This window comes from Columba livia, chromosome 1, assembly GCF_036013475.1.
Source record: "Columba livia isolate bColLiv1 breed racing homer chromosome 1, bColLiv1.pat.W.v2, whole genome shotgun sequence".
Taxonomy (NCBI): domain Eukaryota; kingdom Metazoa; phylum Chordata; class Aves; order Columbiformes; family Columbidae; genus Columba; species Columba livia.
Window position 1 is genome coordinate 16383627 of NC_088602.1, and position 288358 is coordinate 16671984.

General features: G+C 38.0%; 2 protein-coding genes and 1 long non-coding RNA gene across 5 annotated transcripts; 2 read left to right on the forward strand and 1 right to left on the reverse strand.

Moving 5' to 3' along the window:
* Nucleotides 1-14942: 14942 nt before the first annotated feature.
* LOC110358087 (uncharacterized) lies at nt 14943-24601 on the forward strand. The gene is made up of 3 exons (XR_010469280.1): nt 14943-15068; nt 19385-19497; nt 24472-24601. It is a non-coding gene; the product is annotated as an uncharacterized LOC110358087 (long non-coding RNA).
* An 18797-nt stretch (nt 24602-43398) lies between these two features.
* DCUN1D5 (defective in cullin neddylation 1 domain containing 5) lies at nt 43399-61020 on the reverse strand. Its single transcript, XM_065047521.1, has 8 exons — nt 60687-61020; nt 58000-58091; nt 55626-55696; nt 55145-55236; nt 48451-48559; nt 48249-48353; nt 47280-47382; nt 43399-46515 (listed from the first exon to the last, which is right to left on the reverse strand). The coding sequence occupies exons 1-8, from the start codon at nt 60770-60772 to the stop codon at nt 46460-46462; spliced, it is 714 nt and encodes a 237-aa protein (XP_064903593.1). The 5' UTR covers nt 60773-61020; the 3' UTR covers nt 43399-46459.
* A 1289-nt stretch (nt 61021-62309) lies between these two features.
* On the forward strand, nt 62310-228596 carry DYNC2H1 (dynein cytoplasmic 2 heavy chain 1). Of its 3 annotated transcripts, none has more exons than XM_065047277.1 (89): nt 62310-62694; nt 64701-64871; nt 65899-66034; nt 66357-66475; nt 67786-67930; nt 68642-68874; nt 69120-69254; nt 69352-69465; nt 69660-69771; nt 69946-70070; nt 71437-71612; nt 72980-73175; nt 74352-74447; nt 74736-74888; nt 74997-75095; nt 77164-77303; nt 77395-77623; nt 78096-78223; nt 79466-79581; nt 81489-81616; nt 83595-83744; nt 84476-84681; nt 85573-85728; nt 85817-85931; nt 86322-86492; nt 86679-87061; nt 87794-87926; nt 88012-88129; nt 88297-88409; nt 88499-88618; nt 90786-90936; nt 92459-92661; nt 93192-93374; nt 93581-93763; nt 93922-94145; nt 94940-95055; nt 96514-96713; nt 97360-97624; nt 97939-98146; nt 98535-98664; nt 99544-99699; nt 100735-100994; nt 101650-101896; nt 103452-103603; nt 103868-104012; nt 105213-105315; nt 106708-106875; nt 106996-107120; nt 108281-108529; nt 109002-109110; nt 110084-110197; nt 111016-111158; nt 113184-113265; nt 114445-114599; nt 116297-116434; nt 118858-118971; nt 120246-120406; nt 120572-120695; nt 121488-121609; nt 122299-122385; nt 123593-123719; nt 125450-125591; nt 126118-126227; nt 127555-127653; nt 128986-129109; nt 131673-131836; nt 133102-133221; nt 136195-136329; nt 137291-137434; nt 139132-139221; nt 142933-142998; nt 147340-147390; nt 149352-149429; nt 150630-150761; nt 152651-152723; nt 157684-157844; nt 161312-161437; nt 162403-162513; nt 164419-164574; nt 166235-166310; nt 168628-168839; nt 170428-170532; nt 189589-189705; nt 199342-199551; nt 202738-202827; nt 216533-216642; nt 216980-217061; nt 223800-223916; nt 228012-228596. In XM_065047277.1, exons 1-89 carry the CDS (start codon nt 62494-62496, stop codon nt 228168-228170), a joined length of 12921 nt encoding a protein of 4306 aa, XP_064903349.1. In that variant the 5' UTR covers nt 62310-62493; the 3' UTR covers nt 228171-228596. The 3 variants fall into 3 exon arrangements, with proteins under 3 accessions (XP_064903349.1, XP_064903425.1, XP_064903489.1); XM_065047353.1 differs by having other exon boundaries at nt 106729-106875; XM_065047417.1 differs by lacking the exon at nt 62310-62694 and adding an exon at nt 63076-63204.
* The last annotated feature ends 59762 nt before the right edge of the window (nt 228597-288358 follow it).

Below are 288358 nucleotides of genomic sequence, written 5' to 3' on the forward strand. Positions count from 1 at the left end.
GTTCATATCATTTGTCTGCCAAAAAAAACATAAGTTTAATTTGCTTTATGAGGGGAGCACAGCCATAAATCAATGAGATAGCTACTATTTTGAGAGAGGCAATCTACCAGCTATGGGTAGGCAATAGATCTGTGTGTTTAGAATGACAGAAAATTGTGATTTTGACTTATGAGGTAGAAAACAGGATAAATCTGGCATTGTAACAGACATGGGCATTATTTTACTTCAAAGCCTAAAGGAGATTTCTGCCCCCCTAGGGTCACTCCAAACTCAGCTGCTGCTAAAACTTATACCATGTGCCTGCAAGCAAGGGTGCAGGAGAGGTGTTGTTTTGGCAAAATCCCCCCTCCTCTCTCCCGGAGGCTGCTCCTGTAGGGGAAACCTCAGGCAGTTTCCTGGTAGACACTGGAACACACTTTCCAGAACACACTGCCCTGCCCTGGATGTTGCCTTGTTGACAAAACAGGAAAAGGACAATAATTAGTGAAGCTGAATGAGTAAAAGCTCAATTTGTTACTCAAACAGTATGAGCCTTCTATCTTATGATGACAAACAGCAAAAGCAAATAAAGCTGGGAGGAATTTATTATGTAGGCTATTTCTACCTCACACCATCTCAGTCAGTGCTAAATATGGTTATACCAATTAGGGACAGACAAAGTCTGTCCAGACAGTTTATATATTTTCCTTTACATTGCCCACCATCAGCACTGAGACTTTTCTATTAATCAATGGTGGCATAAAGACTGTTAATTACCCCACGTCTAGAAAGTGCTGTCCCCTGAGGTGCTTCAGGAGGGACACTGAATCCGTAGTGCTGGTTCTCCCTGTGCTGCACTCCTTGCTAACACAGACTGCCAGATTATCTATATGTCTTATTTCTTTCCTTCCAACATTTCTGCACTGATATTGGCAGCATTGCTTTCATTAACGTTGGGCTACTCAGTTAAGTGATAAGCAGAGTTTACAGTGAACTTTGCTTGCATTATCTGGGGCTCGGGAGCAGTGGTGCTGTCTTGTGGTTTTTGTGGCTGTTAGGAACACTGTGAGTGTCACTGCTCTGCAGAACAGTACCAGATGTATCTCAGAAACTCGTGAGTAAAATCAATAGCTTAAAACTCCACAGGTAACATTCCTGGAAATTCCAAATTCTCTGAAATTAACCATCTTGTACCAAAGGGAGAACCATTATCCACAACCATTTGTATTATATATCATTGCCCTTTGCCAGATGTAACTAAAAGTTTTTTATTCTGTGTCAGGCCATTATACCACTGTTCTTTCTCAGCTCTGATGCTGGAATGTTTGCTTCTGAAATAGGAGAAACTAATTTCCTAACCAACTGTTACTGCGAAAACATGATCAGTCCATGTCACTCTCTGTGACAGAATGATCCCAAATTATTCCTAAGTGGTTTCAGGGTTGCCTTAATAAATATAATCTAGCTAACTGGTAATTAAAGATGAAACCAAGTAATCAGAGACACTATTTGAATGATATAAATGTAGAAGAGAAAAATTAAAGAGAGGTGATAGCCTATCAAACAATAGCCTATCAAACAAAAGGTGTGGAGCCCTGTTCTTCAAAATGTTTAAGGTGCAGTAGTCAAAGCAGTAGTAAATAGAATTGTCTTGCATGAGGAGAATGATAGATTAGGTAGGGAAGAATGATTTTCAACTTTCTGCTCTCTGTGACTTTTTTTACACGTATGCTCTGAAGTGCTTTGAAGTTCACAATGAAAACCCTTCCAAAAACTTTGCCTTCAGTAACCTTGGCAAAGCTGTCCTGAGCCATTTCCAAGGAATATTTGAAAAACTAAACAAAGTAATTATAGGAAAAACAAAAATAAAACAAGCAGCTTTTCTGAAATCAACTTCTTTTATTAGTTTTGTGCAAGAGGAGATGCATGAAGCTGAGTCTTTTGATATCATACGACAATGAAAAGAACAAGTGGAAAGACAGTCCACTGTTTAGAACAGATTCTGCAAGTGAGTAGAAAAGCATACAAAGAGACAAAAAGGAAGGGAGTCTGTAACTATTTTGTCACAGGGAGTAAATCAAAATGCTAAAATAGAAACTGATTTCTGAAAGACTGTGTGTAATGGGACATCTGAGAGTGAACTGTGGCTGAATCGTGTTTTCTACACATTCAGTTGATTCTTTTGGGAGCCCTGGCCATGTAAATATACACCATCCAATATGTTTTCTTACACATTTTATTGCTAGTTATTTTAAAGCAGTGGCTGGGAGCCTCTATTGAGGCATGGATTTTTCTGCCCTCTCTACACAAACTGAAGCAGCAATGGTGAAGGACTGTGCAAACAAGCACATAAAAGGGCCAATGAAAATGAGCAGCATTCCTCCTTTTTCTGAAACACCATCACAGACACAGCATGTTTTGTTTTGTTTTGTTTTGTTTTGTTTTGTCTTGTTTTGTTTTGTTTTGTTTTGTTTTGTTTTGTTTTGTTTTGTTTTGTTTTGCTTTGTTTTGTTTTGCTTTGTTTTGTTTATGAAGAGACAAAAAAAGCCTTGACAGAGCTGGGAACTAAGTACAGACCTTGGAAGTTGCTGTCTGTTATCTTAATACATTGACACTTTAAAGCCTTAAGCAAGTGAAGTTTTTAAAGTTGGCAAAGATAAATGGCAACTTCAAAGCCTGACAGTATTGGGCAATGTAAGATATCAAATCCATGGCTCAGGCTCAAGTGATGCCACCATCTGGGTTTAAAAGAAAAAAAAGGAGGAGTTAAAAACTGAAGAGAGACGTAAATGAAGGTAAAAGCAGTCAGCAGTGGTTCATAGGCCGTGTGCTGACCGTAGTGCAAACAAGCAAGCATGGCAAGTTACGTTTTAAAAACATTGAAACCCACAAAACTGCTGAACAGTAAGTTTTCAACAAGCACTGCAAAATTTCTGCAGTTCTGGCATTTTGTGGATGTGGGTGAAGTTAGCTGGACTGATGGTAATTTTCACAGGCATAGTAGAGACTGGAACAACCATGCCAGTTTTTTCCCCAAGGAAAAATGGATAAAGAGGGATGGGAAATGTGGCAAGAAGAAATGAAGTGCCTTAAAGCAGCATTTAGGTACTAATTATTTGGAAACAAGAATTGCACCAACCACATGGTTTCAACATACATTTTGCTACTGCAAATAACTGAAAGGTGTTGTGTTTTGATTTACATTCTGTGTTTGCTACCTAAAATAGCACTATATATTGAATGTGGTGAATGCTTTGTAACCCTGAAAACAGCAGACACTCCACTTAAGACAAATAAACAACAGTTATTGGATCCGTTTGTTAATACTTCTTACCACAAGTTGTATTTCAAGGGGAATGTCTCCAGTGCCTAGGCTACACCATCACACTGAGATCAGCTTCCTCTGGGAAGAAGGACACTACTCTGAGGGCCATTGTGCTGGTGGGCAAATGGAGTCCCAGAGTACAAACACACACTCTGGCTCTGCCTTTCCAGGTGGGACTTCATCTGTCAGACCTGTTACAAGAAGGGGTTCAAAGATAACTGAGAATGTTTTCCACAAGGAGCTCTTCAGCTGGGGTAGCAAGGGATGTTACACCAAACTGACTCTTTTTTACGTTGAACAGCAGCATCACTGTGCCAATTCCTGGCAAAAAAATAAAACAAAAAGATGCAGCTGGGGTAGGCAGAGGTGTTCAACCGGGTCCAGTGCCAGAGGTAAGAAACATATAAACATGTTTCCGGGAGGCAATGGCTCTTGTTCAAATGAGTCCCTGTGGACCACTAGGTCATACAGCAGCAAAGGGCACTGTGGATCAGCTGCCGTTCTGTCTGCTGCAGCACCAGAAGCTTCTGGCACGGCACCTGAGGACCTTGGCAGGACCTGGGGGCTGCTGCCACACTGGGAGCTGTGACCAGCAGTACCTTTCTTCTGTATTCGTTGGGCTCCAAGGTAAGATTCAGCTGTAGATTAGAACTAAACCTGAGCACCTTCCTGTGTGTTGCTTGTCTAAACTCCCATTATAAGCAATGAGATCAATACATTCACTAAACCCTGGGCAGTTCAGCTTTCACTGAGGTAGACACCTTGAGATTATTTCAGTCGCCACCTTAGTGTTGCTTGAAGGACAGTGAGCTCTTGTCAGTCCTGTGCCGTATCTGACAGTCTCATGAAGGTATCTGGGGTTCCCTCCTGGATCTCCAATGGCACTAGATACCTTTGTTCAGGATGCTGGGCTGAGTCCCTCACAGCTGGGCCCTGCTGGCTGCAGTGGAGCCCCACCATCAGGTGCACACAGAGATACTTCAATTTAGGTGGCTCATTCTAGAGATGAACTTCAGGCCCATGTTCTGCTGGTGGCTGCACGAACCAGGAGCCGTCTCATGTCAGAGGTGTGTTGTGTTGCTGTGCAAGGCAGCTGCTCTGCAGCAGAAAGGTGGTCAGGCACTGTGCAGCCCCTGCTAGGACAACACTCCTGCTCACAGCGGCACTTGGCCTTGCAGGAACAGGGGCTCCCACCTCATGCTGACAGCCAAAGTGAAAAGGAGAAAATGTCTCAAAGAGGTGCAAGGATCCAAGTTTTCTCTGCCCTGCACAGTTAGAAACTCATGGGATTCAGGAAAACTGCCCCAGAGAAGTGGGTCTGCCCCAGTCAGCTGCTCCATGCAAGGCAGCAGCTGCAGCCCCCCCTGGAGGCCAGACCATGCTCTGCTCCTCTTACCACCCCAAATGCTCCCCGGGACTGGAACTGGCTTCCCGTTTTGGTCTAGCCATTCTATATGAGCTACCAACAACTTTTTCTTCTTCAGGATAAATGTAGGATGCTAAACTATCTGACATACCTTGGCAGCTGTTGCCTTTTTAATGGCAATTTTTTTGCATAGGCAGTGGTATGTCACTAGATATCAATCTGCTCAAGATTTGGCTCGTTTGTTGTACTTCTTACTGCAATCAGGATAGTGCTCCTGAATCCAGGCTGCACTAACTGTTTGAGGAAGGTATTTATAGCAGTTTCTGTAATTGAATTTTATTGATTCTTGAAAGAAACACATGGAACCTGTGAGGAGAAAAAAAAAAGATAATTATTTGAAGAATGACTGCAGCCATTATGTTCTGACATTGTAGAAGTATTTTATTCTGTCATTCCAGTTACTTTATTATTTTGTAAAATGTGGCACCAATTGTCAAAGCCCAATACTTCCTGATTGGGCTCTTTCAGATATTCCACACACGTAAGGTTTAATGTTTAATACACAGTTTACATGCTTGAATTTATTTGAAATTGTGATTTAGCGTAGGGATGCAGTAAGGTGTTTAAATCACAATGTAAGTAAAATTACATCTAGCAAAGTATAGCGATTTCAACATACAGCTGAATCACAATACAAAAGTGACTACCAGTCTCTATCATGACCTCATTATAACGAGACTGGGTGTCCACAGTCCCTGGAATTTGACACACAGGTTGAACGCAGCTCAAGACCCTTGCTCTCTTCAAAGTTCTTTTTTTGTTTTTTATATTCGGTGTGGGGCTGAGCCACCTGTACACTGGCCACACAAAACACTCCCCATGCTGCTCTGGCTAACTCAGGAATATGTTTTGCACCCTTGATTAAACTGGGGATGAATATTCACACAGCTGGCTAATGCACTCTGCACATGTGGCCTCCAGCCCCAATTGTGCTGAGACAAGTTCAGCTTTCTTTGCAACACCCATGGCCAGTCCCTCCTTATATTCTTCCTTGAGATTCACGAGCACATCACCCTTACCTATCCCCTCAGAGCCTTCTTGCATTCTAACGGCTCATTGATGGTTCACATCAAGTGCAAAATACCTAGTTATCTCTATTGCTAGCAAACTGTAGGCAAACAATGAGTTTGTGTCTAGCCAACATAATTTTATTCCTAATGGGAAGGCACTGGTCAACAGCACAAAAATGGAAAATGAAATACCAAGAATCCAGTTCAAAGGTAAAAACTCAATTTTCTAGATTTGTTTTTAGAGACATTCACCACCTTACATTTCTGTTTTTAAATCCTGATGTTTACATTTGCAAACACTCACAAAAATACATTTAAAGACTACCTCAGTAGCACTGTGGCTCTCTGACACTCGTAGTTGGGTCTTAGTATGTTTTGATGTATTTTATTATTTGTGTCAACCCAGAGATACATCTTTAAAACATTTGAATTTTAGCTCTTCCATAATGGCAAAATATTTTCCCTGTCTGTCAACTAGACATTATAGTAATATGCTATAGCAACTTTATTCTCAAATATTAAGACGTCTACTATGATAGCCATGATCATAGAAAGACAGTTCACTGTAGAGGTAATCAAACTCAGTGCTAGGAAGAAAAAATATTTGATGATTTATTTGTATAGTGTTTCTACATTTCTTTCTAAACATTTGGACACTCAAATATTTAAATCAGTTTCTTGGGTGGAACAGAAATTTTGTGTGTTAAATGCGTAAGTGGAGTCTGAACTTCAAATTTGTGGATTCTACACCTTCAGGACAGATAAATAGCTGCTTTAGGAAGGTGCAATATAAAGTAAGGTAATGTCCTATGAAATGTTTTGGTTCAGGCTACTTATTATTTATGAAAATTGGAGCTAGGAGCCCAACAGAAACACACACCCCCTTTTCCTGCCTCCATAAGCTTTTATCTCTGATGTGTGTTAACGCATTTGCTATTAGTTGTGAAGGCTTCTCATAATTTCTGACTGAGCTTTCTGTTGATCACTACTTAAAAGCACTATATCTTCTATACCTCTTAAGCAGTAACAAATCAGAACAAGTACTCTCATTATTGAATCCAGACCTCTCAAACTGGTGCTGGGTCTAGTACGTAACCCCATGAAAGTCTTTGTCATCCTCGGTTTTGTAAAAAGAAATGCAGTAAAGGGCAGGTTAATGATGTGGATTTTGAGGAGGAGAGAGAAGTCTCTTTAGCACCACTGAAAAATATTAAAGTTGTGGACATAGTTCACAAGAAATTGATTTATACTGAATGATACGTTACCAGACATTTTCCAGATGTGTCAATAATTAAAAGCACAGCCTAATTGAACTGCATTCCTGATGTCTTTTCTTTTTCCAAGTCAAAACCCACTGGAATTTCCAGCTATCCACCTATCCCATATTTCTTTTCAGGATCAAAGCCTGTCACATATGGACACAAATAGTTCGGAACAATGTCAAATGAATGAAAAAGTTGCACTGAAATTACCCAAAGGAGACAGCATCACAAACCCCAAGGACAGGTGTTTGTCTTTCACAGAAATGCATGGAAGAAAGGCTCTGTAAGTGAAGCTTACTGTAAATTTTTGATTTGTAAGGAGATTTGGGAGTAAAACCATACATTTTAAAAACATTTAGGAAAGGAAGTATGAGTTTCAAAAGCCGGGTTTTTGCTTGCCAGCCATATTCGTCTTGTTTATACAGCTGGGATTTTTAAAAAGCAGTTTCTCAACTTATTGCAAAAGCTCTTGAGAATAAGGGAGGAAAAACTAGAAGTCTGATGCATACAGTTTTATAGAAAGTACCACAAGAAAGTGGTAAGCTTAACATTAAGGTTTGAATTAGTGGTAAGAGATTACTAAAGGAAGATTCAAGAAAATTCCTAGTCCTACCTAGCAAAGTGCATGTTTTCAAAGGTAAGAGGCACAGAAATAAATCTCATCTTTTTCTGTGACAAATAAATATAACATAAAGGTGGCTGTACATATAATTTAAAAATTCACTCCCCCACATGGATCAAACTCATAGGAGGCCACCAAGACAGTGGAGCAGGAGCACCTGCCCTGCTCGGGGAGCTGGGCTTGTTCAGCCTGGAGCAGATCGGCTTCAAGGGACCTGAGAGCAGCTTCCAGTGCTCCTGGAGGAGCTGGAGACCATGTCCCTGTGGTGGAGGGCCAAAGGTGAGAGACAGCGGGCATTAACTGAAACAAGAGAGGGTCAGCCTGGATATAAGGAGAAGCCTTTTCCCCATGAGGACAGTTGGGCAGCAGCACACGGTGCCCAGAGAGGTTGTGCTGTCTCTGTCCTTGGAGGTTTTCAGCCCCAGCTGGGCGAAGCTCTGAGCCCTGAGCAGCCTGGTCTGACCTCAGAGCAGGAGGCTGGACCAGAGGCCTCCTGAAGTCTCTTCCAGGCTGAGTTATTCTGTGATTCTATACCTTAACATCAGTAACCAAATATCAAATCAGATCTTTTGGAAGCACTTTAGTGAGTATGCTTATGTGTGACATTTAAGACACACTCAAGTTCCATACTTTACAGATTTTTGAATATCAGTTGGTCTTGGTATTAAAAAAAAAGGTTCCCAAATTTTGGTTGTCATTTGAAATCTTGTCTTTAATGGATTCTCATGTGTTTAGCTTGGAATTTCTCAATAATGTTTAAATTCATTGATTTATGTCTTCATTATATTAGTGGATCTTCAGTTACTGTGAAATACTGGTCAGAAACTGATACAGAAAAATTAAGAAGATAATACAGTTCATGAATGCAAATTAACTTCAACATTATTCAGTTCTCTAGATATGTAATTTCAATATTTTGGACATCTTCTAGCCTATCTAATGCCATAACATGTTTGCACAGTAACAGCGCTCTATAAGAATAATGTTAACAGCATTTTCAGCTATTACTACAGACTTCCTCATTTCTTTTTCTATCGTCTGACACTCTACCTTTTTCACCCCAGCCTCTGCTGTACAGATACATTTCTGTATTCATTTTCAAAAAAAGACAGCAGCTTCCATTCCTCTGTTTCACAGGATCTAGCAAACAATGACCAGCATTCAAGTGCAATTTCATGAGATGGGGAAAAGATGATAAAGTTTTCTCCCAGAGTCCCTGGTAAAATGTACTCAGTCTTCCTGACATGTGGTTTTAAATACTGAGCATTTGGAACATGGTAGCTGTGGGATGAAAAGAGAATGAAAGGGAGGAATTTCTGCAGTGTTTTTTGCAAGTATCTGAAATTAATTTCTCATCACAATATCTCTGTTCTTGTATCTGCTGAAAAGTTCCAACCATGTGTTTCCTAGTCTTGGCATTCAACATTTTATTTTCTCTACCAGCAAATACAACAACAGGCATCTTGCACATACTCTTCCTCTTTACTCAGCAGGCAGCATGCTCTGATTCACTGTCATGTTAAAGACAATCTGCTAGTAATTCGAACAAGTTAGTGGGGTTAAAAGGTTATAGAAATTAATTAAATTTAGAAATATAATCAGTTAACAGAAGACTTGCTAAGTCTGTGTCCTTTGTTAGAAATGCTTGTTCATATTCATGCTGAAAAACTAAACTTCAATAGAGGTTGGAAGGTATCTCCGGAGGTCATCTTATCCAGCTCTCCTGCTCAAGCAGGGCCACCTAGAGCCAGTTGCCCAGGACTAGATGTGTTTTAAATATCTCCACCACCTCCCTGGACAACCTGTGCCAGTGTTCGATCGCTCTCACACTAAAATGTGTTTTCTGATATTCAGAAGGAGCCTCCTGTGTTTTAGTTTGTGCCCATTGCCTCTGGTCCTGTCACTGGGCACTGTTGAAAAGATCCTGGCTCTGTCTTCCTTGCACCCTCCCTTCAGGTATTTATAGACATTGATGAGTCTTCTCTTCTCCAGGATGAACAGTCCCAGCTCTCTCAGCCTTTCCTCACAGGAGAGATGCTCCAGTCCCTTCATCATCTTCATGGCCCTTTGTTGAGCTCTCTCCAATATGTCCATGTCCCTCTTGTGCTGGGAAGCCCAGAACTGGACACGATACAGCAGGTGTGACTTCACCAGTGCTGAATAATCCTATGAGGTTTGCACAGAGCTTTCTATTTCAGTGTTCAAGTATTCTTTTCAGTGATTTAACTTACTTGTTGCATTCCTTCTCTCTGTCTCTCTCTGTCACAGTCCTTCTTTAGAACCGCTGTCATTTATGTGAATAAAGATAGATAGTTTTTATTGTCAATATATATTGAAAAACAAGTTATTAATCCAGAGCTACTTTTCAGCTAGATGCATGTTGAAATCTACCCTTTCCTAAGAGACAGGCCAACCATTAGATGTTGTGGACTCCAAATAGACACAATAAGCAAGCCCTACTCCTGCTAAAGAGCACCAGAGGGAAAATATCACACTGGTATTTTCACCCATTCTGAAAACTACCCTGGTTATTAGTCAGTCAATACAGGAGTTTACATCTGTAAAACACATAAGGAAAATACTGCAGAGAAGTTACTGTTTTAGCTAGTTTAGCTAGATTTAAAATATCACAACAAACGATTGCTTGTTACAGATAATAGATGCTCAGTCATTTTCTGTGGCACATTGCTGTTGATTTCCGTGTGGACTTTAGCCATCCAAAGGCTGCATATGGGGGCTTATTTGGTTTATTTCCTTGTCCTAATGAATATTATCTGAAGGCAGTCATACTTGTTACCTAAGGATTGTGCTAAATCAATTGGCATTTTTGTCTAAAATCCAGTACAGTTGTCTACTTTTTGCCCAGCTCTATAGTTAACCATATTCAGAAGTTTCACCAACACTAGGCACATTAAGCAGTTGTTTCAAAGGACTCCCTTGTGATAACAATGTATATATCTTAAAAGGTAGTTACCACTCCATGACTTGTACTGGTGATTAACCTCCCAATAAAGGCTCAGAGTTGTATAGCCACCCTAAATTTCCTACTGTCTTTCCCAGCAATTGAGGGTGCACTACTGGGAGATTGGAGGCTACAGGGCATCACCAGCGCATATTTACTTCAGGTGGGCAAACATGGTTCCGTTTATTGGGAGACCTAGAAAAAGAAAATGTTACCTCTGTAAAAGAATATACACAAAATGTGAGCAATATTCACTGGCCAAATGTGAAGTGTAATCGATTATATAAAGAGGTTAGAAAATACTTGCCCATAGTTCTGTCAGAATCTTTCAAGTTAATAAAAAATCTGGTGCCATCTGTCCTTTGGTTACTTTAGAATATAAAATGGAAATTCCTGATGGAGAGCAAACCATGACAAATGTTCTCTGGAACTTTCACAGAGTTCATGCATTAAGTTCTGCTATTGCTTTATTTATTTTCAATGCAAGATAATTTATAAAACCTGTTCAAAACTGACATGAAAACTCTATGAAAAATATTTCTATTATTATCAAACAAGACTATTTAAATTTCAAGCTTAGATAAATGTTTAGAGATAAAGTCTGTGGGTTTGTTTCTTTTTCTTTAGTCCTGGATAAGGAAAGAGGAATGTTAAAGAAATACCTTTTAGCTTTGTCTAAAAAACTTAGCAAAACATTATGAAACATCAGGATTTTCTCTGAAGGTTGCTTTTATAGAAATAATCAATTTAAAATATTGAAATAGCTCTGAATTAAACATTTTTTACAACTTCTGTTTAGGAAACATAACATGTTAACTTCTGACTTATACCTGGACCAAAAAAAATGTAGTATTAATCCAGTTGACTTCCAGAAAGTGGAAATCTTCAGTCTGAAGAGGATGTTACAACATGACATATCTACCTTTTGTTATCAGGGAATTTGACTAGAGACAAAATTTCACATCCATGCAGCTAGCAAAGTAGGAACTTGAGGTTCACTCGCATCCCAGATGAATCCCCTTGTTGTCGTGCTCAAAGGCTGAATCAGTTCCTCCTGCCTCTGTGTGAGAAGAGATCAATCCAGTTTTTAATCCTGTCTCATGGAGTACCTAATTCTCAGAGCTCAAAACTCTGATTGTACCATTAAGTACAATTGCTTTCATTCAGTTTTGCTGAATTGCTTTGGTTCCTCCATTTGACATATAAATGACTGAATGACCCATCTAGCTCGGTGTTCTGTCTCTTAGCAATGGCAACAAGAGACGACACCTAGGAAGAAGGTTGAGTCTGATGATTTTTTGACGGATGCTGGCTGCTTTCACAGTCTTCAGCAAGTTCCAGCTATTCACTTACCACTCTGTAAAAGATGTTTTCATTTCTCTGTCTTAAAACAGACTCCTGCAAGCCCCATTCAATTGTCTGTAGTTCTAATACAGTAGGATTTGGTACATAACAACTTTACATTCACCTCACCATTCTCTTCCATGATTTTGCAAATCTTAGTTACATCAAGTTGTTGATCTCCTCTTTTCCAAGCTCCTAATTTCGTCACTGGTCCATTTACTTAATAATTTTAATTACCTTTCTGGGTACTTTCTTCATTGGCATTATACCTTTTCTGAGATCCAGAGAACAAAATTGCACAAAGTACTCAAGAACTGGACACAAGAAGGTTTTATATAGTGGCAAAATTATGCTCACCATCATTCATGTTCTCAGCACTTATCCTGATGGCCACCGGCATTTTGTTGACTACTTCAGGCTGCCACAGCATATTGAGCCATTGACATCCAAGAAAAGATTTGTTCTTGTGGAGTTCACTCTTGCTCTTATACCATAGGCTGTTTACCTTCCAAATCCAAAAGGCAGAAAGAATGTGAACTAATTTAACAGAATAAAAGTTTACATGATTGTTGATTTTTGCTACTATTGCCTTAGTGGTAGCAAAAAAAAACAACTCTAGAAGTGCATACTGTCCTCTAACATTATCAAAACATAAGGATTGTTTTACCTTACTGTGCAATTTTAGCTGCATTGCTTCATTATAATTTACAGGAAATGAATAAATAACGGGAAGAAAAGATCAATTTCCCATTCAAAGCTGACGTGACAAAAAAACCCCATGTGGCTAAACAAGCTCTAAGTTAAATTATAGGATATATGATGTGCTGTGCACTAGACAAATGTGTGGGTTTTTTTTCTAAAGCTGTGTGAATAACTGATATTTTTCTTCAGTCAGAACAAGGAAAAATAGAAAAAATAATTATTTTATCTGACTTTTTTTGTGTTAGTCTTTCTTGTCACGCGGAAAAAAATAAAACATTTCATATGTCTTTAATGGGAGCTAAGGCTTAAGCAAAACCAGTTCAAACCCCATGGGAAGTATTAGCAAGTACATCCATCAGATGCAGGGAGGTGATCACCCCCTCTCTTTGGCACTTGTGTAACCACATCTGGAGGGGTGTGTCCAGGTTTGGACTCCCTAGTACAGGGAAGAGGTTGTCAAGATGGTCAGGACATGGGAGGAGAGGCTGGGAAAACTGTTTTTATCCATCCTGGAGAAGAGAAAGCAAAGGGAAAACCTTACGGCTACCTGCAACTATCTGAGAAGAAAATGCAGAGATGGAGACAGACTCTTCTTGGATGTGCACAGCGAAAGGACAAGAGGCAATGAACACAAACTGGAACTTCCACTTAGATGTTAGGAAACTTCTCTTTATCAAGAGGGAGGTAAAATATTTGAATGGGCTGCCCAGAGAGGTTCTTTCAGAAGGAACCGAAGTATCTTAAGATCTGAGCTGCTGAGAAACAACACCCAGCACACTGCTCTAGGGTTGCTGATTTTTGTGGGTCTGGTCTGAATTCTGTTCCTTCTACCCAGTTCAGATTTGAGAATATTTTCAGGTGCACTGAACTTGTATTTTTCAGTGAACAAAATACTTGTCTAAAATGTTTGTCTAGCATTGAGTTTTCAGAGATTTCACAGTGGTGAGTCAACAATAAAATTCTAAAAATTACTCTTCTAGTTTCAAAGTGTTTCACAAGCATTAACTGTTTAATCCTCACATATATCTACTACCAAACTAAGCAGTTTCTTGCAGGGTGTATAGAAAAATTGAGAGGGATTGGACTCAAGTTTAAAAGTTGTCTGTCAATTTCCATGCATTAATTTCCAGGAGTTTGTTAAGCACCTCAATTTATTCCTCAAATCTGGGTCAATGAAAATTCAATGTACATGGAGGAGAATCCTGAAAATATTGGTGAAATCCTAAATAAATATTTATTTACAGACCAGTAATATCAGCAAACTCATTAAACACAGTCACCGATTTGAGAATCTGTACTCCATTAAGTGATGCTCAAATGAAATTTGCAAATTAATTATTCAACCAATAAATCTGACAAAAGGGTATCCACTGCTAATGGTTTCCCAGTCCAATCTCTATGTAATCACAGGGTGTTGGTATTCCAAATAAATATCAAGGTTACTACTCAAAAGCATCAATTTTTTGGTAGGTTTCTGCCTTTAAATTCTACACCTAGCACTCTATGGATTCATATGCTTAGCACATTCATTTGAGAAGGAAAAAAAAGAAAAATTGGCTAAAAATTTCTTGCATGTGCTGTTTGCAAAGGATTTGTAAGAGGACAAAGTGTTCAAAATGGGCTGTTCTTAAATCTTTCATTATGGAATTTAGATGTATGAGTGAGTACCATGTATAGGAGAGTTACAATATGCCTGGGAACATAAAATGAGTAGCTAGGTTGCCAAAGCTAACATGCAGTTGTGCAGGATTAATTACTATTGTGCCTGCTTTAACTGAAGAGAATTGAAACTGTTCTCCTGTGATTTGATAAGACTTGGTTGATGGTTATTTGAGTCACATAAAACTATGAGTCAAGTCTGAGTCTGAAACTCAGACAGTATTTTTAGATTATTAAAAAATGGAGACACAATTGAGGCAGGGAACTCCTCTGTCTTGTTTACCTAAGTAATGAAGAACAAGGTGTTTTACAGACATTCCAGAGCAGAGGCCTTTTCAGTGAGTCACTAGTGGATTTTCCACAACCGCTATTAAATTAGAAGCATAACAACAAACGGCTGAATTAATAAATGAGCTGCATGTTAAAGAGGGCTCAAATTAATATCTTCTAAATACTAAGTCTTTCTGGTTGGAGAAATACAGAACTAAATTCGCCAGGCACAAGGGTCCATTGCTATTTTCTCAAACGCTTTAGCCAAGTGACCTATTTGACATGATATCACCTTACGTTATAGTCCTCTTTTTCAAGTCCATGTTATAGATGGACACTGGTCCAAACAACTTCAAAATCTCTTAGCAAAAGTCAAAAAACTGTGTTAAAAGTGTCTGAAATATAGTTATTTTATCCGCACTATTTTCAAACAACCAATACTGGATATATGAAACAAAATGAAACATCTTCTCACTATCAGAATTGCTCCAGAGTGCCAGGATTCTGGTAAGTCAAAGATTTTTCTGATTAAATAAAAGATGTGTTTTCAAACACAATTCTCGTAGACAGTGAGATGATATTTCTTTCAGATATTCAGACATCTATTCAGAAATATCTTGTTAAGAATTTGGAATTCTCTCTGTGTCATTGGACAAGGCTATGCATACATTGAAAATATGTCATGGGGAAAACCCTGCTCAGTTTGCCCCAAATAGCTTTTTGCTTGGAACATTCTGTTTAGAGACAGCATTTTCTGTTTCCACAACAGAATCTTGTGATTCAGCTCTGATATTACTGATGATAGAAACTGTAGAATTCTTTAATCTGGACATTCTTTGCTGATAGCAATGAAGCTACAGAGGTGTTGATTTATCTGAGTAGCTGCTAAGTATCAGAGGTTCTTTGTTAAAAAGCTTTGAGTGTTGTCTGACTCAGACTGAAACCAAACTAAACCAAACCAAAGTCATCACAGGGGGTAACCTTACTTTTCAGTCATCCTTCTAGAGCAGGTGGTTAAATTCCAATGTAATGATCCTTATCTTGATAAATAAAGGGCAGACTTCCAGTGGTAAAATGTTGAACCTCTAGCTCTATGCTCGAACAGATCCACCTATTAGAATGGGCATTGCATCGAGGAGAATGCATAATCTATGCTGAAATTATTTACTGCTACTCAGCCTGAGTTAATGAAATTTTCAACAGCAGTATTGGAGAGGTCAGTCATGCATTCTTCTTAATAAAAGGCAATAATCCAACAGTTACAAATAAAACAGTGATTACAGCCCTTAGACTATAACATCCCGTCAAATGGTTAGTTGTGGGGGACAAGGAACGTCCTAATATATATTCACCTGCCTCCCACACCATAAAGATAAGAAATCCTCTAAAGAAGAACCAAAGTTTTCAGGAGTACTCCATTTTACATAAACTTCGATTTTAGCTCTGAAAAATGTACAGAGATGCAATAAGAGAGATGGTGTTTGCAAACTAGACAGTATACTATGATTTAGGCATTAAGAGCACAGGGCATTCAGATGAAACAGTGAAAACAAAGATAAGATAACAGTGTATGCTGTTCATAAAGGGCATTAGATTAATTCATTTGGGAGGATGATTGCCATGAGACCAAGGAGGAAAGATTTGATGGAATTACTTCTTTATCCTCCTCATATGAAAGATACTACAAGTTGTCCCAGGAACAGTCCCATACTCGAGCAGAGTTAATCAAACAACAGTCTTGTTAGTGGATGTGTTTATTTTTCACATGAAAAGGAGACATAGAAGAAAAGCTGATGTATGGGTTGAAACTTTTGCTTCACATGTTCATGTATTCCTCTCTCCATTTCTCTTGAATGACTGGTTCTAGTTGCATGAAATGATGTACATTCTAGTTGAGATTCCCTGCCAGATGAGCATGTTAAAAATGAGAGCTTCTTTGAGAAAGATATGGCTCAAGAAATTTTGCCTAGCTAGATATCTGGAGGTAGTTTCATAATTATCCAATTCTTGGTAAAAAAATCCCTCATAAATAGACATAACAAACAATCATAACAATATCTGAAGCCTCTATCAATAACAACTAATAATGTTAGTAGTGTGAAACTATTGAAATTAAGGAGGAAGCAAAGTGAGGTGGGGAAGGAAACTACAGCCCAAAGTTTGGAAAGGTGAAATACCTGTGAATTCAGGTGTCCTGGAGCTGATGATGTATATTGTCACAGAACGAAATAAAAAGTCCAGTAAACACAACATGACTCATATCCTGGTACTGAATTAAAAATACTTAGAAGTAAGTAGAATAAGCAAAAATATTTAATGAAACACCAGACCCTGCTTGCTGAGGTACCTTGAACTTGCTTTGTTTTGTCCTCTATTGGAATGAGTTTTCGCATTCCAAGGAGGAAATATTTATTGCCTACTGCAAAACTAAGATATTTAAAACCACTAGATATGAAAACTCCGTATCTCACTAGTCATCACAATTTAATGATAAATAAAGGAAGCATAACAGTCAAATTTATAGCAACACAGCAGCTGTTAAGCACCACATGGCAGTTCCTACATTGTCAAGCTAGAAATATACTTACTGAAGCACGTGTTATGAACGGTTGTGCTCTCTCCAGGTCTCTAGCTTATGCAGAAGATTGAGAAACATCAGAAGTGTGGATTAAGTTTAGTATATGGAGCCCACAGTTAAAATCCAAGTGTACAAGATTAAATGCCCATTGAAAAAAAATTTACCTATAAATACAGGGATTTGAGCAGCGTAAGTACTGACATCAAGGATGAGCTCTTGTGGCCAAAGGGAATATAAAAGTACTGAGTCAGGGTGCTGTGCTGTCCTCAGCCTGTTGTAGCTGGGCCACAAATATAGGTTAATTATCCCGCAGCCACTGTGGCTAATAGAAATGCACATTTTAGCTAAGTCAGCAGTCGTTGCCAGAGATGACAAAGGTTCCAGGATGGATTCTCATGGCCATTCACCAAATCAGGAGAACAATTTCACAAACATCTACGCTGTAATACGGAAGCTGAAATGAGATGGAGATGAAAAACTGCATTAAATACTAATGACTTTGACAATGCTTTTGAACTAGCATACTAGCAATATCATACTAGCAATAACAGACATTTAAAAGATGTTTTTTCTATTTGATTACCAGATGATTTTAAAAATATAGGTTATATTTTGAGTCCCTGGGCTTAATTGATGATTGTTATGGAGGATATTCAATTGTTCGAGATATCAAAGGTGATATTACTTTTCAGCAAAAGATAATACCTGCACATACTATTGCTGATAATTGTGGTGTTCTAAATCACCCATGAACAGAAGCCCATGAAGAACACTGATGTCCCTGTACATGTGAGTTACAGTGCAAGGTCCTGGATGGTTCCAATGCATATCATGTGAAAACTGGAAAGTGGAAAAAGGTGCTAGTCTGATATATAGGAGAGAGATTTTTCAGAGTGATGCAATCAGAGAGTTAGGGTCAACAGCTGCACAAGAGAGCCTTTGATGAATATTAAATAATTTCTCTTTAGAACAGTCCTTTGTCTGTTGTATTTCAATAAAAATATATTTTCTACATGTATGATCCTATATTTCTGTCATAGCACAGCTCACTACTGTAAGGAACCAACAAAGAGTTATGAGATACATATAAACTTTATTGACTAACGTGGTAGATGAGTCTTTTTATCTCCAATCTTTCATTTGCAATTATAGTATTTGAAATGGGATTGAGAACTACTTTTCAGACCAGTACACTGGAAAAAAATATATTAGAAAAAGAACAGATGATTTACAAACTTGTTTTTGTAGTCTGCTGACATAAAACAGAATAATTCCATCAATCTGTTTTTAATTCCACGGATTTATTTGCAGTAACTACTTTGGAGTCTTATCAGGACAATATCTTCCCCATCACTTACTGAGGATTTATTTTTCTGGAACAAAAGGACAGACAGTGCTTGTACACCCTGAACAAAGAGATCATAAGATTTTCAGGGCACATTAACCCTCAGTGTATTCCAGTGGTTGCTGCAGAATGTGGGTTTCCTCCTGTCTGCTGATGACTTTGCTATGTGCAGTTGTGGAGTGTGACAAGAATAAGAAGTGTATTTGTGGCTTTCCCATTAATTCAGTTTTCATTTTGGGTAGTAAGGAGTCAGCAAACTTCATCTTGTTTCTCGGCAGGGCCTACAGACGAAGGATGTCATCAGGCACTTTGGTACATTCTTCCTTTATTCTAGCCCACTGTTCTTCTAATGGATTGCTACACTGGTATTGGCAAAACTATTCAGGATGAACTGAAATGATTGAGAAAATCATTGTCACTGAACACCTTGGCCTTTTCCCCACATTGTCCTTGGGATGTGGAAACTATAGAACTTTTACCAAATCAGTCATAAATAAAATATTTGCCTTGAAATAATTCAGCCAGTTGAATGAAAATCATTCACCTTGCAAGAGGAGAGAGACAATTTGGCAGCTTAGCAGGGAGCAAGGCTAAAGTTATGGCCAGTTTTAGGTAAACTCAGCCTCATGGTGAAGAAGGCCAGGGTGGCTCAGGCCCCCATGAGCTGGCAGAACTTTCCAGAAGGTGCTGCAGTCACCAGGGAGGGTTGTGGGGTGACTGCAACCCTGAGCCAAACCACAGCTATTCAAATGGCTTCCCAGCTGGCCTGTGTGGAAGTCTGTGACCTACTTCTTGCAACATCCCAGTGCATAAACATACCTCCCTACCTGAGCTCTCATTTCCAGGAATAATTTCTTTTATCTTCATTTCCCCTTTCCTTTCCTCTCTCATGCTGGCCAGCCTGAGGAGCAGCCTGTGGTGTCTCCCATCCCCTGTCCTGTTCCTCCCCAGCGGGGCCAAACTCCATCTCAAACACACTGCAAGTAGAAAAGTCAGCTTTCTCGCCATTAAAGGTGAGAGGAATATGTTCCTATTACTCATCTAAATGCACTATGATGCTTATATTCATACACTTCTCTCCGCAGCACTTTCCCTCAGACAGTAAAAGCCTTTCTAAATTACCCAGCTTGCCGCAGCAGGGACTGGCAGGGTTTCTTTATGGGAGGTCACGGCACTTTCTTCTGGTACCCACAGAAATGAGAGACAGTCCTGCTCCTGTAATGGAGACAGAAAAACCTGGAGACGAGGGGGACAATGCCTGGGGCTGTGGCAAACCCCGTGTCCTGACAGGCACCTCCACCATAGTCGCTGAGCAGGGTGTTCCCAAGCAGAAAGGGAGCTCACTCACCCATTATTATTAAAATTTTGTCTGAGAAGGAGATCAGCAAATACAAATTTCTGTAATGACAGCTAATTGTCCTGTTTTTCATAGTAGAATCATTGCACTAGTTATGGGTAAATCTTGAAATAAAGCTTTATCAGCTATATTGTCTGCAGGCTTGATCGCGTCGTGTAACAAAACATGAACACCCAAGGGCCGTGAAAGCCATGCAACATAAAAACATAAATCCATGAGCACAAATTTTTCTTGTAAAGAACCGTGGCAAATGTACTAAACAAGAGAAGTAAATTTCCCATGGAGTCTTTATATGTTCTCTTTTATCTCTAGGGTTTTTTTCCTAATTAACTTCTGCCATTGAACATAGGCTCCATTCTCCAATCTCCTCTGAGGGTATCTCAAATCTTTTTAGAGGGTATTGCATTTTTGCTGAGACTTCTACTCCAGCTTGTGGCTTCCAAGTGTAATTTTTTCTCAGCAGTATCTGAAATTCCAACTGGAGCTGATTTCTGACTATACATTTTACCAGACAATCGACTTGAATAAATCAGCCATAAAAATTGCCTTGGAGGCCCCTCACAGCCCCAAAATCACCGTTACAGTTGGCCCTGCATTGTGCAGAATAACCCTCATAGGCATAAACGTGGCAGGGAAGGGAAGGGAAGGGAAGGGAAGGGAAGGGAAGGGAAGGGAAGGGAAGGGAAGGGAAGGGAAGGGAAGGGAAGGGAAGGGAAGGGAAGGGAAGGGAAGGGAAGGGAAGGGAAGGGAAGGGAAGGGAAGGGAAGGGAAGGGAAGGGAAGGGAAGGGAAGGGAAGGGAAGGGAAGGGAAGGGAGGGGAAGGGAAGGGAAGGTACTGGAGCACATGAGGGACAGGAGAGGACTGGTGGTGCTGCATCTCTGTGTGTGCACAACTGTGTTGTGTGCTTCTCAGTGCAGGGCACCAGATATGCTGTTCTAGGCTGTGTTAATGGAGGAGTATGGCTCTTCTGCATTTTCTGTGCATTTTGGGAACAGTCTTGTGTATACAAGGTTGCACAGCAGACATATGACGGGGGCCTGGAATGATGTTTTCTGCACAGACTTATGGGGGTACATCAGAAAAGACTGGGAGAAGCAGACGAAACAGCCATGATTACAGGTTTGAGAAGGCTGGTGTGGAGATGAGAGTCTGGGATTGGAGGAAATGCAGTGAGAACATACTCTGGCCTGACACAAGTAAATTGAAATATTTTGTGATCTGCTCTCCTTCCGGAGCTGCACATGCTGTTGTATCTCACCTGGCAGCCCTGAGGCAGGGTTGTACCTCTCCAGGAAATAAGCTGTGAGAATCCCTTCACGTGCTCTTCCCTATCTCACCACTAACCGATATCTCAAAATCTTGTCCCGTGCTCTGCGGTTAGTACTATAGCTCGCTGCAAGAACAACTCTTAATCTGCATAGGGTAGTTAAAAACTCAGTTTGCATGCTGAGTTGGCAGGGGGGGATGGAGCAGATATCTGACATTAGGCCATGTAAATCTTTTTCTCATTTTTACGCATTGCACAACTCATCAGCTGATTTTTGCGTAACAGCAGTTCTTAATTGGTTTCGAGTCCATAGAGAATGGGTGCTGTAATGCAGACTTCTGAGTGGCTCTCACTGCTTTTTCCTGTTTTGCAAGCAAAGAGGTTTTTGTTCCTAGAAGCACCACTGTTGCCAAGAATGGAAACCACAAAATATGCTGTTTACATCACAAATCCAGAGGGCACAGACAGCAAGTCTCTCTCTTGTCAGGGTAGAGAAGAAAAGAAGCTCAAGGCCCCACGTTACCTTAGTGGGGAGGTGACCGGCTGTCTGAGTCAGTGTGGGAAGACTCCACCACAAAGAACATGACACTAGCAGTGGTTTTGCTGCTGCCAGTAAGAACCTCTGAGTGCCACAGCACAGAGCGTTTCTTGGCCTTCCTTTGTTGTTAAACACTAAAGGTTTAACTGAAAAACACACCTCCCTTCTCCAAATAAACTTTACCCAGTTTGAGCATCACAGAGATTATTAACAGCAGAACTGACATTAGGAACTGACAGTAATCTGAACCAAGAACAAAGAAATCAATTTTATGGGAAAGAGGAAAAACATTGCCACACGCAAAGCACCAAAAGGCAGGAGGAACACCAGTGAGTGCTTCTAAATATTTCATCAGATTTGCAGCATTTTCTGTCGTGTTTAATGCACACAATCCTGCTGGGGAGAAAGCAGGTTTGTACAAATGCTTTGTTGTGGGTTCAGTCCTGCCATGGTGCTGAGCAGCAGCTTGCACGGTGCGGACGCTCGAAGCAGGACCACAGTATTCTTCAGAGCTGAGCCCAGTGCTTGGAATAAACCTCTGACCATGCTGACTGATTTCAAGTCAACTGTAATTTGTCGCTTCTTCATCCCTTGAATTAAAGCCAAAGGACCCAGCACCTTTAGATTCCTTAACCAGCAAAGCACATTTTAGCCCTTTAGCATTCCATGACATGTAAGTGGCATCCTCTGCTGTTTCTTTCCTCTTTTCTTCTTTATTTGAGATATTCAGAACTCAAGATGTCTCTGATCCTTAAAGCTCCTGTGAAAGCCTTCATAAGAATACAGGTTACCTTTGTTTTTCTTACCCAAAACATTTCTTTCCTTCCTTCCTTCCTTTTGTGTGTGTGTGTGTGTGTATCACTGACACTTAATCAGACTGCTAAATTTCAATAAGTTGCTAGTGTATAGCCTTCAACACTTTCATACTTTTAATCTACTATTTTGCATCTTACAGAAGCATCAGCATTCTGTGAAAGGAATGCAGTTATTTAATGTATATCACTAGCTGTTTTTCAAATGAGGTAGGAAGTATTCCTCTGTTGTTTTAAATACAGATTTGAGTAAATAAGTATTTCTCTATATCTCAGATGTATTAATCTCATAGAACTTCCATGGTTTCATCTCTACTAAATTTCAGAAGATTCTTCTGTATACCTTCAAAAGTTTTAGAGATCCTTGTAAGTGAAAATAAAACACCATTATTATAACTGTGAAGATAAATTAATGACAATATACTGTTTCATCCACTTATATATAACTGAAAATTAATATGAAACAAAAGCTTCAGATTAAAATAAAGTTTAAAAATTACTTACAGATCTTATACCCATCTAGGTCATTACCCGACAACTGTAGCTACTCTGTATTGTTTGCTACAGCTTTATTTTGTCTTTGCTGTTTAAATAATAAGTTTGCTTTTAGAAAGAAAGAAGGAATAAGTGCAGTTGGAGTAAGTGTAATTGGTTTTGGGAAAACAGACTACAATAAATAGGGAAGTGGTATGTGCAATCTTTCGAGAAAATATAAGTTAATAATCTAAAAGTATAGGACAGAGTAACCTCTAAGAGAAGCAAATAAAGTACATAAAGGGTGTAAAGGCAAAGTCTTCTGAAGCAATAAAAAGGTCAAAAGAAGATAGCATTATACTTGAAGATACCTGAGAATAAAAAGGTATTGAATAAAAAGTGGAAACAGTATTAAGTATGAATATAAAGTTACATCAGTAACATGTGGGCACGAAACAAGAACGATTAAGACATGAAATCACTTTTGGTTTTTAAGAGTTACATAAGCAAGAAGTGTAGACCATATAGTTAAATTAAAAATTAAAGGAAACTTGGCTCTATTGCTTAGCAGGTGAAGGAGCCAGGTGAGGAAGTGGGTCTTCAATGTATAAACATCATCAAGTCGGAGTTTAGTCCCAGGTCTAATCAACTGCATCAGTCTGCTCTTTCTGATTAGAGTCTTCTCTGGAATGAATCTCTGGGTCTTACCACAATTTGATCATTAATACTTGTAGCAGTACGTTCTTTGAGATCTAAAGCTAGCCTCATGAGTAACCAAGGTGAGGGTTAGATTTTTAGATGACACTTGCAGGTGTTACAATCGGGATGAAAATAAGCATTTAGTGCATTTTTCCCAGGTTCTGTGTCCTTTCTTCAGTTTCATGTAGATTCATAGGATACTAGGCTGTAAGAGCCCAAGTGGCACTAGGTCAGTACATCAAACACCTGAATTGCTCCCCGGTGTTTAGACACCACAGTATTTGTCTGCACTCTCATGCTGAGCTCCACCTCACTCTGCCCCAGCCCTGACAGCAAGGAGGAGGCACAGGGGATGTGGGACGGGACAGGATGGTGACAGGCTGTGAGGTGACCACAGCCCCAGGTGAGATGCTGTTCCCACACAGACAGGGGTGACAGCAGGTTCTCCATGTTGGCCATGTTCCCCATAGTCTTGAGTTGTGGGATTTGTTCATCCCACTGTTTTCGAACAAGGCTGAAGAACAACGGAACCTTCTCCTGGGCAGCCAAGGACTGGGCATTCCATCAGCCCTGGAACCCATGGTGATGTGGTGGCCATGTCACAGCAGGCAGAATGTTGGTGGTGGCCATATCACAGAGCTGGTGACATAGGTGCCCAGGACAGGTAGAGAAAGGGAAGTGGGGTGAGCCGGCCCAGACTGGAGGGGAGCAGGCAGATGAGCGAGGGCTGAGGCGAGAGCACAGGGAGAAGGGCAGGGAGGGGATGGCAGGGCTGCTGGGCCCAAGCAGGGCTTGTCCCTGGCGTGACAGATGGCGGTTGCTCCTCCTTTCTTTTCCAGAGCCAGAGCCTCACACGGAGAAGGACCAAACCACAGTGAACTCCTGTCCTCAGCCACACAGATTCACTGCCTTCTACAGGATGCTGACACTGAGTTAAGGCATCAAGAGTCTGGCAGAGCCCTGAGTAGGGGTTGCCCATGGTGAGCCAGGGTGGCTGGTCCCTTTGTTTTTTATCTTTCCTTTCACAGCCATGGGCCCAGACAGGTACAGAACCAGACCATGGTGCACACCCATAATCAGCCACACAGCCTTGAAGATTTGCTGTCTTCTGCAATGACTCTAAGTTAAGGCATCAAATTTTGGCAGAACCCTGGGCAGGATTTGCCTACGGTGAGCGAGAGTGGCTGCTCCTTTGTTTGTTATCCTGCCTTTTGCAGCTGCAGACCCAGACAGGGACAGGACCAGACCATGGCGCACTCCTGTTCTCAACAGAGGCTTAGAGACATGCTGTCTTCTACAAGGGCGCTGGATCTAAGTTAAGGAACCAAGAGTCCAGAAGAGCCCTGGGCAGGGGTTGCCCATGGTGAGCCAGGGTGGCTGCTCCTTGTTTTTTTCTCCTGCCTTTTACAGCCACAGGCCCAGACAGTCCCGTGACCAGACCATGGTGCACTCCCATCCCCTTCCTGCATGGCTGCTCATCCAGAGATTTCTGCAGCTTTCCACAAAGCCATTGACCTAAGTGATACAGGATATCAACAATTAACTAATTAACACTTAAAGAACTAACACTTAAAGAGCTAACAGAGAGCTAACCCTTTAACCCACATCGCTATTGCCTAGCCTTGCTTAGCTTTGTGTAACTTATTGTACGAGAAACAGGAGTTCGCTGACGCCTTGCAAAGATAAAAATCCTTGGGTGCATCCTTGGTGCATCCTTGGGTGAACTAGATAACAGAATCTTGGGCACAGGACAGGAGATACGCCAGTTTTAACCAACTCAGCAGTCTGAGTCCTAACCAACTCATCACACTGGACCGAAGGTGACCGTGTACAGAGAAGAGGACCCGGGTTCACGATCACTGTGCAGTTGCAACCAGGAGGAGCCAGAGGTGGAGACTGTGGAAATGGTCTCCCAGAATTCATTGTAATAAGAGCCTTCTCGGGGACAGGTTATGAATATGTATAGGCGTTCCTAAAACTTTCATGAATATGTAACACTTTACTGCATTTAACCAAGCTTACAGCTACTGTAAATTTACACGTGTATTAGGTGAAATTATTCCCTGTGTGTCCAGTGCCGTGCAAATACATACCTTCTTTACAATCTCAAGAGTTGTAAGGTCATTCCCATGCCTCATAAGGAAAAGGCAGCACACACAGCCCCAGGCTGCACCGTGCCAGGTCCCACAGGCAGCTGGAGGCTCCTCACAGCCCTGGACAAGGGAGCTCAGCACCACCTGCCCTCTCTGTCTGAAACCAACCTTGAAATAAAATGTTCTGATTCATGAGCCACTGGCTGGTTCTTCTGGTTAATGTGGTCTTTGCGGGAAACATTGTCGTCCTTTTTCTTATTGTCATGGAATCGCAGAATGGTTTGGTAAGTGACCTTAAAGATCATCCTGTTTCAACCTCCCTGCCATGGGCAGGGACACCTTCAAATAGATCAGGTTGCCTATCCTTGAACAACTCTAGAAATGGGGCATCCACAACTGCTCTGGGCAGCCTGTTTCATGGTCTCGCCACCTTCATAGTAAAAAATTTCTTCCTAATATTTAACATTAATCAACCCTTTTTCAGTTTAAAACCATTACCACTCATCCTATCACTACATGTCCTTGTAAAAAGCGTCTCCCCATTTTTTTCGTAGATCACCTTTAGGTACTGGCAAGCTGCTCTATGGTCTCCCTGCAGCTTTTTCTTGCCCAGGCTGAACAACCCCAAATGTCTCAGCCTGTCCTCACAGCAGAGCTGTTCCAGCCCTCTAATCATCTTTGTGGCCTCCTCTGGACTCGCTCCAACAGGTCCATGTCCTCCTTATGCTAGAAGCCCCAGAGCTGAATGCAGAACTCCGGCGGGGTCTCTCCAGAGCAGAGTCATCAATGTGTGAACATCATCAGGTGGGAGCACAGAGCTTTCCCACTGAGACTATGAATTTCATGTAGCAGCCTACCTCCTGGGTCTGGCTTTATTCAACATTTTCACCAAAAGCTGGATGGAGAAATGGGGAGTATGACAGGACGTGTTTTCACATATACTGATAGATATCCCGGATTGCTTCTCTGTCAATGAACTAGATGATATTTTTCTGGTTTGTTTGTTGCTTTTTCTTTTTATTTATTTTTAATGTTTTTTTTTTTTTTTTTCCTTTTTTTTGCTATTAAAGGTACAGAAGGCAATATATAGTAAATACTCGAGGTGTTGCAGGATTTGGCAAACTGATGAGAACATTTGTGTTTAAGCTTCTACATTTGGTAGTGTATAATAACCAAGCAAAAACGAGTGGGCTATAGCAGCATGAATGTTGTTGCAGCTACTCCTGGAAAATGCTTTCTGTTTTTCTGTGATAGAACCTAAAACATAGCTGGTACAATTTTAATTAATAAGAATGCAAACATGAGGAAGGCACTATACAATCTCTGGCCAATACACGGCATCACACAACTAATGAGAAAAGCAGACATCGAACAAGTTTTAATTTTACCAGTGACTGTATGGTTCAAACACCAGTTACTCTTGGTCAGGCTCACAAAATACGTGCATTCATATGAGACAGAATGAGCTAGATACACAGTATAGAGCTGTTGAAGCGAAAGCATGTCTGTAGTAGGTGCCCCACATTAGTGACAATACTGGGTTACTGGAAGGCTGACCATGTGCCTCTGGACACTGCTCCCAGCACAGATCGGAAGCCAAAGTTGGCGTTACAGGCAAAGGAGAGACCTGCTGTGTCCTCCTGCCATGAGGACTTCTGTTTGACTTGTGAGCAACTGCTGCTCCACCTCCTGTGTATTACACATGGTGAAAATTCCCTTATTTTGCAATTTATGAATATTCCAAAAAGCATTTTGAGGGGGGTCTTATGAAATATTGTAGAGATAGATTTTGATTTATTTGATTTCTTACATCTTTACCAGGCCACACCATCTCTAAAATCACAAGCTGTCACTTCACTCAGGAACAGGCGGTTACTTATTGTGCCAGAATAAACTAATGACTACATGAAATAATTGCTCTCAGGAACTCCCAGCCACAGTGAAATAAAGCCATTTTGGATCCAGGGCTTTTGCATTGTAAAAAGAGCTATTTGCTTCTGTTTTCTGGCATGCTGAGTAGTACCTGCAAGTCAGCTCTATTTAACGATGATTTCAGCATTCTCTCAGTGTGCTATGGAAGTCGCTGGTGCTTAGTTTGCTTTTTTAGTTATATAGATCCTACATCATAGCTAATATACCAGCAAGAAATAGTGATACTTCCTGAAGGATAAATTTATTTGCCCAGGTGGCACAGAAATTCCAACTATTTAGATAAATCGAACTGGCAACACTAGCAATGTGATCTTGTCAATGGTTTGGGGTCAAAAACATATCAGTAATAAAATAAAGTCTTTGGTCTTCCTAGGATTTCGCATCATTTGCCCCTCATAATCCGCAGACACTGACACAGAGTTGTAATTGAGATGATGAAGCTGACAGCCGTGCTGTTTGGGGAAGGATTGCTAAGGCAGTTTTGTGCAGTAGCTTCATTTTTATCCTTATGGTATATTTTGTGATGCATATAGGATATAATGTGGCTCCAATGGTCAGTCGTTAATTCATCTTCTTAAATGCACTGTGGTTCAATGTAATTAATATAAAGGGCAAAAGTACAAGAGGAAATGTTTTTCTTCTCAGTTATCAACCTATAGCATTATTCAATAAATAAGAGTAATAATGAACACTTAATTTCTTAGCAGTGGGTATTGCAAACAGATTTCACCTTAGGTTTAGTCCATCTGGGCTGAAAGCTTTCATTGTTCAGCATTTTCCTTGGAATCCTTTCTCATCACATACTTTTGAAGCAAGTTCAGGCTTTTTATTAAAAAAACAAACACTCACTAAATTCTGATCTAAGAATAACTGTAAAAATACTAAAATGTGTGTTTACCAATGTCTTTAGAGCTGCCCTGTGGTTCTACTATCAATTATGTCTGCTCTGCCTTGGGAAACCATCAGTCGGAGACCAGAAGGATCTAACATGTTGTTCTATTTGAAGGATCCAGTTCTTTGGCTGTAATACTTCTAAATGTAAGCAAAGGACACAGTTTTGGTCTCAGTTGTTCCCAGAAGTATTATCTTTTGGGTAAGGGTGGTAGTGCTCGACACAATGACAACATCTGAAAAATAATAAATATTAGGAATGTGTTTCCTTCCAGGAGCAACTTGAATGTCATCACAGCTATAAAGTCATGCAACAAGGTGGGATCCCTCTCAATGAGCTTCACAAATTCAAAGTCTGATCCTGCCCTTCACAGTACTTGGTGTACCACACTGATATCATTTGCAGTTCCAGATCCCAAAAGGATAAACAGGAAAAGGATGAGGAGACAGGGTATAATACAAAGTAGTAAAAGTGATAACAGAAGTAGTTATTTTACATACTCAATTCAGGTAATAACAAAAGTAATGATACATCCAACAAAAAAGAGGGATGAGGAGCAAAATGAGCAGTAAATCTTGAATTCTGACTGTTTATCCCTAAACAGAGAGCTGTGATTTTGCTACTCCTTGGAAATCAGAAGAAAAGTATTTTTCCATTTAGACATGTGAGCCAAACCAGGCATTAAACACTGCTGTAAATGTTCTGGAATGGGTTGCCAAGCACCAACATCGAAACTGGGGGGATGTCACACGGCTTTGGGCTGAACTGAACAATCCAAAGTAGGATTTATTTTAATCTGGAGCATTGATTAGTGCCCATTACTTGACACAGAAATGTAACAGAATAATATAACTGTAGTCCTTTTGCAACACAGAGCTAATTTTGTTTGTTCATTGCTCTGCTCCAGGCTCAAAGTAAAAAGAAAACATGAACTGCAGTGGTTGCAATCCAGGAGAGCTCACAGTTGAGTGACTGTGCACAGTAAACATGGGGCTAGACAGAAACTCCCTGGCTGCAAATCAGAGCCCAGCCCAGATGCCTGCCAAGAAGGGATGAGTGGTTTTACTTCTCTTTGCTTTTGCCAATCCATTCTGCTCATAAACAGCACCTGGAGATACAGAAACTTGGGTGTGATATGCTGCACTTGAGTCAATGCTCTTCTCTCTCAAGAAGGAGGTAGCCCTCTTCTAGAACCATAATGGAAATAACAAAAATAAGAGGCAGGGAAAACTATTGTCATGAGTCACCTGATCATTCTCCCTGCCAACACAAGATTATTACCTACTGTGCCCAAATTAGAGTTCTGTGCCAAGTAAGTTTTAGGAAGCCTGAGCTTTGTAGAATTTTCTCTGGAAAAAATATGATACTTATTTTCCTTTTGAGCTTAAATTTTCAACTGTGTAAGGTCACTGTCAACTACACCCACAACAATACTTGTAAAATGTCCAAATAGTCTCACTCTTCTCAATGTCATGAAAATAAACTGATAATCCAGCTCTGACCAAAACTTGTGCTCTTCATTGCATGCTCCAAGCCCCAAGATACAGAGATGGCAACTGATCAGTGAGGTATGGGCTAAGAACTTTGGTTCACTGGGAATTATAGGATTTCATGGCCACAGATAAATTTCCTACTTCCTTCTTTTTTTTTTTCTTTTTTTTTTCCAATATAGGATAATGAGCCACCTTGTCAAAGGTATCTAACAATTCAGATGTGCATCTAACTGGATTTTTAAAAATGTAGAGGCAGCAATGGGAGCTGGGTACTCAGGTTCTCTACATATTTGACACCAAGTTGAAAGGTAAGCACTGGCATATTTTTAAGACCAGTCGTTTTCAACAATTCAATTACCAAGTCAAATATTGAATGGAAACTTGCAGGAAAGACTGATGTTTGTGGCTGGAACGTCTATGCAGAATTACAACAGCTTTGAAAGGCTGTACTAATATTTCTTACATGTGAAAGTCTATGCTAACTGCTTGTGGCTTCAGTGGCAATCAGCTCCATGTTATGTTTCCCGCTATGTGAATACCCTGTTAGTTCGAGAGTTCCCTGGCATCTAACTTGTAACTTCCCGTAGTCTTCATATATAACTGATTTAGTTGTCTATTCTTTGTAAGAATCACTGAATCACAGAATGTCATGGATTAGAAGGGACCTCAAAAGATCATCTAGTCCAATCCCCCTGTTGGAGCAGGAACACTTAGATGAGGCTACACAGGAATGTGTCCAGGTGGGTTATCAATGTCTCCAGAGTAGGAGACTCCACAACCCCCCTGAGCAGCCTGTTCCAGTGTCTGTCATCCTCACTGAGAAGAAGGTTCTCCTCAAGTTTAAGTGGAACCTCTTGTGCTCCAGTTTGAACCCATTACCCATTGTCCTATCATTGGTTGTCACCGAGAAGAGCTTGGCTTCATCCTCGTGACACTCACCCTTTATATATTTGTAAACATTGATGAGGTCATCCCTCAGTCTCCTCTTCTCCACGCTAAAGAGACACAGCTCCCTTGGCCTTTCCTCATATGGGAGATGCTCCACTCCCTTTATCATCTTTGTTGCCCTGTGCTGGACTCTCTCCAGCAGTTCCCTGTCCTTCTGGAACTGAGGGGCCCAGAACTGGACACAATATTCCAGATGTGGTCTCACCAGGGCAGAGTAGAGGGGAAGGAGAACCTCTCTCGACCTGCTAACCACCCCCCTTCTAGTACACCCCAGGATGCCATTGGCCTTCTTGGCCACAAGGGCACAGTGTTGGCTCATGGTCATCCTGCTGTCCACCAGGACCCTCAGGTCCCTTTCCCTTATGCTGCTCTCTATTAGGTCATTCCCCAAGTTATACTGGAACCTGGGGTTGTTCCTGCCCACATGTAAGACTCTGCACTTTCCCTTGTTATATTTCATTAAATTTTTCCCCGCCCAAGTCTCCAGCCTGTCCAGGTCTCACTGGATGGCAGCACAGCCTTCTGGCATATCAGCCACTCCTCCCAGCTTCCTCCCAGACAATATTGTCATATTGTTGTGAAAGTAACAGAGAAAATACAACTGATATGGAAATAGATTATTTTAGAAATTCTTTTTTAATAAAATAAATGCTATAGGGATATGAGCGCAAATTAGTAAGTAGGCATGGCAGTTGTCCAACTTAGAAGGCAGCTATCTATGAAGAGAGAATATAGCAAGAAGTGTAATCAGAGAAATCAGACTTTAAAACACATTATTACATTTCTGGTCCCTTTTATTGCCAGGTCATTAGAATTTCTTAGTGTGATTTTTTTATTATACTTTATTCAGTCTATTTTAAATGTTGGTGGTGTCCATATCACAGAGCTGGTGACACAGATGCCCAGGACAGGTAGAGAAAGGGCAGTGGGGTGAGCCGGCCCAGACTGGAGGGGAGCAGGCAGGTGAGCGAGGGCTGAGGTGAGAGCACAGGGAGGAGGGCAGGGAGGGGAGGGCAGGGCTGCTGGGCCCGGGCAGGGAAGCAGGGCTTGTCCCTGGCATGAGAGATGGTGGCTGCTTCTCCTTTCTCTTCCAGAGCCAGAGCCTCACACAGGGCAGCACCAGAACATGGTGAAAACCTGTCCTCAGCCACACAGCCAGAGAGATTCACTGCCTTCTACAGGATGCTGACACTGAGTTAAGGCATCAAGAGTCTGGCAGAGCCCTGCGAGGGAGCTGCCCATGGTGAGCCAGGGTGGCTGCTCCTTTGTTTTTTATCCTTCCTTTCACAGCCATGGAGCCGGACAGAGAGAGGACCAGACCATGGCAGACTCCCGTCCTCACCCACAAACCCTGAGAGGTCATTCCGTAAGGACACTGACACTAAGTTAAGCCATCAGAGTCTCACAGAAAATGTGGCAGTGGTTGTCAATGGTAAGTAGGTGTGGCTGCTCCCTTTATTTGTTAACCAGATTTTGGAACTGCAGGCCCAGACAGGGGCAGGACAAGACCATGGCACACTCCTATCCTCAACCACACAGCCAGAGATTTCCTATTTTCTACAAGGGCACTGACACTAAATTAAGGAATCAAGAGTCTGGCAGAGCCCTGGGCAGGGGTTGCCCGTGGTGAGCCAAGGTGGCTGTTCCTTGTGTTTTTCTCCTGCCTTTTACAGCCACAGGCCCAGACAGTCCCATGACCAGACCGTGGTGCACTCCCAACCCCTCCCTGCACAGCTGCTCATCCAGAGATTTCTGCAGCTTTCCACAAAGCCATTGACCAAAGAACAAGGCTGCACACACAGCCCCAGGCTGCACCGTGCCAGGTCCCACAGGCAGCTGGAGGCTCCCCACAGCCTTGGACGAGGGAGCTCAGCACCACCCGCCCTCTCTGTCTGAAACCAACCTTGAAATAAAATGTTCCGATTCATGAGCCATTGGCTGGTTCTTCTGGTCATGGGGTCTTTCGGGGGAAACATTGCAGGCCTTTTTCCTATTGTCATGGAATCATGGAATCACAGAATGGTTTGGGTTATAAGGGACCTTAAAGATCATCCTATTCCAACCCACCTGCCATGGGCAAGGACACCTTCCACTATTAAGGGTTGCCCAAAGCCTCATCAAAACTGGTCTTGAATGGTTTCAGAGATGGGGCACTCACAACTTCTCTGGGTAACCTCTTTCAGTGCCTCACCACCCTCATGAAGTGTTTCTTCCTTATATGTAATCTAAATCTACACTCTTTCAGTTTAAAGCCATTATCCCTGGTCCTATCACTACATGCCCTTGTAGAAAGTCTCTCTGCAGCTTTCTTGTAGGTCCCCTTTAGGTAGTGGAAGGCTGCTATAACGTCTTCCTGGAACCTTGAGGCTGAACAAACTAAATTATCTCAATCTGTCTTCATAGGAGAGGTGTTTCAGCCCTCTGATCATCTTTGTGGCCTCCTCTAGACTTGTTCCAACAGGTCCATGTCCTTCTTTTGTTGGGGGCCCCAGAGCTGGACGCAGGACTCCAGGTGGGGTCTCACCAGAGTGGAGCAGAGGGGCAGAATCATCTCTCTTGACCTGTCGGCCACAATCCTCCTGATGCAGAACAGGATACGATTGGCTTTCTGGGCTGTAAGTGCACATTGTGATTCAAGTTGAGGTTCTCATCATCCAACACCCCCAAGTCCTTCTCCTCAGGGCTGTTTTCAATCTCTTCATCACCCAGTCATTATCCATAAGTTGGTAGTTTTCACTATTGCTCAGCACCTCTCTAAAGCACAGTCATACAGATTTCCCAGATGTTTCCAGTTCCATCAGGAATCAGTTGCATATTCATCACAAGCTGTACAGCTCAGCAGTAGCATCACCAAGGGAAAGAACTATATTACATTTCCTTTGAAATTCTGTCTACTGCAGCATGGCTTGACCACTTATATCAGTCCACAAGTCAGTATATTATATAATGTTTTCTAAAACAATGATGTCCTTAAATGTTATCCCAACCCTGCTGGGAAGCTTGCAGAAGTACTAAAATTTTAAAGTACCCAGGTGGTCGTTGACTATATTTTTATTATATTCTTGCAACAGCCATGCCATATTCAAAAATTTAGGATGAAAAGTCAACAGAAAAATTTGGCTATATGGACAGTAACAGAATAGTGGTTTAACTGGCCTGCCAAACTGTATTTATGGTTTATTTCAGTCCCTATAGTGTAGTAGCCTGATTAGCCTACTATATATGAATATGCAGTGAATATGTAAAGTGTTCAAATTCCCAGATTGTTTAAAATTAATATTTTATTTTAGCAGCTGTGGTAGAGTTCCACAAGAATCATAGGACTTTAACATCAGATATTGAAGATCACTGAGTATGGAAACTTCATTATAAAAGCAGAGTGCACATTGATAATTCACATGGGAAAAAAGTGGAAGAGTAATAATTTTTATTTTTTCTGCTTTCTCAGCATTTCCAAGTACTGTTATGAAGCAAATCCCAGTTCAATGAGACAAGATCCTACTGTTTCTCTTCAGATAAGAGAGTGTAATTTTTATTCCTTACATGGTCATGGTCATAATTCAGTTATATATCTTGTGTGTGTGTGTGTTAGGGACAAATTTGTGTTTAAGGAGTCAGGACCAAGATGCTTTTAGAAACGTCCACTTCTGTGTGCTGTTGTTCTAAATACAACGGGTCAGAGGAGATTACTTTCTCATGATTTCCAGTCAAAGCTATAAACTTGAAACAGCAAAAATGATACAGAGTTTGACGTTACTTATAGAGTGGCCAGCAAGACTAGAGAAGTGATTGTGCCCCTGTACTTGGCACTGCTGAGGCCCCAGTTTGAATCCTGTGTTCAGTTTTGGGGCTCTCCTCGCAAGAAGGACATTGAGGTGCTGGAGAGAGTTCAGAGAAGGGCGACGAAGCTGGTGAGAGGTCTGGAGCACAAGTCTGATGAGGAGCAGCTGAGGGAACTGGGGCTGTTCAGCCTGGAGAACAGGAGGCTGAGGGGAGACCTTATCACTGTCTACAACTGCCTGAAAGGAGGGTGTAGCATGGAGGGGGTTGGTCTCTTCTCTCAAGTAGCAAGAGATAGAATGAAAGGAAATGGCCTCAAGTTGTGCCAGGGAAGGTTCAGATTTGATATTAGGAAACACTTCTTCACAGAAGAGGTTGTCAGGCATTGAACAGGCTGCCCAGGGAAGCGGTGGAGCCACCACCCCTGGAGGTGTTTAAAAGGTGTTTAGATGAGGTTCTTAGGGACATGGTTTAGAGCCAGAGCTAGGTTATGGTTGGACTCGATGATCCTGAGGGTCTCTTCCAACTCTAATGATTCTATGATTCTTATCCTCGAGTGACTCCAACCACAAAGCTGGTTTGTCAAACGATGTTTATCCGGATCAGATGCCTTCACGTGGTTCTGAATTCCATGTGTCCAGATCATATTACAAATTGAGACTTAACGCAGTGCTTCACGTTGGTGCTGTAGAGATGCTTGTCCTCCACATAAACATTATTTAAAGGCTGTTTTCATTCCTTCTGTCGCTGTGCCGAAATAAGTATCACAGCAAACACACACACAACCAAACGGACCTGCCCGGCTCTGCGGGTCCGGCCTCCCGCTCGGACCGGAACCGGAAGGGCTCACGGCGGGGTGGTGGAGGCGGGAGGTGGAGCAAAGGGAGCGACCGGGCCGGGGCTCAGCGGCGAGGGCCGGGCGACCCCTGGTGGCAGGGCGGTGCCACGTTCATTGGCACGACGGGGCGGCGTGTCCTGCGCTGTTGGGTCGTCGGGCTGGGGCGGTGGCGGCTGCTTAGGTTCCCTTCACCTGCGGTTATTGGCGGGGCCTGTTACGACAGGGCAAGGCGTGATGGTTTAAACTAAAAGAGGGAGATTCAGACTCAACACGAGGAAGAAATTTTTGACACTGAGGGTGGCGAAACCCTGGCCCAGGTTGCCCAGGGAGGTGGTGGATGCCCCATCCCTGGAGACATCCCAGGCCAGGCTGGACGGGGCTCTGAGCAACCTGATCTGGGTGAAGATGTCCCTGCTCATGGCAGGGGGTTGGACTAGATGAGCTTTAAAGGTCCCTTCCAACCCAAACTGTCCTATGATTCTATTGCACCATTATTGTTTTTACAGTAGAAAAATGAATTTGTTGAAAACATCCACAGCACTTCACTGCTGCTCCAATATAAAAAAATCTGTGTAGCATCAGATATTGCTCATGGAGAACCAGGTAAAAGATTATCTACCTCCATAGCCAGAATCACTAGGTAAACTCTATTTTAGTGTTATACAGAGGTTAAAACTAGGCAGGCATTTGTGTTGCTCCTGTCCTTAACGTGTATTTGACCCACTCACAGAAGCAAATTACGTACACAAATAAAGAAATCATTAAAAAAAGACCAAAAAAAGCATGAAGTTCATGCTCTTCAAGTAGACAATACTTAGCAAAGGACAGTATAGTTTCCATGTTTCTCAGTGTCATAGACAAGGTATGACTACTTTTATGGTTAAATTTCTGAAGGTGTACAAGCTCAGTAACTCACTACAGTAGTCTGGATTCTTTGGGTCTAATGGAAGAATTTCATATAAGGTTTAAATAAAGAAAATGGGCACCACTGATAGATGAACTTTCCTGGGTCTCAGCTGCAGGACTCAGAGTAAGGCTTGCTTAAAAGTGGGATGGAATAGAAAAAGTTGGATGGGAAGGAGGCGTAGACACCTGGTTGGTAGAAAAATAGGTCAGAGCAGAATAGGTAAGGTCAAAGTTTGGTGGCATGGTGCCATACATCAACTCTTCACTTTGAGACAAAACCACAAAATAGATATGAAACATTTCTATAGGTTTGTAGGCTTGCAACTATAATAATTCTTAAAGCAACAAAACCACTTATAATCTGGGAAGGGATAATGCTGAGTAACAAATCACAGCCTTGCTCCTGATAGTAATTTGATATGTATAATTGGGTGTTCTTAAAACAACACCCTTGCAGTTAATCTGTATATAGGTATCACCCACTCCTGTAGTGAAAAAGTTGGCAGCTACCACAAGGATGCTTAATAAAACTGTGCAGCACCCAAGCAGGTTAAAACTGCAGTCCTACTATATTTACGGATACAGAGTTTACTAAGACAGGATGGGACTAATGTGGTTACAGATTATTTCTAAATTGCATGAGCCACATGATGTTACACTGTGACATCTGAATCAAAGCCTCAGTTACAGAACAAGTAATAGAAAAGAGTGTCTTTCTTACAGGAGATGTGCATACTAGGTAATAAAGAGTACACATTAGAAAATTACCGTAGCATGTTGTTAAATGATACACATTTTGCAGCATTTGCTGTAGAAGTCTCCTCTCAAAATTTCCCAAGGAACAACAGCCTTCTGAGTCTCCTGGGCTTGCCTCTCACAGGGCTGATGCACCATAAACAAGTCACCATTACACAGCGCTCCGTCTAAACAAAGACTGATGTGGTGCTTGGGTGACACATCAGGCTGGGAAAAATACCAAACATTTAAGTTGTCAGCAAGTGTCTCCAAATGAGTTATGAATTTCAAAAGGGACTAAATTTCTTACTTAAAATCTAATAAACAACTGATAACTTTTATGACCATTCTGGCATCAAGTCTACTTCAGATGAGGTTTTGAAGGTGGTTTCCAAAGGAACAAAATGATACAGAAACACAGAGGGAAAAATCCCCTCCAGAACATGCCATAGACCTCAAGAAGAAAACTTTCCTGGTCTCCCTTTACCCTGCAGCAGGAGCAATGGCTGTGGCCTGAACAGCCCAAGCAGGGATGCCGACCTGCCTGGCTGTAGCCTGGTCTCTGTGCAGTGGTCCCTTTGACAATGGGAAAACTCAGCTTCGGAACAGAAAAGGACCTTTTTTTATATGAAGGTTACTTTAGAAACAAAAATCTGCATGAGATAAAGGAAGTACTATTATTTACAGGACATACCATTTGTATATTTTATTTATTGGGAAGCTTCACAAGTGAAATGCTCTTTAGATTTGTCAAGTCATATGTAGAGAAGCAATCAACATGAAGTTCAGATTTTCTTTGATATCAGCTCTTTTTATAGATACCAGATGAAGCCATAGGAACATTTAACACTTTATCCTACATAGGTAGCAAGTAAAATTCACACTTGAGCACCATTCCCCCTGCAGCAAAGTGTTAAGAAACCCAACCTAGCCCAAAATAGACTAGTCTGAGTAGCAGAAATGGGCTGTGTATATGTGGTTCTTCCTGTGAAGCAATTTCTCCTGCTTTTATTTTACTTTATCTTTCTACAAACCATAGGGGGGAAAAAAAAAAAAAAAAGGTAAAGTTTCTTTATTCCATGTCTGTATATATCCTAAAAGAAAAATATTGCAGGAGACCATACAAAAATGATGAATGAAAGAGGAAACGTTTGATCAATCTTTTCACTATTGTTGAAAGCATCATGTCTCTCTCCCTGTTGGCCTAACTTCTCAGTTTGTTCTCCGACCTGTGACAGCTCCTTTAAACTGTTAACTAATTTTTTATCACAGTTTCTGGATTTCTGTAGGCTGTGGCACTTATTTCATGAGCAACATTAAATTGAGATGGACTGGGCCAGATCTCCAAGGAAATTCCCAGTGCTGACCAAAGTGGTTTTTTTTAATAGCTCTTTCTTATGTAGCAGAGCTGACCCCCTATCACCTGCTTAGGCTGGGTTGCAGAACAGCTGGTGCTGCCATCTCCCACGGGAAGCGGCCAGTGACCCATCCCCAACAGCCTGATGAACTCATTCAGCATCTCTGATTCACATCCAACATGTTTACTCAGCTGATGGACTGTGCTGAATATATTAAGTTATAAACCTTTTGTTGAACTGGACTTATGTGTCAGAGTTAAAAGTGATTTTAAGAGCATTTGGAAAAAGTTGATTGCAACTGCGCCTATGCTCCCTTTCTTACAAAGGGCACTCATCGGGAATCTAAGCCCTACTGAAATGGTTATTTAACTTTAAAACATTTATCTGTGTTTTCATGAAAACCATGAAGCTACTGGACAAAAGGAAGACCAGTTGTCTGCTTGTGACTGTCTTTTGTGTGTGACTCAATCAGGTATAATCTGGGATGCCTCCCATATTTTGCCCAGAAGCAAAATAGGTGCCAGCTCTTTGAACTGCCATAGACCTTAGACATGATCCAGGCATCTACTTGCTCAGAAATGTCAAATGGAACATTTCTGGGGACACTTATGAAGAGATATTTGGACACAGGAAGCAGCAGAAGCCTGGGCCTGTTAGAGATATAGTCACTTCTAAGGTTAGATATTGCACATAGGTATCCAAAAGGGATCTGGATGCTGGCTCCTAACCTTGCTCTAGATGGCAATGTCATCTGAGAGACACAGCACATGACAGGCACTCTACATGTGCTCATCTAAGTCCAAAATACAGTAACCTTTAGCACAGACCTGTTTATTTTCTTCTGTGCATAAAAAGTTCTGTCTTAATGACATCGACCTGTTGGAGTGAGTTCAGAGGAGGGCCACCGACATGATCAGAGGGCTGGACCACCTCTCCTGTGAAGGCAGGCCTGGAGAAGAGAAGGCTCCAGTGAGACCTGGTAGCAGTGTTACAACACCTAAAGGGGATCTAGTAGAAAGCTGGAGAGGGATGTTTTACAAGGGCATGTAGTGATGGGACAAAGCATAATGGCTTTAAACTGAAAGAGGGTAGATTTAGATTAGATATAAGAAAGAAATTTTTCCCCGTGATGGTGGTGAGACACTGGAACAAGCTGCCCAGAGAAGCTGTGGATGCCCCATCCTTAAGTGTTGAAGGCCAGGCTGGACAGGGCTTTGAGTAACCTGGTCTAGTTGAAGGTGTCCCTGCCTATTGGAGGGGGACTGGACCAAGATGGTCTTTGATCCCTTCCAACCCAAACCATGCTATGATTCTATATGATTTTATGATTATATAAAAAGAAAATATGCATTTAGATCAGGGGTGTCAAACCCATTGTCATCAGGGGCCACATCAGCCTCACAATTGCCTTCAAAGGGCCAAATGTAATTTTAGGACTAGATAAATGTAACTACTTCTACATTTACACACTTGATTTCAATAATGAAACATATCTCACAGTGTGTCATACATTCATCAGACTTCTCAGCTGTATTTAACAAGTTTGTTTAATGTGAGGCCTTCAAACTGAGTATCTTCTAGTATTGATGTGCTTAGCATTTGCCTTAACATTCAAAAGTAATGTATTGAATATCTTTGGACTAAGATCAAAGCAGTGAGATAAAGTTATGCAAGTTACCTAAAGTTATATATGTTTTAACAGGAACCAATTCATAAATCCTTTTGTAATGGAAACCACTTGCACTGGAGAGCTGTTCCCAGAACTAGCACAGCACCTCTGGGCTGCAGTCACTGTGACCAAGATACAGTGCAGACAAACCTGACTCTTCTCCCACAACATGGTTCAGAGGTCTCTAGTCGTTTGGCTGTGATGGTTGGTGTCTCTGGGCACACTGCAAGGTGCATGCAAGTGCCTGGAAGGACGATGCTGGTGGTGCTGGTAACTCTGCCAGCTTCACTATTAGCAGTGGGAGAACAGAAGAAAATGGTTACATGGGAATTTCTAGTTCTGTTTGCATACTGCTGCTCTAGAATTTCAGTTAATATCAGTTGCTCACATTCTGTGTGTTGGTGGGACAAAGCATCAACTGACCACAAAGGACATACTTGTACAACTCTTGCTCACGCTGATGAGCACTTGCAAAACTAAATTCAATGAAGTGATATAAAAAGTTCTTTTAAAACCAGATTAGGAATGTTAAATAAAGCAAGAAGGTAAACCACACACTGATAACAAGACATGTTTTTACATCCAGAAATTCGATCTATATTTTACTGGCACTACACTGATATGTAAGACCACAATCACTTCCTTGTTTACAAAATGTGTTATATATTGCATGGAAATATTTCCAGTTAAAACCCCATAGAGCTAACTCAGCAAAAACTAACTTTGGGATTTCTGAACTACAAAAAGGCAATTCCAGCCCACAAATCTATTAAAGCTGGTTCTGGTTCATTTAGATTTGAAACGGCTGTTGTAACATTTTTTTAGCTACCAACACTGGTGTGTTACATTTCCATAATACAAATGTTCAGCAAACTTTTGTTGGGTGCATTATTTATTGTACCAGTTCCTTGCTCCAGATCAAATCTGGCAGAAGCCGATTGTCTCTGGGGGGTCACATGTGACTGGGGACAACAAAAGTGCATCTACTCCTGCCGTCCAGTGTGACATCTCTAACAAATGTGCAACAGAGGAAGCAGAGTCCATTGGTCCTACATCTCCTGTGGACTCTCTTACAGCTGGGGAAACTTCCAGCGGTCAAATGGCTTCCTCTTCCAGCAGCCACCGTAAGAGTCTCAACCAGTGTCATTGTTGCAAAGTACAAATACAGATAAAAACCAGTATGAACTATGTTGACCAGGCAGACAAGGATGTAATATTAACTGTTGAAGTTTATCATATTTCTTTATAAATTTTAATTATTGAGGGGCATTACATTATAAGAAAATATTCCCTTTTTTATTAGAAAAGCTAATTTACAGTTAACTGATTTTGAACGCGGAAAATAATTTCACATTAGGCCTATAATAGTAGGGTATAAGTCACCTCTACCATTTAATTTTATTGTCATTTAAATTACTGCAATAGGCACAGTAAACCTTCCTGAAATATTTTTACATTTAAAAAATTAAAAAGAATCACCTCAGTGCTATTATCAGAAAAAACTTAAACTAGCTGACAATACATTCAAGCCCTTTAATTCACTATAATAAAATAAACTGAAAATAAAAATTAAATAATTCTGAATACAAGGAAAAAACTAAGTTGTATATTAGCTAGAATTTAAATCAGCTGAAAATACCTTTAAAGTATTTTATAATCAGCACTCATTCAATACTGAGCTGATAAAAATGCATACATGAACAAAACTCCTGAAACAGAACAATTTTTCTTTTCTTAAATTGTCAAAATTAGGGAAGTTTAATTTAAGAAGCTGAAAAATTTTACGTTTAAAGCATCTTCATCAATAAGCATAGTTTCTAGAGTAACAGGACACAACCAGAACATTTTAATAACTTTTAAAGTAGCAGGTGATTCAACAGGAACAGGGTTGGAAACAACTTGGATTAAGAAATTAACCTTTCCCACAGAGGCAGAGAGAAATATGGAATGGTAATTCAGAAGACAAGGCTGAAGAGCAGTACGGAACTGTTGCCATCAGTTGTAGATACTAATTTAAGATGCCTGGACTGCAAACATCTAAACATCCTACTGGCTCAGAAAGGCATGGGGAGCTTCATTATCAAAAAAAGACAAAGTGGACCTGTGGAGACAACGGGAGGCGCTGGTCTGGGAGGGGGATGGCCTTGGGGAGGGAGGCCTGTCCTGAGGCAGATGTGGCACAGCTGGAAAGTGTCAGGTAGTGGAACCATCTGTACCTGCGAGGAAAACAGTGTCACTAACTCAAATTATGATGGGATTGATACCTTCTGGCTTTGATACCTTCTGTAAGGTGCTCTGAAGGCCCTATGGAACAGCGCACCAGGAAACAGACAAGCGACCCGGAGGTGTGGGAGGCAGCTGAGCATGAAAGAGAAGCTCATTCTCTTTTCATTCGCATGCATTGCAACAAGTTTTCGGAACAGTGTTCATCCAATGAATAATTCATGACAGTTAATTACCAGGACTATTATGTTCTATCAGCACCTAGTATCACAGGATATAATCAAGAATGGTCTTTGCTGTTGCTCTCAGTTGAAATCAAGTTCTATTTTCTCTATATGCACACAGGAGCAAAGAAATTACTCAGTAAAGTTAGAAATTAGACTGATCCGTCTTGCTGGAATTAGGTCTCTTGGTGACTTTAAGAACAGTTATACATATACAACAGAAAAAAAACTAAAAGAGGCAGCATGACCAAAGGAAAAAAAAGATATTTCTACCCTATTATATGCCATTTTATTCATCATACTTAACAAAGCTAAACCTGTACAAGTTTGTACATATTGCATTGAAAGGACGGTTCGCTAACTTAAAAAAAAAAAATGAACAAAACATCAGAAATGTTAAACCTATGCTCCCCTTTGCAATTTTTGTGCAGTCAATATATCAGCTCAAAGCTTTTGATAGATATGAAAAAACCTCAACAATGAAAACAACAGACCACAGTGTCCCCTTTCAGGCCATCTGCAACTGGTACGCAGCTTGTATCCATAGTAATCTCAAATGCAAAATTCAAATCCCGCTATATAGAAATGTGAAACTACAGTCATCAGTAAAGAACTAGGTGTTTAAACAGTAAAGATAAATTGGATCAAAACTACATATACAGTTAAAGACACAGATGAACATACATGACTGTTTAATTCGAGATCACATTTTTACATAGGAGAAATATTACATTCCAATCTACCAGTATGGCTTTTTCCATGAACAGGTGGGTGTTTTCAGATTCAAACATGAAAACTGTTAGTCACCTAAGAAAACTAGAAAATGCTAGTCATGTTAAGAAGAATTAACATCAAGAAATGGAAGTGAGATTTAAGTGAAGTTTGTAACATCAAGATAGACACCACTATGATTTAGTTTTGGAAGACATTTCACCTTCAATTTTATTATTTGTCACAACTGTGGCAGCATATTTCACCTGTGAACTTTCATCTTAGAATACTGAAAAATAAGGTGTCACATTTTTAATTCAATAGACTGAAATGCACCTGAGCAAAGCAAAATTAAAATTCAAAGACTAAAGAAAGCATCTAGATGAACTCAGTTTTGGCTTGTGGACATGCACAAAATTTCAAAAAATAAAATAAATAAACAGCTTTTGGCACTTATCCACAGTAAGCTGCAAGGTGATTTAATTGAGGATAGCTAATAAAAGTGATCAGCTCACAATGAAACTGTACAAGCCATTAGTTCACATTTAAACAATAAATCTGATTGCAGTTTTGAGCACAAAAACATAACTTAAAATCCTATTTCAAATTTGAAAAACTATATTGATTTTAAGTAGTTTAAATACATTCATTCCCAGTCAAAGTTTTACAGTAACTGATGATTTTCCACCACACACACAACCAAGTTATAAATCCCTGAAACATGGATTTATTATAGGAATACTGATAAAACCTTAACAGAGATACAAATGATACATCACATTGTGTCTTAGACCTTAACCGTAAGTACTTGACCACCTCGGATTGGTAGATGCATCACTCCTACTGTGAGACTCTAATACCATCCTCTAGGACCAACTGGTTTATATTGAATTCACAACAGTTTGCAGTTACCTAAAAAATATGATCTTTTTTTTAATCACACTATAAAATATTCATCTTCTAACCAGTATTTCAAAACTTTTGCAAAGAAAATTTCTCAGTGATAATGGGGACTAAACATACTAAGCAAGGAGAGCAACTGTAGTCAATTTGAGAAAGTCGTTTCAGTATCAGTGCCCCTGCAGAGATTTAGTACACAGCAGTACTTCCCTTGACATAAGCTCATTGGTGCATGTTTATCTGTGCATCTTAGGACCTTAGTCTAGCAGGAGATCTTGGGACTCTCCAAGTTAATCTCATTCTGGCACTAACTTTCTGTGGGGTAGGGCAATTTCCAAATGAAAGGCACTCTGTTGTGAGTGAAATCTGAATAATCAGCAATGCAAATGGACAGCTTGAAACATATTGAAGAGAACTGCTGTAGCCTACATGAGGCCAAGCAGAGATCTTCTAAATATCTCAACTTCCCTCCCACTCCCGCCCCCAATGCTTTTTTTCACCTGGGCGGAACTGAGCGAAGATTCAACTGCACTACCAGATGACTTGCAGAACAGCCCCTGGGCCACCACTGCCTTGCTTCCTGCAGCTCAAAGCAAGCAGGTAACCTGCAAGCGTGGTCCTCTTTAGTAGAACAAGAGCACAGGTACACACTACTAGTTTGTCCCTCTTATTATTATTTAATTTTTCCTCACAACTTTTTTTTTAACCCTTCCCTGTAAAAAAAAAAAAAAAAAAAGTCTTGAGAATAAAGTATTCCTTAGGGACAGGAAAACTTATGCTTGTTAGTCTGACTAAATGATGTGCAAAACAGAAGTCATTTCCCTGAGGCAAAGATCTTCAAGTCATGCCTAACTTACATTGTCTATTCTTATTTCAAGCTGTTGAAATATTTGGCACAATGAGGCCTTGATCATCGACTGGAGTCTCATGGCATCATCACAGTCTACATAATGCATTTACATAATCAAGTAGAAGTTACAAATGCTCCATTGTCTCATTCTGTTTCAGTTTCTCACATTTACTCATCACAACTCCTTGACTTTTCAAGGGCAGCATGTGGGCTCCTGGACAGGAAGGCAGAGTGACAAACTTCTACTGTATTCAAAGGTTGCTGTAAGTACTGAGAGCCTGAAAGGGCAATTGCAGTAGTTGTTGGACTCAATACATGAGTAACAAGGTACATGTTAATATAGCCTGTTATATACAGGCCAAAGGTAGGTGACTGAATAATCTCTTTTTGACTTACATTATGAAAAGCATACAGGGAGATAAAAAGTCGTGTTGTGAATGCTTCCAGTCTAAAACATATAAGAAGCAAAGCCTGAAACCAAGTCTTTCCGGCTTTCCCTTTTAAAATATAAATTGCACTTTTTATACAAAGCAATCTGAAGTCTAAACTGTAGTAAAAATTTGAAGCTGCCTCACTGTACCAGAGTATCTGTTGTTCATCATCTGAAGCACAGGCAATCAGTTTTCATTCTGCACACAGAGCCATACGCTCTACACCTTTCTTCTTTAAAAGGGCCTGCCACTAAATGCCATGCCACTGGGTGCGTACTGAACCAAAAAGAGAAAAATAACAGTTTAAGGGCTTTATCTCCACAAGGAGCTGAAAACTGGGGCACAACCCATGTCCAATACTTAATATACAAATTAGCACACTCCCACCCAGGGCTTCAAAAATCAGTCATTCTTTCTCATGTTTGTCACACAATCATATCATCAGCAAGCAACAGTGCCAGTTAAGCATTTTTAAGGTCTTCAAAAATCCATAGCAAAGAGCACTTCTGAGAAAGATAATCTAAAGATTTGGTTTAAAAATAGACACCACACTCACATTCAAGGGACATTCTTCACTTTTAGGCCTTTGTCACAAATCTGAATCTTTATTGTTCTGAAATAAATGCTATAAACATAAGATTCAAAACAAGAACTCCAACTTTCAGTCTCAGAAGAGGTGTGGTTCAATGCCCATATCACATGTAACAAGAAAATTTCCTTAAAAAAGGAAAAAGAATTACTGTAAAGTCTTTCTTAAAAATGAAAATGCAATCCTTCGTTTTTCTCATTAGTTTGTGTACAGGTGGGCACCAAAAAAACTTTTGCATTTTCTTTTGAATTCTTGCTATGACGCTTGACGAACTTTTTGCCATTCAACAAATTCATCCAGAAGTACAGGCCCTGCAAATGCATGAAATGTGGAGTTATATTTGCTCAGGTATTACAAACACCTTTTCTTAAAGTACAAAGTTTAAAACTACTGGTCTAGGTAACAACCATGACAATCCTACGATCAAATACTTACGAAGACTCAAAGATGACTACGCTCATTTCAATCCAAGGGTGGTAAAAAGTGCACAAATAACGCTATATGGAGCTATGGAAAAAGGCTTTGCTGACATTTGAAAGGAGCACTGAACTGAACAGAAAGCATAAAAATAAGGTTATATTTTAAATCAGCAGAACTAATACTCTCTTCCTAAGGCTTTCAAAATTTCACAGAATTAGAACATGAACCAAACCAGGATGTCTAATCCAATTCAGTCACAGTATGATTGACTACCAGCCAGCTGTAGAGTTCAGCCGCAAGCGCCAGCAGCTCAGCTACTTTATAGTTAGTTTAACCAGAATTTACTATATATTAGTACAAAATGAGAGTATGCTGTTTATAATTCTATGTGCACATCTGTAGTTTCATGTGGCAAGCAGCTTCACTAGATCCTCAACTGGATACAAGTCAGCTCAAGTACACCATCATACCACTGATATTATACTACAATTAATATCTGCAGTTTGAAGATGGATGGGTATCAGGACAGTCTTTCTATGCATTGCTGGAAAAGAAATATTTACACTGTACAGTATCATTTCTGTTATGGATTTTTTAATGCAAATTCAAAATACTGAAATAATAGTTGAATAAGCAAAATGTTATGAATACTTACATGCACCATCTTCATCATAGTTGCTAAGATCTGCATGGACAGTTCTGCTGAACTCTAGCACATTGTACCACTGATCCTTGTTCATAACTCTATATTTCGATTGCTAGGGAAAATAATTTCAGGACATTAAAATGTCAAGTGACATTTGCTAATGCGGCACCTCATTTCCCATTTTTGTCATTATATCTTCAGTTTCCAACAAACAATTTAATGGGTAACAATGGCTACTATTTCCTTGGTTTTCCATCTCTTGAAAGACTACACAGCACGTATTTAATAGTTCTGAAACTCCATAAAATAGTTTCTTGAAAAAAATCAGAGGAAAATTGAAATACCAGGGAATCAGGAAGTCACCACTTCAAAGCTTCAAAAACTGGTAAATTTTTGTCATGCCCTGAAATGGGGCACACTTAGCTTAGATACATTTCCAGAAAGAACAATTACAAAAATCTTTTCTCCAGGGTACAATACAGAATGATTATAAGGACATCTACTTTGCAGCGGTAGTACCGATTTGAAGCCAGGGAATAGTTTCAAGCCCAGCACGCTCCACAGCCCAAACACGTCCACATTACTGACTAAGCCCCTTGGAGCTGAGCTGACCAAAATTTTCCAGAGACAGCCTGAGTTCAAGGCACCTACATACCGTATCTACACAAAATGAACTTGAAATTCAGCACACATGCAGCTGAAGAGACTACTGGGGCTCTATTACTCAATTTTAAATTTACCTTTATGGTTTAATTAAGAAGGAATTTTAATTGTTAATAAGAGAAGGGAGGGTGTGGCACAGGGATGAAGAAAAGATCTGTGATGCATGTAAGAACATCACTGTTTCACAAGCACAGAGAGCAAGGGGAGAAGAGCAATAAGGATAGATTCTTGAGCAAAACAACAGAAACCCTGAAATCTTTTCACAGAATGGCCCAACTACCGTGCCATCATTCAGAAAGTCAAGGAAACATTTACCTCCAGGTATTGATAAAATACTGAAAACAGTGGCCAAGTTCTTCCAAGCAGAAGAGCTAACATGGATTTTGCAGTATCAATATCAAGACTTCGCTGGTCTTTATCCTAAGGTTGAATAAAGAAAGCACAAAAAAACCCCTCAAGTACAAGTTCATTGAATAATTAAAAAAAAATAACTTCTCTAATATTCCAGTAGTCTTACCCTTGCAAAATCAAAGGCGTATCTGTAGATATTCTTAAAGGATGAAATGTCATTCAATTGTGACCGCAAGAAGTCAAATTTACTTTGTAATTTTTCTGTACAGTCACACCTTAAAGAAAAACAAATGGCATTAGAAATTCAAAACAAACCATTTGGACAAAGAAAAAATGTCAGCAAACATAAAAATTAAAATGACCAAAATACAATCAGATGTACAGGAATAATACTATAAAAATAACTTGGAGAACACTGAATATGCTCTACAGTTGCAGCTTGCTGATAAATGCCTGGCTTCTGTAAACAAGTTTTTTAAAAAAATGTATCAGCAACGTAATACAAAGTCTGTGCTCTACTTCTCAAATAGTAGTCTTCATATGCCATATTCTGCAATTTATATTCATACCCAGCACTATCTCACCTTTCAATCCCTGTGAACGTTTGGAGAAAACAGTATTCAGTGTACATTAAGGTGGTAAATCCAGCTGTAATTAAGGGCTTTATACCTCATCTCTTTGTAAAAACGCAAACCCTAAACACATACTTCAAAACTGAGCAGGCACTCTGCAAAACATGCTAGTCTGCTTGTGTTCCATGACTGGCAAATGTAAGTTCTGATAAGCCTATCACCTGGATTAATCAGTAGCTATTCAACTGAAAACCCACAGGCTGTAGGAGAATGTACAGTTCTGCTCACTGACAGGATAGCCCTTTCACAAAAATAACCTTTTGGCAGAACGAAGATCTCCATGTATCTGACTTACTAAGGACTTTGGCTTCCAATTAGAATACGGGTTAGGTTCATCAACAATGGCAGAGGAAACTATAATTTACACATGCTAATCCTCCAGGAAAGCCTCACTCAAAAGAACAGATGCTATACTATTTATTCATATGAAAGTGTCAGCTGTCACGATTAAAACACCAAAACCAACAACAGCAGAAACCAACAAACTCCACCTTGCCCTGTATTCTGCCTGACAGAAGCAATACTCTCAGGAACGCAGATGTACTTAGGTACTTCCTTTGGTTACGGGTCCCCCTTCTGGCAGCCTGCAGCCCAGAGAACACATCTGCATCTGCATCTTTAACAGCTGATGGATTCTGAAGCAGCACTGAGTCCCCACCAAGATGAGTGCTAAGTAAATAAAACTATTAGCTAATTCAGCTGCATATTCAGATGACAAGAGCTAATATATTTTGCAATAAACCACCCATTAGGTTGGAAGGAAATTTTATTAAAAAATAACCCAAACCCAACAGCTTTCTTTTTTCCTTCAGCCATCTAATTGCTCTACAAACCGTACTATTTAACCCTTAAAACAGTATTGTGTTATGCTATAAAGACATTTCATTTAATATTCATATCTATTTTTTTCTATGTTCAGACCCTCATATGCAATAACACTGTCCTCTACATTTGAGGATAGATCTACCTATTTAACACAAAACTAAACACTTATGCTGTTAGTATAGTAAAGATACAAACTACTTAAAGTGGGTTTACCACACATTTTGTCAAATATAATTTGACTGAGATGATTTACCATACCATGGATAAACACAAATTTCAGTATGTTTACATTTCTTCAAAATATTTTGTTAAAATGGTTCAAGTAATAATAAAACTGAGTACAGCATAGCATTCCTGTTATTGTCTACTGTACTACTTGCTGTATGTATTTTAATGCAGAAGGGATTCTTTTGAAAAAGTTGGTATGAATATGTGCAATTACTAAGCCTCAAGACTCCTGAGCTATTGCCAACCTATTTAAAACCAAGCAGATAAACAGATCACGCTCAAAGAGACAGGCATCACCCTCTGAGACCGAATGCTGGGACATCTTTCTGCTACAGCCATTTTAAGGCATTTCCACCCCGACCACTGATTTTCTTCACATTAGCGCAGCATGGAGCTGCCAAACTCCTCTTTCATAGGGAGACAGCTGCTTGTGTGGCTGTACCATAAACAAGATGACTTACGTCACCCATACTTAAAATAATCTTCCTAGCAGTATTTTAAGTTGGAACAACCTTCTAATCAGCACAAGTGAATTAACACCAAACTTCTGTATAGCGGCTAGAAAAAGACACTATTTATTGAACTGCCTTTACTATAACATAGCAATAAATAAGGTTACCTCAAGATCAATGAAGCTAGATGTTAGCTTACTACATTCTCTTCACATCCCTACCTCATATTTATAGCAAAACTTAGTATCACAAAGCAGTCCTATTTTGATTTCTACTGAGGCAGAGTTCATTTGAGGCATAGCTAACATGGACAGTGATGATTCAATAACTCCTACTCATCTTTTCAAATGTTTCATAATTATTCACATGATTGTCTTTTACTGAAAATAAAAATTAGTAAGATGTAGACAAACACTAAACTAAAAGCATTTAATGGTAGCTGTTTGAAGGTCTTTTAATCTATAGGAGTTCCTCTGCCATTTTCCAGCCCTCTAGATAGACAAAAGGAAGTTACATCCATCTAGCTCATCAACTCTCTTCAAGTATTTAAACGGCATCTTATGAAATTCAGGATCCATGTTGTAACTGGAGTATACAGAGATCCAAGGAAGTAACACCTTAAGAGAGCAACCCTCAGCAAGTTTATGGATGACACCAGGCTGAGTGGTGCAGTTGACACACCCAAGGGACAGGATGCCATCCAGGGTCATCTGGACAAGCTTGAGAATTGTGTCCACGCGAACCTCATGAGGTTCAACAAAGCCAAGTGCAAGGTCCCACATCTGGGTTGGGGCAACCCCCAGTATCAATACAGGCTGGGGGATGAAGGAATTGAGAGCAGCCCTGCTGAGAAGGACTTGGGGGTACTGGTGGATGAAAGACTGGACATGAGCCGGCAATGTGCGCTGGCAGCCCAGAAGGCCAATAGTATGTTGGGCTGCATAAAAAGAAGCATGCCCAGCAGGTCAAGGGAGGTGGTTCTGTCCCTCTGCTCCACTCTGGTGAGACCCCACCTGGAGTCTTGTGTCCAGCTCTGGAAAGACATGGACTTGTTAGAGAGGGGCCAGAGGAGGCCACCAAGATGATCAGAGGCTGGAACAGCTCTGCTATGAGGACAGGCTGAGAGAGTTGGGGTTGTTCAGCCTGGAGAAGAGAAGGCTTTGGGGAGCCCTTATTGCGGCCTTTCAGTACTTAAAAGGTGCCTGTAAGAAAGATGGGGACAGACTTTTTAGCAGGGCCTGCTGTGACAGGACAAGGGGTAATGGTTTTATACAAACAGAGGGGAGATTTATACTCAACATGAAGAAACATTTTTACAATGAGGGTGGTGAAACACTGGCCCAGGTTGCCCAGAGAGGTGGTAGATGCCCCATTCCTGAAGACATTCAAGGCCAGGCTGAACGGGGCTCTGAGCAACCTAGTCTGGTTGAAGATGGCACTGCTCATAGCAGGGGGTTGGACTAGATGAGATTTGAAGGTCCCTTCCAATCCAAACTGTTCTATGATTATACGACATCTTTTCCATGTCCTGACAATGCTACAGTTTTACTATGTCAATTGATTTACAGGTCTAGAGACCAAAAATTGCTTAGACATCAGTACTCATTGAATGCTACACTGGCATTAAAAAATATTTACACTATGCTTTGTGTTAGCCTCATAGATGTCAACACAAAGAAAGGCAATAACAAGCAAGAAGTTTGTTGGAAAAGCAGCTGATATTAGGTTACCATTAAAACCAATCCAAATACGTTTTTTTAAACTAACAATTCTGCAAACAACAGGTTACAAACCTGACTTTCCTGCCCCCCTCTCTCTCTCATGTGGCTTCTCTTGTCCCTACAGATGTGAGATTATGGCTTCATCTTTCTCTCAGTGGGAATCTGATTTCTCTCTCTCCCCTTTACCTGGCCACTCATTTTCAAAAGCTTAACTTTAATGTAAAATTCAGATGAAATTCTAAGGTTAAAAAAAAACAAACAAAACAGCAGACAGGGAGAAGTACTCAGATATTATAGCTTCTTACACTTCCTTACACAAAGAATTGTTTCTATTTACCTAGTTTAACCAGTGAGTTCTACGGAGTTCAATAAAATCATGAATTGTAATCCCACTTCCCTCATCTTCATTTTGTAATTAGATTTTTTTTCTTTATAGGTCTGTAAAGCCTACAATTGAAAAACACATAACTATGCTTCTCCTTTAGCTCAGATAAAGTCAAATGCTCAACTTAAGTTATTTACGCTCCAATGGCTTTAAAACAAATAAACCAGTAATTTCCTGAGGGCTACTCATTTCACTCTAAGGAGGTATCTAAAACACATGAAAGAAATTGCCCAGCAGTACTTATTGCTCTCTGCTGACTATGAAACGAGCTTCAGGTGTTTAATTTAGATTCAGGCACCTAGCTTTTATAAACACACACACACCTCCATAGATATATATATATATATATATATATCTACACACACACAAATATATAGGGCAGAATTCACACTACCAACATGATATATTAGAAACCTCACTTTCACAGTTTAAGTTGCTTAATTCTCATACGCTGTTACTTAGTGCTTGATCCACCTTAATTCTGACAGCGTTCACCTTATCACATATTTATTTTTCTCCTCCTCTCTAAAGAACAAATTTCATCAGCGTATCACAAAACCAGACACAAACAGAATGCCACCTCAAGACTCAGGCACCCTAATGTTGGCATCTAACTGTAGATTAGATTTAGGTATCTAAACTTTAGGTGTTGCCATTCAGAGAGGTCTGGTCAATCCACCCGAAAGAGCAATTCCGGTCACCAGTCACTAGGTCTTAGAGCAAACTGAATACCTCCCCAGGCTCCACAATGTTGACTAGATCTCCAAAGATTGCAGTAAGAGTTTATTTAAGAAATCCAGCTCTTGCATATAAACCACACATTTAGGTGTCTCACTCTGGAGTTGAATTCCACCCAACCCTGTTTATGCAATTACCTTATGCGACACTTCACACATTTTGCAATAAGGATTCTGTAATAGCAATCAGACTTAGCGCATTAAGAGCACTCTGGGCTTTGAATGCATTTTAAAGTAATTTTTTAATGCAAAAATAATAAAAAAGCCATGCAATAATGTAATAATACTCTACTGCTTTAAGTATGTGAAAATCTTTCTCCTTCAAAACTTCTGTCAAACCTTTCATGAGAAACTAAATACCCGCATCCCAGATGGAATCCCATAATATGATCCTCCCTTCCCAGTGAGCACAAACAGCACAAGTCTACAGATTTATTGCCTTTTTTTTAGGCCAACGAATTTTGAATTCCTTTACGTTAGTGCCACTGCTTCATCCAGATGCTTAGTCTGCAGTCTGCTGTTACAGCATCCCAGGGGAAGCAAAACATACAGGGTAACCGGTTTAGGTTTAAGCAAGTGCTCTTGATCATAAGTCTGTTTATGTAAAAATGCACAGCAGCACCATATCTTCTGTCTTGCACACATTTAGCCTACAGCATAAACAGCTCTGTTCTTAAAAGAACCAGAAGATTCCTAATCACAGCAGATTTTTAGAAAAAAATTCTACAATGTTGGCTCTGAAGGGATATCAGATTTCATACATCTTTGTACTTGCATTCTGCTACACTGGCTAACTCTACAGAGCTTCCATTTGGACATAAAAATTAAGTACTTCAGAGAAGCGGCCAAATTATACCCATTCATTGCATCTCAGAATTTATGCACCCAAATTGATTCTGGGGGCCATGTACCCAGAATTTAATCTCTGTTGTCCTAACTTTCAGGCAATTTAATCATTCCAGCTCTTACTAAATTTAAGAGCTTCCCATAGTCACAAAGCCATCAAGACATCTATCGGAAGCCTGATCCCAAATCAAATAAGATTTGCATAGGAGTCTGGCTAGAGTCACTTACTCCATAGTCTCAAATAACCAGAGGGTATCTGCCCAATACAACTTCCCAAACCAATTCACAAGGCAATCGTGCCAACTCCAAGGGTCAAATCAGCCCCTCTTCCCCATAATGCTAAAGCTGCAACAGGAGCTCCCTGACATGCTAAATATTTAATGCAGTGTCATAACTCACCCTTAAAACATTCATGTAAGTAGTTTAATGAAGAACGAACAAGAAGTGACAACTGAACTAAGCCTCACAAAAAGCTGATCAGTTTAATGAAAGAAACAACCTCTTCAGGCAGAGCATTAACTCATCAAAAATTCTTATGAACAGATGGAGTGAGAAGTTTATTTATAAACTGAAAAAGTGTTACTTAATCTAAGCATTAAGCATGGCTTCTGACTTGCATTTAATAAATAACAGTAGTAACCAAAATTATTATCAATGCAGTCCTAATCTATAAAGCTTGGAAATCAGTAAAAGTTTTCTAGAATACTAGTGCAGAGATATGTTTATGGGTATCTCCAGATCTACGTATTTGTGTCTACTAACTGGATTGATGTTGTAACATACTTTTGTAAGAAAAAGAAGCCACAAAAACCTGACTTATTAGGGTTAGACAAAATTTTATCATTTGAGTGAACTCATCAGATTCACAACTTGATGAACAACAGTAGCTGCTTCCAGTTGGTGACTAAGACCAGAGCTAAAAGCAAGAGTTTCTGTGTCTTATTGCCAAAGTACAAGAAATTGAGGATAAGAATAATCTATTGGTACAAACATAAAATTAGAACATTCTATTATATACTTAAAAATACTCTTACTGTAACGAGGTCATTCCTTTTAACCATTCTTCCTTGGTAAAAAATCCCATGCTTTCAGCCTCTAGTTTCCAGGCTAAAACTAACATAATAATCTAGGGGGAAGAAACAAGTGGATAGAAAGAAGTCAGTATGGAAAAAAAGGCTGATTTCTGGCTGTCCAAGAAGAAAACTCTAAGCGTTCAAACATTCTAGCAATTGTTGTACATGCTTACACTTTATATTTGTTACCATTTAATAATTCAGCTATGTGCAATCTTTCCCTTACTTTATTTTCAGAAATTGAAATTATTACTATAACAAACAAAAAACCCTCACACAGCAACCATGCATAATTGATGTAATCAGTTAAAATATCATAGAAGAGTTCCTAAAAGCAGGAAGATAATGTTTTGTTTCCAGAAATTAAGAGTTTTACACAGAACTTAACCTTATCCAATACCCCCTCTTTTAAAGCATTACGAGTACTGTACAAAAAACCTACATTTTCAGGCTCAACACCGATGTCTTCACAGAACTTTTCCATTCCTTCGGGCCCCACAACTTCATCGGGACCTTCAAAACCAAAAAGAAGCCAGACTGAAATCTCAGTCACATTCACTACTCACAAGGGTTATGCACAGCAAGAATTAGACTGTATTTCATACAAGTTAAGTTTAAAAACACATAAATGTTAGAACCATTATATCAACTGCAATGTTGAGACATGTATATGACATATGAAGTAACAATATGCATTAAAAGCAAAACTAAACCAGAACTTGTATATTGTGCACTGTCTCCCCAAAACAGCAGACATGTTATTGTAGTTTGTGTATGTGAGTTTTCATAAGATGCCATTGAGCTTCATAATGGCTCAACTCCAATAACTGTGGTGATCAATTGTTTTTAAGACAACTTGGGTACTGCTAGTCTGTGCTGAATTTACTCTACAAATAATATTCTTTAAAAAGTTATTTTATCAACAATAAAAACAATTCCATCTGAGCTATTATTACAGATATTACTCTCTCAATGGTGTTAACATTATGGGTTTGCATTAACACAGAAGAAAACAAATCTTCAAACGATGTAAGGTTAGTTTTATGATGCTAAGGAATATGACAATGACAACAATAAATCAGAATAATGCTAATCATGTTGGCTATGTCCAAAGCAGAAAAAGGTTTATAACTGCAATGAAAATAACTTGATTAGGACCACATAATCAGAGTTATGCTGCCACCTTTCCCTTTTAATATGAAGAAAGCCTCTAAAAAGCAGCAAAATAGCGTATTTAAAGAGCACATACAAACACACCCTACAATGCTTTGTTTCTCTGACCCTCCCTGGTTTCAGTTATTTTTGCTAAGCCTGTTCCAGAAAGGATTCCTATGGGGCAACCAGACATTATTAGAAGGCCTGTTGACATGTGATTTTAATGCATCTTGGATTATTATGTCACCACTGTTACTGTGAATATGAATCCATGTAAAAGGTAAAGGCTGTACCTTCCAAAACAACATGCCACCTTAAGATTTTTTTGGCAAATTTTGCTACTTATACATAGAATGAACAATCTTTTTATTTTCTCTTGAATCTTCAGCTGTCTGCACTTCCTCTGTATCTGACGCTGTTATTGTACACAGAATTCTTTATAAGAGTTTGGATAATGTACGTTGAATAATTACTCACTGTGAGATAAGAACATAGTCAATAAAAACTATTGAGAAGGGCTACTTTTACAGGAAAATAAAATGCAACTAGCATTTAAGATCATGAACCCCTGCCTCTTGAAAAATGTTGCAAAGAATGTTTTGCCTAGGTAAGCAAGGCAACACCCTGCCATCTGGTTTTGATAAGCCCTTACATAGCATATGTTAAAAAAATTACAAGTTTAAGTTATGAAGAGAAACATATACAAAGGTGCCCTGGTAATGACATGTATAAACCTGAATCAGGTTTTGGGCCTAGAAATCGTATGTATAATTCATATATATACATATATATATATATGTGCATATGTGTGTGCATGTGTATAGTTTTCTCTTTTAATGGAAACATTTAATCTCCTACACTGTGTTATTCCCCTGGAATTCTATTTTATGTAGGAACATGGCATATTCTGATTACTGGTTAATTATCAAAGTATAACCCCCTAAACTCAGTTCTTGACTCAACAACAAAGCCAAAATTTACAGGCCTTAAAAAAGTTAAAAGTATGTGCAGGTGTATTTATCACAAGAAAATTAGCTGAGAATTAGTATTTTCCTAAGAAAAGATGCCTCAAACCTAAACTAGAAAGCAGATGAAAACTAGAATAAGGACTAGTTCATTACTGTGGAAAGACTGCAACGAAAAGATCAGTTCTGATAAATACACTCAAACCAACTGCTGGCAAGTAAAGCATCAGCTCATTTCACACTGACAACTGTCCAACAATGCCTTTTAATCACCACTAGTTATGACAGACTTCAAGTAGTGACTAGACAAGAAAAGAAAGTTGGATAAATAAACATCTGTCTAAACTATTTCTCAATGTCCTGACTTCTGCTGTCCACTTCAAATCAAGAAGTAGATAATTCCGTACATCCTGGTTCAATACTGTACTGTCCAACACCAGTTTTTTTATTTTGAAGAATGCCATAGTAAGTTATAAAGCATAGAGAAAAGAAGAAAGAGTCAAAAAGAACAAATACTGAAGAGGCAATAGCAAAAACTATACTAATTCAAGTGCATGTTATAAGGAAGTTAACATGGACATATTTTTAATGTCTACATCAGCATTAAAAAAAAAACAAAATGCAAGTGATATTTGATGTATTCATTTGTTTTAAACAAAACCATATAGTTTTAAGTATTAATCTAATGCATATTACCTGCATATTCATAAAACCAAGCCAGGCACTTTTTGCTTGAAAAATGTTCCTCTCCACTTATTACTTTACCAGAGGCTTGTGATCTGCAATAGCTTATAGAAACACAAGGATAATAAGTGTTATTTTAATATGAGAAAAGGGAAATAATTTAAAAATAAATTCCAAATTGTTTATTATTAGTTCAAATTATTTAAACTGTTTCATGAAGTTACATCAAAAATGAAGCTGAATTTGTGAAAAGGCAACTTGTCTCCCATCCTGTTTCAACACCTGTTGGAACATAAAGTTACTCTGAAATACAACACTCTCATAACCCCATTCATTGCAACTATCATTAATACTTTTCCTGAAACTAAAAAGTACTGTTATCTTGTAGATATTAAACCAAAAAACCCACACATAGATAGTCAAAATATCACTACTCAGTAATTCAAATGCCTTATTATTTACTTATATTTATATATACAGGCATTTATAGTTAGGTCTCTAATAAGCAGCATGATCTTCAAGAGTGCTGAATATGCACAGATCCCATTTAGGTCAACAGGAGCTGCAGAGTTTGACATATTTAAAAGTCAGACTATTTATAGTTAAGCATCCAAATTTGGGAAGAAAACTCAGTCAATTTGTTTACATTAAACACGTAACTAAATATCTGTAATTCTATAGATGTTGGGCACACATGCCAGCATAGTAATATGCAATCCATGGTAAGACTAAAACTGCTCAGCACACACAGCTTCCCCTAGACTCTGTCTTCATTATGCTACACACAACCCAGTTTGCCTAGGAAGTGGATTTTCATAATACATCATTCTTTAAAAGAATACATAGAATATCTGACTTCTTCTAGTAAAAACACTGACCACATGAAAGCATCCTCAGTCAGTAAAAAGTTGTAGCACCTCTTCAATGCACACTCTTTTCTGATACAAGTTACAGACTTAGAAAAAGCTAAGATTATTTATAAAGATGAGGTGACAGTTAATCATATGAGTGGATTTAAAATTATGCAGCTCCTACATTGCAATTTTAAAATGAATACGTCAAGCAGGAAAAGAACAGTTCAGTTCTGAGAGGTGGTGAACAACTTTATCTCCCAGGTACCACTTTACACTTCACTGGAAAAGAAAGCAACACTCTCCAAGATGACACCTTATGTGCTAAAAGCTAAAATTAAAGATGCACTGCCATTAAAAACACAACTCTCTAGAAAGAAACAGAGCCACACAGTATGCTACAGTTATCCAGTATAACATGTACCCATTTGTAATCACTGTTTTTATTAAAGAATATTACCAATATATTACTACATAAGAATAACATATCAAAAATGCTCACGTATCTAACATATTATTATCAGCTAGTATGTATTTTCATTTACATCATAGTTTTTGCTCCAATAACTACTAGTTTCCTGTCGATTTTTTTTTTTTTTTTAATAAGGAGCATTCAAAAGATTTTTTTTAAGATAAAAGAAATTAAGATAATAGAATTTTGGTCAGCAGCATTCAAGAAAGATGAACTGAAACTACAACAGATGTACAGAAGAGCTATGATGAGCAGGGAAACTGAAAATCTGTATTACAACCCAGAAGAATGAGAAAACACAAGCGCTCGTTTCAAATACACTACGAGGCAGAACCATGAGGGAGGAGTGTTACAAAAAGCATAATGTAGGTACAAGAATGGTTATTAACCAGCTATGAATAAACTTAGACTGAACCTAAAAGAGTATTAATGACTGCAGAGAGTGAGCTCTGGAACAGTTCACCAAAATGAATAGTCATAGCAAAATAAAAACCTGGGTACTTCTAAGCTCAAGCTTGGTCAACCTGTGAGAAAGGCCATATGACACATTTTCTTGCAATAGCCATTCCCACAGTGTTGATTTCTCAAGTCCTTTGTATTCTTATGTCTTCAGGATGCTTGTCATAACCACTGGTTTATTGACCTACTTAAAAGTTCTAACAGATGAAGAAGGTATACAGTTACTTTAGGATAACCACACTGAAAGCTCTTGCTACACCACACTAATGATTTAACATTCTAATGGTATTTTTTGGGTATCATGACATAAGTAGTCTTCTTATAGCAGTCAATGAACAAGATGCTCAGACTCCTGTATTTATTAGAAAAACACTTCCTGATTTTGTTTTGGAGTGTGCTGACTGCTCCTTCCATCCCACTGAAACAGAAAAAAAAAAAAAAAAAGAAAAAAAGATAGGATTTTACGTAGACACTGAGTATCGGCAACCTCGACACGAGGAGATCTGGCTGCCCCCAGCAAAAGGTTAGAATGGATAGCGGAGCAAATGCTGGAACTGCCCCTGCAGGTAACAGCACAAGGCAGCACCAACGGGGAGCAGCTCCGCGGTGTTTCTGTCCTGAGTGCGAACCACCCAAACGCAGCCGCTCCAACCCGCCCGGCGAGCGACTGCGCCAGGTGGCGAGCCCAGCCCGGCCGGGCCCCACAGCGGCTCGGCGTGCCCACCGCCTCCGGGCACAGCCCGGCCCCGGGCACACGCGGTGCGGAGCGGGGCTGCCGCACGGCCGGGGCCGCCAGGACCCCCGCCCGCGGAGGGGCGGCCCATGGACACGGCCGTTCGCCCGGGACGTGACAGCGGCGGCCCAGCCCGGGCTGCCCCACACGCCGCTGCCCGCCGGGCGGCGCCGCGAGACGGTACCTGCCGAGTTTGCATTTCTTGAGGCCGGCGTCGTCCGCCGCCGCAGCCGCCGAGCCCGAGGACTTCCTCTTCTTCTTCACAGGCATCGTCCCGCCGCGGGCCGGGGGCCGCCCCGCTGCCGGGGCCCGCAGCCAAGGCCGCCCCGGGCTCGCCGCCCCCCGGCCGCCGCCGCTTCCCGACACCGGCGGTGAGGAGCTGAGAGGAGCCCCGTCCCGCTCTGCTCCGCCCCACCCCCGCCGGGCAGGCCCCGTCTCCGCACCGGTCCCAGAGGCGGGTGTCGCGCCCAGGGCGGGAGCGGGGAGCCGAGCGGTAGCTGCTGCTGAGGGAACGGCGAGCGACCCGGACGCACACAGCGCTGGGCAGGAAGTGACAGCACCGGCGGGGCGGCTCCGCCGCCGAGGCCACGCCTCCGAGAGGGTGGGGCGAGGCCGTGAGCCCCGCCCACGCGCTCGGCAGCCGGAGCTGCCCCCCGGCCCGTCCGGCGGGTTGGGCAGCGGGGATGGCTGCAGGGCCGCGGGGATGGCTGCAGGGCCACGGCTCCGAGGAGCCGGTGGCGGAAGGGACGGCAGGAGAACGGGGCAGCGCGTGTTCACTGTAAAATAAAACAGGGAGGCGCGAGCCATTCGCTGCCGGTGCCCGCGGAACGCCGCCGGTCCGGGGCTGCCCGCCAGGGCGCTCGGCGGGAGCTGCCGGGCCGTGTCCCGCCGGCAGCACTGGGGGCTGGCGGGAGGCTGTGCCGCTGCGAGCGTGCCGGGTAGCGAGCGGCGGGCGGTGGCGGCACAGCCCGTGTCCGCGTTAAGGAGCAGCTGCCGGGGCAAACGGAGATGTTTTCACCGCACAGACCCGCTGCGCTGGGAGCCCCGGCGGGGAGCCTTGGCCGCTCGATGGGCCCGTGCTGCCCGGAGCCACATGCACCCGCTGCCAAGGGCGGATCCGCCGCGGTCTGCGCCAGCCGGTCCCCGCAGGGCTCCCGGCGCGACACATAACGCGATCACGATTTATCGTGGTTCAGATTTATTCTACATTAGTTGTTGGTATCGCTCATCGCGGTTGTCCCACGCAGCCGGGCGCGGAGCCGGTGCTGTGGGTGGATGTCCATGGGACACGTCCCTCCCGGCTGCCCGCTGCTGCTGGCGGAGCCCGGAGCGCTCGCCCACCGCTTCCCGGGGCCGCGCCCGCAACCGGGGCAGCCGCCCCCCACTGCCCCGCTGGTTCGGCAGCGGAAACTGCTGGGTAGCGGAGCGGGGAGGTGAGGGAAGAGCCCCCAGTAGCGCGGTGCCCGTGACACCGGGATGCGGCAGATAGCGGGAGAAACACTCCGGTACTTCCCGCCGAGAGGCAAGCAGGCAGCAGGTCGGGACGCCGCCGGGAGCACCCGAGCCCCGGGCAGGACCTGCCACCGTCCCCGCCTCAGGCGTCCCGGGCGGCCTGCAGGGGGCGTGCGCCGCCAGGGCACCTCCCCGCGCCACCCTCGCCCGGCTCACCCAGGCCGGCGTGCAGCCGATTGCCGAGCGCGTCAATCGCTGCCGTGTCCCCGCCGGCGGCCGTGGCGCAGCCCTTGCCCGTTGCCACCCGGACCGAGCTCGCGAGAGCTCCAGGGCCGCCATTTTCAGTCACCATAGCGACGGGTCCTGGCAACGCAGCGACGCCGGGAGGCCTCGCGCCTGGCCCTGTACCCCGGCGTGAGCCGCCGTCCCTCCCGCCGCCCGCCCTTGGGGTCTCCTCCCGTCAGCCCTCCGTGTTCTCCCGGCGGGTTGTGGATCCACCTCCGCCTTGATCCCGCCTGGCGGGCCCGCGTCCTTCCAGCATGGCCGGGGAGGGGGACAAGAGGAAGCGCTTTATCTCAGCCACGGCCGCCAACTACTTCGGGCTGGATCCGGCTGCGGGTCCTGCCGCCCTGGCCGCGGGTCTCTATGCCCGCCCGGAGCTGACCAGCTTCCTCGACGATGGCAACGAGTTCCTGCTTGTCGTGCAGCGCTTGGGCACGGAGCTCAGCGCCTCCAACAAGGTACGGGCTGTCCGGCCCCGTGTGCTGCGACCTGCGGGTCCCGCCTGCCCGCTCATCCCTGTGTGCGAGAGGGGGCAGAGCCTGGGGTCCGCCCAGCATCTGTGGTCATAAAACACTAATGTCTGGCTTGTGGGGCATCATCCTGCTGCAAATATCTGTGCTGGTGTCAGTGTCTGCTGCTAGAATTACTTTCCCAAGAGTCTGTGAAAACCACACGGTCAGCTGCGTGATGTATTTGCTAGTGAATTGTGCCCATGCTGACACGTAGCTTTAGCGTGATGTATGTTGCCGCTGTGTAACACAGCCTGGGGAGTGGCTCGGGATGGCTTGGAATGTCGCAGAGTGGCTTGGAATGGCTCGTCGTCTTGCTGCAAGTGCCCGGTGGGGTCTGATGTCCGGCTGGTTCCCGGGCAAGGATGCGTGCGGGTGACCAATGTGGCATTGCCAATGCCCGTGCAGGGAGTGTGGCGCAGCATGGGGCATGCTGGCTGATACCTGACAAGTCCAAAGGTGGGTGTTTGACTAAATCATGCATTTTGCAAATTGATGTCTCCAGCTGTGAATAAATCTGAGGTTTATTGTGTGAAATGTCCTGCTTTGAATGTTTGTGTTCAACGAGTGCAATCTGCTATGCGCTATTCCTGTGCCATCTGCTCTGGTGAACCTGCTTTCGCAGGTGGGTTGGACTAGATGATCTCCAGAGCTCCCTCCCAACCCCAACCATTCTGTGACTCTGTGATTCTGTGATTTTGTGAGTGGCTCGTCCAAGTGACACTGTGGGGTGTGATGTGTGTGAATGTCACTGTGTGATCGGGACACAGTGTAGTGCCTGCCACGCAGTGCTCATGAGCGCACAGGCAGACTGCGTGTGTCCTGTCATTCTGCTGTGAGACCACGGATGTAGCATCTCGTGTGTTCGTGATGGGGTTTTTGTGCACCGATGGGTAGTGTAATGAGTTGTTAACATGCAAACTGCTGTGTGGACCAGTAGCTTACCTCCTGGTGTAATCGTCCATGTAGTCTGTGAAGTTTAGTGCCTGCTGTGTTCATGCAACAACAAACATTTACGTGTTCCAGGTTTTGGGGTGTGCTACTGAGCCACTGTATGATACAGTGCATATGATACAGATCAGATGCATATAGAGGCTATAATGTGCATCTGTTTTACTAGTGAAACAATGTGTGTAGTTGTTGGACTAAGGACCGGATAAGAAAGTAAAATTGATACTGTCTGGTAAAATTGAAAGCTGTTTTTACTAGCCCTCTTTTAACAGAAAAAAAAAAGTTCACAGATATTCACAATTTAATAGAATTGGGGATTTCAGCTAATGTATCTTTTTGCTATTGTTTCATCAGATATTTAATAATGTTCTTTATTTTATCAATTCTCCTTGGCCACAAATATTTTCAATAATTGCTCTTATGGCAACTTTCGGAACTTTACTCATAAGTTGGACTGTGAAGGGAACAAGACTTGTATTACAACTTAAAATTTTCCTGTCCTTGAAAAGTCTATGAATTGCAGTAGAGTTGTGTATCTACAGACTCAGTAGGATAATACAGAATGTTTAGAAAAGTATTCCCAAAGTTATGTAGTGCAAAACTGCAAAAAAGAAAAAGAAGATGAGCTTTATGCTTAGTCTTCTCTAGGCACAAGATGGAGTTTCTGGTTTTCTCGCAGGAATTGGTAAGTGGAATTTTCAAAATCCAAATAGCTTAAGTAATTATGGTGTTTACAAGTATTTTATAATGAAAAGGCATTGGGTAGTTGATGTTGGAATTTATATTTTAGGTTCCTCTCAACTCAGGAATGGGTGTAATACATGTTTTGATTTTCTGGTCAAATCAGACACTACCAGAATGTTATTAGAGCCCCTGGGGAGTAATACAGTATTTTATATTTTTTTCTTAATGTAAATAATTTGTGTAAGTGGTGTTCATAGTTTAGTATAATATGCAGTCAATGACAATTTTATGAACAAAGCCTGTCTCCTTGGTTATTACAGATTGAAGCTACTGATTCAAAGAATAATGTGTTGGTGTTCTTTAAGCTGCGACCTGATGTAATTACAGAAGATAATCTTCATAGTAATATTCTTGTGTCATCTATGCTAGATTCACCAATTAACACCCTTTATCAAGCTGTCCGACAAGTTTTTGCACCAGTGTTACTGAAGGTGAGCAATTACTGATTTAAATATTCTGTGTTTATACTGAAACACTGAAATTCCATAGCATGTTAACTATTCTAAGATAAATATTTTATGTTCAAGAAATGAAATATTTTAGGAGCTTAAATAATTAATGATAGTTCTAATTTCTAAGTTAAAGAAGGTACTTTGCCTCCTATCAGTAATGAGGTAAAACATAGGCCTGACTAGAAATGTGGAATACACTGAGTGGTGGTTAATGGAGGCAACAGATCCTTACCTCATTTCCACCAGTAATTCCAGTCTTGTGTATTTTTCCTGTTTTAAATATTCTTATATTTTATCTTGGATGCAGAGATCAGTATCATGCAAACTATGGTTTCTGTAATATGTGGGAGATAGGTATGCTACAAATGTTCTTAGGCTTTTGCTTCTGTTCCATTAAAGGCTATATATTTCCTTGTGGATTTTTTGTCAGAAACGATAACCATGGCTGTATTTCATAAGCTGAACAAGCAGAATTTCAGCATTTAAATTTTAAAATTTTCTTGTATGTCACCACATTACTAAAATGATTTTAGAAAAACACAACAAGTTTTAGTATTTGATTCTAGCAATTTCCAGATTCTGCTATAGAGGTAGATTCCAAATTATTTAAGTTAAGATAATTAATTAACAAACAATTTTGAACACATTTTCAGAGTACTTTGATAAATCAAACAATAAACGTTTGATTTTTTTATAAAAATAAATTGCACAGTATTGTTCTGATTTGAAAAGTGAAAAGAATAAGATGCTTTTCCTTGACTTTAAGAAAAATAACTTATTGTATTGTCCAACCATGTGATGGTGCAACACTATTGATCTGGTTTTGTTTTTTTCTTTGCACTGTTGATCTGGTTTTGTTTTTTTCTTTGTTTGTTTTTGTTTTTGTGGGTTTTTTTGTTTGTTTGTTTTGTTTTTGTTTTGTTTAGTTTTGTTTTTGAGATTAGTGGGAGGAAAATAGTAGTTGTTCTGTCATGTGAGTCACATTTTTTTGACATTTTCATTGCAGGATGAGAAATGGAGTAAAACATTTGATCCCAAACTCCAGAAACTTTTAAGTGAGCTTGAAGCTGGCTTGAGTACTGTTCTCAGAAGATCAGATCCTAATTACACAGGAAAAAAAATCAGTGAAGATGATGTGCGAGGTTTGTTTGCAGTTACATCTTTTATAATTAATTTTAAATTAGGAGTAAATCATTGATTTATAGGTTGAGTTTTTAGTCTTCATTATCCCAGTGACTGCAGAGTGTGACATTCAACAGGTTGCACTTAATAGATTGGAATCAGTGGTGATTAACTCTGTTGTATTGGTATGAACTTGATACTTCATCTAGTCGGAGTCAGAAGGTGAAGGGCAATTATAAAACAATATAATATAAATGTACTTTAGAAAGGATGTTCTGACTGAAAATATTTTGTGACCATTTGTATATTTTATATTTAAACATCTTCCATTCTTATTTGCAGCTATACTTACACCAACAGATGAATTTCAGTTGTGGACAGAATGTGCTCATCATGGAAGTAAATGGTGTAATAAAGAGAGAGCTTCCCATTTTAAGGACCTATTTGAGGACATTGCAAAAGTATGTTTTCTTTTCTATGGTCAGTGATACATTTAGTGATACACTTGTAGACTTAATAAAAACCATCATTCTTGTGAAATATATGTCAGTATCTGTACACTCTTTTCAAATATATTAATATGTAATCATAGAGTGGTTTGAGTTGGAAGGGACCTTAAATATTTTCTGGTTCCAATCCCCCTAGGGACACCTTCCACTAGACCAGGTTACTCAAAGCCCTGTCTAACCTGGACTTTAACACTTCCAGGGATGGGGCATCCACAACTTCTCTGAGCAACCTATTCCAGTGCCTTACCATGCTCGTAGTGAAGACTCTCTTATAGCTGATGTAACTCTACATTATTTCAATTTAAAACCATTACTCCTTTTCCTATCACTACATGCCCTTGTAAAATGTCCATCCCCAGCTTTCTTGTAGGTCCCCTTTAGGTACTGGAAGGCTGCTGTAAGGTCTCCCTGGAGCCTTCTTCAGGTTGAACAACCCCAGTTCTCTCAGCCTGTCCTCATAGGAGAGGTGCTCCATCCCTTTGATCATCTTTGTGATCAAAGGGATCCTCTAGATATGTTTCAACAGGTCCATGTCCCTCTTATGCTGGAGGCCCCAGAGCTGGATGCAGGACTCCAGGTGGGGTCTCACCAGAGCAGAGGATCAGATTCACCTCCCTCGACCTGCTGGTCACACTCCTTTTCATGCAGCCTGGCATACGATTGGTCTTCTGGGCTGCAAGTGCACATTGTGATTCATGTTGAGCTTCTCATCAACCAACACCCCCAAGCCCTTTTCCTCAGAGCTGCTCACCATCCATTCTCTGCCCAGCCAGAGTTTGTGCTTGGGACTATTTATTTATTTTAATTATATGAACTCTTTAGTTATTTTTTCTCAGGCAAAATTTTAGATAACATTTATGTAGTTTCTAGTGACAATAGTGACATTTATGTAGTTTCTAGTGACATTTACTTGGGAGCAGATTCGACCATTGAATCAGAAAGGCTGCTGTGGAAATACAGCAGTGTGCTACAGTTTGTGAACCAGAAATTGACAAATGAAATTATAAACAGGAAAAGTGAAAGTGCAGAGGATAATAATGAACTCTATAATGCAAAATTTTAGGCACCTGTAAAGCACTTGCTTGCATAGCTCTTCAGATATTAATACAATTTCAAATGAATAAACTTTCAGAAATGCTTGTGTTTTTTGATAGGATTATGCCATATTCTGTTAAGCAACAAAAACCGTGAAGTAGCTGTCAGCTGCAGAAAAGTATAAATGTTTCCACGGTGCTAGTTGAATTAAGGATATTTTTTTCTAGGATTATTACAACTTGGATAGTCTTTCATTATTTGAAGTTGTGGATTTGGTGGAGACTACCAGAGATACTCTTGATGCCGTGTGGAGACAAACAGAACATGATCCTTATCCACAGCCACGCATGCATAATCTGTTGGATGTCATAGGTAAAGCTTTGTGCAATCTTTATTAAATGAACTGTAGAGAAAGAGTAAAGTGAATCCTTGAGCACAGGCCTTGTTCCTCCTAAAGGCACTGGTGATAACCTGAATCCATTAATATTAATAGCCTTATAGTATCCAATAGTTCAGCCAGTTCTTCACACGTGATCGGGAAGATGACAGATAATACCACAATGGAGTTGTATACCTTTCAGCCTATGGATTGGATTTGTCTTGTTTCTGTTTGACTACTTGTCTTTTTCCTGGGGGAGAAAGTTTATTTACTTAAAAACCCCCATCTGAAAGTTGATTCGGTCTGTGTGGAGGTGAGAGCAGGACACACAGAGAGGTTCTTCTCTTGTTCTCACAGTCTGGCACAGGCCTAAGACAACGAGTTTACTGCTGCAGCCAGAGGTGTGTGTGTGGGAAGGCTGGCTGGGGGCAGGCAGCTGCTGCCATCACTGCTGACACAGACAGGGGCTTGTGTGTGGGTTCCAGAATCCAAATCCATCGGACCAACCTCAGTTTAACTTGGAGATGTTTAAGAGACTTATTAAATCTGAAACAGGATGATCAGTTGTTGATACATTTGTGTGGTTTGAAATTAAGACATTACACTAGCTTTTAAAAAATGTGTTTGGAACTTGGTGTAGAGTTTAAAGGAATTATTTTGAACAAACTTAGCGTATTGCTTTTGTATACTTTTTTGTGTTCTAGGTGGCTCGCTAGGTAGATGTGTTCAGAGAAAATTAGCAGCTTTGAAGCTGTGGGAGGACGCTTTTCACAGTGTTAAAGAAAATCTCAAGGCTGGCATCTTGATTTGTGAGCAGTGGGTGTCAGCTTGTGAGTACCTAACTGGACAACTATGGCAACGTTATAGTCCACATCCATGGAAAAATGAGAAATATTTTCCTGAATTGTTAGCAAAACTTGGCAAACGTCTTGATGAGGTAAAGATTTGAATTATACACATTTGTTTCCTTAGACACAGTTAAAAAACATTATTTAAAGTTTAAAAAGGGCATTAAAGCACTTTTATAGCCTTTTCAGAGTCAGATAGCATTCCATAATCCATGTTTGCCTGAGCCTTTCAAAAATTTGTTGTAAGGAGAGGGATGGCTTGTGCTTTTTGCTTCTAAATTTAAGTTTTATGTAAAAATATGTTGGATATATAACATAGATTTTTCTGTTATAGGTGCTAGCTATCAGAACACTGCATGAAAAACTTACATTATTTTTACCGCCTGGAGAACAAAATGCCTTACATCTTGCCCAAGTGTTTGAACCCTTTGCTGGCCTAAATCCTGTACACTATAATCCTTACACAGAGGTATAATGCTTGTTTTTAATTTATTCACGTTCTTTCTGTGACTTTTTATGATGTATATGGATGGTCCTAAACTAACATATGAACTCATTATCTCTAGCCACTATGGAAAGCAGCGGTCTCCCAGTATGAGAGAATTATTGCACCAGCGGAACAAAAAATAGCAAGCAAATTGAAGAAATTTATTTCAGAAATTGAGGACAGTCCTCAGCAGGTATGGGTATTTTTGTAGACTGAAAAGTTTCCTAAAGATAAAGTTATTGAATTCATAAGGAGTCAGCTCAGAGCAAAGGAATGTGTAGTCAGAGCCAAAGACAATATTTACGAACAGCACTCCTAAGTAGTGTCAGAATTTGTTTAGCTTTCTTTCAGGAGAAAGAGATAACCTTTATATACTTCACGTTCCAGCTTCTTCAGACATTTCAGAAATATAAGGAACTGATAAAGCATCCAAATATAAGCAAAGAATTGCTTTTTGAAAGGGAAACATTGCTAGCAAGACTTCAAGATTATGTCAAAGGTAAAAATGTATTTAAAAGTATTTAATTGCATAACTTTTTTTTTTGCGAATACTAGAATTCTTTATTTACTTTTGGAGTGTTAGTATCCCTTATATATTTTTATAACTACAATAATAATTTTAAACTTTTTCTGTTAGATTTGTGATCTAACATGAATCTTTTGTTTGTGTTAGACTATCAGACAGACTTTGAAACTCGATGCCATGGTGTTCCTGGTGATGTTTCTGGACCACTGTCAGGCAAAAACCTTTCTGAAGTTGTCAATAATATTGTGTGGGTACGGCAGCTGGAGCTGAAGGTAACAGATTGTGTTACTGTTTAGATGCAATATTATCATAGAACATAAAGCATGTTACATTTGTGGTTTCTGTGGGGAAATCTCACAGAAAAACAGTGACCTTATCAAGAGTTATACAGTCAGGGTTCCTTATCAGTGGTGCTGCTTGCTGAGTTGAATTTTATTAACTGACTCAGAAGACAGTCTTTTCATAGTATATGGATGAACTACCTGCTTTTATGACAATTATTTTTTGGAAAAAAAAACCAAAAAACCCCCAAAAACCCCCAAAATTCTGAGAAGAGGTGTATTTGTTAAATGTTACCCTCCAGTTTGCATTTTAAAATTGTGTTTAAGATTTACAGGTAGCCAAGTTCTGCCATCCTAATTCTCACTTGTTATTACTAACCTGTGTAGTGTCCCCTTGAAATTGAAGGGATTTCTTTGTAGTGCGCTTTTGAGTCAGTGCCTGCCAGGGAATTTACTACAGAGAATGTAAGAAAAGTAAATGTCAAACAATTTTGTGTTTTCTTACAACATAATGAGTTTAAAATATATTTGACTCTGTTTTGACTTATTTTTGTTAGTTTGTATTTACACTTTAGTTGGAAACTCTGGAACTTTTTTTGGAAAGTATTGACTAATTAGAAGCAAAATGTTTTCTGTAAACATAAGTGCCATTTACAATAACTATATATTTGAATGAGAATGGAAGTTACTTATCCCAGAAGAACTATTAGCCTAGATTTTGGCATTCTCCTCTGATTTGCAGAAATCTCAAGGGCCCATTTCAGCTGAATGTGACCAGGGGTGAAGGTCCTAAAGGTATTGATTTGTTATGTGTCCTACAGAGACAAAAGCAGCAACTCAGGTTTCACAATTATTTCTTCTGCTTATTCTGCTAAAGATCTAGAGAGCAGTTGAGCTGATGTGTCTCGGTTCTGTGTTTGCTTTAGGCTGTGCTAAATTTTTTAATTGCTCTGAAATCTCTGCTGATTGCATTGACTAGAGTTTTGATTAATTTGTCCACATGTGGGTGTGAAATCCCAGTTAAATACCTTTGAGTATTGGCATGGACCTTATAGATACAACAAAAGAGGGATGTGAGATCTGTACCTTTATGGAGAAGTAACTAGAGACCAGGTAGGATGCTCTGGGCTGTTTTAATAGTGTAGACACACGTGGTGGACAACTTATTCGGAACCAATTTCCTGTAATGAGAATTTGAACAGCTGGGACACAATTCAGGTTTCACTTTTTTTTTTTCCCCAATCTGTTTTTCAGTGTCACTTGGATGTTTTATAATACCGATTTTTATTGTGGTCATTTTTCTTTTCTAATTGAATACTGGGAAGTTAAGCTTCCATTCTTTGTGATTGTATTTAAGGTGGATGATGCTATCAAGCTGGCAGAGGCTCTTCTCTCTGATTTGTCTGGATTTCAAACTTTTCACCGAAATGCAGATTCTTTTCTGGAACAGTTAAAAGCATATGAACAAGAACAATTTGGTGATTGGTCTAGGAATATCCAATCAGAAGTATCAAATCCCAAGTCAGGACTTTGGTAAATACATTCTTGTTTAATATTTGTGCTGAAATCTGTAGTGTGGTGCAATTCACTGGAACTTGATAAAGGAAATAAACAATGTTGCAGAACCAAGAATGAGTGGAGAAACAAAATGGAAGAGTTCATAATAATTTCATCATCCTGCCAGGCTTGGTTCATAGACTGAAGTATACTATTAATAACTAATCTCTCAGTTTCTGGTAACAAGTGGAATGAAAGCCATGTTTGATTTGCTTGTTGTTACTACTTGTTTTCCATTGTAATCCATATAGTGATAATGTCTAGAAAACAGATGAAGTTAGAGTATAGCTGTGATATATAGATAACGCATATAGAGTGATAAATAAATTACTATTCACAAGAAATTCCGCAGTCTAAGTAGAGCAGATGAAATAAGAGAAAGAAAATAGATTTAAACCTCATGAATTCTTTTCCCCAAAATAATGAAAATACTCTATGGGACATTAAAATATATTTTAAACATTATTTTTTAATTGATTGGCCACATAGCTTTTGTCTGCATCTCAGTGTTGCAAACTCTCTTTGAGAAAAGAGTTTGTGCACGGTTTCAGAGAATACAGGAGTTGATACTTGGATATAAAATTTTATTTTGTGAAAAACACTAAAATATAACAATTAAGCCGATTCAGCACTCCAATAAATAACAGACATCTAATATATTAGTATAATAAATTTTTTTTATTGTGAGATTTTAAAATATGTGAAGAGATTAATTAAAAGAAGAAGAGAGGTAGCTCACTGCAAAGAGGAATGCAATTGATATGGGAACTAGAAAAAGATGAGACAAAAAGTGGAAAAATGAGTAAAGCTCAAGTTTTTATGGAAGAAGCCTAAAAGGATGACAGTGGAAGCATTACTAGAGTAGAAAAAAAAAATAGAGCAAAATCTAATGATAGACTGATGTTCTTATTAGCCTCTGGTTGTGTATCCCAGAATGCTTCACTGATCCAAATGCTGGTTCTTGGACTGGTTCCCTTAGAGAATTTCTTCCCCTTTGTGGTGCTGAAGGCTGAGTTCTGTACAGTGTCTGCCTGGGAGAATCGGATGGGCCCAGTGGTTTTGAGAAGTACTGTCTGTCTGTGAATTACATCTTAACTATTGTTAACAAGCCAGAAAAACTTTGTGAGCAAAACCAATAGGCATTGTTCATCTTGTCTTCAGTGGCTTTGAATTAAGAGAAAGGTTACTAGAATAATTATCTAAGTAAATTAAACTGTTAATAAACACAGAAAAAAGTATTAGAATGACATAAAGCTTTTTAGAAATATTTTTTTATTATAAAATGCACCTGAAAAAAGATCAATATCAAATTATATTCAGTAATATGTTTGATTTTGGTTTAGCATCCAAGCGAATAGTCCTGTAATGGAGTTGGATCGTGTTTTTGGGACGCTAAACATACTTTATTCAGATCGTTTGGTGACTCTCGTAAGAGAAGTACGTCAGCTGTCAGCACTTGGCTTTGCTATACCAGTTAAAATACAGCATGTTGCAAACACCGCACAGAAGTTCTGTAAGCAGGCGGTCATCCTCAAACAGGTATCAGATTAAATATCATAATACCTTCCTGTTCTGACTTCCCAGCTTTAGTGGTAGAACATTTCTAGACTGTTATCTTTTCTAACGGTGGGTTAAGCTTGTTGCTGTGTTTGTCTGTATGAAAATGACTTGTTTCTTGAACAAATTAACTTTAATCCCTAAAAGAGAACAAAAATTAAGAAATGCTTTGCAATTTTGGAATGCGTCTTCTTTTGAAACCAAATCAGTTATAGGATTTAAGCTATGTGAAGTTACTGTATGAATATTAAAAAAATGAGACAAGTAAATAATTGGCCTCCTGGTTTTAGTCTCAGTTTCTGATCACTTTAACTGAAGGAAAATGTCATAAAATCGACTAGCTTGTTCTCACTGTTGCTAATTTTCAACTGAAAATATATTAATAAATATTTTAATAGAAATGTCTGTTTTTTTTTTAATTGGATTCAATGCTGCATAAGTTTTTATTTTGCTTATATTTCATTTGAAATACCATGTCAAGTTTTCTACTGTTACTGTAAGATGCAAGAATAAATATGTATATATTGGTAAAAATTCTTATGTAAATACACAGGCTAAATTCAGTATCACATGTGGTGTCATTGGTATCCACGACACCTGCATCACTGAGGCAGAGGTGACACAAGACCTACAAAATACCCATGCATCTGGATTATTTGGTTGGTGGAAACTTTAGGCATCTCAAAAGGCACCAGATGTCTGTGTGTGGACAAGTAAACCAAGTTGTAGGGTATCCCTCTTACCCCAGTAGCCAATCTGGAAGTAAACAGACGTTTTTTAGGTCTTGTGTCATATCCTGGAGGATGTCTTAGATACTTGAAGGCTTCTGAAATGGCACTAGATGCCTACATTTGCATAAAATAGTGGAACATTTCCACTTATAATAAATCAGAGACTGAGCCTTTTTCACTTATGGTGAAATGTAATCACCTCCGATGTTTGAGTAGCATTCTTTTTGCTATCAGAATTCATCACTAGAAGATAGGACCCCATTAGCCTTGCATATGTGCAATATTTTTGTAAACATTTTACTATTCTTAATTTTCATTTTGTAATGATATTGATTGGGCAACACTTTCAGAAATATCGTATGTTACATTTACTAGCAAATTTATATTTTTATCTGTTCTTGTAAATGTAATCTCTTAATTTTTACAGGTGGCACATTTTTATAATTCTATTGATCAACAAATGATTCAGAGTCAGAAGCCAATGATGTTACAGTCTGCTCTAGCATTTGAACAGATCATTAAGGTGAAAAAATTCCTCTGTCTTTGTATTTTAAATTTCAGTGGTATCTGTACATACTCTGTGCTCCTTTTTATGTGTTTATTGCTGGATTTTAACTGTAGCCTTCTCATAAAAGCAACACCATTTGTTTATTTAGGATTTATTGAAATCAGTGGGCTTTTTTTTTGTGGGAGGGGGGTCTTCCATTTTTTACTAGGAGTAAAACCATCTTTCTCATATTATTGCTTCCTGTATGCTAGTTGGTAGACTACATTCATCATTAAACCTTACAATAGATGTATGTTTTTCAAGCATTCAAAATCTGGTCCTGGAGGAAAAGGTCAAATAACATGGGATAATCCTAGAGAATTGGAAGCTTATATCAAAAAACTCCAAGCTGCTGCTGAACGGCTTTCCACTGAAAACAGAAAACTGAGAAAGTGGCACACAAACTTCATTGAAAAGGTAGATTTTCCAGGTGAAATTGAAATCATCTCTCTTATAGCTTACTTCACTTTTTCCTTCATTTATGTGGTGATAAATGTTTATTATCCTTTAAAATTCTTTTAACAGGTTATATCTCTCATGAATATTGATCTACTTCGGCAGCAGCAGCGTTGGAAAGATGGACTCCAGGAGCTCAGAACTGGTTTTGCCAGCCTTGAGTCACAGGCAGGGTTTCATTATCGTATTGCAAATTCTGAACATTTGACATTTCAATAATAATCCAGATTTAAGAGTCAAACATAGCATGATTGAATTAATTTAGATTAAGGAGTTACTAGCTAGGTCAGGAAAACAGACCGTGTACTACTTAGTTGATGCCAGGTTCAAGGTAAAATCTCAGGTGAAGGGGATGAGGATAATCTTTTTAATGTCATATTAGTAATGGAAGAAGAAGAACACTTGGTCAGATGACAGGAGTTAAGTGAAAAAATGGGAAAACTGTAGGTCACCTGGATCAGTTGTGTCTGAGCCGTTAAGGCAAGGTAAAATAAAGAAATTGGTACAGATATGAGTAGAACAGAATAAATGTATAAAATTTAGAATTAAAATACATTTCAGTTAGAAATAATGAAAACGACACATTTTTATTTGTTCACTTATCAACTGCCAGCTTTTAGAATAGAATCATAGAATCATTTTGGTTGGAGAAGGCCCTTAAGATAATTGAGCAAGATGATTGAGATTTTGATAAAGAATATTGTCTTGGCAAGTAACAGGATGATATTACTATCACCTAACCTATTTTGAGGTATTATTCAAGTCAATTTAATTTTTCCTATAGCCTTCAGCAATAACACGGCTATATTCTTAGACAGATGTGGTGTTCTTAGCCATTTTAATGCAAACCCAGATTATTTCAGTTGGTATTTCCCAGGCAATAAATGCAGTACTTTAACTGTATTTTTCTTATAAATTTTTCCATCGTCTCAAGATAATATGAATAATGAATAAGTGCATCAATTCAGCGTTTGGTCTGTAATTTCTTTTGAAATTTGGTTGACAAATTTTTATCTTAAAGTCAGCATATTTTCTCAAAGTTCATAATTTATATCTGCTTTAAGATCTGTTTGAAAATTGTTTTGGTAGTACAGAGTATTTTATATGGTAAATTAACTAAACTGTCTTCAGTGATTTTATTTTTGTCCTTGGCAAGAAGTGATAAAATTTAACCTAGTGTATCCTATTTTCACCATCCAAAATTACAAGATGGTATAGTCTTACTGCTGTTGTCATCAGGATTTTACATATTTCTTTAAACCCCTTATTTATATTTGTCTTAAGGCTTAAGTGAAACAATTGAAATTTTTTGTAGTCTCTGGAATCTTTCTGTTGGAAGAGTTTGTCTGGGCAGCCTTGAATTGCAGTGCAGACATGTAGCAGCCTTGTACTGCCTCCAAAGCCCTGCCTAAACATCTCTATCCCATTAAATAAGAACCTGGAGGAAGTCTCTAATTTCTTTTTTAACTTATATGGCCCTTTTGAAAATCCTTGTATGGTTTACAAGTGGCCATTTACAGACTTGAGCGTATGATATAGCTTTACATATTCTTACAGTGCAATGTAAGAGATTGTAATGAAAATCTGAATTCTTTAAGATAAAATGTTATATCTACTCATTAGTTAACGCTGACCTGTGGAAACACACAATAATTTTCTAAAACGCTGTTTAACAGTTATCTTGTGTATCACAGGAAAATAAAAGGTGTGGTACAGGTTTAGATCTCTTAGCCAGCCAGCTCTGTGTCTTATTTCTAGCAGAGTCCCCTGCAGTTTAGAGTAACTTTGAGGCATCTCATAGTGAACCAATGGGAGATGAACCTCAGTGAAGCTGTTATGCTGAACTGCTATAGAGACTGGTTTGATTTGGATATTTTTTTATTCCTATATTCATTCAAAATAAATTTAATAGGTCTAGATCTTCTTAATATTCAAACTGGTATTAGAATCGTAGAATATCTTGAGTTAGAAGTGGCCCATAAGGACCACCGAGTACAACTCCCTGCTCTTTGAAGGACAACCCAAAGCTGAAGCATATGACCAAGAGTGTTGCCCAGATGCTCGTCGAACTCTGACAGTCTTGGTCCTGTGACCACTTCCCTGGGGAGCCTGTTCTGGTGGTGTGATACTTCTTTGAATTTTACTAAGATCCTGGTCTTCAGGCATTTTGTGCTCAGTTTCAGATTATAATGGTGGTTTGAGGAATAAAATAAAAATAAACATTGTTAAATTTTAGGGTTTCAAATCGTGTGATATGAAAGCTTGGAGACAGCACTGGAATCATCAACTTTACAAAGCTCTGGAGCATCAGTATCAGATGGGCTTGGAAGCACTCAATGAGAATTTACCAGAAATAAATATTGATCTAACATTCAAGTAAGATTTTTTTTTTTTTCACATTAAGAAAGTATTCTGTCTCAGATTACACTCAAATGTTAGTTTTTGTATGATTTATTTCACCTTTTAGGCAAGGCCGGTTGCAATTCAGACCTCCTTTTGAAGAAGTACGAGCTAGATATTATAGAGAAATGAAGAGATTCATCTCCATTCCAAATCAGTTTAGGGGAGTAAGTGAAGCAGAAGAAGAGTCTATATTCACTGTTATGACTGAAAGAAATGCAAATGGATTTCTGACTGCTTTCAGTAAAGCAGAGGATTTGTTCAGAAGGCTGACCGAAGTTTCTGATAAATTCAAGGTATTTTCAAGATTTGACTGACTCATACATTTTTTTTTCTTTTAAGATTTGCATCATTTTAACCTTCAGACATTCTAGAGGTAACTGAGCAATGTCATTTGCGCGTTTTTCTCATTTTCTGCAGGGCATATAAGCAAAAGGTTAGTAAGTCCATCCATGCTAAGCCCAGCTACTTTATCACATACCCATTTTGAGGCATATGCACAGTTCCCATTGAAACCTGAGTATTATAGCTACCTTTTTACTCTTGTTCAAAACCTGTTTTGATTGTCCTTAAATGTGTGAACATGTCAAACCATTTGTATCTCCTGATTTTTTCACTAGGAGAATCTGTAGATAATTGAAGAAGCACAAAGGTTAAAGATAATCTAGCTTGAAAACATTATTTAAGTATTTTAATGTTATTGAGAAATGGACTTTTTTTAGTCTGGATTTTTTTTTTCCCCATGAAATCAAAAATAATGTTGAAAAGGAATGGATTGTAATTGGCCAAGTAGACATGGAAACCCTGGTGAATACACATCTCTCTAGCAAACAGGATTGGGAAAAAAACTTCAAAGCATTAAAAGTGAGAGGGAAAGAGGCAGAACGTCTTCCAAGGTAAAGTGTAACTCTATTCTTTTCTTTGAGTAATTTATTCTGTGAGATACTTTAAAGGTAGTAGTAGTAAAATAGAAATATTCTTTTTACTTGGAGTTATAGATAACATTTCAAGGGTTTTTGAAATATTGATGTACTTATAAAATGTTTAGATTTTTGTTTTTCAGTTTTATTTTTAAACACTTATTGTATTGAAACACTTATTTTATCTGCACAGCCTTCTCTGGAAACTTTTAATGTCTTCCTTTAATATGATGGGAAACCCCCTCAAAATTCATGGCTGATTCTGAATTACTGCAAAACACAGTGATATATTAACAATTCTTTCAGCTAAGTCCTGTATGTGTGGAGTATATGTAGCTATTTGGAACAGACTTAGTAAATATAATTCTTGCATTGAAACACTTGGTTACCTCCTATAGCTTACAGTTTAAGACATGCTAGTGTAGGATTTTCTTCTTACATACATTCACATGGAATTTAGTGTATTGCATGGTTAGAGTTCGCTAATGAAAGTGGTGGGAATCGTGTTCGGAGCAAGTAAAAAGAGATGACACTTCACATAGGAAAATGGAATGGTGGAACTTGTTGGCTAGGTGATATTCTGAGTAGAAAAGACTTTCAAGGACAGGCTGTGATGAATAGAAGAGAAATTGGCTGAAGTGTCTTATAGCCAGAAACCACATGTGGTTATGAAGTGCCATGGGCTGGAAATGATTGGTGTTGAGGGTGGATACTCAGGAAGGTATCAAATAAGGCAGCCCTGTTCTTAGTGTTCTTTAGGCATCTTACTTAGAGTCACTGCAAGATATTAGATTTAGGGTCTTGATATGACTCACTGTGGCTTTTCTTATGTTCTTAGGACTATTGAAGCTTGGGTTAGTACATTCTCATGGACATTAGAGATTTAAAGACTATGACTGTACAAATAATTAAAATATTTTTCTTTTTGAGTATAGAAATTTAGTGACATTATGAATTTGAATTTAGTGACATTGTTTGAAGGAGCAGAGCATTAGTCCCCATAAAACTGCACATATGTGCCAAATGGTTATAAATATTTAAATATTATGAGTAATTTTCCCAATAATCTCTGACTTTTATTTGTAGAATTATGAAGGAAATTTTGTCTTATTAGGCTACAAAATCAGGGTAAACTATAAATGTCCATAGATCTTAAGAGATATTGACTCATAAGTGTACTACGGAATATTTACCATTTATTAATCTTTTGTCTTGAAGCACCATCAGGATAGATTGTTTAACTGTTAACTGCAACCCTGTGAAAACTGTGATTGATGATTTCATCCAGAAGTTGTATGATCTTCTTGTTATTTCTTTGAAAAGATCTATTCAAGGTAAATAGCTTTAATAAATAATTTTTTTTTTTGTTACTGTTGACCTTGTGGACATTTGCATTAATGTAAATACTCTTTTTTATATAAGAGATATTTTACTCTTTGGCACAGTGAGCTGCAGAAATCTCAGTGCAGAGAGAGTAATTTGTCACTAACTTTTCACTGCAGGCCTAACCTAAGACCCCTTGATGTCCACATGCATCTTTTGCATTCAGTTGTTTGGCCATGTCTATTCCAGATGTAAAAAACATACGTCCAAACATTATTTTACTTGTTTCTTCTGTCTGGAGGAAAGTTTCTGTGACGTTTGAGGGAGGAAAATTTCTTAGATATTTAAGAGTAATTGAAGGAGTCAGCATGAAATGTTTTAACTAAGAAATGTTATTAGATTTTTCTTTCACAAATTGTAATACTTTATCAGGAGTCTTAAATAATGTAGGTTTGTTTCACAGTTACTTTTCACTTGGATTGTCAAAATGCAAAGTGTTAAAGAGTGCAAAATATTTCCCTATTTTTGGGTGATCTGTCAAGTAGAAAAATGAAGTAAGGTGCAAAAGGTGAGAAATAACATTGCTTTGTGCTTTAAATGTAGCAATCAGCGCAGGAAACACAGCACAGGGGTTGTGCAGGAAGTGAATTATTTCCGTAACCTGAAAGATTGTTTCCTGGAAGATGTATTATTTCCTGGAATTGTACAGCTCCTCTCTCAGTACCAAAAAGATCTACCTTGATAGGACAATACAATGTTATAGCTTAATCATACTTTTCTTTGTGAGTCTTTTCAATATTTAAAGAAAGATGGTTTTAATTTGTGTACTTAAAAAACGAACAACACCTCTCCCCAAAACCCCCACAATTTTTACATCTGTTTTTCTCCATTTACCCAAAAAAGACCTATACAGATTTTGAAAATGTGTAAATAAATGCCTTAGGTATTTATGTTTGTTTCTCTGAAGGGAGGGACTCTGATACTGATGATCTATATCATACACTGAACACAGTGTATTACGTTTCAAAAACTGTGTAAAGACAAACATGCAATTTTTTTGGAAGCAGCATTGAAGATTGGGGTCTGCAATTTTTTAAGCAAATACTTTGTGTACTTTTGTCCCGTCCCACTCAGTGGGCTGAGGGCAGGGTTAACGTTTGTTATCTTCTGCCCAGTAATGGGGAGGTATGAGAATTATTCAAGATAAATATTTAATATTCAATTATTACTTAAAACTTGGTGGAAATATGAGATAGTGACTTGGCAAAAGCTTGTAACTATGTCACAAAACTTAACAAGGCTTCAACAACAAAACTCACAATGATATTACCCTTATATGCCCAGAATAAAGTTAGAGAGAAGGAGAGAGAGAGATCAGATGAAAGATTTCATCACTCCAAAGGCTGGTTGATCAAGAGACATTCCCTGTAGTTCTCAGGGCGGTGGGTGCAATGCAATGCCATATCCCGAGTGAGAAGTTTTAAATACTTTAGTGCATTTGCATGCGGGATAGGAGAGGGTGGCTCATCTCCTCCCTCTGCTCGCTCCTCATGCTAATTAAGATTGTTCCAGAAGTGAGTCGGTTGGTCCTCTAGGGATAGCTGGTGATTTGTGATTTCCCCCTAGCTGGTCAAACGTGATGGACGCCTTTATCTTGAAGGTTGGTGCCCTCATTTTGCAAAGAATAGGTTGGCCTCAAGGAAGAGATATTGTCCTGCATCTGCAGCTCTTATTTCTTCTTCCCTGCCAGAAGCTGCAAACCCAATTGCTTAAGGCTTAAAAGGTGCATACCTTGTCTATCACAACGTTATCATATCTTGTGACAATGTTCTATCACAGTACATTTCTCTGACTTGTGTATTTATTACTACAAGTATTTTCTCCATGATAATTTTGTTTCCCAACTTTCTTTTTATAGCTCACCTACATGATGTTTCTTCATTTCTCACTGATGCCATGGAAACATTAGTGATTAGGCCTCAGACTGTAGATGAAATAGCAGAAGACAATTTAAAATATTTAAACCTACAGGAACGAAAAGAAGGGGTAAGATACTATTTTATCATATTTAGAACAGCTATAAAAAATGCAACTGTGTTCTAGTATAGAAACTTGTATTTAATATAACTAGCTTTAAAGATGTGTTGGTCCATGTGGTACAGTGTTTTCTCTCCAGCAGTAAAGTATCTGCCTACGGAAAAATACGGAATATCCTCTGGTAAATTGTAGGTCAATCACCCATTAAATCCCATTAAATGAAGGACCACCTGCCCTCTGTTAACTTTATACCATTTAAGTGTTACAAGAGAAGAGATATGGAGCAATCAGTACCTGTTCTTCCTCTTCATGACAATGACTGTGTGGTTGTTTGTTGTGTCCTGTATCAGCCATCTCTTTTCTAGATTGAGAAGTTTCAGTTTACCTAATCTTTTTTTATACATAAGTCCATCCATAAGTTTGATCATCCTTACCCTTCAGTAAGTCTTTTCTAGTTTTGCAGTGATCTTTTCCAAGGCACCAACAGAATTTTGCACAGTTCTTAAGATATGAAAAAAACATGGATTTGGATGATGAAATAACGATATTATCTCTTTTATTCTCTTTGTTATCTTTGTGATTCCTAAAATTTGACTTACTTCCTACTGCTCTGATTAAGCAGGCATTTTTTAAAACTGGCTGCCATAAGCCAAGTTATCAATCCTGAACTGCTGTTATTAGCTTAGAACTCAGCTTGTACATATGATATTTATTTTTTCATATATAAGTCACTTCATGGTTATCTACTTGAATTTTGTTTGTCATCAGTATTTTCAGTCACTGTTTCTTAGAATCGTAGAATAGTTTGTGTTGGAAGGGACCTTTAAAGGTCATCTAGTGCAAATTCCCTACAATGAAAAGGGACATCCTCAACTAGATCAGATTTCTGAGAGTCCTCTCTGGGATAGCTCTTCCAGTGTTTCAACACCTTCCTTGTAAAAAATTTTCTCCTTGTACCTGGTCTGAATCTCCCTTCTTTTCATTTAAAACCATTACCTCTTGTCCCATCACTAAGGATCTATTAAAAAATCTGCAGAGCAGAGGGGCAGAATCACCTCCCTTGACCTGCTGGCCACACTGCTTTTGATGTAGCCCAAGATACCATTGGTCTTCTGGGCTGCAAGGTCACCTTTCATCCACCAGTACCCTCAAGTCCTCCACAGGGCTGCTCTCAATCCCTTCATCCTCCAGCCTGTATTGATACTGGGGGTTGCCCTGACCCAGCTGCAGGACCTTGCACTTGGCTTTGTTGAACCTCATGAGGTTCGCATAGGCCCGCTTCTTGAACTTGTCCAGGTCCCTCTGGATGGCATCCTGTCCATCAGGTGTGTCAGCTCAACTTGGTACCATCTGCAAATTTGATGAAGGTGCATTTGATGTCACTGTATGTTTTTGAAGATATCTGCAATGGGATTCAGTTCTAAATGAATGCATCTGAGCTATGGTGTGTATGCAGAGGTGTCTGCAGCATGTGCAGTTCATATACTCAGTGGAAGTCTGGTTTGTTGCCTACATGTACAGTTCCAGAATTATCAGCTTCATTGCCCTTCTCTGAACTTTCTTCAGCCCTGTTTTGGTCTCAGATCTAAAATATAGCACCATATGAGCTGCCATGATGAAAGTGAACCAGCCCAACCAGACCCAGCAAATGTAGATATGTATTTACTGAATCCTGTCTGCTCTGAATCTGGTTGAGTGGATCTCTGCAATAAAAAGACACATTTATCTGTTTCATAGTAAGCATTCACTTCTGTATATCTCATGTCAAGATCAAGATGTAGAATTTCTCTAAATACATCAAAAACTGTTTTTTCCGATGTTTTAATGTTATTCTATAAAGAGTGTTAAAAACCCAGCTGTGTATATAGACATATAATCTATGCATGCGCAATCAATGATTCTTATATATTTGCTCATAGTTTTGATGAACAGGGTTTGATGAATTTTTACATACACACAGATTTCTTTTTAATCTCTTTCAATTTAGATTTTTCTCCTTTTTCAAGAGGCTGAAGATAAAAACAAACTTCTGCGAACTGTGGCTGGTGCAGGTTTGGACACTATCAGTAACCTAAGAGCTACATGGGATAAATTTGAACTAATGATGGAAAGCCACCAGCTTATGATTGCAGAACAGGTAACAATGAAATATTAATATTTTACCTAAATATCTTGAAATTATTTTGAATAAGCCTGGAGAAAGATTTTTTTTTCCTAGATTAAATCCATAAATGTTTTCACTTTAGTGTTAACACCAACATTACTGAATTGAGGGAGGACCTTTAAAGAATTAATATTTAAACTGCTTAAACAATAACTAGGTGAAACTTCTGTTGAACTGATGCTGAAATGAATGTCATAATTTTATAATTCTGTTGCAAAGAACTTCCTGGAGACAAATGAGTTAATGAATGCAATGGTTAACTGGGGAAAATGGGCTAACAGTTAAAAGATAGCTTTTTTTGTTATTTTAGCATGTGTTTAATACCAATGCTTGCTTGTTTGTTTGTTTGTTTTTTAATTTGTCAAACAGTCCATAGGCAAATTCCGGAACTCATTTGAAGTACTACTGAAGATATCAAGATGTCATGCAAATACAGCAATTTTACTGTGTGCTATATGATGCAGGCTAAATAAGTAGCATAGGCCAAATAAAAAGGTGTGAAATACCAGCATAAAAAATTAGTGCTCTCTTTTTCAGGAAAAAAACCTCAGAAGAATGAAGATTAACTATTTCTTTGGGTATAATAAGAAGTTGTTTTAATTTTGATCAAGTTGTAGTTATCAAGTTTTGATCAAGTTTTGAAGTTGATCATAACTGTAATTATGAACCATTGAAGGAATTTACTTGTAAGTCTTGCTTTACAGATTGAAATGATGAAAGGAAATGTGATTTTACATATTAATATATATCTTCAAGACCTGGAAAAGTTTAAAGCTCGTTGGGATCAGCTAAAGCCAAGTGATGATGTCATTGAAACAGGTGACCAGGATGTGCTTGAGAAAAGTGCTCAGATCATAAAGGAAAAAAAGAAAGAATTTGATGAGCTTGAAATGGTGAAAGAAAAACTCATGTATGTTTATTTCCCTGTATACATTGCTCATTAATGTATGGGATCTTTTGCAGCAATAGTATCTCAGAAAATGTTAACTTCATTTTATCACGACAAAGAATATAAGGAATTTATTTTATTTATATTGCTGTTTTTCATTAGTTTTTCAGGGTCCTTTTTGTACGTTTTACATAGCATGTATTTGCCGAGCTGCATTTTTTTGAATTATTTTGGATTGAAAAATTCAAGAAGTCTCTTAAGGTTTCAAGTAAGGGAGTCTGTACACTGACAGCTTCGTTCTGACCTCTGAAGTTCTCACTAAGAGAAGGTTTGGGGTATTGGTCCAGTTAGGGAGAGTTATTGCTTCAGTTCTGTTGTAACTTCAGTGGGCACGAGCTGACCTCTCCCATTTCTTGAGTGTCCGATCTGATAGACTTTTGTGGAAAAGGAAAGGATTTTTCCACTGGGTACTTACTGTCATTAAGCTCATTATTGCAAATCTTGAGTGGACAAAGTTTTCTGTTTAAATTCTTAGCTTGGCACTTAAATCTGATAGTAAATAAAATTAGCATATTCTTTCTACCTAAGAGGAAGAAACAATTTTTTTTCAGGCTTTATTTTCAGGGGCAGAAAGTAATTAATTTTTCTCATAAATATGAAAGAAATGAAAGTTTATGGAAAATAATTCTGAATAGGGGAGAAGGTCACTGTGTAGGAGAGTTAACCCTGGTATTCTTTTATTATTTCTATTTGAGAAGGAACTATAAGGAAATCACAGTTGCAGCGATATTCTTCAATGAAGCAAATGGCTTTTCTTAAAAAAGTGTAATTATTTCCTTGTGATACAATTTCTTAAATGATAAATGTAGAGTGGAATAATGTAATGTATGATAAAATGATATTTTTATTCAGTGAAGAATGCCATCATTTTAAGTTGGAAGAGCCTGACTTCTCATTATCAAAAGTAGTATGTCAAGATATTAAGAGTTGTGCAGAAGTTTGGGAGTTGTATGAAGAGTTTTATCAAGGATTTCAGGAAAAAGCCAAAGAGGATTGGATTACTTTTAGGTATGATTTTGTTACTTTATTTTCATGGACACACACGTGTTTATAGTACTGCATTTTTATTACCTTTTTATATTTGATTTTCATGCAGGAGTAAAACATACTTATTTGAAGAATTTTTGTTTAACTGGCATGAAAAAATAAGGAAGATGGAAGAACATTCTGTAATGACAGTAAAATTGCAAAAAGAAGTGGACAAATATAAAGTAAGATGATAATTAGGGAAATGGGTATAAAACAAAAAATGTTTTGGCATTACTGGGTAATATACTTCATTCCATAGCTCATTTTTCAGTTCTTATTATAAAACCAGTTACAATTTAACAAAATATTTTGCGGTACTGTTTTTGAACATTCTGCTTATTTTGAGAACCTTTAGTTCCTTGCTGTTAACAGGAGGGTCATTACAGTTTACATAGACACATTTAGCAATCAGTTTTCCTCATACAAACATTAAGTTCAGGAATTGAAAAAAATGGGCTTCAGTTTAAGAATGGCTTTTTTGTTTGTTTGTTTGAATAGCATGTCAGTCTGTAATCAAACAGAGAAAGTTTTCACAAAGACTAAATGGATTCACATAGACATTTTTCCTATAGATGATAATTCCACTCCTAAAATATGTAAGAGGAGAACATCTTTCTCCAGACCATTGGCTGGATCTCTTTCGTCTTCTGGGTCTTCCCCGAGGCACTACACTTGAGGGTTTGTTATTTGGAGATCTGCTAAAAGTGACAGATGCCATTATAGAAAAAGCAACAGAACTTAAGGTATGAATAATTTCAAATAAAGATATTCTATTTTATCTTATGGTTTATTTTATGTACTATATCTTGTTCTGTATGCATATTTATATTTCTACTACTGTAGAAATATAATTTACGTTATATTTTTGAGTGAAAAGTTTATTGCAAGCTCTGTAGTTTGAATTTAAATCTATTTATGCTTCTAAATAGGATTTGAATTGTCGGGCCCAAGGTGAAGTCACAATCAGAGAAGCATTGCGTGAGCTTGAACTCTGGGGAGTTGGAGCTGTCTTTACATTAACAGATTATGAAGATAGCCAAGGCAAGACTATCAGACTTATTAAAGACTGGAAAGACATAGTCAACCAAGTTGGAGATCATCGCTGTCTTCTACAGTCCCTCAAGGACTCTCCATATTACAAGGGTTTTGAAGATAAAGTGTCTATCTGGGAGAAAAAGCTGGCTGAGTTGGATGAGTATCTGCAAAATTTAAACCAAATTCAAAGGAAATGGGTATATTTGGAACCAATATTTGGTCGTGGAGCTCTGCCCAAAGAACAGGCTCGTTTTAACAGAGTTGATGAAGACTTCAGGTTAGTGTTGTAGAATGTGACTTTTCTATTGTATCTTTGACACATGTAGGCTAGAACATTTTTCATGGTGAAGATACATGGAACAATTGGAATATATAAAGAGATGAAGGGCAGCAACAGGAATTCAGTAGGTATAGGTGTGTGGCAGTGATGTAGGTCCAAATAAAGGTGGTGATGTGGTTTTCATGTAATGGTGTGCATGTGAAGAAGAGAATCACATGAAATGCTGAAGATCATGAAACAGGCCAGCAAACACAAAATCAAGCTTGTCAACAAAAGCAAAAGTGATGTAATTGTTTTCTCAAGAATAATTTGTTGTTGAAGACAAGGACTTTGTTCACTAAGAAAGTACACAGATAGACTTCTGGGAGAAACAGATGGTTTATTTGTTCCAAACAAGTCAAGGAGATAAAAGGAGAGGAGATTTGAGAGAGAGATGTTTTATTATCTGTCTTTATTTGAGTTAAAATGACTTTTTAGGGGGAAATAGAAGTCAAGAGTTGAGTTTTCTTGGTTTTGGGTAGAGAAATTTTAGCAAGAAAAAGTTATTCAATTACATTGGAGAGACATTGATGTAATTTCTGAAATGTTTAATCATTAATACTGAAAACTGAAAGTTACCTAAGTGATTTACCCATGCTTTAATTTTTATTTGCATAACTACATGTATATAATATTCAGTTTAAAACTGTAATGGTTGTTTTATGGATTATTCAATTTTTTTCTGTCAAGATCCGTTATGTCAGAAATCAAGAGTGACAACAGAGTAATATCACTGAATGCCCGGACAGGAGTAAGAAATAACTTAATTACCATACTTGACCAACTTCAGAGATGTCAGAAATCTTTGAATGAATTTTTGGAGGTACAGTTGACATTAATATAGTTTTCTATAAAGAAAGACAATGAGTTTGATTTTAAATTAACAAAACTGATTTGTTTTTATATAGGAAAAGCGCTCAGCATTTCCAAGATTCTATTTCATTGGAGATGATGACTTATTAGAAATTTTAGGACAGTCCACGAATCCTCTGGTTATCCAGTCTCATCTTAAGAAACTTTTTGCTGGTAATGCATTAATCTTCATTTGTGAAATGTACTCACTTAGAAAATAAGTTCTTCAATGCTAAATAATCTGTTGCAGACTTTTTTCCTGTCTTTCTGCTATTTGACACTAAGGAATTAATGTTTGACTTTAACAATACATAACTTCATTGCTATTTTCTGATTCATAGGCATTAATAGTGTGAGCTTTGATGAAGAATTTAAGTACATAGTTGCCATGAAGTCTGTAGAAGGAGAAACTGTGCCACTTAGAAATAAAGTTCTTCTGTCAAATGATGTGGAGGTAAGAAAATAACATCCAAGTATAGTTCAGGCATCTTTGAGAAATTATTTTGTAATGTAACTTTTGAGGTTTTTTCATCTCTTTGTCAGGTGTGGCTAAACAGTTTGGCTTTGGAGATGAAGGAGACCCTGAAAAAAATGTTAATCGACTGTGTTGATGCTGGAAAAAAATCACAAGGTTCAATTGATCCATCGCTCTTTCCTTCCCAGGTAGTAGTTGATCCAGTAATGCCACTGTGTAGTCTTGGATTTACCAAATATGTTATTTTTTGAAGTCTCATAAAGAAGTGCACATATGAATTTGGAAAAAAATAATTTCAAACAAATCCATGTTATTAACTTATAGTATAGAGAAATTCTTAAAAAATGGGCTCTTTTAATTCTTTCGTAAACATTTGAAATACTCAGGTCTTTTACATGGCACCCAATCTATTATAACATCCATCTATTTATTAAATTTGATGTACATCTTGATCTTAGTTGGTAGTGAATTTTACATGCAGGGCAGCTAAGACTTAGTAATATAAAAAGACCTTTTTGAATCTGATTAAAATATAGTTTCTTTACATAGGCTGTATAAGGAGAAATAGTTATGAACATGAAATTCTTCCATGCAATTTTGACCAGTAGCACAGAGAATCACACAATCACAGAATGGTTGTGGTGGGAAGGGACCTCTAGAGATCATCTGGTCCAACCCCCTGCTCCAGCGGGTCCACCTATAGCCAGTTCACCCCGGACCATGTCCAGATGGCTTTTAAATGTCTCCAAGAATGGAGACTCCACCACCTCCCTGGGCAACCTATTCCAGTGCTCAGTCACTCTCAGAGTAAAAAAGTGTTTCTTAATGTTCAGACTGAGCCTCCTGTGCGCATTGCCTCTTGTTCAGTTGCTAGGCACCTCTGGAAAGAGCCTGGCTCCGTTGTTTAAATGTTCACTTCAGGTATTTATAGAAATATATAAGATCCCTCCCTGAGCCTTCTCCTCTCCAGGCTGAACAGCTCTCTCAGCCTTTCCTCATAGGAGAGATGCTTCAGTCCCTTAATCATCTTTGTGACCTTTCACTGGACTGTGTCCGATAAAGCACTTGTCTTTGTTGGCTCCTCTGTCACTTGGAAGAGTAAGTTGTCATCAATGAGCTCCAGGAACCTCCTGGATTGCTTATGTCCTGCTGTGTTGCCCCTCCAGCAAGTACTGGGGTGGGAAATGTCCCCTGTGATGACCAGGGCCTGTGAATATGAGGCTGCTCCTACCTGTCTCTAGAGGACCTCATCCACTTGTTCTTCCTAGTCGGGTGGCTTGTAGGAGATACCCGCTATAATGTGACCTTGACCTGTCCTTTCTTTAATTCTGACCCAGTTGGCTCTTCATCCATCCCCCAGCAGAGCTCCATGCACTCCAGCTGCTCTCTTTACGTAAATGGCAAATTCCTCTCTTCATCTGCCACTCCTGACCTCCCTAATGAAACCGTATCTCTCCATTGCGACACTGCAGCCATGGGAGCTATCCCACCACATCTCCATGATCCCAACAAGGTCACAGCCCTGCAGCTGCACACAGATCTCTAAGTCATTATGTTTTTCCCCACAGTCTCTGCATTAGTGTGCAGGCACTTCAGAGAGGTATCACAGCATGTTGAGTTTCTGGAGAGGGTTTGAGGGTTTTCTCTATAACGGTGCCTTGTAGGCACTTCTTTGCTGATATGCCAGTAGTGGAGGTGACCCTGCTTAAGCCTCATTCCTCATTTTGTGGATTTTTGTGATCTCTTCTATCACATCACCCCATGCCCTTTGCTCAGTGATCCTGTCTGTCATTCCCTTACGGACCTGCCTGTCATTGTCTCCCTCCCCCAGGAGGTAGTTAGTGTTACCAATCTTCACATTGGCATAATCGGTGAAATTTTTTGATACAGATCTTTCCAGTTCCAAGTTTGCCTTAACCTTCATATCTCAGACAAGGCTTTTCCAGTGAACTTAAAGGAATTAGAATATAAGTGGAGTGTTAGAAACTGGAATGCAAAATACTGGGTTAGCAGATCAGTGACACGAAAAGTCAGAGGTACAGCTGAGCCTGTTGAGTATGTTCTCAGCAGGCCTACAGTGTGGTAGTTTCCATCTGACACATCATTTACTGTGAAAAGATACTTTAAAGCTAAGGGACTTGAAGTGTTAGATTACATAAGTTTTCGCTAAATTTTTCAGGTTTAAGTATGGCTATATTTTTTCTTAAGAGCACAGGAAATGTGTGGCTTTGTTTAAAAATGATACAGTAAAATCCTTTAACTATCAGAAATAATAAACAATTATAAATTAATTGAAAAACTTTTATTTATGTCTTCTGTATTTATAAAATGTAATTTGAGCTTTCTTTTCCAAAGATTCTTTCCCTGGCAGAACAAATTCAGTTCACTGAAGATGTTGAAAATGCTATCAAAGACCATAATCTGCAACAACTAGAATTAGAACTCACGGCTAAACTGGAACACTATACTAGCATTGATGCTAGTATAGAAGATACTGGGAATACAGGTATAAAATGATAAGTAGTATGTAATTCTTTGTAATGACCATGTAGTTATATAGTATTTAACATTCTGTTTATTTAAACAGGAAGTTATATAAAATTGTCTTGATTTGAACTCATAGAGTTACATAAATTGGGTCACCTGTCACTACCGAGATTAGTGTGTTTAATGTTTCAGAGTGAACAATGAATTTTTATTTAGATGAAAAACGATCTTGCAGCATTTATATATTTGCAAATCTCTAATTTTAATTAACTATTTATAGATATATTTTTAATATATTAACTGATAATTTATCTTTACTTCCTGAACTGTGCTCTACTGTTATGTTTCACTGTAACAGTCCAAACAGCAGTTGAGGTACATTATGTCATGTCAATATGTTCTGTATAACTCTGTAGGTGAGTTTCTATTTTAGATGTATTCATGTGCATTTGAACTACTAATTCTTGATTACCTCTAGCAAAACCAATAAAATAGCTATTCTCAAGACATCATGTTCTGAATCTCATATAGTCCAAATGAATTAGAATAATTATGACTTTGAGTGTTTATTCCTCTCTTTTGATGAGAAGGGAGGCTTTGAATAACTATCTCAGATGTAAAATTCTATAGTGTAAGTTAGGTGAGATGGTTCCTTACTCTACACATATAAAAAGAATCAATTGGATATGTTGACAATCTTCCACCGCATTTGTGCAGCTGCTTACTGTATTAACTTCTAGTTTAGAATTTATGAACTGTTAACATCTGATATATTAAACAGGAGTACGATTTATATCACCTACCTTCAGCAGTCTGTAAATATGGTTCTTTGTCTAAGCTCCTTTTCTGTGCTCTTTCTATAAGCCATTTGATAAATGTCATCAGTTATAAAGAGTATTAATTGTATCTACTGTAGAATACATTTACAATAACCTTTTAGTTTGGATAATACGTGTGATTTTTAAGTGAGTTGCCTGATAAAGTAAGTTGCCACTTACTTTAGTTTACTTCCCATCATGGAATGGTATAGGAGTACACAAACTGGATTTCTTTCAAAAGAAACCAAATTTGAAAATATTTTCTTAGAGTACACTTAATACACCAAATCTGCTAATGAACATTAATTCCACATCACACTAATTAGTCTAAGTCAAATGTCCAGAGTGTGTGTAGTATGGTTTTCAGATCCTCAGCTGATCAATTAGCAGATTGTGCCACACTGATGTCTAAAGCGGACATAGCTGTAAACACTCCTGGAATAAATTGCTTTCCAGAAAAGCCTCTGTCTCTTATCTATTGAGCGTAGAGGCAGACAAAGTCACTTCTAAATGACTGAAGTTACAAGATGATTCGCATTCTCTGTCAGGATCTCATTTTATGCTGCTTGCTTTAGGTAATATATAATATTTCTATATACAGTTGAAGGAAGATCTAAATAAAATCTGCAGATAATAGAAAGCAGCAAAATGAACTTGAGAATGAGTAAAATGTATCTTCCTTACTACGCTGTTGTGATGGTGTTTTTTTGTGGTTATTTGCAGAATCAGGAATCCTTGAGCTCAAGCTTAAAGCTCTGGTTCTCGATATCATTCATAACATTGATGTGGTGAAGCAGCTGAATCAAGCTCAGGTGCACAGTGTTGAAGACTGGGCTTGGAAGAAACAGCTGAGGTTTTATATGAAAGACCAAAAATGTTATGTTCAGATGGTAGATGCTGAACTCCAATATACTTACGAATATCAGGTGTGGTATTTTTAGTTTTTACTTCGTGGCTTTTATATATGTGTCAAACACTTTCTCATCTCACACATGCTGCTGGTTGCCTCCCAACTGTTGCCATTTGTTTCAGCTTTATTGTGTCCTTGGCATACTGTTTCATAAAAAATACTAAAAGATAGAGTAATCATTTTCATTCTTGATATTGATGGAGTAAATGTAAGTTGTATGGAAAGCAGCTACAGTATCACATAAATATTTTCTAATATGCTTGCTACTTTTATATGTCTGTGTGCAGTTTCACTTGTGTTGACTCCTTTTCTGTAATTCTAAAAAAAATTGCACAATCCTTTGACATTTGATATAAAATTAGGAAAACTTCATAACTGTAAGCAAATTCATATACTTAATGAGACAGTAATCTTGATGCTAGTGTCATGTTTTCAAATTAATGACTTATGAATGAATTGAATTAAATTACATCGTCAATAATTTCTGTCTCCCGATATATATATATATAGATATATATTTATATTTTTTATTTTTTTTTTCCGCAGGGTAATTCCCCTAAACTTGTCTATACACCTTTGACAGATAAGTGTTACCTAACTCTTACTCAGGCCATGAAGATGGGCCTTGGAGGAAATCCCTATGGTCCAGCTGGAACTGGAAAGACAGAATCAGTAAAGGCCTTGGGTGGACTTCTTGGAAGACAAGTATTAGTCTTTAATTGTGATGAGGTGAATATGGTTCTGTACAATTTAGGAAATGGATATCTATGCCCATACTTTGTAAAGCAATATGATATTCTAGCAATACTTCTGATAATTTATCATTTTCCATTGTGGATATTTTCAATGACATATTTTTTAATAGCTGGGAAGACAGCCTTTCAATAGTTTATTGTTACTTGAATTTTAATAGTATTATTATTTTTAATTTTAAGGGCATTGATGTGAAGTCAATGGGGCGCATATTTGTGGGCTTAGTGAAGTGTGGTGCCTGGGGCTGCTTTGATGAATTCAATAGACTTGAGGAAGCTGTATTGTCTGCAGTATCCATGCAGATTCAGACAATTCAACATGCATTGAAGAAACATAGTCCTGTATGTGAGATGCTTGGCAAAAAGGTACAGCAAAACTTACTTATTTTCTTCTTATAAAAATAGTCTATAAACAACTGAGTTGAACTTAAAAACTGACTACTGCAACTAAATGTAGTCCACCCAACATTTCTCAATGCTATTTCAAATGACAATATGCTATTACAATCCAATTCTAATACTAGGTTGAAATGGATCATAATTCTGGAATTTTTATCACGCTGAATCCTGCTGGAAAAGGTTATGGAGGAAGACAAAAGCTGCCTGATAACCTCAAACAACTTTTTAGGCCAGTTGCTATGACTCATCCAGACAACGAACTCATTGCAGAAGTGATTTTATATTCAGAAGGCTTTAAGGATGCTAAAATACTTGGTAGAAAATTAGTGGCTATTTTTAATCTAGCAAGGTAAGTTGTATTGTGCTTCCCTCCCCTCCATCCCATTCATTCTCTTTCCTCCTTTTATTATAGCATTGATCCTTCTGGTTATGTCACTGCAATCTTGTTTCTTCTCCACCTAATCTATGTCTAAGCATGACTTGAGATACAATCTGCATGTGCTCTCTGTTAATATTCTGTAACATTTTATGTCTTGGATATTGCAGAAAGCTGTGTGCCAGAAACAAAACTAGATATAAAACCAAAGATTTGGAGTCATGTAAAGTTTTACATTCCATACAGCTCTTAAATCTGAATAATGCATCTGAACCATGCATCTCTGTAGTTATTAATTTAACTTCTAAGGTAAAAATATGGCAATATGTTGGGAAGTTCAGGTGTGAAAATATCTGGAATGCAGTTATAATCTCAAGGTGGCAAAATACTGCTCCCCTGTTATGCTCACTAAATATGAATGTGAGCATGTGAATGCTCACAGGCATTGAGTTGGATTTAGAATCTTGAAGTTGTTGAAATGCAAGTGACTATTTGGTTATAGGTATGCATATTAGAGAGAACGAAGTTCAGTGGTTTTAATTAATGTTGTTTGGGACAATAATAAATACATTAGCTGTTGAATATACTCGCTCTGAAAATTTCAGTGTGTCATTTCTTGAATCTCTGAACTACATTACAGATGGCACTATAAGTACTTGCCAATTTCTCTTTTCCCCAAAAACAGTATGAACATATTCATTTGTGAAACAAAAGTTTCAGGTACTGTCACCTAAATCTTATTACAATATTGCTATTTTTAAATTTAGGGAGCTTCTGACACCACAGCAGCACTATGATTGGGGTTTACGAGCATTGAAGACTGTTTTGAGAGGCTGTGGCAGTCTTCTTCATCAGCTGAAGAAAAGTGAAGCAAAGCAAGAAAGTAAGATTGACTATGCCAAACTTTTGATTACTTAGGATATTGTACAGATATCATTCACTACAGCTTTCTTGTTCACTGGAGTTTTGAGAAGCCATGGCTTGGATCTGGAGGCAATTTAGAAAAGAAAAAATATCTGTGAAAGTCTGCCTTTATTAGGAGATCACAAAATACTCTTGTCATATTCTAGACTGAGCTTTTATATGATAAGAATATAGATATAGGACTTTATTCTGGGATGATTTTGAGTGATTCTCAAAGATTCTTGTTTTCACTTGGCTTAGGAAAGTTAATCCGCTGATGCTGTCGTTATTCTTGAGTCATCAGACCATTTTGATCCTACTTGTGGATCGCTAAAATTGTCGCATAGCATTAGATTCAGACTGGTAGAGAGACACAAGCGTAAGGACAGGTAGAAATGATAGCGGTGTTGGTCTAGACTGGGTCACTTTAAAAAAAAAATTAAATTATTGGGGTTTTTTTGGATATTAAACAAGTGGGAATTAAGAGCGTGGGATGGATGAGCATTTCACATCCTTAGGACATTCTTCCTCTTAACTGGTTATCATGTTGCTTAGAAAATTTGTCCATATTTGTGTTTGAGACATTGTTCAGGATGAAAAACCTCGAACTTTTTCCAAATTTTACCAAATTCTAGAAGGGTATACTAATCCCTAAAGTTTGGAACATTTGGGGAAAAGCCTCAGGAAAAGGGAATGACACTTTTTGTCCCTTGTATTGATTTTAGGCTACAGTGCATTCTGTTTTGGGGCAATCATGCATCTAGAAGGAGGGCAGAAACACAGGATGATTTTTCACCTGTAGTTGTGGGTCCTGCTCTCTGCAAATGTACCTGTTTTACATAAGAAAGTAATTTGATTTTAAAAGGAAAAAAACAGAGATCAGAGCCCTGTGCCTTTCTCATCCTAAGTGTATTTTTCTGGCAGAGGAGAGCTTTCTTGTGGCTGTTTTCTTTCTGGTACCAAAACATTTCCATTTCCATGGTACTTCAGATGCAAGGGGAGTTGTGCAGAGTGTTCACTTCTGGAATATTCATAGTTAATTAAGATGCACTTGAGAGATGTGACTTCAAACTGCCTCTGGTAGAGTCAGGTCTAGAATCCAGGTCCTTAATTTCTTTCATGAGTGCTTTAGTAAGTAAGCTGTCAGATACTACTGATCTTAGTCACACTTCAATCCTTAGGCTATTGTGTACTATTTGGACAGCATTGTATCCATCTTACATGTGTATAGAATATGTTTGTGAGCATAAATGATACTTACAGTTAGGCACTCATCTAACTTCCAAGTAGAGTAGTACATGAACTGGAATGTAGTCTGTGTTATGATTCCACCTTCAACATCTTAGCAGCATGGGCTCAAGTGCCCATTTCTGTTTCCAAAGAAAAATAAAGCAACAAACAGCTTAAACTGATCTGGCTGCTTTGCTTTTATTTCCAGTTAATGAAAGTCACATGGTGGTTCAAGCTCTGCGGCTTAACACCATGTCAAAGCTCACATTTGCAGACTGCGCACGATTTGATGCACTGGTTAAAGATGTATTTCCTGGCATTGACCTCAAAGATGTAGAGTATGCTGAGTTAACTACAGCTTTACAACAAGTCTTTGAAGAAGCAAACTTGGAAATTATAAGCACCCAGGTAAGCATCAGCTACACCAACAAAACGAGTTATTCTACATTAGAACTGATTAATATTAGATTAATTTGACTCATTTCTGTTTACTTTTGAAATAAATATTTTATAAAATTAGAATGACTAATAGTTAGATTCTAATACATGTATATGAAAATAGAACTATGTTTGAAGCATGGTAGATCAGCTATAATTGAAAGAAAAATAGTGCAAGGAAAATTAAGATGTGGACACATGACATACAGTGTTGTTCAAGCCACGTACAAACTCCAGTGAATGTTTTGGACAGTGAAAGAATTAAATATGTGAATATTTGGTTTTATCAAGCAGTTCTGTGTCTCCTTTATATTCATTAGGGCTGGATGACGTTTTGTGACTAAAGGTTTGTTAACTTCTCAGTAAAAATATGCCCAAAGAGGGCTGGAATTTTTATATTAGTAATTTATTGAAACGCTTCTAACACGCAAAATAAGTTTCTTTATAATTTTCAGTATCATAATTTTAGTGCCTTCTGCAAATGCCTATTCTTTCAACAAATAAAATTATAGAAACAAAGTGACTGCATCCGAAGTGAGATGGAAAAACATTTAAAAAGAATGTGTTTGATTTAGCTTTACAACTTCACATAGCCATTTTCTCTTTTCTTATCTAGATCAAGAAGGCTTTGGAATTATACGAACAACTACGTCAAAGAATGGGTGTAGTTATTGTAGGTCCAAGTGGTGCAGGTAAATCAACTCTTTGGCGGATGTTAAAGACAGCTCTTGGTAAAATTGGCAAAGTAGTGAAGCAATACACTATGAATCCCAAAGCCATGCCCCGACATCAGTTGCTAGGCCATATTGACATGGACACCAGAGAATGGTCTGACGGTGTGCTTACAAACAGTGCTCGACAAGTGGTACGAGAACCTCGAGGTGAGTTTGTCAGGGAGTTAAACATCATTATGCTTAAATTACTGAAACAGTTTATCTTCAGTTACATTTGTATATTATGTTATTATTTGTGCATAAGGTAAGGAAAACTTTTGGTGACAGTCATAGTCAAGAACACTGACATGTACTTTCTAAATTTTGTGATAAGAAAGCAAAAATAGACATGAGAAGATAAAATATATAAGAAATATCTTTAAACTGTTTGTATTTAAGTTAGAGTGTTAAAATAGCAAGGGTTTGATATTCTTCAAATATTTTTATTTGGTTTGGTATTTTATTTTTGTGTCTGGAAATAGATATTACTTCATGGATAATTTGTGATGGTGATATTGATCCTGAATGGATTGAATCTTTGAACTCTGTCTTGGATGACAACAGATTGTTGACTATGCCCAGTGGAGAAAGAATTCAGTTTGGCTCAAATGTCAACTTTATATTTGAAACTCATGACCTTAGCTGTGCCTCTCCTGCTACAATATCTCGGATGGGGATGATCTTTCTGAGGTAAGTCACAGAAGTATTACATACTGTTTAAGTAAGCAGATATACCTACTTTTCTTTTATTGAAAGATTGTCTAAAGTGGATAGAGTGATTTACTTACTTGCTTACGCTTAGGAAGCAAATCACTGGGGGAGTTTGCTTCAGGTTGTATGTCCCTTCTACACTGTCCTGTCATAATATTTTGGCTAATATATCTCAGACTATTTGAAAGAGATGTGGTGGATTCTTTGTGTGTGACCCAAAGAGAACCCAAGTATTGGTTAGAAATTCTTGTTGAAGTCTTTCCTTGAACTTTTAGTAGATTTTTTTTTTTGTTCACTTTGAACCAGTCTGTGAAGATGTGGATGCCTTGTATTTGTTTGAATCTTGTTTTGTTTTGCTTTGACTTAGTGATGAAGATACAGATCTTAATTCTCTGATAAAGTCTTGGCTAAGAAGTCAGCCAGATGAATGCAGACACAACCTTGAAAATTGGATTGGGGACTATTTTGAAAAGGCTTTAAACTGGGTTGTGAAGAAGGTTAGTAACTGAATTCTTAATCAATTTGCAGCTTCTGTTAAGCTTCTGTTAACATTTATCTAGTTTAACACTGAAGAGATCATTCATATTAGTTTTTAAATTTCAAGCATAAAAATAACTCAGTGCTTTATGATTGCTGTTTTCTTCATAAGATTTATACTACAGCCATTCTAATCGGTTTCCAAAAATGAATTTCTGCACTTAAAGTTTTGAAACATTTAATAGAATTTTGACTAGTAAAAGCCATATATTTCTATGACAGTTAATACCTGTCTTTAATTTTCTATACTGTACATTTCTTTACATATTTTCAAAGACCTGAAAGGTCTGAATGAAACTGAAAAATGAAGAAGTGAAGACATTGTTTTTCTAAATTTAAGTTATTGACTATAACAAAAAAAAGTGCAAAAATTTGTGCACAGCGTAGACTGGAGTTTGTAATAGACTGGGGAGAAATGTAATGCTAGACACTTAAAAAGACTGATAAAGGCATATCTGAAAAAGTAATCATTGTTCAGAATGGTAAATTTTCACAGCTCCCACTAATCTGTCCCGGATTTAAGGATATAACTTTAGCACTTTAGGATTCAGATCGAAACCTTAACTGAAAGATGTTTTAATAGGTGAAAGTTAATATGTAATAGCAGTATTGCAAAAAGATAGTCCTAAACCTTGTGCATTATCTGGATTCTGTGATTCTGAGACATACATCAAGATAACTCTTCTGTATATGCTATATTTTCTTATGGAGTCTGGATGCTTCCCTACCTCTTTTCTTCTGAAGGAATTGTATTTGCAATGAACAAGTGGTTTATGTCGCACAAAACATTATTTAGGAGAAAACCTGTATTTAAATTTATTACGACTTGCCATTTACAGAATGACTGTGTGGTAGAAACCAGTTTAGTTGGAACTGTGATGAATGGACTGTCTCATCTTCATGGATGTACTGATCGTGGACAGTTTATTATTAACTTGTTACGGGGTCTTGGTGGCAATCTGAACATGAAATCACGACAAGAATTTGCAAAAGAGGTAATAATATTTTCCAGCAAGTTTATTAAAAAATTCTCAGTAGTATGAACAGTGACTTTCTGACTTCTAACAATGCAAATTTACAATAATAGAATATCTGTGCTCTAATTGGTTTGCAGTCTGTGCTGTCTATAGGGAAAAAGCTCAGAAGTAAAGGAATGTTTCATATGTCACTGATAATGCTGCAAAGTGCATTGAGTCCAGACAGCAATCTTGGTGCTGCACCAAGAGATACAGAATGGCCTCTGTCTGGACTGTTTTGTGCAAGGACCCGCTATAGCAGACTGTATGTGTGTGTGTATGTAATACAGATATAGATAGATATATTTTTTTTCTGTTCAGAATGATTGAAATAATAGTGTGAGGGCTTTGTTACATCGCACTGGGGAGGTGTTCTGACAGCATTATTTTGAGGTTATGTATTGTATGTGCTGGGGTATGATTCTGTCTTTGTGTGGATACTTAAGGGCACAAGGACTAGGGAGCAGTGTTGAAAAACTCTGTGCTATACTGGTCCATAGTGTCTACAGAACATACTATCCCTGGAGATAGCTATCTCCACAATCACTCTTAGGTTTTCTGTTGGAGAGAATTCCTTCCAAAAAAAAGCCTGGAGCTATATCATATATAGAGGAGAGATGGTCAAGGTTTAGACTCAGCTTCTAGAATCAGCTATTGGTGCATATGAAGGAGTTATCTGGTTCTTATGACTATTATTATTACTATGTTTGTTGCCTAATATGAAAAACATTTTTATAAAGCTTTGCTAAATACAGTTTATTTTATGTTTTTTGTATTATGAAGGAGTAGTATGTGGAAGAGTAATATGTTACTGTTTAGTTAAGGACTTAATCATAAAACATATGCATAACATGACTGAATTTTCAAAGGCAGGCTTAAAATTATCAAATCAAAGAACTGAGTATTTGATTTTACAGAAATACTCTTTGAATATTGTTTAGTTTACTTGAAATTGTAGATCTTGTCATTAGGAGTATGGATTTAACACAAGTTCTATTTTTATTTGTTTTAAAGATCTTCAGTTGGGTGCAAGAATCTCCACCAGATCCTAGGAGGCCCCTGGACACATATTATGACACTGACACTGGACAGCTAATGCTGTATCAACTGAAAAAACCTGAAAATCTATCAGCTGATGACTTCAGTAATCTCCAGACACTTCCTGTCATCCAAACCCCTGACATGCAGAGAGGTTTAGATTACTTTAGACCCTGGCTAGACTTTAACAATAAGCAGCCATTTCTTCTTGTGGGTCCTGAAGGATGTGGAAAGGGGTAAAAAGTATTTCCTTTTTTAAGTGAAATATACTTCTAGCTATTTGACAAAGTTTGAAATATTTTGTTATAATGGTTTTATCATATGACTTTCTGCTGGAAAATCACTTGTTTAGGTTATTAATGAAACAAACCTGTGTTGGCAAATAGGTAAACTGTTATTAAGGTCTCCAGGGAAAGTTTTATGTGTCTTAAGACATCTGAGTGAGGTTTTTAAACATGGGAATGAGGCTTTTAGATATGAAACAGGACCTTTGAAAAACATGTGCTGTCATAGAGCAACAGCTGGAAGGCACATAAAGAATCTGGTCTCATCTCAAGCAGTACTAGATGCCCATGTGCAGGCAACTGGATTTACCTCATCCTGTTGCGTATCTTAGGTTCCTTATTTAGATGGGTGACATCAATATAAACAAAGTATTTAGGTGAGGTTTTGTGCAGCTTTATACTACACTGCTATTGAATTTCTTGAATGGAAAATACTACAATTATAAAGGCAAGAGTGTTTAATTCAGCAGAACTCATGGATCACCTATCACATTATGTAGTATATGCATTTTAATTCAAAAATTATATGATAACTTTGGATACACGGTGTTTTAATGCATTTATGTGTTACTTAGGCTTGTATGTGTGCACACATTTTCTTTTTTAGGATGCTGCTTCATTATGCATTTTCTCAGCTCCGATCCACTCAGATTGCTACCATTCACTGCAGTGCACAAACTACCTCTCAACATCTTCTGCAAAAATTGAGTCAAACTTGCATTGTAATCAGTACAAACACTGGGCGAGTATACAGACCAAAGGACTGTGAAAGGCTTGTTTTGTACTTAAAGGATATCAATCTACCCAAACCTGATAAATGGGGAACAAGCACTCTCGTGTCTTTTCTTCAGCAGGTGAAGACTTATTTGTGTTATTTATAAAGAGACTTAAGTATACTGGAAATAGTTTATTGTATATAGTAAATAACTACATTGAATATTTTCAGAGTTAACATCCTGGATCTGTATTGGCATTGTCAATGTTTTGTTTGTACTTTGACAGAATATGTGTCAGCCAGAAATGATACCATTTTTATTTGTCTTATATACATAAGTAAATCAAGACAGTGCTTTTCTCAATGAGTTATAATTCAGCGGGCATATGAATGCCAAGTAAATCATAAGGAGTAGTCAGTATGGATTCACCCAGGGCAAGTCATGCTTGACCAACTTCATAAACTTCTGTGCTGATATTGCAGACCTGGTAGAGGAGGAGAAAGTAGTGGATATGGATATTTTGTATGAGACTCAAAAAGGCCAAGTGCCAGGTCCTGCACTAGGGCTACAACAACCCCGGGCAGCGCTACAGGCTCGGGGAAGAGTGGCTGGAAAGCTGCCTGGCAGAGAGGGATCTGGGGGTGTTGGTCAACAGCAGCTGAACATGAGCCAGCGTGTGCCCAGCTGGCCAAGAAGACCAACAGCATCCTGGCTTGTATCAGGAATAGTGTGGCCAGCAGGACCAGGGCAGTGATTGTGCCACTGTACTCAGTGCTGGTGAGACTGCACCTCAAATTCTGTTTTCAGTTATGGGTCGCTCATCGTAAGAAGGACATTGAGGTGCTGGAGAGAGTTCAGAGGAGGGCAATGAAGCTGGCGAGGGGTCTGGAGCACAAGTCTGATGAGGAGCAGCTGAGGGAACTGGGGCCGTTTAGACTGGAGAAAAGGAGGCTGAGGGGAGACCTTATCACTGTCTACAACTACCTGAAAGGAGGTTGTAGCATGGAGCGGGTTGGTCTCTTCTCCCAGGTAGCAAGTGATAGGACAAGCTGAAATGGCCTCAAGTTGCACCAGGAGAGGTTTAGATTGGGTATTCAGAAAAGTCTATTCACTGAAATGGTTGCCAGGCATTGGAACAGGCTGCCCAGGGAAGTGGTTGAGTCGCCATCCCTGGAGGTGTTTAAAAGATGTGTAGATGTGGTGCTTAGGGATGTGGTTTAGTGGTAGACTGGGCAGTGTTAGGTTATTTGTTGGACTTTATGATCTTTAAGGTCTTTTCCAATTCAAATGATTCTATGATTCTATGATCATGATGTAGTCTATGTGGATTCCACTAAGGCTGTTGATGCTGTCTCCCAAAAGATCCTCACAGAAAAGCTGTTGTAGTACGGGCTGGAGAAGCATATAGTGAGATCTGTTAAAAACTGGCTGAAGAACGACCAGGCCCAGAGGATCATGATCAGAGATGCGGAGTCTAGTTGGAGGCCAGTACCTGTTTAACATCTTTAATGATGTGGACAGTGGGGCAGACTGTGCACTCAGCAGGTTTGCAGTTGACAGCAAACAGAAAGGAGGGTAGACCTCTGGCAATAAAGAGAACCGTAATAATGGTAGACTTCTCACTAATTTTTTTTGTTTTTGTAAGATACTCTGTTGTCTTTCTTTATATACAATATTTGTTTAATTCTTAAAGGTTCTTACTTATCAAGGATTTTATGATGAAAATCTGGAATGGGTTGGTTTAGAAAACATCCAAATTGTGGCTTCCATGTCTGCTGGAGGAACATTAGGACGACATAAACTCACCTCCCGATTTACTTCTATTGTTCGTCTCTGTGCAATTGAGTAAGTATGTGGAAATTAATTTGACTCTCAGAACTCAGATTCAGCCTCTAGGCTGCTTGCTGCATTTAGTCTTTATGAACATGTGACTGTTCTAGTTTTTAATCTTTCCTAGCAGTTTGAGACCTTCTCTTTGCTTCCTCTTGGCACTAGAAACCAGCTGAGGAGTAATCTGCAGCTCCATGTCAACAGTGAAGTGTTTGAATAATTTTAATTAAAAAAACTAACAATGGTAGTCCATAATGATGACTTTTTTTTTCTTTATAGCTATCCAGAAAGAGACCAACTGCAGACTATTTATAGTGCCTACTTGGAACCTGTACTACACAAAAACCTGAAAAATCACCCCGTTTGGGGTTCTTTACCAAAAATACATCAGCTAGCAGGATCTATGGTTCAAGTGTATGAACAGGTATGGAATTCCATTTCTTATTTCAAGGAGATTGAGAATTCACAGTTTAAAAAAAAATTAGCTTGTGATATTAACAAGAGAATATACAGGTTTATCAGTATTAAAATCTAAGTTTATATCTTTTTCATAATTTAAATTTTAAAGCTACTTGTTTGCAGAGAATCCTAGGTATTAGAGGGAAACTGAGTAAGTGGTAAGTGCTCTTGCCTTCACACAGATTTGTTGCGTGATTTTGGGAAGTACCTTAACCCATCTGTACTTTCAGTTCTGATTGACAAAAGGTGGATAATAGTGTTTTCCTACTTACTGAATGAGGAGATAGCATAATTTAAAGATTCTGATGTGCTCAGATGTTATGGATGCTATGATGAATACAGAAGAGAGATACAGTGGTGGAGTCCCTTATACACATCAAGGACTATCTTCTAAAATTTCATACAGTTAGAAGTAGATGTTTAGACACAAAAGTTCATTTTATCATCCCACTTAAAATTTTTTAGACCTCCGTCTAGCAAAACACTTACTGGGGTAGATACCTTGGGGATGTAAGCACTTACTGCAGGTTCCAAGATTGTCTGCATGTCCCCATCTAGACAGAACCAAGGTATAAAACCAATCTTTGTGACTGGACTGCAGCTGTAAGTCACTTGCTGGCATGCACCAGTTAGCAGGAGTTTCATATGACATTAACAAGGTATTCTCAGAAATCTAAGTTTAAATCTCATCACATGAGGGCCAATTAACTGATGAAGGCAGATATTCTTTGAATTAAAGATAGAGTTGTAAATTCAAATATGGGGGAAGAGTTAGTATTTCTGTAAGTCTTTTGTAGTTTCTGAGTGTTACTGGTTCAGGTAGTTTTATATTAGACTTTCATATTTTATTTGCATTTTATACAATATTTGATATTGCTTAAAAAAATGAACAGTCCTAGGTGACATCACATATGCAGTTGTTGTTTGCATCAAAAATTACACAGAACAAAGGTTCCAATTATGAAAAAATCTCTTGTGCTCAGAAAACAAAGTTTAAACAGTTCACCTCTGCCTTTTAAAAAGAAGAGTGCATTAATAAAATATCTAAATATATAGTCCTAATAGAAAACTAATTTATCTCCTATTTTAGAAAAAATCTGAAGCTACGCTACCAAGGATTTTACGTTTTAAAACCTCACTCCCCACCCCACCATTCTGTTCCTAGGTACGAGCGAAATTCACAGTGGATGAACACAGTCATTACCTTTTTACACCATGTATTCTTACTCAGTGGGTTCTTGGTTTATTCAGATATGATTTAGTAGGTGGTAAGTCTCTTTTTTCTTTTTTATTTACAAAGCAGTTCTAAAATAGTCTAAATAATTATTGATGTCAGTCTTACTGTTGATTTCACATGCAACTTATTCTCCTACGATACTCTTTCTAAACAGTGAACTGTCTGCTTCAGTAGATGGAAAAAAATGCATAACAGTTCATTCTGTAACATATAGTAAACAGTGATGTTTTAAAATATGTGTGGGAGCTATTTATTGATTAAGGGAAATTATTAGGGTGGGATTGCATTCTCTACTATGGGAACTTGAAGTGTAGCCCCTACTGTCCACCATTTTTTTCTGTTTTTTTGGGTATTATGTGTTTTTTTCTTGTTTTCTAAATTCCCAGAGGCTTGCCTGGTTGTATAAACTTAGTGAGGTGGCTGTGGAACTACAGCTGATACTGATCATCTATGACCCGGTTAACACTTTTTAATATATAGACACATCTAGAAAACTATTTTATCTCTATAAAATTTCACACATATTTGTATAGTGGCCCAAATATCCTCACAGTTTGAGAATGTCTAATAGTTGAAGTCTAGTCTCAAAGTCCTTTCCTTAACTTTGGAAAAGATTAAATTTGGAAAGGTATTCAATTTTGTGCACTTTTCCAAACAGACAGCATAGGCTTCTTCCTAATATAGTTTTTCTCTTTGAAATTGCTGTTGTTACGAGGTCATGAGCAATTATTTGTTATTGTGTTTTAGCTCTTAAATTAATTAAAGGGCTACAGAGAGGGCTGCTTTTAGGGTATAAAAGTGATAAGAATGTTATGCTCATATTCTTTTTATTTTCTGGGATCATCAGATGGTATAAATGTAGCTTAAATGAAGGAAGCTACACTGACAGTCAATGAATGGGTAATCGCAGCCTGTTGAAGGACTCCATTGTTGTATCTGAAGGTGACATATGCATATGCTTTTTCAGGGATGAGCAATATGGCATGTCATTTACTCATCTCACCTTCTTTTGTGAAGAACATTGAAGCTTTGTATTCTGTAGTGACAGTTTATAATACAGACTGTTTTGGATATTTATTGTTATGTTAGTATTTATTATAAGCCTTTTTCTTCCCCTTTAAAACAATCTCCTGGCTCTTTTGTTTTCAATTCCTGGAATTTTGTTTTACTTTGTGTGCAACTCCTTATTCATTTTCATTAGAATGCTGGTGTTAAACTAGAGAACTTGTGTTTCCTTTTCTCTTGTAATGATCCATAAATTCGTAATGTTTACTTTTTTCTCTTTTTTCTTCTTTACTGATGCTCTCCTGCTGGTATGTAATTTCACTTACTCATTTTCAATCTCATATTTTGAAATTGGAAATTTTAAAAATTTGGAGTTTATTCTAAATGTATGATGTTAAATCTTTCCTTAATTTTGTAGGATCATCAATACAAACCGTAGACTATGTGTTGGAAATTGTTGTGTATGAAGCACGTTGTTTGTTCCGTGACAAAATTGTTGGCTTGAAAGAACTCCATGTGTTTGATAATGTTTTGATGAAAGTGTTTCAGGGTGACTGGGGCTCAGATGTTCTGGACAATATGGCAGGTAAACCAGTTGAGGCATTCTGCCCAAACTTGAAACTGCTCAATCAAATCAGTCTGATCAAGTTGGATAGCTTATGAGCTGAGCACATAAACTTTTGAATGTTTCCTTTGATTTTCACAGATGTCTTCTATGTAACTTGGGGAGCTTGTCGAGAGGCATTCATGACACCAGGACAGGCACTGCCACCACATGGGAGGCCACTTGGCAGGCTGAACTCAACAGACCTGAAAGATATTATTCAAAAAGTGAGACAAGATTAAATAATATACACAGCAAAGATTCACAGCAATTATTCTAGATGGTTTTTGTAGGAAGTGACATGTGAGCACCAGGCTTAGTGTTGGATCTGCTACTTGTTTGAGGAGTCATCTTTTGTGTTTGGTCAGGTGAGGGAAGGTTTGTGAAGCTGTGTGGCAGGTAGTAGGAAGTATCATGTAGCAAGGTTATTTTAATGAAAGGGCATCAGTCACATTTGCTGAGGCTTCACAACAGTTTGAGGAAAATTTTGAGAAACGTGCATATATATCTTTGTGTAGTGTTTGAGTACTAAAATATTTATATTTATTAAATGTTTACTTTCTTCATTTGTAGTTTGCTAGTGCAATTTTTATTTGAAGAAATAAAAATGGATTGTTTGGAGATTTGGTATGCTTTTAACAGTAAAGTACAAAAATGAGCATGCTGAGGAAATGCAAACATGTTAACTCTGCTGGATGACTGATTTCAGGATGAGACCTTTGAGGTCATATCCTTTTCCCTTATTAGTAGTGTTTGATGGACTGCTCTTGTACATAGGAAGCTGCTCCCTCTCCTTAATTGCCAACTTGTGACCAGTAAACTATATGGAAAATAATAGTGTTCAGTATCTTCAGTAATCAGAGAGTTTAGGTTTTTCTCTGACTACACAATTATATTTGGCTTCAATGATGAGGTTTTATTAAGTATAGCAAGACCAGAATTGAATCTTAGGGTCTGTTATTATGTGTGTTTCACTAGGAAATTCCATAATCTGCAAGTATGCAGCAATTAGCTGCCTAAAACACTCTTACAAGATATGCCAATATTAATTAATCTGTAATCAGATACACAGCTCAGACTTTGTTTCGGTCCATTATTTAATTTTAATTAATTCAGTGGTAGATTTTTATTTCAATATATCAGATTTCTAGGGTATCCCAGTGTTTGGGGTAATGTGATCTGTTCATGACTGGTAAAGGGTATGTGAGGTATCTAAATTCTGTCACATAAATAATTTATTCATAATGAATCTCAGTGTGGTTTCCCAAGTTTTCAAGCCTTTTTTCTAAACTTTTAAATGCTGGATACTTTATCATCTTACTGCTTTTATTTATTATTAGTGAATGTATTTATGGTTGTTTTTTAATTATTTTTTATTTTTTAATAGGGTATTATTCATTATGGACGAGACAAAAAGGAGGTAGAGATTTTACTGTTCCAAGAAGTCCTCAGTTATATGTCTAAAGTGGACAGAGTGCTGAGTTTTCCTGGAGGATCACTTCTGCTGGCAGGACGGAGTGGTGTAGGTCGTCGAACAGTTACCTCTTTAGTTAGTCATATGCATGGAGCTGTTCTGATTACCCCCAAAATTTCCAGAGGTTATGAGCTGAAGCAGTTCAAAAATGATCTTAAATATGTAAGTCACTCAGTGTCTTCCATTTTGTTGTGTTATAGATGTGTATTAAAAAAAAAAAAAATAATTTGGGAATTTTGAAGACCATAGAAGTGTTGTGTGAAGAGATATTTTAAGAAAAGCAAAATGTCAGCATTCTAAATGAAACAATTATATTTTTAGAAGTTCTCAGTGTTAAGATGTGCATACTGCTCTTTATACTAATTTCCTGAAAAATCTACTTTTTTGAATACCAGAGCTGTTCTTATGAGTATTCTGGATTTCATAAATTCTAAGTTTATGTGAATATTGGAAAGGTTTTTTCATGTATATCCTCTCATATTTGTATATATTTTCATATTCTTCCTCTACTATGGTACTGTTTAGATGCTGTGGTGAAAATATATATCTAATATATAATCAAATAAATATCAATCTTTTAGGAACAATACATATATTCCATATACTGAGATTTAAATTTTTTCCCTGCTTCTAGGTGATGGAGCTTGCAGGCATTGAAGCACAACAGGTGGTGTTGCTGCTTGAAGACTATCAGTTTGTTCATTCCACGTTCCTTGAGATGATCAACAGTTTACTCTCTTCAGGTGAGACAAGACCATAAAGATTATGGCACTACTTTTACCACACAGAGTTAGCTCAATGAGGCAGAATTAGATGCTGTTTTCTAACTATGTCCGTACCAGAAGCATTAATTAGCTTTCTACACTGTTTTGGCTAGAGTGCTGGTACCCGAGAAACTGACTGGAAGTTCACTTAGCTGTCATTTAACTTATCCTACAGTACAGGTGCTTTCGGTTCCTCAAAGCTGCAAGTTAAGTAACTTAAGGAGTTATTTATAATAGTGTAACAACAAAATATTAATGTATTCTACTCTGCAGCTTCCCTTTTCTCATAAAATTCAAAACTGAGAGGTGTCACATGTTTTACTAGATTGTATAGACTGTGTCCTTTACTTAAATGAACACCAGCAAAGCCCACTTTTCTGAAGATGAGATTATAAATTATAACAAATAAGAAGAGTGACTTTATTTTGTTATCTAGTTTTGTTGCTCGATTAGAGAGATCATTAAAGGACTGAGTCTAACTTACTAAATGTTTTTTGGAACTACAGTAGTTTAAGAACTCAGATTTTCCTGTTTCAGGTGCAAATCTGAGACTCTTTATCAGATTCTTGTCATCCAGTGTTAAAACTCTGCATCCAAGGACCTTGATAACTACTCTCTCTCATTTTTCATTTTTCTGGTGTATGACAAGTCTGGTTTGATTTGGTTTGTACACAGTATGGATCACTGTCTTTGGGTAGATTTGAATGAGTTTTTGAAGTATATTTCAGTAATATTAAAAATACGCTGTTTAATTTAAATTGAATCACTGTAATTTGTTGTTTTCATGATATAATGAAAAGAATGGTGTACATGGGATGATACTCCTGAAAGTATGGAGTGGAATACTGCCATACTCAACTTCTCTATACAGAGAACTCAAGGGAATCGTTCAAAGGAATATGAAGAATTATAGTGTATTTGATCCGATATTTTAAATTCATTTTTCAAACAGGAGAAGTTCCTGGGCTATATAAAATAGAAGAATTAGAAGCATTGCTGTCTCCTCTGAAGGATCAAGCTTCACAAGATGGATTTACAGGACCGATTTTCAACTATTTCACATACCGTATGTAGACAGAATGATAAGTTATAATTTATTACAAGATTGCAAAAGTGGTATAATAATGGAAAAAAATATGTGTATTTTTAACTTTCAGATAGTTACTAAAAACCAGGCAGGAATAATGATGACGGTGTGATATTTGAAAGCAAAGAAACTTCAGCTTAAAATTTATTCCTCTATCTGAAGTTTTTTATCCATGAATATTCTACAAAGCTGTTGTGAAATCTGCTGTTGAAAATAATTGGAAAGAAGGAAGCTTTTGTCCCCATAATTTTCTGGTTTCTTTAGCTTTTATATCTAATAACGGAGTTTGCTTCCATTTGTTAATTAAAGCTACAAATCACTTTGGATTCTAGTAGACATAAGCAAGTTTATAGACAGGTTTCTTAATTATTTGTGTTTCATCCCTAGGTCAACAAGAAGACCAAATATTTTACAAATAAATAGAAGAATGTGACTGAAATAATTCAGATATTGACAGTCATACTCAGTGGCCTTGGAACTATTTCTAAGTGGTTCTGTTGGTTTATATTGATTGGAATAAGAACTAGTGTTATCCGCTTAAATACCGTCAGCTCTTCTAAATTAAAAAAATACACTGTAATATACATAATGAGAATCCATGATATTAAATATATTTATTTAAGTTCTCTTTATAAACATTCCTGCCCTACTGTGCTGTGGTGTAATAGTATATTTTTTCAGAAATTACTTTGTGGTAAGTATTTGAAGGACAGTGAATGATTTGTGCTTGCAATAAATCTACCAACATGTAGTCAGATTGGTATCTACTAAATACTTAATATGTTACATTTTCCTAGGAATCCAACAAAATCTGCACATTGTCTTGATCATGGATCCTACCAATTTAAATTTCACAATAAACTGTGAAAGTAATCCAGCACTGTACAAGAAATGTCAGGTTTTGTGGATGGAAACCTGGTCAGAAAGCAGTTTGAAAAAGGTAAATTGCCTTAACTAAAAACTGTTACTTGTTTAAATTAGCATCTCTGAAAATAACTGAGCTTTGGTGAATAATACCAAAATATTTTAAGTTGTGAAAGAATAATTGTCACTGTGCTTATTTAATCAATTTGTGCATACAAAGGCAGAAAATTCAACAGAACAGTTAAATAATATTAGCATTGTTATTTTACCAGTAATATTATGTTTTGTTCTCTCTGTGGGCTGAATTGAACAAAATGCTGATTACTGTGATTCCGATCAAACACAACATTTAGAACAAAATACAAATGCTAATGTAAACTCTGCTGATGATATTTGCTGTTACTAGTATGCCTGAAAGCTAGTTTACCAATAAGTTTGCTATATATATATATATGAGCTGCTATAGCTCTAAGATTGCACTGTAAGCCTTGTGTTATGCTTGAATCTTCGTTAAATGTTTTGCTTGATGAAAAGGTCTGTTCTTTCTGGGATCAAAGTCTGCTCATTTTAGGATGTTCACAGTGTAAGTTTGAGAAAGATATATATTATTTTTATATGTTAAGAGACTGCCAAATCCAGTACCCTGATAGGGGCAAAGCTGCCACAGCTTCATGGCCCCAGCTTGAACCAGGGGTGAAGCTGAGCATATATTTCCAGGAGGCACACACACAAACACACATATACAGTGCATATATACATGTGATTGGCCACACAGAGCAACACAAGCAGAAAACTCATCACAAACACAAACAGCACAGTTGGTATAACTCTGTTCCCCTCTCTGAGTGATCACAATGAAGGTCCGTTAATGGGAAATCTGTACATGTGCAGCATGTGGATCTCCCTCTTAGATGGGCACAGACATGCAACCTCTCTGGTAGTTGCCTCTGGATCTCCCACTCTCCCCAGCTGCTGCAGCTGGATGTACAAGCTCCTCAGGCTGCAGGTCCACCCCAGCTGCTGGTCTAGATGGCCTCACTCTGCCTGCACGCACACGGACAGAGGATCCTTCCAGTAACTGGGCTTAAACATCCAGTCTGTCCAGTAGCCTTGGATATAGGATCTCCCCATTACGTCCTGCACAGACACATCCGCATACATGTGCACACACAGACACATGCAGCTTAGTCTCATTCGATTCCTAGACCCCACAGTCTCTGAGGCAGTTGGCCTTGACCTTCTAGTCCCTCTGGCAGCCAACTCTTGTGCCTGCCTCATCAACCCATAGTAAGTCTTGTGCAATGTGAAATACTTTCACTGCATCCCATAATGTGTCCCAAGCCTCCTATTCAGTAACCCCTGCAGTCTGGTCTGTACTGGGCTCTCACATTGACTCACCATGATGGGTTTCATATCTGGACCATGGAGTTGGTCACTCTCCAGGAGCGCCATGGGAGCAGCTGGCAAAGAGTGTCCATTTCTGCCTGGGTTACTGGGGCTTCTTCACCTGCCATTGTGTCTCAATTTCAACGTCAGGTTGTACTGACAGTTATTCTTAGAAAAAATGTTTGGGACCACCTCCATCTGCAGTTAAAATGTTTTTCAGGGTGCTTTCACTTTAACTTCAGCAGGGAGTCGTTTGGTAGTGGGTGGGTTTTTTTGGCTTGTTTGTATTTTTGTTTGTTTTTTGTTTTTGTTTTTAAGTGCAGTTTTATCATTTAGTCATATGCTAGAACTTTTGAAGATACTTTGTTTATTTTTGCCATTGTACTTAAGACTTCCTGATTTCCCGTTGAGTTGTGTATCTTTTTTACATCTTTGACATTTGTGTCATTGTAAGAGGCCTCTGAGAGTTAGCTGTTCTTTCTTACAGCCAGTAAAACCTCCTCTGATTATGACAACAGGAAGCTATCAGTAAAAGCAAAGGCAGAATTAATGTTTTTAATGCTCTTAAAAATTCCTTAAATACCTTATTCTGAATAAAGCCCTCATATCCAGTCCTTTCAAATGAAAAACTAGATAAAAGGTTGTTTTTTTTTAATTTAACTCAAATTTTCATTGCTCATAAATTTAATACAAAAAATCATGTTCATTTTTTTAGATACCTGAAATGCTTCTGTGTAATTCAGATGAACAAGAAAAGACTGGAAAAGCACATAAGGAACTTAAGAAAAAACATTCAGGTAAAATTTAAGGTGTACCTGTTAGTTATTATTAAATACTTACTCATTTCTAAGGAATAGTGTGGCCAGCAGGACTAGGACAGTGATTGTGCCACTGTACTTGGCGCTGGTGAGGCTGCACCTCAAATCCTGTGTTCCGTTTTGGGCCGCTCATGATAAGAAAGACATTGAAATACTAGAGAGAGTTCAGAGGAGGTGACGACATTGGTGAGGGGCCCTGGAGCACAAGTCTGATGAGGAGCAGCTGAGGGAACTGGGGCTGTTCAGCCTGGAGAAAAGGAAGCTGAGGGGAGACCTTATCACTGTTCACAACTACCTGAAAGGAGGTTGTAGCATGGAGGGTGTTGGTCTCTTCTCCCAAGTAGCAAGTGATAGGATAAGGGGAAATGACCTCAGGTTGCGCCAGGGGAGGTTTAGATTGGATATTAGGAAGCATTTCTTCACAGAAAGGGTCGTCAGGCATTGGAACAGGCTGCCCAGGGAAGTGGTGGTGTCACCATCCCTGGAGGTATTTAAAAAATGTGTAGATGATGTTTTTAGGGACATGGTTTAGTGCCAGAGTTAGGTTAATAGTTAGTCTTGATCTAGAGAGTCTCTTCCAATCAAAATGCTTCTGTGATTCTATGATCATTGTACTTAATCTATGCCTCAGTACTTACTAAAAGCTTTCATTTATATGTAGATATATTTTAGCAATTTTTTATTTTGTAGGGTAATACCATTTGTTTTATGGTATCATTTGGCTTCCTTTGAGAAACTCTATTGAACAAAGTGAAGGACCTGGAATGTTCAGAAAGACCTTTTAGTCTGTCTGTCATCAGTGACAAGGGAGAAGACAAAAACACTTGGGCTTCCTTTCAAAGTCAATTGTTGTGGAAATAAATTTTCTTTCATGGTTAGCCCTCAGTAATCTGTAAATAATTTTGCATGCTTTTTTGAACATCAATGAAATATTACAGGTTTGAAACAATTTTAGTATATTTCTTTTTGAGGAATATGTATTTGAAATATAATTATGTGTTTCTCTGAGAGTACTTTGAAAAAATTATATTCTTTGTGTTATTTTGAATATCCTTAAATCATACCTCAAAAACCATATTCTGTTGCTTTTCCTTAGTTATTTTAATGTGAGATAAGAATGAGTGTATTATTAACTTTGTAATAAATTATGTTGTACAGGTGATTCAGGTTTTCTGAAGTCATTTCTGGCAATCCATGAATCATGTAAAATGTATGGAGCAACACCTAGCAGGTATATGACATTCCTTCATACATACAGTACCATCAATAACAGTAAAAGAAGAGAGCTGATAAAAAGGCAGAATCACTTGCAGGTATGTATTTAAAATATTTTCATCATGCAGCTTTTCCAAATACACTCACATTTGGAAATGCTTTCTATATTGATGGGCTGTAGCTGCTGGTGTGGTTGTGTGGGGTGTCCTCTGTTGACATAGGCTCGTGCTGTGGTTTCACTAGAGGAGTGGTGTGAATGTTAATTCACCTCTCTGTTCAAATGCCTCAAAGAGTGAGGAGTGGTTTCTAGTTTTTCATCAGTTTATTCCTCAAGGATGTATCAGATTGAGTATGTTTTCTTGGAAGAGTAAAAAGTACTTGAAAGCACTTTACATTTTTTCGCTCATATGTATTGGAATTAATCCATCATCCTTCCATCAATTTAAGTGTCACCTCTGCTTGTATAATTTTTCCCGATGTGGCTCCATATTCCATCCCTTTCTTTGTATCTCTAGATATAACCTCCTGTGTTGTGTGATACTTACATCCTTCTAGTTCAACAAGCTGTTCCCTTTAACCTTATGGTGCATTTGTGTAGCTTTGGCCAAGGTTCCCTTTGTTGTTCTTTTCCCTCATTTTGTGCTTTGTGATTGATTTCTAATTCTTTTTCCACACATCAAACCTTTACACAGTTCCAGACTAAATACAGTTTATCTCACAGATGTCACTTTACCCCTGTTCTGTATGCATGATATGTTTGTTTTTGAAACCCATTTGTTGTCTTTCCAGTCATACCTCATTCCCTCTCCCTGCCAGAATATTTCTGGAAAGATCTGTATCAACTTTAGGACACGTCACTTTAGTCTTTGCTCTTCTCTCTTCCTTTTCAGCTCCTTTTCCCAGCGACTTTTCCGCTTGCTGCTGTTCTGAAACCACGCTTGCAAAGCCGTGTCCCTTCTTAAAGCCCCTGTCAAAAACAAATAGCTTTCTTCCCTTGTATTCTACACTGTTTTCACTCTGCCTGCCGATATTTTTCCATCATTGTACTGAGCAATTTAAGAAGATTTACATTTGTCATGATGGACATTGTGTTATTATTTATTTAGAAAGTAGCTGTGGTTTGTTTGTAACAAACACTCATTTACTTGCTAAATGCTCTGGTTAAATAAAAGTAATAATTTACATGAACATTAGAGATGTGTATCCTAAATCAAAACATCTTCCAGGTAATTTTTTTTCAAATATATCTTGAAATAATTCTATTATCAGTTTACCATGGTGTGAATAATTTAGAATGTGGGGATAAAGAAAATAGTTATTTTAAGCCTAACTGAGGCTTTATTTTATGTACATGTATGTTCTTTAGAGCATGTACAAATATGTAGAAATAGATAATCTAGTTTGTTTCAGTTTGTTTAATTTTTGTAGATTTGCTTATAGAGGAGATATATGGAATCAGTATCAGTTAACTGAAATGCTGGTGAATTAAGAAGACAAAGATGTACTAGTTGCTGTTCATTAAAGATTTGTTATTTTGAGAATTTAGTTTTCAGCTTTCTGATGTAGTAATCGACCTTACAGTGACACATCTAAAAGTGACAAATCTCATTTTTTGGGTTAAATAATGCTAAGAAAATGTAAATAATATCGAGAAAATGTGTAACATAAATTTTAAGATTAAGAATATTAGTCTACATCACTCTTAGTCTGTGCATGCTATTTGTAACCAACCTTCATTTAAATCTTGAAGTTGAAAATTCGTTGCTAAATAACTGGTTTTTATTAACTTTTATAGGCAGGTGTTTCAAAGCTGAATGAAGCTAAAGCCCTGGTAGATGAACTGAACAGAAAAGCTGCAGAACAAAGTATTTTACTCAAAACGAAGCAGGATGAGGCTGATGCTGCCCTTCAAGAAATTACATTATCTATGCAGGTGTAGTATACAACCACATCAAAATTGGAAAAAAGAGATGTTTTTTCTGGTTTTGGTCTCCAGAACTGCCTGTGCTTTGTATTCTTTTCAAGGGTTACAAAGCCTGTTAATTTTACAATAATTTGCCTAAGGGAATGAGTGAGCCCTGAAGCTTGAAAAAATTTGCAACAGAACAGAGTATTATAAAACTTAAATCATATTTGTACTGATAAAGTAGGAAGAGGTCAGAGCAAGTTGCACACCTGACTAGTATTTACTGCTGTAGCTTTAGTCTGAAAGTTTTCCAAGAATTTCATAAATCCAAACTGATCCATTTTATAATGTTTATTACAGATAGGAACTTTCAACAAAATACTGAGCAGTAGTAGTGTTTTAGGTAACAAATACCAAGACTTAAATTGTGGACTATTAGAAAGTATGTATTGTGTGAGGTCTTGTCTGTCCTCTGATCTTAACCTCAGAGAAGGGCAAATAAAACCTCAGTGTTCGTCACTCCTTCAATTATCTTCAGCTCAGAGGTAGACCTTCTGTTCTTTGAGGACATAATTTTCTTTAGTAGTGTCTTCTCAGTTTAATGAAATGATTGTGCAGAAAATAGGTCTCTACATTGATACTTCCAGAATACATAAATGTGGAAAAGCCGTAACGAATGTGCTGTTACTGCACTGTTTGCTTGGTCACTGGCTTAGTCTGATGGGTCTGAAGCAAACTTAAATAAAGAAGCTCAATGACAAAGATGTTCTCTGTGTGCAGTAGACACCTGCTTTTTCAAACCATTTGGTTCACAGTGCCTCAAAGGTGAATTCCTTCCCATTTTTATAAGTCTACTTCTCTCAGCATTTTTTAATACTTTTAGCCTCTGTCTGCCTACTATACATGAATTTGAATAATGATGATTGGCTTGGGGTGTTCACTGCTGGCATCAAAGAATTTATTATGCCATTTTCGCTGTTTCCTGTTTTAAATTTGTCTCTGCTCTTGTCCAATAGAGTTACAGGTTGTGTGGGTAGCACATGTTACGCTGTAGGACAAAATCAAAGAACAGGCCAAAAGCTGTAAAACATGATGTGCCCACTGACATCAGAAAATTTACAACAGAATTCTGATTATTTGGATTAGCATAAAGTATAGGTGCCCTCTAACATTTTAATGTCACTTCAAATATTCTAGTTTATGTAAGAGAGAGAGCTCTAATACATACAGACTCTTTTAATCTTCTTTCGGAGCAAGGCTTTTGACCTACAACTGAATTTTAAGGTTTTCTTATTCAGAGCTATCATTCAGTACGTGTACATAGGCATGAAATGTCTAAGCTAATTTTATGGAGTTAATGTTTTATGGATTTGAATGTAATCTTCAATGACATGCTGGTCTATAGCTTGGGTTAAATGTTCAGAAAGATTATTATTAATCTCAGGGTTTTCTCTGCTTATACACATCTGTTACCTTCTGCTGCAAGTTCAACAGTTGCTGGTTACAGTAATGTGTTATATACTGGAAAATATATAAACATGTAAACTCTGGGCTTTGTTGTCTGGTGTCTTTTAGGTGAACTGAGCCTGGACTATTAGTCTTTTATTTTATGCATATATCCTCAATTGTTTGTTGTGTAACTGGTATTGGAAGTCCCTGTTTTGTTTGGGTTTTTTTTTTGTCTTCAGGGTATGTAAGCTCTTTTTTATTGTAGTTTTATATATTAAGTATTTGTTGTTGTACTGAAGTGCTAGGAGTCCTGGAGATGGCTAATAGCTACTGTCTGCTCTATGGTAGCCACAGTACAAATCCAGAAAAAAAAGATGTAAAGCCAAACAGCTTATAATTTATGTGTAGGACATAAGATAACTATCCTTACAGGGTGTAAATTTACAAGTGAATAATATATTAATATTTTTAGGCTAATAGGCTGTATTTCCAGCATAACTGCTGCTTTTGTGAACATTATACAAAAGGAGAATTTTGAAGGTGTCAAGAAGGAAACAGAAATGTGAGCAGCTACGAAGACAATGGCAGGAAGATATTACTTTCAAATGTAAAGAATGTTACAGAGACTGTCACTGTTATCCTTTTAGAGGAGGACTGACATCTTTATAAGGAATGGAAAATCAGAGGCAAGGAGAAAAAAGTATTAATGATCCTAAAAAAATAGAGTTACAGATCTTGACTGTGGTAACGAAAAGGAAGGAGACACAGTAAAAGCAAAAGATGCTTATTCCTTATAATTTAGTTGCATAAATATAAGCTTAAGCCCAATGCTTCTGTATGTTTTGAATCAACCTGTCTAGTATCAAATAGTCTCAGATGTTTGATTGTAATGGGTATTATGCAAATTATATTGTAATCAAGACTGAAAGAACTGAGAGACCTGAAGGAGTAAAATCTGTGTAAATTTGAGAACTAATGGTATTGTTGGGTTTTTTCTATAGAATACTAGTGAGCAAAAAACAGAAATGGAAAAAATAAAACACCGGATAGCAGAAGAGGCTGCAGAAATCGAAGAAAGAAAAAGAAAAATTGAAGATGAACTAAAAGAGGTTCAGGTAAGAGCTGATAAGGAAAAGTAATATTTCACAGACTGATTTTATTTTACTTACTCAAGCCCTGCCCTGCAAAATGGTTCTGGAGAATTTATCCCTGCATTTCATAGATTTTGCTCTCAATTATTTTGATATTAAAATTTTATGGCTTAGAAAACAGTATTCTGTTCACCAGATTTAGATTGTCATTTTGGCATTTGTGTTCTATAAAGTGTTAATTATGGGAAGAATTTTCAGGCCAATTTTACCTCCAGTTGCTGTTTCTATTCTGCCAAGGTCTACAGCTTGTTCTGCAGATTTTATGGAAAGTTTTTCCATTACTATTATCTTACATAGACGAACTCCATTACTCCTCTGTGGTGAAGCTGTGAATATCATAGGGCTTGGCACTATCACCTGGATGGAAATAGTTTAATGAGAGATTTCCAGTTACTACTAAATTCTGAAAATTTTATATCCTAATGGTACTTTAGAAAGCTGCTTTTTCAGGAGACCTTACAGCTGTTTAGCATCAAGATTTTTGGGAAGTATATGTATTTAGTCATTGCTTTTATTCTCTATTTTTCATCCCATCAGTTTTAAAATTGTACTGAAAAACAGCGAAAAGGTACAGCAGCTTATTTTTTTTCCTTTTAAATATCATAGATATCACGGCATCATATCCTTGTATTGGAAGTGACATAGACCTGCGGGATTAGGGTAAATCCCTTTCTGCGGTCTTTGATAAATATGAAGGATGTGCAAGGTCTGCACAGTCTTTAATGATAATCTTTAACTTTCTTCTGTTTTCTTATCATTTTGTTGCTGTGTTGATAAGGGCAAACACTGTCTGGATTTGTTTACCTGCTGAAAAAAGAAAGCTTTTGTGACCTGGGCTTCTACATACCTTTACAAAGATATCCTCAGGCATGCCTATAGATAGTAATTGGCATCATGATTTTATTAGAACGTACCTGTATCCAATGATCTTTGAAGCAATGAAAGAGCAAACAAACGTGATTGATACTATTATCTATACAATGTGTATGAATTACAGTGCTGAATGAAAAGTTAGGGAATGTCAGGATTATAAAATGCTGTTTTGTATGGAAATACATTTATTATCACTTAATCAACACATGTCTTTTTTTTAATAACTTGTGCACATGAATATCCATCAATAGCAGTTGTTTAGGTAATAAAACATGTAAAAAGAACAAGAAATTGTATGAAAACTGAAATGCCAATATTCACTTCTTGTATCCTTATACCTTTTTAATGTGTTTTTATGTTTTAAGCCACTGGTTAATGAAGCTAAATTAGCAGTTGGAAATATAAAGCCAGAGTCTTTGTCAGAAATCCGGTCACTACGGATGCCCCCTGACATAATCAGAGACATACTAGAAGGAGTTCTGCGTCTCATGGGGATTTTTGATACGTCATGGGTGAGCATGAAGAGGTGAGGTTTTTATTTAAGCTTTAAACTTAAACAGTAATCTAGAATATGAAAAACTTTCTATTATATACAGGAATAAATTACATGGAGAATTCTCTGATTTCATAGGGAAATAACCTCTTTAACATTTTTTTTCTTTTTTATCTAGTTATTTAATTCTTTTTACAGTTTCTTGGCCAAAAGAGGAGTGAGGGAGGACATAGCAACTTTTGATGCCCGTAATATTCCAAAAGAAATACGAGAGAGTGTTGAAGAACTTCTTTCTAAAAACAGAACGTCTTTTGATCCAAAGGTAATTTCTAGTTCCATTACATAAAATGAGAAAAGAAAAAAGAGAAGAAGAAAAGATGAAAAAAAGGAGAAATAAAATTAAAAAAAGATTGTCTGATTTGCCAATGTGTTTTTTAGAGTGAATTTAAATTAGAGAAAAAGCGATGAATTCCGTTTACAGAATTTGTCAGCATAAAGACAAAACTGTAGCAGACATTACTCTGTTGCATAGTGCCTCTAAGACTTAAAATTTTGTTGGTGACTGGGGAGCGATGGGACAAGAAGTCATTACGGAGCCAGGTTCTCAGAGATTTTGTCACTGCTATAAGTTAGAACTCAGATCAAGGAATTTTAACTCTTTCCTTCTGGCCTCCTTCTAGCAGTAAGAGTCTTAATGGCGCACTTAATTAAAAGGAGGAGGGCTAACTAATAATGATTAAATGTATGGGTGATATTTGAGAACTGATTCGGCAGTAGCTACAAAAAGGAATTCTCAAATACTGGTTCAGTATTTTTAAAAGGAAAGTTATCTTTTCCTGAGAAGGAACACACTAATAAATTATGCATTAATTTAAAACTTTATAATTTCAGTGAAGCTTCATAGTAGTAAAGATACCCATTATTTTTTACACAGATTGATGGCCTACAATATAATCTCTTAGTAATAATTTAAAAGATTGGTTCAGTAGAGGAGCTGGCTGATTGTCTTATTTAAGTTGATAACCAATAAATCTGCTGCAGTTATTTATCCTATGTTTATCTCATCTGCATTATACTTCAAAGACTTTCTTGTAACTGTTACTGACTTTTTCAGAATGCAAAACGAGCCAGTGCTGCCGCCGCTCCATTAGCAGCTTGGGTGACCGCCAATGTCCAGTACTCCCATGTCCTGGAACGAATTCAGCCCTTGGAAAAAGAAAAAGCTGGCTTGGAAGCGTAAGTTAGACTCTGTTACAAAATAAGGTGTTCTTGATTCCAATGATGATGGGTGAAACTAAAGCAATCAAGGAGGAATTGAAGTTTATTGAAAATGAAAGCTATGAGAAACTGTACCTTATCCATAGGTAATAAGATGTTCGTGCTGAGATAGAAAGGGTAAGTGTGCAATATTTTGTTTTTCCGGGAACCTGTGCCTTGGATATTTTTTGATCAGTCATAATTTACCTGTCTCAACTGAAATGTGTCAGAGAGAAATGCACATCACAGATATGCTTAAATGCATTCTGTCAGTGAAATCCATGCTATTTTATGAGCCGCGTAGTTCCTCTTTTTTCAGTCATGTAGCAAGCATAATCAATTTCTCCTTAGGATCAAAAAGATATGAAATGGTCTTATGACCATCCATAACCTGAGAAATCTATGCTGATTGTTTTGCCAGGTCTGTATTGGAAGAATTTGTTCTGATCATTAAGAAAACATTTGAATGAGGTCTTTGGTTTCCATTTTTAAAGCTATGTGATGAGAAGCAGTTAAAACTTTTATGGGTAAAACCAGATTTTTGCTAATATAAATCACAAGAAAGAGCTATCTCTGAACTATCTCTATGTAAAGACTTTCCTGTTACATTTACTTATTTTTTTTTCCTTTGGATCCATAGTCTTAAAAAAAATGTTACATTTTTGTAGTAATCTCAAGAAAACTGAAGACAGAAAACGGAAGTTAGAAGGTCTTCTGAGCTCTGTTGGTCAAAAAGTATCGGAACTGAAAGATAAGTATGTTGGGTTTGTTTATTTCAGGATGTAAATAAAAACATTGATGCTTTTATAGTATGAGTAAATGAAATTTATCTAACCAAATATAACTCCCTGCTCTGCAAGGTATTTACATCAGAAGTAGCAATCATTAGGCTATCTCTACACTCAGTGGAGATAAAAAAATAAATGCTCTTAGAATATAGTTAATCTCATCAATAAGATGAAATGCTCCTTAAAAGTACCTGCTTCCCCCTGCTGACTGTGTTGGAATTCTTCAGTGTGGGCACTGTAGATGTCAAAGATAAGCAGTGCGTCTCTCGCCTTTTAAATCTAAGAGGACTTTAATATCTCCTTAGGACTTGGGAAACTTTCGCATACAAGACTTCTACTGAAAGAAAGACTTCTACAGCTTGAATAAAAGCAGCTCTGTTTCTTTTAGGAGACCCTGTTTTTCTGACAGTTAGCTAGTTAGCTATCTCCTTTTTTCTTAGCATCTTATCAAGTACGTGACTCATAGTGGCATAAATATTGCTGCAGTGAACCATTCTACTTTCTCCAAATTTAGTGTAATCTGAGTATTTTAGTTTAATGTTTCAATTATGTGGTATAGGAGGTACTTTACAACCTGACATATGTGCATATTACTAAAAGTCATGTTGCAAAAAAAAAAAAAAAGGAGTATTCTTCTTGTCATTCTTGTCTAGAAAATAATACTGAAACCTTGCCTGATGTTTGGGGCATTTTCTTATTTCATAGTGGTTTACGAAACAGAGTACTGTGCATTGAACTGGGGTCATCCGTGTGAATTAACAATATACTTCTTTAAAGGTTTTGTAGATTAAATTTACCAAAAAGTTAAAAATGTGCAGTATGGCATTGAGCCTGCTATCATCCCAACTAGGTGCAGAACAAAACTTAACACAATCACTAAAATAAAGTCAGGCAGTTTAAGTAGAAGAAGAAATGATTTTCAGACATATAGTGTGTATTGCACATGTATTCTTAAATCTCACTGTGCCTCCATCTAAAAGTTGTTAGTTAAAAGTGTAACAAGCCCATCTGCCAATTAGAAGCAGAAGGTGTTAAAAAGAATCATAGCTGTGTTCTTCATGAATAATAAGGGAGGAGTTAATGACAAATTCAGTCAATTCAACTACCTTGAAAGTAACTGTCTTATAAGTTTAGTGGTTCATGATAGCGATTACAAACAGTAGTTGTGTTACAGGTTCCAGAGTAGAACAACAGAGGCAGCACAACTTGAAGCAGAACTAAATAAAGCTCAAAAAACATTGAAAGCTGCAGAGATGCTGATAAATCAACTCGATAGGGAACACCAAAGATGGAACACGCAGGTTAGTGAATATATTTGCAAAATACATCTTATAGCTGATAATTTGAAAATACAATTTTTGCAGCCTGGAAAATGTGTGTTATTGCCTGTCTGCATATCTCCTAAATGTACATTTATTTGATTTCTCTTTAGAAAGAAAAGCTTTTCTTCCTCCTGAAACTTCCTTTTACTTCACTGTACAAGTTACCTTACCTGTATCATATAGCTACACAATGTGTAAAAAAAGGAAACCCCAAACCAGTATTTGATATAGAACATTTAACATTCTTTCATGTTATCAATTACAATAATAACGTAATTGTTACTATGGATTAATATGTCAGCAGTTGGACCCTCCTAGTTGAGGTACAGTCAAAAGAGACAGATTTTGGGAAAGCATTAGACAGTCATGGTCTTAAACCATGTTTCCTTTATGACATTGATGCTGGAAATGCGAGTGTAGACCTACCCAAAATATTGGGTTACTTTTGAAGTCTTCACTTAGGTATTTGAAACTTTTCTGCTTCTAAAGTAGGGAAAGTGAGCTTATCTTCTTTACTCAAATGATACATTAGAAGAAACTGGCAAGCCTTTGGACACACAGGCCCTCTTCAGTCTGAAGCAGAAAGGAAAATTTCAAGATATATACAAGCTGAAAATAGCTGTCACATCCAGAAAGCAATACGAAGCTTTCTTCGGTATCTTAAAATGGAAAAAATCTCCCTGCTGAGACACACGGTCCTGTCTCTCCATTGATATTGAAAAAGGCCTACACATTTAGTTAGGCTAAATGCCTGCACTTTGAAGAGCCAAAGTTAGGGTTAGATGGATCCTTCTTGTAGGTTGACCAGCATAATGGAAAGAAATAGAAGATTTTCCTATGAAAGTAGCTTTACAGCTTTTTCATTGCTATCAAGCTGAGTATATTTGAACCGCAGATTTTAAACAGTTCTGAAAGTGATTCTTCGGAGTTTTTCACTCTGGTGCATTACCCGCATCTTTGGGAAGTCCAAACTATTTATGGTATGCTATAGACCAAACTGGCAGATATGTTAGTCAAGAACTCATGTTGAAGACGGTGAAAAACCAGTATTTATGGCCCTTTAAAGTAAGCAGGAAGTAATAAAAAGTTGCTATTTTGTTTGTGCAGCAGCTTTTTTTTTTTTTAATGTCAGTTTGATTAAAGTAAAAAAGTGACTTTCAAACCAATTGTAGCAGTCTTATATATTAGTTTGGTACACTGTATTTGTCTCCAAAATACTGGAACATTTCCAAACAGAGGTGATGTAGTGCAGATAAATTATCTGAAGAGATATGATAAATGTATTTTATCATGTAAGTCTGCAGTGAATCACATTTTAAAGTGTAATAGGCACATAGATAGTATTTAGTATGTGTATACATATTGTAAATGGTACTCACTAGTTGACTGTCACTGTGATCGGGGTCACAGATTTTTTCTGTTTTTCTTACTCTAACAGTATTTACCCAGTTGCTTATAAGTGACAAAGTGAACTGTTCATCAGATTCATAGATTTTTAGTAGCTAAATTCTCAGAAATATCTGTCCATGCTGTAGCCTGAGCTACAAATAACTCCTTATACTTTGATGTAAGTGTTGGTGTGAGTTGGCTCGGTGTAGATACCTGAAACTCAAGAATTTCATTCCAACTTTTTAGTAACTGAAAAGAACTACAGAAATACTTTTCGTTTGCAAAAGACCTATACATTCTGTACTTTTTTTTTTTTTAAGGTGTCAGAGATAACAGATGAACTGGCTACATTGCCTAAAAGAGCTCAGTTAGCAGCTGCATTTATTACCTATCTTTCTGCTGCTCCTGAGGATCAGAGGAAAACCAGCTTGGATGAATGGACCAAGTCAGCAGGCCTTGAAAGTAATTTTGTTTCTGTGTGTGTGTCTATGTCTGTGTGTGAGTAAGGAAATGAGAAATGCCAGTGAGTTCAATGAACAGTCTCAATCATCTTGATGTTCCCAAATGCAAAGTGGCAACATTTTCTTAATAAATACTTGTGTATACAGACAGACTATTTCTCAGGATTATTCCACTATTACTGAGATTATAAGTATTTATAATTCTTAAGATTTAGCTCCAGAGTCCTTGCTTAAAAAGAAAGGTTTACATGAATGGATGTGTTCACATTGACTGTTGTAAATTTGCCACTGCATTCTGAATGCTTCTGCTTTTTCATTAATCATTTTTATCTGTGTGGGTTAATAACACCATGAAATATTTTTAATAACATCAGCTAGTAATAAGTTCAAGCAATAAAATGATAAATACAAGGGAAATCTACAGACTTGCACTGTGGTAGAGACTTCACTATATATAGAGTGGTAAATGCTTAAAAATTGGGCAGATGCTAAATACCAGCACAAACTCACACTCTTTCATTTATCAGAGTTCGATTTACGGCGGTTCCTGTGTGCAGAAAGTGAGGAGTTAGTTTGGAAAAGTGAAGGTTTACCTTCAGATGACCTTTCAATAGAAAATGCTCTTGTCATCTTGCAGGTAAATTTGTATTTTTGTCTTGTCCTGGAAGTATTTCAATTTCTGCAAATTTCAGTAACAGGGCATCTTTCTGGAATTTTAAACTATTTCATCTGTGTTATTTAATTAGCACCACAGAACACACAGAAAGAAAAAATACGTATGTAACTATGGGTATGCTGTAGCAAAAGGAAAAAAACAGTTAAAGAAAATCATATTTGCTTTTAAAATTTTCTTCCAGATGTCAAACAGACAAAACCTGGTATCAGTCTATTCAGGCTTAGAGTGTGAATAAGTATTAACACTAATACAATCAGTGAAAACTTATGTCCTATATGTGTTCACTTTGACATATCATTTCTAATACTTATTTTCTCAGAAAAAGGAGAAGGCTATATGCAGATACTTTCCAAAACATATAGATTTGAAACCCTCATATTTCATTAGGTTAGCTCTGTGATACAGGATACAAAATACCATTCGCTTAAGGCCAGTAGGTAATAATACCTGAGAAAAGAATGGTAATGCTATGCTTGTTATTCAGTTTTATCATATATATATATATAATATAAATGTACATATGCAATTGCACAATTGTATACATAATATTGTAGTTATAATATAGCCATTTATTAGACTTGCTAGAAAGTAAAGATTTAATGCCATGAGGATAATCTACATTTTTCACAGGTAATTTGCTTGGATGACTGATGATTCTCTCAAATCAGTTACAGCCTTTTTTCCAATTTAAATTTATCTTGCTTTATCTTCTTGATATTGGATCTAGTTATTCCTTTCTCAGTATGATTATAAAGCTCTTCCAACAGATACAATTTTGTACTCTTACAGCTACTTACACGCTGTAATCAAATCTTATTTTCATCTTCTTCCTTAGTTGAATAGATTGAGCTCTTAAAAATCTCACTGTGTGTTAAGAGCTTTTTCAAGCTGTCCCTCAGCTCAAATAATTTCCTTTGTGTACAGATTTTTTCAGCATCCTTTTAAAACTGGGGTTGGACATGATATTTTACCAAAGTCATCTACAGTACAGTTCTCAAGCTTTTGTGTTCATTGTCTTTTGATGCTCGGATATTGTCCGTGTTTCCTTGTCTTTCAGTTTGAGGTCTGTGTAGTTACTTACTTTGTTATTAGGATGTTATTCTTTCTTTAAACAATTTATTAATGAAAAAGACTTTAAAATGGCTGTATTATTAGTTTGAGGAAATAAAAAAGACTTAGTTCAATTTTATTCTTCAAAAAAATATATTTCAGTAGATATTTATTTATTTATTTATTTATTTGTTTGTTTATTTATTTATTTATTTATTTATTTACTTTTACCGCCTAGAGTAAAGTTTGCCCATTTTTGATAGACCCTTCTTTCCGGGCTACTGAATGGCTGAAGACACATTTGAAGGAATCACATTTGGAAGTTATTAACCAACAGGTTCAGTATATACTCTTGGTCTTACAATTCTGTTCTGCTTGAGCTCACTCTATTCCGGACTTTAGAGAAGAGTTATTAAAGTGGTATGATAGCAATCACTAAAAATGGGGTTAGATTCCATGAAGCATATAATTTCTCACAGAGTTCTAGGTTACAAGGGTTTTTACATGGTACTGAAAATCTGTTTACTCAAGGTGGAGATCAGAGTATTTAAAATTGGAGGGTCAACATCTGGTATTTTTACAAGTTTACCTCTTTGTTCTACCCTCTCCAAGAATATCAGTATTTCCTGCTGAGAGGGAGACAGTAAAAGATTTGTGAACAGAGAGGTCTTTTGTATTCTCAGATTTCAGGAGTGTATATACACTCCTTCCCTATGATTTTTGTGTTGTATTATCTACATTGGCAATAGTGGGCTGGATTTGAGTTTGAGATTGAGGTACCCAAGATTAATTGTCTACATGTCACTGTTTACAAAGGTGGCGAGTCTTGGCTAAGGTACACGCACACAGGTGGCATCTAGTGCCAACCAAAAGTCCCTTATTGAGCCTCACCTGGCCTCAAGATATTGCTTCAACAGACTGTAGGTCAGGTCCTCATAAATGTAGCAGGAGTTACGTTTATCCAGTCCTAGAATTGCCTTCAGCCCTTTGAAGGCAACCGTGAGGCTGATGTGGCCTCCGGTGAAAATGAATTTGACACCCCTGATGTAGGTGTTCCAGAGATCCCTGCCAGCTCTGTGCAGGCCTTTTAGATACTCTCTGATGGTACTAGATACATATCTTTGGGTAATTTAATGCTTCCCCTGCCAGCTGACTGGCTTGATTACCTTTTAGGTTCTGCTGCTGCATTATCTAGAATCTCCATTGACTGTAGTGGAATCTTCAACACCATATGCATAGACACCTACACTCAAAAGGCTGCATATACATATCTCAGTATCAATGTGAATCCTGTCCTTAGGTCTTGATTCAGTTTTGAGATATAGCTGCCTAATAATATTTGAGATGTGCTGACAAACCAGGACTTCCAACTGCACCTGGCAGACCTGTGGTAGACCTGTTTTCTCTTCTGGTGCAGCGCTTGGAGAGCCAGGCATATGACACAGGTTGCCTGTTTGTCAGCAGCTGAATATATCAAATTTACTTAAATTAAACACTTAATGGCTAGACCCTGGAGTATCCTATGATGCTTATAATAGAATTTTTCAGCCATACTGCTGAGTTTTAGATTTAGACTCCTGGTATAATACCTTGCTGCTCATTCAAAAGTGTTAATACTTAAATTCCTTTGTTTCGCATTTTTTTTAAATTGTTTTTCTTCTTTGCCCAGGACACGAACTTTCTAACTGCTCTTGAGCTGGCAGTGAGATTTGGGAAAACTCTCATTATACAGGAAATGGATGGAGTGGAGCCTGTACTCTACCCCTTGCTAAGAAAAGATCTTGTTGCTCAAGGTAAATGACCACATGCTTGCTCAAAGCTTTTGTAGATTAGATCTCTTTATATCATATAAAACTTGATTTTTCTGAAAACATGAATATTGTGTAGCTTTTTCCTCTTTAACAGGCTGCTGACGCTTCAGGGCATGAAACGCATTAGAGATATGACCTTGTTTAGTATGTGCAAAAATACTGAAAAGTATTTAATTTTTTTTTTTTACTGGAATTAGAATAAAATGTTTTTATCAACACTTCACAATTTAAATTTTAAATTGTTTTCTAGTGATAATTTCAAACACATAGTTTTACTTAGGAACTTGGGCCTTAAATAGGCCAGAAATTACACAACTGGTCGTGCAGTTAGAAATCAGAGTTTTATAATGTTGATATTGCTGTTTCTCTTTCATTTGTCTGAAACTGAAAAGGCACACAGATCTGTGCCTGATGTGACTTTGGAATGGGGGAGAGGTCTTGGATATTAGCAAAATGGTGGAATTCAATGAAAGGAGCCTCCCCAACTAATGAAATGAAAAAAGCCAACCAACCGACAACAACAAAACCCCAACATTTTACAGTACCTCTGCTTTGGAGAGATAATGTACTCTATGTAACTCTATATTTAATGGCTATGTATCTACTTGCTTTAAAATGGATTATATGAAAAAATTGTATTGACATTTTAGCAAAGATAAATAGTAATAGTAATAAATGCAAATGCTCTTGAGTTCTTAGATGCATTTATCTCCTCTATCGGAAAGCTCTGTTTAGTAAAAAGAAAATATTAGTTTTAATCATTCTTCCATTACAGATGTACTTGCTTCTTTAGCCTCAGTAAAAGCTGAGAACACCACCAAAGTGGTGACTTCAGGGATCTGTAGGAGGCTGGGTGGAACATCTTTACAGCTTTTTTTTCTCACTAGCTTCTGCTGAACTTTGGAAAGTAGAGATAGAGTATTACAGACATCTTGGCTGATTTAACTCATGGAATCCAGAGATGAATGTGTCTGCAGAACCATGGAGAAAGATTAAATTAAAATATACTCGTTTATTCATGGAAATTGCTCCTAACAGTCAGGCATCCTCTTCTGCATGTTAATGAGCTATGTTAATGCCAGGTCTGTGCAAGTCCGAACTAGGGACCTGTTTCTTGTGAAGGGAGAATGGGTCATTAGTGGAGTCCTTTCAGTCACTTCACAAACCCTCACTCCTCTTTGTCAAAATGTGGAGGTGGGGGCCTCTCTGCATTATTTTGCTTGTGATTACTGTACAGTTTTTCATTACTTGGAATGAAACGTTAAGTAGAATGTGAGTATATATACTGCAATAAATTTGTCCTTGTACAGCTTCCATTTTCTGTTTGACATTTTTACAGCGTAGGCCTTAAAATTTATTCTGATCCTTGGCACAGAAGCAAAATTGGTACAAGATTTTCATCTCTACCAGTGTTTTAGCAAAGAGATTTATACTTAGAGCATTTCTGATCTGCTCCTAGTGCTAAAAATAGAGAAGCATCCAACCATGCCACCTCAGAAATTTCTCTGGAAAGGACATTTTCGCTTTGAAACTTTTCATCTTGTAATTCTGTTCGCCCTTCTTTTTAGTATCAGGAGGAAAAAATCTTACTCTAGTCAAGTGATTATTTGAGCCTATTATTTTCTGACCCCACTAGAATGGAAACCTGTGGTGGAAGCAGGGTGGTGAGAGGGCAGACATATATTTTCATTCTGGGACAGGCATACCAAAAAATGTCAGAATATTAGGAGTATAGACAGAGATTGAAACCATGACATCAGAAATTTGGTATTTTTTTTTTCTTTCATACTGTGATTGAATTAAATGTACTTCTAATATACATTTTTGGGGAATTTCTTAATGGAATATTTTTCTTTAAATCTAAGGACTAGATATTCCGGCATCTTTAGTTTCATAGACATTTCTATAACAGTTAAAACATAGAAAGTAGTATTTTAGTTGAATTATTCTTGTACAGCAATGTCAACCTTCTACAAATAAATGTAACAGATCCAGACATGAAATCTAATGGGTTTGGATCCCCTTCAGAAAATGTTGAACCGTCTTAGTTAGCCCATATGTAATTATGGCTAGTGTGTTTTGATAGACTGGTGTACCTATGTGGAAATGTAAATGAATATGTTTAAATTATGGCAGGATTCTTACACAACAGGAGGATTCTCCAGTGCATCTTCTGTGGTGTTTTGGCTCCTATTCATTGTTTGAAGATTTCAAAGTTTCATTAGTATTACTTTTACTTCAAGTGCATTTTTTGCTGTTTATGCTTTTTGTACTGGGCAAGGATAATTAAACTACCCTGGTGTAGTAAATACTCTCACTATGGAACTTTCTTGCACTAGTGCTATGTTATTGCATTTTTTTTGCCTAACAGTGCAGGATAGGTTGTTACCCTTAGATTTTTTATATTTATTTTTCTTTCTGAAGAATTTATAAATAAATTTTATAAAATATATTGGTATCTGTTGGTCATAAAGTATAACACAAATGCCATTATTCTAGACTGTTCCAATTCAGAGTGAGTATAACATCTATTTATTATTTACAGGACCCCGCTATGCTATACAAATAGGTGAAAAAATGATAGATTATAATGAAGAGTTCCGCCTTTTTCTGTCGACAAGAAACCCAAATCCCTTCATTCCACCAGATGCTGCTTCTATTGTTACAGAAGTCAACTTTACCACAACTGGAAGTGGCTTAAGAGGACAGGTAGGCATTTAGAATAAAACCAGTGTATGTATAGCAGAAATTCATAGCTACATCAGCTGCTGGAAGAAGCCCTGTAGTGCAGTTTGCATTAGTGGTCTTGGAAATGTTTTCTAGCACACAAATATAAATGGTAAAATTGATCCTGAAAGCAAGTTTAAATTCTAATGTCTTGTTTTTATTCACTTTGGAACCAAGTAATGAGGCCAATAGAGCAAATGGAAACAATTTCATTGACTTCAGTTGCAACAGATTAATTGCTGAGCTTCTCTTTTCTGTTCAAGATGCATTTATGGTTCTGTTGAAACATTTCTGTTATTGGTCTCCAGTGTCCTAGCTAGAAAGTAATACTGGCATCAAGACACTTTGTGTACAGAAAAAATGTGATGAAATCAAAAAGCTGCATATTTTACTTCCTCCAAACTACTAGTAGCTTTTGAGTTTTGTGGGGGTTTTTTGTTTTTGTTTTTCTATGATGCTTAGGAAGCAAAATGTAGCCTACAGATGGAAAAGAGAAAAAAAAAGACATAAATTAAGGGAAGAAAAAACCCTGTCTATTTGGTATGAAACAAGTTATTCCAAAGTAACAAGAGGCTTAGAATGGGTTGCAAAGAAGATGTGGATAAATAAGAAATAATTGAAACTGTGAAAGCACGGGTGACCATGTGGATTTTCTCCCTCCGCTGGATATAGGGAACTGACATCATACAATGTAACCAAGTGAAGCGACCCCCTTTTTAAGTGGAACTACAGAGAAAAAATATGAAAATCTTTGTGGTTTTGTTTTCTCTCTTGGTTGTCAGAAGAGGTGTTTGACTTCTGTTAAGCTTGCTGGAAAGAAATTCGCTGCCATCCTGTCCAGTTTGTGCTTTCTATCACCTTCTTTTTATATCCGATACCAGTATATGCGCTAATGAAGACTACCAGTCATTTAAACACGCATGTGATTCTGACCGAGGTGCAAAGTTTTAGGTCTCAGCATAAAAGTGTGTGAATCAGTGTCCTTAATAAAATGCTCCAGTGCCTTTTGAGGTGTTCTTGAGTATCTTACCTTGCTTGCCTCTGCTGTTATACACAAGGGCATAGTGATGTCTACACAGATTTAAACCTGTTGGATGTCTGGTACAAATGAGTAAACCCCAGAAATTTACTTTCAAATATATAGACTATACACTGCTATATGATTAATATCCAATATAGTTAATCAACATATATTATGAAATATTAGAGGTTTTTTTATCCTGTTGAATAATCTCCTTTCTTTTTAGCTTTTGGCTTTAACAATTCAGCATGAAAAGCCTGATTTGGAAGAGCAGAAGACAAAACTGTTACAACAAGAAGAAGAAAAGAAAATACAGTTAGCTAAGCTTGAGGAATCTCTTTTGGAGGTGAAATAACTTTACCTCTTTTATATCTTTTAGATCAATAAGGTAGTGTTCATATTGTTATAAGTTTGAATTAATACGGTGAAAGTATTGGAATAATGAGCCCTCAGAACTTTTGATTTGTGACAAGAAAAACATTATTTGTCTGGGACTCTTGGGATAGTAGAGTAGATAAAATATACGTCTGTCACAGAACTGTACTATTTCAATACATTACACATTGTCAAAGTAAAATGTATGAATTGTTGTGCTAGATATAGGCTGGTTTAGATTGATCAGAAATTTCATTAATTTCAATGCATTAAAAAAGAAAAAGCTTTGTTAAAAATCATGCTATTTCTTTTTCAAATTATGAGTTTAAAAAACCCCCACATTTTTAACCTTGTGAATCATGTCAAATGATACTTTCTCAAATTGAGAGGTGATTCTCTATTGTGAAAGGAAAAAAAATCTAAAGAAAAATTCCAAGTAGAAAACAGAAAGCGTTGTTGTGAGAGACATTTCAAACTTTAAACCTCCACGATTGTTTCTTGTTAGCAACAAACTTCAATATTCTTTATAGTTAACATTTTCCTTTCTGATACTTAAAATTAATATTCCCAATTTTCAGTTTACCTTTTTATTTTAGTGAAAATAATTATGCTCAGAAACAGCTGCACACCTCTATAAAAGTAGCTTCCAAGGAAGAGAACTGTTTTCTTTTTTGTTTGCATCTTGTCACGGATTTCACAGAAGCTGTATTTCATGCCCATAGGAATGGATCCTCAAATCCTTCTTCCTTCTAAAATGTCACAGATGAAGGAAATTCACCTGCTGCCTCAAAACCCTCAGGTGTAGCTGTGTCAGAGAACTTTACAGTATCCAACACAATGGCCTTGAGCATTAGCTAATGGGTTTTACAGATTCCTCAAAATGTAATAAACTGAATTTTATTCGACTAGCCATTAATAGCTCAATTCTAGAATTTGGCATATAATTATCTACTGTGATTTGAATTTCCCCATTTACTGTGCCTATTAAACTCCCTATTAAGTCTCAAATACTAAGCTCAAACCTTTTCTAAAACTGTGATGGGGCAGATTTCTTTTATAGCTAGAGGGAAACTTGTTCTCTAGAAAAATTCCGTATTCAAAGTTGATCGTTGGTTAGCATCTTAATGCCTACCAGAAAATAAGAGTTAAGAGATGTAATAAAAGAATGTCCACTTTTTAGAACAGACTTTTTGTGTGATCTTGGAACTCCAAAGTCTTTCACATTTGTCCAATCTGAATTGTCAGTTGCAAAATTTCAAGTAATCGATGCCTAAGATATCTGCAACAAAAAGTGGCCAACACTGAGGTTGGCTTCAACTTCAGCATTCTTGCTAGCCCTGAAATCAGGATACAAAGAGTATCCCTGAATAAAGGGAAAGACCCTGAATAAAGAAACCTAAAGCTCAGTGGATACCGACAGATGCTACATGGACTTTGTCAACAAAGAAGTCAGTGCTGGAGGTGATCTAGCTAAATTCAAGTTAATACTAAAGCAACAATTGCATTCCATCTGAAGTACTGTACTGGGTTTCTTCCAAAAGCCTTGAAGTAAAGACATCCATGCTGTGACTTTCTCATAACCCACACCATGATTTCTTATAGCAAAATCAGACTCCTTGAAAAAGCAGGTGATCTTGTCCTAAACTCTTCAACTAGAGAACTAAGTGCACTCTACTGTTCTGGTGAATCTCTGCCTCCAAATATCCTACAGGTAGTTGCTCAGCTTTTCCAGCACACCAGTTTGTAAGACTTGTAAATGACCACTGTGAAACAATCCATTGCATTTTGCTAAATACTGTCGATTTTACTTAAAATACAGAACACATTCAGAAGAGTAGTATAACAGTTTCCATTCAGTTGAGCAGATCTAAATCTTTGATGCACAGCTCAAAACATTTTCTGGTTGCATTCTGGGTCATTTGCTCATAGGTGAGACAAATGCTTGAAGAAAAAAGAATGGTTATTTACTATATAGTAACTATGTTAATTTTAAAATATGCTTAATATGGATTCCCAAACCAACTACATTATTCCTTCTGGTTGATCTTGAACGATGTTGGCTTTGAGTTGTATGAAGATGAGGAAAGCTCATGGCTCTTTTTTCCCTTGGCTGCCCTTACGAATCTTGCATATTAAGATATTTTCATGGCATACTGAGTATTAAAAAAAAAATAAATCTTTAAATTGACTGCCAAATGTATATCAAACCTATTTAGGTTTCCCTTTCAGCTGAAGCCTGAGAGTAAAATTTAACTGAAAAGAAACCAATTTTGTTTTGTTGTCTGACTAAAAAAATTGTTATTGGAGTATATTTACTGGAGATTACTAAAAAACCTTAAATAATAGTGAACCATTCAGGCTTTTCCCACCTCTTATTAGAAGTGTAATTGTTTGCACTGGAGAACTCAGGGGAAATGTGGGGTAGTCTCAAGGATTTTGAAGGAATCTCTGATTGCAAAACTGAAATTGTTCTAATTGTGAATATTCACCTCGGAAATTAGAAGTATATTGTATAGGGACTATTGGAATGTTTTTGAAGAAAAATTAATTTGTGAATGACTGGGTATAGGAAGTCATTACGAGTAGCCAATTTCAGGTTAAATTGTTAGCTAAACAGGAGAAAAAAAAATACCCTAATTTGTATTTACCATGGGGATATTAGCGCATAAGACTCTGATCATATAAATCATTCTCAAAAGCTTGCTGATGGCTTAAGTTTCAGAACCTGACAATCTGGATTTTTGGAGTTTGTTCTTAGGTTTTATTTTTTACACTTCTTTAAAAAAAAAATCTCAGTTTTTGGAATAACCACCTGCTTTCTAGTACCCTTGATGTGTTCAGTGATTCAGAATTATGTACAGGTCAGAAAGAATATCAGCTCCCAAAATGGTTACTTTACAGGCTTTTTAAAATGTAACATAGGTGACTTTTTTTTCTTTTACAGACACTTGCAACATCACAAGGCAATATACTAGAAAATAAGGATCTGATTGAATCTTTGAATCAGACTAAAGCAAGTAGTGCACTCATCCAAGAATCACTTGCTGAATCTCACAGACTTCAGAGTTTCCTTGATAAGGTAGAAGAATATTCTAATCTTTTATTACTTTTTTTTGCTGCTGTATTACTTTTTTTTGCTGCTTTTTTTGCATCCTCCATATGGAGAGGATATATACATCCACAGGAGTATAAGATCAGTAACATACTAAATTCTTTTTTTTTTTTAGTAAAATATCTTTGGGATATGCAAGTACAGGAAGTATTTTCAGTAATCAGATTCATTTGTGCAGTGAATAGCTCTGCAATGTAAAGTCTGCCAGTTTGCATCCAAGGAATTTTCCTGAGGGACTTATTGGCAAGTCAAAGATTTTTGCAGGCTGCTATTGTAAACAGCATGGCTCATATGGATATTCTTACTCAATATATCCCTGCTATTGCAAAAATTTAGATGATTGGTGATGTTATTCACCTGGCATGTTGTATTTCTAGCACACTATGGAGTTTTCCTCTCTTTTTTTATTTGTTTAATTTAAAATTTTCTCTTGAATTCTGGGATATATTCTGTGGTGGGAATAGGCCTCAGTGCCCCAGGGATTAATTTTCAAAATGTTCTTCATAATTTCTAGAGTTTTTTGCTAGAGATGTTTTGTGCCAAGTTTTAAATCTAAAGATAGTGCTCAAGTCTTGAGTGTGCATGTCCCTCAATCTGAAGACTCACAGAATCACAGAATGTCAGGGATTGGAAGGGACCTCAAAAGATCATCCAGTCCAATCCCCCTGACGGAGCAGGAACACCCAGATGAGGTTACACAGGAATGTGTCCAGGCGGGTTTTGAATGTCTCCAGAGTAGGAGACTCCACAACCCCCCTGGGCAGCCTGTTCAGAAAGGATTCCGTTTTCTGCAGCAGTTGGAGTCATCTGAATGTTTTTTCGGTGGGATGAGTAAATGTGCAGTGACCAGGAGATGGCAGTAATGTGCTGCTTTTCTATATGTGTACCTCTTTTTTTTTTCTTTTCTTTTTTTTTTTTTAATCCGCAGGAGAGGGACGCCTATCTCCCTTTAGCCGAGAGTGCCAGCAAGATGTACTTCATTATCTCTGACTTGTCCAAAATTAATAATATGTACCGATTTAGCCTGGCAGCTTTCCTACGGCTTTTCCAAAGGGCTCTGCAAAGCGAGCAGGTATCTTCTCTTCTCCTGAAGCTGTGAATGCTGCAGAAGAATCAATCTGCTTTGATCCTTAGAATTTGTTAGTTGCTCTGGACGTTTAATGTGTAATAACTGATGATGCAATATATAAGAAGTAGTGATGCTGAACTGTTGTGCTTTAGATATTCAGAATACATGCACATGGAATTTTAATGATCTTACCTTACATATAAGTTATAGAATTGCTGTGCGATCTGCAAAGAAAGTAAATCTTATTTCTAATTTCAGGCTTGTTCTTTTTCTAAGGTGAATTAGGAAAAACAAGGTTGATTATTACTTTCCTGAAGGCTTTATTTAAATAAATTAATGATCTAATCTGCAAATAATGCTAGTTCTGTCAACAAGGAGTAGAATAAGAAAAGACCGATATTTCTACGAGGTTCAGTTACCTGAAGAAAGATCAAATCTTTATCTGCTTCTATGCAGTTTATAAGCATGTGTGCAGCCTGTCTTGTTGAAAATGTGGTTTTCACTTTTCTGTATTCTAATGGCCAGTACATTCTTTTTACTGAAGCGTGGGATTATAGACATAGCTCTTGTCACCTCACTCTTTAGATCTAAAAACGCACAATGAGTAATGATGCATTTTCTTTTTATTCAGCATCTCCAAAATTCATCTTTTTTTGTTTCCACTTTAAAAAGACATTCAGCAGCCTTTCATCATGTCACTTTTAGATTCCCCTTTATTCTAGCATCTATGCTTACAACTTTCCTTCAGCTCCGGTCATTACCAAGAACATGGATTTAACTATACGAACTCGCCTGCTTTAAAGTTCTTTACCTGTTACCTTTTTTCCACAATGTGAGCTTCTAACTTCTTGTTCTTACTTTCACAATCTTTCATGATTTCTTTTCTTCCTGTCTATTACATTAATCTGTTTAAAGCTCAAGTTCTGTTTTTGCCTTCCTTGCTTTCTCCTTTTTTTCCCAAGCTACCTTTTAGATGTGGGAAAGGTATTCATCAAATCAGCTTGTGAATCGATGTCACCCTCCTTTTTTACTTATATACTTTTATACTTATCTCTTTATACTTATCTCTTCAAATTCCAGCATGGTAGAAAGGAACTTGTTTCTGATGAATCTCATACTACCTGTTACCTCCCCTACCTTCTTCTTTTCCTCCTTCTTTTTTTTTTCTCTTTATCTTTCCGTTTTCTCCTCCTGTTATAATTATTCTTTTACTCTGCAGGCTTTGGAGGATAGGCTATGTTTAGTATTTTCTACAATGTTTACGTCAGTTGGGCCAAATTTGGCTGGAAGTTTAGTAACTGCACTTAACATCAATAACCCTATTTAATAACATTATGTAGAGTAAGTCAACGCATAAGTAATTTTTTACCAAGTGAAGACTATGAGATATCAAGGATATTAATGTTAGGAGGAGAAACTGTTATCTCATTATCTATGTAATTACCTTGTGTAGAATGTTGTATAATGTTCACAGTCAAAATATTCAAGGCCAAAATATTAATTTCTTAATGCTTCAGTATGAACTTCTCATTACATTATCTACTAATTGATAACTGCAGCTGAGTTCAATAATATGTTTTTGGAACTAGTAAGAGTCACATGGAGTTCAGATTATTTGTGTTGATCTGGTGAAATTTATATGATGCATAAAAAGATTTTTACTTCCACATGAATTTTTGAAATCCAGACTTTCTTTTTAGGATTCAAGTAATACTGAGGAAAGAATCAAGCTGCTTATTGGTTCATTGAAACATACAGTGTATGAATATGTTTGTCGTTGTTTGTTTAAGGTAAGATTGTATTTTTTATGGCTTTTATACAATGCACTGAGTTTGTAGGTATTCTTTCTGCAACAACACTTGATCTACTTCAAATAAGCAGTATTGTGTCAGTACATATTGTCACGGAGGTACCTCGAGGTTAGTTTAAGGGACAACAGGGTCCAAAACAACTTTTATTAAACCAGTGAGAAACAGGGTTTTAGCACTCCAAAAGTGACTTAAATAAAGGTTCGGATATCAGTTGAGGAAAATAATTAAGGGGCAGCAACTAATACAACAGGTGGTCCACAGAGTGCATGCACGTGGCTTCACCCAAAACAATGCCGGAGCCGTCCCTGAGTCCATATTGTAATATTCTCCTTTCTCATTTCACTTTCTGCCCCAAATCTCTACCTGCTAGCTTGTTTGTTTCTGTCTGTTCCCCTGTTCCTCCCTGTAATGTTTTTAATGCATATCTTGTTTACTCTATATTTGAATCAGGTGGCTTTTCTCTTCTTGCTTTCATGGTGAAAGCCTGGGATAGATATGCTGTTCACTTTCAACTTTAATTTTTATTTTCACATGGAACAGTCATAACAGGAGGTGATTGTCTCGCAGTACCAGGCTGAAGAATGCATAGTACGTCTGCATAGATGATTTGAGCAGTAGTAGGAATCATGAAAGTCTGGAGTTTGACCTCTGAGAATGGAGAGATCTTGGAAAATTTTATATCTCCCCTCCCAGCCCCCAATCTGGCAACCCTGTGTTAAGGGCACAGAGGTACCAGTTATTTCTAAGGATTTTGGTTTATTGAAGTACAGGTGGATTTTCCTGAAATACTCTCATAACATTTGATATCCATGTTTGAAGTCGTGAGTCCGTGAAGCCTTCTAATAAGTCATCACATCTTTTGAATATTCAAAAGCAGCTATTTTTACCTAATATATATCAGAAAGGATGTAAGATTTCAAAAACAAGGCACAGATATGAGATTTCTAGTAGGAAGGTTTTTCACTGTGACTGAGCAGACTGGGGTTTAGAAAATACTGAAAGTGGAAGTGTTACTGTGGAGCTTCAGATTAGTGTTCCATCCAACTTAATGTGTTCTCATAGTGGAGAGGACAAATAAGCTCCTCACACCGTCAGTACTCCACTGCTAATTCTGCCTTTTGTCCATGGAAATGGACTACTGGAGCACTGAGGCTTTACTGGTGTCTTCATAAATGGTATAGCTGATAAAAGAAAATAATTTAAAAGATGTATAGATGTGCCTCTTAGGGACAGGGTTTAGCGGGACTTGGATAGTGTTAGATTAATGGTTGGACTTGATGATCTTAAAGGTCTTTTCCAGCCTAAATTATTCTGTGTTTCTATTATAAGTTTATACCTTTTGAGCATGTTGGAATTGGGAAGGATAGTTTTGTTTGTCTAGTTGTGCTTAATATTTATGTTTGTGTGTATGTAGACTTCATCTATACTAGTAAGTGAAGTGGTGCCAAGAAATTCTCCTGAGCACTGGAACCGGCCCACCTGTACTGTTAATTTGTCAAAATAGTTGCTGTCATAGGCTTTACCTGAGCCAGGTAGGATTCTTCCAAACAATTCCCATTCAAGTTTTGGATACTGAATCATCCAGGGACCATTATAGTAGGCAATTTGCATTTGGATTTGCTGTCAGATCTTGTCTGAGAGGGTGAAATAGTTGAATGCTGTGGATTTCAACCATTCCATGGCAGTTTTTCTCAGTGTCATATGATGTTCATGGATGTATTTTATTTATCGATACAAGCAGAAATTTAATGCTTTGCATAGTTTGATCCTGATTCCTAGTTGGGGCCTGTTTGCCCTCCAGTAGTACCACTGTAAGAAAACCAGTAGTAAATATGTGCAAAAATAAAATATAATGTCCTTGATTTGCTTTAATTGTATCCTTGGGGATACTTTGTACCATATGGTTTTGTAATTGAAATAATTAATAAAGTGGAACTATTTAAAACAGCAAAGAAGAACTTTATGTATCAGTATCCATAGAGATACAGATTATGCCATGAACTTGTGTGGCCACCATTGTGTGTTTCTGCAGTTTCTCAAATCAAGTTTAAAGCTGCTGTGGCTCATATGAATCAAGTTATATAGAGCCTCTTGATTATTTCTAAGGTCAGTCATTCCAATGGCATTTAAAACCAGTAAGGTTATGGTCTCTGAGCCACATATGTCCCTTTAGTCAGTCAACTATAATTCTGGAACTTAATCACTAGGTAAATTATTAAATAATAATTCCTGTTATTCAAAATACTGATGCAGATGCAGTTGAAGTTATTTTTACTGAACATGAGAAACCTTCCCAAAGGTGATGAAGAGCTTGAACATCCTTACTCCATGTTTTTGTTTTAGGTTGTTCTTATATGTATCTGTTTCTGAGCTAATGTGTCGGGTATGTAAAAAGGCATCTGTATGAGAAAACAGTAATAATAAAAAGAAAACAAAAATAATTTGGCCTTCATGTAATTTTGTTCTCAAAAACATAATGGACATTGCAGATATGAAAGCCATTATTATTCAAACAGTTCATTGTATACCTTATAACCTGTACATATTTCCTAAAATATGCTTCCTCGTATGGAGTCCTCTCTCTTCTGAAAAGTCCCATGCAATTAATTTTCCAGTAGTGTTCTTGGTAATTTAATGTTCTTCAGAATGGTAATTCTCTGAAGGTGAAAACAATCAGGCTGTCATTTTGAGGTACACATAAGTCATGGGTGTGGGAAACCACAGCATGGAAATTTAAAACAGCACTCTTTAGAAGTCAGGAATAGAATAGATTTCTGTAGGAGTGCACGTGTCTTGGGTTTATCAGCTGGTTGAGACGTCTGTGCTTTGCAGGCTTAACTAGATCCCACACGCCATTGGTTTTTCTTCTATTCTTCCCTTTCACTTGTGTGATGTTTCACCTTCTTGGGTGGAAGAGGTACCAGCATCCTTATGTTTACTTAAAATTCTAATGAAAGAAAATATGTGTATATCTTGTATTGTCTGGTAAGATCCATCTTCCATATTACAGCCATACTTTGAAAATTGGAGGCCTCAATCTGAAGTCAGAGTTCCCCTGTTTTTTCCAGAGTACCAGCTTCTGGTTTTTCACATTGACTTCGTTACCTTACCAGCACAGCTTTAGTAAAACACATCTATGAATATTTCTGTGTATGGACATAGGAATCCCAGTTTAAACAAGCCAATATTATTTTCAAAAATATTGACTTGAATGTTTGCATGGTTTATTCTATGGCTTCAGTAAATGGTTATTCATGGTTTATTGCTCCAGTGCTCAGAGAGTGGTTCAAATTCAAGTGACGCAACAGACCTAGGAAACAAATCAGAAGGTTACAGTTGTTTATCTTTTTATTATTTTTAATTAAAAATATTTTTCAAAAGTTTGCTGTAAGATCTCAAGCATTTCCTATGCACTGTTTAAAAAATGGATTCTGTTTAGTGTGATCGCTTTATTACAAGTACCTGTTATTTTTCCTTCTTCCCTTAAATTAAGATGTACTTAAATACAGTGTTTGGGTTAGTGTTTCTAAGTTGCAGAGGTATGTATTATTTTGAATTAAGATATGTGCCATTAAGTCACTGCTGTGGAATTAGAGATGGTTTATTAATGAAATTTTGTTACTTATTAAAAAAAGCAGAAAGGTGACTTCTGATGATCATATAAACGCCTTTTTACTGCTTTCATTTCAGGCAGATCAGCTAATGTTTGCTCTACATTTTGTACGAGGAATGCACCCTGAACTTTTTCAAGAGAATGTAAGTGCTAGGGGAGAAAATCCCCAACTTAATATGAAGAGTAAATGAATAGTTAAAAAGATTTGTCAGTGAGTGTCAGACTTTGGTTTTTAGGTTTATATGCTACTATTTTTCTACAGGGACTTTTGGATGCCAACATTATATTTTTTAGGTTCAAAGTGAAGATTACCATGAGAAGGGCAGGTAAATGGTTGCCTATTAAATAGGCGTCTGAAAAAGATGTTTGTGGAGGGTTCTTGCTGTTTTTTTTCAGGCGCTCTATCTGTGTTTCCCACCACCATCTGGCTAGACATTGATCCATCCTTCCAGTTAAATACAGACATTCCTTTGTAAGTAAAGAGATGGATACACAACTGTTCCACTGTGACCAAGGGTTGCTTGTGCATTGTGCCTTGGTATTGAAATACAGAAAAAGAGTGCAAGACGTAGGGAGAAATCAAGTGAAAATCCAATTCTGCAACCTGCAGTTGAAGACTAAACGAAGAGTCTTCCTGGAAGGTGAAGTAATGAAGTTATGATGTTATCTCTTTTGTGCATTTCACTCACCAATTCTTCAGTGTCCAAGAAATCCCTGGAGCAGTGATCATTAATGTCCTCATTTGCAACAGTGTCTTCAAGAGCGCACTGTACCGAGAGTGTTCTTGTATGTTGCTCTCTGGCCACATAAGTATTGGATTCTTTGCACCGTACTGGGCTGTCTCTGAGGGGAATGATGGACTCATTCTGGAATGGTTTATATTTTTGATAGAATAGTGGGATGCAGTTGATATAGGTTCAAACCACATTTAATAAAAAATGGCTATCCATTCAGTTTTCAGGCAAGTCCTGCATTATTAGCATATTCACAAAAAAATGATAGATGTCTTGTGACATTTTGACATTGATGAATGAGGCCTAATATGGAAATGCCTGATTTGTGGGGAATTTATCTGTTGTTTAGAGACTATCCTATGCCCAACAAAACTGCAGCAGAACTGATATACTGCTAAGCCTTATTTCCATAGGGCAGCACATCTCTGTAAGAGCATGTTTTCTTCTTTGGGTGTTAGGTAACGCTTTTGCCTAACGTGGATGTTCATAGTGAATTCACATATCTCTGGTAAAATGGTGCTTTTGATGGTGATGGAATTGGTAACTAAAATTTAAACACCTGTTAAAATTCATCTGAGCAGGTTAACCTAGACTGTCTTTGTAGGAAAAGGAAAAAAAATGACTTGTCAAAGAAGCGATTAGTTTAACCATAAATAAATTTTGTAAAATAGGTCAAATTGATTACTGCTAAAATTGTTTACTTCTCTCCATTGCCCTTACAGGCAGACTAGACTAGTGCCAAAGTTATAGTTGTCTAAAGTGTAGTGAAATTAATCCTGTAAAGTCTGCCTGCAGTAAAACAGTATGTGCAAGTGACTCAATACAGTTGCTTAAACGCGGATGATTACCATGAGCCAAGACACATTTAATTATCTAAAATACCTACATGGAATGGAGAGACAATTTTCTGTACCAGAAGCTGGAGACCAGTAGGAGTATGAAATGGTAGTAGATGTCAGTTTGCTAGAGGAGACTCTATTATAGGGTGAAAGGTAAAAGTCAGATAATCCATTTGAAGGAAGTAAGGGAGCTTGATTAATGACATGTATGGGTTTAAGGTACAAGGTTTAAGAAAGGATGGTTCAAACTTCTTGATGTTATGAATACCATGTAGTTTTATTGTAGACATGGACTGACCAACTGAAATCCCACAGTCTTTCAGCAATGGAGTTGCCTGATAAAAATAACTCAAATTAAACTTGTTGGTAGAGGTATACCCTGGCTACTCTTCCTTAGCAGAACTTCCCTAATACATCCTTATTATTTATTTTCAACTTCTCAAAATATCTTTCTAGTCCTTGAGTCTATAAAGTCACAAAGGCAGCAACTTGCAGATAGTTTTCTAAGTTAAAGCCTGGCTGCCTAGGCTTCTGACATACTATTTGTAAGTATTGCTTTATGTTTTCGTTGCTATTGTTTAGCACGCATTTCCGTCAGCTATTAGAGCTCTTAAGTAGCTGAATCTAGGTTATATAGAATGCACATTACCAGAGTATTTGAATACTCAAGAATTCAAACAGGCAAATAATTTCAATAATTCTCTTACTTCTCTGAGAAGTAGAAGTTGTTTTAATTAAATTGTTAAGAAAAGAGTGCTTGTGCAAAATTGAGGAAAATGAAGCTGAAGTGGTTATTATTTTAAATATATTTCCTTGAAAGCTTTTAATGTGATCAGGCTGGAAGTCACTTATTTTGCTGCTAGAGAATGTGGTATTCTAAGTTCCTGTCGCAAAAGAGTTCAGCCTTCTGCACTTCCGAATTTTTTGCATACTGATGAGAAATGTTATAGTACAACTTCAATGTTATAATATAGAAACCATGGCTTTTAGTAGAGACAGGGTCTTTCTGAATCAATATGTGTAGACATTTCAGAGGTAGTTTTGCAAGTCTCTATATAATATGTTTCTGCTTTTCTTCATAAAAATATTACATGATTTCTGGTTTTAAAAATAAGGAGTTTTCATGTCTTTTTCTGTGTACAAGCATTCTCCTTGTAATTGAGAGAGGATCAGCCATCAGTTTATAATTGAAAGAGAGAGTTGTTTTAAGACTCAACTACAGTGATGAATGCAAAAAGCTATGTTGTGGTCAGAGTAGTACTAATTGACTTTTTCATTTGGAATGTTACCATTATTCAATATATTCATTAGCGACTTGGACGAGGGAATTGAGTGTACTATCAGCAAGTTTGCTGATGACACTAAACTGGGAGGAGTGGCTGACACACCAGAAGGCTGTGCTGCCATCCAGAGACCTGGACAGGCTGGAGAGTTGGGCGGGGAATAACCTAATGAAATTTAACAAGGGAAAGTGTAGAGTCCTGCATCTGGGCAGGAACAACCCCAGGTTCCAGTATAGGTTGGGAAATTACATATTAGAGAGCAGTGTAGGGGAAAGGGACCTGGGGGTCCTGGTGGATAACAGGATGACCATGAGCCAGCACTGTGCCCTTGTGGCCAGTAAGGCCAATGGCATCCTGGGGTGTATTACAAGGGGGGTGGTTAGTAGATCGAGAGGTCCTCCTTCCCCTCTACTCCGCGCTGGTGAGACCACATCTGGAATATTGTGTCCAGTTCTGGGCCCCTCAGTTCAAGAAGGACAGGGAACTGCTGGAGAGGGTCCAGCGTAGGGCAACGAAGATGATTAAGGGAGTGGAGCATCTCCCTTATGAAGAAAGGCTGAGGGAGCTGGGTCTCTTTAGTTTGGAGAAGAGGAGACTAAGGGGGGACCTTATTAATGTTTATAAATATATAAAGGGTGAGTGCCATGAGGATGGAGCCAGGCTCTTCTCGGTGGCCAACAATGATAGGACAAGGGGTAATGGGATCAAGCTGGAACACAAGAGGTTCCACTTAAATTTGAGAAAAAACTTCCTCTCAGTAAGGGTGACAGAGCACTAGAACAGGCTGCCCAGGGAGGTTGTGGAGTCTCTTTCTCTGGAGACATTAAAAATCCACCTGGACATGTTCCTGTGTGACCTCACCTAGGCGTTCCTGCTCCAGCAGAGGGATTGGACTAGATGATCTTTTGAGGTCCCTTCCAATCCCAAACATACTGTGATACTGTGATTTTCTTTAACAATTAAAAAAAAAAATTCTTTATCATGTAATTATAGATACTGATTATGTAAAAATTAAATACTCTGTTGTTTTAGTATATTTCTACCACCTCCAAATACAGGGTTATGTCATTTCTAATATGTTTTTTAGTACTTGTCTGATCTGTCTTAAAATGATTAAAAGCTTGGATACAAATACCAAGTCTAAAAGTTTTAATCATAGATAAATTCAACTTACATTTCCCCTTTCTTAGTGAAATGAAAGTATTCACAATGCCAATCTATTATACTAATTATTCCTCTTGTTCTAATAACTTCATCTTTTGGATACTGTAACATGAACCCATATTGAAACATGGATTCTGTGGTTATCTGCTCTGTGTCCGCTGCTGATTCCCTGCCAGGCAGCGAGTGTGTCTTTGCCAGCCAAGCGTGTTACTTCTTGCCTGTCTGTAGTTTGGTGCCCTGGGTGGGAGCTGTGGGTGCTGAGAGAAGACAGGCCTTATAAAGCCCTGTGGGCACTTGGCTTGGGTTCTACAAAAGGAATGACATAGTGGTAGTATAAACTGGAGATTTAAAAATACCTTCCAACTCCTTCAGAATTTATGCTTTGTTCATCTTCCTGTTTTGCCTACATGTTATTCTTAAAGATGTCTTGTGACTTATTTGAATTGTTTATTTATTTCCTCTAGGAATGGGAGACATTTACAGGTGTGATCATTGGAGATACCGTAAGAAAATCAGTAAGCTACATTAATTTGTGTATTTTGAAATAAGAAATGTTTACTTAAATTGTGAAAAGTAGAGGTTGTATTTTTACTCTGTTGTTTGATTATTGTATTTGTACATGGAAGGAACAAATAACTTCTCACATAGAAATATAAATATTATAAAACATTTTGAACATGGCAACTCATTTTCAAATTTGGATAACATTTTTCCTTTCTTGCCTTTTTTTTTCCCTTCTGTTACCAGTGTTGCAATTTGTTTTTTTTCAGTGGTATATTTGAGAAGGTTTTAAGCTCACTTCTGTAACTAAAATCAGTGTTTCTGAATCCTTCTTTCTCCCAGAATCATATGGGTGATACTTCTTGTATGGATTGATGGGATTGGGCACACACTTTGCTAATTGTACATGCTTTTTTTCCTCAGCTTTACATGCTTTTTTCTCCTCACCTGGAGATGTATTTATACATATTCCCAGGTGACAGGGCTAGCTTAAGAAGCTTCTGTTCCATGTCTGACCAGTCATACTGTATTTTGCTATTTGTCCCTCAATTCTATTGGATCTGTATACTCTTAAAATAACCTTCCAGTAGAGAAAGAAGTTAAGCTTTCCCTAGTCTGACCTATTATAGCCCTTCTTTAAACCAAATATTTTGACAGAAGTTTTGAAAGGTGTTTTTCAGGAAACATGAGCCCAGTCAGGAATCATGAGCTCAGTCTTTCCTTCTTCTGTTGCAAATCTCTTATTTAATTCAGGGTCAGTGTAGTTCATTTCAATCAGGCTTAGCTGCAGTTTTCATTATTCCCAATTAAGTGGCAAGTCACTTAAAACACAATGTGTTACTCAGATTTTCTTACTTAGGCTGCTGGTTGCTAGAAAGTTTCTTAAATTCTCAGCTTCTGTAGCCCTTAGATGATTCTACAGGTTTTGCATTTCAGTGTGAACTAGAGGTCCCTCTTCATCTGTGAAGTCTTTATAATTCAATGAAATGTCAGTGAATTTGATGAATGTCAAGTATTTTCTGACAGCAGGTCATTTTCAAGCTATGTGAGATCTGATTCTATGATGGAATTTAATACTAGTCCTACCTTTACCCCACTTAACACATAACCCATAGGTTTTGGAGAGATTGTGGACATACATGATCCAACCCCGATTCTAACTGGAATATATATTGCAGACCCATCTCAAGTTTGTTCCTGGAATTGCTTTTGAGTTTCCTACTTTTGTTCCTTCTCAGACTTAATAACAGACTTATTCCTTCTCAGATTTATTAACTCAAGCTTTCATTTTTTCTGCTGAACCTTAAGATTACTCTCAAAGTTGCTCAGTGGTTGAGCGGTACATTTCCATACAGTAACTGTCGGACTGGTTAATGGGCACTGTAAGATTTTTTATAAAAACTGATATCGTGAATACAGAAATTCCACTGAAGCTTAAGCTGTGTTGTTCATCCTTAGAATTTCCTCCATCCCCAGCATCTAAGGAGCAGAAAAGTAGAGCTGTGGCCACACTTTACAAGTGCAGAGATGTCCAGAATTGATGCTTTGCCTAGTGAATTATCCCAGAACTGCCCTTTGTGTGAAGAGCCATCCTCTTCATGACTGCGAATGTGTCCAATGGAGTTATTTTTTGAAGTCAGGGTATTATACACATGCACTTGAATCACTTGTTTTTAATGGAAAAAAAACTGCTTAAAGTTGAATGTGTCATATAGATACTCCAAATGATAAAATATTTTCAGACTCAAGTTGTTAATTATGCAGTAATGTAAACAGTGTATCTCAAATTTTAATTATTGCTAGCTTTTGTTTTGTTATGCCGTTCATGACCTTAGCAAAAGACCACATATTCCTGTTATGAATGCTATTTTTATTAACAACATGGGGTTTGCAATATTCTTACTTAATGTAATGTTTCACGAAAATTTATGGAACTTCTCTATGTAACATGTAACATGTAACTTGCTTCAATAAGGATTCACAAAAAAGCATTCGTGACCAGATTCCCTCTTGGATAGAACAGGACCGAACCTGGGCAGTAGCATCTTTGAAGGTACGTATCACATGGTGGGTTGAATTTAGCTTAAAAAGCCTTTTGTTTTCACAAATAGTAATTTTGACTTGAATATTCAAATATGTATTTGTCAGATGGAAATATTTTGTTATTTTAAAGTATTTATTAAATCTTCCAGAAACCATGGCTTAATACATGCCCATTTGGAAAATAACCTGTATTTTAAAAAATTCTTCTCATTTTTCTGAAACTTTTCATGTACATCTCTACAGCATTTGACAATGAATTTCAATGCATGTGAATGAACCTATCCTCTTAATTAGATTAGAAAATACGGTAAACCTACCTGAAGTACTACAGTTCCTATAGACAGAAAAATCTACAGAGGAAAAATTGCAGAGAACATTTAAGTTGCGGATTTCTCTTATGTAATGGCTTTCACAAACAACTTCATATTGTATTAAAAATCATGAACTGTTAATTGGGAAACTAGTTTTCTACTTATCAGTAAGTACATGCACATCTACTTCCATGCACACCTTTAACAGTATTTCAGAGTTTGTTATGTTCAGATCAAGTAATTTCAAACTAGAACAAAGAGCACTTTCTTGCTTTGATTCATCCTGCAGCAGCCAGTGTTGAAGTCCTCTGATCCTGAAGGGAACTAACTGAGAATACTAGACCTTGAAATTCTGTCTTGGGCTCTTCTCCTGTATGCAGCTCAGTGGCAAGAAGGGAAACCTTGACTGGGCTTTGGCAAAGACTTTTTCTACTAAATTCAGAGTTCATTAGTTTTCATTTCTCTTCACCAAGGATCAGGAATAATTGCAATGATAGTGTGGCAAGTATGAGTGTTAGAGGTTCAAAAAAACAAACAGTCAAATAGAAAGTGAGTAGCTGGGTGGCTCAGTCACATGTACTGAGAGAAAAAGAACCTGGTTGTGATTAAAGGAAAGGACTACAACTGGGTAGAGCCCAAAGTTTAAAAACAGAGAACCCAGAAATTTAAAAGCAAAAATATAGAACAAATACAGACAGCATTTCCAAGGAACAGGTAAACAAAACGGTTGATTTTAAAAGCTACCCTTTTCTTTAACTTCGAGGGTAAAATTGAATTATGTGAGATGCACAAGTATTTACAGGCTTAGGGTCATAATGGTATTTGGAAATTAATTGAAATAGACAATGTCTACATGGCTATTTTTCTTTATTGTTAAATATGCATTCTTTGTTTTGTAGATTGCTCTCCCAGGTCTCTATCAGACACTTTGTTTTGAAGATGAAGGTCTATGGCACACTTTTTCTCAGAGCTCTGTATGTGAACAAGACTTTCCATCTACTATTGCAAAAAGAATTTCCTTATTTCAGCAGGTAATATTTTCAAATAAATATATAAAAAAATAATTATGAGTTCAGCATTGAAAGTAAGTTTTACATCTTGGGAATTTAGGTTGCAGGCCTCATTGAATTATAAGCAATGACAGTATCTACATTGTCTTACAGCCTAACTAGTTTATTTAGTCTAAGGATTATCTTTTTTTTTTTTTCTATAATACATATTTATTCTCTCCTATCTGAGTCTTTTTTGTCTTGGCATATTGGCTGCAACTGACCATACCCTGTAAGTTAACGAGCTCTTTTTTAATAGTCACAGAATTAATTTCATGATGAGGCATTTAAATTCTTCTCTGATTGATTTGTTACTGCAGAATTTGTCAGCTTTTTGAGCCTCATGAATTTAGTTCATCATTAAATGTGCAAACTCACACATCAGACTGAAAACCACAGTAGCAGCCACTGCTTTTTAGAACAGTAATCATGAAATATTACTCTTTCTGAAAGCTTAGTGATTAAAGAACTCACCAAGGCTTTTGGAGAGGCAGGTTCCTTCTTCGACCTGGGGATCCTTCTCCTCTGGGAGAGAAAAATGTCATCTCACTTGTATTTATGGAAGAAAGGGTGCCAGTACTTACTTTGAAATGATGGTGTGATTTTTCATTTGAAGTCACTTCATATAAAATAAAGGCCTGTCTAAAGAAGGGATGCAGTATAAGATAGTGCAGTTCCATTTTGCTTGGCTTATAAGGGCTCTCTGTTCAGAGGTTTTGTGGAGGAGGAGAATTTCCAAAATAGCATGCATGAAATTTAGGAACAAACAATTTTGCAAAGGAATTTGTCTGAGTCATGTTTGATTTGATGAAATACAGAAGAGCGATTCTTGTGTATGCAAGGTGTTGTCATAAAAATTCTGCATTTATAGGAAAAAAAAAATTGGAATGATCAACGTATTACATACCTAGCTCTTTGCACAGAAAGTATAAAGAATGTTTTCATTGAAGAAATATACAGAAACTACCTGATTAGATTTATAGGCCACTTGTAAGTTAGTTTCTTTCAAACTATATGTTAAACTTAAAAATAGTGTGGGAGCAAGTAGTGGAATCTCAAGCTTAAAAAACAGTACTTTTTTAAAAATTTAATGAAGTTAAATTTTTCCTCCAAAACTAACAACAGATATTGCAGACTTGGAAACTGGAATGTGATGGTAGGTTCTGAATTGTGGTTTACAGGTCTACAAGTAAGAAGGTAGGAGAAGGGGTGATGATTTTAACAAGTCATTTCTACTGAAGTTGCATCAGTTGCCTGCACTAAACATTTGCAGGAAGTTTACTGAAAAAGAGGTAGCTGGTAGGGAAACTGCTAATTTAATTTGTATCTGAATTGATTAGCTGTTCATGTTCTGTAGTCTTTGAGTAAAAGCATCTGCAGAATGTCTCAGAAAAATTTAGATATAAAACCTTAAAGCTGTGCTCAACAAAGGAAATTCTTTCAAAACTGATTATTTTACTGTATTACTGCACTAAAATCAGAAATATTAGTATTCCAGTTAGGAAGTTACTGCCTAAATACGTGTATAGAATTTAGATTACCCCTATAAAGCTAAGTTTGCTTTCTGCATTCTAGCTATCCACATAGCTACCTTTTTTTCTAATGCTTTGTAGAAGAACTTCCAGCTTGCAAAGAGACATTAGATGTAGATCTATCTTCTGATTCTACCAACAGGACAAGCTGCTTACAAAAGAACAATTACATTTAATTATCTTGGAAAAGAATGATCAGATAGCTCTGTATATTCAGAAAAATAAATTTGTTCTAAAGAGAAGTTTAAAGAATTCAGCCTTCTTAGAAGAGTCTTGCTTTTTAAATTGTCACAATATACTTTAAAAAACTCATCTCCCCTGAATATATTTTATTTTAAGGTACTTGTGGTCCAGGCTGTGCGACCAGACAGGCTACAGAGCGCCATGGCTCTGTTTGCATGTAAAACTCTGGGTAAGTTAATTTTTCACCAGGGTCTTTCCATACAACAATTAAATAGTTTTTGTCCTATATTTCTCTTTTATTTTGTAGTTCTTATGGAATCCCTAAATTTTAGGATTTGAAAAGATGCTGTATTTGCTGATTTTGTTCTTGCAATGTATTGTTAAAAACTGCTTTTAAAATAGATTCATTTATGTTGCATAGTAATTTAAAATATAATAAAAGATCGGTCAGATTCTTTTATGAATTCTTGAACACTGAAGTAATTAAGAGAGTAGCTGGTTCTCTGTAAGTTTTACACTGCCTCATTTTCCTTAAGACAGAAATGTTCCAAAAAGATTCTTTTATTTAATGTAATTTTCCATTTAAAACCCATTAGGTTTGGAATTTTGTAAGTTGGATCTCAAAAGATCGTTTCATATTTTCAGTCATTTTTGTCAGTCTCTTTGACTGTAATGCAATTTTTACTGTCTATAGGTGCTTATGATTGAGAGTGAAACAATACTATGTCTATTCGTTCTACTCTGTTTCTACTCTGTCTATGGTATCCAAAGTTTGGGACTTATATTCCAAATCTTAATATTGGCATACAGTGCACCAAAGCCATCCTGTAGTTTTAGCAGTTAGTGACAGACAATGTGCATATGGAAGATTAATTATGAGTGTGTCATTGAGATGGACACTATAGTTTTAAAAGTCACCATCTGCATTATGTAGGGACAAGGCATAATTTTTAATGTGGTACAATGTCAGGACAGGAGTGGGATTAAAAGAAAGGAAAGGGTCTAAATTTCAAAGACATTAAATGTAAGTGGCAAAGGTTGTTTTTAATGTGGTAGAAAATGAACCTGGAAAATTGACTTGTAGGCTGCCAAGGCAGCAAGTCTGGACTTACAGCTCCAGTGCTTGTAAAGATCGGCAGTTTGAATGATACTGAGATGGGTGATTTTGAATGATAATGCAATAGATGAGTTATATATTAAAAACAATGAGTCTGGTAATTTTAAGTTATTGATGTGCATTTAATTTCTTATTAGTATAAGATGAGGTATAAGTTTAGGTCTCTGCTTCTTACATTTTAATGGCATTTTTGTAACAGTTTATCTTACGCCCTCTTTATGATCTGTTTGTGGGCATTATTTGTTGGTCAAAACGGGTTCCATGTCTGCCACCAAGGCCAGTAGTTCCAGGAGTAAGATTAACCTGCTTTGTCAAACATTATTAGTAGATAGAGCAAGTACTTTTATCATGGTGAGTGTGCAGGTTCCACGCTGACAATGTCCCTGCCTGTTGGACTCAAATGACAAGTGCAATCTGCAGTATGTGCCTCTCAAAGCCCAGCAGAGAACTGAGTTCAGAGTAAGTTTATTCACCCGCTCACTGTCTTCCAAATCATAATGTGTTAAATAAATTGGTTAGGTCTGTCTTGATGCTGGTTCCTTGGAGGCATTTTACAAGGGAATGGTTTTAGGTGAAACTACAGCCTCACTGAGGAAGGCAGAACACCACCAACTCCATTTGTAGGCAGGGCTTCATCCACAGATATTTCATGCATATCAGCAAGATTCTATTTTGAGATCATGTCATAAATCATGACTAATGCTTTACAACTGATAAAAGGGGTCAGGCTTGTATGACTATTTTTTCATATTTTTTCCTACCATGTATTTTTCAGGGTCCTTGCCCTGAAACTTCTTAAACAAACTGTTTCATTTAGTTCAAAAAGGAACCGTTAAGTTTCCAATCTCGTTTGACTGATTTCTTGTGAGGAAAATGAGTTCCACAAGAGCTGTAATAGCCTACAAGAAAGCCTTCCACTTCTGTTTTATCCAGATTTTTTTTTCCTTTTTTCATCTTTCACACATATTTTTAAATTTATGGTTGAAGGAGGATTAAAATAATTTTTGTTTGAAGATAAAGTTCATAAGAATTTTCTATAAATGTATTTTCTGGGCACTCAACGTATGCTTATTTCTTTATTTTACATGCTGTACTGAAATGCACCATGTTGGCAAAAATCATATTGACAATATACTCCCAAATCATTTGGTATCACTCTTTGAGTTTTTTTTTCTTCTCTGCTTTAACTTAGTTTTTTGAGTTTGGCTATGTCAAAAATAGTATATAAAGAGGCTTGATTTTAATTACCTACATTCATATTATTCAAAAAAGCAGTAGAGATATGAAGAAAGAAAATCGTTGCAGGCTAAAGAGGTCTTTATTTTACTCTCACAGACCACTTTGTATAAAGTAGACCAGAGCTCTTCTGGTCACATGGTGGCTAGGCCAAAATAAAATTATGGGCCAAAATAAAAAAAAAAATAACATTTCCCGCTTTCTTTGTTGGAATTGTGAGTAGTAATAATACATTTAGTAATATTTTTGTACATTGTTTCTCTGTGTACAGGTCACCAACAGAAGGAATTTTAACAAGCACTTTGAGTTCAAGTTCCAGCTGCTATAAATTGGTTTAATTGCATTGACTTTAGTAGAGACATTTTATGAAAAGTTGTTCATTGATTTTATGAAAGCTTCATCAGTTTATACAAAAATGTGAAGTCTGCAACCTGTACCAAACTTTGTACTTGTATGTCAGATCTTTCTTTTTTCCCTGTAGATTTCCCTCTCCCCCACTTCAGACATTTCCTCTCTCATGTGCTTTTTCTTCTTATGTCAGGACATCAGTTCAGATTGTAAGATTTAAGAAATTTTGTCACAGTTGAACATGGAGGCAGAAAAGTATGTCAGGAATTCCCAGTCTGTCTGCACAGTTATTATCTGGAATATGAGTGTTTATTGATTTACCCTGAAAACACTGGAGTCCTTTTTTTGCAGTTCTCTAAATGTAATCCTGGCTGGAGCTTTAATTCTAATGGCCAGGAACAGACAAAACTGTAATGTAGTTTTTCTGTATTTCACTCCAATTGAGCTTCCTTAAAACAAAAAGCACATCCAACATAGCTCTGCTTTTTCTAAACATTGTGTCCAAGTTTCTGAAAAAACAAACTGTTTTATAGAAGAAACAATGTATTAGTTCTCTAAATGGTGCATCTCAAGAATGCTACAATGTATTTGGCTAGACACCTACTCATGACTGCACCCCTTTTAAATCAGCATTGTTGCCATAAATGTTCCTTAAATTGCAGGTACACACACATTTGGCTGTTGCCAATCATAGCTTTTTATTCTGCTCCCCAGTTAATGCAAAGCCAAGCAGTAGTCCCCAGTTAACATATGTATAGCCCACATATCAGAACATATCACAAGTACCTTTTCCTATTGGTCCCCATCCATGAAAGGAAATATTTGATGTTGGATTTTCTAATTATAGGCCTAATACTATCTTCCATTTTCAGTATTGTAAGGACTCCTTCATAAAAACTAAATAAAATAAACATTTCCTCCTTAGACAATGCGATCATGTTCTACTTCCTGATATTTTTCTTTGATTGCTTAGCGTGACTCAAGTAGCTTGAATTATGACTGTAGTTGAAAAAAAAATCAACAATCTGTAGATATATATCACATTTCTTTTTTTTTTTCTTAACTAATTTGTCTATTTTCTTTCTCCCTTCTCTGCCAATAGCTTAGCTATTTCCATTTATTATGTTAGTGAAGGAAATATTAAATCTGGAGTAGTTTGTATTTGTGAAAAACATGACTATAAGCTGAGTTTGGAGGAATGATGTGTAAGTTAGTGTGCTGGGCAGCTGTCATTCAAAGCATAAGCTTTTTTCAGGCCTTCTGAAAATGCATCCAAATTTGACCAATATAGGATTCACTGAGAAACAACCTGCAGATGATTGTCATACATTTTTGAGATACTGACAATGAAGTGTCCCTGAAGAGTCTTACTCACTGATCAGGCTTCAGTCCAGCCCTGAACGGCCCTTTAACTTCAGTGGTGTTTTATGGATCTTCCAGTGTTTAGGGCAATGTTTATTGGCAGTGAGCAGCAGAACTGGTCGAAGGACCAGCCCATATCAATTGCCTTGTGGCCTCGGTTTATGTGTTTATCTCTGCTTATATTACCTTTACACACCTAATGAATGTGAAATGAAAGCATTTTCCGACATTAGTCTGGTTTAGTTCAATTTTTTAAAGCTTTTTGGATGATACTGATTTTTTCTGTTTAGCTGCATCTGTTAGAGTCTCTTTGCAGATACATGCAGAGAACCCAGACCTCATACTAACCTCTGCCAGCCTAACCAGTTATATTCAAATTATGTAGTATTCTATGTGGAGATAATAACTCAAGTCTGAAAGCAGACTGTGCCCTCAAGGAAATGTGTATTCCATCTTTTAGTAGGTGCAACATAGATGTCAATGATTTGGGTTCTTCTGTTTTGCTTTATGTTGTGATTTCCCATTGCACCTAACACTTCATTATTTAAGGATGAGCCTAAAGATGCATTTAAAACTTTCGGTTAACACTGTTGAAGTTTATTATATACTTATACATATAGCTTGAGGTTCAGGTATAAATGCGTTGCCTATACTAGGTCAACATTCTAAACATTTAAGTTGTATATTAAAGCAAACAATAACTAAAGCAATTGTAGTACCAAGAATTGTGTCAAAGTCTAATAATTAAGGGTCTTGGGACAAAAAAGGAGAGAAGTTCTTCATACAGACATACACACTTCAGTTAGTTTTAGGAAACAGCAGAGCTTCTTATATTTTTTATGCTCCAGCTCTTTTTGTATGTTCTCTTGAAGACTACACTCTAAATAAAGACTGCCATTTATATTTGTCAAGCTGGAAGTCCAGGCACCTTTTTGGTGCTTGTGACTTTTTTGACCAATATAGGGGGCCTTCTGACTGCATATTGTAAGGATTTTTTTTCTCGTTGTAGGACCAGTTTTATGGTCTGCATTGAATAGAACTTTGAAAGCCAGATGACCTCTGAAGTGGTTAATGAAGCACTTAATCCCGTGTAGTCACTTTATTTCCATAATAATTTTAATTATAGGAATAAAAGAATTATCTCCATCACCTCTGAATTTGAAACGTCTGTATAAAGAAACTCTGGAAATTGAGCCCATCTTGATAATTATTTCTCCTGGTGCTGATCCTTCTCAAGAGTTGCAAGAACTTGCCAGTGTTGAAAGAAATACTGAGTGCTACCATCAGGTCAGTCTTAGATAAGCGCAATGATTAAAAACTGGAATATGTAAAATTTTACAGTAGTAATATCTGTTTTACCTTGGTTTTTAAGGAAGTTGGCATGTAAAAACATGGTTTGTTACCTATGTATTTGTTATTCCCACCTATCTCACCACTAACTTCTGATTCCATTGGAAAAAGGGGGTGGAGAAGAAAGACACAAAGAGTGATACTCGTAGGAGCAGAATACTGCTCCAACCTGGAAACGGGAAAAATTAGAAGATAGATGAAGAGAACAAAAGAGACTGAAAATTGTTGTACATGCTGAAATATTATCTTTTTTTTTTTAGTGTGGAATAATTGAAATATGAACAAAACTGAAGGAGAACTAGACTTAATAATTTCTTCTGCTTATTTGCCCAACCAGTATAACAGTTGTGTTTTTTTGTTGTTGTTGTGATATACAGCTTCTACCCTGGTTTTCATTTGACACAAAACTGAGCTGGTTGGAGAGTATTCCTCTTGAGCAGACTTTAATCGGGAATTCTACTGTTAAGAACTTGCTCTATATTTTCTATGTCTATTTCAAAACTGGGTCTATGCAGAGGTGTTGAAAACAACTTTGTTAATAAGAAATTTACTGTAGCTTTTAAATTCATAGAATAATCTAGGTTGGAAGGGGCTCCTGGAGGTCATCTACTACAACCTCCTGCTCAGAGAGGGAAGGTCCCCCCTCCAAGGATGGAAATCCCACCATATCTCTGAGCAACTTGTTCCAGTATTTGACCAGTATCAAAGAAGAATGTTTTTCCTAATATCAAATCAGTATTTCCCGTGTTCCAGTTTGTGTGCATTGACTTGTCCTATTTCCATGTGTCTTTGAAAGATTCTAGTTCTATCTTTTCTACATTCATCAGTCATGTAGTTTTAGATGGCAAGATGGTCTCCTAATTGTGTGGCTAAACAAACTGCTCAGTGTACCCTGACTATGTTGGTGGTTTGCTTTGGAGTCACTTCAGTATGACCATGTCTGTCTTGTACTGGGAAGCCCCAAACTGGACACAGTACTCCAGATGTCATCTCACAAGTTCCCAAGGGACGGGAAGGGTCACTTACCTAGACTGGCTTTTCTAATACAGCCCATTATGGGATTGGCTTTTGTTGCAAGGGCCCAGTGTTTACTCATTTTCAACTCGTTGTCCACTGGGGCCTCCTTTTCTCCAAAGCTGCTTCCTCAGCAGACCCCAAGCTGTACTGGTGCATGGCGTAATTCTATTCCATGAGTAGGACTTTGCATTTGCCTTTTTAAACTTCATGAACTGACAACCTGGTTCTCCGGCTTGTTCAGGGCCATCTGAGTAGCAACCCTGCCTTCCTGCATACTGGTTCCTCACCCTCTACCACCCTCACCTTTGGTGTTACCGTTAGCCGGCTGAGAGTGCACCCAGTCACATCATCTGGGTCACTGATGAAGACCTTAAACTGTACTTGTCCCAGTATTGATCCCTGAGGGATACCCTTGCCATGACACAAGCAATTAATTGACTGGCTGGGGAGGACCTCTGCTGAAAAGGACTGGAGGGGTTTTGTAGACAACAAGCCAGACATGAGCCAGCACTGTGCCCTGGCAGCAGAGAAGTCTCTGACGACCTAATAACAGCCTTTCGATACCTACAAGAAGGTCACTGAGAAAATGGACCCAGGCTCTGCAATCAGGCATGGTGGAAATAAGCAATGGGCATAAATGGTAACAAGACAGGCTACCACTAAATGTAAGGAGAAACTTCTTCACCATGAGACCAGTCAAACGGATTTTCTGGTGCATTCTCCATCCTTGGAGGTTCCCAAGAATCCACTGGAAAACCTCTCAGCTCCTGGTCTGGTCTTTCATAGCTGGCCCTACTTTGAGCAGGAGGTTGGACTAGAGACCTTCCAGGATCCATTCCAACTTAAATGATTCTGTCACCTAAGGAGTTTCCTAGTATTCCTAATACACATTACCAATACGCTTCATACCTTTCTGTAAAATGTTATTTCCTTCTGCCATTTGAAATATTCAGGGAAGAGGTGTTGTTATCTACTTGATCACTGGTTAGCATAGAAATAGAAAATGTCAAGTTTAATGTTGCTTTTAAATAGTCCTTGAAATTGTTTCTTCCCTGGAATGTGCACTGATGTAATATGTTTTTCCCATCAAATTGTAAAGATTTAGATCTTACTGCCCGCTTGTCTGTCTGTGAATGTTTCAAAATGCATATTTCTTTCTCTGCCACATAGCTTTTTGTGTTTTTCTAAATAACCTTTACATGTTGGACTTTTAAAATGTAACTTTGTGGTATTTGATTAAGAAGCAGTACTCAAACCGAGTCATCTGAAAGTTCTCCCACTAATGAGAATATTTTGTGTTATTTTTTCCTGCACTTCCTCATGCAATTTCAATACAACACAGAAGATTAGATTTTTCTTCTCTGTTGAATCATTTCTTATATGGGATAAAGAACAGACCACTAAATTTGTGTGGTGTACTACCATGTTGTCTGGTGTCTTTCAGTTATATCCTTTAGGCTATTTTAAATTATTTCAAGATATTAGACTCAATTTTATTTGTGCAGAGGATATCCCTGTTTTATCATAAAAGGCAAGGCCCCAAGTTTCTTTGATTCAGTACAGTTTTAGGATAAAAAGCCAGGGTGGATTTCCTCTTAAGGGATATTTGATGAAGTGCTAATAATCAGAATAGTTATATTTTGCTATAGCAGTAACACCAAGACAAGACTTTTTAGATTGGCTAAAACCACTTTATTTTCAAGGTGTTTGGTTCAGGGGTTTTAGTTGTATAGAGCTTCCAATTAGGGAGAACTAAGGTGAATGTAACTCTGCAGACAGTCATCAGCATCAATTGTTGTAGTAATTGGGCTACAAAACAAGTCCTTTCTTTGTTTTCAGTTTTCACTAATTTATCTGAAAATTAAATTTGGGATCTTTTTATTTCCATTTGAACATTCGAATTTATTGTAGCAGCAGTATGACACTATAAAAAATGAAGACTGTTTGTTTAGCTTTTAATATTTCCCAGTTAGAAAGGGAGAAGTCTTAGTTTTTTAGCCATCTCAATATCCTAACTTAACTCCAGTCCTACCTTAGAGACAAAAGAGAATTTGTTCTCATCTATCTCTTGTTTTTATTGTATCAGCAGTTCTACAATAATACAGTTCAGTCACTGATATTTAAATGAGTTCCCAGGGAATACCCTCACTGTCACCAAATGATATGTATTTTTTTCCATAAAGACATTAGATAAGGGTTTTTCTTAACAAACTCAGGTTAGAGAGGTAAATCTTTACTTTAGTAACCTATGACATTTGAGAAAATTCTAGTTATCTTTAGCACACCTCCTTTATTACTTATGCAGTCTAGTTTGAAAACACGATTTCGTGTTTAGCTGTTAAAGGAGGTATGATGGATTCCTGATACAACTGTGTCTTTCATTTCAGATTGCAATGGGCCAAGGCCAAGCTGACCTGGCTATCCGAACTTTAAAAGATTGTGCACGCAATGGAGAATGGCTGTGTTTAAAGAACCTGCATCTTGTTACATCTTGGCTTCCTGTATTGGAAAAGGTGACAAGAATGTATTGGAAACTAGGCAAAATTAGTATGCAACATTTCTGAAGCATTTCAGGCATTTCCATGGTGATGCTTAAAATTACAACAGTTTAAAAATAAACCTTTGCAGTTTTCTCAGTCATGAATGAAGTGAAATGCTTCAGGTCTAAGCAGCTCCTTCCTTTGTGTGAGAGCTTTAGTTTTCATACAATGTAGAGTATTTCTGCCACAATGGCTGAACAAAAATGATCCCTTTAGGACTTCTGGTACTTCATGGGATACTGCCCATGTTTGCTGAACTCCAAATCTATGTATGCTTAAATTTATTCTTTGGGATTTTTTTTTTCAGCTCTGGGACTTCTTTTTTATTGGTTCTTTTATGTTAAGCTTGTGTCTGAGTCACCAAGAGGCTTTTGATTCTTTGAAATTAAAATGCCTAATGTTTTACAGAAACACACACTTCCTTATGGCATGTAAAATCACTAACTTGCTAACTAGATCAAAGTGTCTTTACATGTATATTACTGTGAAATCTGGAAACCAAATTCCTATCAACAGCTACTACAATCTTAATTTTCCAGTTTCTAATGATCGTAAAGTGTATTCCATGCACATGATTTTGGAGTCTACCTTCTATCTGTCAAGCAATGACCGTGTGGCATGTGTGTGCCTTTTTAAAATTCATATAATCCTTTTTGAAAAAAAGGAAAGACAAAGTAAGGTAACACTGAGATGTGTCATCTAGTCCAAATATGGTAGTAACTTTGAACTTAAGCACAGCGGATATATAGAATGTGTGGAGAAGAGAAGAGACATCTTGAACAATATTTGTTTAAATAACCTTACTTGTGCAAACAGATGAAGAATTTTTAGACAAGCCTAACTTTCCAATTTATGTTATTATGTTTTTTTAAATACTTTTCAGTATATTAAATAAATCCCTGCAAAACCTACTTCAACATATAATATCTCTTTAACAGGAGCTGAATACATTGCAACCTCAACCAAACTTCCGCCTCTGGCTTACAACTGAAGTTCATCCAAAATTTACTCCGATTTTGCTTCAATCAAGTCTGAAAATAACTTATGAAGTAAGTAAGGCCTGTTAGGAAAGCTTTCATTGCATGTTTTCAAAGATCTAACCTTGATCTTTAGTAAACTAAAGCTTTAGATAGACTAAAGCCTGGGAAATATGGACTATTTTCGTAACTGGTTTTGCCTTATATTTCAGTTAGATGGAATACAAAAGATGCTATGAATTTACCTTGAAAGATTTTAATGATAATTTATAATGTGTATGTGGAAATTTACAGAAGCTGTTCTTTAAGGGGAAGGTTTGTAAAATTTCTTTCCAGATATTTTTTCCAATTGGAAGTGTGAACTGGAGGTATTTGTTTTGTTTTGAGCTTCAAATTATTTTAAGCATTTAATCATTGTTTCTTAAAAGCAAAAAAACTTCACAGGTGCTGGTACATGGATGAAAAACAGGAAATTCCTCCTTCTTGGCAAATGTACTCATCTGAAGATCACAGAATCATACTTTCTCTGCCTTATTTTTCTTTTTGGCCCCATAGCTTTATATTTACTGCTCCCTTTAAACAAAAATGGCTCTCCTTCTATACAGCAGAATATACTGTTAAAGGCCTTCACTAAAATTTGAGAGCTTTGCTTTCAGAATGGGTCGATCTAACGAATAACTGGGACCATGCCCCTCCAGCTTCTTGGAAAGTGCTCGAATCATTAATGGACTTATGCATTAAAGTCTCTTATGGAAATCAGGGATAGTGGTGCTACTAACTCACCCATTGGTGTGAGTGTGGAGATTTTGCCTACAGCTAAACCAAGAAGCTCTGGCCTTTTAGGTCCAATGTTGCTCCTTTCAGGAAGCCAAAATTGTTATGCATTTGTATGGACTGCAGGTATTTTTAAAATTCTGAGGCACTTTCTTGCTTATATTGACATCTTCAGTGCTACAGACACTACAGGACTGTATAGCATTGTCAGATTTCTTTTCATCTGGTTCTTGAAGTTACTGATCCCACTATCTTTGGAACGTCACACTGGTGTAATGTTCTAATTCCTTTTGTTACCTTTTTTTTTTGCTTTAATAGTAAATACTTTGCTACCACAAAAGGGCAGTGATCACCAATGACTTGACTAACAATATTTCATTATTCTATGGTTGTGGAATGTCCTTTAACTGTTACCAATCAAGATGTAGATAGTTTAAAAGAAAGATCATCAATTGACCGAAATATTTTGCAATTATTTTCCACAAAAATGCAATGCAACATATACAGCTGTTGGTAATCTTACAGAAACATTAACAAACATTATTTTTCAGAAGAAAGAATGGACATTCTTATAAATATGAATATGGGATTTAAATATCTTTTAATTTATGTTAAACTTCACATTTGCAAATAATTTGAAAATGGCTGTGTATTTAATCAGTTTTTTTACTTTTAAGCACTTTAATCTTTGTTATGATATACATTTTAACTGTAGTTATTTCTATTGGTTGTGAACACTACACCTAACACTAACAGAACTGGCATTTTATCACACATATACACCATATCTGTATGGTGACTAATACAGTGCAGTGGTGGCATGAGACAGGTTAGCTCTGATCACAGAAATAATAATTGTTAGTAAACCTGTAAATTGAGAAGGCAGTTCTTGTTCTTGAAAAGACAGAATTTACTTTTAAGCTTACATGTTTTGCTAGAGTATATTCCTTCATTAAGTTCTTTTAGTGTAGTTTAGTCCTCTAGTCAGTTCGTTCTGGTTATGATTTTAGTAAGTTTAAGCTGTTTAAGCTGTTTTCAGTATAAGATCATTCTGTCGTTAGGCCATTTAGTACAAGCAGATTTTTTTAATTAAGTACTGTTTGTAATTTCATTAAGTTATAAATTGTAAGCTAGAATTTAAGAAAACAGCGCATAAAAGTATCAGGTTTTCTGTCTACAACAGTGTTTTTCCTTCCAATGCAGGCACCTCCGGGCCTCAAAAAGAATCTTTTGCGAACCTATGAATCTTGGACACCAGAGCAAATTAGTAAAAAGGGAAATCTGTCTCGAGCGCATTCTCTCTTTTGTTTAGCATGGTTTCATGCTGTATGCCAAGAAAGAAGAAATTATATTCCTCAGGTAATATTTTTACTTTTATATTTGAAAGTATTCTTCATCAGGATCATGTTGGATGATGTTCAGAGATGAGTGAAACTTGGATACCTCTGGTGCCTGCCTTCATTATTGTCTCTGAATTTATTGCAAAATAAGATCTTGGTAGCACAAATTTTTGTCCCTCTGAAAGTTGTGACTGCCTGGATGGGGTTATTTTGTGATTTATGTACTAACTGGTACTGATGCAGGAGTGAGGTCCCATGGAAAAGATTCTGTGAATCCTTCTTGCTTGGGACAGGAAAAATGTTTTGAAAACATACATGATTGAATGGAAGATGTGACAGGTTTTGATGGGAAGGAGGGATGATATTGTCTCCTCTTTGTGCACACAAACCCTGTTCAAGGAGAAGGAAGAACAAGGGAATTTACTCATTTGTTTAGAAGGTTGTCTCACTCTTTTACAAACAGACTTTGTACACAGTGTTCAAGAAGTAGAATAGATGAAAATATATATACTGATCTGATACCTGAACTCTCATTTGGCTTTGTTTAAATTCATGTTCATTTACCATGAACTGTCCAAGTTTGCACAAGATAAGATTACTAATTCTCCTTAATTCCACTGTGTTCATCTCATGTGCAGATGATTTTATATTTTGGATAAGTTTACCAGTTTCTAACATTGCTGGATGGTAATCTCAGTGAGAAGTTCTTGTATTTTGTAATAAATTTCAGGTTATTTTGAGTCCATGTACAGATCTGTCAAAAAAAGGCAGTAACACTGTTGAGAGACTGCAGCATCTTTCCACCCTGAAGCTTCATCTGTGGGCTTGGCCTCAGACTGTATCCACCTCACTGGATACGTGCGTGTTATCTGACACATTTTCATGGTTCTCATTGTGAGTCATATGCTCCTGTTCTTCTTAAATAATCCATATGCAAAGGTACAGCCACAAGAAGATACGGCAACAGGAGACACCTTTGAGATCTGGATTTCCTAATTCTGTATCATATATCAGTATTTATTTATACTCCCTCCATTTACCTCAAAAGATTTTTGTGAGAATTATTACACATTATACAATAATACTACATAAAGCATAATACCACCAAGAACAGAAAAAGATATAAAAATGGAGAATGATTAAAATATGCATATGGCAATCTGCATTTTTACTGTAATAACAGCAGTAATCGCTTTACTTATTAAATTGATTTTTGTCAGCAGAGAAGTGATATGAATTAAGGAGTAAGATGATAAAAGTGTAGTGTAGACTGTGTTTGAAGAATCAGAACTATTTATGGAAATCCAAAAGAAACTGAAATGCAAAAAGCCCTCAGAAATAAAATCATAATTCAATGCATGATCTAGTGACAGATGTCAGCAAGCTTTAGTTGAAGTAAAAACTGTTAGGAGATAAAAGAATCTTAAGTTTGCATTCCTCTTACTCAATGGATTCTAGTTTATATAAGTATGTAAAATCAAATACTCTTGTAGAACTAATTTTTTTATATTCCCTCCACTGAATTTTTCCAAATATGCACTTCAGAGGACATAAGTTGTCTCTTCTTTCATTCAGTATTAAGTATTATACAGTATTCTGTAACCACCTAATATTTGTAGTTTACTTCATGATTATCATTGTGTGTTTAATTAAATTGTCTGGATTTCTTTTAATGGTAGGGTTGGACCAAGTTTTACGAATTTTCATTATCTGATCTCCGTGCTGGTTTTGACATTATTGATACACTGTTTGAGGGTAAGTCACTTCTTAAGGAAAGACTTCTTACCTCTGTAGTATAACCTTTCTGAATGTCTCTCATTTAAAATCTTTAGAATATTAAAACCTTTCACGGTAATTTTTATAGATTGGTTACTTTGCATTATTGTTTTGTTTGGAGTGGGGCCATTTTGTTTAAAGGTTGCTTTAAAGGTATTTAAATTTTTTACTTGTATCTTCATTGGAACATTTTCCCAAATACCAACACATGAGAGGGCTCTGAGCAACCTGATCTAGTTGAAGATGTCCCTGCTCATTGCAGGGGGCTTGGACTAGATGACCTTTGAAGGTCCCTTACAACCCAAACTATTCTATGATACTATGACTGGGTAGCTGGGTAACTCTGGCAGTGTGGGAGCAGTCTGACCCTGAATCAGCTGTGCTTGGGCTCCATCAGGCTTTTCTGGATTAGATCCAGACTCTGAGGATGTGTCTGTATCAGTAAACTGATATGGGCTGGATACAGGCTCAAAACTATTCCATGACCAGGTTTATTTTTCCCATATTTGGCTTATGCAGACTGACATTCTCATAGGCAGTGCTAAGGTAGGGTTTGTCAGACAGCAGAGCCTGGAGCCTCTTTCCAGTACGCAGCAGGTAATAGGTTACCTTCTTTTAGGGCAAAAGAGAGTTTAGCTGCATGTATTCAAGCCACCTTGTGACGTCTGACCTTGGGTTCAAGCAGGACCTGTCCTGTTTAACATTAGGAGAGATGTTGTATGCAGAGCTTCATCTTTCTACAACACTGAGATAAGGCTCATCACCAGTAAGCAAAGCTAGAAACACAGGGGGAATCATAATTCCATTTTTGGGTGGTTGGGTAAACCAATAATTTCTTTCTGCCAAGAACTATTCTGCTCAGCTTCTTGAATTCAGAGGAATAAAAAGGAAATACAGGAATGCCTGAAAGATGAAGTCTTCTGTCTCCATTCCTTCCCAGTGTGATCTCCCCCATGTATTGAATAAATGAATTTAATATGAATTGAATAAGAATGAATTCTTCATATTGAAACTCACTGTTAGAGCCAACTTCATTGTTCTGTTAAGTAGTGTAGTAAATTCTTAATATTGGTTAATATGAAAAGTTATTTTGAAATGATATAAAATGCCAAGACTTAAAAAAAAAAAAGTTAGGAACTGATCTTTAGAGATAATTTATGATAATTGATTAAATGAGATTTATGGATTATTAGTGTGTCTGGAATTGGACCTTAGTTATATAGACCTGAAAGAGGTTGAATCACTGTCACTGCTAATTATTAACTGTTACTGTGAAGATAACTTTTCCTACTAAGGAATGATTGAAGTGTTTAGAAAAAACAGTTATCACAATAAACCCCCTTAAACGAATTGCTGTTTCCTTTTTTCAAAGGACTTTAAGGACTAGCTTTCTGTACAAGCTTACACTTGCACATGAAAGCTGTAGAGCAGAGGTGTCAAACTCATTGTCACCAGGGGCCACATCAGCCTCGCGGTTGCCTTCAAAGGGCCAAATGTGATTTTAGGACTGGATAAATGTTGGAATAGTTACATTTGGCCCTTTGAAGGCAACCGCGAGGCTGATGTGTCCTCTGGTGACAATGAGTTTGACACCCCTGCTATAGAGTATAAGTAGATAATTGTCCAATGTAGTTATTTTGGACAACTGTGATGGAAGGGAGGGAACGTAAGTTACCTTGAACTTGTGGGATACAACTAAACCAGAGTAATCTAATTGCAACCTCAACCTGACCAGGAAGCTAATAGTAACATGCTAAGTTTTATGTGCTGTGTTGTGTGAGTTGTAGTGTTTTATGAAGTACCTATCCTATACCTCTTTGTGTTTGAAAGGTGACATTTCCCGTAATTGTTATCTATTTGGAGCATTGTCTGGTTTTGGTTCAATCAATCAGTTTACTTTATGAGACCAGGTGGTACTGTGTTGCAAAATAATGTATAAAATTTTGAACGGGGGAAATTCTGTTTATTTATGACAAAGGAGCACATAATTAAAATTTTAATAGTATAATTTCTGAAATGCATATAGCTAATTGGTTTATCTACAGTAAAAAGCACCTCAAGACTTAAGTAATATTTCAAATAACTCATTTTAAAGCACCGTAAGTTTATAGATGAAAAATATTTACAAACTCTGATATTTCTGCAGCTTTTATTATTTGGTAATACAGAAGAAAAACAATTAGAAATTATTATTATTTTTTTTTTTTAATTTCACTGAAGAACTACAAAGACATTAAGAAAGGCTTATAATGCAATGCTACCCATTAATGCAAAACTAATATTTATTAATTTATAGGTTCCAAAGATTTTCAGTGGGAATTTGTGCGTGGCTTGTTTGAAAATGCAATTTATGGAGGCCGTGTAGATAATTACTTTGATATGAGGGTTCTTCGGTCCTACTTGGAGCAGCTTTTCAATTCACGAGTCATTGGCAGTTTAAATACTAGAGGCAAGAAGATGACTGGTTTCCCATACTCCATCTCTTTACCAAATTCCTGCAGTATTTTGGTAGGTATACATCTTCTATCACCAATATAGAAACTAAAATAAGTTCTTTTCAAGAGTTATTCTTGGAAATAATTCCACAAAGAAAACCGGAGTTACAATCCAAAGGTTACCTCCATTTATTTACGACTCTTTTGTATGGAGCACTAACTCTTAAGTTTCAGAACTTTTCTGCTAGTCTGTTCGATGACCTTCTTTTTCTATGATATCTGATGGGACTGCGGTGCAGAGCAGCACAGCTATGAAGAATTGAGTAAAAGTCAATTTATGACAAAGGAGGATATAATTACATTTTTATATGACAGTATATTAACATAGTAGCACTCTTGTACAGACTGCTAAACATTCTTGTAAGTTCTGGATGAAATATGAATCTAAATAGATCTTATTTACAAGATATATCAGTATTCTGACATAATCTGGTAACATGCTGTAGAGAGTATAGGACATTTTATTTGGAGATAAATATGGATTCTGATTCTTCAGTACTATTCCTTTAATGTAAACAAGAGGGAATTCAACAGAGCCTAAAGAATTGATCTCTCCCTATCCTTTCACATACTATTGTTGTTACTGTTATTACGATTCATTTGCATTTTAATGTAGAACTCCGTGTTAGACCTGTAATATGACTTGACGTAAATGAAATTATGCCAGTTAAAATAAATTGCTGTTGTTTGGCATTCTTCACCTGGATTCTCACTGTTTAGGTTTGGGAGTTGTTTATTTTTTAATTTTAAATATGACTGTTATTTTCTATAGATGTGCCAAGTTAATAAAGAGGGAAGGAATAAACAAACCAGGTGGTCTCTGTTCTTGTAGATCATATAATGAAATAGATTAACCTTTCTTCTTGCCTGCACTGCATTTACTATCTCTCAATTTCTTATAGTTATCTGATTATTTATGTGAGAGTTTATACTTTTCTGTCTTAAATATTTTTCTGCAAGTAGTTTTGATTAGGAGAACACTAATAATAAAGCTAAATTTGATTACTTAAAAAAATGGAATAATATCTCTAACTAAATAATGTTCCCTCTGTGTTTGGTATAGAGATCTGGTACTGTTGTTATCTCTGAAGTGAGATGCTATTCTGCATCCCCAGTGATCATTCAAAACCTTTACCTAAATGATTTCACTTTCTTTGAGTGATAATATCTTTATAGATTTCAGTAGAAGTGAGAGCTCTTCATTTTATAACTATGTATTATACTCTATTATTCTAATTCCAAATGCCAAAATATTTTTCATTTTTTTTAATATATTGTCATTAATCTTTTAAGTTTTCAACAAAAGTATTGTAACTGCTTTGTGGAGACAGTTGTAGCATATTTTTATTTTCAGCTGGTAGCATCACAGTAATCAGAGTTGCTTTTTGCTCTTTTAGCGTAGAAACACTGTATAAAAAAGTTTTTATAAATAAAATCAAGAAATTTATAAGTAAGATTACCAAAATATGTCATGTGTTATATATTTATTTTAATCTTCATTTTATGCAGTTCGCTCAATGAAAATCTCTTCAGTATACACTGTTAATTTCATGAGCTGAAAAATTTCCATCAGTTATGTTTATTCTTTTCTTCTAATGCAGGATTATCGTCATATTATCGAAAGCCTTCCAGAAGATGACAAACCTGACTATTTTGGCCTGCCTGCTAATATTGCTCGTTCAGCACAACGTATGATCAGTTCCCAGGTAAAGTTACATTTTTCATTGTTTTCTGAATGTTTTATGCATCCAGTATAAGCTGGAGAATGCAACCACCTGTTCATAAATATGAATTTCCATGATAAAGTCACAGTAAATTGAGGGATTTTTAAAAATATGTTGACTTTTATCTGTAGAATATTTTAATATAATCATAGTTATCTTTAGTTACAAAGATATTAATTTAGTACTTAAATAAACAAAGAATTATTGAGAAAGTTTGTGATAATGTAATTCAGTTCATGCTGAAGAGTATCCACTTATGTAAGTAGTTTCACCAGTTGTATCTGTATTGTCAATAGGATAGTACTTAGAGCTGCTGTTCACTGCAAGTTACGGTTTTAGGTTTGGTCACCGAATTCTAATACAATAGTTTGATAGACAGAATATGGGTAACATTTAGTGCTTTTTCTCAGTGAGAAATTCTGAATAATTCTCCCAATAGTCAGAATTCTATCTTTACTATTAGAAATGTGATATTTTGAAAAAAAATGTTGTTCTCACTGGAAAATGGCATACAACTACTTAGGCATGTCATAATGAAATTCTCAACATAATGAAAAGTAAGTTTCAAGGGTTTTGTAAGTCTTGGTTTAAAAAATCACTAATTTTAAATATTTCCATTATTGCTTTGGCTGTAAGATATGGCAGATGGCGGTATCATAGTCAAGAGTTCTCAGCTGTCATTTAATTGCAGTCTAGTCCAGATTTGAATATATGTTTAATATGTGAAAATGCAGTGATCTCACTGCTGGAATAATAGGCAATGATCAAAGATTTTTTACGTATTTGCTTTAGAGTTGTGTTGGGTGAGTGACCTGGGTTACCCATTATGCTGGGCACTATTAATGGCACAGCTGGGGCAGCTGTTCTTCCCACCCCTTGTGGAGCCAGAAAATTCTGAGTGTCTCTCCTGTTCACCTTATAACTTCTATTTTGTCAGTCTGAGAAGGGAAATGTTTGAGTGATTTGAACTCTGGATGTCTTCATCATCAATACATTGTTTGGTTTGTTGGACAAAGCTTTTCACTGCTAATATTTTCTCACTTCTTTTACGTGTCAATTCAGTTGCCTAAAAATTGGTATCTTGTATCATCTGGAGATGCCCTAGTGTATTTAAGACATCTACTGGGAGCAGCCAAATATGACACAGGACCCAAATGAATACATTATCTTGTTGGGCCAACAGCTGGAAGTAAGGGGCAAAAATGGCACCAGAATCCAGTGTTAAGCAACTGATTCCCACTGCTTGTGTACCCTGATCCAGCCGAGCATGGACCTGGAAGTCCTGTGTCTTATCTGCCTGTCCAGAACAGTATCTTGGATAATAGAGTCTCAAATGACATTATGTGTAACAACTGAATTGAGCTGCTCATGCCTAGAGTCTAGGGAGGAGTTTGAGTAAGAAGAGGTTTTACCTCAGCTTGAGATGAAATTCGGTAATGCTCATAGGCAGATAAAAGTCCACCTTCAATTTTATTCAGGTTTGCTGGATATTCAAATGTTTTAGAGCAAATATGGAGCAAGTTTAAGACTTTGAGGCAAAGCTTTAATTCTTTATATTTTTTTCTTTGATTTTTAGCTAGGTCTGAATAAGAGCACACTGTTGCTGCATAAGTACAGTTAAACAGGACAAATCTAACTAGCGTTTAGCATAATTTATTTGACAGGTAAATTAATTGCAACAGATAATATGAAAGTTGATTGGGTTAAGAATCTTATGTCAGCATGATGAAGTGAACTGGTCTGTATATCAAAGCTTGCTTCAATTTTATCCATAGCCCTACCATGCTGTCTTATATAAGGATAAGTTATGGAGGGGGAGAAAATAAGTAAATTATGGAATCATGGAATACCAGGTTGTAAGGGATCTCACAGATTATCTGGTCCAACCTTTCTTGGCAAAATGAACTGGAAATTTCCTATAGTTGGAATTCCCTATTATCTCAAGACTTTGAATTATGTTTCTTTAAAAAAAGTATCTAATTGTTTGTTCACACTCACCTAGAAAGGGCTCCACGCAGAAATGTATTATAGGTATAAGACCTTTGATCTGTTAAAAAAAATAAAGAAAGCCTTTGAGTCTTGCATTTGTTGAATATCGGATACAGTATTGGCAGATTTGCCTATCTGTTCACTTAAATCCATAGCTGTATTCTCAAATTATTTGTTTTTTTATTAGCACATGAAACTATAAAGCTGTATAAAGACAGATTAGTAGGATGAGGGTGCACAGGTTAATCCACAGGGTGCAAGAACTCCTCTAGTACAAAGCCAAAAAATGCGCCCAGACTCAATGTAGCTCTGTTTGGTTTTGTCTTAAAATCTTTTACGTAAACATCAACTTTAATCGCTTTTGTTTCTGTCAGATACACTGTAGATTGCTGATGATTTAATTTATTTCAGCTATGTGTACATAATTTGTTATGAGCCACAGTTGTTAGAAAATGCTGTTATTGGAAAATAAGTCCTTAATTAACCTCCACAAAATCAGAAGAGATTCAGAGTTCCTGTGTGAAGTGAAATAGGTAATGAATGCATTTACATGCAGACCTTGTACTCTACTGAACTGGTCTGTCATAGCACTGATTATAATCTAAAACCTATGGATTGTAATCATGAAAATATGAGACTGCTGTAGTTACAGTTGTGTGAGATGCTTCTTTGTCATGTGAGAGATTTCTTCCTCCTTCCAGTAATAGTTTGTGGTACTTCTTTAAGTCTTAGGCTATTTAAGTAACAGAAATGGGAGATTTTTCTTAAATTGTGTTTCTACCTAACTACGAATCCTATTCCCATTCCATTTCAGACAGTTTGGCAGCTGTCTTAGATCCATAGATGATCCCGTGGTTCACAATTTGAAATGCAGTGATTGCCTCCTAACAGGAGCATTTCTCATAAATCCTTTACCAAGCTATAGCAGAGAAAAGCTGAATGAATAAGGTAGTAAGAAATAAGTTGCTGCCAGCTCAGTCACCATGTCTCTAGCACCAGAACAGTCACTGATTCTGTGCTAAGTATGTGGTATATTCTCTCATAATTTATGTCTACTGTCCCATATAGTTTCTCATCTATTAGACATACATACTTTGAAGTTACTTGTTTAAACAGCTGATAGGAATTTCGACTTTAGCCATGTGTTTAGGCTCAGAGATTTAAAATAATCATTGAGATATACACTGGTTTTAAGCAAATTGTTATTAACAAGTTATCAGTTAAAAATCTTATAAAATAATTACTAAAACAGGTAACACTATAGTCTATTCAATTAACGATGCAGTTAAACTAATGTAATTCTATTACAAGAAATCTGATACCATTTTATGACATCATTTCAATACACAGGATGGAATACTTAGATAATAGAAGTGTAGATTTTATATAGATTTTCTATTGATATATCTTTTTCATGTATAGGAATGATAGTTTCTCTTGCTGCAGCAACACTTAGCTGTAGCAGAAATTTGCTGCAGCACAGTGCAGCATTTTGCAGTTATGCAGAAATCTCTTCTGTAACCTCCCGCATTGTTAATGTTTGGGTAAACCTGAAACAGCGCTAAAAAGAACTGGACTCTTTTGGTAACGTTGCAAATATTGATTATATCAAAAACTGTTCCTTTTTTCAGCAGACAATACCTGTATTATTTTAATATTGGTAATTACTAATTGAATTGTTAGAAATTATGTCTCATGATGTTCGGGTGTAATTCAGAGAGGATTAAAACTGCATGCATACTGGTAAAATCCATTTTGTTTTTAAGAAAATATTTGACTTAAATAGATGTGATCTTTTTGGCAACATGGCTTACTTTTTTTTTTTTTCTGTATTTTATCTTTAGCTGCTTTATGTAGGTAGGTATGTAGGTGAATGTTATAGGTATGTAGGTAAATTTTTAGAGGCTGGATTTCTGGAGTACACTGCAGCCCTTCAGTTCCGCGTTACGTACTGTTACAACAAGCCCTTGACACAACATCCCTTAGGTTGAATATGGTCATGAATAACGTCCCATCTCTTGCTATGTTCCCTCTGCAGAATGGTGCAGTTATGATAGAAAAGAGCTGAGCTGGCAGTGCAGCTGCAGGAGGCAGCACAGCTCATCCTAGCTGTTTCACACCAGGTAGAGATTTTCTGTACAGCTGCAACTCCTTTCCTCACACTCAGCAAAAGTCCTCACCACTAGGTTACAGTCATATTCCTTTCTTCTGATAAACACTGTATTTTTGACTGCATATTGGCCTGTATTTGAGTGGTTTAATCTCACAGTTTAATATATAACCAATTATAGAGCATATGTCAAAATATGTGGAGGTTTGCTTTAGGGTTCCTATGGATGAGAAAGGTCTGTAATTTAGATCTGTCTCCAGTCACCTTGCAAGGTGGGCTTTTTGCTCCAGTGTACTTGCCTCTTATTCTAGGGACCATATTTCTGTTCTTTTATAAATTCCTATGAATCAATTTAATCTTTTATGATAATTTTTAATAGAACCATACATAAAGCATCTTAGTCAAAACAACATTTATCATATGTGAGAAACAGAATTTTTATGGACTGAAACAGAGAGGCCTGCATATGTATTTTTACACCTTGGAAAAGCACTAAGAACTGTCTTGTTCTGTGCAGGATTTAGCATGCCTGCAACTCATATGACTTATTGCCAGTAACCACCCTAGGAAGATGAAATGAAAATGCAGAGCCATTGTTTTGTTTCCCTCCTTTCTTTGCACAACAGACTTGGTCATTACAGGCACTCCTTAGAGAGTGTAGCATCTAAAGCCTTCTCTTAGTGTTGTATGATGCCATCAAATCTTGTTGAATATGCAGGCCATACCTGCATGTGACTATAGCCAGTAGCTAGTTGCTATGTATGATAAGTTGACCTATTAATCTAAACATTCTCCAATAATATAGTAAAGCATATTGTAAAAAAAACCATTCAGTAACTGACAGGTTATCCAACACTCATCAGGTATGACTGTCGATAATCAATATGGCTACCATTTAGTTTATTTAATGCTAATTTCTGCATTGAACATTGTGTATAACACTTTTAATATCTTACATTGGGAGTTCAGCATTCTTTTACACTTAGAGATTCATAATGCTTCACAGAGACTATCATGTGAGACAGCTAAGTCTCAGTAAGGTTGAAGAATAAGTTATTTTCAACATTTTCATGTCTCTGTATACTAGTACAACATCTTGATTCTTCTGTGTCCATCATCCCAGGAATGGCAAGTGGAAGGCAAGCCTGTAAACCTGCAGCTCTCTGTTTAGGACCTCCTGGGGGTGATTGTGCGTGCCTAATTGAAAGTTACTTTTTAAAATTCATGGAGGACTGTCTCACGTGAGCGAGACCCCACGCTGGAGCAGGGGAAGAGTGTGAGGAGGAAGGAGCAGCAGAGACAACATGTGATGAACTGACCACAACCCCCATTCCCCATGCCCCTTCACCACTTGGGGAGAGGAGCTAGAGAAGTCGGGAGCAAAGCTGAGCCTGGGAAGAAGGGAGGAGAGAGGGGAAAGTGGTTTTAAGATATGGTTTTATTTCTCATTGTCCTACTCTAATTTGATTAGTAATGAATTAAATTAAATTTTCCAAGTTCATTCTGTTTTGCCCATGACAGTAATTGCTGAGTGATCTCTCCCTCTGCTTATCTCGACCCACAAGCCTTTTCTCCTATTATCTCTCCCCTGTCCTGCTGAAAATGGGAGTGATGGAGCAGCTTTGGTGGGCACTGGGTGGCCAGCCAAGGTCAGCCCACCACGTCTTCAAAGTGCCTAAGGGCATCACAAGTGTAAAATAATCCTTTGAGCTTTAGATTGTTGAAGCCTCCACAGACGGTAGCTTCTTACCAATTTTTAAATCAAATACTATAAAATGATTTAATTGTAGATTTTATATACCAGCTAATAATCTTGACCTGTTAATGCTTATAACTTTAAATAAGTGGGTTCCAATTCACTTCAACTGAAGTTGCTGGGAATATTTCTCTTCTTATATTTTGCCCTTTCTAAGTTTATTTGCTTTTCAACCTGGCTGGATGTACTCTGCACTTCTGATGGTGCAGATTTTGCAGGAAAACGTCTTGCTTAGAAAATCTGTTTCAGACAAATTTTATATTCTCAAATATAATCCAAATCTGAACATTATTTTCTGTGGTAGGGTAGAGGATATAAAGTAATTTAGTTTTCCCAGATACATTTCACTCAAACCCAGCTGCATTTTTCTCTTTGCCTGTTTTGTCTCAGAGTGATGGGAATCGCTCTCACTTCTCCTTGTTAGCAACTCCATTATTTTTATTATCTGAAAGTAATTAGGGAAGGATGGTTCTTTGAGATACTCCTTTTTCTTTTAATCCTAGATATTTATCTCAGCTCTTTTGGTAATAATTGATTCTGCTTTTCTGTCCCATCTAACTAATCTCAAACTGTCTTTATGGAATCCATCTGGTATTCATGAAGGCACCATAAAGAGTTGAACAATTCTTCTAACTTTAATGTGCTTCTCTGTATTGTTAACAAGAGAACTGACTTGCTGTTTGACATATTTAAAGGAATGCCTTTCCCATCATGTTATACTCTAGGTAATTTCTTCCAACCTTCTGCCCCTCCATTTCCTTTTGAATTTCGGTCATCAGTGCCTGCCAAACTGAGTTCAAAGCTCTGCTTGCTAGCAGCAAGCCTGCTGGCAGGTACTCTTGTTACACTTTGTCACATGGATTCTGTCTGCCTCTGGCTGTCAATTTCTCTCAAACAAGGTGTCACAGCCATAAGAGTTGAAGTGAAGTCTGCAACATCCCAGCTCTTCAACCAAGTTTTGTGACCTGGTTGCATTGTCACATATGGTGCAGAATATCCCTCCGGTCAGTTGGAGTCAACTGTCCTGGCTGTGTCTCCTCCCAATCTTTTGTGCACTCCCCACCTTCTTGCTGGCAGGCTGGTATGAGAAGCTGACAAGTCCTTGACAGCTCAGCAACAAGAAAAACATCAGCGTGCTATCATAATTCTTATACTAAATCCAAAACACAGCACTATACCAGCTACTAGGAAGAAAATTAGCTTTAACCCAGCTGAAACCAGGATACCATCCGTCCTATTCTTTGACATCATGATTCAAGTCCATACTTCCTCAGCTTCCAAAACAGGAATGTGTTCAAAGATGATGTCAAAAGCCTTATTAGGAGTGTCCCTGCTCTTCCCTCATTTATGTAGTCATTTTATCACAGAAGGCAATCAGGTTGGTCAAGCATTCTTTGCTCTTGGTAAAGCTATTTTGCCTGTTTATGTTTGCCTTTTTTTCCCCTCTAGTGTTTGGAAGTGGATTCCATGTTGATGTGTTCCATGATCTCTCCAGGGACAGAGATTAGGTGGAATAGTCTGTCATTCCATTAATTTTCAATTCCATTTCTTAAGGCAGTCATAATGTTACCCTTAACCTCAGTAAGTATTTCCCCTGATAGCCTTGATTTTTCATATGCAGTACAGAGCAGTCTAGCCATCGTATTGACCAACAGCCATGAGTGAACCTTATTTGGATTTCATTGATTTTAGTAGAATCGTAGGATCATTTAGGTTGGAAAAAACCCTGTAGGATGGAGTCCAACTGTGCACCTGACACTACCAAGTCCACCACTAAACCACGTCCTTAAAAAGCACATCTATGTGTCTTTTAAATACTTCCAGGGATGGTGACTCCACCACTTCCCTGGTCAGCCTGTTCTAGTGCCTGACAACCCTTCTGGTGAAGACATTTTTCCTAATATCCAATCTAAGCCCCTCCTGGTGCAACTTGAGGCCATTTCCTTTCATCCTGTCATTTGTTACTTGGGAGAAGAGACCAACACCCTCCATGCTACAAACTCCTTTCAGGTAGTTGTGAACAGTGATAAGGTCTCCCCTCAGCCTCCTTTTCTCCAGGCTGAACAGCCCCAGTTCCCTCAGCTGCTCCTCATCGGACTTGTGCTCCAGACCCCTCACCAGCTTCATTGCCCTTCTCTGAACTCTCTCCAGCACCTCAATGTTCTTCCTGTAGTGAGGGGCCCAAAACGGAACACAGGATTTGAGGTGCAGCCTCACCAGCGCAGAGTACAGGGGGATGATCTCTTCAAGTATGTTCGTGTTTTCTAAGTAGACTGTTTCTCTTCCATTATTAGCTTCTCTTTTCCTTCCTGAACCATGCACAGAGACCATTGAATACTTCAGGCATTTATGTACCATCTTTTACTTATGTTGTCTCATACTTGTCAAATGCCCCATGTTTTCTTTGAACTTTTGCATTTGTTGAAATCTGTCTCACCTTTAGTGTTCCTTGCTAGTCTTATCTCCAGCTGGGCTTTGACTTCTCTAATTTCATCCTGAAGTAGTTGTCCTTCCTTCTCTCCTTCCTTCCTTCCTTCCTTCCTTCCTTCCTTCCTTCCTTCCTTCCTTCCTTCCTTCCTTCCTTCCTTCCTTCCTTCCTTCCTTCCTTCCTTCCTTCCTTCCTTCCTTCCTTCCTTCCTTCCTTCCTTCCTTCCTTCCTTCCTTCCTTCCTTCCTTCCTTCCTTCCTTTCTTCCTTTCTTCCTTCCTTCTTCCCTCCCTCCCTTCCTCCCTCCCTTCACTTTATTCCTCCCTCCCTCCCTTCCTTCCCTTGTTAAATGTTATTTTTTTTTGGTCTTCTAATCCATTGAGACACTCCCTGCTTACCCAAACAGTCATTGTGCTGAAAATACTGGTCTTATTGCACAAAAAGGTGATTTGTTCTGAAGCTCACTTAAAAATATTCCTTTATGTCCCTTTTTAGTCAGCTGAAAATAATGCGCTGCCTGCTGTACTGTCTCAAATTTTCCCTCTCCCTTATGCCCACTTCTCATAGGATTCTGCAAACAGTTCCCTGAATAACCCAGTGTCTGCCTTCCTGAAGTCCAAAATATTAACTCTGCAGTTTACCTCATTCCTGTCCCCAACGTATGTAAAAATATAAATAATAATTCCTGCCTGCATTTGCAATGTTGACTGTTTACCAGCACTTCACAAATTTCTTTCAGTAATGTCGTCATTAATAATACACCTTTTTCACATACATTTTTGAATCTAAAGTTATGCAGTTACAAATAATGGTATTAAAAGGTCTTCTGTGACTGAAAGGTTACTCTTATAATAATTCAAGTTAAAATGTTATAGGCTAGCAAGTCTCTCATGAAATTTATTCAAGCTTTTAAGACACAATTCCCATGAAAAATTTGTTGATGCATTTCTTTGACGTATTATAAAGCTCGCGTGTTTTATTTCTCATACTCAGTAAAATCTCATCTTGCAGATCACTGCTCTATAAATCAATTCTGATGTCTAGAGGACTAGAATGCACATTGTTACAGGCACTATTTAGAAGTGTGTGGAAATGACCCATGTCTATATTTCATACTAATTTTCTTGTATTCAAACTATGAAATTTCATACTTGTCATGAATGGCAGCTGAATAGTTTGAAACCTTATCAGAGACTTAACATATAGAAATAGTATTCACACATTATGTCTGGATGACTCAAAAATATTGTTATATCTGAATAGTCAGGTTTACAAAACCAGGCAAAAAGTATGTTGCCTGTGTACTCCATATGAATTATACTAGCACAGAAAACTCACACTGAATGTGCTCTTTTTATAGATGTAACTGCTTAAAGAGAAACAAAGTCTTTAATGAAATCCATTAGAAGTCAAAAGGAATTGCTCATCACACCTTAGGGTAGCTGCTAAATATAGTACTCATTTAAAATAATTACTTTTGCTGTTCTGTCTGTGCTTGAAGCTTAGAAATTTTGTAGAAAAACCCAATTATCTTTTTTTTTATAACCATTTATAAAAATTTTTGTGATGAATACTTGCTGAGTTAAAATGAATAGTAAACTAATAATGGAAAACAGAGTAGGGCAATCTAGTAAGGCAAGCAAGGTATGAACCAGGGTCAGGAAACAAGAAGTGAATCTTGCCTCATTGAATATAATTGCAATGATTTCATTGACTTCAGTAATAGCATTTTATCCTTGGGTTCTTTTTTTCAACTTCGTTGCTGACCTGCTCGTCTTTTCAGCAAGTAGTCAGGTCTTTGATTTTAGTACAGTTCCAATGCTGGTTTTTACCTTGTTAACGACAGCAGCAGAGACACCATGTGTAAGGGAGGGTGGAACTCTTGGGTTGCTGGATCATACTTGAGATAACACACCAGGCCTGCACTGCTGTTATTACCCAAGTCAGCTAAAGTGAAGTTAATCCGAGTATGTCCACCCAATATTACAGTCTACATCTAACTGCACTGGTTCTACTGTGCATAAAATGTGGTGTGTGGTTATTTTTCAAGGTTCAGTTGTAGTATAATGATAGCTGTAGCTTCTTGTGTGTTCATCAACAGACAGAATTTTTGGTTTCAAAGTCTAGCTCCTTAATGGGACTCTGAGCACTGGTTCCTAATTTTTTATCTACTGCTCCCCCATAATTCTGAACATGCCACATAGAGCAATATGAGTATAATTATTTGAAGGCATGCAATTGAAATTATTCTTGAACTTGTTATGTTGTTGCTGTAGATGTCAGGAAGAACATAAATCTATTTTCTTAAAATAATTTAGCATTTTTATAACCCTTGTATCAGCTGTGCAGAGCATGTAATTGCTGACATTTACGAAATACATCCCACATCACAAATGCATGACTAATAGGCTCTAGCAGAAATCGATGAGTAATGCCAAACCGCATATATTATTACCCTGCAATTGAGCAATTTGAGTACTTATGAGTTTTTAAAATGTGGGGAGGACTGTGTGTATACCTATGGTGTCGTACAAGAGAAATATGCCGTGCCACGTAGTAGAGTGGGAGCCACAGTACTGTGCTCTGCTGCAAAGCACAGCCCTTACCACTGCAGGGAACTGGTGCAGGACTTCAAGTGCCCTTATTAACTGCCATAGGATTGGTGCTATTCATATGAGAACATATTGGTACTCTACATGTTTTCTGTTTCTAGCCTACAATTTTTCAGTTTTCTTAAGTTTTATCAGGGTGTGTAATTAGCAAAGGTCAACAACCTCTTCTAGCCTTCCTTTCGGCATTGTGTTCTCCAGGTGGTATATGTCCTGGAGACCTTCTGCAAAGTAAAGCCCTTAGTTGTCTTTGTGAGTATGTGTAACATGAACACTGACTGGGTCAGCTGTGGGCTTGTGCAGTCCATTGGCAGCATCCTGCTGATTTTCTTTCCTCCTCCACTGAACCTCTGCTCTACAGAGGATCATCTGGCATCAAAGGTGTATGATCCTCTTCTGTATAAAAGAAGATACAGGTGGTGGCAATATCTTCCCTCGTTTGCTTTGTATTTTGGTTATGAAGGCATGTATCTCTGTAACGAGTCCAGTCCTACTCGCTGAGTGAATGAGCAGCTTTGAGGTGACCTGGAGGGAACAACAAAAGAGCGAACGTAGACCTGCACTGTTTCTCACTCACCCACATGCAGTGTGAATGATTTGGTTGGGAATGCCATTGAAATACCCTCATCCTAACAGCCTCCATGGACCCTGGTCTTGCAAAGAGGGTAAGGGACGTGCGGAAACTGACAGTCAGAGAGGTTCCATTGGCAGCTTGGCCTTAGGCAGCTTTCACAGCAACATGAACTACTGCAGCCAAACTACAGGGAGCAGTATGGAAACATGTAGTTCTGTCAGAAGGCACATCAGACTGAGACCTGTCCTCTCTTGTGACACAATGAAGACATAGTTGCATTGTGCTGAGTTACTGCTTTCCCAATATTTACCAAAGTGACTATGTTATAACTTCATATTTTAGTTTGAGCTGTAAAGTCTTATAAAACCAGAAATATCTCTGTGAACAACTGTGTAAAGGGATATATTGTTCAATTTAGAGAAATTCAGCATAGAATGGTTTCTGTGCTAAGACTGCATCCTTTTAAAACTGGCAGATGGCAGTAGAGTATCTCCTTTGGCATTGTCTGTAGATTTACTGAGAGGAGTTTGTTAGCTTTTTCTACAAAAACAAAAATCCTTTTATCTGTTACATCATCGTGAAAATATAGCAGTTATCTGACTAGCAAATCTTTTCTATTTTGTATTCCTAGAACAGTTATCATATTTAGCTCAGAAATCATTTATCCTATATTTTTTTTTTTAATTCATTGACAGAATTTCACGACATAATTTTTGGCTTTATTGCAGTCCTCTTTTTGAAATTGTAATGCTATGTGTAAAATTTGACTTTGTCATATAATTTGTAGGGTAGATTGATTATGAAATAAATACAAGACTTAGATACAAGCCCGTGTTTGTTATATATTGTATTTGTGAAGCAGCAGTTTCTGTGGTAGCTTTAAGTTATTGAAGGCAAGACTTTTTCCTCATCTTATGCATGAGTAAAGATCAGAAATAGGTTTTGTCTTCCTAGAAATCTGTTTTTACAGGGGTCCAGGGAATGAAAAGTTAAAATCTTGACATTTCCTAATTTTTATTTCTCTGTGAATTTTTATTTTAATTTTCAGGTCTAACGTGATTTTCTGGTAGTTCCATATGAGGCCACATTGCCTCATTCATTAGCTTTATTGCTTTTCATTCTATTTATTATCTCTCTTAATTTTTCTAAATGTGTGATTTTTTTTTTACTGTGGTGTGTTGGTCAATATCATAACAGTGTATATCCACAGAAATGCATAAAGTATGCAACAGTTGAAAGAGCTGAGATACTCTATTAGTTTAATAACTAGGTATATAAATATTGACATTTTAAGTTTGACTACCCCACCTTTATTAATATATGCAACTTATATTTTTCTATGCTGAAAATGCAAAAAGCCATAGTGTATGAATTTTCCACTAAGAATGGAAAAAATACTCAGTAGCAGTTTCTGTATGCTGTTCATATTTATTAGATGCAGTGTTCACAAATAAATTACTCTATTGAATTTTTATATAAATACTGTTTTTGATTAGTTTACCTTACTTAAAAGAGGAAGGTTCTACAAAGACTGAAATGTACAAGTTCTGAATATCTTCTCACCCCTCTTTAAATGGACCATTATTGGTGATTTTTTTTCTGTTTTGATTACCGTTCTTTCCATCCTTCTCACATTTTCAGTGATGATATGTTTCACTGTTTTGTGATAGATTTTTTCACTCTTATCATTTTTTTCAAAATATTTAGATATGTATTTGGACTGGAATAGCACAACATATAAGAGCTTTTAGTGTATAATATATTAAAAAGACTATGTTGAGGTAACAAAGGTGGGCATTCAGAGGTTAGGTATTTTAAATGTACTCTTATTGTGAGTACCACATTTTATACAACTGTGATTAGATTTTCAGTTTCCTTAGTGTTATAAGTATATACATAGCTGCTTGGTACGTTTCCACACTAGGGTGCAAAGGATATGATTCAGCAAACCTCAATGTCTGCATCTCTGCTGGTCGCGTTCAGTGTCTCTTTGTGGTCACAGAAGTATCGTGTTTGAGGCATGATTAATCTCATCCTAGAATAAGTATCTGAGGTTGATAATAATTTGACCTGATGGTAAGACAGCTATAGTGTACTGAGAGGAGCTGAATTCTTCTTGACTTTTTAAGTTAGATTTCCAGGAAACAAAAATCCTCATTCTCATTTCTACAACATAGACCCATCTGAGGTACTTATGTGAAGAACGTAGGTTTCCTATGTACTTAGTAGGAGCGACTTCAGAATGACCATTTATCCCTCTTAAGATCTGTCTATTGATTATGTAGGGAGGCTAAGGTGACAATCTTTGTACTTTATGTAATCTTTAAGTAAGTACCTGAAGGTAGGTGAGGTGCATTTGTGCTTGTCTGTTTTAAATATTATTTCAGTGACTATGTACGGTGCGCTCTCTCAACCAAAAAGTTACTTTATCTCCTTAAATACAGATTCCTAATCATATTCCCTTTGTCAGCTAATTCAAGGTCTCCTTTTAGGCACTCATCCAGTCTGTGTTCTCATTCCCATCCTGACACCTTACAAAGCCATTTTTATCTTTCATGTGGGCTCCAGGAATGTATTCCCTATATGCCTTCTTTTTTGTTTGTTTGTTTTAAATCCAGTTTCCCTTCTAACTCCAAACTTGTTTTTCTTCCCCAGAGGTGAAAACAGGTCGGTGGAGTGACGGCAAACATAACATGTAACCTGAGAGACATTTGTGATAGGCCCGGTCATTCTAGTAGCGAAATACATCCCACTCCTATTGTATTCAGATCATTCACAATCTTAATACGTTCTTTGTCCCACTCTGTGCATATGACTCTCTTGTTTTTACAGGACATAAGCTGAAACAAGAAGGGTCCAGACTGGATATTAGAGGAAACCTTTACATCATTAGGACAGTAAATCTACGGAATGAGTCATCCAGAGAGGCAGGATATAAGACAAGAGATTTCCTAAGGTCCTTTCCAACCTGAAATATTCTATGATCTTATTTAAAAAATACGTTTCCCTTTTCATTTGCGTAACATCCAGAAAGCGACTGATTTGAGAGTACTGAATAAACCTTTTCTCAGGCTTCAGCTGATTTGAAGTAGCACAGACTGGTCAGCAGTGTAAGAAACTTCACTGCGATTCGTGAGAATACAATATCATTTAAGTTCTAAAATTAAACTTGTCATGATACTTAAGCAATAACGTGAGTTATTATTTTACAATCTCTAATGCTTTACTAAATTTTGAGAGACTTGGATGTGAAAATGACACATTTGAAAATGTCCATCAAATTTTCAGTGCATTAACAGAAGCTTGGGTTACTGAGGCAGTTCAAAGATGAGGTCAACCTTAGTATTTTGACATGACTAAAATATATTTTCCTCGGTTTCTTGAAGGTGAATGACTGTTTTAGGCTAAAATTTTCCAAAAGTGTTCAGGCTGAAAGAGCCACCAGTACACAAACTTTCAATCCGAACCATTATTTTTTTAAAAATGACAGTAAATTGAAAACAGTGTGCTATCGTGGTATCATTGTACGTGTTACACATGGGAGAAGAAGTGGAATGAATTGGAAAGAGTTAAACATTTTATAAAGATCATAGTATGACACAGTACTCTAGAGCACTGAGAATTAAAACTTTATTTCTTTTGATTCTCACTCTCTACAACTACCTGAAATGAAATTGTAGCATGGAGGGTATCGGTCTTTTCTCCCAAGTAGCAAGTGAAAGGACATAGTTTCACCATAGGAAATAGTTTCACCAGGAGAGGTTTAGATTGGATATTCAGAAAATTTCTTCATGGGAAGGGTTGTCAGGCATTGAACAGGCTGCCCAGGGAAGTGGTGGAGTCACCCTCCCTGGAGGTGTTTAAAAGGCTTTTAGACGAGGTTCTTAACGACATGGTTTAGAGTTAGGTTATGGTTGGACTTGATGATCTTGACGGTCTCTTCCAACCAAAATGATTTAATGGTTCTATGATTATGTTTCATTTATGTGCTTAACTTTTGATAACCAGATCCCAGTATTTTTAGACTACTTTGATTAAAAATACAAAGCAGAAACAGATGTAGTTGTTAGCTAGCTCTATACACTAGCATTAGAAAATACTTTACTTGATCTTGCAGGCACTGCTTTTCAAATTATTTTCAGCTATAGGGAGCTAAGTGTTTATACCTATGAGGACACTTAAAAAAAGAATGCAATACTTAATATTTTCCATCCTCCATATTCACAAAGCAATCACATAAACTTCCTGCAGCTCTATAGTATAAATATACAAGTTTATATGAAGTACTAGGTACTGAATTACCAGTAAAGTATACTTGATATAAATGTTTTATTTCTTTGCAAATGATTTCAGGCAATTATCCAAAAACAAATTATAGGAGCCAGAGCTACAGCTAAAAGAATGATATCTGGAAGGCACAAATGTGTGTTTATTGTCTCTATTACTTCTCAGAACATTTGCATGAGCACAGAGTGAAAAGGGGGAAGAATAACCAGAATGATAAAGATACTATGACCAAAACATTTATCAGAGAAAAACTTTATTTGTAAATTAAACAAGAATCTTTTCTGCTATAGACAATAGCTGGAGCACACAAATAATTATAAACATTTAAAATTAAGTTTTGAGAATGAGAGGATGAGATGGTGTTTTACATACCAATCTATACTGAGCAGTGACTCGTATTTTATTTTCCTCCCTTTAGCTGCCAGAATATTGCAGAAACCCTTCTTGTAGCCTTCATATCCAGTGCTAGTCTCAAACCCAGCTGAGATTTGGCTTTCCTCACTCCATCCTAAAACAATTGAGCAATGTCTTTATAGCTTTTCTGTGTAGTCCATCTCTGCTCTCATCTAATGTGGAATACTTTTTTGCGTTTGAGATCACTAGGATCTTCCTCTTCATCCAGATCAATCTTCTGCCAGGCTTGTTCTTTGGTTTGCTTTTCATGCTTATCAGAAAGGACTGTTCTTGTGCTTTGAGGAATTAGTTCTTGAAGATGAACCAACTCTCCTGGTCTCCTTTGCCTTCCAGTGCAGTTGCCCGTTAGATCCTGTGAAGAAAATCCCTGACTAAGCTGCAATCTGGTCTTTTGAGGCCAGTGTTATGATTCTGCTACTTGCTTTGCTCTCCTCTCAGGAGTTTAAACTCCACAATATCATGGCTGGTGTAGCCAAGGCTGTCCTTGGCCTTCACATCTTATACTAGTTCTTCATTATTCATTCTCAATAGGTTAAATGGAGCATCTCCTCTGGTTGATTAATTGATTGCCTGTATAAAGAAATTGTCTTCAACAAATTCCCGGTATGTCCTGCATTCCTTGAACCCTGTCATATTGCCCTAATGGCAGATACTGAGTTGGTTGAAGTCTCCCATGTGTATGAAGGCTTGTGATTGTTTGGCTTCCTCAAGCTGTCAGAAGAAGACTTCATCTACTTGCTCAATCAAGGAGTCTGTAGCACACGTGTACTAAAGCACCACCTGTGTTGGTCTGTCCTCTGGTCCCTGCCTGTGAGCTCCCAGCTGGCTCGTCACCTGTTCCCGGCAAAGCTCTGTTCACTCCACCTACTCCTTTCCCTTGACTGCAGCTAATTTTTCCCTTCCTTTCTGGCAGTTTCAGACTAGGCAAAAGTAAGCTTGTGGTACAGTAAGATGCTTCTTCCAGATATTGTCGTGGTTTGATCGTGGGGAGACAATCAAAACCATGGCAGATGGTTTCCCTTCACCCTTTTTTCCCCTTCCCCTTTCAGGCCCGCCCTCCCTCCTTCCCCCTCCTTCTCACTAGGCTTTGGGCGGGACGGGAAAAGAGGAAAGTAAAGGAAAAGAGAATTGGGAAACTTGAAAACGTTTACTAAGACTAGGAAAATGAACACAGAGAAAAATAACACAGAAACAAATATTGTAAAACCAGTCCTGAAGTCCAGCAGGACCCCACAGTTGAACCGGAAACAGCACGAGACCTCAGGCTGCAGGAACAGCAGAATGAAGGAAAGCAGTCCGATGAAAAAGAACCGATGCGCCGAGCAGCCGATGCAAAAAAAAGAGCAAGCCAGTCCACGTCCTCTGCTTTTATATGCAGGAAATCGTGAATGGGATGGAATACCCCTATTGGTCAGTTTGTGGCCACATGACTCGGGCCAGTTCCTTCCATTGCTTCCAAAATGGGGGGGGGGCAGTTCACAACACCAGGACATATATTTATTAGGTATACATGTAGTTCCTCTTCAAAACCAAGTTGCAGGATCGTGACTTAAAGTACTTTGACGCTGGTTTTGTCAACTAATAGTGTTTTTTAGGACGTGCAATTAATTTCACTTTAGTTCCTTAAATATAATGGAGAAAGAAAAATCCTATTTTCATCATTTCTGAGATCTGGAATTACAGACTATGCATAATTCGCTAGGACAACAGATTATATTGTCATTTCTGAGGGAACAAAAATATTTTTCTCAGAATTAACATATTAAGACGTGAGCTTTTCATGGAAAAGAATACTATTTTTGCTTTATTAAAAGTATTTTTAAACTTGTTTCTCTTAATATAGGTTTATATGTTGTAGAGATAGACTTTATGTATTTATACGCTATATATATTTATCTTTTGTTCTATGTCTTGTAAGACATTTCACATCAGAATAAAGTTCTAGTAAATGTTATAAAAGTTAAAGTAATGGTTCAGTGTACTATCTTATTGTACTGCTTCATAGTCCCTATCAAAGCTGATAAATAAGAAGGTGCTGTTTGCTTCAGTGAAAGGAAATGAAAATCAAAAAAACCCACTACATCACTGCACATCTTTGAGAACAGAAAATAAGTCAAACCCCAGCAGAAGGAACTTTGCTTCCTGCCTTAGTCTGTCTCACAACTACATAGTCCAGTCCTTCTGAACAACTAATACATTTTTTATTATCAAGTTTAATTCTTTGAAGTCAAGCAAGAGAGAAGAGAATTAGTAAGTTCTCTAACATGTCTTGCAAAAAACACACTGAAAAATAACTTCAGCTTAGCTAGAATACCTACACATACCAGGGGTTTTATATGCAGTTTAAGGGACAGATTGCAATATCATTGAAGTAATTAAATTTCAGTATTTTTTCTTTATATATAGATATATATATGCATATATATATTTGATCAGTTTATGTGTGGAGTTCCCATATTTACTAACAGTGAAAGGCCGTTGGACCTGATGAACTGGGATTTTTTTAAATTACAGATGGAGCCCAGTTAAAGACAGAGCTTGAGTTTTGTCTGTAGATTTTGTGGAAAAGTGGCTTTTTAATTAATTACACACCTCATTAGTTTTTCAATTATAGTTGAACAAAGGCAATGACTGTGATAAGAAAAATATGGATTTTTTTTCTTTGTTTTGGTCTTAATATGAATGAGACTCAAGTATGTAATATTTCTTGATATGAGTATTGTTTGTGTTTTGAATAGATCACGATTAGTAATTAAGTATGCAGAAAAGCATACTCCGTAGATAAATCAGAGAGTACTTGCTATTCTGTTTTTGTACTAAAAGAAGTTTGTCTGTCTTTCTTAAAGATTTGCATTTGTATTCTCATCACTCAGGTAATTTCACAGCTTCGGATCCTGAGCAGGTCAGTAACTGCTGGCTGCAAATTTGACAGAGAAATATGGTCTGCTGAACTTTCTCCTGTTCTCAACCTATGGAAGAAACTTAATCAGGTAGGAAAGTAGGTAATTTGAAAGGAGAACTTATTTTTCTCCCCAATATCTACATTAAAACTAAAGTCTAAGGAATTATCCTGAATACTGAAACATAAGACATGAAAAAGGAAATTAAATGCATTTGAGGCGGTAAGTACAATGTTACATGTATGTAATTAGTTGAAGTCTATATATGAGATAGCAGTATATTTCAGTGTGACACCTCCCATTATATCTTCCTGACTAGAGTTAAATATACCTTTAGGCCCGCAAACGTTCCTTGCAAGAGCTCAGGCAAAAGTGTTGCGTATATGTATACATATACAACCAGAAAATTAGAGATTTTGATTGTAGTGTTTGGAAGACTGATGAGGTCAATTTTAAACAGTAAACCAAAACCACACTACATTAATGCTCATTGACAGCATACATTGCTAATGGTTAGTTCTTTATAATTACTAAACTTTAGCTTGGTAAATTCAAAGCATCCATTCTTTAAAGCTCATGTCCTAAATTAGCTGTGAGTATGAAGCTGAAGCCACATAGTGGTGGTGCCTGTGGCGCTTGATGGTCTTAGTCACCCAGGTGGAGATAATCAAGCCTGAGAGCTCTTTGACAAGGGAAGCTGGACCTGATGCAGGCCTTGTCTTTCTCCTCAATCTGTTTTTCTGCTTAAATAGGGAAAAATGAATTATGCAATATTTATGTGTTCTCTCCTCTCTATTATTTGTAGAGTTACCATATGCATCTGTATTTGGCGTACATTTTTACTGCTCATGATATCTTAAAAAAGATTCCTATATTATCTTGGACTTTGATTTTCTAACATTTTTATGCTATTAGCAGATCAATTTATTTACATTTCTAAGTTCTCCTGTAGAGTAGGATGGCCTCTGATCTCATGTAGGGCTTTTGGCTTTTTGGAGAACATTTGCTTGAGTAAGTTTCAAAAAATTTAAATAATAATGCCTTTTATTAAAATTAGTTTTCACAGTCTGTTCCACCAGTACTTGCTTTAAGCTTTGGAAAAGTCTAGGCATCTTTAAAAAATCTACATATATTTTATACAGTTCTACATTATAATTCTTTATTGATGGCTCAATGAAGGCATCATGTTTGTTTTCAGAAGTTTTAAATAAAGACCTGGGAACTGGAATACAGAAAATAGTTGAATATCTGCCAAAGTTAACAATCATACGTTAATTGTGCATCAATGGGCACAGAATGTGAGCTAAAATGTGAGCTAGTTATGAAGAAGTAAAATCACAAACCCCATCTATTCCTGAAGTCTGTAAAAGCTTTTTTTCCTCTCAGTTTTGGAAGCATTTATGTTTAGCTGTAGACTCTTTAGTATAGAATCATGGAGTCATAGAATGGTTTGGTTTGGAGGGGACCTTGAAGTTCATCTAGTTCAACCCCCTGCCATGAGCATGGACACCTTCCGCTAGACCAGGTTGCTCAAAGCCCCATCCAGCCTGGCCTTGAACACTTCCAGGGATGGGGTATCTACAACTGCTCTGGACAAACTGTTCCAGTGCCTCTAAACTCTCATCATAAAAAAAAAATTTTGTTTATATCCAGTACAAATCTACCCTCTTTCCATTTAAAACTGTTGCCTCTTGTCCTGTCACTACAGGCCCTGGTATATGAAGTATTTATCCATCTTTCTTACAAGCCCTCTTTAAATATTGAAAGGCCACGATAAGGTCTCCCCAGAGCCTTCTCTTCACCAGGAACACCCCCAACTCTCTCATTGTTGTCACAGGAGAGATGTTCCAGCCCCCTGATTGTTTTCATGGCTGTCCTCTGGACCCTCTGGGATGCAGTACTCCAGATGGGGACTTAGGAGAGTGGAGCAGAGGGGGAGAAGTGTGTCCTTGACCTGCTGGCCATGATTCTTTTAACGCAGTCCAGGGTGTGATTGGCTTTCTGGTCTAATGGCATACATTGCCGGCTCACATCCAGTCTTTCATCCACCAATATCCCCAACTTCTCTGCAGGGCTGATCTCGATCCATTAATCTTTCAGTCTATGTTGATATTGGGAATTGCCCCTACCCAGTGGCAAGTCTCAAAATGCAGGAAGCCAAGTAATGGCAACAAGAGTCCTGCATGGATGGGCAAGGAGGTCCTGGCAAAACTCAAATGGAAAAAAAAAATGTCAAAGAGAAGGGAACAGGGACGGCTGGGGGAAAAATCGAGCATAGAGAGCCTGTGTACACAGAGGTGGGGTTAGGGCAGCCAGAGCATATCTAGAGTTGATTCTGGTGAGGGATGTGAAAGGCTGTACTGGTGTACTGGGTCTGGCTGGTTAACGTTCCTCATAGCAGCTGATACAGTGCTGTGCTGTGCACTTGTAGCTAGTACCATGTTGGTAAGACACTAAAGTTTTGGCTGTTACTGAGCAGTACTGCTGTCTTCCCAGCCTTCCATTCCCCCTAAAGCTGGTAGGTTGGGGTGGCTGAGGGGTTGGGAGGGGACATGGCTGGGACAGCTGACCCAAACTGACTGAAGGGATATTCCATACCAGGTGACATCATGCCCAGCAGTAAAAGCAAAGGGAAAGGAGGATGAGTGGGGGCATTTGATATTAAGGCACTTGTCTTCCAAAGCAACTGTTTTATGTACTGAAGCCCAGGAAGTGGCTGGGCATGGCCTGCTGGTAGGAAGTGTAAAACAAACCTCCTTTGGTTTTTATTTGCTTCTGCATGCTGCCTTTGCCCTTTTTTTTTTTTTTTTTTTTTTTTTTTTAATTAAACTGCCTTTGTCTTGATCAGTAAGATTTCCTGCTGAGGAGAAGAGTGAGAGAGTGGCTTGGTGGGCACTTGACAGCCAGCCAAGGTCAGCCCATCACAACTGAGTATGGCTGGCATGGAATCAACTTTCCAGTCTGTAACTTAGCAGCAGGTATGGTGCTGTTAACCCATCACAAGAGCAATAGGAAAGTTTTATACAGGTACATCAGCAACAAAATGAAGATTAGGAAAAGTTTAGGCCTTCTACTGAGAGGAAATGAGGACTTGGCCACAAAGAACAAGGCGAAGAGTGAAGTACTACAAGCCTTCTTTGCCTCTGTTTACTGGTAAGGCTGGCCTTCACCAATCCCATGTCCCTGAAAGCAGTGGCAGAGTACAGAGCCCGGGAGACTTACCCTCCATGGAAGAGAACCAGGTTAGGGAGTGTTTCAACAAACTGAATACGAACAAATCCACAGGCCCTCATGGGATGCACCCATGGGTGCTGAGGGAGCTGGCTGCTGCCTCTGTGAGACCACTCTCAGTTATCTTTGAAAGATTGGTGTCATTGGGGGATGATTCCCAAGGACTACAAAGAAAGCAAATGTCACTTCTTTCTTTAAAAAGAGCAAAAAGGAAGATTCAGAGAATGACAGTTCAGTTAGCTTCACCTGGGAAGGTTATTGAGCAAATAATCCTTGAAACAATTTCCAAGGATTTCGAAGGTCGTTAAGGTGATTGGGAGACAAGAGCACTTGTCGTACGAGGAGAGGATGAGAGAACATGAGCTGTTGAGCCTGGGGAAGAGAAGGTTTAGGGGCATATTATCAGTGTGTATTGGCTCATGGGAAGCAATAAATGAGACAGAGCCAGACCCCTCTCAGTGGTGTCCCATGACAGGACAAGAGGCCATAGGCATAAGCTGAGACATAGAAAATGACATTTAAACAGAAAGCAAAACTTTTTCTTGCTGTGAGGAGGGTCAGACACTGGCACAGGTTGCCCAGAGAGGTGGTGGAGTCTCCATCCTTGTAGATATATTGAAAACCTGACTGGATACAGTCCTGGGCACCTGCTATAGAGGGCTGGACTAGGCAATCTCCAGAAATTCCTCCCAACCTCAACTGTTTTGTGATTCTGTGAATTGTAGTACTTTGTGCTCAGTTTTTAGAGCTATCACAGCTTTTGTGGCCAAACAGTGACACTGGAAATTTTAGGTTTTTTTGGTTTAGACGTTTTGAAATCGGAAATAATTCTTATATATTACTACAGTACTGAAGACTTCTATGTTGCTACTTTTTCAGAAATATTTCTAGAAATTTGCAGGACTCATTTTTCCTCTTAGTGACATACATTTTGCAAAGCCCTGTTAAATGTTACTCTCAATTATTCAGGCATTCTGAAATTGTCTAGCTGTGTGGTTTATTATTCTCTGTCTATCCATAGCAGCAGAACCGTGGAAACTCCTTGCCTTTCATCCAGTGTTTATTAGTTCAAGCAGAATGCAGACTTTGAAATTTTTCATTGAATTTTACTTTAAATAAAATACTTAAAATGTGGTTCAAATCAGTGCACTCCTGTATTGAAAGTTACACAAGCAAACTTCCTCTTTTTATTTAGCTGTTCTGGAGTAATACAGAATATCTTGACATTTTCATTGATATTAGCTTCATTTGAAAACATGCATTTTAATTTTTGCCTTTGGAAAACACCCTTGTAATGAATACTGTCCTAAAGCTGCTTCTGCAGTTTGATTTAATAACAGTGTGATTTAATAACAGTGTGATTTAATAACGGCTTAACACTAATCAAATTATACTCTCATGAACCAGCCATTAAGTAAAAAAAGAAAACAGAAATACTCAGATGCTCAGTATAAGTTTGCATGAAAGACTGTTTTACTGAAAAAAATGAAGCCATCACTGAATACCTTGTCAAACAAATGTTACACTAATTAAAAATAGAAATAAATCTTCCTTTATGTGGAAGGGTGGCCCAATACAGCCTGTTGGCTGGGGCTGGGCCATCAGACTATTATAATTCAGCCAGCCTGTGTCCTGGTGTCCGTCTTCTTCCCACATAGACTTCTGCCAGGACAGCGGGTAGGTCGGGGCCTATACAAGCACTTCATTGTCAGATCACTGGATCAGTTGAAAGTCACTGTCCAGTGGAACTCAGGCGATTCCCATCATATAACAGTTTTCAGAGAAGCACAAAAATATGCGTACACAATGGGGCTGCATAAGTGTTACATCATGTCCAAATAACTATCTGTCATGAGTACAGAGACAGGATCCAGTGCTATATTGTTGTTGTAAAATGGATGCGTTTTCTGCCTTGTTCCAGGGAAACCCTTTAGTATCTCCATGAAAGTTAGAAGACCCACCCACAATAAAAATTTGGAAGCAACTGCTTCAAAATGGGTTTTGCTGAATATGTGGTCTTAAGATGTCGTGCTGTGTTCTGCCTTTTCTTATGTTTCTAAAGTTGCATAGTGCTGCAAGACAATTGCAAAAGTAGTTCTGAAAATTAATAGGTTGTTCCTCTTTGTCTAAAGCATTTGTCTAAAGCATCAGGAACCTCAGCTTTAACAAAAGAACCATGTTTTTTTTTCACCAACGAAAATCAATGAAACAGAAATATAGGGTCATTCTATTTTCCACAATGAAAAATTTGTGTAATAAACAGTGAGAGGCTAATATCTGAAAGAACAGGCAGAGAGACTCAAGTGAGGAGGCAGAACGGGTACATCAAAAGGTCAATGGAGGTTTCCAAAACCCACCAAAATTGAATTCTGAATCAAAGGCAGAACTAGTGGAGGTATATGAGTTTATTTTCATTATATTTGATACATTTTGAGGGGGTAATTTTCAGAACATATAAGAGTTTGAAAAAGCTTGAGTTTAGGAAGTTAATGAAGAAAAACTCTGGAGCAGCTTTAGTGAGACTATAGGAAGTCTTGTAATGTACTGCGATAGTAACAAGTACAGAAGTGAAAGAGAGAAAATTATCAAAGTCTCAAAATACACCTCATTTAAGACTGATAGCATAATATAGTATTCAGTGCTAAAGATTAGAACCTATCTTCAGTTTCTCGTTATTAGGAAAAGCATTCAGTACTTCATCAGTTCTTCATCTTAATTCCCCAAGCAGGTCATGAGGATATTTTTAAAGCTGATGTGAGTTATATACATGATGGATTTTAAGGGAAGGTAATAGAGCATTGACTGTTGGACTTTGTTGTTGCCATCAATAAGGGGTTGGTGGGGAATGTGAAGCTCAAGGACAGCCTTGGCTGCAGTGGCCGTCAAATGATCTTAGCGCAGTAAGGAGGGCAAACAGCAAACTCATTACCCTGGACTTCAGGACAGCAGACTTTGGTCTCTTCAGGGATCTGCTTGGTAGAGAACCATGGGATAAAGCCTTGGAGGGAAGAGGGGCCCAAAATAGCTGTTTAATATTAAAGGATCACCTTCTCCAAGCTCAGGAACAATGAATCCCAGCAAAGTCAGGTAAAAAAGCCAGGAGGCCTGCACGGGTGAACAAGGATCTCCTGGACAAACTCAACCACAAAGAGGAAACCTACAGAGAGTGACAGCAGGGACAAGTAGGCTGGGAGGAACACAGAGAAATTGTCTGAGCAGCCAGGGATCAGATCAGGAAAACTAAAGCTCTAATAGAATTAAATCTGGCTGGGAACATCAAGGGCAACAAGAAAAGCTTCTATAGGTACATCTGTGATAAAAGGAAGATTAGGGAAAATGTAGTCCCTCTCCGTAAGGAAACAGGAAACCTGGTTACCCGAGATATGGAGAAGGCTGAGGTACTCTATGCCTTTTTTGCCTCAGTCTTCACTTGCAAGTGCTGTAGCCATACCACCCAAGTTGCAGAAGGAAAAGGCAGGGACTGAGAGAATGAAGAACCACTCACTGGAGGAGAAGATCAGGTTCTAAGTCATCTAAGATACCTGAAGGTACAGAAGTCTGTGGGACCAGATGCGATGTGGGTCCTGAAGAAACTGGCAGGTTAAATTCCTAAGCCACTACCCATCATATTTGAGAAGAAGTGGCAGTCCAGTGAAGTTGCCACTGACTGGAAAAGGGGAAACATAACCCCCATTTTTAAAAAAGAAAAAAAAGAAGACCTGGGGAACTACAGGCCAGTCAGTCTCACCTCTGTGCCTGGCAGGGTCATTGAGCAGATCCTCCTGGAAACTATGCTAAGGCACACAGAATGTAAGGAGGTGATTGGTGACAGCCAGCGTGGCTTTACTAAGGGCAAATTGTGCCTGACAAATTTGGTGGCTATCTGTGATGGGGTTACAGCATTGGTTGATAAGGGAAGAGCAACTAACGTCACCTACCTGGACTTGTGCAAAGCATTTATCCCTGTCCCACATGACATCTTTTTCTTTAAATTGGTGAGACATGGATTTGATGGACAGACAATTCAGTGCAGGAAGAATTGGCTGAATGGTCACACTCGAACAGTTGCACTCAAAGACTCGATGTCCAGGTGGAGACCAGTGATAAGTGGCATTCCTCGGTCACTGGTATTGAGACTGGCACTGTTAAACATCTTTGACAACATGGACAGTGGGATTGAGCACACCCTCAGCAAGTTTGCTTATGACACCAAGCTGTGTGATGTGGACAACACAATGAAGGGAAGAGATGCCATCCAAAAGGACCTTGACATCCTTGAGAGGTGGTCCATGCAAACCTCAGGAAGTTCAGTGGGGCAATCCCAAGCACAAATACAGACTGTGCAGAGAATAGATTGAGGACAGCCCTGAGAAGGAGGACTTGGGAGTGCTGGTTGATGAAAAGCGCAGCATGACCTGGCAATATGCCCTTCCAGCCCAGAAAGCCAACCATATCCTGGGCTGCATCAAAAGAAGCATAACCAGTGGGTCAAGGGAGGTGATTCTCCCCCTCTACACTGCTCTGGTGAGAACCCACCTGGAGTACCACATCCAGCTCTGTGGCCCCAAACATATGAAGGACATGGACCTATTGGAAAAAGTCTAGAGGAAGGCCATGAAGATGATCAGAGGGCAGGAACACATCTCCTATGAAGACAGGCTAAGAGAGTTGGGGTTGTTCAGCCTGGAGTAGGCTCCAGGGAGACCTTATAGCAGCTGTCCAGTACCTAGAGGACCTACAAGAAAGCTGAAGAGGAACTTTTTACAGAGGCAGTGATAAGACAAGGGGTAAAGGCATTAAACTGAAAGAGGGTCGATTTAGATTAAATATAAGGAATTCTTTACCCTGAGGGTGCTGAGGCACTGAAACAGGTTGCTCAGAGAAGCTGTGGATGCCCCATTCCTGGAACTGTTTAAGACCACTGAGCAACCTGGTCAAGTGAAGGGTGTCCCTGCCCATGGCAGGGGGGTTGAAACTGGATGATCTTTAAGGTCCCTTCCAACCTAAACCATTCTGTGATGATTCATTGAAATGTAAATGCTGATATCAGTATTCATATTTAATTTTCCTATAAAAATGACAGATGGGTTGTTTTAATAAATTATCAGGAGAAAGCATTAAAAACAGTGATGAAATGAGTATGCAGTTCATAGGAGTTCCTCAGTACTGAGGAACTTAGAGGCTTTCTCTTTTATTAAGTTATATCTGAAAGACTGAGCAAAGCCTGCAAGTTGCAATGTTGTTGTTCTTCATTTTGTGTGCAATTAAATACTCCAGTAAGAAATTATCTAATAGCTTGTGGTAGTTTTACATTACATTTTATATATACTCAACAAACTATGGTCTCAGAAAAATTGAAGTTAAACTGGTACTGTGATGTCAGGGTGCATGCAGAGACAAAAATACAAAACATAACAGTTCTAATTACTGTACGTTTCTTACACTTTGAACAGTAAGTAACCTTGTTGTATAGGTTTATAATAATGGAGAGAAGACTTTATCCTTCATTTTTCAGTTAGTCATAAACCAAAATATCTGTATTACTCTTTCACTTAGTTTTTCTCATATTTTTGTTTGGTAGCTGAGTGCAATATGGGCTTGAAATGAAAAACAAGTGGAAGTTCTGACAAAATTGCAGTGCCTGTGAATGACCGTGGAGGCAGAGATCCTGTGTGTTCTGGAGAGCAAGATGCCATGTGACAATTCAGAAGTTTATTTAATCTGAAAAAAGTCAAACCTATTTTTTATTTTAGGAGATACTTCAGTGGAAGTAAAATCTCATTTTACCTTAAATAAAATACTAGAAATTCAAATAGGAAAACGTTTTTCTCCCAAAGTCTAGGGTTTTCTTTTTGCATTTGTGCCTTGTATAATTTTCCAATAAAGGTTTAAGTTCTGTAACTGGAATTCGGTGCAGCATCTCTTGAAATGATTGAATAAATTTGGGTTTTCAGTAGCTGTAATGGAATGGAAGTAAGTAATAAAAATGCCAATGTGAAAGCAGCAGTACATCTCAGAGCCTGAGTTACTCAGGATTTACACAAAATATTATATTTATTTTGTATTTATTATTCATTTATATTTAATTTGCTTTGAGGTTGAACTAGTCTTATCAAAATGAGCTATATCTGGCATCATGGTATATAGTGCCCAATACAGGCTTGTTGTGCTGGGGAAACTACTGCTTTTTATATTGACACATTAGCACTAAAAGCAGTGATTCAGCTAAATGGAGATTTTTCAGAAATTCCAGCATTTTTTAAGTAATTGGGTAGGCAGAGTCAAATCAGAAGAGTGGTGGCTTTATTGAACATCTCACAGACAATACTGAAAGTATTATTACAGTTTTAATCCAGTGTCAGAAAAGGAGGGATATCTGAATTACTTCAAAGGTAACAAGGTCATGCGAAGTATTGCAAATTAAACAAAGAATGTTTTGCATAGCATAATATTTTCCCTGAGTTTATTAACTGGACATCACATGTTCTTTTTTAGAATTCTAACCTGATTCATCAGAAGGTGTCTCCTCCTGCAGAGCAACAAGGATCTCCAATCTTATCATTCATTACTCTGGAACAATTCAATGCCATTCGCCTTGTGCAAAGTGTCCATCAGTCACTTGCTTCATTAAGTAAAGTTATCAGAGGTACCTCATTACTGAGTTCTGAAGTACAGAGACTAGCAAGCGCTCTGCTGAATCAGAAGGTAAGTCATTTTGTCATGACATTGTATTACATGCAATGAAAAAATCTCAAGGAAACTGAACAAAGTTCTGTAGCATATTTTCATGTCACCATTTTCTCTAAGTTCTTTTATTGATAGAGACTCTAAAATGAAGTTCTTTTATTAATAGTGACTTTAAAACAAAACCATAGTTTTTCTGGAATGAAAACCCAGAAAAATGTTGCTTCAAGTACTTGCAGAAGCTTCTGATTGTATTATACTTTCATCAGACTTTCTCTTAAGGACAAATCCAATAAGATTAGAAGTTGTGGAACAGCATTTCCATTTCAAACACCAAATCATGCTAGATAAGTCAAATACATTAGCCAGTAGAACATGTAAATCTGTCCCTTTTCCTAATTCTTTCAATTTCTTTAAGTTTTTATTGCAGTTGTAATCACAATCCACTCTCTGCATTTATTCATTATGGATTATTGCTATATCACACCAGACAAGCTGTACCTGTCATGCTGACCTGTCATCTCACTCTATGCAAGAAAAGCAAACAAAATTTTTACGTGTGCCTTTTCCATGTTTTCTGCCGTCAAACTGGGCATGTTATTAAACTGGTACAATTAGTGACTGCAAATTCACATGCTCTGTCATTAATAGCTCAATAACTGGATTCCAAAGATAGTCAAACATTGACATGAAACTGCATGGTTTTGATTCACCTGCAGCAATTGATAAATTGTGTTGATACTAATGTGCAGATATTGAGATTGGCCCTACAATGAATGATAATTCCTATTAATATCTTGTTTATCTTCATGTGAGGATCAAGTACTGTTAAAAAGATTGATATGCATGTATTGATCTATCAAATTTTTAATTAAAACAATAATTAAGTTATTTCTCTCTTCAGATTCACAAGACAGCATTTGTTAGCAAAATTGCAGTATAATTAGAATAAATTAACATTTTCATGTTAGCAATTTCATTGCCATTTTAAACACTTTTTGACTGTCTGGTAGAAATTGGTGCTAAGTAAAAGTCATGGTGAATACAAATTATACATGTAGTGGCCATTTTTTTTATTTATAGTTATGTTTCTTGTTACTGAGCGAGCGAGTGTGGCTTGCTTGTGGGCTTTAGCTGCACTCTTAAATTGGAAGCAGCAGGAGCTGTGAAGCTGATCACTGTCACAAAAATGTACTTAAAGATTCTGTGCATTTTTATCTCTCACAAACATCAGTTCAGTGCTTCCTGATATATTGAACAAAGTATTTCTGACATTTCATCTGCTTACTTACCCACGGTCTTGAGACAGATCACTTTATTGGATTGTGACCATGAAGCAGTATTTGCAGCAGCTACACCTCGCCATGTTTATCATCTTAAAGTGATTTGTTTCATGTATTTTCTACACACTGTTCTTGTTTAGTTCAGTGTGGCCACGCATTACATAACAAAGGACTATTTAAAAAACTTATATTTTGAAAGCACCCAGACTGTAGTTCTTTTAAGATTATAGCACCTGAAGACGCTGGTAGGTTACCAACAGAAATGTGAAACTCAATAGACGTACGATTCTAATGGTTTCAGCAATTTGCCTTATTTGTGCAAAATTGATGTTAGTGTACATCTGAACAATGCTTCCATACTAACAATTAGCTAAGCTATTACTTTAAATGTAGAGTAATTTAAAGTGATCTATTAGCAACATTAGGTGGATGCCTTCTAAATGATAGATTGGTGAACTGCCTGTAAATGCATATCTAGCAAAAGATTCTGCAAAAATTCAAGGATAATGTTTTTGAATACAAGAGGTTTTCAAAATTCATCATTATGTAAAAAGCAATCAGCTAACTGTGCTTATTATTTTTCTTGAATATTTTCTAGTTTATTCGACTGACTCTTAATTAGTGTCCACAGATCCAGATATTTTCCGGTTTTTATCTATAAAAGGTTCACATGGAGTATTTACTTTGAAAGTTATTTTTTTTACAAACTTCTGTCATCAGATTTTGAAAATCTGTTCTGCACATATGCTGTGAGATTGTGAACCTTCCTGAAAATGCAACTCTAAATGTTAAACAGTATAAACTGTGTATTTTGCTCAGCATCTTCAGTATTGTGCAATATTCCCCAGGTAATTTACATCGATTCCCTTTCACTTAAGTACAAGAATCTGGCAGACGCAATTTCAGTGTGCTTTACAAATTCTTGTGGAGTGGGTGCAATTAATGCATTTATCCTTATAAGGATGAAATCTATCAAGTCTTATGAGGAGTAGTTGAGAGAACTGGGGCTGTTTAGCCTGGAGAAAAGGAGGCTGAGGGGAGACATCACTCTCTACAATTACCTGAAAGGAGTTTGTAGCATGGAGGGTGTTGGTCTCTTCTCCCAATCAGCAAGTGACAGGATGAGAGGAAATGGCCTCAAATTGAGCCAGGGGAGGTTTAGATTGGATAGTAGGCAACTTTTTTTGACAGAAATGGTTGTCAGACACTGGAACAGACTGGCCAGGGAAGTGGTTGAGTCACCATCCCTGGAAGTGTTGCACATATAAGGTTCTTAGGGACATGGTTTTGTGCTAGAGTTAGGTTATGGCTGGACTCGATGATCTTGAGGGTTTCTTCCAACCAAAGATGATCCTGTGATCCAATGATTCTATGATCTTTTAAGCCTTTGTTTTTGGAGTCAATGAGAAATTTGTGTGGGGAGGTCTTGCAGGATTTTATTCTCAGGTGTTGTTCTACAAATATTTTAAGATGGTGAGAAGGTAACCATGCAGAGAATTGTACCAGATTCACTTTACCACAGAGCCACACAACTGCATATTCAGGTCTGAGGAGACAGCAGCAAAGGAGTGGAAACCTGTGGCTGCAGTTGAAAGATGACATTGTGGCTTTCCAAGAAAGAATCAACTTAGGCCTTTTTGAAGTGTTTGTGGAACCTACTGATGTTTCCTTATTGCATGGCAGAGGTTCTTTTAAGTTCTTCATCAATACTGTATCTGTGTGCACCACAGAAAGAATTTGCAGGAATATGATCTTCCTATTAGTGGTTGTATGCTTTGATCATTATATTACTTGTATTGCCTTCTTTTTCTTTGTAGATATATTTTATCTCCAGAGTTTTAAAATGTCATTGAAATTGATAGCTTAAAATGTGATGATGATGGTTTTGAAAAGGATACTTTCAGTAAATATATTTATATTTCAGTGTCCCCTCACATGGCAAACGAAGTGGGAAGGTCCAGAAGATCCATTACAATATCTTAGAAGTCTTGTAGCCCGAGCACTTGCTATACAGGTAATTTTGAAGGGTAATTTTACCTCACTGTGCTGGTGTTCAGTGCCATGGTATATTAGGTGAATTACACTACAGTAGGCCTTTCCAAACTCAAATCCCAAAGAGTTTTAGATGCATGAAAAGGCCTGTAAAAAAATTAAAGATAGATGAGAAGTGTGAATACAATAGACTGAGCAATCTGAAGTCAGTAACTTTAAATACAGTAACATTTACATCTTAGATTTTAGTCAGTCTTTCTGATGAACTGTGGGGGAAAAGTTAGATTTATTTACTCAGATGAATCTTTACATCTAAGACACACTTTTTGATCTGGTAGAGAGACATATATAAAGAGATAAAGTGAAGCAGTTCTTGTAGAGGTAATGTAGAAATTAATAGAAGACTGGTCTTTGAAGCAAATAAGGAAAACATCTGCATTCTCCAGGCTTGCAAGGAGCTAAAATAGAAGTCTGACAACAACTCTGTCAATACAGTGCAAAAGAGACGAAGAAAATTTTCAGTTAAGGTACATCTATCTATACTTTGATTAACAGAAGAGGTATATTTAAGGTAATAGCTGGAAAAATGAATAAGTCATTTATGTAAATTAATTAGTGTTTAAGGAAACAGATTTCATCATGTTGGATACATAGAGAGGAGACTGCGAGAACCTTCCAGGGAGGAAGGTTGCTTTAGGAGGGACAGTTCTTCCATTACCTCCAGGCAAGTAATAGTAAGCTGCTGGTTTTGATCTTGATTAACACAGTCTTGTCCAGTGGGATATGAGGAAAATTTCTGTGAACATTAGAGTTGACTGTAAGATTCAGAAGGAAGATTTGAGGGCAATGTTATTTCTAGGCATTTCTTTTTCTAAAAAACCTATCAAACACATGTTTCCGAAGTATTAATAAGATTCTTTTTATGCAAACCATTTATTTTGGCTGATGCTTAGTATTTCTTTATCCTTTCCTTCACAAAATGCTCAAATTATAAACAATAAAGTGTAAATATACAGGGTGTTTCAAAAAGATGGCCTCAGTTTCAAAGATATAGTGGTTTCAAATTGGGTCCATCTTTTTGAAACACGCTGTGTATAACAACCAGTGATAATGCATGTTCAGATGTTGTATTTGTCATATAACTAGAGCTGAACTTAGACCCTACTGCCTGACTGTTATAGTCATTATCATTGATAAAGCATCACTTGGGGCTGAGGCAATACTGTTCATAATCTTCAAGGCTACCTTGCAGTTTGTGACTTCTACCTGTATTTGGTTTTGAGCAAACTGCATGTGATTTTACTTACTTATATGATTTTTTTAAAATGGAAGCCTGAGATTAGAGTTCAAGCTTCTGTGTGAAGTACAAAGCCTTACAAAAGTGGAGATAATGTAGCAGAGTGACACACAATGAAATTAGTATTAACAGTAATAGATTATTTTCAACTAAGCATATTCAAAAAGTTTTTATTTCCATATATTACTCCACTAAACTATTGACAAATGTGCTACATTACCATGATAGTAATCTTCCCTTTTCATTGTTCAATCTGTTGACAATATTGTACATTTGAATTACTCATTTTTATGTAAGGTTATTATGAGGAAAACATTTACAATTTTGAACACTTATTCACTCTAAAAGAAGGACAGATTATTAAGGCAGAGCTTTACAGTAGATCTTTAGCTGTATCCATAAGCAGTATATCATTATAATTTTTTTGTTGGTGACAATAGAAAGTAGTGACAGATGACCAGATACTAGTTATTATATTTATATATTACTTTTAATGTCAAATATATAATATGGTTGTATTTGAAGCAATTCTTAATAATATATTGTCAGTCTGTTTTGCTTCTCAAGCTTCTAGTCAGATCACATCTCAAATACAATTTCTATGCTTTTATTTTTGTATATATTTTACCAGATTACGTTATTTCTAATTATGCATTTCAGTCAAATAATCTTTTTCCTTAAATATTATTCCTATTCATGTTCATGCATATTCCGCAAAGATTTTGATTAACCTTGATAATTTCTTAATTAACTTTTTGGGGGTGACTTTTGATTATCAATTTTATAAATGTAATTTGTCTATAGTTAATTATAAATTTAGTATTCAGAAACTTAATAACAACTTCCATAAGGATTTTCTCATAACTCTGAAAATTCCCTTCAGATTTATATTTCAATAAAGGTAATATTTTGGATTGGTTTAGTTTTATATGACCAACTCCATCATCCTGCTTTTTTGATGTTTACTTATACCTCCACCTGTTTCATTCACTGTAAGATACTGACTTATACCTTCACCATTTGAGACAGGTTTGATTTTGGTATTTTTCAAGACAAAAATAGGAGAGATAGAAGCATCAAAGTTGTACTGAAAGACTGCATCTACTAAAGACGCAGTAAGTCTGTACTTAGGTTATTAGTTAAAGGCTGCCTGGTCATGAAGTTTGCTGCCAGTGCAGAAAATAATAAATGCAACTGCTCTGTTATGACCATTAAATGGGGAAAGGGAGGAACCCAAAATATAGGCCAGATGGTAGAATAATTATAGCAGAATTTATAGAAGTGTAAAGATGTTCTGAGAGCATTACACAATGACAGAAAGAAAAACAACAGGTGTTATGTTTTCCGAGGTCCAATCAGTAAAAGCAAAATTAAAAAAAGGATATCTGCTTACTTTAAGTGTGAAGAAATCAGTATATGCAAAATGCAATAGTGCTGTGTTTTGCGCTGTATTATGTTACGGTGATAGAGCTGATGGAAATACACTATTTCTTCCTAGGTAGAAATTCTGATATTTGGATGTTAGCTTTTTCTTTGAATTAAAACAAAAATTCTCTGTATTGAACAGTTCTCTGAGATGAACAGTTCTGAATATTTTCAGCTAGCAATACTGACATTGAACTTTACAATATTGTGTTTCAGCTTGTCAGTCTAGACTGATATATTTGCTATTGTATGAACATTAAGATATGAAGCTTATGAATCATCATGGATCTTTGTGTTGGTTAGAATTTTTCATCCTTATACTCCCAGTTGCCTCATGGTGACATCTTAAATGTGTTCTGCAGTTTCCCTCTGTTGTGGTATATTGTTATAGCTCAGCAGTAATATAAATCAGTGTATAATGGAATTTAAGTCCATCCTAGTCTGTAGGTAAGTATCTTCTCGTGGCTGTGGATAACATCAGAAGAGAAAGAGAGGGAAGAGACCCAGAACTACAGCTACTAAGAGGCAAAACAGCAGCCCAAGCAAATGTCAGATGAATGTCAACATTGAAAAAAAGTTTTAGGTCCACAAATTGGAACTTACTTTTTGTTTCCACAAGAACTAAGTAAAGTGCTTAATTTAATTTCTTCCAAAACTAACTCCTTTTATTCTAACAAGACCATGTGTTTTAAATGAAAATATTTTTTTCATTCTTTTGGACTGAGCTGCTTTTAAGTAATCTGTAAAAACAGTTCTTCCCTTGGATGGCTGTTTGGTCAGGCAGCTGCTAAAAGGCTCACGGCACACACTGATAATGAAGTCTGTTCGACCTCAGAATCATAAACACAGCTTTCAGAGTTCCAATCAAGGAAATGTTTATGAACACTGAAAGTTTTTATTTGCACAAATTATGAAAGTTTTTGTTGAAAATGTGCATATATCTATAAAGTACTCCTAATATAGTATATAAAGAGTTGTATTTCATATTTTATCAAGACACTCATATGTATCTGTCTGGGATGCTGTTATCTCTTGTCTCCTCCTGAGTGAAATCTAGGGTAGCAATATTTAATTTCAATACCAGTTTGACCCCTTAGTATAAGATTTTTGCTGTTTTACTACTGGTTTAATATATGAGGTAGAATGAATTTGCTTCTGTTTTGGAACTCTTATTTTTCTGCTGTTTCAACAATTAGGTCCCCAGAAAGGTAGACTGGACATGCGAGGTATTATATATGAGGTTTGAACTCTTGGAAATCACATGCTGAAGCTCCTAGAAAACCTCCTGGGAACACGAGACACAGGATTCTTCCTTCACACCCAAGGCATCTAGGCAAAGAGGTTACATTTTCATTCACTGCTCACAGGCAGAAAGTCTGCTGTTAGAAAGCCAAGGAAGTCAAGTCCCCTCAATTTTTATCAAGTTAAAGAATGCTAAAGACCAGCCTATAAATCGGTCTCAATGCAACAGTATGTGCACAAAAAATCTGAGCAGTAGAGGCTGAGAGTGAATCCCAAAGTAGGCACAGACATAGCCACAGTCACACTATCTGGCACAGGGGGACGGTACCTTTCCAGGCAGCACGAGCAGCCCTACTCTGTTCCTGTGGTTCACTGCTCAAGGAAAACACCCTACACGAATCTCATGGATTTTTGGTCTCTCCACTGTCTTGCTTCCAGTCTGCAGCATGCAGCTCCTGGACCTCTCATCCTCCTGCTGGCAAGTACTGAGAGAGTTCGCTAGTGGATTCTCTTCCACCACACAGAGAACACACTTTAACATAGAAATAAAACAAACACCCACAAAAAACCTAAACAAAAAACAACAAACAAATGAAAGAAGAGCTTAAGACATGGACTCTGGTGATCAGGTACAAGGCTAACCAGAGTGTGCTGACCAGCAGCCTCCCTGCGTGTGACCTGCCCTTATATACCTCTCTCTGTTTTCCCATTTTTATTCGTCCACCATCCACCTTCCCCCACCTTTGGTCCTTCCCCTAAATATCCCATAACAAATGTTGTACAATCCCAGAATTGTCACATTCAGTCATCAAATTCACCCACTTGAGCACTCCTTAATAAGTCCTACACCCATTTAAGTAGTAATCCTCCTTAATTTGCATAGCATTTAGAGTTTTTTTCTGATAGATTGCCTTAGCAGATTTTGCAGCAGGGACAGTAACTTAATGGCCTGTCTTTTATGGTCTCAGGGGTAGCTGATTCAGATGGATTAGGTTGGCTGTGTTCCCCAACTTATCGTCGTTCCTCTCATCACTCTCTCTCTATTTGAACAGCTGTTATTTAGGTATCTGTACAATGCAGAATACTTCAGATTTAATATTCCAATGTTAAAGCACAAAAAATAACTAAAATATTATGTTTTAAATCCACGCATTATTATAAGTCAAAGTTCAGAATACTATGAAGAATCCACCTTATTCTGAAGAACTAGCATTTTTCTGTTGCTTTTCTTGGCTTCTCCTCTTCAGCTGTCATGAATATCAAAACAAAAACACAACTGCAGACTAACATTATTGGCTAAGAAACTGAGCCTTAATCGGCTCCCACAGCTCCCATCATGTTGCAGCATGATTTCACATTGTTCAGAATTTGTCAGCCAGGATATACCTTTCACAACCTTTTATCTAAGTGATAACTGCTTGGTAAAAATTGGAAACTTGCCAGAACTACTATAAAATTTTAGATGTTTTCTTTGTCTCTCATGTATTGGGCAAATTTGAAGCTCTGATAGATCCAACTGTCATAGCATGTCCCTTTTTAATCACCATTTCAGTTAGATTATATTCATTAAGTAGTGGCCAGTATAGAGTAGCAGTGATTTATAGAGGTACACTGTCCAAACAGGCAGCCACGCAGAATTTAAGATGAAAGTCTTAGGTTCGTGCAGGTTGTAGGGGCTGTCCACTGAAATAAGGTCTGGCTTCCAGGGAAGCTAAAGCAGAAGCAGAAGCTTTTTTTATGCTCAGAGAGTTCATGTACTCTCATGACACAGAAAGTTGTGTTCATGCCTGGGTACCTGAGGTGGAAGGATTCCTTAAGTTTTCTGGTTTGTTTTGTGCACCAGTTCAAGACTTTACTTTCCAGAGGTACTGAAATCACTTTCTCATAGTGAAATGATTCTTTTCCTGCAGAATGCAGTGGGTTTTCACCCTAAATCTGCGGACTTTGCTGTTTTAAATGGAAATATTTTTCGGTTGTCAATGAGCAAGGATTATCTCAAGTTTTAGAAAAAAAATGTTCTTTATGGATTGAAACAGTTTTTAAAAAGCAACATTGGAAAATGAAAGATAGGTCTGCTCGCATTTTGTTTGGTTTCATTGTGAGTTGTTGAAACTTAATCCCAATGAGGTTTAGATTCTCTTTTAAATTCATGCATCCACAAGTTATGGGTTTTTCCATAAATGTCAGGCTTAAATCTTTTGAAGAGTAATTTGCTTCAACAGAAATCAACTCCTGTAGATTAAACTCTGAGAATTCTAAGCATGTTTTGTGAGAACATCTATTCTTTTTTAATTATTATGTACTACCTTGTAAGCAGAAGTTTGAGCAACATCCTTTATCATACAAGTAACCAGTTGTTCAGCTCTCTGATTGTAGAATATTGATTGCAGAAGATAGTCACTCATAAAAGTATTTCTATAAGTGTTCCATAAAAAAGAAGAAAAAAACGTGGTCATTGTCTCTGTGCAGTTCCTGAGAAATTACCTTATTTTAAAGAAAATGGTCTTTTTTTCTAACCTTGATTTAAATTTAAAAGAACAAGATTTAGTGTTCTCTATTTTTCTATGGGTTCAAGTTAGTATTTACATATTCCATAAGTTAGAAGAAACTGTACCATGTACTATATAAGATTTAAAGCTCTAGTTGATATACTTTATTTAATTTAATAAAATAAACACGATTCATTGATTTTTCTCTTCAAGCTGCGAGATACATTTTCACTATACAGGAAGAAATGTGAAAAGATACAATGATAAAACATTCATAAATTGTATGCATTTAAATTGCTAAAATCTAAACTGTATATTGCTTATTTACTAATAAGTTGGTTTTCATTTTGTCTATTTCCTTTATCATGGACAAAGCTGTCTGCAAAAGAGAAAGCAGAGTAAAATGGATAGTCTTGTCTGACAAAAGCTCAAGCGAAAAAAGGTTAATTATAGTAGAAGTGGTAGAAAAGGGTGTTATCATCATTTGCATATGAAAATGAGTCTCCTTATGTTATGCTGTCAAACACTTTGATAATCTAAATTCCAGCCATTAGTAAAGAGAAGCCTGCAAGAAATACTAATACACCGATTTGCAGGTACACTCCATCAGTCTGCTTTGTTTTCTTCTAGACAACTTGGCTGCAGCAACTTATTCTCAGATCATCACTGTATTGACACAAATATTGTGTCTACTAATAATAAGCAATCTATTTACAATCCTTTATCATTTAATTTATAATTGTGATTTCGTAGTCATACATGCATATATAGAAATAAATTTCTTGCAGTAATGAGACAGCTTTGTAACTAAAAAGCAACTAGATTGGATCCTGGTTCTGTTTGGAACAGTAGATGTTTGAGTGGAAACTGGCTTGGTGAAATAATTTACTAAATATTTCCTCTCTTGATTTGAGATTTTAATTGGTCCAGATCATGGTAATATGGTATAATTATCCTCAAATAGCATTTGCAGATAGATATTAAAAAGCCCATTTTCTAATAGAAACACATTGCCATTCCACAAGCAAGCGTTGTGCCTAATTAGGAGTCTTTTGACATCTCAGCTGTGCTAGGACATCTGAAAGAGACCTCCAGCTTTGATGATGGGCTGTTCTGTTGAGGCTGGCCACAATAAAAAAATGTACCTTCTGGTATAAAGAAAAGCTTTATGGGTTACAAATACCTCATATACTGTACTGGAGGTACCTTTACTCTAAAAGTCTTGGCTTTACCCTGTAGGAACAAACAACAATCCATAGCAGCTTATTACACCAATTAAAAAAAATAATTAATTTCTTTGATTACATAAAGTTATGCTTGGTTGAACAAAGCACTAATCCCATGTTCCAGTGTTCTGTTCAATGGAGTGTCAGTAGCTTCAGCATGAGCCAGTGTGGTGTGTCCCAGGACACTGAGTCACAGGCACGTCCCAGGATCAGTTGTCACAGGCACGTCCCAGGATGCTGTGTCACAGGCACGGCCATGCAGTCATGACATTCCTTTGGACTGGGGTTGCATCAGCCACTCTTTCCCTTCTGTGATCTCTTTTTCCGTGTAGAAAAATAGATTTTCTTCTTTGCCTTTTCATCGTGGAGTGTTTTGGGATAGGTACCCCACAGAGTAAAACAATTTCTGATCAGATTGCTTTAATGTGTTTCATAAATACTGCATACGTATCAGAGAGTTAGGTTAAGCCTTAATAGTTGCTAATAGAGTTCTGTGACACTGGCATGGCTGAGAGATTTTCTCTGAATTTTGACAGCCTCAAGAGAGGGTGTTAACAGAAAATAAATGACTGGTAAACAGTAGGGAGAAAAAAAAAAAAGAGACTGATGGCTGCAGTCCAAGGGGTCATTGTTTCAGAAGAGGAACAAGGACTGTGAGGGAGATGCTTAATGGACAATCTGCATCTCATGGGATTTTGACCAGAGAAAATGAGCCTTAGCAAAGTAAGCAGCTCTCCTTATTGTAACATAGCCTTCAAGCTGGTACTATAAAACAAATTACTGCAGTGCATTCCATCGTTCCTAGTGCCTAATATATTGAGTATTCAGTACCCTTGTTTAGTCATACCAGCACCATCACAATATAGATTTCAGCATCCTTGCTCCAGAGCTCGGCAAAGGAATTATGTTTGATGTCGTCCTGACTTTGTCTGAGGATTATGGATTATGGTGGGCAGTCTTGTCTGTTATCTGCAAATGAATATTATGTGCCACTGTTTTCCTCGCCCTGCCACTTCTTACCAGTGGAGGTGGGAACAGTGAAATTTCTTTGAATATTTGTCCCCTTTGCTCTGCACATTTTGTAGTTTCTGGTTCTACTAAGGAATAGTTCTAGCTCTTATAATTCCTCACCCAGTTATACTCTACGTAGCTGGAAATGCCGTTTAGCTCCTAGATGTATTTAGTTGTGGAGAAAGAAAATACTAGAAGGCATGAAGCATAAGAGTATTGTCTAACTGGATTCTGTGTTTAGTAATCATATAAGAAATATATAACAGTAGATATTTTTGGCATACATCAGTCAAGAACTTGTTAGTATGATGTTATAGTTCTCATTCAGCATCATCAGTCTGGTATCCTTATTAAATGTAGGAACAGCAATTCATGGAAAGTTAAGTTCCTGTTTTGTGAACAAATAAATTAGTAAAGTAACCAGAATGAGACCACATTTGCTAATGCTTCCTTCAGTTATGCCTTACTGCACATCTGCTTCTGGCACAGTGTTAGCTAGTGCGTTGATGCTAACGGACTCAGAATTTTTAGTTCTAACACTATGCTATTGTGTTAGTATTCAGACTTTTTGAACAAACAGGGTTTCTGAAGCATGTCAAATTGAAATGAAGAAATAATAGTATTTTATTTAAAGCACTAACCAGCAGTTTTGGTCTGCATGCTCTGAAATGAAAATAAATACACCTATTTTAAAACAAAAAAAAATACTTCAAATTAAATTCCTCTGTGATTTACCATTTGAAAGTTAGTGTGTGCCAACACCTTATCACGTGCCTGAAATACCGCAGTATTCACATGTTCATTTAGTAAAGGATAACTAGCTCAAGAGTAACAGCTCAAGGATTTCACATACCAAAAAAATTACAAGGGAGCAATTGATTGTAAGCCAGTTGCTCCTGAGAAACTGTGCATTGTCCCCTCTGTGCTCGATGCCAGAAAAAACACCTCTGTTTCATTTCTTAGCAGTGTAATACAACTACTTCTGCTGGCATTTACCACTGAATGGCATTTACCACTTAGCATAACTGCTTGATTGACCTTTGCTTAATCTGAACTCTGCTTAGCTGAACACTTACTCCCCTGGCAGAGCTACTCACCTTTAGTTACTCTCAGACTTATACAAGATCCAGCTTTTTTTGTCCCTATCATGTTTGAATACCTCTATAACTAGTGGAAAACTAGAGTTGTACTCTATGGTTTCTGGCTATGCATATTCATATAACATTGAATACAATTTTCCACCTAGGCACAGAAATGAAATCACTTCTATAGTGATTTATATAATTTTCTCTTCCAATAAAAGTTCTCTTCTGGGACCACACCAAGGGAAAAACAGTGTAGAAGAGAAGAAACTTGGAATGAATTAAAACAGATGAAGGAAAAGTACCTGATTCTTTGTAGAGGAGTACTGTGAGCCTGAAGTTGTATAAATGATAATGTGAAAATCTGGCTGCCTCTTTATTCCTTCCACTGTTCAGTATGAGGTACTCAGTTTGCTTTGGGGTTATAGAAGATAAGGAAGGCTTCTCTCTGAAAATGGAATAGATGCTTCTTGGATGTTAAGATAAATGAAGAAATATTACTTGAACCACCTGAGACCACGCTTAGAGATTCATTTTTGTAAAGAAAAAAATATAATCCTTTTATTATACCAAACAGAACTTCATATTAATTGAAGTTTTTAAATCCTGCTAGGAATTGCTTTGCAAGCATTTTGGGTCTTGCTGATAAGTTTTGATATTATATTTATAATGATTGTATGCTAAATTACTCTATCACGGACAGTTCAAACTTAAATTTCTAGTTTCATTGTGAGCAGAAAGATTCAGGAAATATTTAAATAATGAAAAATTGAAATAGCGAAAGAAACAGTTACAAAGTAGTGTGTATGATAGTTTATTTATATTTTGTTTCGTAATATAAATCTTTTCAGGGTTGGGTTATTTGGACTTGTAGGTGCATTATTGGTATAGTGCAAATTATTGATATGATGTGAATTTATTTTAAAAAATAAGTTATATACCATTTCAGTTTTTATATGCCTTTTCCCAGATATTATAGCTGCCATATCTAACCAAAGTTATATCTCAGTTCATACGATGAAAACTGCTTTTAGTGAGTTTAGATTTTGACTGTTAACTGTTTTGAAGTAGGAAAACAAAATCTGAATGCAGCAAACCTGTTAAAGCCCATATTGTGGGAGGTAGGAGCGAGGGGGCAGTTGGAGGCCATGGATATCGACCTGAGCCTCAAAGAGACAAGTAGCTACATTTGGCACTAGCTTGGAGTGAATGGGAATCTTCTTGCTGTAATCTGGCTGGCAGGTGACAAATGCATGGGTTATTTTGGCCTACCTGGCAGGAGAGGTGAAGTTTTCTACTGAGCTGGTGATGGAAGAAGGGCCTTCAGACTGAAATGCTGCATGGCCATGTGGTGTTGTTTAACCCCAGCCAGCAACTAACACCCACCCAGGTGCTTGGTCACTCCCCCTTGGTGGGATGGGGGAAAGAGAGAATTAGAAGAATAAAAGTGAGAAAACTCATGGGTTGAAATAAAGATGGTTTAATAGGTAAAGCAAAAGCTGTGCATGCAAGCAAAGCAAAACAAGGGATTAATTCCCTACTTCCCATCAGCAGGAAGGTGTTCAGCCATCTCCAGGAGAGCAGGGCTCCATCGCTTTTAATGGTTACTTAGAAAGACAAATACTATCACTGCCTCTTTCTTTTCCCCTGACCTTTACATGCTGAGCATGACATCACGTGGTATGGAATATCCCTCTGGTCAGCTGGGGTCAGCTGTCCCGGCTGTGTCTCCTCCCAACCTTTTGTACACTCCCAGCCTTCTTACTGGCAGGCTGCTGGGAGAAGCTGAAGTGTCCTTGACAGCTCAGCAACAACAAAAACATCAGTGTGTTATCATCATACTTCTTATACTCAATCCAAAACACAACACTATGCCAGCTAATGGGAAGAAAATTAACTATCCCAGCCAAAACCAGGACACCATCCAAGATCAGTAAGAAGTCAAACAACTTTGCATCACTTTTTGACAAATGAAGTCAATGTACGTTTTTATTAGAGTCAGAATAGGACAGGGAAATGAAGATCTTGTAGCTAATCTGTTACAGGATTTCTCCTTTTCAACAAACAGCACTTCATTCTTTCTACAGCTCAGCTTAGACCTCCTTCCCTCAAAGACCTGATCTCTTCCAAGTGTTATGGCACTGGTAGTGGATGTACTACTGATAAACAATCCATTTAATAGAGTTTTGACTTTTGAGACTTAGCTCTTCACTAACATGCTGCCGTGTGGTCATGTAAGACAAAAAGTAGCATAAACATACGGATATTTTTTTACACTTGTGTTGTAAAATCTTTGATTGAAATCTTAAATTACTTATTAAACCTCTGTGAATGAGCTGTCTTCAGCTTTATGTAGAGCAGCACAAGCAATTACAAACTTTACTTTTGTGATTTAATGAAAGTTTTTGTTATTGTCTTATTTCCTAGTGCTACTTAATTATATGAGTTCAGAATTAATATCACCCATACTGTTCTTTTAATTTGGTGGAATATGAGCATCTATGTTCCCGACAATGTTTTTCTTTAGCAGTTACTTTAAAAGTTTATTTGTTGACAGCAATAGACTGATTATATTAAATACAAGTTGAAATGATTGTCTACTTTTATTATACAATAAAACAATATACCAAGTCTGTCCTAGCCTGAATGTAGTTATTGCTGTCTGATAAAAGAGATCATTATATAAAGTCATTAAAAGAATCATGCAGACAAGAGTCATTAACTGTGTACATTTAGCTAATGAAAACGGAAAGCAAAAATCTCCTAACTGATTCATAATCATTTGGATTGAGGGCTCATAATGGGTGATGTGACAGATAAAAAGATCAGTGATTAAATGTTTGAACATGGGGGAAACATTACGGAGATGTGTCTGACACACAAAATAAAATTCACTGAGTGGTATTTTGTAAGATTTTGTAATTTCCAAGATGTTTCTATGGAATTATTTGTCTGTCAGTAGTTCAAAGAATACAATGAAGTACTTTTTAAACAAGATATGGGTGCCTGGCAGGTGCATTGTGTAATGAGAGTGTACCTTCCAAGATTTTTATATTCAATGACAAGAGTAATTGCATCATCTTCCAGAGGTTAGTACTGAGAAAGGAGCGTGGTTTGTGTTTCTCTGTTTAGTGAAAGCATGTGGAATCCGAGTTTCTGATTATTTTCTGGCTTCGTATTAAACATTAATCTTTCTGTGCAGAAGCATATGGCTTGCAGTTACTTATAGAGCACGCTATACAGCAGCTTAACATTTATACTACAGTACCATAGTCAGGACTGTGACTGTGTGTAAGAAATCGTACAGTATAAAAGTTTCAAAACATAGGATTCTGAGTATGGACCATTGCATAACCACTCAGGTACCTAAATAACTCATCTGAAGATAACAAATTACTTATTCTGTGATTGTTAGTGTTTTGAGGATGGAACTCAGATTTCATTACCTAAGACACATGGTTTATCAAGATTCCAAGGTGCAATATATGTCTTTTTTCTCACTTTGGTACATAATTCATTGTGTTGATGGGAAATTCCAAGCTTGCTGCTCCAAGTAACAGGCTTAATAGTGGCATTTAACACAGGGTGAAAGAAGTAGATTGGGACATATGCTCTATAAGGATAATTGAGGCCAGTTATTCCCCCACTGCTATTAGTCTAATTTACTACTAAACATAAGCCATTTTTTATCACATATTCTGTGAATTCGCGTCTCGAACTAATACAACTGAAACATCTGAACATCTTTTGAAACTCTACACACTAAAAATGACAGTGTCAACCTGTATTGAGAGATTTGAAAAAAAAATGTTAGTACTTATAAAAACTCTGACTGCAGATTGAAAATCAAATGTTTCTTGAATTTAATATGCAGTTTACACAAAATAATTATCTGAAAGTATGCTTGGAAGGAATGCAGTTATTTCCCTGAACGTTTTTTTTCTCTTTTTTTTAGAATTGGGTAGAAAAAGCAGAGAAACAGCAACTACTGTCAGACACCCTTGAACTTTCAGAGCTATTTCATCCAGACACATTTCTCAATGCCTTACGCCAGGAGACTGCAAGGTGAGGGAAAAATAATCTACCTGTTTATGTGTGCTAATGTCATTGTTCCCTATGCGTGAAGATGGTTATTATTTCATTTTGAGGACACAGATGCAACAAATTATGGAAGTTGCTGTCATTAGTCATTTTAATTTTATTACTTGAACTGAAGTAGAAGAGCTGTGAGTTACTTCTTTAAATGCTGAGGGTTTTTTTTCTCTTAGATGAAATTAAAATGTATTTTTCTTTAAAGTAAGACAGTGTGGTACACATTGAAAATACACTGGTTTTGCTTTTGTATTTCATTTCTTGTTGTTATATGTCTCTAAGATTTACTGGATATATGTTTCCCTTGCAGAGTAATGAGCTGTTCAGTGGACAGCCTTAAATTTACAGCATCATGGAAGGGGCGAATACAGGAAGGCAAACTCCAAGTTAAGGTATTTTGCTAGGATGTTTTACTAGAATTTTATGAGGATGTTTTATTAGCATAGTCCAAGTCATCTGTCCATACATTTTCTGGAAAATTGAGCTATAAATATGTTGGTGTACCTGAGATTCAAAGGCTGGTTAATGTGTAGAGCTACAAAAATGGTAGTGCAAAAATTCCACAGAAATGGGAGAAGGAAAGCAGTTATCTTTTTAACTCTAGTCACAGTGTTTATTTAAAGCTTAAAGTTTAAAATTTAAATCTATCCTTGCTCCATTCTCTTCAGCCGCCTCTTAGATAAAAAATGAAGCTGCAATTCCAATAGTTAATATCTAAGTGTTGTTCAGAAAGTAGTTATCCTGAAAGACTTGTGATATGTAGCAAGAGGAAATACACATGCAAATCTGTAAGTCTGAGGCCATGTGTTCACATTTGTCGAATCACTGAAAAGAGACTTGAAATGAAGTGAACAAACCAAAGTAAACTATAATGTGACTAGCTTTTGATATGATAAAGACCTAACAACTTTTTAGTGGACATATAGGGCTACATCCAGCAACCATAAAGTCACTACTGATTGCGTAGACAGCAAAGTAGTGATGAGTCCTCAAATGATTTAGTTTAGCTTCTTAACATTTCAGGTGGCACTGTTGCTTTGGCTGAATCCAGATCTCTCTGCACCTGTTTTATACTTAATTTCGTAGCGAAGTCACAAAATAAGATCGCTCTGCTACATCTTCCAACAGGTGTGTTGGTCCCATGGCAGTGCTGCACATCTCCAGGTGCTGTGTTCAGCACAGAGCTCAGCACCTCAAGCTGAGCTCCTGCAGAAACCTGGGTGAATAACGCCGGGCACTCACCGCGCGGCTCTGTACCCGTGTGCAGCTACGGCACAGAGATCGTGAGACTAGGAGGGGGAAAGCAAGCAGCAGGGCACCTCCTCTAGCCCAGGCTGCCCAGAGAGGTTGTGGAGTCTCCTCTGGTGATGTTCAAAACCAGCCAGGACACATTCCTGTGTGTTCTGTTCTGGGTGAACCTTTTTTACCAGCTGGGTTGGACTAGGTGATCTCCAGAGGTCTCTTCCAACCCCAACCATTCTGTGATTCTGTGAAAATGCAGGCAGACACAAGGCTGTAGGAAGTGTTAGGGTTCTGTGTTGGCTGCTGACGCTATCTAAAATTATTAATACAGAATTTATATTCCTAAACTATTAATAGATTTGTAAGGCCAGAACTGTAATCATCTGATCTGACCTTTATACAATACAGTAATTTGAACTTTGTTGAATTAATTCCTGTTGAAACTAGATAATATAATTTAGAAAATTACTCAGTGCTAGTATTTTAATAAGAGTAATGGTTGTCTACTTCATTTAATGAGGAGCAGGTGTGAGTAGAACCTGGAGATAAATAAACCAAGGGACTTTCAGGGCACTCTGGCTCCCTGGGATAAATGTGGGATATGATAAACCTGGGAGCCTGCAAATCACATGTTCTGAGGTTCCAGATTCAGCCAAGACTTCTAAGTTCATAGCACTGAGCCAAAACTGATTTTCGCATCCCAGACCACTCATTCTAGTAGGCTGACTATCGGCTGCAGATCCTAGAAGCCTGGACTTCTTCAAAATCATCTTACCATTTTTGGAAAATCTCAGAAGTCAATGTCAAATGCCTCAACTCAATACATGAATAATATTATCTATGTATTTTAATATGCTAAAAAATAATAAAATATTTTAAATTGCTGGATGGAAATAGCTTCTTGAAAACTCAAGAATTAAAACTTAATTAGAGGAAAGAGTTTTATAACAACACTCCCATTAGGTGTATTGAAGCTTGTAATTCTTAGTTATGTTCAGATTTATGTGATAGTTTTTGATAATATTCGTTAGGATACACTGTTAGCAGTAGCTGTTATATGTAGGTAAACAGATCAATATATATTCTCGATCACTTTACAATGAGTCTTATGTTCCAAGAGGAATAAAAAATGAAAAGAGCATTTTGTTTAAGAGGCAATTCTCTGCCACGGGAATAGTAAAAACAGTTAGGCGAGTGGTTATTTTTTAGCAAAAGGTAAGAATCCTGTCAAGTTTACTTACTTGATTTGAATATTATCCTTTCCTCAGGAAGAACAATATTCAGTACATCTGTATTAGTAAGAGTTCACCAGTATTTTCACTTCAATCTTTTATGTACAGAAAGTCTTTGGAACCCTTTGCCATGATGAATATTTAGATCCCTTTCCATAAGTCCTTCCTTGTACTTGTGGAGAACTGGGGTGAAACTTCTACATTAGTAAAGCTACATACCACATGGACTGTAACCAAGGCATAAAAATGTCAGTGATTCAGAAAAATCATCCTCTAAATGTGTCTTATTTGATAAAAATCCTATGGATTGCACGTTAAGCTTGGTTCACATGAGCAATATGAATTTTAATACGGGTAAAGTTAATGTTGTATCTGCAGTTTCAAGAATTCAGGCTGACCTTATAGAGCAAGGAGTTCAGAAAAAAATCAGTCAGCAGAATAGGCAAGTCCTTAAACACATGGCTGTGGTGAGGTAGCTGGGGCTCTATTTTATTCCACTTTAGATATCTAACTAGGAAACTGGAGTTTACCAGCTTCGTTTTGTCAATGAAGAAAGACAGGTGCCAATTCAAATCTTAAATGAGTTAAACAACCTTCAGGACATACCTGTATTTCTCTGCTGACAGGAGAAAACCACAATTGCTAGAGCCCTACCATAGTCATTTTGTTCAATTGCCTGGAGGTAAAAGTTTTTTTCTTAAAAGATCTGTCACATTTTTGAAGTTTAAATAAACAGATATTATGGAGACATAGGCCTCAGTTAAGAGTTATTTAAAGATATTCCAGACTCTATGCAAAATATATGTTAAGTTTATACACTGCTGTTATGAGGAACACCATTTATCTTCTTGATTAAAGATGAGAGCATCATTGTATAAAAATATCAGCGATTGTAGACATTTGCAATGGTCTTTGTGTGCCAGAAATTTCAAATAATATACCTTGTGATGGCCTGTAAGTCAGAAGTATCAAGCACTGGAACTGTCAGTGTAACTATGAAGTAGGCAGAGGAACACTCAATTAGGCCAAGAATACACCTGGATCTGGGTGGATTATCAAATCTAATCTTAAACTAGCAGTGTTAATTAGACATATGATGTGAAGTAGATCTCTCCTAGTAAGATTTGATGAATATATGATTTAGAGTCAATCTGTATAAAATTACACTTTCTCTAATATCCCTTCAGATTGCTTTAACCTGCAGTAGCTTTTAGGTACTGAAAATGTGTGGCTATTGGTATATAATCACATATTGATATGCAAATATATCCGTTTACTTTGTGCACTGATTGTGCTGTCAGACAAAAGCAGATAGTAATTTCTTTTGGCATTCTGTTTTCTGTGATTGTAGAAACATGGTGAGAGTCTTTTGAGGTAGCAAATGGTATGAGCTTGGGTAAAGCTTAATAATACATAGTGAAACTCAGAAATTTATTGCAAAACTATAATATTCAAATGCATATTAGCATTTATATCAAAACTATGCTGTTAGCAATTGATAGAAATATTACTAAAAGGCATCCCGAGAGGTGTTTTTTACATTATACCTATCCTGAAGTATCAAGACATTACTGATTGAAACCTGTAGAAGTTGTGAAGTGAAAATAATACTTCCTGATGTCTGCTGTAGTTTGTATAATTTTGTGGGTAATTATGCCATTAAATAGTAAGGAAAAATGAATTGTAGTGATTTTGAAATTTGGGAAACAGGTGCTTTGGACCATTGTATCAGCACACTTTCTACAGTTGAATTTTAAAGAAACATATTCTGTAATGTGTAAAAAGAGCTTTTTTTGAAACTAAACTAGTACTACTAGTTGCAAAATGCCAAATACTTTGTAAGAATTAAAGTTTTTAAAATTATGGTCAACTCCAGCCATTACTCTGAGCTGAGCTGCAAAAATGCTCTGCATGCTAATTACAGATACTGTGAAATCCATGTCCTTCATAGTAGTTGTAATTTCTTTACGCTGTTTATAATAGAAATGAGAACATGGCTATTGGAGTACTCACCCAAACAGTATCTGAAAGTACATTGTTCTGGTGTTTTATTTTCTTCGGTGTCTTTTAATATTGAATCAAAGTCAAAATTTTGGTCTTCATCTTCGAAGCAGTTTCAAGGATTGGTTGAAGCTGTCCTGGAGATCAAATGGTGTTATTTTACATAACTATAATGTCAAAGGAATGGCCAATATCAGAAGAAGAAATGTGTGTACAGTAGAGATTTTTCAATAGGTGACCCACTTCTATAGAAACTTCTTTTAGAGATGTTCAGGATGGCCAGACCTTTGAACACCCTAGCAGTAAAGTTTAAAACCTCTTAATCAGACCAGTCTTCTCTCAATAACTTTGTCAAACTCACATATTTATCAAACTTAACTCCATAACGTAATTCCCTGTAGAATTCAGGAAGGACAGAAAGAAGAACGTATGAGACAAGTCTTTCTCATATTTGTGTGATAGAGATAAATAAGAGCTTTCAAAGCTTTCAGTCAGAAGTATAATGAGATATAGTGTAATCTACGACCTGTGCATATAATAAAGTGAGGCCTTAAGTATCAATGTTAACAACAGAGAGCAGTAGGAAGGAGTCTGTGGGAAAGCCTCAAAATAATCATTAGTAAGACCTGGTTTTATCGTATATGATATTTTTCTTCATATTCTTTTTTCTTGCAAGACAGAAGAAGTGGCACTGGAATGTATATAGGCTGTCATTGAAGATTATTGACACCCAAACTTCTCTTTTACTAGACAATGCCAGCTTTTTGCAAAAATCTCTCTGTGTGGAGATACTCTGAGTTTCAAAAGAAATGGTACAAAATATCTGAGAGTCATAGAATGGTTTGGGTTGGAAGGGACCTTAAAGATCATGTAGTTTCAGCCACTCTGCCATGGGCAGGGACACCTTCCACTAGACCAGGTGTTTTAAATTCATTGCACAGAGGCCTTCTTATAGGAATTTTTTGAAGTTAAATTTAGAGAAAAAATCATACTACTCTGAGCTTTCCACATGAGGTGGTTTTGGTTCAGATTATCCACAGTTTTGCAGGCTTTACTGTCAATTCTGTTCTGTATGGAGAACAGATTTCTTCAAAGAATGTTGCCACTTCTCTGGTCACTGTCTGTCCAATGTGAAACACTTTTTTATACCTTTTTAAAATGAAATATTTTATATCTTTTTTTGACATTAGAATATGTATATATGCATCCTGCACATTGTAAGGAAGGGTCCTCAGCTCTAAGTTAGAACAGAAATATGACTTTAAAGAAGCAATTTTGGGAAGACTGCAATGCCTCTCTACAATCAAGGGAATTAGTTATTAAAAATGCAAAACATAATCTTAGCTAGTACACAGTTAATATTCGCAAAAAAAAACCCCAGCACTTGGGGTTTTCAAGCATGAGAATAACACCCATTGTGTTACTGTTTAATTGCAACTTTTTTGTGTCAAACAAATAATTTTAGAATACTGTTATTGTTTCTGTTACATCTTCTATGATACATATTTTCATTGTAATGTCATATTTTAAGCACTTTTTATAATTTATTACACTTTTAAAATTTTCTTGCAAGTGAAAATGATACAATTAGAAAATGATACCATTCTCCATTTTGTTTTTGTGGTCACCCATCCAGTTTCCAACACCCACTGTATTTCCCAGTTCCAGCACTGCTTTATGAACCTTGTATTTGGTGAAAGCCTAACTCAGTTTTATGTATTTAATTCAGAGACAGATGATTTTCAGATTGTAGCTTCTGTTAGACATCTGCTCTAGTTTAAGACTTGCCCTTTTGAAAACCTCAATGGAAGTTATTACTGATTTGAGTTTTGTTATTGCTGATATTGAAGTTCTCATTTCAGCAGGCTGAACTGAGTATTATTATTTATACTGGCAACTATTGTTTGTACTGGGAAAATAAAATGACCAACAGATATTGAAAATTTTATTTGGAAGAAATCCAGAATAGATATCATTGTCATTAATTTATTCAGGACTTCAGTGACGAAAAAAATAGAATGTTTAGTTCAGAAGCTGAAAATACTTATTAATTAAAAGAAAGCACTTAGAACATGTTACATATAAAGCATTGCATAGTTACTTACAGAAGTGTATATGGTTCTCATTTATTTTTTCCAAGCAATAGTTTATCTAAGAAATCTTGAATGATATTAAATAACATTTTCTATCATATTATTTCAATACCTTTTGTTTGCTTCTGTAGAAGCTGTAATCACACATTCCATTCTTGGAAAGCTGTGCTTAGACTTCCAAGCAGGAAGTCCTGCATATTTCAGTGGTTGTTCTGCTCTTCTTCTTGACATTGTAATGATTGTCTACTTGGCTATTGCTATCATATTTTCGTTAATCTAATGCCAGGCAACTGCAGTTTCATAAATGATTCACAGGTATTTTTCTCTAACATTTCAAATAGTGTGAATCCAAGTCAGAGGAAGTTCACGCCAAAGCATGGTCCAGATCTTGCTTTTAAAGTGTGTTTCCTATTCTCACACAGAACATTACAATGATTAGTTTCCTGTTATTTAAAAATTTGGTCACAGTAAAAAGGATTGTCATTTATTAAAGCGCAGTGTAATCATTACTGACATTTCAAGTCTGTTATATATGTTTGAATATTTTATATTTCCATGACAGATCAGTGGCTTACAACTGGAAGGCTGCAGTTTTGATGGAAATCGACTTTCAGAAAATCTGCATGATTCTCCCAGTGTGTCATCTATTCTCCCCTGTTACATGGCCTGGATTCCACAGGTACTAAATTATTAAAAGCCCTAAACTTTCAAGACCCATAATTCGCTTTTTTCTATGTAGTAGCTTCTCAGTATGATGTTGCTGACCTGTTTTCCCCCTTATTTCAAAATAAAAATCCATGTCTTTTTAATAGGAAAAGAAGTCACTTCTCTTACATAAAACAAGAACTTATAGTTTTGTCAATATTTTTTTAGCTTTTATTGTTTAGTTTAAGACGAGGGCTTTATTTCAGTCGTACCTTTTTTTCCTTGTCATTTAAAAAACATTAGCATATTTTCTGAAGTGTATTTAATAAATGTATACATGAGTTTGGGAGTTCATTCCTAGAATATATTTCTTTGTAGTTTAAACATTAAAATGCAACAGCAATAAAAAGATAGAGAACATGATGTGATCTGTAAGCAAAGAAAGTCTTTCTTCTACTTACACTAATTTTAAGAAATGCCAATGCTTGCAGAACTATGTAAGATGAAAGTGAAGTAATCCAGACAGTAAAAGTTGTTACTGCTTCTGCTCTCCAATTATAATAGCAGTCTCTGATAAATAAAGCAAAAACTTACACAGACCTTTTTCAAGGATGTGTAGGAATTACAAATTCATATACTTAGACTCCTATAACTAAAAGAATGCTTATTGTAGAATTAATTTCATCTAAATTTACCTGCCTAGAAGTTATTTGCCCAGTATGACTTAGTTGCCTTAGCTCCTCTTTGATCTTGGTAAAAGATTGGCAGCCGATCCTCTCACAAGGTAACTAACTGGGATAAATCTCTGTCTAGATGTGGCTCTAGGGACAGCCTAGGCTGCTACTCTGGGACAGGTAGGTGGGAAGAATCCCACATACAGATCTAAAATATTAAAACTTTCAAACCAAAAATCAAGTGTAAATGTAAAAAGTGAGAAATAGGGGTGAGTACAGGTTTTTTCCACTTTTTTTTATCACAATAAATACAATTAGCAGTATATATAAAAAAAAGAAAAATAATGTCACTTTTTATCCTGTCTTGTAGACATTAACTCAAACAAATGAATTTATTGACTGGACAAATTTGTTATTTGGCAATGTAGGGAACTCTGCAGAGTTCTCTCCTGAGAAGACTGGATTTGGTTAGAAGAATGTTAAAGAAAGTTCACTGGACCCACGTAGATGAGATTTTTGATATACTATGATAGATATTGTGCAAGGAGCTCCATTGCTAACACACTACTCTTTATCAACTTTTTTTTTTCCTCCCTTATTGCTATTTCCAGCACTGGAAGTATAGCATTATATTACAGTACAGCATCAGAAACATAATGGCCAAGGTTTAGACTTTGAACACATATGTAAATACTAGCCACCATCTCCACTACTGCTCCCAGCTTTGATGGGAAAGAAAATACTGAAAATTAAAAACCAACAAATAAAACACCACAAAACCTCTTTTACAGTTCTTTAGTAGTTTACAATGTTTGTTTTGTTCAGAGAAATAAACAGATTTCTAATTTACTTGAAAGGTGATGCATGGAATAAATGTGGAATTGCCAGACATCTTAAGAGACAGACTCAGTGGTGGGTGGGGGAGGAAAGTAACATACGCAGTTTTACCCAGTAACACCAAGTGTTTCTCTTGCACACACTGAAAAGGAGGATTGTAAGTAACCTTCACTTTATTCTGGAAAACATTTGTCTTATTATAAAAGCAGATTATTAAGTGTTTTTCTGAATAACAGTCTATATCCTTTAAACTTCAAAGATCCAGAAGTTATATGTGACCTCAGCAGAGAGCATTATCTGTAAAACATACAAGTGAGATAGTTCAATAGTCAGCGAATTCAACTTTTTCACATTTGAAATGAATAGCAAGTGAAGTATTTGTGTTAGAAAAAAAATACTATTATTTTAAAACAGAGGCCAAAACTTGTCAGCTGCCCAGATTTTAGATATAATATCTCTAAGGAGAGCATTTCTGAATTGCTTTGCCCTTAAGTTGTTTTGCTATGGGCTTCACTGTAAAAATTGACCACAATCAAACACTGTGCTCAGAAACCACAGCAGAATCGGGACATTATGCGCTTCTCCTTGTCTCATTATCCTCTCCTTAAGAGATGAGTGCATGAAGTGGAACATATTATCTTACGTTTGAAATGGTTTTCTTTTCCCCATAAATATCTCTTATGAAATCTAGTGCACAAAAATCCCTATATTTATAATTCAGTGCTTGGAGGTCACACAAACTCACAGAATCACAGTCATTTTCAACCAAACTAAAATAAATAGAGGGTTTTGAGCTACTAACATGATGCTTATTGACATTAAACAGTGAAGGTCCTTTCCAATTTTAATTCACTGGCAGCTCCCAAGCTGTGAAGGGTGTCACTAAGGGGGATGGACCCATGTGTGAGGCAGCCTAGACAAAGAATTTTTGGACTGTGTATAAGCCAAGGACATAGGATTTGTGGTTCGAAAAGACTTTCACAGAATGGCTTTAACCCTCAAATAATGTGATTTCTTTAAACATCAATGAGATTGAGAAAGGTGCAAGAACAGTTATTTTGACCCAAAAAGGTATAAAAAAGAGGACTTTGAAGGCAAACGGGCCAACTTTTGGCCTCTCACTTTTGGCAAAGCTTAAAGGCTATGATTAACACTTTACTCTCACATGGGCCAGAATTTTGGCTTCCTTGGTAGTGTTAACCAAGGCATTAAGTACAATCCTTCTGAGAACAGCTGAGTTCTTTTGACAAATTTCTGATTATTAAGTTATTCTTTACAACTCTTACAGTGTACAGACCTTCTGTAAGGATTTAAATACTGATGTTCGAAAGACATGGAAAGTTTATTACAAAAAGAGCAACAAAATTCTTGAGAAATGGCTTATGCTTGAATGCAAGGCAAAGTACTTGAAACAATTACTTTTTGCATTTTTCCTTTTTCCTGTTTTTAGTTATTTTCTAATATTCGTGCTTCACTAACTCACATTTGATGTGATTTGCATTAAAAAAAAACCCCTCATTTTTGTTTCAAATTCCTTTCTGACAAATGTGCTGCTTTGATCACAGAATCACACAGAATCACAGAATGTCAGGGATTGGAAGGGACCTCGAAAGATCATCCAGTCCAATCCCCCTGACGGAGCAGGAACACCCAGATGAGGTTACACAGGAAGGTGTCCAGGCGGGTTTTGAATGTCTCCAGAGTAGGAGACTCCACAACCTCCCTGAGCAGCCTGTTCCAGTGCTCTGGCACCCTCACTGAGAAGAAGTTTCTGCTCAAATTAAGTGGAACCTCCTGTGTTCCAGTTTATACCCATTGCCCCTTGTCCTATCATTGGTTGTCACCAAGAAGAGCCTGGCTCCATCCTTGTGACACTCACCCTTTATATATTTATAAACAAGGTCGCCCCTCAGTCTCCTCTTCTCCAAGCTGAAGAGCCCCAGCTCCCTCAGCCTTTCCTCATAAGGGAGATGCTCCACTCCCTTAAACATCTTTGTTGCCCTGCACTGGACCCTCTCCAGCAGTTCTCTGTCCTTGAACTGAGGGGCCCAGAACTGGACACAATATTCCAGATGTGGTCTCACCAGGGCAGAGTAGAGGGGAAGGAGAACCTCTCTCAACCTACTATCCACCCCTCTTCTAATACACCCCAGGATGCCATTGGCCTTTCTGGCCACAAGGGCACAGTGCTGGCTCATGGTCATCCTGCTGTCCACCAGGACCCCCAGGTCCCTTTTCCCTATGCTGCTCTCTAACAAGTTGTTCCCCAACTTAAACTGGAACCTGGGGCTGTTCCTGCCCAGATGCAGGACTCTACACTTTCCCTTGTTATATTATATTAAATTTTTCCCCGCCCAACTCTCCAGCCTGTTTGATGTTTGATTCTTGAAAATTTTGACATTTTCCTGTTGCCAGGAAGGGAGATTTTGAGTGTGATGGAAAACATAATTAATAGATATCAATTGAATCAAATCCTGAATTAGTTAAACTAAATAGATACATCCTGGGTTGAAAACCAAACTACATGCTGTATTAAACCTAGACTGAGTCTTTGAGCTCAGCTCTGTAGTAATTTTATGGTCTGTTTAAATGATACCTAACTGCTTGTTTGTTGACAGGATGCATATGGGCCATATTCTCCAGAGGAATGCATATCTTTACCAGTCTACGCCAGCATGGAGAGAGATCGTGTGGTGACAAATATTGATGTACCTTGTGGGGGAAACCACGAGCAGTGGATTCAATGTGGCGCTGCTTTGTTTTTAAAAAATCAGTAATCTGAAACTGCATTAAGTTAACTCTTGAAGTTAAGAATCATTGAAACTTCTCAGTTGTTTCTTATTAAAAGAAAACTGTAGATTTGTTACTTACACATTTTTAAAGCAATGGTTTATAAATTCTCATTTATTTTTTTGAGATATGTAAAATTTATTCTACTTGATTAGGACTTCTTTGTATGTTTGAGATGTTGTAGAAGTTGAGATGACACTATTCAGCAAACTGTTAATTTGAGTTATTTCTCTAGATTGTAATGTGCTGTATTTCTTTCTCAAACTTGCTGAAATCTCTTATGTTTTGCCCCTAAATATTGGATATGAATTCAAAGTCAGCGTTTTTTCTTTGATCAGTTTTTTTTTCATTATCCTTTTTGAACTGTTACTTGTATGCCTCCATTATTTAATAAAAGAAAATGATGAAACTTACCTGTTGTTAATGGAATTGGATGTTTTACTTGAATATAAATTTCGGATAGATGTTTCAGCCTCTTTTAAAGATGTTTTACTTGTAATCATATTTCTTTGAGTTGGTAGTAAATAATAGGAGAAAAAATAGGAGCTTCATAAACTTCTGTGGAGTTACAAATTCAGTTAGACTACCATCATGGTTGTTATCTGGAAGTCACTAAAAAAAGCATTTTATGAAACGGTACTAAATTCCAGTAGGAACAGGCACATAAATGCCCAAGATAGACAGTTCTTTAGACAAATGAAAGAGGTTTTCACCCAGTTGTTAAGAGATTAACAAAGGGATATGCAAATGCTTTTGCTCTGTGATGTGAGAGACCCTGGAGTCTTGTTCTTCGTGCAGGATACTCCAGTTTGATTTTGCTGATTCATGTGCATCATATTGGGATGCTGTTGTAGTTTTGGTGTGCAGTCTGACAAAGTCCCAGAAGAAGCAGAAAAGCCAAAGTCCAGCAGAAAGCATCATTACTGGATGGTGAAGTCTCAACATAAGAATTGAAAGTGTCTAATTTTAACTGCAATTAGAGTCACCTCTTGAAGATATTTTTAAGGGCCAAAAGCATAAGAAGACTTTCTTGGTTTGCTTAGAAACCAAAATAGATAACCTGGCTCCAGTATCTCTGATGGAGTTTGTGTTTATTTTAAAGTAGTATTTAAATTAAGACTATATGTCACTTGTTGATATTTTTCACTGGGGGTTTGAGGGAGGGAGAAGGAAAGCAGGTAAAAGATTGGCTACATCTCCAGGTTAGCTTCCTGAGGAAAGCCTTTTTCTCTGTTCTACTCAATTGTTCATCCCTTAAACTTGGTCTTTTGTCTTCTATTTGGAAAGTTTCCCATTTTAGTTCTTCTTCTAATAAAAATACGTCCTAAAATAATTTGATACAAATGCATGTATGTTTTTAAAATTTAATTCTGTTTAAAACCGGAATTGATTTACTTGATTATTTTCAGATAATTGTCTCATCTTCCTTTACACATTTGACTCTGATTCATTGAAGAATAAAAATGTAACAAATTTGAAAAATAGTTGTTTGTGGAGAATATTTTGGAAGAAAATGACAGTTTCCAACAGAACAGAAAGCACTTGTATAACAGCTTATACAAGCTCTGTGAGGATTTAGAAGGTGACTTGTCTGGAGAAAGCATTCTGTCCTACTAGACTTCCTTGGTAAAACATCACTGGGAGAGGAAACAAGTTTTACTGAGGACAAGTGTGCTTCCAGTTCCCTTAGGCACATATAAAGATCATGTTACAACATTCACTTTTGGATCCATCATGTTTCCATAAAACAGACTGGATTTTTGCTTTCATATTTCTTAAAACCGAGGGCTCTTAAAACTGACTCCTACTAGTTCCAGCTTCTCTTTTGTGGACAAGTAGAGAAACACAGATATTCATATAACTGTCTATAATAGGGCAAAGATGTCTGGAAAATAGATATCATGTTTTAACCTACCTTGCACAGAAAGCGGAGACCAGAAATGTAGTAGGTGGTTTTCATGACCAGTACTGTAATGGGTTGTAGCAACCCTGAAATAAAATATTAGTAGAACATTGTGGCAATTTTCATGTTTTAGTTTGGTTTGGTTGGTTGGTGCAAGATATAAAAGAGACTCCTCCAGACCTACCACATTACCTTTATTTCTGTTTCAGGGTCAGGAACTGATTCAATTTTTGAACAACAACTTGTCTGTATCCTAACCCATCAGAACTGGCATCTCTCTGCTGCAAAGCTTTGTTATCTCTTTACCATCTCTTACTGCCTCAGATTTAGAACTACAGAATATTTTTCAGCTCACGCTGTCAAGAGTTTTGTTTTCAGCACATGCATTCATGCATTTCTATCCGAGAACCTTCTTTCTGAAAGCAGAAAGTATGGTCAGCCAGCTTCATTAAATCTTCTTTTGTTTGGTTCACCTCTCCGTTTAGAGCCCTTACACATTACCAACACTGCTTGCTTCTGCTCTTTCTGAATGAGTGATGAAAAAACCCTCTTAATGTTTAACTATAAGTAGAACATTGAATTATATTTTTATTTGGGCAGAAGTCCTTTGGGAGCTCATCTAGACTGATGTACGTTACAAATGTAAAAGGCGCTCTCTTCCTGGGTGCTTTGATGTGTTTATCTTTTTTAGCACAGGACAAAAAACTGATTTAAGTAAATCTCAAGCTAGTTAGGCAGCTTGAAATCTAGTAGAATTTTAATGATGTGATATTATCCTCATAAAAAAATGGAGAGCTGTATAGCGTGTTCATGGTGTATTAAGTAGTATGTTTGCTTCTTCTTCTGACAGATTCACTTATCTTCCCTTCTCATTATTCTAGCCATAACCCTGATGTTTTGGAAGGCTCCCAGGTGACCTAAAGAGGAAAAAGAGATTACTTCTCATGTGTTCCTTGATATTTATTGGCTGTATGCATTGTATGATGTGCTTTCTTTCTACACAATGTTGTAATCTAAATGAAAGATACTCTAGGTAACTACTACTGTATATCACAGGAATGATATTTTTGGTAGTAAAAGACAGAACTGTGGAGTGTTTATTACCATCAAAGTGCAACTGTATCACAAGCATAGGCTATTCAGAAGAATGAATCAGGAAACATGAGAAATAAAAACATCAGAAATGCCTTAATGGTCTGACTAGTGTTTTGACGAGTCTGTTCTGCTATTGAGTTTCAAGGGTATAGGAAATTGTAAGGCTAAAATATATAAAGAGAGCTTAGAAAACACACATACTCCTCTGTGAACATGCTCTTTTGACGATCAGAAAAAGGCATATCTTGGGCGAGTGCAAATTGTTACCAATAGAAATCAAAGTTACAAAATGTAAACTGAAAAAAACCTTTAAAGGATAACAAACCCTTTGAAAATAATGAAGATTGTGCAGCAATGTCTCAGTATGTTTAAAATGCAATTTTTATTTTTTTTTTTTTTTAAGGAACAGTTTCTTCCTTTTGCACTTTATAGCAATCAAGTGTTCATCAGTTATTGGTGCTGTCATCCATTAGAAGATGTGTTGTTTGATGTATTTAGCAAGTTTGCAGCGAGTCTACTGTCACAGATCACTCTGTGTTTCTGAACAGAAGAATACACGTTTGATGAAGAGCTGGACTCACTCTTTGTTGTTATTTGAGATAAACCGCCCTTCAGAAACAAGAAGTACATTTTAGTTGTTGTCAACTGCTCTGTTGTTTATAAAAGAAGAAAAATACTTGTTCTTTCTAATTTTTTTCTTAGCCTCTAAGTCTTCACACTGGGTGTTGAATTTCCAGTTAAAATGTTCCAGAATAGAAAAAAATCAGATGAGAGGATTGCCTGGCTAAAGGCATTCATACTAATTTTATCAACTGAATGACCTGTAATTGTTACAAAATGCTTCAAATTGTTGTAGTCATAAAGGAGAACTCTGTAGAGTTGATTTAAGATTTTTTTTTTCAGAATATTTTTAGAATTTCACTAAAATACAAATGTTGCAGTGGAAGGGAAATTATGCAAGTTGTGCTGAGCACAAATAGAACTGGTTGTGCAAACGAGTCTTTCCCCTTCCATTTCTTTATTTCAGCTTTCAGAGAACAATATTCAGAAGAGCTGTAATTTCTCCCAAAACAGCTACATAATTGTTAGAGCTGAAGAAGGAAAAAAACCCCTGAACTCCATGATCAAAAGCATCAAATAGGAATCATCATATGACTTCTTAAACTGATAAGACCGTTTTTCAGTGACAAAAATGGGTTTACATAAATTGTACTTAATATTGGTCACCATACTAAAAACGTGCAGTCTTGACCAGGGATAGAAATTATTATATTAAGTTTTACATATATATTTTTAATCCTTTTAATTTTCACATTTTTAGTCATAGAAAGTCCTGAGTTGGAAGGCACCCACAAGTCCAACTCCTGTCCCTGCACAGGACAACCCCAAAATTCATGTCATGTGTCTGAGAGCGTTATCCAATCCTTTGAAAAATCCTTTGAAAAATTCTTTGCAATTGAAAGGTGAAATAAACTAGATATAGAAGAGTCTGAAGACAAAGAGTGGGACACACCTGAGAAAACAAGCTCACCCTCTGTGCGTACTTATGCTGCATTCTTCTCTAAAGGTGTACAACGTTGTTAGTGCACTTGAGTTCTTCACATATCAGAAGCTTCTTTGGAACTTCGGCCATTTGAAAGACCACCCTCATCCTTCTCCTTCTCCTTCTCCTTCTCCTTCTCCTTCTCCTTCTCCTTCTCCTTCTCCTTCTCCTTCTCCTTCTCCTTCTCCTTCTCCTTCTCCTTCTCCTTCTCCTTCTCCTTCTCCTTCTCCTTCTCCTTCTCCTTCTTCTCCTTCTCCTCCTCCTCCTCCTCCTCCTCCTCCTCCTCCTCCTTCTCCTTCTCTTTCTCTTTCTCTTTCTCTTTCTCTTTCTCTTTCTCTTTCTCTTTCTCTTTCTCTTTCTCTTTCTCTTTCTCTTTCTCTTTCTCTTTCTCTTTCTCTTTCTCTTTCTCTTTCTCTTTCTCTTTCTCTTTCTCTTTCTCTTTCTCTTTCTCTTTCTCTCTCTTTCTCTTTCTCTCTTCCTCGTCCTCCTCCTCTTCACCAGTGGGAGAGGCTGCATCACTCAGCTCCATTTCCTCTCTCTTCATTTCAGCCACTGAAGCTGCTTATAGCAGAGCTCGCTAAATTGTTGTGTTTCAAGATATGTCTCTCTTTAAGGCCTAGATTCCTTATTTCTCATTCTCATGACCTTTACATAAGATACCTAGAAAGCAACAGAACTCTTTTTTTTTTTTTTTTTTTTTCCCGCTTTGAGTAGATTTGGTACAAACAGGAACATTTTTCATTAATGTGTTTCAGTAAAACAGAAGAATTAAGTTGGTGTTACTTATTTGAACAGCTCCACTACAATGATTACTGTTATTATGGGCTGCAGTTTGCTTGAGGAATGGTTCTTAGGGTATGATCTTTGTGGAAATTGGGGTGTTTTTTCCTTTAAAAAAAAAAAAATGAACACTTTATAACACATAAGGAATCGCAATACTGTATCCAGAAAGCTTTACACAGGCTGATTCTAGAATGGTGTAGGTATGAGCGGCAAGAATTTGGGTATTTATGCTGTGTTACAATACATTGCTGTTCTACTTTTTTATCAAGACCATCCACATTACTGTGTTCTTGTTCAACACATAAATTGACTGAGAGCACAAATAAATAAGTATAGTGCAAATATACTGTCCAGTGTTCATTCTAGCTTGATGGTCCTGTAAAGGAAGTTAACTAAACAGCAATAGCCAGATGCCCGAGATGATTATCAGGTATGTGTAACTGGAAGCACTTTCTAAAGAAGCGTGTGTTGGAATTACTACTGGCTTTGCATTTCAGGAGAAAGCAAGCTCCTTCGTTGTCTTCAAGAGAAGTCTCAGAGATATTCTTCATACCTTCACTCAGTGTTAGTTTCACTTATTTTTTGAGAGCAGCAAACAATCTTCTTAACAGGTCATCTTTGGGAAAAGTAATCAGTAATCATACTTATGAAGTGTGCCAGATAGGCAATTTCATTGTCACAGTTGTCTAACTCAGTTCCTGACAAGGTGAGTTCTTCTCATGCTAACACACATGGTGCTATTTCCAGGCAAAAGAGGGTGTTTCATACACTTCATTGCTCTGCTGAGATTGCTAAGAAATGTCAATGGTTGAGAGCGTTTTTGTGATGCACATGGTCATCTCACCGGCTGCCACTAGATGGTACTGTGGACTAGACCCTCGTGAGGGACTGACGCAGAGAAGTTGGAACGTAAAGACAGTTGATAGTATATATAACATTGCATCAACAGTCTGTTCCGAAGGAAACTTTCTTATCAGCAGTGCTGAATAAGCAACTGGGTCTTAAGAAATGCTTATAGTTAGTTGTGATGTAGTTGTTTTTAGAAATAAGTGATTCACCAAGTGAATTTCGCCTTGGTTGTGGAAGTGGATAGGGCACTGACTGACCGCTCTGGCCTGTTTGCAGCTATTTCTGTACATCTTCAGTATCTGCATGGGAAGAAGGAACAGTGAGGACAAGTATGCCCTTGCAGCATGGAAGGCCAACAGGTTCCTGGGCTGCATCAGGCAGAGCATGGCCAGATGGTTGAGGGAGGTGACCCTGCTCTGCTCAGCCCCGGTGAGGCACATCTGGAGGACTGAGTCCAGTGCTGGGCTGCCCAGTACAAGAGAGACATGGATATACTGGAGCGATTCCAGAGAAGGGCTACGGAGGTGATTAAGGGACTGGAGCATCTGCTGTACAAGGAGAGGCTGCGAGGGCTGGGACTGTTCAATCTGGGGAAGAGAAGGTTCAAGGGCTTGTATCAGTGTGTATTAATGTTGAGATTTAACCCGTCAGGCAGCTGAACACCACACACAGCCTTTCACTGCCCCACTCAGAGAGAATAGGAAAAGGAATGTAAGACAACAACAGTTCGATAGGACAGAAAGAGAAATTATAACAATTATACTAATAAAAATAACAATAATGATAATAATGACCATAATAATAATGATTATAACAATAATAATTATATTAAATATCCCTTGGCCAGTTTGGATCAGCTGTCTTGGCTGTGCCCCTTCCCAGCTTCTTGTCCACTTGGCATGGCATGAGAAGCTGAAAAGTCCTCGACTACTTAGCAACAAATAAAACATCAGTGTATTATCATTGTTATTCTCATACTAAATCCAAAACACAGCACTATAGCAGCTACTAGGAAGAAAACTACCTCTAACCCAGCCAAAACCAGGACAATAAATATCTGATGGGGGTGAATATCTGAGAGTAAAGAAGGTGGAGCCAGACTCTTCTCATTGGTGCCTAGTGAAAGAAAAAGAGGCAATGGGCACAAACTGATAAACGTGAAACTTAATTTAAATATTTTCTTCACTCTTAAGAGTGAAGAAACACTGACACAGGTTTCCCAAAGAGGTTATGGAGCCTCATCCTTGGAAATATTAAAATCCAAGTGGACACAGTCCTCAGCAACCTGCTCTGGATGACCGTGCCTCGAGGAGTAGGGTAGGACTAGATGATCTCCAGAGATGTTTTTCAACCTCCACTGTTCTGTGATTGTATAATCCTATGAAAAGGCTGGAAATGAAGAGCAGACATTTAAGCTATCAGTATAATGAACACTGTTCTGTGAAAACAGGATACTCATTTTAGGGAAGACAAGTGTCCAGTAAATACCGAGCCTTCCAGTTCATTGTAGGTAGGTCTCTGAAGTGACGTTCCTATCCTTTGAGTTCCAGTAAGGATGGAACAAATGCTCATTTAGTGATGCTGCCCTGCCTACTCACCTACTCCATCTTGTTCTTAGTTGGCTTTGAAATATTTTCGATATGGTTTTTGTAAGAAAATTGCATTTCAAACATGAGAAGAAAATTTAGTAAATTGGAATTTAAAAGGATTTTGGACTCCAGTGCATTTCCAACGTAATAAAGTTACAGCAAATACTTCACTGATACTGTGAAGACAGCACTTCAGTTTTATTTGCAGTCTGTGTAACTTTCTCTAATAGTTAGCATCTATAAAAATAACTTCTGCAAATCACAAGAAGACTGTATGTCAGAGAAAAAGCCAGAAAACTTTAAGAACCAGCCTATATTTACTCTAATTTTAGCATTTTCAAAGTAAACTGAAGAAAAATATGTTTGTAGTTCAGTTTTTTTTCAGTGTGAACTTTCTTCATTGGGAAAACTCAAAATGTCCCTTGTAAGAGCATACTTGATTTTCATCTATCCAGAAATAGTTTGTTCGTCACTTTGAACACAAAGTAACACATAGGAACATCTTGCCCATGTCCCCGGAAAGAGAAGTTTCATTAATGGCTACATCAGTGCTGGGAAGAATTTTCCTGATGAGTCAAGAGGGGATGAGATGCAAAGAGATGTGAAGGAGTAAAAGTCATATCTGTCATGAAGAGCACTGTGGTCTGTTACTGTTTCAATGGGGTTTAAATGAAAACGGTGGCCAATTGTGTTCTGGTATCATCTACACGAAACCATGTCTTGTTCTTTTCTTGACCTTTTGCTTCCCTTTCTCCTCTTTGTAGAGAGTCAATAAACTTTTCCATCAAGCCCCTTCTCTAGGACTAACTTCACCAGACTTCCTGAAGCACTATCCTCACAGTCTCTCCATGAGAGGGAGAGATTTCACCTTTCCTTTTGGCATCTGAGGCTAAATGCCATAATCTGCTCTTGTTAAAAATTACATTTGCACTAAAGAAAGATCTTCTTGTACAGATAATTCCTCTTGTAGTTAGAGTGCCATGAAGAATCATCAGCAGGAACAAGTGAGCCCCTAAGTAAATGTGATAATTGCTTTCGTGCCCTTCATAATAAAAGGGAAACAAATTCATCAGTAGGATTGTCTAGGGAAGGCACTTCACTTTTAGTAGTCATACCTTAAGATTATGATGAAAGTTTTGAAATAAAACCAGGAAACTATGCTGTGACTGCCTCTCATAGTGTCACAAGGATATTAGTAAGTAGCTAACATCCTGTTTTGTCTCCTTCATTAGACCTTTTGGAGTTGTACTTTGATCAGCTGCCCATGGGTGCTTAACGATCCCTACTCATTTTCACATCCTATGGGTACTACCTACACTTACCCACTAAGCTATATCATATGGCAGCCCACTGTCCAGGTCCCTTGCTCCTTTCTGTAGAAATCAGGATGCAAAATAGTGCCTGATGCACAACCTGTCTCTCTCTTTGCAAGGGAATGTTGGCAAGGTAACTTGGGCTCACTCCTAGCTCCCTTGTTTAGACATAACCGTAGAATCCACGGCTGCTTTTGCCTAAGAGTGTAGAATACTTAGAAGCTGCATTGAGAGAAAGGGAACAGCATTCAGACACCAAAAATTGTGGCTGATTGTTGAGAGTGACACAAGTCAGCAGTTTGTAGAGGTAAGAGGAGAATGTTCAGCTCAAGAACGACTGGACAGTTCTGGGTGCCCAAATACAAGAAAGACATTGGAAAACTTGAGGCAGTTCAGTGGAGGCCACCAAGATGCTCAAAGGGTTAGGACACATTATGGGATGAGGCTTAAGTAACTGGATTTAAGCCTGGAGAAGAGACAGCTTTACTGGGAGGGACTTATTAGCAGCTTGTCATTGCCTACAAGGAGGTCATCAAGTTCCATGGCAGGAGGACAAGGGTTGGGGGATGTTATAACTGTATATGGGGAAAAATATTTTCACCATGAGGACAGTAAGGAAGCGGTACAAGTTACCCAGAGAGGTTGTGCAGTCACAGTGCTTAGAGGTTTTGAGAGCTTGACTGGATAAAACCCTGAGTAATCTGTTCTGACCTCAGGGCCAACCTTGCTCTTAGGGATCTCCCAGGGTCCTATCCAACCTGAATTATACTATGCTTCTTCCTCTGAACAAAACAATGGTGGATTAGTTACATATTCATTGTTCTGAGAAAATGGTATAAATTACAGTAAGAAAATAATGTCACTCTGCTCTTTCTACCTTGTGCTTTATATAGAAATGACCTGCAAGTCCTTCAGTTTTACTGCTGCCTCATAAGCTATCAACAAGTTCAGAGGTAAGTCAGTGGAAAATGAAGTAGTTCACAGAATAAAAGGATGAATGAAAGGTAAAACCATAATAGGGCAGGCCAAAAACAATTCAGGGGAAACTCACTTAAGGTGTAAAAACAAAAATACATGTTCTGAACACATCAGAAGCAGGATGACTGCCAAGGAGAGTATTGGGTTATTAGATACTTGAAGTGTAAAAGGAGTATTCAAGGAAGTTAAGACTATAACACAAACCTAAATTCTTTACATCATTATTCATTTCAGAAAAGCTGAGGAAGGTTCCCACATGGATTTTCCTTTCTCTATTTTTTTTTTTTTTTTTAATAAGGGATGACACTTATGTATCGTCTGAAACTGACCTGTCAAGATAAGAAGTTTTAGAAGAAATTGAGAAAATGACTAGTAAATGCCAAGTTGTCAGGGCCAGATTATCCTCAGCCAAGAGTCCTAAATGAACAGAAGAAACTCAAGCGTACTACTACCTCACTGTTCAGTATGATGTCTAACCCATCATTTAAGTGGGCTTTGGTTCTAGGAGAACAAAAAGTCCTCTTTTTTTACCAGTCCTCCATAAAGCCCTTTTCTATGTTTGCTAAATGTATTGAAATTGTAAACCGATAAAATTTGATAGTCAACTATTTTAAAATCTATATTAATTTCACTGCTTTTGCTATGTTCAGGCTTGCTGCCCCCAAGGGTAGGTTATCTCTTAAGCTGCACACCCTCTGTGCTTCTCTCTCAGATGCTGAATAATTGATCATCCTGAAAAGTGGCAAAGAGGTAAACAACCAATTTTTACTTTACAGATGCTGCTGCTTTGTCAAATAATTGGTGCAAAGACACAACAATAAGAAGGGAGATCAATGTGTTAATTCCTTCCTTCCTTCCTTCCTTCCTTCCTTCCTTCCTTCCTTCCTTCCTTCCTTCCTTCCTTCCTTCCTTCCTTCCTCTCATCCGACATCCAGTTGGCCATTTACAGTAAGTTAAAATGAAGGAAAACATAACTGAAATAAGTATTAGAGAAGGAGGAATCTTTTATTTTTGCAGTCACAAACCAGTTCATAGAAAAGAATAGACTGTATCACACCTGCTTCTAGGGATCGCCTGGAGCAGCAACAATGTAATCATAGGAATTAATATGAATAAAAGTACCCTGACTGCACTTCATGATGGACTCCTGAAGGAAGTAGGAACAGACTTGAAGGTTTCAGGCTGATCACTTCCTAGCACAAAGCTGCTCCTGGAAATGAGCTGATGAGACCTGAAATTTTTATTGCCCCAGGCAAGTCAAAATTACCCTGTCATGTGTCTATGATGCCAATGTACTTAATCCCTGTAAAGCTCACTTTTAAATTGCTTAAACTCAGTGTTCAAAATATTTTTTATTCCACTATTTGTTGAATTCATTCTCTTTCATTGAATGGAAATGAAAAGGTCCAAACTGGTGGAACTGGAAACCTGTCTTAACTGAAGTACAAGGAAGCTGATATAGACCTCAAAAAACCAAGTGAAGCATGGCAATTAACAAACCAATAGAAAGTTCATGGTAAAACAGAATAAAATTAAATAAAAGAAAGCTAAAATGAAATGGAAAAAAAGAATTAAAGCATCCCAAATGATGGATCTGCCATGCTTGTTGAGGAATGGTAGAGAGTGCTTCACTACATGGCTCTGATGTAGCTGGAGTCTGAAGATCCAGTCAGCCCCTGGCACCATGCCGGCTGCCCTGAAGACTAAAATTTAATCCACAGTATAAAAATATCAACTTGATGAAGAATTGTATGCCTTCCAACACAGAAAAATAATTGTTCACTGTAATGATGCAAAGATGAGTCAAATTTACGAAACACCCTATCAGCTCTTTAATGGAAGGTGAAAATTGCTGGTTTAGATCAGGATTATGTGCCAACTGATCCAGTATGCCACCACTGTTGGTCAATTGACTCTATCAAATATTACAGAAGAAAAAAAAACAAGCCAAAAACCATGATGTACCCAGCAATAGGCAAAAGCTGTACAGTAGAGCTGTTTAAATTTCCTTTTCTTTCCTACAAACTAAAGGTTGTCTTAGTTTTGCCAAAGGGCAGATTTAATTCCCTTTCCACAGGACCATGTTTTAACTAGCATATCCTTAAATGTTCCTGTGTATACACGTACAAATAAACCTTTGAGATGTCTGAAATTTTGAGCCCACAAGATAGTTGTGAGAAACTGTATATTTCTTTCTAGATGCTTTACTTTATACACTTTTATGATACCTCCTTTTAATAATTTCCACCTGCACAAATCAATCACAGTCTTTCAGAACTCTTGATAGAAAATAATGTTATTTACTATCTAACCATCTTCAACCCGCTTTGCTGTTCTTCTGAATTCTGAACTATTTCATTCTTCACTTTTTTCTTCACTAACTCAGTGCTCCTTCATTGACAAGATAAGCCAAATATCGTGACATTAGAGGTTACCCATCACCTTTCAATAAGTGGGGGAAGTTAGCCAAGTTCCATTAAGGCAATACTATGTAATTTTTGCTATTTTACTGTAAAGCAACATTGGTTTTATATTTACCTTTAAAATAGATTTTAATTTTAAAGTTATTTTTAAATAGATCACATTTCATTCCCATCTACAGATGGAACTACTTCAGAAGTAGGTGTTTTGCAGAGAAATTCTTATTTTCTCCGCAAAAATACTCAGGATAAAAGAAATTTTAAATTATTAATTATTTTGCAGTAGCACTGCACAGTCCTCTCCGGATCACTCAGGAAAACTGTCTTTCCTTCAAATCTGAAGGTCTGGGCATTGCTCCTTGCTCCTTATAGAGGCCTCCCAGTTTCTGGTGGTGCAGCAAGGTCCCTGCCCTTTGTTTCTTTTCTCTGCCCCATTCTCCAGAAGGTCCCTTCAGCTACAAAGGTCTTATTGTTTCCAAGGTGGAAGGTCCCCTTTGTTTCCCAGGGGTTCCAGCTGCCCAGAGCAAGCAGACACTTTTCCAACTGTTGCCAAGCTCCAACCTTTTAAAAGAACAGAAACATTAGCAGACAATATGAAACAGGTGGGAGATATACTTTCTGTCAGAACTGTAAAAATATTTTATCTGTTTCTTAGCATATTATGCATTATCTGATTTTATCATTATGGAAGGCATTTCCAAAGCGTAGGAAGAGTCTTGTGGTGATTTGCTTGGAAGACCATGAAGGAAGAGGTAGATCTGTTAAAAGACCATCTTCGCTCTCAGCTCAAAGCATCTGCTGCTGGTTGTTACTGGAGACAGGGGAGGACTGGGAGGTGGATCTTTGCCCTGACAAATTGTGTGGGTTGTTTAATCCATGTGAGATTTTTACAGTAGATCTCTTATCATATAAATTGTTTGTTAGCTGTATGCCATTGTGACCACCTTGAAGACCTGTCAAGGGGAGCATTCACATAAATCATCAGAAGGGGTGGATCTAGTAAGATACCATGGAAAACTTGGAAAATATACATGGACACTAACTGTAAATCAATGTGTCTCTCTTGTCTTCTGGGAAACTGTGCTGTTTCACACCAGCTGACGAAATGCCTCACTGAATTAAGTTGACCTTGAACAACTCTGTGCAGTGGGGCCATGGCTGTGGTGAACAGCAGAACTTACTGCTTCGTTTTTTTTTTTTTCATGGGGCTGATTTATAAATTTATGCTGATCTTTTTTTTTTTTCCTTTGGAAAATGATGATTCATTAGAACTGAAATGCTCCTGAGAAGGAAAGTACATTGAAACCAGTCCTAAATTAAAGGTTTTCAAATGTTTTTAACACTTTAGAGTGTCCCTCTGAGATAGCTGCAACACAAAAATATTTTATTCCTCAGTTCAAAGGAATTTTCTGTTTTGTAATCTAAATATATTTCTTCACATCTAAAAGGATATCAAAACAAATTAAAAGAAACATCCAGGATGAGCATAATTCAATTTCTTTTACATATTGGCCAATCACAAAATAAAGTGTCTTCAAGCAGTTGACTCTAAAATTATATGCCAAGATTGTAAACAAACAAATATAAACATTTGCTTTGATTTAACCCAAGAGACAAGAGCACATTTTTTGTGGACTTCAGGGACCCATTTCTGTCATTAGAGAAATTGGTTTAAAGAGTTTGGACACTTTGAATGTACATACCATAGCCTTTCCTCCAAAATGTGACTACAATTTGAGATCTGTACTGGATAAATTGTCTGCTTCTGACTCCAAAGCATGTGGTACTTAAAACTTTTTGCCTAGACTATACTAGCATGGACAGTAAAACACGCTTATGGTAGGAGATAAGGTGTGTTCACTGTATTTGTTAGAGCATGTGCCCTGGCTTTTCATATTATTTTGTTCCTATCGATAACTGCAATATTTTGAGTTTGTTCTGGGTGCTGGAACAGAAATATATAAAAAAACCCTTTTTTTCAGACAAACAAAACTATTAAACATTTCAAATTCAATTAGTAAAATGGCTGTGTCCCACAGCTGAAACTACAGAAAACATTCCTGAATACACAGACACTAATATTTCGCTTATAAATTCAGAATATGGGATGTGATACTTTGATAATTATGAATGGGGGCTTCGGAAATGCCTCAGGCTCACTAATCCTTTAGAGCTATGAACCTTATGAAAAATCCTGTTTTGTGCTTTTAAGGATTTCATGAGGATTTGGTATTCAGCAAACCCCAGATCTCCTGTGTTTCTGCTACAGTGTTGACACAGGCTTTTACTTGGAAGTCATACCAGGGTGTTTTTCTCTACACAAAATTACTCTCATCTGGATTTGAGTGTTTTCCAACCAAGTTAGCTGGTCCAAGCTGGGACCAGATATGGCTTTCACCTGGCCTGGCAAGTCATCCTCAGCATTCAATCTGTGACCTAAAATCCTGGTGTAGGTGTTGGTCCAGAGATGCTTGTCCCAGTTCCCAGAGCAGTGGCTGGGCAGCTTGCTCTGCCTCTGGGTATCATAAAACTCCCTGTGACTAGGTTCTGCTTACCTTTATTTTTCAGCCGTATTTTTTTTATTTTTAAAGTGAAGATGTAGCAGTCTTTTTATCCCATGCTAAAATTATTATGTGAGATGGGTGGAATGAACCACCTCTTGAACTTATAAATATTTTACTCCACGAAGTCTAAAAGACCTTTTTTGCAATCTGAAAAGAGATGTCTGTCTCCAGGTGCTTTTAAGTCTAAATGGCCAGCTACGATGTCTTGACACCTTACTTTCAGAGCAATAATTTTTGTAAGATGCATCATATTCATGGTGATCAATGTCATTTTCTAATTCATCTGAGACACTTTTGAGTGGACTGCTGCTCCAAGAAAATGAGTGTTTATGGAAAGTAACCTCTTAAAAGCATGTTGAGCAAAGTAGCTGAAGTACTGGGAAATGTAAAAATGGTAGCCTTCTAATTTTTTTCTTTTTTTTTTCTTTTTTAAAATACATAATCAGTGCACAAAATCACAGAATTTTGGGAGACAGTTTCGGTAGGCAAATACTCAGATTATTGAAAAAGGGATGAAGTTCCAAGTAGGTGGTATAACTGAAAATGAGTAAGGCAGGAGAGGATGCTCACCAGCTAAAAAAGATGTTACCAGAGCTCAGGTTCCCCAAGCATGCAAGGATGCACCCCGAAATATGCTCAGTCACTTTGAAATACAACATAAAAATCACTGAAAACTGGTGCACTGGAAATGTTAGTTTATATTCAAAAGCAGTGAACTAGAGCCTTTGTTAGCTCAAAGTGTGTGGGATTTTTCCTTTTTCCTTTTTCACTGTCTTTTCTGTACCTTTTAATGGTTCACATACCTTTCAGTAGAGATGGGCTGACTGTTAAAAACAGATAGATCATGCACATCAAGCTTTGAAAGTAAGAGACATAGACCTTTTAATATTTATGATCTCAAGACAGATGAAATGAACTGGCTTTGGAATGTACTTTCTTTAATCCCTCACATCTAACTCAAACCTTGGGAGATCCCCATTGCAATAAAGAATGATTTCAGCCACACTTCAGTGGTTTCTCCTGGTTCTGTTGGTCACAGAGGGGCATTCTGCCAGAAATAGTTGTAAATGGCACTGTCCCTATAAAGAACAGTGAAAATTGTGTTTTCAAAACCTTCAGTTGTGATCAATTCTTCCTAAAGGCCTCTTGGGGGTTTCTGCAGAAAGAACTGCTGAAGGGATGTAAAAGAGGCTGCAACCACTCACATTTAAACATTGTCACTGCATCAGGCTGCTGAACCACACTAGCAGTGAACCCAGACCACAGATTTTGACTGGAGTCCTGCCTGCATGGTTTAGAAACAGTAAAGGGTGGAGGCAATAGTGATGCCGTTGCCCATCATAATGAAAAGAAGCCAAAAGAGGCTGACTGGCTTCTCTGAAATGTGGGGAAAGGCAGGTAAACCCAGCGCATTCCACCCTTGTCCCTTCCTTTCCAGGAGTATCAAACTGTGAAGATGACTTCCCTTAACAAGTTTTTCTATTGTGATGTTTCATGTTGTATTGAGTTAGATTTTATGCTCTGTTTAACCGAACTAAAATAATAGATTAGAGGATGCCTGTACACAAATAATAATTGAAAGAGATGGCATTCCTACTAATAGACTATCCCTGACACTAAGACAGAGAGGTTTCAAAATTGAACAGTGATATAATTATTACAATTATTGAATAATTGTAACATGCAGTAATTATTAAATAACATATACCTCTGGGCTAATGCTCCATAGTGATTTTGTTGGAGAAAATGGATAGTAGCAAGGGAGGCTGTACATAAGAACACAGCAGATAAGGCCATGTAGTCCTTCATCGGGCAAATGCTTTACTGCAATCATAGGGACAAGCTGAGGTCAAGTTGCAAGAGGTACAAGTTCATGAGTAAGAGACAGGCTACGATCTCACCTGCATGGGGTTAAACTGGGTTAACTCCTACAGTCAACACAGTTATGACACAAAAATGACGTCTGACATTGGTTCTGAAAAGTTTCTGTACAATGTGTTGAGCTGTACTTCAGCAAATAAGAATGAGGAAAACAGCAGCAGCAGATAGTCTGACCTATTGACTGGATGGAAACTTGATAAAAACTAAGGACTGTAAGAACAGGTCCAATGTTTAGGATAAGAAAACTGAAAACCACAAAATGAAAACATAAAACCTGGCAAGGTACCTTGGAGCCATATTTGCACCTTGCAATGTTGACTGTTTTTATATTATATGTCTGTCCTCATTCCTACAGCCTCACTTTTCTTTTAGTACACAAACAAATCAGAACAGAAATTTTATTAGCTATTATGTCCATCCATTATTAGGATAATAGTCCCCCATCTTGCTGGCTGTCTAGGCACTGCTTTAGTAAACAGCATTTTTACAAGAAGAGCAGGTTGCACTGTTTCTCTTCTTTTATAGGTTTGGGAATACATAATTTATTGTGTATTTATTCAACTTGCCCAGGATGCATCTATTAATCTTTGCATATTGTAATCTAAATTCTGATCTTCCTAGCAATTGTTAAGTCTTCATCTGTGTCTGGATGATTCAATTACATTCAAGTTGCCCTTTAAGTAGCAGAAGTTAACTTCCTTTTTTTTTCAGAAACTGAAGAACTAGATACCTGGGACAAAAATATTCATGAGCACACTCCATATGAAAACGTGTGCTGCAGAAATGTTTTTATCCTGTTAAAGAAAATGCATTAATGCAAATGTGAATACAAGAAGTTATAAACATTAAAGATAGTTCCATCTCAAAGCTACTTACAGAGACAGAAAGTATTACACAGTCTTTCCTGTAAATTATGTCTGATTTGAACTTCATTTTAAACTTCATAGTGAAAGAGAAATCAGAATTCCCAGTTAAATACAAAAGCTTAAATGAGAATTCAGCACACAGGAGACAGCAGGCTGACAATATACAATCTCACTGAAGCCTGAGTGTGCATAGACTAGCACAGTTAATCAAAAACTCCACTCGTCTGCCAACTCTTTATGCATTCATCAAAGCTCAGCAGAGAGTTATCAGCACAGAAGATTCATACATCAAGGCTTCAGCTCTGGCTTCCCTGACATCCCAAGCAGATTAGTCTGTGACAGATTTCTGTAGCCCAGCAAGCATTCCGAAGTGAAGCTACAATGGAGATGACAAGCAAATCCTTGGCATCTGATGTCATGTCCACTTGTTCCATCAAAGCCAACAAGGCTCCACTAGGGTTACAGAAGTCATGCAGGTTTAGCAGCTGTGTTTTGATTTAGACAATGTGACAGGACAAGTCCTCAGTGGCTTGATGCAGGAGATACCTAGTGATCCTCTCAGAGACCACATGAATAAATAAATCCTGTTCAGCATCCTTTCAAAATAGAGATATGTCATCCATGCAAACAGACCAAAGGAGGACTGGCTCACAAATAACTATTCAAAGATGCTCTTTCTGTCCTAACAGGATATTCTGAAGAAAATTACTGTGCAGTTCTGAGTGCCACAAGGAAGCAAAAGCAGAGCAATCATCTCCCCACATGTTTGTGTGTCTTGTGTAGCTGATGCTGGCCATGTTTTGGATGGATGCAGGTCTTTTGATTTGAGTTTGTAGCCAGGCATTAAGGGACACATTGCCTGGGACAGTCTCACAGTCTACCTACATAAGAGGTCAGGCAGCCTTTTCAACATAGGACCATGGTCTGTGGTGGAAGAAGGCACCATTCCCACATAAGAATCTCAGGACTAGGTTCTGGGCAGGAGAAATTACACCTGTTTTGCTTAGAATGAGAAAACTCCCAGCCCATTCATTTTGCTTTCCTAGACAAAACTCTAATGTTTCCATTTACAAAAAACACCATCATGCCTTGTTTCTCTGCACCATGGGCACAGAGCCACCACCTCTGGTATTCTTCACTCTGGAGAAGAGAAGGCTGCAGGGAGACCTTATTGTGATCTTTCAATATATAAAGGGGGCTTATAAGGAAGGTGGAAAGAGACTTCTGACCAGGGCTTGTAGTGACAGAACAAGTGGCAACAGCTTTAAACTGAAAAAGGGTAGATTTAGATGGGACATAAGTAAGTAATTTTTTACGATGAGAGCGGTAAGACACTGGAATAGGTTGTCCAGAGAAGTTGTGGATGCCCCATCACAGGAAACATTCAAGATTTTGAAATTCATTGAAGATTGTTTTTTGAATGGAGAATGTAACATTTGTGTTTCTGGTGGTAGTTATATCAAAGTGCTAAAGACTGTTTCATTTCCTTCTTTTTCTGGTCTCTAACTAACCACAAGTCAAGTGGTTGGTCATGCATCCTGAACTGTGTTAAACTTCCTTCAGAATTTCTTTTTTCTCCATACCTGTACAGATCTCCTGAATTTTTAATTCTACCACTGTGACTTCCTGAGGGTCACAGGATTTCTTCCGCTTTGTATTTCCACTTTCAGGAGCACATAATTCTACTTAACTAGTTTCCCAAACAGATAAACATTTTTCTTCAGTGTTTCAAACACCGTGTTGAAGAAAAGGGAATTTTATTAAGTAAGTCATGTACTCATACTCTTGGTCTTATCTAATCTTACCTCTCACTGCCAGATACGATAGCCAGGTCAGCTTAGACAGGCTTTGCTCTTCAGTTACAACAGAAGAACCAGCTTGCGCCCATTCAGACAGTTACAATTGTTCTTTGTGATTGTGTTTGAATTTTCTTGTTGCACTGGTTTGGACTGAGATATAGTTTATTGCCTTTATAGTAGCTTCTAAGGGACTAGGTTTTGGATTTGTGATGAAAACAGTGTTGATGATAGAGGGATGTTTTAGTTTTGCTGAGCAGTGCTTACATGGCATCAAGGCCTTTTTTTCTCACATTGCCCCTCCAGATCATAGGCTGATGCTCCATGAGAAGTTGGGAGGGGACACAACTGGGACAACTGATCCCAACTGCCCAAAGGGATGTCCCATACCATACAACATCATGCTCAGCAATAAAAACTGGGGTAAGAAGGAGGAAGAAGGGGATGTTTGGACTTACGGCATTATGGATGATGGCACTCTGCTTTCCTGGAGATTAGCATCTGCACATTAACGGCAAATAGTGAATGAATTCCTTATTTTGCTTTGCTTGCATGAGCAGCTTTTGCTTTACCTATTAAACTGTCTTTATTTCATCTGAAGAGTTTTCTCACTTTAACCCTTCTAATTCTCTCCCCCATCCTACTGGAAGAGGAAAAGTGAATGAACAACTGTTTGGGGCTTATCTGCATCCTGGGCATAGTGGTCTGGATGCTGTTCAAAGGATGAGACTGTAGCCATACCCAGTTTGGTATTGCCTTGTAAGGCTCATTAAGTGTAAGCTGTCAGACAGCTATTAGAAAAGGATGATAGATCAAGGTACTATAAGAATCTATGAAACAATGACTTTCCTGTTCAGCTGACTGACCAAGCATCTCCACATGCAGCAAGGAGACGTTTCTATGCCCTGTTGCTTCCCACAACTCAGCAAGGAAGAAGTCAGGATTACATGAGTTGCATCAGTCACATCAATCACTTAATGCACTTAAAAGATCGGCACGAGTAAATTCTCTGGAATTGATATACAGCTTGTACTAAAAACACAGTGCACAAATAAATACTTTAGATACAGGAAGTTCTGCATTTTCCTTTGGTAAAAATAAAATGATCAATACCTAATCAATGAACTTAACAATGCTTTTTTACGTAAACTCAGACTGTAAATGCTAGAATTATAAAGAGATGTGGTTCCCTTTTAAAAAGCAGCCAGAATAGATAAACTGAAACATCCAGGTTGTCATGGAATGGTCTTTTATAGACAGCTTTTGAAAATGTCAGTTCCAAATAGACATAAGTATCCTATAAAAATTCTTGCAGGAACAGGCATAAACCCCCAAGATTCTCAACAGAATTTTCCTCCCTATTGATACTCCCTGTGGACTGATAGTTTTTATGACTGTTTTCTCCTGAGAGGTAGCTGTGATTCAAGGATCTCAAACTAGTGAAGACCATTCCAAATGAAATTTAAGCGCATATGTATTTAACATGGAGAAAATGGTTTCCTGATAGTGATGAGGATAGATACATTAAAAAATATTTCTTCTGAACCATCTCTATTTGCAAGGAAAAGTGTAATTGCTGTACCTATTAACAGACTCTCTAATTCAGTTAAAAATGGAAATGTAACAACAGCTAGGATCATTTCAATCCCCTTTAGGAATGCGAAGTCCTTTAAGAACATATTTTGCTTCCCCAGCTCACAGGAACCTGATCTTAACAAGAGTGGCAGTTGTTAAAACTAGTAATAAATTAGAGAAGCTGAGAACCTGAGTCAACGGCACTGATAATCTGATTACCAGAAACTGGCTTTTAGTGTCTGAAAACTCATGTAAATTTTCTCTTCCTTTATGTTTTATTTCATACACACATGCACATACAGACATACACACACACACATACAGACATACACACACACACACACACACACATTTAACTCACAAGCAAATTGCTGTAATTAATTTCCTTCATCCAACTGAAGGCTGCAAACATCCCAGCATGCTGAACCTGCAGGTAGCCTTGTTTAGAACGGGAAGCTATTTGGGATACAGGTGTCCCTATGAGCAAGTGTGGATCCCAGCAGCCACTGCACAAAGTGGGGTACATGGCCAGTAGTGATACTCAAGCATTTCTGAGCCCGGAAGCAGGGACTTGCCATCAGCTGCCTCCAGGTGATATCTAGCTAAAGAAAAACAGGACTTCCTAATTTAGGCAGTTCTTTCCCTGAAGAAGTAACTGTATTCTCACATCTCCACGAGCACGTAGTTTGGTCCACATGAACTTAGTGGACATCTCTCGCAAGGATTAAATCCAAAGCAAAGGGCAGCCAGGCTGAGCTGGGAGGAGAGCAGCAACCCTGTCAGACCTAAAGGGGAGCCTCATGTATCTCTGTCAGGCTCAGATAAACCAAACAGGATGTGTTGGTGGCACCCTCAGTGACTGCTTTGCTTTGGCTGCTCATAAGAGAGAGAGTTTAGATGCAGCTGGGGGGCGGAAACCTTCTGCAGAGCTTGTATCCCACCTTTGAGCAGCAATTTCTGTTTAAAGGAAAGACCAAGCACTCCAGTAACATTTGTCAGCATCTGCTCTGGGCTCTTCAGGCAGCTGTTGGGGAGGTAAACTCTTGCCTTGCACCCCAGAGGTGATCAGCTGGTGCCCTCAAGCAAGGAATTTGATTACCCATATCTTGTCTTCACCTGCCCACTTGCATATGTTTAAGTGATAAGATTTTCCAGCCCTTCTAAAAATCCAGTCGCAGGTTTTGCCTCAGTGAGCTCCCATGGCTGTGAAGAGACACCACAACTCCTCTGTCTGCTTTGTGTAACTCGTACCCGGGCTGCCCTTTTCAGGCAGGACAAGAGGCCCGCAATGCATGGCCAATTTGCTTTAAGGGCAGCTCTCTGAAAAAGGAGTGATATATATTTTTTATAACCATAAAATACTTCAGTGCTGAACAATTCTGTCATTAGGAATATTAAAATATGATTGGAGATCTTTTATGCAGCTGTTATTAAATAGTCATTAAACATTTCTGGAAATTATACTCCTAGGGGATTTGACATTGAAGAATAGACTCTCAAGGCACAGCCTGAGCCATGGCTTACAAAAATATAAGCCTACCAAATGCACTAAACCTGTCTTCATCATTAATTATCTTTGAATTCAATGATTTTCTACATACTATGCAGAGTTTGGTCCAGGGCATCTATTTCTGTCCCCACCTCACCCCTGGAACATTGTGTCTTGCAGGCTCCTGTAGCACATGGCTTTCTAGTGTATCAGAGGAGGCTGCAGAAAGACCACAAGAAGTTCATTTGTCTGAGGATCTGAAGAGTAATTTTTGGACTTAAAGTGGCAGTTATCTCACCTAGTTTTAGATATCTACAAAACAGGCCCCCACGCCAGTGCAGGGAGCTAGGGATGGTGGAGAGACACAGACTCACACAGCTTGTCTGAGGTGTCAGACATGGTGGCTTGACCTGTGCTTTGATGATGACTGTTCCTTGGCTCATGATGAAGGTAACTATCTCAGGCAACTGGTTCAGATGTCCAGACTTCCTGTCTACCAGGCTGTCTCCTTTAGAGACATGACTCCCCTTCTTCTGCCCTCAAAACCAACCACAAATTCCCAGCAGCAACTTAATGGAGATTGACTAAGATGACAGGAGATTTTGTGTCTCTTTCAAATTTATCTTCTCTAGATTCAGAGATAATCGTCTCCCACATCACAGATGAGGGGAGCACACAACAGATCCTACTATTTTTCCTAATTTTTATATGGGTTCAGGAGAAAAGGTCATACTTCCTGCTGTCACTTTGAAGCCTGCAGAGATTTTGTCTGCCAGGAAAATCCTCTCTTATTTACAGACTAGTCCAAATTCCCAGTGCACTCAAATTCTCATTCCCACTGCCAGAGATGTGACTCGGTTGTAACCAGACTGTTCGCCTGACTCCACTGGATGTTTTGGTACTCTGCTCTCATGCAGATTGCTCTGCTAAGGGAGAACAATTCTCCTTCTTAATGAATATGCAAAGAACCATTTCCACACTCGCAAGTCTCTCAGCTGGTTAGTTAAAAGCCTCCACTGGTGGCATGTAACGGCAAGAATAACAGCTTGATTAATCCCCATCTACTGGTCTAAACTGAAAACTGTTCCATTTTGTCACATTGCAATGACAGAGTCATCATAAAACAATATAGCTTGAAATGGGTCTTGCAGAAGGTTATAATAGTATCCCCACTGACTCAAAATATCTGGAGGTATGCTAATTTTTCCTTTGCTGAAATGAACAGGAGACTGATGCTGAGATTTCATTGTTATGGAAATATATTCTTCTCAGGACAATTGCACTGGTCTTTTTCCCCACCCCTACAGAAGCATCAAGAATTTTTAATGTGCTATTCTGATTAACAGTGTTAGTTTCCTGTTTCTGGGGTAATATGCCTAGGTAATATATGCATAGAGGATATGACACAAGAGAAACTACAGTGTTTCACTATTGATCCTATTAATTCCGTTATCAAATTCACCTGAGAAAACCCTGCTTTTCTGTTGTGATGATCTCAAAGCAAGAGTAATGGTGTCTTAATCACTCCTTTTGGGCTCTGCTTAATGACATTGATGCTTCTTAGTTATCCCAACATGTGGAGACACCCATCCTAAGAGCAGACCTTAAACAGCATGGTGGGATATAGGCCTGGACAAAAGTTATCCATGGAAAACTTGGGCGATCTCCTCCTAACCTGTGCATGTTCTTGGGTCTTGATATTCATCATAGTACCCTGGGGAAGAGATCTGAATTGCTAGAACAGCCATTGTGCCTGGGACAGAGTAAAGAACAGGATAGTTACTTCACCAGAGGCAGGTTTATATGTTTCAACATGGTTTGGAGGTGGCTTGGTAAAAAAAAATTATAAAAAAAATAATAAAAAAAAATCAGTAAATCAGTGACTGATTAGTCATATCTATCTATCAGAAGATGCTGACAATTAAGGCTGTGCTGCCATCCAGAGAGACCAGGACAGGCTGGAGAGGTGGGCAGGGAAAAATCTAATGAAATATAACAAGGGAAAGTGTAGAGTCTTGCATCTGGGTAGGAACAGCCCCAGGTTCCTGTATAAGCTGGGGAATGACCTATTAGAGAGCAGTGTAGGGGAAAGGGACCTGGGTGTCCTGGTGGACAGTAGGATGACTATGAGCTAGCACTGTGCCCTTGTGGCCAGGAAGGCCAATGGCATCCTGGGGTGTATTAGGAGGGGGGTGGTTAGTAGGTCAAGAGAGGTTCTCTTTCCCCTCTACTCTGCCCTGGTGAGACCACACCTGGAATATTGTGTCCAGTTCTGGGCCCCTCAGTTCAAGAAGGACAGGGAACTGCTGGAGAGAGTCCAGCGCAGGGCAACAAAGATGCTGAAGGGAGTGGAGCATCTCCCGTATGAGCAAAGGCTGAGAGAGCTGGGTCTCTTTAGCTTGGAGAAGAGGAGACTGAGGGGTGACCTTATAAATGTTGACAAATATATAAAGGGTGAGTGTCACGAGAATGGAGCCAGGCTCTCCTCAGTGACAACCAATGGTAGGACAAGGGGTAATGGGCACAAACTAGAACACAAAAGGTTCCACTTAAATTTGAGAAGAAACTTCTTCTCAGTGACGGTGACAGAACACTCGAACAGGCTGCCCAGGGAGGCTGTGGAGTCTCCTACTCTGGAGGCATTCAAGACCTGCCTGGATGCCTTCCTGTGTAACCTCATCTGGGTGTTCCTGCTCTGGCAGGGAGATTGGACTAGATGATCTTTTGAGGTCCCTTCCAATCCCTGAGATTCTGTGATTCTGTGATTCTGTAATTCTTCTTGTTTATTTTAGGCCATCTGCTTCATCAGTGCAGCTGGATTCTGCCAACAGTACTGGAGCTACTGCTGTACCGCAGCTCCAGGTTCTTGCTCTACTTTTCCTGTTGATTTCAACAAGGCAAAAGTACCAGGACATTCACAAATATTCAGAATATTTGCTTTAATTCTTTTTACCACTTATTGTTTTGGATAATATGTTTACTGTCTTAGGGATAAACACGCAACCACAAAAATCTCTTTGCCTTTGGTGTCGTTTTGCAGATTCCATGTGAAGGCTGAGTTCCAATGCTCTTTAGAAAGAAAAGACAACATTTCAAATCCCCTGTGTTTCTTAACAGTTTACCTACTTGTGTCTCTAGAACTGTTGGTTGTGGAGTGCATATATATGTAGAGATACATGTGTTGTACACATCTGAACCTGAAGTGCCTCCATGTGAAAGATACAACTGCATTTCCCAGCCTGAAGGTGTGTATCACATTGTGTTCATCTCACTTCCTCGTACAACATTTTGTTTTTAAATATCTTGGGAAGTAAAAACCCACAGTACTTCCATTTAAAGAAAAGGGAAAGCATGTCCTGAGCATGCATACCCCATCAATTACACATCAGTAAAATAGATATATAAATAAATGAACCAAACAACAAACCCACTTCTCAATGTGAACAATACTGAAAACATGGAAGTAAGGACAAAACAGCATAAAATGAAACTTGCAGTAAATGAACATGCTCTGAAAACAATTTTAGGACTGATATTTCTTATAACCATTTCCATTACTCTTTCAAGTTACTGTCCCTCCCCAGGAGTGCACTAATTTAATCACAGTGTAATGGCTCTTGTTTCTTCTTCCCTGTTTTGATACAGATGTAGAGTAGCTAGCTGGAATGACAAATACATAATTGATGCCTTCCTGTGTAGCTTGAAGTGTTTTGAAATGCATGGTCCTGGAAGTCTGCTGGTTTTTACTCAAAAACTGGAAACATCTACATTCTAGTGTGGTGTTTCTTATCTAAAATACCTTCAGAACAAAAGTCTAAACAGCATGTCATTTTGGCTCTGTATATACATTACTACGTTGCGAGCAATCCAGAAAAATGTATTTAATTTTCACTTTCAAACACTACAGAGCTGGTTGAAATTTCCATGAACACAATTCCCCACCTGCATTTTTACCTTCCATGATAATTTGTTCCTGTATTGTCTTCACTCAGTGTTTCCTGAGGAAAGTGCAAGCTTGTAAGGGATAAAAACAGCATTGATGCTATGCCCATCAGAGACTTCTTGTCCCTTCTGCTGGTGTGGGGACAAGCCATTTGTGACGTCCTGATGGGTTTATTCTGTTTGATGGTGAAGCACAAATACACAACTTTTGCCTCTTTTTTTTCTGCTCTGTTCTTCTTCTTCAACCTCCCTCCCCAATGCCAATAAATTTTAAGTGTGATGAAGAAACAAAACCTGCTGATGTATAAGGGTATGGATAGGCTGGCTGTTTGTTTAAAGTAGCTGTGAAATACCAAACAGGTGCCTGTAGGTGTATATCGGGTCACCTTGTAGTTGTAGCACTAGCTGCAATGCGCTAGCTGTTTTCTTAACACCCAGGAAGGGGTGTTTTCTTAACAGCAAGGAAGGGGTGTTTTCTGCTCTGAGAGCTCACAGCCTTAGGCATAGACAGAGGAGGAGGCAGCAACTCCCAGAAGTTTATAATTTAGTCCCTCTTCCTTTGTAGAAGGGGATGGCGATGTTTTTGAAGCCAGCTCTGGTCTCAGCTGCAGCTCTGGCCTGCTGTGCTCCCCTTCCTCTGCCCTTTTCTCTCCCTGTTGCTCTATTTAGATCACAAGAGTCTGTGGCTCTGAGGCTGCACAGTTGAATGGCACAATGGTCACACTGCAGGTTTTGGAGATTTTTGCAGGATGAGCAACAACTTGTACAAAATTGAACTCTCTCAGAGTGGCCCATCCAGAAAGGGCAAAGAGCTGAAATAAGAGTTTTTATGTGGGGCAGGGTATGGCAAAGTGCAGGAGGTGCTCCTGTGCTCCTGGGAAGGATGGGAAGAGTCCTGGCCATGGTGGTGTGAGGGCTGCTGTAGGGATGAGCAGTGCAGGGAGATGGGCTCTGTGTATGTACCTCTTGGGGTCTGAAGGAGGTAACATCTGCACATGGCTGTGGGTCCAGAACAGAGCTGTCCTACAAAGCCATCCCCTTGCTGCCTTGATGGATAGCAATCCCTGTTAGCCGATACATAGGGATTATTCTCTGCAGAACTCGAAGAGTCCAATTCATTATAGCAAGGCCTATTTTTTTTCCCTTTTCCACTCCAGTGGAGCATAAATGACCTGAATAAATCCTACTCCTTTGGCACATGTAATGCACGGAATGTGTTCCTGGTGCTGTATCAGGATTTATCTCTTGGTGCATGTTGTGAACACACATTTCTTTCCAGTCAGTAGAATTGTTATAGCTATAGAGCTTGATTATTGAAAGGGGAGCTTGTTGGTGAAAGGAAGATATATAAATGTGATATACACAGTACACGTCAGCCACACCAGCTGGAAAAATCCATTTATTTCCACTGACTGAATAACTCACTTTTGATTCCAGTTTATACAGGTAGGAACATGATTCCTCAGTGCCTGTCTCCTATAAGTCAGCTAGTGTTGAGCCTTGTTTAGCCTTTGTGGCCAGAGCCACCTCCTCTCCAGAGCTTAATGCCTGCAGCCCCATTGGTGTTTGGGGGTGAGAGCCAATATAGACCTGCCCCACTCCAGCTTTGACACACATCCCAGAACTGGTAGCAGGATCTCGTGTCCATCAGGTACAGTGAACAGGAATGTAAAGGCAGAAGGAACTGGTCAGGGGCATAAACACAATTGTCTTGTACTTCCGGCCATGCAAAACCATCAGATAAGTGATGAAATGGAGGTTGTGCCACAGGAATAGAGAAATGCCCTTTGAAGTGTTGAAAATGACCATTCAGTTTTGCAAATGTCCATCACAGGGTCCATTACTTGAATAGGGGCTACGAAGAGAAAGGTTTGGGAATCACTAAGAAACCAAAAACCTACTCCCCCAATGTGCTGTTTGCACATGGATTTCTGTGGGGTTTTGCCACAGTACTGTGGCTGCCCTGAGCAGTGTTGGGCCACTTCAATGGCTGTAGGACACCAGGCTCGATTCTTATCTCTGAACAACGGTGACAGCTGAAGTCTTGTGAACCCCATCGCTCACTGCTGCTGTGCCTCTATCTATACTGTCTGTGACATATCTGAAGTTATTCCCCCTTCATTTCTCCCTTTCCCCACTCCCCTGGCTAAAAAGTGACCTCCATCTGCCTTTCTCAGCCAAGGCAGAGATGCCTCCCAAATGCTAATAACTTTAATCACTGTGATTTCCAGACAGCCAGTCCTCTGTCGAGCCCCATGGAGTGGTCAGGGTAGAACATCTATGCTTTACCAGTAGAAAAGCTTTCACACAGCGAGTGTAAATCCTTGTAAGGATTTTCAGCCCAGTAATCACCGGGCCAGGTGTCTCATTACTGTGTATAATGAAATAGAATCCCAAAGAAGGGGGAAAGATAAACATATGTCATTCAAAACTCCCCTGATTACAGAAAGTGTCCACCAACAGGGCGCCCAATTAGTTTACGCAGCTTTATATTTTGCCCATCTGTTTTTACTAATCTGGCCTCAAGTGTGCAGTTTAGTGCTGTGAAACTTGGGTCAGGACTGTTTTATTAAGCCCTGTGGCTTGCGGCATCTGCCTCCAGCTAGGAGAATGATTTTGGAAGCCTTCCAAATCACAATTCTGTTAGTTATATTTTCTGTGCTCTGAACAAACATACTTCTGGCCTGGTCTCTGCCTCAGTTTCAGGGAAATGTAAGCATATATCTTCATAGTCTCTTGGAAAGAGGTAGTCCACTTTGCAGTTTTCATGCACTAGGTTCTCCACATGGCTGGGTCCACCTGCTTGGGTCCGTGCTCAATCCTGGTGAAGACCTGGGAGACCAGAACGACCAGCTCCTTGTGCCACACATAGTCTGGTCCAGGCACCACTGCTCATCCTCCTGTGCACATTCTGGCTGCAGACACAGGACCTTCCTGAGAGCACCTCTTGGTGCTTCCTCATCAGTGACCATGTCACCATGTCCACAATGGCCTCTAATCCCAAACTAATGGCTAGTCCTGGTATCTCTGCGAATACTCACTGGTGACCCTCTTCTCAGCTTTTACTTCTTAAACTTCTTAAGTGAATGCAAATAACTTCTCAGTTCTCCCTTTTCCTTTATTATTTCCTTTATTATTTCCTTTATTATATTTCCTTTATTATATTTCCTTTATTATTACCAATGTTGTAGGTGAGATCAGGGCATCAAGATAGGCAGTGACCCATACAGCAGGGTAGAAAAATAGCTGGAAGCTAAGCCAAGGATCAGCAAACCAAAATGGCAATGAAGAATGAAAGAAATGAGAAGCACACCAAAATGCTGAGGAAAAGACTGCAGCTGAGACAACACAAGGAATAAGGTGTACAACATACTCAAGAGTGTAGAATAATTTTGTTTGGAAGAGAACCTCAAGATCATTGAGACCATTCGTTAACCTAACTTTGGCACTAAACCATGTCTCCAAGAACCTCATCTATATGTCTCTTAAATACCTCCAGGGATGGTGACTCAACCACTTCCCTGGGCAGCCTGTTCCAATGCCTGACAACCCTTTCAGTGAATAGATCTTTCCTAATACCCAATCTAAACCTCCTCTGGTGCAACTTGAGGCCATTTCCTCTTGTCCTATCACTTGCTACTTGGGAGAAGAGACCAATACCCTCCATGCTACACCCTCCTTTCAGGTAGCTGTAGAGAGCAATGAGTTCTCCCCTCACCTTCCTTTTCTCCAGGCTGAACAGCCCCAGTTCCCTCAGCTGCTCCTCATCAGACTTGTGCTCCAGACACTTCATCACCTTCTTTGCCCTTCTCTGGCACCTCAAGGTCTTGCTTTCAGTCAGAGGCCCAAAACTGAAAACAGTGTTTGAGGTGGGGCCTCACCAGCACTGAGCGCAAGGGGATGATCACTGCCCAAGTCCTGCTGGCCACACCATTTTTGCTACAAGCCAGGGTGCTGTTGGCCTTTTTTGCCAGCTGGGCACACTGCTGGCTCATGTTCAGGCAGCTGTTGATCAATACCCCCAGGTCCTTTTCCACCAGACAGCTTTCCAGCCACTATACTGTGTGACACTGACCTTTGCCTGCTTGTCAAGTCCTACTGGAGGAGCTGGTCATCAGCTCCCTTTTTGTGTTTCCAACAGCCATACAAGCTGCAGCACCCTGCTGCTGAATCCTCAAACACAGAAGACAATGATGACCTGTGTGAACAATCACAGTGTAATGTGTGATAGTGTTGCACAGAGAAGAAGCATTATGAAGTTCTGAAAGAATATTGGTCATAATGAACACTGCATAGGCAAAGCCAATGTATCTATTTTCTGCTGTCATTCATTTGTGGAGATCTTCCGAGAAGTCAATGCCATGGAGTGTTCATGACTGGTTAAAGGGACTTTTTCATAATTTTGAGGACATGTTTGGAGAAAGCTTGAAGGTGATTGTTAGAAAACCTAACATCTGAGAGACAGTGGTTGTTAACTTGGGATTTCAGATACAGAAACCAGCTTCATGGTATGAAGGATGCTTTCTTATGCTTTTCTTACTGACCTTGTGTCCTACAGTAATAGCAATTCTTTCTTGTCAGAATATCTAAGATAGACGATCCCATAGGCTTGTTAATTTGGCCAGCTTGGAAGAAAATACTGTATTGCTCCAGATAAACAGAGTTCTTTGCTTTTTAATGGAAAACTCACCTAGCAGTGAGAGTTTTGAGAGTTTGGTTTCAGATACAATGGGGATATCAACTTTGACACGTTCATCACAGTTAGCTGTATTGCAGAGTTGCAGCTGAAATCAATATCCACTGCTGGAGCTTTTCTGAAGTACGAGAGCTCTTCTTTGGGAACCAGAAAACAATTACCTCTGTGAAAAGGCTGCTGCAGGGTCACATTTGTACAAGTGCTCTGTAAGCTTTGTAGCACTTGTGTGTTTTCTCCCTGTTAAATAATTTAAATCTTTATGATCTGTTTGGTGAAGCATAGTGTCATATAAAAGATTTAAAATTAGATCTTTCCTATAAGGGAGCATATCAGAAGGTGTTTGCACATATCTTTTTATCACATTGGGAAAGGAATTGGACACAAATGCTGAAATCTACTTGGTGGTTTACTAGGTAGAATCTCCACTTTTGATTCACTTCAGAAAGTAGTTCAGAGAAACAATTTCTCCTTTCTGGACTGTAGCTTTGCACCAGGAAGGGACATCAGCCTTTGTCTGTGCCATTTCTTGGTCCTCACTCAGTGCCAGGGACCAACAGCAGCTACTGTGACAGCTGGTAGGAAAGCAACATGTGTCGGTGAAGTGTCTTTATATGGCTCGTGTTGTCAATAGATGGCAGGAACAGAATAACCTCTAAATGGGTATTTGTGAATAGCATTCTGCAATATTTGCTTGTTTCCAGCCTGGGCACAGATGTTATGGACATAATTGTCCATACTGAAATACTTCCTAGCACTTACAACAATTGAGGTAATAGGAAATATTTCTGCATGGAGCAAAGAGGATTATGCCTTATGGCATATATACATAACACATGTTCACATGCTTTTATTAGCTGTCACCCATGCTTAAGGCCAAATGAGGCATGCCATTTTGCTAATGGACACCTGTCCTGTGGGGGATTTGTTCATTCAGTGCTCATGGATGTGAATAAACATCTTAGACCAGCATCTAGGAATTTAAGGAACGAATTGTGATAGTGCACCCAGACAGATGTCAGCTTGGATTATTCGGCTGTACTGTCTCAGAGACTACTGCAGCCCTGGTCTATTGCACACACGAGAAAATTTCAGTCTGATAACCTTTGTGATTAGTATCTACTGGATAATGGATAGAATGCACATTATTTCATCTGTCAATTCATAATTTTTACATTATTTTTTTCTGTACTGATCTGTGTAATATGTTTAAAAAGTTTTAGTTTTCTTCAATTGTTTCCATGAAAGTTTATGACTATAATTTACTCATTGGATAACAAAGATTCAAAACTCTGGCAGTGTTGTCCTAGAGGGAAGAAAGGCATTCACAGTAAGACAGATGTCTTTAACGAGTACCTCAGACATTTAACTACAAAAGCAGCCTTTCTACGAGTTGAACATGCTGCCATAATAAAAGTTCACCAGCCATGTCGAGTTTATGGTAACAGTTGTTGGCAGGATTTGTGAATCCGCAGAATCTGAGAGCAACCACAATCTGCACAGTGTGGAATGGTGTCCCTTCTGCTCACCATGAACACACAGTTTGGGATTGAATTTAAAACACCCCTGCACACCCAATAAGTACCCCTACAGGCAGCAAAGACATTTCCCACCAGAGGTTAGCTGACCAGAAGGGTCTCCAGGAAAAGTTAAGACATCTTACCAGTTGTGGAAACTAAACAATTTTAGCAAGAGACAAAGAAGAACGAAAGAGCACATTATGAAATGTAATGATTTTTGCAGACTTGAGAGCAAGGTGTAACAGTGAGAACCTAGCCAGGGCAATTAATCTGGCCGTACCAATGAGCCCAGATATGTGAATGCATGTTGTTGTGTTTGAAAGATGACCTGAAAAATATACAGTGAACACCATGAGCATGTTAATGATAAGAAGCTCCCTGTGGTATATACCTTCTGATTGACTTCCAGCCTGCATCTGAAAGGCTGCCAGTATTTACGATCTGTGTTAAGCAAGCCCTGCAATGATAAGTAGCTTCCACACTCACCACAAAGTGCTTCTGTAACACTTGCAAATTCAGTGGCTCTTTAGCAAAGTCTGAACAAATTGTATGGATGTTTTAGCGTTTTTTCTTCTCAGGTGTTGTGTTTTGTTTAGAATTAGAGATTCAACTTGTGACTACACAAATGTACTCTCCTACTACCAAATTTAGTAAGAACTCTTTCTTAGTAAAAAAGAATAGTTTTGATTGTCCCTGCCTGGGATATTACAGTGTTTGTTTTGAGAGAAAAGCATGTTAAAATTGCCAGTTCTTTCTCATTGTGGCAGAATGCAAACCCCCCTCCCTCCTTCAGTATGGCACATCTACCCCTTTCTCTGCTACTTGAGGCTAACAGCTTCTTTTGTTTGGCCCCAAGGCACACTGGCTCCTGGGACATTAGGAGAAGGGAGTGCCAGGCACACTGAGCCGCACCCAGTGTGGGGGATGTTTGGAGGCTTCAGGGGCACCCACACTCAGTGTGGGGGTGCAGAGAAGCTTCTAGAGTGCCTACAGTCAGATCTGATCAGATAAAAACGGGATTCTCGTCGAGACTCCACCCATTGTCGTGGGTCTCTCAGAGCACGAGCAAGATGCTGCTGCTGAGAGCCCCCCTCCCCGGGATGGGGACTGCGCTTGCCTTGCCGCCACGTGTGTAAGTAAAACTTCTCGCAGGATTGCGAGTATTTTTATAAATTTACCCTCGCACAATCGCGAGTGTACGCTTCCTGTACTCACTACGAGTGCGTGTATCTCTTTAAAAATAATCCTGCACCGTGTTTAGGCAAGTGTGTATTCCTGTGGGACTCAGGGACGGCTCCGACATTGTTTTGGGTGAAGCCACGTGCATGCACACTGTGGACCGCCTGTTGTATTAGTTGCTGCCTCAATAATTTTCCTCAACTGATATCTGAACCTTTATTTAAGTCACTTTTGGAGTGCTAAAACCCTGTTTCTCACCGGTTTAATAAAAGTTGTTTTTGGACCTTGTTGTCCCTTAAATTAACCTACGGGGTGTATCCGTGACACTCAAGAATTAGAGTTCTTCATGAAATGGAGACCCATAAATGAACATGTAAAATTGGGATTTATCACAATCATGCACTGATTTCCCTTCCAGGTCTAAATTCCCTGCAAGATCTTCCCTTTCCCTTTTAGGACTCCTGAGACTGACCAGGAGGAAAGGCATCTCTACCAGGTGCCCCATGGCATTGTTATACTCTGCAATCAGAAATCCAAATGCATTTCAAAGGTGCCTATAAGACAAGAGACAAAGGATCCACTTAAAAAAACTATTCCCATGCAGACAAATTTCAGGAAGGAATGATCAAATTTCTGTGGAACATATATGAATCTTGCTAAACTCAAGATGAGGTAAAACAAACAAAATTTATTCTGAATTTTAGGTTTTTGACTGATGCCTGTATACTAATGGGACGGTTTCATCTACTATGCATAGCTAGATAATTTAACTGGAGTTCTTGAAGGATGAACTTATTTGAAGTAGAAAGGATATTTTAATCAAAAAGGTTTGTATGCTGAGGTATTTTCTCCCAGCCAAATAAGATGTGGCTGACAATTTACTTTTAATTAATACAGGTAAAACTAGTGAACAGGGAAATTAAATTCCTCCAGAGTAATTTTGCAGATATGTTTGGCCTCAGGTTAAAGCTTCAGTTGAGGAAAGGGGAGAAGGAGAGAATCTATTACTATCTAGACTCTGCTAGAATTTTGGTGGAATACGTATTTACCATTTTATAATAAATTATCTGTCTATTTAGCCATGGACTGGGGCATGAGTCAGGATACTTCATGGGAGAGTTGGTCTGAGCAGCAAGACAGAAACCAGAAAGCCTTCAGATCATGCCTGAAACAGATATATGTGGATCATCAGCAACCTTGTTACAGTCCATAGCCAGAAAGATATTCCAGAATTTTAAAATTAATTACTTCATTCAATGCAAAATGTGTATCTGTGTTGCAACCACTGGCTGTGTTTAGACTGTTGATATGGATTGCTCCTGAGTTCACTCCAGGACCCTGTGTACAGGACCATGGCCTGTGAGCTGTATTACTCTAAAAACATTTATTTGAGAATGGAAAAAGATAGAAAGCTAAGAGCAGTGGTTGGTTTGGTATTAATAGTTCTAGGTGTTCCTGCTCCGGCAGGGCGATTGGACTAGATGATCTTTTGAGGTCTCTTCCGATCCCTTATATTCTGTGATTCTGTGTTTGTTTCTGTGATTCTGTGAATAGTTGGGATGGTCCAGAGACAGCTCTAGCTGGCAATATGGTGGGACTTCACCATGTGCTGGTGCCTTAGCTCAGAATGGTCCTTTAAGAGTGTCCCAGCAAGTCTGTCTTTTTCATTTCCAAATGACCTCGTGCTGTGATGGCATTTCACCCACGTGTTATGTTACAAGGTTAACAAGCACAGCAAGATGCCACAGAGTCTGTCCTCTCATTGTTTCATGTATGAACCCAAAAAGCATTTTAAATGACAATCTGTTTGTGACTCAAAGACAGACCTCAAAAAGGATGAAATGTGACCTCATTTATTGCTGATGAGGGGAGGGGTCTCTGGTGGCTGGGACTCCCAAGGCCACAGGCAGGTGGCCTCGTGCTGGGAGGTTCAAGCATAACCCCACGCTATGCTGTTTGACAGGTAAAATGGACCATTCCTGTGGAAAATTGCTCTGCTCAGGTACAGCAACATGCTTTTCACAATGTCACAGACATGCAACACAGTGTTGTGTTTGACATGCTGATCATGTCTCGGATGCACTGCAGGATGGTGCAGCTCATCTGCTTTTGATGGCAGTTTGGACACAAGCTTCCCCATGTCACTTATGCCCAAAATCAGGAATCACCCTGGAACCAAATCACAGTGGCAGTACAGGAGGAGCTATCAGGATCCCTGCCCATCCTTACTTGGTCATTTAAATGTGGCTTTGAAACTCTTCTTAAGGCTGGACTATCCACACTGCTTTTGTGTGCTCCATGGTAGGGTTAGGAGAGCTCCAGGGTTTCTGTCTGGAAAAGTTGAAGCCTTAGCACAGCCCAGTGCATCAGGGTATCTGGTCTGCCACAGTGAAGCCTTCCTCATTTCTCCCTAAACATTGCATGGATAAGCTTTAAGCTTGACCTGCACAATGTAAAATTGAGCAAAATGAACAGAACATGTCTAAAGTCACACTTCAGTCCGAGAATAGTCTAGTGATGTTTGCTGTGGTATGGTGAAGAGACACTGCTCAGGAGTCATCGTGAGCAAGAATTCATCTTGTGCAGCCACAGACAGAGACTTGTCACTAGTGGATGGGGCTGTCCCACACTCTGTGCAGGTTAGCCAAACATGCACATGATATTTGAGAGAGATAAGCTACTGTGAATATATACTTCATATCTCACCTGTGTTCCTAGTTGTCACTCAGCAGAGGTATCCAAACAGCTGGAAGCTTGGGCTGTTGATTATCAAATGTAGCAGGAATACAGTGATATACTACTGAAGAAAATGTACTAGTAAGAAAAGCAGTGGAGCAGAGAGGTGTGCCAATGGAGAGCCACCTGACCTCCTGTGTGTGACCACTTAGAGCAGCTCATGGCCAATGTGTGTGGCGGTGCTTTTTTGTTATGTTTTGTTTTGTTTTGTTTGTTTGTTGGTTTGGTTTGTTGTTGTTGTTGTTGTTGGGTTTTTTTTGTGTGTGTGGTTTGTTTTTGTTTTTTTTTTTTTATCTTTCCCACAATTAGAATCACAAATCATACAGGTCAAAAGATAACATAGATGGTCTGTAGTCCTACCTCCTTTTTGGTGTTAGATTAAACCAACAAGCCGTGGCTTCTTTTTTCTGATTTTCTTTCTGCTGGCTTTAGAGTATAATTATATGATTTTATGTTATTATAAATGTGTATGTTTTATTTAAATGCTTAATTGTCTCACAGTCCATCAGAATTCAGGTCTGATGTTGAAATTGTTCTCTCAGAATTGACCTATCTTAAGGAAAAACTAGAACAGTGAAGGACTTTCATTACACAAAAAATTATGTAAACTCTCAAACACCTCTGCTAAAATTTGAACTTTGGCAAACAAAACCCACTATCATCTAAATACATTGGAAACCAATATTTTTGACTGGGTAATTGTTATTTTTTTTACAGTTCAATATTGCCTCTTACCTTAAAACATGCAGTAAGTCTTACTGCATTTCAATTATGGCTCAAATGTATTGAAAACACCAATCTAGAGAAAGCTTTGTGTAGGAGGTAGACACGACTCCCCTTTGCTCCAAGGGTTTAAAAGCCTTGGAGAAGCACAACTGTGGCCTCTATTTTCTATAGAGATGCCATTCATGTTTTAAAAGCCTTTGTGAGGGAAGTGAATTTTTTTCTCCAGGGAGGAGACCAGTCAGAGGGAATATATAGAAAGCAAGGAAAAATTAGAGGAAAGGGAGAGGGAACACAACTCAGTTACTTTTCTCCAAGGATCACAGGATCACGTGTCCTCATGAAGGACATTGTTCCTAGGATCACAGTGTTGTCCTCTTGCCCAGCCCTCAATGCATCGTCAACTGCTCGATAACCACACGTAAATCAAACAGTTGCATAATTTAGCATTGAGTGTTTATCCAGACAGAGCTGTTACCAGTCTGAGTTCATTACACTGTAAAACTTGGGAGGAATTACTTAAATAACAGTCTGCAACAGAAGAGATGTTTTAGCTGTTCCGATTTACCTCGTCTTACAAGATTGACTGATGCAAATATATAATTTGAAGGTTAATTGCCAGTGGTATCCTTTGTTCATTTTTTTTTTTGAGCAAAACATTGTTTTGAGATATAGAATCATTTACCAATAAGACAGACAGAACATACGTTTCATTACTTAATCTATTTCATGCAGTGCTTTAAACAAGGGTTTTTTTCCCTAAAAGTTTCTTGCTATCAACGCTTGGAAAATTTAACTAAGACCTTCATCTGCCTTTATCCAAGGCAGATCATGTGGCACGTTTCTCCTGTTATTTCAAAAAGGTGCGTTCCTGAGGATATTTCTTTTTACAGACCTAGTAAAAGCCTTTTCAAGGACTGAATTTTTCTTTGATACAGTAAGCAAGATGTTGGAGGCCTCAGCAGGTGTAAAATAATGAGGCAGTGAATGCAAATGAGCCTTTGATGTGCAGTACAGCATTATTCTCACTGTGTTGGAACAAAAAAGCCTGTGACTGTAGATGCTTAAATTTGTGAAGTGAAGCATCCTTCTACGCCAACAAATTACACGAAACTTATTAGTATCGGAAAACTGTGCTCTGCTAGAAAAGTCACTTAATGTTTTCTTGCAAGCCCAGCAGTCTTACAGGTGACTTATGATGTTTGCTTTCATGAAGATCTCACCAAGATAAAACACCTGTGTTTTGAATTTTTTCTGCTGAAAAGATGTTTTCAAATGTAAATGATTTGTTTTAGTCTGTTCACATTCCCATGTGCGTTCATCTTGTTTGCTCAAAACTATAAGCATAAAAAACTATGGACTACAAAGTCCAATTGATTTCACTTTGGCTCCAGCTATTGTTAAAACCATGACTAGGATCTCTGTTACGCTTGGAGGGCTGCAGGGGAGCTTGAATTTTTTATGTTGCAGAAGGCTAGGCCTGAAAGGGGCCTGATTATTGCCACTGCCATTGCAGTCCCAGTGCCGGTTGCTGGCAGGGCTTCAGAAAACTGCCCCGTTTAGCTGAGAAAATACCTGAAAATTTTGGAAGGCCTGAGAGATGACGTTGAGACAGGGAGCCAGGTGACCCTGGCAGCCTTGGCACTTCTTAGTTACTATCACATAACTGACAGGGAGTACCTGATTTCAACAAATTCCCAAATTCTGATTTTTTTTTCAGATCTTTTTGCTAAGGAATCCTGCAAAGTCTGTCTTTTCAACAGACACTGAGCACCACCAGTGGAAATTCAGGACAATTTTTATTTTGATATGTAACTGTGGGGTGTAAGTTAGCTTAAAGTTGTGAGCTGAGGCAAATCATCCTGGCTAGTCAGATCTCTCTGGTGACCTTTACCTATACAGAAATGACAACAATTTAAGATTAGTTAAATTAATTGTTTTAAGGCTGTTGCTTCTTAAAATGTACGTTCTTCCTTTATATCTGTGTCCTCTGTAGGAAATGGGCACACCGTTAACAGCCTGAGAGTTATAATAGATATTACACATGTCAGCATTTAAATTGTAAGGGACAAGAAAATAATATTTTGCAGGTGGTCAGATCTTAGCTTCAGAAGTACAGTATATAGAAAAGAGGTTCCTGCATTATGCAGGAGTTTATCTTATATCATAAAATAAAATCTGCCTATTCCTACCATCCAAATATTTTGCTTTCCTACATTATTAACAGTTGTACAAAAAACTACCACAGAAAATAAAGATATGCTATTTTACTTAGAATGTATTGTTCCAAAGGAAAGTAATTACATTAGCATTTTTCCTGCCTTTACTCTCAATGGAAATCAGTCTCTGCTAGTCATAGATTAAACCAGCATTATCTCCCTGTTCCATGGCTTTCCTGGTTTCATTGAGTCACAATTGCACTATGGTTATGCTGAAAAATGTTCATTTTTTTCCCCTAAGTACAAATATTCTGCCAGCAGTGCAAAATCGTGTATTGTTAACCTTCATGCTCTTCAATATTTCTAATGTCTACCCCCCACTTTGCCTGCAAATGTACTGTAAGTAAAAATGACCTTCTTTTTATATTACCTTGATTGTTCAATTCATTTGGAAAAAACATGCTGATTGTCGCCTAAAAGCTACCACTTTTAATGCTGAGTGGCTGGTGGCAATTTGTCAAGAAAATGAATTTGCTCAGATATACCTTAGGAAAAGAGAAATGCAATGAGAAAGACATCAATATTCAGAAAAGAAGTACTGTTCTGGATGTATAGAATAGTGTTCAGTAGTTCTCTTTTACACCACAACCTGCAATGGGATCTTAGCACTGACCTGTTGAGAAACACTGGTAGGCAGGAAGGTGGGGACACCAGGTACACATGTGGGGCAGGCTGCTCCAAGTCCCAGCAAAATCAATGCTCAGGAGACCAGGGAATGACACGGGTAAAGCTGGTGCTCAGCTCTTAGTGTTATTCCAGTAAGTCTTTCCACTCTTTGCTAGTGGCAATGGCTGAAGGTCATGAGAGATCTTAAGGTGATGGCACTGGATTTGATGCATCATGCACACTGAGTAATTTCTGGATGTACCCTTTTCATACAGAGACTTTTCTTCCAGGAATGTCTTTCCAGGTGATGGAGTGATGGACAAGTGTGGGAGATGTATGATGTGTTTTTTTTTTGTTTGCACTTTTTTTTTTTTTCCTCAGGATCTCGTCTCAAATTAGGATTTTTTCTGAGAATGAGTGTAAATACATGGTTTGCCTGAGTGGCAGAGCAGTTGATAAGCTTGCAGTGCAGGTCTGTCATTCTGTTGAGGTTGGGAAAATAGTTGAAAGGAACTCTATGAAGCTCAGCAGGAGCAAATGTCAAATCCTTCCCCTGGGGAGGAACAACCCTGTGCACCAGGACAGGCTGGGCCTGACCAGCTGGGAAACAGCTCTGCAGAGAAGGATCTGAGGGACGGCAAACAGAACAGGAGTCAGCAATGTGCCTTGGTAGCTTTCAGGTACTGAGCTGTGTCAGCAAGAGCATGGTCAGCAGGTTGAGGAAGGTAATTCTCCCCCTCTGCTCAGCCCTGCTCAGGGACATCTGGAGTGCTGTGCCCAGTGCTGGGCTGCCCAGTACAGAGAGACATGGGTGTACTGGAGAGAGCCTGGGGCTTGGCCATGAATATATATTGAAGGGGCTGGAGCATCTTACACATGAGGAAAGGCTGTGAGAGCTGGAACTGTTTAACCTGAAGAAGAGAAGGCTCAGGGAGATCTTATTTAGTGTCTACAATTAGAGGATACACAGAAGCCAGACTCTTCACCGAGGTGCTATATGGAAGACAATGGGCAATGGAGATACGTTGCGTTAAGGAAAAAATCTTTACAACAATAGTAGTAAAGCCCTTGCACATGTTGTGCAGAGAGGTTGTGAATTTCCATCCTTGGAGGTACTCAGACCTTGTCTGTCCAAGACCCCAGGCAACCTAATCTGCAGTAGAGATAGCTGTGCTTTGCACAGGAGGCTTGGACCACATGAAACCAGTTTCCTTTCCAGCCTCTCTAACCTTTGGATTCTGTGAGGTCAGTCATCAATGTGAGGCTCCAGCTATTGAGGAATTTATAAGTTGAGTGTTTTGTTTTTCCTTAAAAGATTTTTGAAACTGATGAACCTTATTTATCATGTCAAGAGATTGAGTCAAGAAAACTTGAATTAATCAATATATTTAGCAGTATATTCCCTAGAAAGATGGTTTGGTCTAAATATTTAGGCAATATGAAGCAGGAGTGGATAGTCTTTATTAATCATTCTTAGGTCCCCAGATTTGACAAGGGACATAATCCATGGGTTCCATCCTGTATCTTGTGCCAAAGCTAATTCCATGAACTTTTGCATTTATCTTGTATGAAGAGATATGCTTTATCAGTGATCTTTGACATGTTCTTTCATGCTGATGTGACCTAAGAAAGTCTATTTTTAGTACAACCTACGTTAGTTTTGTTTTGGTAGTAATAATTTTTTTGCTGCACTCACCCCTTCAAGACCCATCATATGTATGTAAAAGCACGGAATGATTTCTCTGGGTCTGAGATGGATCCGTCATCTTTTCTTCCAGCTTTATAGTGTGGTGTCTGTTCAGTGGCAAGTAGCACTTTATACTCTTGGGACAGTATTGACAATAATCAATATGATCTCACCTATGGTGTTCTGCCTTCCTGTGGCTCTTGACAAGCTTCCATTGTTTTCTGCTCAGACACTGCAGTTGAAATAAGGAAAGTGTTCCTCTGTCACCCCTGGGATGTGCATTTGAAACATGCTGTATCCCGGAGCTGACACTGCTCAGGAGCACAGCTGCTCAGTCTGGAGGGGGAGAATGGGCACGCAGTAAGCATTTTTGCTGTCTTGCTGTAGGACTCCAGGCTGTTCTCACCTGTTTCCTGGTTCTCTAATCCACTCACCCAACTTAAACGTTTGATGTATTATGAACTATTGTACTTAAACACTGTGAGCCTTGTTGATAAACACCAGCCTGAAAATGACCATTAGTCCTGGTGTATGCAGTCAGCTTGCTCTTATGCTTCCAGAGTCTGAAGGTTAAACATAGCACGTTGCAGTGTCTATAGCCTGTCTCTTGTGCAACTGATGCAATTCTCCATAGCCTATTAATTTCAGGCTTTCATTTTGTTTTCACATTATAAGATGATATAAAGACTGTTCCCCATATCAGATTTTTAAAAGGGAATCTAATCAAATCACTCTATGTTCTGCATCCAATGCCACAGTCAAGGTGCTTTAGCAGCACGATGACTCAGGGTAAAGGCTGACATCTGAAGAATACTCACATCATTCTAATGGCACGTAAGTAGCTTGTGCAAACAGGAGAAAGGTAACTGTTGACAAGTGTGAAGGGAATTTAAATTGACAAAATATATGAAAAAGCTGAAGACAAATCTGAATCCCAGGTGCTTCCAGTAGCTTTTGGGTTCAGAGGAAAGGGGTTTTTCCCTTTTTTTTTTTAATGGGGCAGAAGAGAGTTTGTATATTGGGAAGGTTGTGCTAGCTGGCTTTTTCCAAAGAGCAATAAAGAAGTCAGGGAAATAATTATCTTTATAATGACCCTCTACCTGGAGACTAAAAGAAAAAAAATGTTTCTCCTTAGCTTTTTATTTCATAGTCAAACTTCACAGTTACTTCTATTTGATTTTGCTTATGGTCTTAGCCTTACACAAACAAGCCAAATAAAACAAATCCCAAAGCATATAGCGTTACATCTCCAAGGCAGATGTAATTTACAGAAACAGTAGGCACACTTCAGGAGTTCACTGTGGTTGCAGAAGCATTTCCAATTCCAGCTATATTTCCCATGCTTAAATCGGGGCTCCAGTAGTATCTCAGTAGCCAGCATTAACTTTGCAAGTGCGTACATACTGCAGAGCAGCAAAGCTTAATACAAGCAGTAAATCTGCAGTGAGGTGGAGATACCCTACTGGGAGCCTGGCACAATGGAAGCTAAATCCTGTATTTCTGAGGATCAGAGATTTTATATGGGTTCTCCAGGAAAGAAAGGGGTGTGTCTGTGTGGGTGTGTGCATGTACGCGCCAAACATGTGTCACATGCTGTGGTCAAGGCTTCTTGAAGTTACTGACACAGTACAATTCCCTTCATAAAACATAATTTTGTAACATAGGTAAATAATTTCTCTTTCCTTTATTTATAAAGAAAAAAAGGCAATGATGAAAATAGAATGGGAAGAATTGGAGCCAACATGTAAAAAATGAGTAAGTCACAGGAAGACACCATCCATTTGTCAGGTTCAAATTGATTTTCTTTCATCAAATAAGATACTTTAATTTGTACTGAAAATGCCAACATTTTTAGTCTTGACATTTTCTGTTTTTAACTGAGGTGTTCTTCTTCCCATAGATTTTAACACTCTTCATGTCCAATTCCGAGAAAAAATGCATTTTAAAATGCTGCCCCACACAATGAAAAATCTTATTTTTCTGAGCCATCCCCAGTGATAAGTATTTTTCTCTGGTTTTCTTGGATTTGAAGTATTTTCCTGTGGTGGCAGGTCAGAGGTACCTTGTCTGGTGCAAGCCTTAAGTCTCCTTCGTAAGAAGAGTCCCCAGTACCACTTATCGCTGTTCTCTGGAAATTCCTGTTGTTTTACTGAAGATAACAGGAACCTGAATTTCCTACAAGGTACAAATTGAGTTTAAAGAAACCCATAATATCTTTCCTGCTGTTTGTATTAAAGTGTCTTCTGTGTCCCTTTTTCAGTTTTCCTACACCAAGGAGAAATTTCAGCCAGTTGCCCTGTACCAGCCTGGAAGGTGTCCCAGGTTAAGGAGGAGAGAGAGGTGGGCCTGGCTGAGACAAAGCTTTGGGCAGCTTGCAATACAGGAAAGGCAGGTGGGAATATGAAATATATGAGGATATGCATAATGGTGCACACCTTTCAGTAAGCAGACAAATAGCTGGCAAACCCAACAAAAATGCTTAGCAAGAAATGCCTGTGCTATCTGCTGTTGTTTACAAAACAGGCCATCAGGATCCTGTGTAGCACACCATTGATCCCCAGACACGTCTGCATCTGAGACCCCCTGGGATTGGTCCTGATCTTGTGTTTTGCCTCTCAGAGCATATTTCTACAGGCTAGCATTATGCAAAGTTAGAGCTGTCAGAATCACAGTCCTAATCCAGTGTTTTGCCCATGGGTAAGGCTGGAGACCATTTTGATAGTCTTTATTGTCTTCTGAAAACATTAATTGTACTATTTTTACATGCATTCATATTAAATATTATAATTAATGATAAATGTCCATTTTTCATTGTTAAGGAAGCTACGTTTTTCTAACTGTTCAACTACCTAGCAGATGTTTAAGATGTCATTTCCAGTCAATGAATGGAAATAAACACTGGTATTAGTATCTTATTTTTATATATCAGACCTTTGGAGATGACAAAGTCTTCTCCAGAGTCTAGAGAGATGGTATTGTAAATTGTGGCTTATCTGGCAAGGTGGGATAGATCACAGCTTGATGGTGAATCTAAAACAGATTTTATCCCTATACTTTCATGTACACACAGATTTTCATTTTAAATTTTCTGTCTCTCCAGCAGCTTCTGATGTGGAACATTGTTTTCCCTTCCTGAAACCTGTGTGTGAAGGGAAAGGAGACAGAGAAGGAAGAGTGTTGACTGTTTTCTCCATGGTCTTGTAAACATGCTGCAGGCTTTTTAAACCTTTTTGCTTGTATAAACAAGAGTTAAGTTATTCAGGAGAAAAGAAGTTAGAAGGTGGAACAAAACTAGGAATTTAGATTAATGGAAATTTAGTTATTAAGTCTGTGCCATGTAATCCAGTCCTGATAGAAATGACCACTGGCATTTTGCAAAATGTAGATGTGCAAACATGGTCACAATAGAACAATCAAAAGGACCAAATAACAATGAAGGTTTATCCCATGAAATTGACATGAAATATTTATCCCATGAAATATGACAAAGATTATGCTCTTATTCTGTTAATTTTGAAGCAAAAATCCACATTTTCATGAAAAACAAAAGAAAAGCAGAAAATAATATTGTCCAAACTCACACAAAGTTTTAAAATAATTCCAGTGTTACTACTGCCCCCAAATACTCTTCTCTTTAACAACCGTGCATGGTGGAGGTGGTTGGTGTTTTATACCTGGTTTTCTTTCCATCAGGCATCACACTTGGCACCTAAAATATCATCCAGCGTCCTAAGAATGCCAACACAATAAATTGGTACCAAAACAGGAAACATACAGTAGTTTTGCTGGCCAGCATGCAGTGTGACAGTACAATAACTGCCTTTCAGTTCTTGTCTTTGGGGAATGATTGCCTTTATGCTGCTGAGGAAAGAGTGACATGTGAATAGCAACCTTGGTGGCCTGCAGAGGTTAGGTCTTTTTTTCTGTATATGATGTATTAAACCTCCTGCAGTAAGTTCATAGGTATCCATTCTAGTTGTTCATCTGTGATTCATGCAGTTCATGGTGGGGAGGGCTAGCCTATCAATGGATGAGCAGGCTGATGGGACTCCACAGCATGAGCTTTTTTTCTTCAGCTGCAGGGAATGCAATAGATCTGGCTGAGATTTTACTTCCTCATAGTGTCCACCAATCCTGTGAACAGCATTTGCTTTTCAGCTGTATCACAAAACACCACTACTTTCTTTACTGGGAAAGTTGAAGTTTCTGTTGGCTGGATTGTTAAAATTTCCTCCTTGTTTCTCAAGTCCTTTTGATGTTATTGTGATATTTCAGAAGTCTTTAGTAAAGTAAAAATATCACCTGCCTTGAAGCAATAAGTGGTATAATCTACATGTCAGGTTTTTTTGTATGGACAGTCAATCTGTCTCTACAAATGCAAATGCACTGTCAAGATGCACCAGTACCCTATGTTCTGATGATCCACACTACTTATTAGTTGTTAGTTAATTATGGACTAGACCAGGTAGCTTCTGTTAATGGAGAAACTTGGGCTCAGATGCCACACACATTATGGACTTGAGGAAATCAACGGTACTTGTCCAAAAATCATGACATACTCTCCACCACTGGTGATGGAGGTTGTAGAGATGGACACACTGTTCCTCAGACCATCACTTACCAACTAGAGATTTAAGCCAGCTAAAGTACATAAAGTACATGAAATGCATGAAGTACGTGCAGTACAAAACACAGAGCAGGACTTGGTTTAACAAAGGTGGAACGGTTCAGTTCCATTGTGTAAAAAGAAAGGATGCTCAATGATTATCATAGTTACTTGTAATTTCCTAACTGGGGTTCAGTTCTTCATTTGATCATAGACATTCACTAGTCTGAAACAGAATAAGGATTTAATTCGTATGATTGTTGTCAAACCACCTAGCAACTAACCACAACGGACCTTAGTGTCCAAGGTGATAGCAAGGTCAACATATTCCCTCTGAAAATCCAAGTATTTTTAAAGTTTCTGATAAAAGACACCTCCAAAATGAAGGAAATAAGAATAATTTGCTATGTTTGTCTTGTGCAACATTTCCTTAGAAACTAGAATTAGAGACTTAAGAGAATTAGAGTGTTTAAACATTCTTTTAATAGTCAGTGCATAGCTCTAAGCTTATCCCAGGACTAAGAGGAAGTAGGGTCAGATCACTCTGTAGCAGGTGAACCTGACAGTTTTAGTAAAATCATGTGTTAGGAAACAGCTGGGTTAGTGCAACAGTTCCTGCAGCTCCCACATCATCAACACACAAGGCCACAAACATTTTTCTTCCACCTAGGCAGACAATGTAAATTGATCTTAAAGCTTTCAAGAAGAAAAATGATAAAAATAGCTAATTTGCCTGATTTATGTGAGTCATTAACAATATACTACTGTGTTCTGGTTCAACTTGGGTTGTAAATTTCACATGACAAAGAAGACAATTAAGGAAAAACAGGTAAGAAAATGAATAAATCGTTATTTTACTAATTTCTACTTAACAAAGATTTCACCATCACTCTTTTGACCAATGACTCTTTCAAGGCATCTCAAATTGCTATCTGAATGTGTATGTCTTCATATCTCTTGCTTCAGCTGATAAAATCAAGATCAGTAGTCTCTGGAAGTGATTTTAAGTTCCCTTCTTACACAAATTATCCTTCCCTGGTTTATCTACTTATTCCTGTGCCAGATCAGCCTGACTTGCATAAAATTGATCTAGTTTCTTGTTATAATTCAGAAAAAGCTGCTTTTCCTTCCTCTAATTTCTTGGATGCTGGTTGTGCATTAATCAGAAGCTCATTATGTGGTGTCTTTGGGAAGGCACCATATATCTTTTGCAGTGCTGTGTAGGAAATAGCAAACAGGAACTGAGGGGAAGAAAAAGTCTGCTACTCTGACTTACATTCAGTTTGTGCGGGTAAACAGCTGGGATTTGAGCTCTGAGATGTGAGATCCTCCAATGACAGGGGGAGGTCTGATGCTCAACTGATGTGAGGGTGCTGTGCTGCCTTCTTCTGAGACCCCATGGGAAATACCAACACCAGCAAGAAGAACAGTAGGTAAGGCCCACAGCAATTTTGTTATTCTAGATGGGTGAAATGAATTCTATCTCAGTTAATCAGTGGTGGTGCTTAATTTGGTACTTCCCTACTCAATTAGCAGAAATGTTTACCAGACTCCAGTTCCAGGTGTAGCAGCTCACCACTGCAGCATGGAGAGCTTTGCTGACTCCCCTGCAGACCTCACAAGTACCACGCATAGACAGGGCATGCCAAGCAGGCAGACTCTGTGTCTGCCACCTCTGCTGTCTCCCTGTGCAGCCTCCTCCTCAGCCTGACCATGAAGAAGAAGCCAGGACTGTGAATTTATAAATGACTGCACTTTTAAGTCATGCCTGGATCTTAAGTGAGATTTGATCTGTGCCTAAATTCAAAGTTTTAATAAAAGAAAACTCTCTTTGCTCTTTCTCTTTCTATGAAAAACAAGTGCATGTTTGTGTTAGTCAGTGTGTGACTTACCTGGATCTCTAAATGAGTTGTGCTCTGGAAACTTGAAGATGCTAACTGTGTACTAGCTGCTTAGTCTTGGAGCAGAACTATCATTGCTAGTCCTCATTCACCTCCCAGGCAGATAATCATTAATATCTCTAAAGGAAAACTAATGAAGACTGTATCCTTCTTAATTTTTATTCTTACAGACTTTCCAGTACATATTTATTCTGCCTATCAATGTTCAGTGAGAGAGTTTATGCACTGGTAAGGGTGAGCATAATGCATATCAGGGTTTTTTGGATGGTATGGAATATCCTAGCAACCTCGATGGGAGAAACTCTTCTCTGTAATAACATTCCTGAAGTGATTACCAAGCCTTCTTTATCAGGCTCAGGAGCAGCCCAAGAGTACACAGACTGGAAGCTAGGAGAAGAGAGTTAAATTCATTCTGAACAAGGTGGACCATTAAGCTATATGTTTCTTTTTATATGATTCTTATGTACAATTATCCCTTTGTCTTATTCTTACAGAATTCTGAAAGGAATTTCTATGCAGACACCAGGCCTTTCCTCCACAGACCTTCCTTTCAGATGTGGCTTCTGTTTAAATCACGGTACATGTGAAGTGATAAGGGAGAACAGAAGGTATGATATATTTTCCAAGAGAAGCTTTACAGGATGATAAATATTTGTCTAAGCAGAGCATTCAAGCCATATGCAAATTTGCATAATGGCACTCCAGGTGATGTGACGCATGGTAATTACTTGTAACCTGATAAAACTGAGAAATTCAGGAGTATGCTGATGAATGCAAACATTCATCTGAGAAAAACAACACTACCTCTTCACTCCTTAATAAGGGTATTATGTGGAAAAGACATGTCTTTGGGGAAAGACATGAAGGATGTATCCAGCTGGACATTAAGGACATCTTGCCGCCCCACAGGAATGTCACCATTGTATGGAAATGATCATTTTGTAACCATAGCCATGACTTTCAGCTTTCCAACTGACATCGTTTTTTTAAAAACTTAAAGGTGCTCATCATCCCCCAGGTTTGTACATACTGGCCTGTCTTTTCCAGCTCCCACAGCAACCTATCTGGTGTTGTAATGAGCTACTTTCTATTGAAAGCACTTGGGCCATCAAAGTGAAGAGGAACACATTGGACTCACTTGCCTGTAGGCAATTAAATTGAACAAACAGCACCTTGATGCTTGATACCTGATGCTTGAGACACGGCAAGGGAAGGTCAGTAGTTCAGAGCAAACAAATAGTGGATTGCAGCAGTGCGAAAAGGTAAAATTAAATTACTCTCCTACCTGCTTCATCTGTCTCTTCATGTCCCCCCAGCGAGTGAGGAGTGCTGGGGCAATCTTCAGGATGGCAACAGGCAGTTCTGCTTTCTTTATTCTTCCAAACAGTAGTATCACTACTGGAAAAAATCAAATGTAAATATTCAGTTCTTAACCACCATTGCCCCAGGCAAAACTTTAACTCATGCCTCTATCTGTCTTTTAAGAATAAAATTTGATTAATATGCATTCTTTTAAGGATAAGGATTGTCACATTTTGTTACACCATGGGAACAAGAACACTTTGTTTATAAGCAAAGAACATAATTAGAAAAGAAGTATTTCGAACAACAAATCCCTTGTGAGGGTGAGAAACACTGAGTGTGAAATGATGAAGTTTTCAAATCTTTTCTGCTGGGAAGCCAAATACTGAAAAGAGGTCACAAACTGCATGAGCTTACCTGTGGGCTTGAGGTAGGGCAGAGATCTGAAAAAAAGGAACAAAAAAGACATGTCTACACTGACAAATGCAGCTTGTGTGTTCCTTGACACTAGGGCTGTTCCTTGACACTAGGGCCAAGTGGTGTGGAATAGTCTGAGTCCACACTATTAACCTTTCACACCTTCCCACACCAAGGGGGTTTCTAAATTGTCTGTAGAGAATGATCCTTGGCCTGTGCTAACACCTGAATTGTGTGTATGAATTCTTAAGAAAAGCACTAATCAGCCTGGACCAAACTCTGCTATGTGCCGTAGTATAATTCAATATAATATAGTTCAATAGCGTGAGTTATAAGGTGCCAGAGCTGATTTAAAACCCAGGCATTGGTTAATTTACAATTATAGAAGTATCTGAAATATATTCAAGCAGAACAATTTAAGGGCTTTGAGACTCCTTCCTCCTGGCACTTATAGCCCTGCTTAGAAGTTTTACATTTGCTGGTTTCTCTTTTTATCTTTAATCACTTTCAGCCACATGCTATGGCACATCCAACATGTGCTGTGGGCTTGACCTCCAAACCTTGGCCAGTAAGGGCTGTGCTGCTGGGATTCCCAGAAACAACGTCTCATAACCTATCCCTGACAAAGCCCTTGGTTTCCTACCTTCTGTTCTCTTGCCCATCACATATTTCCCCATTTAAGCTTCTAAAAATGGCTCCCTCTTCCTGAGCAAACTGAGAGCCTCAGGTTCCCTCTTGGACTGACTTCATGAAGCCATTCTGGGTTTCAGACTAGAAACACTCCCCATCTCTTTCCTTTTCTTTATGAATGGTAGCAAAACTCAGTGTCTAGAAAGTAAAGGTCACAATGAAGAAAAGCTGGGTTGACTGTGATTCATCAGGGGCAGGAATTCCAAATTAGGGTTTATTTGCATCACTCTTGTGATGGCCTTCCAGTCTGTCATTGTTCTCTTGCCAGACTCTGGAGGATGCTTTCTTATTTGAGGATAAGGCAAAGCTAAAATACTTCCATTCAGCTGAGCCTCTCTCAAAATTGCAAAAGTAAAATTTAACTGAAACCCAGTCCAGAAAAGCAGCTCTCTCTGTCACATGAATTGTTAGTGTCTACAGCATCATGGCCTTAGCCACTGTCTGCTTGGACACATTTCCAAGTAAGGATTGGATCTGCTCAGATAAGAAAACGAATTCAGAGAGACTATGCTGGAACCTGTGCTTTTGTGGTTACCCTGTAGGTCTACATGCGTCTGAAAAGCGCCTCAGTAATTGAGTTTGAGTGTTCCTGAAGCTGAGCTCTGCACTTAGCGGTATGCATCATGGTGTCCCCCAAGCCACCCCCATCACTCATCTACTGTTTGGGATGCAGAAGGAAACATGCTTTATTTTTTAAAAAAGAGAAAGTCTGTGTTTGACTTACACTTTCATGCCCACAAAATGGTGACTGTTGTCTGATGCTGACACCTGCTATTGCCAGATGCATTGTGTATGACAGGACTGATGCATTAGACTTAGAGAGTCTGCTGAGTAACAGGGAGGGCTCCTGGTTGGAACAGGCTATCACAGTGTGTACTTCAAAGTGGGGAGATTCAAAAAGGTCAAACAAGATCTGCTCATTTCTTTTCACTATTTAAAAACTTCAAATATTGCAAAAATGCTCTGTACTTAAGCAATACAGAGTGCTATCTTGAACAGTAATGTAGCTTCTGGAGCTTTGGTTAGTGAAGCCACACTACACAGCCTCAGGGAAGGTACCTAACAGAGTGCTAATGCCAGAGTCTTAGGTCCCTTTCTCTGTGGTGTGCTCTGTACATATTCTGTGATACGGCTTTTAAGTGGGATTAATAGATTCCCCCGACCTACCAAGCAATGAGAAGTTCTGAGCATTCATTTAACATCTGTGAAGGAAAAACACAGCTCTATAGCAAACCACATATATAGTGACATTGCTAATATGAAAATATGATTTAAAAGCACAGAATATATTACCTGGCTATAAAGACTAACTAAGGTTTTCGATGCTGTGTACAGCCAGAAGCTGATGGACTACATAGCTTTTAAAATTCAAGTGAAACCAGAGAAGGAATCATGAGAAAAGGAAACAGCAAAGTGAGTAACTTGTGGAAATCTATCATTCTAGAGAAGTCAATAAGAATGACAAGAGTAAACATATATATAAGTTATAATCAATAAAGAGTTATTATTATTACTCCAATGTAAGGAATGTCCATAAGAAATTTTGTAACAAGTTTTCATAATTGATTTTTTGTAATGAACAGCAGATATTGGACAAGGAATGTGCTGGGGGCAAAGGACATGCCTTTTGTTGCCTATTATTTGAGTTTTGGTCTTAACATTTCCATTTAATCTCTTTTTCTCTCCACTACTTGTTTGGCCCAAGGTGAGAAGGACTCCCTTCTGCCGTGTTATAAGAACCATGAGTACAGAACTTACTTTGAAACTGTTGTTTGCTACAAATTAAGTAAAAATTAAATTCACCAAGTCAGAGTTGAAGTCATGTAGGGCTTTGCAGAGGAGGACATTTACTAGAAAATGGGGTCTTGTAGCCATTCTTTGACATCTTTGGCAATAACAGCATTATTGGCACACATAGAGACTGCCTAGGAGGCAGCAAGACATTTGATGTCCAGATATGATACCAGTTTCTCTAGGTATTAGCTTGTGCAACCTGAGCAGCAAGAACCCTTCATGCCTTCCTTTTCTAGTTGCAATAATAATAATTTTATTGAAAAAGAGTTTGATACTTGTCTTGTAGTTTTGCTTTCCCAAATTCATATTGGTCTCTGTCTCTGTTAGATTTTTTTTTTTCCTTTATATTGAATGAGAAGAATGTATCTACTCAATAAAAGACTTACAAGTTTGATATCCACTGGGAACTTTATCTGGCTAAAAATGTCATCTAGTGGATGTCAATAAATACACTATGGAATTGCATTATATTCTGTGTAAGGCCAGCAAAGACCTAGTCTCAGGCTTTTATTGAAATATGTATTTATTCTTCTCATGCAATAGGAATCCGAAAGAATATTTAAGATGGTTAAAGTAAGTGATTAAAAAATTTCAAAAAGTAACAGGACAAAATTTAATATCAGGAATCACTTGAGGGATAGCTGCAAAAGGAAATGATGGAAATCTCATCACCTTGCTATCAGTACCTCAGTGTTGTGCTTCATTAAAAGGTCCATAGAAAAGGGTCTGACATTGGCACTAAAAAAACAGACCCAGCTGATCTTTCTGCTTCCTGTTTCCATGCAGCTGCCAGGCATATGCCATAAAAATTCTGACTGTGAAGCAGAAATGACTTTTTAAAAATTTAAATCATTTAGTCCTTACTGTGAAGGATTAAAATCTGAGAGTTTCAAACAGAAATTCTTTACTTTCTTTTAGATTTTTAACCATCTGACTTGTCTACTCCTTGAACAGCCATAACTGCTGTCTGCAGTGCAATTACCCAGGTGGCTCCATCTGAGTGTGCTATTTCTTGCTGATCCCATGCGTCTGAACATGGATGTTAAATTATATTCACTGTAGGAATAGATTGCATTGTCAACACTTATACTATATTTATTTAAACCAATAATCATTGTTGCCATTTTCTGTGCCCTCAGGAGTTGGATGCTGCCACACTTGCTCAGCGTGTCTCTTTTTCCAAAGCCATAACACATGGATGGGACAATGGATCGAGGCAATTGCACAAAGAGGGAACTTCAAGATTTTCCCATTGTTTACATAACATAAGCTATGAATAGACTGGTCAAGCACAAAAATGTACACTTTGACAAGAACAGAAATAGCACTGAACATTTGAAATTTAACAAATTAGTACTGACCTCTGCTTACTAACAGCAAGTGCACCTTGCCAACCTTGACACTGTACTAGTTACCAAAACTGACACCAGGCAGAGCTCACAGCAGTGCCTTTTGCTCATGCTGCTGATCTTATAAGATTTTTTTCCCAAGACTTATAATTTTGGTGATTCTGATCATTAGGAGTAGAACTTTCCATGACTGGACATCTTGGATGGGTGGAGGGGTCAAGAACTTGACAGGATTATGGATTTTAGATGTGTCTTTTTGGGAGGGAAGGACTTAGCAAGAATGAAACTAAGGACTCTTGTTTTCCTGTTGTTCTTATACGAGTATCTGTAAATCTCTGCCTGGGAAGGCATGTGCGGTCCGTGAGGTGTGGAGAGGAGCTGGATTCTCAGTTGTGGACATCTTTAGCAGGACTCACTACAAAGCAATCAAAAGCATAATTTGCTTCCACATATGCCAGGGTAAGCTTATCAGAGAAGGATCACAAGTATGATCAGGGTTTTAAAACAGCATGGCTATAAGGAGAGATGGAATTTTTTGAAGAGTTTTTGGTTTGGAAAAGAATCGTCTGGTGTAGATACATAGAAATATAAATGACATAAAAAGAGCAAGAAGTTATTTGGGTTCAAATGGAACCATCCCCAGGAATGAGAGAAGGATCCCTTCACTGCTCTGAAGCACAAAGGACCAGAGGAAGCCTCTGTCTCAGGAAGTTCCTAAACTGGAGTTTGTTGAAAGTCAGGGGATGTACTGGGGGAAGGGTAACTTGTTGTTTATCCTGCTCTTATATTCCCATTGTGCACACTGCTGGCCTGTCTCAAAGACACAGTGCCAGGCTGGGCAGCCCTTTCTGTACGGAATTTGCTGTGATTTAAGAGGCAGTACATTTTTATAGCATCTCTTGCAAGTACAAATAGTGTTAGAAATAACTAGTCTGGTCTTCTCCACATCCTTTCATGTACTGTCAGAGTTTCAAACATGCGTATTTGGAGTGTATTCTATGATACTTCTTCTTTATATACATTGTAGGCATCATGCTGTACAACTGCCATGATAGTCCTGCTCAAGCTCTGAGAAAAGAGTAGGCTGCATTTCAAAGTGAGTATGCCCACACTTGTACTACTTAAACTATTTCAGTATAAGAAATGACATAATTTAGAGTTATTACCCCAGGAGTGGAAACAGGGTAGAAATAGCCTGTATTATTAAAAGCTTCTGTTTTGTGAGAGTGAATTGTGTTAGGAACATTTGTTTGTAAACTGATTAGAGAGCCAATGATATAAAATCTATGCATAAAACATAAACAGAGTCTCTCATAAGACTTTGCCATATGCATAAAGGTTCATAATCTGTTTCCCTCTGGCCTTGCTACTGCATAGAAGGCTTAGAATATAATATTAACCCTGAAATGACCTTTAATTAGGACAGGACTGGATTTTCTCTGTTATAGTGACAAATCCTATGGGTGATTAGTAACTGTCATTGAAAAATATGTAATCTATATTTTTAAAGCCATTGGGTTTCCATCTGAACACTTTGATTGAAGGTATCATTGCAGGGAGATCAGCCTGATTAAGAAAACTGGCACCATACTCTGTCATTCCTCCTGAAATTTTCAGGGAGATGAGGCAGACTGGATTTTGCCCAGAGTATTTACTTTTTCAGATCTTTCTGTCATTAATAAAATCAGCCACTGGCAACAATTGAACTTGATGAACTTTAATTGCTGTACATTAGTTAATTTCATTATTGTGTACATTGCTATTGATATTTCTCTATAAATCTTCTGCATTGACTTTTTGTTTACAGTATCACAGGTTAAAATGTCTTGCCTACTTCTTTCCTACATTTAATTACACTAAAACTAAAACAAAAAAATACAAGCAAATACATAATTAAAAATAAAAATAAGAATAAATTGTTGCCCCACTGTGATCCCATGAACAGACCCTGGTGACAATGTCAGTTCTCATATAGGAGGACATGTTCTCAGTCCATGACACTTACTCTCAATTTTGCTGTCTCTGATACATATGAGTTCAGTAGACGCAATGTGTAAAAGTACCTTAGCACAGGACATTTCAGAGTTGATCACTTGCTGACTACATAATGAGATGTTGCATTGCATCTCCTCTGCATTGTTTCTTTCCTAAACTCAACTATGTGTATGTGTGTTCATGAAAAATACATGGCAAAACTTAGCTTGTGTCTGGGAACCCCTGGAGACATCCCATACTGCTCCAGCTTCCAGAAAGCTGGATTGTCTCACATTTCCAGAATATGGGAAATTTTTTAGGTGCCTTTTAAAAATATTTGAAAATATTTAAAAGGTGGATGCCTGGGGCTCTAGGACTTTTTCTGCAAATCTTTTGTCTTTACTGGATGTTACAGTTTTTCCCAGATGATGGGATACATGGGCTGCCTCCATGTATTTCCGAGTGCTGAATCCTGCTTTCTGACTTTCCCACTACATCACGTAACCAGGAACTGGAGTGTCAGAGCTTGTCCCACGGTCACCACCAACCAAGCTTGGATAGGAAGCCCTTACCAGTGCAGAAGCATGTGAGCCTCTGGCAGTAATGGTGCAGGAGATACAAGAATCTGTAAAAGCTTCGTCTTTGGCAATGGATGAAACTGATGCTGGGTGATCACATTGGAGATGTCCACAGGTACCAATATAATCAGTGTATAAGAATAGTTGCTAATATTTCAACTAAATCACTAAAATTATAGCAAGATTTCAGTCTGTTTTCTGCTTTCAAAGTACTCTGATTTTTCCTCAGACCCCAAATAGTTAATTCAAAGCCAATTTCCTTCCAAGGTCATTTCTGGTCTCAGGGTTTTGGTTTTATCCCTTACTGAGTCAATCCAAAATTTACAAATTACATTTGCCTTTTCCTGAAATGAACTGCATCTTGTTATGGAAAATAATTTGCTTTATTAACTGAGTTTCAGCCACAGTCCTGAAGTCCCTTTGCCATGAATGAAGTGCAGACCACTGGAACATCTATAAAATCTGCTGAAAGTGGAGAGCATGGAAATAGCATGCTGCTGAGAAGCTCGTCTGTCGTCAAGGCTATTCCTCTAGCATTGAGATCCAGCTTAAGCAGGATGCCAATGGACTAATATTGCCTGCCTTATGAAACTACAGTTTTTTCTAAGGTCTCCAGGCAGGGTCAGGCCAGTACCTGAATGCCAAAGCAGCTCTGGTGAAAGAAATGAATGGTAAGTGTCCCTGTATTGCTGACACATGCTGCACTGGGCTGGGTTATCTCACCTGTAATTATGCCCTGTGGAGAGATGGAAGTAATCAGAGGAAGGCAGTGAGAATCAGCATGGGAGGAAAATAGGGAAAACACTGGAATAAGGAAAGGACTGCTCCTTGTTCTCCTATCTCTTTCTTTTTTCCTTGTTTTTCATAATAATTTCCTGTGTCTTTGTGTCTCTCCTGGCTCCACATATCCCGTCTCTGTAGACTTGTCTGATGCTGACATGGGGATTTCCGCATGTCTTTGTGTCTCTGCTGGCTCCACATATCCCATCTCTGTAGATCTGTCTAACACTGACACGAGGCACTTCAGTTTCCCTGGCTGGCTTTGCCTTAGGCAGAGCACAGGGGTGCCGAAAACAGGCAGCCTGAATTCAGCCCCAGCCCTTGACTTGCTGTTTGTGACACACTGAGCTGGGCATGAAATGTGGGATAGAACCTGGGGTTACACACCTGATGAGGGATGCAGGAGACATCATGGAGGAGGTTGGACATCTGACATGGCTGCTCTGAGCAGCTGGTGACACCCTGTCTGCCACCTGGGCTGCCTTGGGAAGAACTGCCTGGTGGGGGTGTCCTCTGCATGGTAGGGTCTGAGTGATCTTGAAACAATCCTCCCGCCCCTGTTCATTTGCAATGAACACAGCAACAACAACTGGAGCAATGTATGCAGCTTGGATGCTTTGTTGAGGTAGAGGATCTGAGACAGGTACTGCCATTGTTCCTGCTGGGGCATGAACTTTGTAAGAAACACGCAGCTACTGTTTTAATACAGCTATCAGTTTGCTGCTCTTTACTGACAAGGGAGAAAAAAATCACAGTGGGGTTTCAGAATCATGTCACTGAGAAGATGGACTTGTTCCTAAATCTCTCACCCTTAATGTTTTCTTAGCAAATGATTGGTATAACCTATACAGGTATTAGATATTAATCGACTACATGGTTAAAAAATGAGTTAAAATGAAAGAACATTTACTGAAAGCTGGCTTTAAAATTACAGTGACAAGGGTTTCCCAGTAGCCTCTCTACCATTTTATTTTTTTGGTACACACCTCCACTCAGTGCTGTTCAGACTCCTCAGCTCAGTGAGACAACACAGACTTATAACTTTTGTAGTTGTGGATAAATCAATCAAAGCAGCTTTTGTGGCTCACTGCTGACCTGTGTCTTTATTGGTATTCATTTTTATCAACCCAAGAAACCTATGATGTGGATATTTCTTTATTTGGATTCATTTTTATCAACCCGAGAAACCTATGATGTGGATATTTGTATATACCTTGTGGTTTTGAGGTGCCCAGAGGTATTTGCCAGGTACACTGATGTCCATCTCTTCAAGACCAGCAGATGAAGACCAGGTAGAGTATGTTAGTTCATCCCAGTGTCACAAGACATCTGTTATGGGCAACTGGATCAAGCCCCTAATGTATGGCATAATGGATTGTGCCCACAGTGTCTGTGCTGTGTGGGGATTGAAGTTGGATGTACATACGTTTCTGGGCAGACGGTTCAAAATGTTCATGGGTAGTACACATGTTCAGTGAGGCCAGGGCTTATTTATAGTTACAACAAAGATTAGCTGAGTCTATGAATCTCTGTTTACCTCTTGAAGGCACCTGTATTAACTCGTGTTGCTCCCAGAAGTCTTCTCAAGTTAAAGTGTGTGAAACCTCTCTCCCTTGGACCAGCAATGTATGTCAGTAAGTTGCCTATTAATGTGAAATTATTTTTCTGTTTTGGAATATTTTCCTGGCATTTGCTACCAGAAGTAAAAAAATAACAATTTTATTTAAACTATGTCATTTTTGCCTGAAAGAAGATCCCCTTGGTTGCACAGGGCAGAATTTCACAGGGTGCTGATAGAAGAGAATATCTTTTGCCTGATGTGACCTTTGTGGACTTTCTTATTGGAAAACAGGTTAACCAAATCCATGGCAATGCTCTTCAGGCATTTGTCTCCATTTTCCTTGTCCCTAACACGAGATTTTGAGACCCATGTTTCTCTGCCAAGGATCTGAGTGGACACCATGGGTCTACAGGCTTCTGATCCCTCAGCTGTGGAAGCAGAGCCTTGCTGTTCTCTGCACTGTGGAAATATGTCTCTAAGACCCATCTCTTTAGCAGGCAGTGAGTGAGTGGTGCCATGGTGATGAGCTTTGCCCAGACACATGGCTTAGGGACCTGCTGGGCCTGTGAACCACATCTAGGACTTGGGACAGGCCATTTGACAAAACAGGGGGAACATCCTTATTTTGAAAATAGGTGATGAACTGAAGGAGATTCAGGGGTGACAGTACTCCTTCCACCTTTTCTGCCAACCAGTAATACCTTGTGCAGTGTGCTCCCATTTTAGATTACTTTCTGGAAAAAAAATGTTATCTGAATTTCACTGAAACCAAATTCCAAAAGACTGAAATTTTCAGTGAACTGGAAAACTTGTTCTTGATGCAGATTTATTTGTTAAACTAACAAACTATTTTAGAAGTAGAGAGCAAACAATGTTTAGATGCAGATAAGATAATCCAGTAATACAGATACTTATGATTCTATTTGGTCACAGAGTCAGAATGTATTAGTATAATTTTTTTGGTAAATGGCCTGGAAGTTAATGTAAATTACATTAAAGCCTGTCCCTAGATTCAGCAGACCTGTGTCTGAATTCAACATATTTGTCTATAGCACTTCATGTCCCTTTTAATTTCAAGGGCAGCAAGAAGCTGGATAATCATTAATACATGTCATATTCATTGTTCCAGCTAAACTGATGGTTTTACTGTAAGAGACTTGCCTGTTTGTATGACATTGTAGCCATGCAAAAAATTATTCTGCTTCATTTTTACTGAAATGTCTCTTAGGCTTTCCTTATCTTTTGTTGCACTTCATTAAATCAGCTACATCCCT

Bases quoted from the DNA above. Each gene is read 5' to 3' on its own strand.
- DCUN1D5 (XM_065047521.1), bottom strand. From the start codon at position 60,772: ATGCCTGTGAAGAAGAAGAGGAAGTCCTCGGGCTCGGCGGCTGCGGCG. The intron at 48,560-55,144 runs GTAAGAGTATTT...TTTTTCTTTAAG, and splicing joins AAAGGAATGACCTCGTTACA to GTGTGACTGTACAGAAAAAT. The intron at 46,516-47,279 runs GTAAGTATTCAT...ATGCATTTGCAG, and splicing joins CTATGATGAAGATGGTGCAT to GGCCTGTACTTCTGGATGAA.
- DYNC2H1 (XM_065047277.1), top strand. From the start codon at position 62,494: ATGGCCGGGGAGGGGGACAAGAGGAAGCGCTTTATCTCAGCCACGGCC. The intron at 92,662-93,191 runs GTGTGGTATTTT...TTTTTTCCGCAG, and splicing joins AATATACTTACGAATATCAG to GGTAATTCCCCTAAACTTGT. The intron at 166,311-168,627 runs GTAAGTCACTTC...ATTAATTTATAG, and splicing joins TATTGATACACTGTTTGAGG to GTTCCAAAGATTTTCAGTGG.